This window comes from Podarcis melisellensis (assembly GCF_964234715.1).
Source record: "Podarcis melisellensis genome assembly, chromosome: 6".
Lineage (NCBI taxonomy): Eukaryota > Metazoa > Chordata > Lepidosauria > Squamata > Lacertidae > Podarcis > Podarcis melisellensis.
Genome location: NC_138538.1, coordinates 75,843,001 through 76,077,626, shown reverse-complemented (window position 1 = coordinate 76,077,626; position 234,626 = coordinate 75,843,001). Strand labels below are relative to the sequence as shown.

The 234,626-nt window shown below is 43.8% G+C and overlaps 5 protein-coding genes and 3 long non-coding RNA genes across 15 annotated transcripts; 2 read left to right on the top strand and 6 right to left on the bottom strand.

Annotated features, from left to right (window-relative positions):
• Nucleotides 1-48,209: 48,209 nt before the first annotated feature.
• On the bottom strand, nt 48,210-57,263 carry S1PR1 (sphingosine-1-phosphate receptor 1). Of its 5 annotated transcripts, none has more exons than XM_081916077.1 (2): nt 57,128-57,263; nt 48,210-51,460 (listed from the first exon to the last, which is right to left on the bottom strand). In XM_081916077.1, the coding sequence occupies exon 2, from the start codon at nt 51,312-51,314 to the stop codon at nt 50,175-50,177; it is 1,140 nt and encodes a 379-aa protein (XP_081772203.1). In that variant the 5' UTR covers nt 51,315-51,460; nt 57,128-57,263; the 3' UTR covers nt 48,210-50,174. The 5 variants fall into 5 exon arrangements, with proteins under 5 accessions (XP_081772203.1, XP_081772206.1, XP_081772204.1 ...); XM_081916080.1 differs by lacking the exon at nt 57,128-57,263 and adding an exon at nt 56,989-57,009; XM_081916078.1 differs by lacking the exon at nt 57,128-57,263 and adding an exon at nt 55,894-56,305.
• A 5,996-nt stretch (nt 57,264-63,259) lies between these two features.
• Nucleotides 63,260-132,818, bottom strand: LOC309372456 (putative oxidoreductase ZK1290.5; the record flags this gene model as incomplete). Of its 3 annotated transcripts, XM_081916096.1 has the most annotated exons (8): nt 63,260-63,548; nt 75,798-75,916; nt 82,274-82,333; nt 83,946-84,128; nt 87,608-87,699; nt 107,876-107,977; nt 114,004-114,252; nt 132,698-132,818. In XM_081916096.1, 7 exons carry the CDS (start codon nt 132,816-132,818, stop codon nt 75,821-75,823), a joined length of 903 nt encoding a protein of 300 aa, XP_081772222.1. In that variant the 3' UTR covers nt 63,260-63,548; nt 75,798-75,820. The 3 variants fall into 3 exon arrangements, with proteins under 3 accessions (XP_081772222.1, XP_081772221.1, XP_081772223.1); XM_081916095.1 differs by lacking the exon at nt 75,798-75,916; XM_081916097.1 differs by lacking the exons at nt 75,798-75,916; nt 132,698-132,818 and adding an exon at nt 115,695-115,791.
• Nucleotides 109,520-113,989, bottom strand: LOC309372485. The gene is made up of 2 exons (XR_014169530.1): nt 111,916-113,989; nt 109,520-110,005 (listed from the first exon to the last, which is right to left on the bottom strand). It is a non-coding gene; the product is annotated as an uncharacterized lncRNA (long non-coding RNA).
• A 79-nt stretch (nt 132,819-132,897) lies between the features above and the next one.
• Nucleotides 132,898-169,360, top strand: DPH5 (diphthamide biosynthesis 5). The gene is made up of 8 exons (XM_081916102.1): nt 132,898-132,995; nt 135,177-135,383; nt 135,468-135,592; nt 142,610-142,718; nt 154,019-154,139; nt 163,526-163,565; nt 166,168-166,271; nt 168,882-169,360. The coding sequence occupies exons 2-8, from the start codon at nt 135,249-135,251 to the stop codon at nt 169,091-169,093; spliced, it is 846 nt and encodes a 281-aa protein (XP_081772228.1). The 5' UTR covers nt 132,898-132,995; nt 135,177-135,248; the 3' UTR covers nt 169,094-169,360.
• Nucleotides 169,361-170,246: 886 nt separating this feature from the next.
• Nucleotides 170,247-207,560, bottom strand: SLC30A7 (solute carrier family 30 member 7). Its single transcript, XM_081916100.1, has 11 exons — nt 207,311-207,560; nt 206,630-206,731; nt 201,710-201,823; nt 194,466-194,553; nt 193,354-193,480; nt 191,319-191,480; nt 189,289-189,339; nt 187,574-187,709; nt 177,369-177,459; nt 175,377-175,526; nt 170,247-174,169 (listed from the first exon to the last, which is right to left on the bottom strand). The coding sequence occupies exons 1-11, from the start codon at nt 207,388-207,390 to the stop codon at nt 174,122-174,124; spliced, it is 1,149 nt and encodes a 382-aa protein (XP_081772226.1). The 5' UTR covers nt 207,391-207,560; the 3' UTR covers nt 170,247-174,121.
• Nucleotides 207,561-209,695: 2,135 nt separating this feature from the next.
• Nucleotides 209,696-222,549, top strand: EXTL2 (exostosin like glycosyltransferase 2). 2 transcript variants are annotated; one of them, XM_081916092.1, is made up of 5 exons: nt 209,698-209,855; nt 213,182-213,255; nt 215,271-215,698; nt 217,327-217,397; nt 218,715-222,549. In XM_081916092.1, the coding sequence occupies exons 2-5, from the start codon at nt 213,251-213,253 to the stop codon at nt 219,204-219,206; spliced, it is 996 nt and encodes a 331-aa protein (XP_081772218.1). In that variant the 5' UTR covers nt 209,698-209,855; nt 213,182-213,250; the 3' UTR covers nt 219,207-222,549. The 2 variants fall into 2 exon arrangements, with proteins under 2 accessions (XP_081772219.1, XP_081772218.1); XM_081916093.1 differs by lacking the exon at nt 217,327-217,397 and having other exon boundaries at nt 209,696-209,855; nt 218,715-219,015.
• On the bottom strand, nt 210,980-213,173 carry LOC309372486. The gene is made up of 2 exons (XR_014169531.1): nt 212,495-213,173; nt 210,980-212,164 (listed from the first exon to the last, which is right to left on the bottom strand). It is a non-coding gene; the product is annotated as an uncharacterized lncRNA (long non-coding RNA).
• LOC309372475 lies at nt 218,096-225,654 on the bottom strand. Its single transcript, XR_014169521.1, has 3 exons — nt 225,378-225,654; nt 223,304-223,485; nt 218,096-218,214 (listed from the first exon to the last, which is right to left on the bottom strand). It is a non-coding gene; the product is annotated as an uncharacterized lncRNA (long non-coding RNA).
• Nucleotides 225,655-234,626: the final 8,972 nt, after the last annotated feature.

Here is a 234,626-nt window from a genome sequence, read left to right as displayed (position 1 = left end):
GCATTTTATTTATATTTTTAAAAAATCTGTTGTAAGCTGCCTTGAATATTTTATAGAAAGGCAGGTTGTACATTTTGTTTATGATCCTGGTAATGGTCTACCACCATTCTAGGCGTCATAAAATGGAAGTCTGTGAGACCAAATGGGTCCCTCAAACCATCAGTCACATATCCTTGGCGTAGGGGGAACTGTGGAGAGAAAATGGCAGGGTAGTCCAACCTGGTGTTGAGCAGGCAGGCTAGACAACCTTTGGGTTCCTTTGATCCAAACCCAAGATCCACCAGGATGCAGGGGCTGTTGGGATGTAGCCAAGGAATCGGGGGCAAGTGGCAGGCCCCCAGCAGGCCCCAGCCCACCGGCCGGTCTGCCAGGCGATCTCCAGTCCTTAGACCAGCCTTCAGAAGCTGGGCACGCACGACTCAGCAGAGTAAATAACTGCACAACAGAAGTGGCAGGGAGAGGCTGTTTTGAGCATATTTACAAGCAGTTTACTCAGCATAAAAAGGTAAAGGTAAGGGGACCCCTGACCATTAGGTCCAATCGTGGCAGACTCTGGGGTTGCGGCGCTCATCTCGCTTTATTGGGCCGAGGGAGCTGGCATACAGATTCCAGGTCATGTGGCCAGCATGACTAAGCCACTTCTGGCAAACCAGAGCAGCGCACGGAAACGCCATTTACCTTCCCGGCGGAGTGGTACCTAATTATCTACTTGCACTTTGATGTGCTTTCGAACTGCTAGGTTGGCAGGAGCAGGGACCGAGCAATGGGAGCTCACCCCATTGCGGGGATTCGAACCTCCGACCTTCTGATCGGCAAGTCCTAGGCTCTGTGGTTTAACCCACAGCGCCACCCACGTCCCTTACTCAGCATACATCAGGACAAAAGGAAAAACATGTCTTCCCCACTTCGTGTCCAAAGCAAGCAGCTAAAACAAAAGCTATACTCAAATGGAAGTTCCCAGCAAGCTGTGCTGGAGTGTAAACAGGCATGTGACACACAACAATCATGCCTGTACTTAAAGTGGAATGGAATATCCTAACAGGGTCTTGGAATAGGCAGAGTCTGCCATCCTAACTTAGCTGGAGAGGCACCAATATAAGCCTTCCCTCCTTACTCAGCCAGTGCTCAGCCAAGGAGCCCGGGTGAGAGTGAGCCCCCAAAGGTGGAGATTCCAGGGGTGCAGAATGGACAGTACAGGGCAGGGGTGACTTGCCAGTAGTCAAAACTCCTTTCGGCTCAGCCACATGAGTTAGGGAGTTAGGGATATTTCCTTTTTCATTTCACGTTTAATTTGCATACCATCTTTCTATATTACTATACACAAGGCGGGGGCTAAGAAAACAACGAAGCAGACACCAAAGATCACACACGTAATAACAATCGGATCCGATACCAGAAAGCTGCAATAACTTTCAGATGAAAAACTTAGGTCAAATAAAGCAATATTCAGTAATCCATTAGAATATAATAGTAAACAGTAAAATTTAAATAGCAGCAAATAATAATTAGACAGTTTACACTTATCAATTACAATAAAGAATTACTAAACTGTAATCAATAAAAATAACGGCAAGTCACAATGCATAGAATACCACAAAACGTATGAAACCATGTAAAAGGGTCAAATTGAGAAACAAGGACACACATCATATATATATATATATATATATATATATATATATATATATATATATATATATATATATATATATATATATGCTTTCGTAGATTTTCACGGGTACAGGAATGCAGGTTTTGGTGTCCTCGGGTGTCTTCCCGTGTAAAAGTTGGGGTGTCTAGGCGACGTTTCGACGAGGTCTCACTCGTCATCTTCAGGCTGGTGCTTTCGGCTTCTTGTTACTGGAACAGAGCAGGATCTCAGTGTTTGAGTTCCTATAAATACTGTTGAGGGGGTGTGGTGTATAGCCTCCAATGTTCTGGGCAGAGAGGAAGTTCCCAGGCTAGTGTGCCTTTTCTTCTTTTGTTCCTTAATTACTTGAGGGATATCTTGAGTGATTTCTTGAGTGATATCCTGAGTACCACTTAGGTGGGTCATTAGGTGTGGATTAGTGGATTAGCAAAACAGGGTTACCAAAACCTGCATTCCTGTACCCGTGAAAATCTACGAAAGCATATATATATATATATATATATATATATGCAGGTTTTGGTGTCCTCGGGTGTCTTCCCGTGTAAAAGTTGGGGTGTCTAGGCGACGTTTCGACGAGGTCTCACTCGTCATCTTCAGGCTGGTGCTTTCGGCTTCTTGTTACTGGAACAGAGCAGGATCTCAGTGTTTGAGTTCCTATAAATACTGTTGAGGGGGTGTGGTGTATAGCCTCCAATGTTCTGGGCAGAGAGGAAGTTCCCAGGCTAGTGTGCCTTTTCTTCTTTTGTTCCTTAATTACTTGAGGGATATCTTGAGTGATTTCTTGAGTGATATCCTGAGTACCACTTAGGTGGGTCATTAGGTGTGGATTAGTTGCTAAAGTCTTTGTGTCTTGACCTCTTGAACTTTGTGAAGAGTTTTTCTGAGAAGATGGCTGTACTGCACTTAGTTGTGCTCTGGCTTGGCTTCGTGTATAGGGGCGAGCTGTGGTTTTGTGGCCTGTGTCAGCCAGATCTGTGTAGGGATTGCAGGGGGGTGCAGCATCCGGAGGTGCCACCATGGTTTGGCTACTGGATGGTGTCTGTAATTTATCTGTGGAGAGGGTCTGGGTTTGGGTCTGGTGTGGTTGATTGGTGATGGCGTTCTGTGTGCCTCTGGATCTGGTGTCAGTTTTTGTGGGGAGGGCTAATTTCCAGATGTCTGGCAAGCGGGATGTGTCGTCACGCTTGTTCATGTTGTGGGGGTGTTTCTCTATCTCGATGGCTTCCATGATTATTCTCTTGTGGTGATGTTCCATGTTAAAGAGCAATTTGGAATCTGCAAAATTAATTTCGTGTCCTGTTTCTTTCATGTGTTGGAAAAGAGAGGAAGTTTTTTCTTCTTTTTTGACGGCATTCTTGTGTTCTGTGATACGTGCATTTATTCGTCTGTTTGTTTGTCCAATGTACGTGGCTGGGCAGACTTTGCAGGGTATTTCATAGACCCCTTGGTTTTCCAACTGGATTTTATCCTTGGGGTTTCTGAGGATATTGGCTATTTTTTGGTTGGTGCAAAAGGCTGTTTTGATATTGTGTTTATGGAGGATTTTGCTAATTTTATCTGTAGTGCCCTTGATATAAGGAAGGAGGGCCATGCCATTGTTTTCTTCTGTGTCTTGGTTTTTGGGGGGTGTTTCTTTTTGGATTAGCTTCGTAACCCTGTTTTGCTGGTATCCATTGGCAATTAACACATTTGAGAGATTCTCAGACCAATAGTCAGCTCCATAGGCTCACCTCTACAAAATCTCGCTAAATTTCTCGCCAAGCAACTTCAGCCCTATGCAGAATCCATCTCTTCACACGTTCCAAACTCCTTCCAGTTCATAGAAACAATAAAGAAGCAAAACCTACATCCTAATGACCTACTTGTGAGCTTCGATGTTGTATCTCTCTTCACACAAGTGCCCATTAATGAAGCCTTGACAGCCATTCAAAACAAATACAATCCCCCCGAATACATCTTGGACCTGACCAACCACTGCCTAACCAACACGTACTTCATCCACAATGGACAAAGATACAAACAGATAGAAGGAGCACCTATGGGATCACCCCTCTCACCGGTCATCGCAAACCTGTACATGGAACACTTCGAAACCAATGCTTTAGACAAGTCAGAACACAAACCCAAACTTTGGCTCAGATATGTTGACGACACCTTTGTAATTTGGCCACACGGGAAGGAAAAACTGGATAGCTTCCTCACACATCTCAACAGCCTACACCCCAAAATACAATTCACTATGGAAATAGAAGCCAACAACCAACTTCCCTTCCTTGACGTCCTAATCTACAAAAAACCTGATGGCTCCCTAGGACACACTATCTACCGGAAAAAAACACACACCAACCGCTACTTACATGCACAATCACACCACCACCCTGCACAAATAAACTCCGTAGCCAAGACTCTCATCTCCAGAACCAAACGCCTGGCTGACCAAGACCACTTGACAACTGAGTTACAGAATCTCTCAAATGTGTTAATTGCCAATGGATACCAGCAAAACAGGGTTACGAAGCTAATCCAAAAAGAAACACCCCCCAAAAACCAAGACACAGAAGAAAACAATGGCATGGCCCTCCTTCCTTATATCAAGGGCACTACAGATAAAATTAGCAAAATCCTCCATAAACACAATATCAAAACAGCCTTTTGCACCAACCAAAAAATAGCCAATATCCTCAGAAACCCCAAGGATAAAATCCAGTTGGAAAACCAAGGGGTCTATGAAATACCCTGCAAAGTCTGCCCAGCCACGTACATTGGACAAACAAACAGACGAATAAATGCACGTATCGCAGAACACAAGAATGCCGTCAAAAAAGAAGAAAAAACTTCCTCTCTTTTCCAACACATGAAAGAAACAGGACACGAAATTAATTTTGCAGATTCCAAATTGCTCTTTAACATGGAACATCACCACAAGAGAATAATCATGGAAGCCATCGAGATAGAGAAACACCCCCACAACATGAACAAGCGTGACGACACATCCCGCTTGCCAGACATCTGGAAATTAGCCCTCCCCACAAAAACTGACACCAGATCCAGAGGCACACAGAACGCCATCACCAATCAACCACACCAGACCCAAACCCAGACCCTCTCCACAGATAAATTACAGACACCATCCAGTAGCCAAACCATGGTGGCACCTCCGGATGCTGCACCCCCCTGCAATCCCTACACAGATCTGGCTGACACAGGCCACAAAACCACAGCTCGCCCCTATACACGAAGCCAAGCCAGAGCACAACTAAGTGCAGTACAGCCATCTTCTCAGAAAAACTCTTCACAAAGTTCAAGAGGTCAAGACACAAAGACTTTAGCAACTAATCCACACCTAATGACCCACCTAAGTGGTACTCAGGATATCACTCAAGAAATCACTCAAGATATCCCTCAAGTAATTAAGGAACAAAAGAAGAAAAGGCACACTAGCCTGGGAACTTCCTCTCTGCCCAGAACATTGGAGGCTATACACCACACCCCCTCAACAGTATTTATAGGAACTCAAACACTGAGATCCTGCTCTGTTCCAGTAACAAGAAGCCGAAAGCACCAGCCTGAAGATGACGAGTGAGACCTCGTCGAAACGTCGCCTAGACACCCCAACTTTTACACGGGAAGACACCCGAGGACACCAAAACCTGCATTCCTGTACCCGTGAAAATCTACGAAAGCATATATATATATATATATATATATATATATATATATATATATATATATATCCCTGAGCTCCAGTATACCTGAAGGAGCGTCTCCACCCCCATCAATCTGCCTGGACGCTGAGGTCCAGTGCCGAGGGCCTTCTGGAGGTTCCCTCATTGTGAGAAGCAAACCTACAGGGAACCAGGCAGAGGGCCTTCTCGGTAGTGGCGCCCGCCCTGTGGAACGCCCTCCCGTCAGATGTCAAAGAGATAAACAACTACCTGACATTTAGAAGACATCTGAAAGCAGCCCTGATCAGGGAAATTTTTAATGTGTGACATTTTAATGAATTTTTCATCTTTGTTGGAAGCCGCCCAGAGTGGCTGGGGGAACTCAGCCAGATATGCGGGATATAAATAAATAAATAAATAATTATTATTATTATTATTATTTTATTTTAATCTTTGTTGGAAGCCGCCCGAAGTGGCTGGGGAAACCCAGCCAGATGGGCGGGGTAGAAATAATAAATTATTACTGTTGTTGTTGTTGTTGTTGTTGTTGTCTCTATCCAGCTGCTTCTTCTGTCCTCAAAGTCATGATCCAGGAAAGGCTCCTAGGGCTGGAAGGTGGGGCAAGACAGATGAAATAAGTCTTCTCCTTCCTGCTCTGCCTTTCTAGGATATAGAAATGTCCGACTTTAAAAGTTGATTTCATAGTTGTTGTTGTTGTTTTAAAAAAGAAGCAGTTCCTCTAAACTTTGTATTGCATTTTAGCCCTGAAAGGCTGGCTTTAATCTTTCCCATAACCAGGTTTGATTGCCGTCTAATGTGCTTTGGCCTTTCCCCAATGCACTTTTTAAATGAATTTGCTTCCTGATGTCTCTCCTTTTGTCATTACCTGTGCTACAGTGGGCAGACCGGCAACAATAAGCTGGGAGTGTTCAAGCTCCATAAAAAGTATTAGCATCACCTGACATCTTAAATCTGTCCGAGGTCGATGCAATTAACAAAGAGCAGCGTTTCCCTGTGTGGTGTTTGGGAAATGACAAACTGTGTGTAGGCTCATCCGTCCAGGAAAGAGTTTATAAGCAAATACTAGCAACTTAAAATAAATTATGGTTTAATTTCTATATATTCCCCATACACTCACACAATATGGAGTGATTTGTTCATTTGCATCTGGAGTTTTGTCCGTTTTAAGATAGCTAGACTTTCTGCACCCTACATAGAGGCAAAAAAATATGGTTTTTTGTAAAGGTGCCCCCCCCTCTCTCTCTCTCTCTCTCTCTCTCTCAAATTAAGAGACACTTTTGCTTGACAGACCAGCCTAGTTGTTGGCCAGAGCCAACTCTATTATTAGGCAAAGTGAAGCTACTGCCTCAGGCAGTAGATGCTGGATAGAAAACAGTGGCAGTCTTCTGACTGTATTTCCTAAGTCACCAGTCACTCTGTGGTGACTGGTGGCAGAATTATGCGTGGTGCTGTGGTCTAAACTACTGAGCCTCTTGGGCTTGCTGATCAGAAGGTCGGCGGTTCGAATCCTCACAACAAGGTGAGCTCCCATTGCTCTGTCCCAGCTCCTGTCAACCTTGCAGTTCGAAAGCACAGCAATGCAAGCAGATAAATAGGTACCACTATGGCAGTAAGATAAATGCACTTTGGTTTCCGTCACAGTGTTCCGTTGCACCAGAAGCAGTTTAGTCCTGCTGGCCACATGACCCGGAAAGCTGTCTGTGGACAAACACCACCTCCTTTGGCCTGAAAGCAAGATGAGCGCCGCATCCCATAGTCACCTTTGACTGGACTTAACTGTCCAGGCGTCCTTTACCTTTTTTATTACAGGTAAACTAGTCTGCTGCCTCAAATGCAGTGGAGGATGCCGCTATCCCATCACCAGTGCTGAACTAAGATTCAACTCCCTGTCAGGTCCGCTTTTGAATATGGAGTGAGAAGAGGGCGCCATCTTGTTTTCACCTCAGGCAGCAAAATGCCTTGGTTTGGCCCTACCTGCGGTGGCCATTTTTGATATTCGCTATTAAGTGCCTAGAAACTGTTCCAATAACTTCCTGGAGGGAAATACTGTTCTGGAACGTGAGTCTTATGAATGAGAGAAATTAAAAATGGATGGCAATTGGGGAGAAAGACAAGCTTTGGCCACCGTTTCCACCAGCCCAGCACACAAAAATTAGGTAGAGAAGCTATTTCCTCTTCCACAGATGGCTTTTCTTTGCACCAGCTACGTTTCTGTGTCAGGCCTCTCTTAAATGTCCCAGAGTCTCATCAGATTAAAAAGAAAAAGGTGTCCAATCGACTAGCAGGTATGAAGTCACTACCAGCAAGACACTGAAGAAACAAGAGGAGAGAAAATGGTAACAACAGTCGTTTCTGCCAGACAACCAGGAGCCATAGGACACAGTCAGGGTTGTGGAAAGAGAAAGGAGGAAAGATGGGAAATAAACTGAATTTCCTTTACATTTAAAGGTGAAGTGAAATAATTTGAACTTCCTAAAATCATACGTGAACTGAAGCACAGCCATCCTTCTCCAAAATTTGTGATGTGGCCGTGCAGGCAAGTAATGTGTGCAAAAGTGCATATAGTAAAATGTACTTTAAGCAAAATCACATGCACAAACATGTACTCTGTGATATATTTGCATTAAACACTGACAATTTTTTGGTGAGTTTTTTAAAAAATGCAAACTGGAAATATGGAGAACTGGACTTAAGATGGGGGAAATGAGAAAGTGAAATTGACAGATTCACCCATACATAGCCCCCCCAAAAAAAAAAAAATTAATGCCAGCCACCACAACACTTTCAAGAACGGCACACTCCATGCATTATTTTCAATCAAAACTGTATGGACGATATTTTGGAGGACAGCATTTGAATTTTCAACAGGCAAATGTACCTTGTTTAGTTATGAGTGTGTTTCATGAGCACAGACAAGGCTGCTTTATAATCTGCTTGGCAGCGTCTGCTGATTTGCCACCATGAAACCGAAGTGTCAGTGGGAGAAAGTCATTTCAAATCTTTTTTCTCCTCCTCCCCTGGTCCCTAACTCCACTTACGCCTCACTTCCAACTGAGTCGGAGGACAGCCATCACAAACAAGTTTTTCTTTGAGGGCATTTTGAATCGCGGTGGAACACACAGTATAAATACTGGTGCTCCCGCATGCTCCTTACCTCCCCTGTTTCCTACTCTATCATTTGCTGTAAGAATTAAAATTGGATAATTGCTATATAATTTCTTCATCCTGCTCTGAATCGGTGCGAGTCAAAGCTGCTCCAGAGGAGTGGGCGGAAGAGGAGCTCATCCAAAGTGCAGCTCTCAAGGGCGCAGAAGAGACAGTGATAGTTGGAGAGGGAGGGAGTCAGAATACAGGACTCCTCAGGCATCCCAGTCCCCTTGCAGTTGGAATTGGGTGAGGGAGAGCAGGGACAAGAATGCAAGCTCCTCTCCCTCCATCGTAGGCCCTCTCACCTTCCACAAGTTGGTGGGCTGAACATTTGCAGCAGCTAGCTTCCTATCCTGCTCAGAAAGTAACACAGGAAGCTACCAAATCAGGCCATTGGTCCATCTTCCTCATTGCAGTCTATACCAGTTGTCATGAACTAGTTGGACACAGAGGAATGGTGGGAGGAATCAGCTGGGAAACCACCAAGGGAAGAAGGTTCAGAGCACGGGGCGTGGTGGTGGGACAACAATGAATGTCAGGATGCTGTCGGTGGCTCCCGACTGGTTGCCCAGGAAATTATGAAGAAGAGAAAAAGAAGAGTTTGGATTTGATATTCCGCTTTATCACTACCCTAAGGAATCTCAAAGCGGCTGACATTCACCTTTCCCTTCCTCCCCCACAACAAATACTGTGAGGTGAGTGGGGCTGAAAGACTTCAAAGAAGTGTGACCAGCCCAAGGTCACCCAGCAGCTGCATGTGGAGGAGCGGAGACGCGAACCCAGTTCACCAGATTACGAGTCCACCGCTCTTAACCACTACACCACACTGGCACCAAACAAGTTTCTAGCAGCCCTTTTTTATTCCAAACTTTGCAGAAAAAGGCTACAGAACCCAGCCTCTTGGATAATGGTGCTGTCCTGAGTGAATTTCCACACACACACACCATCTCACCCACTTCCTCATCCGTCATCCTCATCACCTCCTCTACACATGCTGTTAAGTGCCCTCTGTCTCCAAGCTCTTTGCTCTCCTACTTCTAAGGCTCGCCATGTTCTGGGAGATGATGGGTCTGGAATGCTTTCTAGTGACACCATGTCAGCCACTGCTGCTCCAGCTCTGCCTGCTCATCTTCTATTATTTCCCAACTTCCCCCCTCATCTGCCTCTGAGCTGTGACCTCCCGCAAACCACTGCTGTCCATTTATACTCTCTTCCTCCTCCCTGGAAGGGTCAGGATGAGGAGGCGGTCTCCACCATTCCTCCTCCTCTGCCCAGTCCCTGACAATGAGTGGTCAGAAGGAGAAGTCTGGGAGGAGGAGGTGTTGAAAGCTGAAGAGGAAACAGGGTTTAGTGAGCGGGGTGAGTCTGTGGCAGAGAAAAGTCCAGAATCAGAGGCAGAAGATGAAGCAGGAGAGTGGGATGAGGAAGCCTAAGAGGCAGAGAAGATTCAGGTTTCCCTTCCCCTTTGTCTCCCAGAACCAGAAGAGGCATGAAAAGGGTGGAGCAAATGCAGGCGGTGTCTCTGATTGATTGCAATAAACCCTGGAGAGGAGGGGACTTTGATGAGTGTGGGGAGGAGGGGACTTTTAGTTTCAGCAACTGATTTCATGGGGGTGGGCGTAGCCAAGGGAAGGCAGATGCCCCCCCTAAATAAAAACAAATCAATACAAATCTGAGGTTCTTCCCCCTCCAACAAAAGCCTGCCCCCCCCAATCCTGGCTACACCCATGCTACAGGGCATGACCAGTCAGGCAGCAATTATCCAGGGTCTCTTTCCATCCCATCTCATGTAGCAACATGGGAGCTTCCAGATGCAAAGCTATTAAATTATACTAGAAGAAGAAGAAGAGTTTGGATTTGATATCCCGCCTTTCACTCCCCTTCAGGAGTCTCAAAGCGGCTAACAATCTCCTTTCCCTTCCTCCCCCACAACAAACACTCTGTGAGGTGAGTGGGGCTGAGAGAATTCAGAGAAGTGTGACTGGCCCAAGGTCACCCAGCAGCTGCATGTGGAGGAGCGGAGACGCGAACCCGGTTCCCCAGATTACGAGACTACCGCTCTTAACCACTACACCACACTGGCTCTCACAGTGTGAGACTACTATTATAGTCTAATGGAATATTGAATATTGCTTTATTTGATACGAGTTGTTTATTTTAAAATTACGTTTTTATTATGATTTTTTTATTGGATCAGATGGTTATTAGATAAAATTATTATTATTATTTAAAGCCCTAAACATCTTTGGCCCAGTATACTAGAAGGAGCATCTCCACCCCCATCGTTCAGCCCAGACACTGAGATCCAGCTCCGAGGGCGTTCTGGTGGTTCCCTCACTGCGAGAAGCAAAGCTACAGGGAACCAGGCAAAAGGCCTTCTCAGTAATGGCGCCCGCCCTGTGGAACACCCTCCCATCAGATGTCAAGGAAATAAACAACTACCTGACTTTTAGAAGACATCTGAAGGCAGCCATGTTTAGGGAAGTTTTTAATGTTTGATGTTTTATCATGTTTTTAATATTCTGTTGGGAGCCTCCCAGAGCGGCTGGGTAAACCTAGTCAGATGAATTATTATGAAGATGATGATTTTTGCTGTCTGTTTTGTTGTTTTTTCAACCATCTTGTGTATTGTAATATAGAATGGCACTACTGTATAAAAATTAAAATAGAAATCAAATGAAATGAAAGCAGGTGTGCTACCATTGAACTATGGTTGTTCTTCTCACATCATGGATTTACTCCCAGGAGCCAACAGTCCTTGACTCTGTTGCATGTAGAGTGAAGTGTCATAGCAACACATGCTATGCTGAGCTGCTGGTTCTGTATTTTGTCTCTGTGCATGCACAAACACATATACACACAGCTGTCCCTTGCTTGTTTTGAGGGTGTATGAACTAAAGATAGTGTATTATCATTAAAGGGATTGTTTTGGTTTTTTAAAAAAAATATATTCATACTGTCACTGCATTCTTTTTTATTTTAAATGGCTTAGGAGCACTCCTCAGCATAGCTGCCTCTCACAATAAAGCCATACTTTCAGATTTCAGACTGGCCTGTGGAACGGAACGGCTTTTGCTCGAAAAAATCTCTTTTCATGCCTAGCATTCTTTCTGCTGTCAGCATCAGAGGGGGCAGGAGCTGTAAAAAGGAAAAGGGGGAAAGGTTCGGTTCATCTCTCTGCTCTCGGCTCCCTTTTCTTCTGTAGAAAAGAGCTCTCTGCTGCACTCTAACCAGAACAAATAAGATTTCCGAAAAGGAGACAATTTCATGGAGGATACACTTTAAAGCCAATTACAGCTATAGTTCAGCTTGGGTCTCCAAATTCCCTCCAAGTTAAATAACTCCTCACTGGCGTCTTGGACAAAGCTCAATCACTTTCCTCCATCCCTTGAACATCTCCCTCTTTCCTCTTCTTTTTGTTTCGGAGACCTGTCAGTGACAAAATTTTAACGGAAATGAAACTTTCAAAGGCTATTTGCTTGCAAGTGGTCCTATTCAAAAACAGATCACACGAGTGAAATTATTTCTGCTTTGCAGTCTACTTTGCACTGACCAGTTGGGGGTGGGTATTTCAGTTCGTGTGATTCAGATGACTCAACATAGATATTTCAGACTTGCTCTCACATAAAAGAATGGTAATCTGGCCTGTCAGGAGCAGCCTACCATTGGACAAAATGCGCCATTTGACCAAGACTACAAATACTTATACATACATCAGTCATCATATGACCATTTCATAGTTATGAAATGTACTGCTTGAAGACCGGGGATGAAAAGATGATGAAAATCCAACTCAATATGAGGTATTGCTTCCAGAATTTTCCAGACATAGTCGGTATTCAGCCCCCATAAGCAATGCCCTGGCAGAAATCAACAACTTTGCCCCCCAAAAATCTCAACAACTTTTGTGTCCAGATCTTCATTTTACATATATATATATATATATGGACCATAAAGAAGGCTGATTGCTGAAGAATTGATGCTTTTGAATTATGGTGCTGGAGGAGACTCTTGAGAGTCCCATGGACTGCAAGAAGATCAAACCTCTCCATTCTGAAGGAAATCAGCACTGAGTGCTCACTGGAAGGACAGATCATGAAGCTGAGGCTCCAATACTTTGGCCACCTCATGAGAAGAGAAGACTCCCTGGAAAAGACCCTGATGTTGGAAAAGATGGAGGGCACAAGGAGAAGGGGACAACAGAGGATGAGATGGTTGGACAGTGTTCTTGAAGCTACCAGCATGAGTCTGAGCAAACTGCGGGAGGCAGTGGAAGACAGGAGTGCTTGGCGTGCTCTGGTCCATGGGGTCATGAAGAGCCGGACATGACTAAACTACTAAACAACAATATATATATGGGGCAACCCTATTATTGGTGGTCCTGCAAACAGTGCTGAAGGCTTTACTAAATCATTATCAGAATGAAAGTTATTTAACATGATGAAGCATATGCCGTATATAAGAAATAAGCAGAGAGGAATAAAAGCGAAGTGCAGACCAAAGTACATGAAGTATTGCTTGTCCCCCAGTCCGCAACGTTTGCTGTTCCATTAGCACGGTGTTACACAGCTGAGCATCCATTGCACTGCCTGGTCTTAGGAAACGACAATGCCATCTGTTGTCATAGAAGCGACAGGCATTTTTGTGTGAGCGATACGCAAGGAGTATTATCGTCTGGCCACATTCCAGTGCTTTGGATTGAGGAATACAGGAGGCTTAAAAGCCACTGAACACCTGCCAAGGAACCAGATCTACAGCTTCCACAGGCATTTTCAAATATTTGCCCCAAGATTTTGATTGTGTGTGTGTGTGTGTGTGTGTTGCATTTACAAATCACCCTTCCTCCAGGAAAAGTCCAGGACAATGAAAAATAAAACAATGAAAAATAAAACAACAAGATACATCAGTCAGTCAGTAAGTAATAAATATTCACCCATCCATATATCCATAAATAATTATTTAAAAAAAAACAAGCAAAAAACAGATCTCCTCTATCACCCAACCTTTTGGGGCCATCTTAGCTCCCATGGAGATGCATTCTCAAGTCTCAGGTAACTTCTGGAGAGCTGATTTGTACGCACAAAGAGCATGTGATTTATTGAGCATTCGCTCTGACTGGTTTTCCTTGCACTTCAAGCAAATTTCAACCCACACGTTCTTGTGCATTTTCCCATCACGTTCCTTATCATTAATAATAATAATAATAATAATAATAATAATAATAATAATAATCTGCTTTGGGGAGGGGAGTGGGTTTGTTGCACAAGATAAATCAGCTTTAATTGAACAGGCTGATTTGGCCAGTAATGAATCCCACTCAAACATAGTGACAGTCTCGGGATATCTTAAGGATCCGACCAGGTATTGCATCGGGGCAACCCACACTGCTGGCAGCCACCCAGGATAATTGATTTTAGGAGCAGAACTGGAAAGCAAATCAAGTTTTCTTGTTTATTCCTGTGCAATGAAAGGACAAGCAGGGGTTGGGTTTTGTGCTCAGGATCAAGAAACGTGCACCAAGAAATTGACAGAATCTGGGCGGGCGAGAGAATTAGAGTTTCTGCAGCAACAGCTGGTAGCTCCATACTTTGAAAATGGAGTATCGATTCACAATTTATGGGCATTATGAAGTGTCATTTGTCACGAGCTACTTCGAGCCCCTGTGAGAAAAGCAGGATACAAATGTTCTGAAAATGAACTGCTTTTCACACCTATGCTCTACCCTTCAGTTGCCATTTATGACCATGCTGTGTCCGGGGTAGAAATAAGACTCTGCTTTTAATTGCATGAAACTGAAAAATGTGTTTAAAAACATACACACTGGAATCGTGGAGAAGGATTATGATGAAACACGGGGATCTGGGAAGCTAAATAGGTCTGTTTATGCAATAAAAGCTAGCCAGGTGTGTGCATGTCATATTTTTTCTCTCTTAGATCAAAGAAAACGTTCTTCCCTTGAATGAAAGCCAAATAAACTACCCATATGCCAGCCTCAGACATTTTTACTGCAGCTGCCTAGCTAAAATCCTGGCTGTCAGGTGAAAAACTTGGATCCTAGGCTGCCCTGTTGTGTTGGGTTTCTTACATATGTTTCTTACATCCTGTGCAATCCTATGCATGCCTACTCAGAAGTAAGCCCTGTTAAGGGTGTATATAGGATTGAGACAGTTGTAGAACTGTGCCACAGCTGTTTACTGGCTTCCAACAAAGTATTTAAATACCGCAATGCATCAAACATTAAAAGCTTCCCTAAAGAGGGCTGCCTTCAGATGTCTTCTAAAAGTCTGGTAGTTGTTGTTCTCTTTGACATCTGGTGGGAGGGCGTTCCACAGGGCGGGTGCCATTACCAAGAAGGCCCTCTGCCTGGTTCCCTGTAACTTGGCTTCTCGCAGTGAGGGAACCGCCAGAAGGCCCTCGGCGCTGGACCTCAGTGTCCGGGTAGAACGATGGGGGTGGAGACACTCCTACAGAGTTTCCCCCAGTTTTAATACATACATTTTCTACTTACCTTCATCATTCTAGTGTATTTGAACTCCCCACCCCGTCCCTTCCCAGTTTCCCAATTCCTCCTTTTCCCACTGCATATCCTACTTTTTCCCCTCTTCTTTCAATTTAGTATCCTAATTGTTTATTATTGCTGCTCACATTTCTAATCCTACTCGTACGTTTATCAGACTATTATACTTCTTCAGATAATCCATAAATGGTTTCCACTCCTCCCATAGCAATGCTTCCTTTTGATCCCTAATTTGTTTTTACTTTAATTTTTTTTTTTGCCATACTTGCCAGCTGTACGCATTTTGTCCATTTGTTTTGCCATTCCTTCTTAGTCAGAATTTCTTGATCTTTCCACCTTTGTGCGTAAATTATTCTTGCTACTGTTGTTGCCTATAGGAAAAGATTAAGTACCTCCTTGGGAATATCAGAGTTTGTTATACCTAAATGGAAGACTTCTGGGGGTTTTTTTGGGGGGGGGTCATCTTAAACATCTTTGTACTGCAATTGTTTGCCATTCACTTCTGCAGGATACAAAACTGACGACAACAACAGGCTCACTCTGCCTCCAACAGAGGAGGGACTGTGTAAAAGAGTAAAAGAGTATTGGGAAATAACTTACAATGAATTGGAAAAAAATGTTTAAAAGCACCTTTCCAAAACAACAAAAACGGAGTCCTTTTCATTGGGGATAATTCAGATGGAAATTCCCAGGTGTCAAAAAAAAAGGTCATTTATGTAAGCCGCTACAGCAGCCGGTGTTTTGTTAGCCCAAAAATGGAGAATGAGTGTGGTCCCAACCAAAGAAGAATGGCAACTTAAACTGATGGAATATGCACAGCTTGCAGATCTAATTTATAGAATAAGAGAACAATAAGAGCATTCATTAAAGAAGACTGGAAAATGTTTATTGAATATATGGGGGGAATTGTGTACACTTGAAAACGTTGGCAGCATTAAGATAAATTCAACAGTGTAAATAAGTTTTGATGGATGGAATAATGGAATACTGAATGGTTTAGTTTATATAAAATATGCAGGGATTTATGCTATGCAAAATGAACTATGGAAAGAGAAGAAAGAAAGTCATTGATATTTTAAGGTTGTTTAAATGAATATTCTAAATTGTAAAGCAGGAAAATGTAATTGTGTGTGTGTGTGTGTGTGTGTGTGTGTGTGTGTCAGATTTTGCTGAAACCCATGTAAGGTGACTGGATGTGGCAGAGAACAGATACCCCTGTATCTTTAATACAGGGGAGAGGTACCAGTAGCCACCGCACTACAGCTCCCATCATGCCTGGTCACTGACCATATTGGCCAGACGTTGATGGGAGTTGGAGTCCAATAGCATCTCGAAAGCCACAAGTACTCCATCCCTACATGACAAGGGCGATGTCACAGACTGGTTGGACACAGATGAATGGTGGGCGGAACCAGCTGGGGAAACCCCAAGGGCAGAAGACTCAGAGTGGTGGTGGGGTGACAATGAGGGGTCAGAGGGAGAAGAGGGAGAGGACTGGGAAGAGGAGGTGTTGGAAGCTGAAGAGGTAGCAGGGTTTTAGTGAGTGGGGCGAGTCTGTGGCAAAGTCCAGAATCAGAGGCAGAAGCTGAGGCAGAGATGAGTCTGGCTGGTGAAGAGGCACAGGCGTGTCGGCCCAGTATACCTGAAGGAGCGTCTCCACCTCCATCATTCAGCCCAGACACTGAGGTCCAGCTCTGAGGGTCTTCTGGCAGTTCCCTCACTACGAGAAGTGAGGTTACAGGGAACCAGGCAGAGGGCCTTGTTGTTGGTGGCACCCACTCTGTGGAATGCCCTCCCATCAGATGTCAATGAAATAAACAACTATCTGACTTTTAGAAGACATCTCAAGGCCATCCTCTTTAGGGAAGTTTTTAATACATGATGTTTTATTGTGTTTTTCATATTCTGTTGGGAGCCACCCAGAGTGGCTGGGGAAACCCAGCCAGATGGGTGGGGTATCAATAATAAATTAGTATCATTGTTATCGTCATCATCATCCTGTGACAAGCTCCCTCCCTGCTGGTCTCCCAGGTCCAGGGGAGGCATAAAGAGGGCGGAGGAGAAGTTAGCTTCCTACAGGCACAGTCTCAGATTGCTTGAGGGGAAACCCTGGAGAGGAAGGGACTTAGGCAACTGTGGGGAGGTGGGGACCTTCGATTTCAGCAACTGCTTCATGGAAGCAAGACCTGTTGGAGATGAGTCACTTTGCTCACCAGGCCTGACACTCTTGGACACATCCTGTTTTTGCTCATAAAGAGTTATCTCAGATTTGTTGGGTGCAATTTACTGCTGGCTCGCTCCTGTCAGGTAGACCTAAACCTTCCTCAGAACCCTTAAAGGGGTGGGGTGGGGGGAAATGGCTTGCAATTGTCTATTTTTGTAAGGAGATTGACATGCAGGGAATAATTCAGCTCAGTTCCTGAGTGAGAAGGAGGAGGTCCACTCTTGAGACCATATGAATGGGAAATTTCCCCTTTTTTCCATTGTAAGTGAAGGAGAAGCTGAGTCAAAGCAGGGACTTGGCAGTCTTGTTTGTGTTTCGTTGTGTAAGTGCTACAACACCAGAGGGCAACGTCCAATAAGGGAACAAGAGCTGAGGTCATGGCGCAAGTAAATCAAAAGAGTGATGCACTACAAAACCAAAAGCAAGGTATCACATGACTCACCCCTGCTGTGAGGTTTTGGCTCCTCTTTAAGAACTGTTTTCATATGAGAGTGCTTTGACATTTTTCTCTCTCCTTTCATTTTTGTTTAAAGCCACTCATAATTTATTGCTGCAATATATCACGTTTGCTGCTACAGGTTTACTTATTTATTTCAAACCAGGGCTTTCGGCTTTCCAATGACTTATACGCTGTCGGGAAAGAAAAAGAAAAAGCACCCTCTGCTGGGAGAAAACCAGTAACTCGTTCGTTCAATAGGTTTAATTTTTAGCCAGGCATAGGGAAGAATTAATAAACTTTATTGCACATAACCAAAGGCCTTTGAAAGGAGAAAAAGAAAAAACCTCACATCTTGTTCATACATAATCTTTTTAGCCATTAGCCGAATATAATGGGCCTTTACCATATCTGTAAGATCCATCATAATTAAAACTCGTATCTGCAGTGCATCAGTGCACCAATATATCAATTCATTAAATACCATTAAAAGGTTTTCCTTTAAAAAAACAAAAACCTTGCATGTAGTTTACTAGCTGCTGTGGCAAACAGTGCCCCCTTATCAGTAATGTACCATCTTTTATCTATTAACTATTCTATTGTGGTATCTTGTGGCATCTTACTCAAGTATACTATACAAGAATAGCCGATCAAATTGTCCCTTGGTTCAGTACATGAAGGGCAAAACAATAAGTAATGTGAAATATCTTCAATATCCAAGCACACATTTTTGCTCCTACTGTGGTATTCCTCTATACAGCTCCAAAAAACCCCACAAAAAACATGAAAAGCATTACAGTGGTACCTCAGGTTAAGTACTTAATTCGTTCCGGAGGTCCGTACTTAACCTGAAACTGTTCTTAACCTGAAGCACTACTTTAGCTAATGGGCCCTCCTGCTGTCGCCGCGCCGCCGGAGCCCGATTTCTGTTCTCATCCTGAAGCAAAGTTCTTAACCCGAGGTAATATTTCTGGGTTAGCAGAGTCTGTAACCTGAAGCGTATGTAACCCAAGGTACCACTGTACTTGGAAGTTAGAACCAGCAGATTGGTGCAAAATCTTAACTGCTCTGAAGACACCTTGGACCTTGAGCTTTCCAATAGTACAATGCCAGGTCCTGCGTGAGAATGGGATTTGAATTCTTATATGTCTTTAACTGAGCAAATCTTCAGGTGGGCTCTTTCAAGGAGATTATCATTGCCGTCTAAAGGAGGGAGTGAGCAATGCTTATCAGGTTTTGCTTTGGAAGTTGTACTGCCTTTCATCTTGGATTATAGATATTTAAAGCAGGATGGTGACTGTCATCTACCAATCAAAGCTATGGTCCAGGTAGCTTTAAGAGATCAGAGGAGCATCTGTCCGATGCGGATTAAGACTGTTTGTGACTAGGAATTACCTGCAACTGAGCCAAGACCAGCTCACGATGGCAGCCATCTCATCTGCCCACAAGGGAGAAAAATCCTGCTCCCCCTTTAACTACTGAGTCTTCTCCTTTCTCTTCCCAGTACAATTATGCTGATCACGTTACTCTAGATTCAGGAATTAGCAGAATCACGACCGGTAGCACAGTCCAAATGGGACTTAGCAACAGCAGTGCGCCACAAATCCCACAGTGCTTTCCACCCTTCCAGTTTGCACAGCCAGCAGTAGAGAGAGTTTCTACCCAAAATAACTTTTAAAGCTGATTTCCCATGAAGTTGGAGAGCTAACATGATGTCAGAGATGTTACTAGGAGCAAACTCCAACCTTGGCAAGCAGTCTTTCCACCTGCAGAGCCTTTTTAAGTGGAGAAGCATTCAGCCACATGGTGCCTTCCCAGCATTCCAAAGTGGTATGGTCCAGTGATGACTGTACCATGCGATTCTGTTGATTGGTTAGAATTGGTTCGTGCTGTCTTTTTGTTGTTGTTGTTCTAATAGGAAAGTGTATTTGGTCAAAGGTGTGATGATCTAATTACAATTTCTTTGGATATAAATATTGTTAGCATCTGTCTGTCTTGAGAGACAAGAGATGAAGACACTGCTGTGTCAGCAGTAGCTAAGTAACCTCTCTGGGGCACAAGCCCAGGCGGTGTGAATGGAGGTACTGAACTGCCTAGATGACAAGACTCCCCAAACCCAAATAAAAGAATGAACTGCAGTTACATACCCTCCAATGAAAATAGTGACGTCTTATTGCATAACAATAATAATAATTTCATTATTTATAACCCGCCCATCTGACTGGGTTGCCCCAGCCACTCTGCGCTGCTTCCAACATATATAAAAACATCATAGAACTTTAAATACCAAAGAACTTCCCTGTACAGGGCTGCCTTCAGATGTCTTCTAAAGGTTGCATAGTTACTTATCTCCTTCACTCGGGGGTCGCATAACTCCATACCCTCCAACATTTCTCCGATGAAAATAGGGACATCCTAAGGAAAAGAGATTGGGACGCGGGTGGCGCTGTGGGTTAAACCACAGAACCTAGGGCTTGCTGATCAGAAGGTTGGCGGTTCAAATCTCCGCGATGGGGTGAGCTCCCATTGCTCAGTCCCTGCTCCTGCCAACCTAGCAGTTTGAAAGCACGCCAAAGTGCTAGATAAATAGGCGGGAAGGTAAACAGTGTTTCTGTGCACTGTTCTGGTTTGCCAGAAGCGGCTTAGTCATGCTGGCCACGTGACCCGGAAGCTCCCTTGGCCAATAAAGTGAGATGAGTGCCACAACCCCAGAGTCAGTCATGACTGGACCTAATGGTCAGGGGTACCTTTACCTTTAAGGAAAAGAGGGACATTCCGGGATCAAATGAGAAACCAGGACAGCTTCTGTAAATCCAAGACTGTCCCTGGAAAATAGGGGCACTTGGAGGATCTGCAGTTACTCAGATTTGACCATGCTTGGGGTCACTTTCAACCCTACACTTTTATGATTCTGTGCTTCTAAGACTGGAAGGAGAAATAGGATGCTGTCACTTTCCTCCCTCGAGTTCTTCCCTCCCATAAGAATCAGCACACTGGCTGAATTGCTTCGCATGGGTTTCACTTTTGCAAATAAAACCCCATGTTAACAGAAACACAGGACAGTAAAGCCTTGCTCAATAAAGCATGAGACTTGGCCTCTTCTGCATCTCACAATGTTATAGCTAATTCATTTTTAATCAAGCCTCTTTTCCTAGCCCATATCTCCAGATACATTCCTTTCCTTCAGAATGCATCCCTTATCCACGCAACCAATAAAAAGTGGCTCCAACTGAGCAATTTATTTTTCCACATTATTTTTATGGGTTTGTTTTTAAAAACAACAACACATATTTACAGACAATAAAACAGGGGGAAACATATGGGTAAGCATATGGGTTTGTTAGGGTTGCCATACGTCCTGAATTTCCTGGACATGCCCGGGATTCAGCCATCGGGAACTGTGTCCGGGCGAAAATGTCCGGGGAAACCCTCAATCACTTTTCTATCCAGATTTTCACTCTCTGAATTATGGCACCCCTGCGTTTGTATAGAGCCTTGTTTTTTGAAAAAATTATGGTTATGATGTCCAGATTTCCCTTTTAGGTACAGTCAGAGCCCTGTAGATGTGTTGTCAAGATCTGAAGTGCCACCCCATTGCATAGATGTGTTCTTTTCTTCTGGAGATACTGAAAGAGCAATTTAAACCAATTTAATACTTCCTTGGTCATGGGCTGGTGAAGTCGGCTGCCCCTTTTTCTCCCCTGGAAAGCTAAACTAGGAAGTTGGAAGAGTGATGTTCTTTCCCACTTTCTCTGTCAGCTCTGTGTGCTTTCCGTCAATCAGATTAACTCTACTGGACCTGACTTTCTTTTTTAAAAAAAAATAAATTATTGAAATTTCAAAAAATTACAAAGATAAAGGAAACTAAAACAAAAAATACAAAATACAGAAAAATAAAAACAATTAAAAAGAAGTCAATCTTTCCATATCTTATCTTTCATTTGCTTGTTTCCTTGACCTCCTCACACCTCCCTTTTTTGTGTTCTAGTTCAGTTAGTTAATTCAGCAAATCCTTTCCATCTTTGTTTTTATCTTAATATATTGTAACTTTACATTCTCAGCTGTTAACAATCCATTTTTACTTACTCCTTTGTAACATTGCTGCTAAAACAACATAACTTCATTCCAACATCCTTCTATCATTCCTTAATTTTACAATGTTTCTGTAGATAGTTTTTAAATTTCTTCCAACCTTCTTCTCTACTGGACCTGACTTTCACCTGATCCATTGGTGGGGGGAAATAAAACTACGTGTGCACTGTCCTTCTTTCTGTCTCTGGTTCAGTGATACCTCAGGTTAAGAACTCAATTTGTTTTGGAGGTCCATTCTTAACCTGAAACTCTTCTTAACCTGAGGTACCACTTTAGCTAATGGGACCTCCTGCTGCCGCCACACAATTTCTGTTCTCATCCTGAAGCAAAGTTCTTAACCTGAGGTACTATTTCTGGGTTAGCGAAGTCTGTAACCTGAAGCATCTGTAACCTGAAGCGTCTAGAACCTGAGGTACCACTGTATGTGGTGGGGGAGGCTGTTTCACAGAAGGGACTGGCAAATATGTACATTTCTGTTTCTCTCAATTCCTTATATTCAGACTTCTGCTTCTCCACATCTGTTTGAGATTATTCTGTGTGAGAATTCTCTGTGTGAGAATTCATCAGCATTTTGGCAAGGCGATTCCCCCTAATATTAGACGGGGGTTTTTTTGCTATCTCCACTGCTAAATGTATTTCCATGCCTGAGTATAGCCAAGTATATGCATTTTTGTACATTTTCCCAGGGAAGTGGGACCGAACTGCTCTGGCAATTGTAGCTCTGTTAGAATTGTGGTCTACTGACTAATCTCAGCAGCCCTAACAAACTATGAGCCTCGGGATTATTTGGGGGAAAGCCATGACTGTTCAGAGTGGTACGATACTGCTTTAAACAGATAGTGCAGATGCGACCTTTGTGACGCAGTTCTCCAAGCAAATCATGTGTACAAAAATGGGCACAAAATGGGCATAAAAACACATATATTGGTAAAAATAACATACAATAATGCATTATATTAGGGGGAAGTGCTTTCAAAACTGTGTATATTAGGAGGGATACGCACTACAAAGTTGAGGGATCTTTGTGAGGACTTCTTTTGAAACAAAAATAATAAACCACCGGCTGAGGTGGAATTGTGGAGAACTGAGCATAAGACTGGGAAAATGAGAAACCATGAGAAGCCAAAACTGACAGATTCATTCAGCTCTAGTGCCTACTACCTTCTCAGTTGACAAGCCTATATATAGGGAAGTCAGCTGAGAATTGGCACCTGAAATCTCTAGGGGGCCGTGCTGTTCTTAAATCAAGCCACTGGACTGAAGGTTTCCTGGCTTCTCAGTTCATTATATTCCTGATAGGCCAGAATCTTGCCTGATGGCAGAGGACAGGAGAGTTCTTAATAACATTTTCCTTTTCTTTCTTTTTCACTTATTTTACCCTTTTACAATCCAAGTCCTGCAAAAATGTTTCAGCTCCATAGTCTCTATAGATCTGCACAGTGCTTTTTTTTTTCTTTTTTAAAAAAAATGTTTAGGGGTACTCTCACTTTCCTACTCATATTGAAATACTGCCCCGCAATGAGGCCAAACCTAGATTCACAAAATGTTTAGGGGTATGTGTACCCCTGTGTCCCCCCCCCACCAAAAAAAAACACTGGATCTGTCCCAAACCAAAATGGTCAGCCACTTTTCTTCAGGCTAGATGTATATTATTTTAACAATATATCAGTGTTGAAGCAATGATTCTTCCACATCAACTTTGTTGGACTGGTTCATGTTGCGCAGATCTGTGAGTGCTCCAATTGGAGAACAGCCTTTACCAAAGGTTTCATGGGCTTTGAAGACACTCGAACTCAGGACGAAAGGGAGAAACATGCTAAGAGGAAGGCACGCTTGGCAAATCCTCACCATGATCACCTCTCGCCCGGAAACCTATGTCCCCACTGTGAAAGGACGTGTGGATCCAGAACTGGCCTCCACAGTCCCTTACAGACTCACTGTTAAGGCCGTGTTCATGGAAGACAATCTTACTCGACTACAAGTGATTGCCAAAGAAGAAGATGGGTATCATCAAAAATATTCAGTAACATTAATTTTGGATGACAAACAAGGGTTTCTTAGGCAATGTTTATCATTTCTGTCAAAATTTAATTCCAAAAATCTTGCAAGAGTTGACATTCCCAGCAGAAATGATAATATTTATTAGGTTATTAGTTGTGTTATTTCTTGAGTGTCTTACTCTAGCCACTAGATGGCCCCCTTGTCTTGTTATCTAGATAAAAAGCCTGTTGCTGAAAGTTTGATCAGCCCTCGTCCTGATATTTTCCAACCATCTCTACTTTTCCAAACAACTCTAATTATGTCTTAATTATGCTGGAGTGCAGTTAGCTAAGCACAACAATATTACAAGGGCTTTCTTTGGTCAGTTAATTGCTTGTGTACCATCCATCTGTCTGGGACATTTTGTCTAATCTAACAATTTATTTACATGTGAGATCTCTCGTGGATTTTCCAGGAGAAGAAAAGAGCTCAGCTGCCTGCCTGTGTCCTTGCACATCATAGCAGCAACTTTCGCTGCAAACAATTTGGTGATATGGAATGGCTCTCAAAGATGTGTGCATTAGGCAGAACTTTGCTTCTACACAGATGAACGAATAGCTTTTGTAATGTCCTTTGGGGTCAAATTTTATTAATTTGAAAATGCATAGTCTGATTTTCATTTCATATGATTTCTCAAAGCAAAAAATGACACCCCCACCCCCACACAAAAGCAATTGAAAACAACTAGTCAATAATAGAATGCCAATAATAAAAAAATGCAGTTTATCTCTAAGCCAGAAGCCCCTTTCATATGATAACTCCTAATGCAATCAAAGTTGCTTGTAAGGAGAGATTGGGGTCATGCTCACTGGCTGTGCCCCCCCCCATGCCCTCCTCCAACACCCATGGATTAAGAGGGAAGATCTGAAACAGGGAGTCTGCCCCATCACACAAATTTCCACCCATAGTTGAGTCCGGGGGGGCGGCGCTTTTTTTAAAGCTCTTTTTTGGCAAAGTTGTTTATTGTTGCTGGTTTTTAGTTTTGCCCTAAATTATTGAGCTTTTTTTGCAAAATCGCAAAGTTTTTGAGCTATTTCTGGGGAGAATCAGCAAAAGTGACACTGCCGACATGGGCTGCAATATGTCCCGGACATTTTGCAGAAACTGCTCGCGACTGAAGCGTTCCGGATATGTCCAGCAAATTCTGGATGTATGGCAACCCTAAGCTCAGCGTTGTATTGTACGACACTCACCATGACCAGGCAGAGTAGCTCCACCTTTTGGGTTGTATCCAATGTTGCTTCAGCTCAGGGTTCAACCACACTTCTGGTTGTCCTGTGATTTGTAGACACAAGTCTGAGAGAGTTTTGTTGTTGTTTTTTACCTCCTGCCACTTTCCCCGGGAAAACTTGCTATCTTACTGTTGAATTGGAACAAACCTGAATCGGATTTTCTGTGGGCTCAGCGGCGTAGCGTGGGTTGTCAGCACCCGGGGCAAGGCAAGTAATTTGTGCCCCCTAACCCAGGGCAAGGCAAGTAATTTGCGCCCACTAACCCCTAACCTGCCGCCGCTGCCAGCTTCTTCTTGCTGCTGCCTGGTCTGGTCTGGTGTGGTTCTCTCCCGCGCTCAGCGCTGCGCGGCCGCTGCACTGTCCCTCCCCCAGATAGTCCCTCGCTCTCTCTCCGCACCGCACGCCTGGCACCCACCCCCTCCACAGTGGGCGGCGACCCGGCGGCTCGGATCGGATTTGCACAGCCAGCACTGCAGTGAGAGAGAGTGAGTGAGCCAGGTAGGGGCAGAGAGCTGCGAGTGCGAGTGCGAGTGCGCCCCCCTCCCCCGATGTTGCGCCCGGTGCGGCCGGCCCCCCCTGCACCCCCCACCCTACGCCACTGTGTGGGCTGACCTTATTCCAATTCAGCGGTAAATGGTGGCTTTTCCTGGGGCAAAAGGAAAACCTCTCAAACCCATGCCTAGAAGTCACAAACCAAACGGATGAAATCGCGGGACAAAGGGAAGTATGGATGTAACAGCAATAAACGAAAGAAAGGAGATTCTGACTAAACATCAGGAAGAGCTGTGAACTGCCCTGAGACCTCAGAGTATAGGACAGTGTATAAAATCAATAAAATTATTATTATTATTATTATTATCATCATCATCATCATCATCATCATCTTCATTATTTTCTGGCAGCAAGACCTGTTCAATGGTGGAATGTTCTCCCTCAGGAAGTTGTGGTCTCTCCTTCCTTGGTGGTTTTTAAGCATGGGTTGGACAGTCATCGGTCATGAACGCTTTAGCTGAGATTCCTGCATTGCAGGAGGTTGGACTAGATGACCCTCAAGGTCCCTTCCAACTCTACAGTTATATGAGTCTATGGATGAAATTAATGCACCTAAGTTAGCTGCGTCCATTTATTTGGATGAGTCCTGTCTGAGTAGAAATAACATTGAATACCACTGGTAAGGTGGTATTACTTGTGGATTATCTTTTCTGTTTCTTGTTCAATGTTAAAGGTTGAAGAGAATACAGTGGTACCTCGGGTTAAGAACTTAATTCATTCTGGAAGTCCGTTCTTAACCTGAAACTGTTCTTAACCTGAGGTACCAATTCAGCTAATGGGGCCTCCCACTGCACGATTTCTGTTCTCATCCTGAAGCAAAGTTCTTAACCCGAGGTAATATTTCTGGGTTAGCAGAGTCTGTAACCCGAAGAATCTGTAACCTGAAGCATCTGCAACCCGAGGTACCACTGTAATTTCCCTCAGAACGTGCTCAAATTCACACCTTTCCGTTTCTGCCTGCAGTGGTTTAACCACCTCACTGTTGCCTGAGAGCTGTTTTTGCTGGACAGCGGCTACCAACTCAGGGGGAAACACAGGCTTTCAATGTTCCCTCGCACGTGGTAACGCTTCAGCTTCACGCAAAAAATTTATGGTTCCTCGCCATATGTAGTTTCCCCCCTGTGTGAAACCGAAGTCATGAATCGGAGTGTGTGGCTTTTTATGACTGCAGAAATGAGTGCGTACCGGCCCTGCATTATCACCAAAGAACCTTAAATGCTGACCTGGTTACGTGTTTCAGGAGCCGAGCGGAACCAATAAACATTCCGACATGAACCTAGTTTTGCCATATCGGGCAGGGGACATTTGTGCCATACCTCTGGAATTGCAAAGATGATGATGATTAATTAATTAATTTTATTTATACCCCAGCCTTTCCAGCCAGAGCAGGGCTCAGGGCGGCTAACACCAGCAAAATTACAGTAAAAACATAATGGGGGGGACCAATTTCAAATACAGGTTAAAATGCAATTTAAAATGCAGCCTCATTTTAAAAGTATCCCATGGATCAGAACCGTAAGGGGAGGGATAACATAAGGGTCAAACTGAGTCCAAACCAAAGGCCAGGCGGAACAGCTCTGTCTTGCAGGCCCTACGGAAAGATGTAAAGTCCCGCAGGGCCCTAGTCTCTTGTGACAGAGCGTTCCACCAAGTTGGGGCCAGTACTGAAAAGGCCCTGGCCCTAGTTGACACCAATCTAACCACTTTGTGACTTGGGACCTCCAAAATGTTGCCATATGTGGACCTTAAGGTCCTCTGTGGGGCATACCAGGAGAGGCGGTCCCATAGGTACGTGGGTCCTAGGCCCACGTGATGCTGAAAGGACAGTATCGCTGTACAGTGGTACCTCGGGTTAAGAACTTAATTCTTTCCGGAGGTCCGTTCTTAACCTGAAACTGTTCTTAACCTGAAGCACCACTTTAGCTAATGGGGCCTGCCGCTGCGCCACCGCCGCGCGATTTCTGTTCTCATCCTGAAGCAAAGTTCTTAACCTGAGGTACTACTTCTGGGTTAGCGGAGTCTGTAACCTGAAGCGTCTATAACCTGAAGTACCACTGTATGTGGTGGGGAAGGCTGTTTCACAGAAGGGATTGGCAAATATGTAGATTTCGGTTTCTCTCAATTCCTTATATTCAGACCTCTGCTTCTCCACATCTGTTTGAAATTATTCTTTTTTTAAAGTCCTCGCAAGAATTCATCAGAATTTTGGCAAGGCGATTCCCCCTAATATCAGGTGGGGGGGTTGCTATCTTCACTGCTAAATGTATTTCCATGCATGAGTATACCTGAGTATATGCATTTTTGTACATTTTCCCAGGGAAGTGGGACTGAACTGCTCTGACAATTGTAGCTCTGTTAGAATTGTGGTCTACTGACTAATCTCAGCATCCCTAACAAACTGTGAGCCTCAGGATTATTTGGGGGGAAAGCCATGACTGTTCAGAGTGATATGATACTGCAAAGTTCTTAACCTGATGTACTACTTCTGGGTTAGCGGAGTCTGTAACCTGAAGCGTATGTAACCCGAGGTACCACTGTATCTTTAAATCAGTCATTTTGTTGTTGTTGTTGCAGTTGTTAGTGCCAGGGACTGGCAGGGCTCCAAAAAGTGTGTGGCGGATGCAGGGGTTCCCCAGGAGAGGGGACCAGTGATTTATGGGATGTCACGCCAACCACATGGGGAGGAGGGAGAGTCAGGGCAGTCCGAGGCAGAGGAAGGCAGGCAGGGTGTGGCAAAGGAAGACAGTTCAGGTGAGGGATGGATGGATCAGTAGATTCCCCACCTTCCCCTGCCCCACTGTCTCCTAGAATGAGGAGGGGCATGAAAAGAGCAGAGCAGAGACGACTTTCATACAGGACAAGTCTCAGGCTGTAGGCACGCAAGCTGTCAGAGGACCATAACTTTAATAACTGGTTCCCAAGTTTGCTTCCCCATCTCTTTTTCTTTTTGTGGCATGTCTTTTAAACTGTAAGCCAAAGAGCAGGGCACTTCTTCTTCTTCTTCTTCTTCTTCTTCTTCTTCTTCTTATTCTTATTCTTATTCTTATTCTTATTCTTATTCTTATTATTCTGCAAGTTACTCTGGGAATTTTTTCAGTTGAAGAGAAGGGTAAAATTATTTTAAATAAATATTCAGGACTGAATGCTCAGATGTTGCATAGCCACCCAGTACCACACATTTTCACCTCGGCGACTGCAGAAAACAACAATTAGGATAGGTGCTATATTTCGGCATGAAATCGTCTGGATTGCAAAGACAAATGAGCAGCCCGAGCTTGTCATATCATACGTTAATCGGGCTGCATTAGAGATTTGGCAAAATTTAACGCACTGCAGCTAAAAGAAAAGCGACACAGTAATTGTTCGTTTTCTGTCTGAAGTTTCACTTGTGCCTCAGTTGTTTTAAAGAACTTGGGATTTGATTTCCTTTCTTCGTGCCATCAATTGTTTTTATAGCAAATGTAATCACAGTTCCGGTTGTGGTCAGCTCTTACATCTGCTGCCGTTTAGGAACTATTAATTTTTTAAAAAAAAATAAAAAATGGAAAAGAAGCAATTTAATCGCATTTCCTAATTTCTTTCCTGTCCTGAACGTACAACCAGAAAGCTTCTGGTACACCCTAGAGTATCAGTTGCATCAGCTGTGGTTTGGCCACATGGCGGAGTTCTGAAACTCTCCTATGATGTTAGCACTTTGGGATCTCCAGGCCTACCAAACTCCTGTTTCGTGTAACCACTGTGCTGGTTCGAAATCTCGAAAGCCCCAACGCCATTTCCTCCCAGGAGTATACCAGAGCAAGTACAGCCTCAGAGCTGGGAGAGGCACCAATTCTATGAGTCAGTAGCTGCACGAGAGATTTGCTTCTATGCAGACTTTTATTTTCTTGGTGAGGGGAGGCTATCATGTCCTTAAACAGAAGATTGATTCAGCTCTCCAGTTCCATGGGTTGAGTCATACCGTGGCCATTTCCACCAATCACTTCCAGGAGCGCCTAGTGGCAGGGGACGGGCAGGATCCTGCTGGACTCACAGCTAGGAGACATCCACACAACAGCAAACTGGGCAAATGCCATTATTTCCCCAAACAGTTGCTTTTTACAAAGCCTTCACAATTGCAGTGGATTGTGGGTAGCAGTTGCAGGCACACTGGTTCATAAAAACGTCATCTCCTCAGGAGAACCACCCAGCGATAGTTCACCATACCTCTGAAGAGATTGCACAGGGACTGCATGGATAGACTATTCTAGAAACTTGAGGAGAAGCAAAGGGCCACCCCTACCAGTAGACAGAGTGAGGCAGCCACCTTGGGCAACTGATTGAGAGTGTCGTGAAATGGCAGCAAATTATTCATTGCTTAACTTAGTGTTATTGTAATTTTTCAATGCTTCTTTTTTAAAAAAAAAACCTGTTAAAATGTTTTGCCTCATGTGGTAAAATAACTGGGTTGGTCTGGGGTACTATATAAACTTGAGTAAAGGCAGGAGGTGTAATTTACTGCTCTGACTCAAGAAGCAAAATATTGTGAGCGAGCGCTGGAAGCATCTGCCTCTGTGCCTAAGTGTCTCCCTCCTTTTATTCATTCGGTCCAACCTACTTTAGTGAGAGACACAGCACGATACACAAAGCTGACAGTTGTGCAAATGTCTACAACAATTCTGGCAAGACCTACAAAGAAGAAAATTCACCATCTGATTTTCCTGATCCGTCTACAGAAACCCTGTAACTTTATTCGTAATTTGATAGCAAAAGACATCGAAAAGGATATTTTGCAGGGAGGGGAGCTTTCAATTAAAAAATAACCTTTAATCGCTTCGTGAAACCAGGCTGGGGTTTTTTTAATAAAATGTGTTGGAGTTTTGTAAGGTAGATTCTGAATCGAACACCCATGCAAACATGGGAATATAAGCAATCTTCCTTGCATCTGTGAAGCTCATGGTGCTCTCATTGCCTCCATTGAGAGCAGGGTCAATTGACATTCATGAGGGGATTTGAATGCCCCCTTTTCTTCCCCCTGCCATGGTGAGAACTCTCCATCGCAACTGTGAGTTTCAGAATGAGACAATGTGAACCTTTTTAACCTCAGCTCCACCCTGTGCTCTGCTGAAAGTTGTGGTTAGCTACCAGCTCGTCCGTGTAGCTAGAAACAGTTTTGTCGTGCAGCAGATACTTCTGAACATATTAGAGTCGTCATGCTATGTAAAAATGCAAAAATAAAAATGGAGAGCTGGGCAGAAGAGGACTTCCCTAGATTAGAGACCATCTTCTTGTCCCATTGCAATCAAGAATGAACTTTTGGTCACATCGTCATGGCATCAAGTCATATGCTGAGAGTTGACAAAGAGCTGTTTTTATAGTAGCCATTTCACCATTGAAATTGTCCTCTTCTGGAGATTCACTATACAGTCGTACCTTGGAAGTCGAGCGGAATCCGTTCTGGAAGTCCGTTCGAATCCCAAAATGTTCAAAAACCAAAGTGTGGCTTCCGATTGGCTGCAGGAAGCTCCTGCAGCCAATTGGGAGCCGCAGAAGCCCCGTCGGACATTCAGCTTCCAAAAAGCATTCGAAAACCAGAACAGTCACTTCCGGGTTTCGATCATTCGCAAGCCGATTTGTTCAGGAGCCAAGGCATTTGAGATACAAGGTCCGATTGTACCATAAGTCCTGAGCAGCTTCTGTTATTGGTAACATGAGCCTTTTTCTTTCCAGAAGCCATTGTACTGTGAAATACAGCAACATTTTATCTTGTCATCTTGCTCTTAAATAAAATATAAATTTTTGATGCCTCTTGTGATCCACGAAGCAGGGGCGAATGACTTAAGAGTCTGTCTTTGTAAGATGATGGATATGCAGTGCTCCTCTACATCAGGAATGGGGAACCTGTGGACATCCATTTGTTGTTGGACTTGGTGGTCAACTTTGGGCTCTCAAATCTCACTGGCGCCCCATGGCTCTTGCGCTCTGTTCTACAGCATTGTTGGGTGCCCCCTGCAGCGCAATGCCCGGTGCAACCAAAGCGGTCATGCTACCCTAAAACCGCCTCTGGTTGGCCTTCAGGTCCCATCAGTCCCAAGCAGCATGGTCAATCGTCAGGGATGATGGCAGTTACTTCTGGAGGGCCACAGGTTTCCACATCCTGGCGCTACTTGAACTGCCCCGGAAATGACATGGCATTAATATGAGACTCCAAACTTGCCAGGTATTGGAATATCCTCTTTTAGCCATTTAACTTATATGCAGAATTTGTCATGCAAAAGGCTGGACTGGATGAATCCCAAGCCAGAATTAAGATTGCCGGAAGAAATATCAACAACCCCAGATATGCAGATGACACAACTTTGATGGCAGAAGGTGAGGAGGAATTAAAGAACCTTTTAATGAGAGTGAAAGAGAAGAGTGCAAAATATGGTCTGAAGCTCAAAATCAAAAAACTAAGATCATGGCCACTGGTCCCATGACCTCCTGGCAAATAGAAGGGGATGAAATGGAGGCAGTGAGAGATTTTACTTTCTTGGGCTCCATGATCACTGCAGACGGTGACAGAAGTCACGAAATTAAAAGACACCTGCTTCTTGGAAGAAAAGCGATGACAAACCTAGACAGCATCTTAAAAAGCAGAGACATCACCTTGCCAACAAAGGTCCGTATAGTTAAAGCTATGGTTTTCCCAGTAGTGATGTATGGAAGTGAGAGCTGGACCATAAAGAAGGCTGATCGCCGAAGAATTGATGCTTTTGAATTATGGTGCTGGAGGAGACTCTTGAGAGTCCCCTGGACTGCAAGAAGATCAAATCAGCCCTGAGTGCTCACTGGAAGGACAGATCGTGAAGCTGAGACTCCAATACTTTGGCCACCTCATGAGAAGACTCCCTGGAAAAGACCCTGATGTTGGGAAAGATGGAGGGCACAAGGAGAAGGGGACGGCAGAGGACAAGATGGTTGGACAGTGTTCTTGAAGCTACCAACGTGAGTTTGACCAAACTGCGGGAGGAAGTGGAAGAGAGGAGTGTCTGGCGTGCTCTGGTCCAAGGGGTCACGAAGAGTCAGACACGATTAAACAACAACAACAATACGTCTAACATTTTGAATCACTAACACCGATTGCCTTAGGGTCGTTTTGGACATTCTCCAGAAATGGCAAGAGCGTAAGTGACTCATGCTTCCAGGAAGACATCCAAGTTAGGAAAGATGTGCACCTCTCCCATGCATTCCTCTGACACAGACACATATCAAGCAGAGAATACACACATCTCTCTCCTTCCGATGCAAAGCAGGCGAAGACAAAGGAATCCACACTTTGGGAGAACCTCTGAAGTGGTCCTCAATACAGTGGTACCTCCAGTTATGAACGTAATCTGTTCCGGAGGTCCGTTCGTAACCCGAAACCGTTGGTAACATGAGGTGCGCTTTCGTTAATGGCGGCTGCTGCGCTGCCAGCGTGCGACTTCCACTTGCATCCCAGGGCAAAGTTCGCAACAAGGGGCACCTACTTTTGGGTTAGCGGAGCTCATAACCCACAGCGTTCACAAGGAGGACGGTACGTAACACGAGGTTCCACTGTACCTGACAGAGATGCAAAGTGCCCCCATTCAACCTGGGTAAATCTATGGGAAGGAGCCCTGTATCGAACCATGTTTTGAGCAAAGTCTTTCTAAACTGGAATCCATTCAAGGCCAGGCACCAATCCTTTTATATATTATTTCATCGCCTCTTAAGACAGTACAGACCACGTTTTATATTCTGTTTCAGCCAGACTCTGAAGCTGAGGAGCTTGGGAAGCAGACCGGCCTGCACGGATTTATCCCGTCAGTCGGAGTTAGGCCTTTGGTGCAAACGAAATTTCGCTCAGCTCTTTCTCCCTCTTCCATGTAAATGTGAGAAAGCAGCAACCTGCAATCTTTTGTAGAAGTCTTTAAACTCTGAAAATAAGCTTCAGTCCTTCATTACAGAAGGGAGAGAGAGAGAGAGAGAGAGAGAGAGAGAGAGAGAGAGAGAGAGAGAGAGAGAGAGAGAGAGATATTTGGTAATGCTCCTGCCAGGATGAAAAGCTTCACCATGCAAGAGACACACCAACAGACTTGGTACTCCCACCTCCCAGCGGTACAAGGGCACAATTGTAATAGGGTTGCTGCGGTGCAGACACAGCAAAGCAAACACTTCAAAGGAGCTCTCTCTCTCTCTCTCTCTCTCTCTCTCTCTCTCTCTCCTCTCTCTCTCTCTCTCTCTGATTCAGAGATCGGAATTCCAAGAGGATTCTTCTTTTCTGCCAGCTCAAGAGAACAGACCTTAATGGTGGCTGGCAAGGAAGGGGTCAGGGTCGGAGCGGACAAAGCATATGAAGCAAAGAGGGGGAGGGAAGAAATCACAGAACAGGAAAATGTGAGGGAAGGCGGGAGAGAGACAGAGAGATAATAGAACACCCAAAAAAGCAGAAGTAGAAAAATAAATAAATAAATAAATAAATGGCAAAGTCATTAAAGAAAGGAGGAAAGAGGTGGAAACAAAAAAGCTGGAGAAAACCAGAAGACAAGATGATGGGTGATGCTCTTGAGGGGATGAACAATTATGCCTGCACACTTAGCTTTGCACTAACTGGATGAGCTAATTTTCACACAGGCTGAAAATGTTTCAAGGAGTTGGCCCAGTCTACCCTTATGTGTTGTCATTATCTCTGATTAAACCCTCCATTTCCTGGTTGCCTTCATTAAAATGGATGGCCAAGCTACACATTATGTTAGACCCCCGCTTTTTTAATAATAAAAAGTCCATATATATATATATATATATATATATATATATATATATATATGCAGGTTTTGGTGTCCTCGGGTGTCTTCCCGTGTAAAAGTTGGGGTGTCTAGGCGACGTTTCGACGAGGTCTCCTAGACACCCCAACTTTTACACGGGAAGACACCCGAGGACACCAAAACCTGCATTCCTGTACCCGTGAAAATCTACGAAAACATATATATATATATATATATATATATATATATATATATATATATATATATATATATATATATATATATATAATGCTATTTCAGAGCACCTTGGGTTTTTTCCTGTTCCCTGCTCTTTTCCTGAAAGCATAATGAAGCAGTTGTAATCACCCAATGACGGGGTTTTTTAACCCAGAAAAACTTACCCGACCAACTTGCTCATAACTTTAAGAAAGTTTACAGAAGTTTTTCTTTATTTCTCTGTCTGTCTGTCATGAATGTTTTAAAATTCATTTGGAAAAGCTTAGTGCTTTTTGCAAAAAAAGCAATACAACGACAACCTGTGTTTCGTCTGCTGTTGCTCGGCTAGCATTTCACTGTTTTAAATTGAAGGGGATCTTGTGTTTCAGTCATGTAATATAAGTTGCTTTGAGGACTCCACTTGTGTCACAAATGCATGCCTTCCAACGTTTCATAACTGAAAATAGGGCCTTGCTTGCAGCACCCCAATTATTATGCTAAGTGTCATTGCCTAGCCCGTCTTCATATACATATTCTTTAGCTTAAAGCAGAGCCGGCCCACCCAGGAGGCAAGGAGCAGTAAGTGCCTCAGGCGACCGAATCCACAGGGGCAGGAATAGAGCATTGCCCACCACGGCTGCTGTGGTGCCGCCAATGGCTACAACACGGTCCTTGGAGGCCGGATCTTACGCCACCTTGGCAGGCCCCACCCACACATTCTGCCCTATAGCATCCTCTTGGCAAATAGGAAGCACTGGTGGCCTCCTCCCACCCCTAGGGAGGAAACTATGGAGGCTGTCCTCCGGAGTCTCTGGGCTCTGCACTTGCCCAGCAGAGTACAGTGGTACCTCGGGTTAAGAACTTAATTCGTTCTGGAGGTCTGTTCTCAACCTGAAACTGTTCTTAACCTGAGGTACCACTTTAGCTAATGGGGCCTCCCACTGCCGCTCGACGATTTCTGTTTTCATCCTGAAGCAAAGCTCTTAACCCAGGGTGCTATTTCTGGGTTAGCGGAGTCTGTAACCTGAAGCGTTCTGTAATCTGAAGCGTCTGTAACCTGAGGTACCACTGTAGAGCTCTTTCCCACAACTGCCTTGTGGAGGCTGTTGATTCCCACTTCAACCAGTGGGGAAGGTTGATTTGATTCCTGCCCTTTTCCCCAATGTACAGCTCTGTTAACTCTCAGTTCCTGATGTGGATCTTCACTTATCCCTCCTTCCCTGGCCAGGGGCGGGGGCGGCCCATTTTGTGATTAGTCTCAGGTACCAAAATGCCTTGGGCTAGCCCTGGCTTAAAGGTATTCTAGATGCCAACGGCATTGTCCTAACGCATGGCTGTCAGCCGTTCAAAATATACCCTGCAGCTGAAGCATACATAAAATAAAATAACAAATCTGCAAAATGGCAGCATATGCACTACAGGGTTCCTTAGGGGTTTCATGGGCATGCTGCCATTCGCCATCAGAGACGGAGATGTACCTTCTGAGCATAGGAGCCAACTCCTAAGGGCCAAGGCCAATAAAATATTGGAGGGGGCTAGGCCTCCCCAAAGCGGATGGACATTGCCATTCAAATGGTGCGTGTGCACCATGTCATGTGATCAATTATGTCAGACGGGGCTTACCTGGGCACCCCAATAGCTTATTCCAGTTGGTAGTCCTGCTTCTGAGGATGCTGTAAAGACAGTAGTGTTCTGAAGAATGGCAACCTTTGCAGCTCACTCTCAGCACGTGTACCAGAGCCCAGTGTACCTGAAGTACTGTCTCCACTCCCATCATTCAGCCCGGACACTGAGGTCCAGCTCCGAGGGCCTTCTGGTGGTTCCCTCCTTGTGAGGTGAGGTTACAGGGAACCAGACAGAGGGCCTTCTCAGTAGTGGCGCCCGCCCTGTGGAACGCCCTCCCATCAGATGACAAGGAAATAAACAACTACAGCGGTACCTCAGGTTAAGTACTTAATTCGTTCCGGAGGTCCGTTCTTAACCTGAAACTGTTCTTAACCTGAAGCATCACTTTAGCTAGTGGGGCCTCTTGCTGCCGCTGCGCCGCTGCTGCATGATTTCTGTAATATTTCTGGGTTAGCAGAGTCTGTAACCTGAAGCATATGTAACCTGAAGCATATGTAACCCGAGGTACCACTGTATCTGACTTAGAATATATCTGAAGGCAGCCCAGTTTAGGGAAGCTTTTAAGGTTTGATATTTTACTGTGCTTTTAATATTCTGTTGGGAGCCACCCAGAGTGGCTGGGGAAACCAGACGGACATTGGGGGGGGGGCAAATTCAGGTGAATTTCCTCTGCTTTGGATGACTCAGGTCTAAGAACCCAAATAAATAAAGCATGCTTTAATTTAAAATAACAATAACAATGCAGATTCATTTTAATGTGGCATTATCTCCTTCACAGAGTCTAAGATTACAGACTGGGATCTTGACTGATGGCATTCCTTTCAGTATTCCATCCCCATCTCTCTTTCCGCAAGTCCCCATCACACAGCCTTGCTGCCTATGTGAAAAGATTCCAGCGAGCCGTCTGAGCACAGATCCTCTGAAATCTCTTGAACTTGGTGGGAAAAGCCTCCGCTCACTGAGCCCTTTATGTTCGTTCATCCTATTAAAGCTCTTACTCCTTTGTTGTCCTTCTATGAACCCTCTTCAGGGGCCTCAGCAAGTGTTCTCCCTCCACACAAACAAGTTTAGTGACAAGGCAGACTCAGTGCTGTTTTGTTAATGAAGCCTAGGCAGAATGATGATTGCAAAAGGTTCATTTCAATTTCCAGAAAAAGCGAGAGCTCATATTATCTGATATTGGAGGAGGGCTGTTGCTTTTTGGGTCTGCCTGCGGTACTTACGGATCTCTTGCATAATTATAGTCCTAAATGGAAGAGCGTTGACAAAAAATAGGAAATAACGTCCCTGTGGAAATTGTCCTGAAAGAAAGTACAGCAGCAGAAACAGTTGCTAAAGTACAGTGGTACCTCAGGTTAAGTATTTAATTCGTTCTGGAGGTCCTTAACCTGAAACTGTTCTTAACCTGAAGCACCACTTTAGCTAATGGGGCCTCCTGCTGCTGCTGCACCGCCGGGGCACAATTTCTGTTCTCATCCTGAAGCAAAGTTCTTAACCCGAGGTAATATTTCTGGGTTAGCAGAGTCTGTAACCTGAAGCGTATGTAACCCGTGGGACCACTGTACTGACAACTTTGATATTGCTGAATTTGAGGCTGGGAAACAGAAAAGAAAATCTGTTGGACATTATGCAATTCATTCGTACAACATCCTCTTCCTAAAAAGGGAGACTTCTGTGTCATTTGCCTTCCCTGCAATTGATGATAAATGTTGGGTTGAAAAGACAAATCCTTAGGGATAGCTCAGTCTTAATCTAAGGGTTCTGGGTTTGAGCCCCATGTTGGGCAAAGTATTTCCACATTGCAGTGCTAGATGCGCAGTCTTGCCAATCTGTCCAATGCTTCCAGTTGTTTTATGCATGTGTACAATGGCATTTTGAAAAACTGTTTCTAGATAGTGAAACTTTGGGAAATTATCTTTAAAACGATATATGACTTGTTAACTATACAGTGGTACCTTGGGTTACAGACGCTTCAGGTTACAGACTCTGCTAACCCAGAAATATTACCTCGGGTTAAGAACTTTGCTTCAGGATGAGAACAGAAATTGAGCGGCAGCAGGAGGCCCTATTAGCTAAAGTGGTACCTCAGGTTAAGAACAGTTTCAGGTTAAGAACAGACCTCCAGAACGAATTAAGTTCTTAACCTGAGGTACCACTGTATAGGAAAATGAAAAATAAGTCTGGCATTTTTTCATGGGACTATCCTAATGTGAATCATTTGCGGGGTTTGAAAGTAAATTACAAATGCTGTAACACAGTTGTGGAAATCCCTTGGGATATAACAGCGAATATTGCAGCGGTAATGGAAGATACCTAAGGTGCTTTTAGAATCTCAGTTCAAACATTTTGAACAAAAGCTTGACAATAAACTTAAGGAAACCAAGAAGGATTTAGAAAGTTGATTAAAGGATATTGAAAGATCCTTATTAGACTTTGAGGAGACTGAAGGAATTAACTGGTCCAGAGCTTTACGTTTTTTAGCGTTTTAAAGGAAGATCAAGAGGTATTAAAGAACAAATCGAATAAGCAAAATCTTCTATAAAAAGTAATGAGCAGTCTCTAATGTGGGGAATGCATTTAATGTCTGGACTCTTGAAGATAAAGTGGACCATTTAATAACTCGAGTACATGCCATAATATCAACATTAGAAATTTAAGGTGGAATCCAACAGTGTCTGTGTACTGAATTTTTAAAAAAATCCTTCAGTGCCATTTGGAGAAAATGTGGGATATAGATCGGAACCCACAGCAGCAGAACAGGGGAATGAGATACACCTCAAGCCGCTTGAAGGAAAGGTAGAATAGTAATGCAATGGTAAAATAACACGTGTGTTTTAAAAGGCCAGTTGTGATGGCACTAATCCTGGTGTTCATATGTACCTATGGCCTCTCGTACACAGTGGAGTTAGATGCATTTTTTTCTCTTTTTTAAATAATTTTTTATTAGTTTTTCAACATATCATTTTCAACAATAATTAAACATACTTTTACATCTTATACATTTTTTTTTACTTCCATAAATCACATCTAAAAATTTTCCAATCTATTTACTTAGTTTATTATTTCTTATTTTCCCTATTACATTTAAATCTCATAACTAATATCTCTCTTCTTTCTCTTCTTCGCAATATTTCATATATTTCTCCTTACGTCCTACTAGTGTAATTTGTTGATTACAGTTGCTCTTCAAATAATTCATATATTTCTTCCAATCTTCTGTAAATCTCTGGTCCCACAAGTTTCAAATCCTTCCTGTCATTTTATCCAATTCTGCATAGTCCATTAATTTTGTCTGCCATTCTTCTTTCGTCGGTATTTCTTCTTGCTTCCATTTCTGGGCCAACAATACTCTTGCTGCTGTTGTTGCATATAAAAACAGTTTTACATCCTGTCTATAAATATCCTCATCTATAATGCCAAGTAAAAATTCTTCTGGTTTTTTTTAGAAATGTATATTTCAGCATCTTTTTCAATTCATTATATATTATTTCCCAGAAGTTTTTTTACTTTCTTACATTCCCACCACATATGATAAAATGTTCCTTCTTTTTCTTTAGATTTCCAACATTTTTTATTTGTCTTATACATTTTGGCTAATTTCACAGGTGTAATATACCATCTATACATCCTTTTTGGAGTTAGATGCATTTCATTCCACAGCACTGCGGAGGATGTTTTTCTTCCAGGCAGGTCCTCTGTTTCCTCGACAGCCCTGCCCGTCATACACACAAAGCATAAAGGAAGCCTGAGACAACTGCAAAGAGAGCTCCTTTCCCAACCCCATCAGTGTCCAAAAACAGCAGTTCTCTGAACATGCAATCTACCACAATCTTTTTTTGTATCCCAACAACTTCCATACAAAAGGCTTATGATGTAAGGGAAGCAGTAAGCAGTACTGCCCTTAGATTACAGTAACACATACCGAGTGATTCATGCAGTTTGGTGGGATTCTTTAGCCATCCTGTCACACCCATCAAATCCTGGTCTGAAGACCAGAAACCTCCAAGCTGCTTTGTAAGCATTCTTGACAGACAGGAGAAGCAATAGTTCAGAAAGGCTTTCAGGCTGCTTATATATCCAGAACCAAAAGAATCAAGGATTTGGGGGATCAGAGCCTTGCTATATCAGATGAGTGTCTTCTCCCCAAGAATGGCCAACCAGGTGGGTCTCTGGATGCTCTCAGGCAGAGAATGTGAAGGGCAGCCCTGTGCTTTTTGCAGGGAAAAATATTCACCTGGGGCAACTAACCAAGACTGCTTTCCAATCATTGTATTTAAGGTTGACAGGGTCAAGAGTTTCTGTCAGAAGCCAAAAGGGTAGTCAGTTGATAGTGAACATTCAGATTGGACTCCTGGAAGTTCTTTTTCTGCTGAGGATAGCAAGAACTGTAGCTGTTCATTGCAGTGATATTTATCACTGCAGTGATATTTTTGCACTATTTTTTTAGTAAATTGAGTATCTTGTGTTCGGAATTTTATACTGCTAAGAGAAAAGTGGGGTATAAATATTAAACCTGCATAATAGGCTAGCAATGTCCTGTTTTTCTCCAGCACCCAAGAGGTATGCTGTTTCTAAAACATGGGTAGGCCCAGGGGCTGGATCTGGCCCAATCGCCTTCTAAATCCAGCCCACGGACGGTCCAGGAATCAGCATGTTTTTACATGAGTAGAATGTGTGCTTTTATTTAAAATGCATCGCTGGGTGATTTGTGGGGCATAATAATTTGTTCATTCCCCCCAAAAATATATATATATAGTCAGCCCCCCCCCACAAGGTCTGGGGGACAGTGGACCAGCCCTCTGCTGAAAAAGTTTGCTGGCCCCTGTTCTAAAACAAGAGGACTGTTTTGGCTCAAAAGTAAACGCATACAAGATGGAAGGGATTGCATACTAAGGCTAGGGGAAGTGTAAAAGGAAGCCATTTGCAACTGAATCCAAAACCAGAAGGAAATAGCTGTGGCAAACTCTGCTGGGGGGGGGGGGATCCCATAGTGATACCAGGAGAGGAAGGAGCTGTTCTGAGACTGGTGCGTCTATGGATATGAAAGTAGGGCATGGGATTCTCCCATCTCTATTATTGTCATTTGCACAGGCACCCGCAAAAATGCCACAGAAACTCCACACGGGGTGGGGAAAACCCAGTGGGGTGTCCCTGTGTTGCTCTCCCTAATATTGTAAAAAGAGATTCCAAGGCTTTCTTTGGCTTCCCTCAAGGAAAAGCTCTGCTTCTTATGAAAGAACATGCACTGTTTATTTGAGGAGAAAAACCACAGCTGAGGCACAGAGTCTTTCGCCACAGTCCTCCATCTTACCAGCAGCAATGTGTGTTCGCCTTTCCACACAGTTTTTGGGAGGCGGGTATGTGTTTAGGTGCCTGAAAGCATTTCAGTGTGAGGTGCGGCTCAGGGCTTAACATCAGTCTCTGCTGGAAGATGGGTAAATAAAGCAGGCAGAGTCCAGTGGGAAATGTTTGCTTAAAAAATGAGAATACAACTTGAGCAGAATGAAACAAAGAGGTTTTGCTCCCTTTTTTGACAGACCTTGTTCAGAACAGTTAGATTCAAGTACAGGACACTTCAAGAAAACTCCCTCGCAGCTGGACAGCCTATCAGAGCATGTTCTGCCTCTCTAAGGATCATGCCACTTTCGCTGGTTGCTAGGCAACGCCTCCACCCGCCACCCTCTTGGCTGGTTGACTTACGGACAACAAAATTAACCCTTAAGTTAGGCAGTGAACGATCTTTGCTGTTGCCCTTCTAACACCACACCCATGCCTCAGGAACGATGGGATCATTCAGTGACTCCTGAGGCCAGGGCCAGCCCAAAACATTTTGCTGCCTGAGGCAGACCCGCTAATAATACCCCTGCCCCGAAGGGGGTGAGGGCACTAGGCAGAATGCCCTTGTGTGGACTCCGGCTCTCCTGGACGCTGTCTCTGATCGCGCACTAGCTGCAGCAAATTGGAAATAAAGAATTAGAAAGAAGCAAATGCACATATTTCAAGTGAAGAACGGGAGTGAAGACTGCTAATTGAAGGGACCTCTGCGAAAGAAGAGCAACAGGTTGGATCAACAGGAATATATCATGAAGAATAAATCAAAGGCTTGGTATGTCGGTAGCGGGACTGGATGGGGGGGGACTTTTTTATTTTCTTCTATGTGATTAACCAATAACCCCTTCTCAAGATAGAACTGTTGCTTAACTGATCCAAGCAGGATGATTAAGAACTGTGTGGAAATGAATTCTAACCAAAAGTTTGCTTTACGGAGATTGAGAAAAGAACAAGAGCTTTTGGAATGACGCAGCAATAAAAAACAGAGTCGCCATGTTGGCTGGTTTTGTCAAAAGATTTATGACCGGGAGGAGGAATGGACTTGTTTTCATACTGGACTCCTAGCGAACCTCCTCAAAGGACTGAGAAGGGAGCAACAGACCAGTGAAGATTAACGACGGTAAGAGCGTTTTTATTTATGGAAGCAATGATATACGGAAGCCGTCTGATATGGCTCTTGGATGAACGAAAAAAACCTACACAGGATTACAATTTGTCTTAACCCGCTTGTGGAGACCATCAGAGGTCACAAAGAGAAAGGAAAAATATATGAAAACTACAAGAAGAGATGTGGAAAACAACAAGAAACAACAAGAAAGGATTGGATAGAACTGTGAAGATTGTTTGGACAGATTTGTGGACTTGAAAGCAGCAGCAAGATAATGATTGGATCCCCTTCAGAACTTGAAATATGGGTACCCCCAACAAAAATTTAAAATTCGGCTTTGTAATTTGGAATTTATGTGATTTGATTTGATTGGTCGGTTAATAAAAATTATTTTTAAAAAATAATAATACCCCTGCCCCAAACACACACCACCGTGAATGTACAGAGCATCCAAGGCCAACCAAGTTATTTTGCCACCCAAGGTGGAAAATTTCACAAGTCTGTCTCTTTCTCCCCACTTGGTAGTATAAAAAAAAGAAAGAAATTAATAATAGCTTAAACTCCTGCCTTTTCGTGACAGAGAAGATTAGCTGCCAAAAAAATGGCTGCCCTGCTGAGATGCTGCAGAATTACCAGCTACAGAGGACACTGCCTGTTGTGTCTCTGCGTGAGTCATGCTGTAATGGGCAGGGCTGGTCCATCCATGAGGCGAGGTAAGGCAATTGCCTTGGGCAGCAGATCCAGCTTCCAATAAATCAGGGGTCAGCAAACTTTTTCAGCAGGCGGCCAGTCCACTGTCCTTCAGACCTTGGGGGGGGCAGGATTATATTTTGGGGGGGAAATATGAACGAGTTCCTATGCCCCACAAATAACCCAGAGATGCATTTTAAATAAAAGCACACATTCTACTCATGTACGCCTGGAAGAAGCAGACCATTTGGATCCCTTCCAGTCACGATTCAGGCCTCATCATGGGACTGAAACTGCCTTGGTCGCACTGGTCGATGATCTCCGGCGGGCTAGGGACAAAGGTGAGAGCTGTTTCCTAGTTCTGCTGGATCTCTCAGAGGCTTTTCACACCATCGACCATAACATCCTTCTGGACCATCTAGAGTCTGTCTCACCAGAGTGGTGCATGCTCTAGTTATCTCTCGCTTGGACTACTGCAATGCGCTCTATGTGGGGCTACCTTTGAAGGTGACCCGGAAACAACTAATCCAGAATGCGGCAGCTAGACTGGTGACTGGGAGCGACTGCTGAGACCATATAACACCGGTCTTAAAAGACCTACACTGGCTCCCAGTACGTTTCTGAGCACAATTCAAAGTGTTCTTGCTGACCTTTAAAGCCCTAAACGGCCTCGGTCCAGTATATCTGAAGGAGCGTCTCCACCTCCATCGTTCTGCCCGGATACTGAGGTCCAGCACCGATGGCCTTCTGGCGGTTCCCTCACTGCGAGAAGCCAAGTTACAGGGAACCAGGCAGAGGGCCTTCTCGTTAGTGGCGCCCGCCCTGTGGAACGTCCTCACACCAGATGTCAAAGAGAAAAATAACTACCAAACTTTTAGAAGACACCTGAAGGCAGCCCTGTTTAGGGAAGCTTTTAATGTTTAATAGGTTTTTGTATTTTAATGTTCTGTTGGAAGCCGCCCAGAGTGGCTGGGGAAACCCAGCCAGACGGGCCGGGCATAAATAATAATAATAATAATAATTATTATTATTATTTAAAAACCACCACAGGCCCCACAAATAACCCACAGATGCATTTTAAATAAAAGCACATATTCTACTCATGTAAAAACATTATGATCCCCGGACCGTCTGCGGGCTGGATTTAGAAGGCGATTGGGCCAGATCTGGCCCCCAGGCCTTAGTTTACCTACCCATGATTCACCAGCTGCTGCTGATGTGGCAACTCTGACGGCTGTGATGCACACCTTCGAGGCCGGATCTGCCACCCCCTCAGCAGCCTCTTGGCAAATAGGAGGTGCTGTGGTCTCCTCCCAGCCTTGATCCAGACGTCAATCTCTCTTCCCCCCCCCCCCCGGTTCCTGATATAGATCCTCACTCGCACCTTCTTCCATACCCTCCAACATTTCTCCGATGAAAATAGGGACATCCCATTCCATAATAATAATTTTACAATTTAGACCCCCACACATCTTCCTGGGTTGTCACAGCCACTCTGGGAAGCTTCCAACATATATATTAAAAAAATATGAAAACATTAAACATTAAAAAGAAACTTCCACATACAGGATTGCCTTCAGACGGCTCAGATAACTCCATACCCTCCGACATATCTCCAATGAAAACAGGGGCGTCCTAAGGCCAAGTGGGACATTCCGGGATCAAATCACAAACTGGGACGGCTTCTCTAAACCAGGGATGCCCCTGGGAAATAGGGACATTTGAGGGTCTGTTCTATGGGGCTGGCACCAGGTGAGAAAGGGAACAGGCACAATAGGTGGTATAGTGGTACCTCGGGTTACATACGCTTCAGGTTACATACGCTTCAGGTTACAGACTCCGCTAACCCAGAAATAAGGCTTCAGGTTAAGAACTTTGCTTCAGGATGAGAACAGAAATTGTGCTCCAGCGGCGTAGCAGCAGGAGGAGGCCCCATTAGCTAAAGTGGTGCTTCAGGTTAAGAACAGTTTCAGGTTAGGAACGGACCTCCGGAACAAATTAAGTACTTAACCTGAGGTACCACTGTACTCAGCTGTCTTGTTTCTTCTTTTACAAGAGAGATTTCAAGCATCTCGTATCCATGTTAGAGTGACAACCCTAATTCCATTGCCTTCTAGCTATAGTGGTACCTCGGGTTAAGAACTTAATTCGTTCTGGAGGTCCGTTCTTAACCTGAAACTGTTCTTAACCCAAAGCACCACTTTAGCTAATGGGGCCTCCCACTGCCGCTGCGACACCATTGCACGATTTCTGTTCTCATCCTGAAGCAAAGTTCTTAACCTGAGTTACTATTTCTGGGTTAGCGGAGTCTGTAACTTGAAGCGTCTGTAACCTGAAGCGTCTGTAACCCGAGGTACCACTGTATTTATCTTTGCAGCAGTAGACTGCATCTGCCTTGCAAAGCTTTTTCTTCACAACCGTGAAAAACAGGAAAAAAATTACAAGGTCACCCTTCCAGCAACACCTACTTGCCCCCATTTCATCTTGAGGGTAGAACAGAAATCTAAGAAACAAAAGAATTCAAAAAGGTCTATAGTAAGAGAGCATTTTCCAGATACAGACCTGACATTTCCCTACCACCACCACCGACAAGCAAAAGAAAAGGAAGTGATCACAGATGAAATCATTGCTTCCGGTACAGGCAGACAGATGGAGAGAAATCCCAGTCTGTTTCCACTTTTTGTGTTTGGGGCATTTTTGGAATTTCCTCCAGGAAGTAAAAGGTTGCGACCTACGAAACCTCTTTCGGTTAGGCAGCGCAGTTTCCCACCATAAACGTTAGAGAGAAATGACACAGCGCCTAAGAAGGTGAGGGTTATCTTTGCAACCCAACTGCATCCTGTGCGTCTCGGTAAAATTCCAAGGCATTACCTAGAGAGAGGGAAGTGGAGGGGGCAGGAAGAGAGGAAACGCCAACATATGGAGAGATACAGGACCATGCGATCGAAGTCCAAAGCTCCGAATCACTGCACAACACATCTGCAGCAGTTTTTACATCTGCTACAAAACCTGTTTCAGATTGACATCATCTCAAGATGCACAAAATTAAAAGTTTGCAGAAATGTTTTAGAGCAAGAGAGAAAGAAAGGAGAGAGAGAGAGAGAGAGAGAGAGAGAGAAAGAAAGAAAGAAAGAAAGAAAGAAAGAAAGAAAGAAAGAAAGAAAGAAAGAAAGAAAGAAAGAAAGAAAGAAGAAAGAAAGAAATTTGGCTCTCAGAAACTGTTCAAGTTATCCAATTAATCAGGACTACTGGATATTGCTTGGACATTAATCATTTGCAACCAGGAAAATGATTTTTAATATAATTGTGGTGCGTATGATTAATGAGGCATCTGCAATTAAAGGAACAGTGCCGTCCTATATGTCAACTTTGAAGCAAACCCTAATGAAAGACTGCAGTCCAATTTTATGAGAGAAACAAAAGGGAATTGAAAATATTGTTGTAACATTTAACATTATTGTGCAATATATTATTAGCATGATATATTCTGTATATATATTTTTAATAAAAAATAAAACAAGATATTGAATATTAGTGCTCTCTGCATGAAAACATCAGGTGGGGGAATATTCTCATCAAGGTGTCAATCCTACACCCCACATGTCAGAAGAAAAGACTGTTTGCCACCACTCCTAGCACAGGCAATTACGGTAACATAAGTGTCTGTCATTGCTCTGGTTGTGAGGAAGCAAGTCTACACCCTTCTTCCCTTGGCATAGCACAAAAACAGGGCTGGGGAGAAAAATCAGGGACTACCTTCCACTAGCTTCCTTGCATATTCTTATTCCAGAGCACTGATATATCCATGCAGCAGAACCATGTGCTAACCTTCCCAAGAGTGAACCATTCAGATGGCTGGCAAGGGCTGCTCTTTTGATTTTGTTCATTAGCGGCTTTCAGTGCTGATGTATTCACAAGATATCCTTCTGTCCCGTCTACTGAAGTGAAAGGTCCACGTGGCTAGAGAACAAAAATATACAAGCAACCGAGGTGTTGTGATAGGGAAACGGGGACCAAAAGATTTTCCTTCAATATGTCAGGACTGGAGAGTCACCGGGATACTGAAGATTCAATTCCAGAAAGTTCTGTGTGTGTGTGTGATTTTAGTAGTCCTTTTTTTATACCGCCCAATTACTAGAATTGGAAGTGTTCATGAGGAACAGTGGGGCGTCCTTTGAAATGGCTTGCTTTCTACCCTTCATTACCTCAGACCCGCTAATGAGCAGCTCTTCGTCTTCTGCATTTTTCTTGTGTTGCCTTTTGCAAGCGTGGCTGAACAAACGTTCGCATTGCGAACAGGTTGCAGCTCAGAAATCGCCCATCTCCTTCTGTGTGCAATGAGGCTGTCCCTGAAACTCCCACCCTGCTCTTTCCCAAAATCTGCCACTCAGCTTATTTCTCCAGGCTGAACTGAAGCCATTGCTTCATCCGATGTTACGTTGGCCTGTGGCACTCTCTTGCTGCAGATGCAAGGGAAAGAATTCACCCCATAGTCATCCCTACCCAGGTTTTAATGTCCTTGGTGTGAAAGTCTGTAGAGAGCATTTGCCTGCTTCTTGTGCTTTAATTTGAACCGCAAACACTTCCCTCCTGCTTGAGGCCAGGACATGTTGAATGACCTATGTCTGGCACTGTCGCATTTAGGTTGATCTTAATTGCTGCAAATGTATTGCTGGGAAAAGGGAGTTTAATTACTCCAATTGCTACCTGCCCTGGTTTGAATGCTGCCTTGTTGAACCGCTGACCAGAATTTGCTGCTCTTGACAGGTCTTTTGCATCTACGTGTTCTGTTTACCACACAAATGTTAACCTGCCTCTCCTGGGCATAGAAATGATGTGAACTGTAAATTGTCCAAAAGACTGTCGTAAGAATAGGTACAGATAAAAATGCGACAGAAGGAATGTTCACGGCAGAACTTGTACAAAACCCTCAGTTTATTAATATTTAGAGGTCAACGCAGCTATGTGCAAACTGTACAACCAAAGTCAGAATCAAGTTAAATTCTATTTTTGTTTTTACAAAAAGAATTGCACTAGGAATACTAGAAGGCCGGCAGTCTTATTTTTTTTAAAAAAAACAACACCACTTATATATTCAACCAATATTTGTACATTAATGCATTGAATTCAACAGTCCTGCACAATTACCACAGTAACACCCTCGGACAACAACCTTCAACCGTTGGGTCTGGGCCCACATCACTGAACACCCCACTGCCAATTTCTTTTCAATGTTTAGATTTGGAATTTTGGGCACACAAAACATGAGCTCTGTAACTCAGCTACGGCCCCTCCTCCCCAAAGGAGGGAGAGAGTCACTGCGACTTTTTAACAGCTGCGTAACAAAAGTAATTTCAGGTGGCCTGGCTTTTTGTATCATCTACACAACCTGAAATTTCCTTTCCTACACAGCTGAAATACAGCAGCTCTGCTATCCTCCTTTGCATCCAGTCACTCTTTTTGGAGAAGATGAGGGAGGGGGAAAAACTTGAGAGAGGCACCAAATAATTTAAACCAGGGACTCAGCTACATTCGTAAAGATAAAGGACTTTATATGCATTATAACACTGCGACACCAGGTGGCGCTGTGGAGTCCTGCTTTTCGCCAACGGGATTTCCCACTGTGAAGTTTACAACGTGTTTAACTGAATTGTTTCTTTGATGTGTTTAGAACCAGCCCAGGTCCCATGAGATTTAAGGAGAGTCCCAAATTATTGATACAAATGGAAAACTATTACTCTTAGCACAGGACAGCTACTATCCTGGTTAGCTTCTCTACACACTGTACACACAGAATGTACACACAGAATGTGTACCCAATTAACTCGGGTCAAATATATATTTATATATATATATATATATATTTACACACACACACAGCCCAGCAATTGATGCTGTGGCAAATTACATTCAATTAACACAACAAATACTTTCTGTGGACATCAGCAAACTTATAAACACCTTTTAAAATTGCAAACGTTCTGGGATCTAAAAGAATCTGGGGTGGAATGCAGACCATTGGCTTCATTCAAACTTTATCCAGCTTTCAAGGCTTCAGATGCCTCCAAGAGCCGTCGCTTGGCCTAAGCTATGATAGGATTATTCCAAGAATAAGTGAGACAATAGTTTGTATGGCCCCTCATGCGCCGAGGTGCTATCGAAATTGCTAACAATAAATGCACCTTGTTATTGAGTGGCATATTTATCAAATCAATTTAATGCCAAGGTTCAAATGAGGCCCCTTCCGTTCCAAACACCCCCAGCCTAACTCAAGCGTAGTCCCATTCAATTCAGGGGAATTCAATGGCAGCATGCAGTGAGAGGCAGTGTTCTTCAAACTAAACATCGAAGCCCTCCATGTCCCAGTTCCCACCAACTTTTAATTGAAAGTCAAGTGGCGCTTTGGCCAGTCTTGAAGCAAAACACTCAAATTCTCTTTAGATTTGCCCAGAAGAGAATCGACAGGCAGATTGGCTCCCCTTGCTGCTCAGTAAGGTGGGGAGGGCTGTTACTCAAAAGAAGAAGGAAAAACCCAGTAAGCTCTTTATTTTATAGGTTCACATTTTTCTGGAGAGGAAAATAGCATTTTCCACCCCCCACCCACTCTCATTCAACAGGGGTTTTTCAGTCTTCGGAGTTACATAGGGCACGAACACTTCCAGCAACCCTAAGTGGCCCCGCTGCAATCCCAAACGACACACAACAAACTTCCAGGGAGGAAATGTTTTCAAGTCACACAATCTGTCCCCGCTCCTCCCCTCACAAGTGCCACACAACTCCCCTTCCAGCCTATCCTCTCCCTCATCTTGGCGGGAGAGAAGTGATCAGAACCATTCCCGCGTTGGCCTTCGGCAGGCCCACGCCTCCTCCATTCGAGAGTTCCTACGACGACGAGGTGACATTACCCGAAGACACAATAGTTTCTGGAGAGTCCCCCTCGTCTTTCTGCGGGTGGGAGGAGTTGTCAGATCTGCTTCGGCTGAACTCAATTCCCCCTATGATGGGCCTCTTGAATTTGGTCCCGGAGTCTGCAGTGGGACATTTCCAGCATGACATAATCTTGACAAAAGCTCGCCGCATCTCCTTGTTCGTTAGCGTGTAGATGATCGGGTTAGTGGCTGAGTTGAGAACCGCCAGTACTAAGAAATATTCGGCCTTGAGGAGAACTGGGCAAGTCCGGACTTTGCACCGCACGTCCAGTAAGAGGAGAATGAACAAAGGGGCCCAGCAGATAATGAACACACTTAAAACAATGATCACCGTCTTGAGCAGAGCTAGAGACTTCTCGGAGCTCCTGGTGGCTTTGGCCATGTTCTTCCGGAAAGTCAGCTGACGGCTCTTCGTCCTTACCAAGATGTAGATCCTGCAGTAAAGAACCACGATAGCCAACAAGAGGCCCGTGAAGACTGAGGTGCAGAAGAGGATATAATACTTGTGGTAGAGGGGCAACACGGTGGAACAGCTTTGTAGACGCTGGATGCAGTTCCAGCCCATAATGGGGAGACCTCCTAATATCACAGAGATGACCCAGCAGGCACTGATCAACAGGAAAGAACGGGAACTGTTGCTGCTGTTGTGTAGTTTCATCTTCAACATTGTAATGTATCTCTCAATGGCGATGGCCAGGAGGCTGAACACAGAGGCGGACAAGGCCACAAACATGCTCCCTTCCCTAAGAAACCACTGGGCGGGGGTGAGGGTGTAAGTCTTGTGTCCGGACAGTAAGAGATTGGCAACATAAGCCACCCCGGCCAGCAAGTCAGAGAGTGCCAAGTTGCCAATGAAATAGTACATAGGCCTGTGGAACTTCTTTGTTTTCCAGATGGTCAGAAGGACAAAGATGTTCTCCAGGATGATGAAGCAACAGATGATGATGAAGACCGCAGAACTTGCTTTGATCCCGGTGTCCGCCTTTTCATTTAGCTTCCCCGTGAAGTTGTAATGTTCTATGATGATCTCATAGTTGAGATAGTCGCTGACTCCACCGAAGGCCTTCACGTGGGGTTCCTTGGTGGAGTCCATGGTGCCGGCCTGAGTTGCAGTTCTCCAGACGGCCACCAAGAGGCGATGTGGAGCAGGTAGTTCAGCAGCTGCCCCGGGCTTCAAGGTCCAAACGTCTGCGGCTTCCAACGTCTAGCTCCTTCTGGGTAACCTCAGTAACCACAGTCCTTAAAAGCAGGAGACACAAGCAAAAAGACGTTAATTTAGGAGAACTGAGTTATTGTTATTATACTATTGTTGCAAGTCCAAAGTGAACATTCTGAAAACCCAAACATGAAATCCTGCAAGTTTGCTGCTAGTTTGCCCACTGGCAAGTAATATGATATACCCGATGGGGTATATTATTCAGATTTTATTGGTTAACTAAACCTCATCCAGCGTCAGCTGAAGTGCTAACAGCTTATATGAAACTGTTAACACCTATATCAGGACATAACACTTAACCGAATAAAGGTGTTAGCACTTCAACTGATGGCAGATTGGGTTTATTTAACCAATACATAACACCTCAGTAGCACAGGGGAAGGCAATGGGTAAAAAAAGCCACACTGACATCCTCTGGTTTTGACACGTTTTTGACACATGTTCATACATTCATGCTTATAGCCATGCGAAACTCTGTCTCGTTTTATATAAAAGCTGCCCAGATTTCCACACCGAAAGCCAAGTCATACCGTTTGCAATCACACCACAGCAGCAAAGTGAAAACTTCTGTCCTTTTTTTTTTTAAAAAAAAAAGGCTCACTCTCGACATGACCGAAATCTAAAACTGCTGACTTGTCTCATAAAACCCAGGGGTAATGCATAAAACAAATTTGACTTTTGAAAGGATTAAACAGAAGGAACCGGATAATCTATCCGCTGCACACGCCTATCCAGAGGTAAACAAGGAGGTGTGTTTAGGATTGCAGTGGAACCCACCCTAAATTAGCTTTGTAAGAGAGGTTTAAAGGAAGGTTTAATTCAGGGGTGAGGAACCTGCTCCCCTCCAGAAGCAATTGGATTCTCATCAGCCACCGGTGAAAGACTGAACTTGAGACATGTGTATTGCATGCAGACTTCTCAAGTTCAATCCCCAGGTATGCTCCAGAAATAATCATCTGAAACGCTGGAGCTTCTGGTCAGTGTAGACCAGTGTTTCCCAAACGTGGGTTTTCAGCTGTTTTGGGACTACAATTCCCACCATCTCTGGCCACTGGTTCTGCTAGCAAGGGTTGATGGGATTTGTAGTCCCAAAACAGCTGAAGACCCAAGTTTGGGAAACACTGGTGTGAACAATATTGGGATAGGTGGACCCGTGACTCAGCTTCCCAGGTTCCAGCCCCAGGCGGCATGGCCCAAAGTCAAGGCTGATGGGAGATGTAGTCAAGCAACATCTGGACGGCCGCCGCTTCCGCATCCCTGGCATAACTTGCAAAAAAATGGGGAAGTTGCCCTCTGTCACGAACAACAACTGAAGAAAGTGTGGTGTCAGCAAAAATAAAAATCAGTAAAGCTAACAGAAAGTGAGGAAATAAAATGCAAGTCTCCCGGGACTTTCTATTTGGGAGTTGAGAAGAGATAACACAATGGCCTTTGGCTACTGCCTTGCATGCAGTTTGGAGATTTGTGTCCCATGGATTCCAGTAGCCCAACTTGTATCTGTGCAGGATTTGCCATCTACAATTAAGTTAGCAGGTGGAGGAAAATAAGTGTAAAAGGAGATACGGAATTGAGGATTAACAGAGCACAGAAGGCACCCACAACACTGTGACCACACAGTGGTCAATTAACTTGACAGAGGAAATAAAGTTAAAACCTTCACTGCAATCCTGAACACACTGGTAAATCCCAGTGAATTTATTATTATTATTATTATTATTATTATTATTATTATTATTATTATTATTAGAATTTATATACCGCCCTATACCCAGAGGTCTCAGGGCAGTTCACAGAACAAAATCAAAATATAAAGCCACAAAATATATAATCAAAATATGCTTAGGAATGCACCTCAAGCTTTTCATGAAAGGGAAAAGTGAAGCTCACTCTATTCACTGGATACCCTTCATTCAAGGCTGAACAATACTGACTTTTCAAAGGGCGAGTATCATAACAAAGTCCAAATCACACAAGACCTTTCCCATTGAGTTACAAGACATACCAGTTTAAGTTACACACACACACACACAAACCCAATCATCAGTTTCAAATGGCATATACCTTAAGCCTAGAATCAATGGCTGAACAGGCACGGCGTCATTTAAACGTGACGTACCGAAGTTTCAAAAGTACAAATCTGAGTCAGGCTTGGAACCCAAGCGGATCCTCACCTCCAGACCCAGAAATCATGCAGCCCTCTACCAGATTGCCATCCCTAGAAACACACCACATTCAGGAACTGAAGATAATTGGGCTCTTACATAAGCCCTGTGAACGCATGAAAGAGAGGAAGGGGATCAGTATTTTCTGTCTTCTTCAAACCTCCACGCATTCTGCTTAAGTTCTAAACAGGACCTAAGCTCCCACAAATTGCACGCACAGTCCAGTAATGCTGCCTTCTCCGGAGTCCCTAATCGCACAACACCGATGCGCATACAGCTAGTACTTTGCCCAGGATGGGTAAGTTGTGAGAGGTGACAGCAAGCAGAGTTGAACCGTCCCTGCTTCCCACACGTAGGACAGGCGCAGGGATACCATACGACAGAAAGAGCTCTGAAGGTCATCAGGTCCCGTGGACTCAAGCAGGACCAAACCCTTTTCAGAGTCGATGAGTCCATATGGCGGACTTTGGGCAAAAGGGTTTGAGCAAGTAAGATGCTCCCACATACGCCGAAGAGGAAAATAAACTGAGTGCATCGGACGAAACGAACAGAGTGAAAATTGCTTACTATTCCCAGACATGGCAAGGCTTTAAACTCACGTAGCTTGAGAACAAAGCTCCTGTCCCTTGGACCCTCCAGTAAATTTATGTCCTGTTCCTTTGACATCCGCTCTCAAGTTTGCCTCCCTGTAGTCCCCCCTGGGAGGGGGCGGGTGGAGGAGAACACCCTCTTTTAAAAGAAACAAATAGTTGTTCTAGTACCTCGGTTGCACTAAACCATCCACTAACCACTTTCTTGTTGGAGTCTGCCATTTTTAACTCGATACCAAGTACATCAGACAAGCGTTCTAATCTAACCTCAGAGCTCCCTTGGGAAAGGTTTCCACAGAAAGCCTTTCAGCAGCCGGATCTTTGGCTCCTGAAAACCTCTCATTTTTTGCGCATTAAAAATAAATAAATTGCACAGATATACTTGGGGAAATCTCCTTCTTATGAACATTTCCCATTCTTGAGGCCAGCATATCAACTTCTACACCATCGTCAAACTCAGCAATGCACCCATACCTCTAAATATGGCATATGCACTGCCAATAACTCTAGTACATCTTATTCATTCATTCCGATCCTCTCCTGTGTCTCGCTTCGTAACGCATGGATCCCAGGCATCACCTCCTCAGTGCAGTCTGCCCTGCCAGCAGTGAAAGCTCGTGCCATCGCAGCCCTTGGAAGTTAGCTCCCGCAACTGAAGTTAGCTTGTTGCCAAACAAATGCAAGTTCGTTCTCAGTTGCCTGCAGTACCAGCCGCTGACTGGCATGTGGCAAGAAGCCTTTGGGGATCAAATATACAGATCAGACCCAGAACGCTTCCCAGCAGAGGAGACCAGGACCTGCAGGACCAGACTAGAGGCAGTTTGCATGCTCAACTGCTAGGTGCTAAGTATGGAGAAAGTTGAGAGAGGAGGGCACTAAGTACACAAATCACAACATCCTTGGGGGAGTTTGCTGCTTCAGATTAACACAGTTGTGGTAGTTTTATGTAGTTTTAATGTAGTTTTCAGTAGTTTTCAATTTCATTGTTCCACAAGGGACAAGGACAATAAAGATATCGTATCGTATCATTTATTCTTAACTTTCTCCATCAATTCAGGGGGGCTAAGGTTTTCTGGCGAGATCCCAGCAAACAGATCCAGGCCACAGCTCCCTCCCCAAGCCCCAAGACCCATATAATTCCACAGTGTCCCAACTCTACCATTCTATGTTCCTGCGCATGCTTTCCTAGAGCCTCACTGAACACAATGGGGTTCGCTTGCAAGTAAGCCTGCACAGGGTTGCATTTAAAAAATAAAATAAATCACAGCCAATTCCACAGAACGACACCCCCACGCAACAAGGCCAGTCCATTCCCCCACATTACGGAGACGCAAAGCTGGGGTTGCCGTCGAATGCACGCTGGAGAGTTCACTGACGCGAGCACTTGCAAACGCGTGTCGTTTTTACATTCACACGTGCACCCAGCCAAATCGGACCTCGCAGAAACCCAGCACGCACAGCCAGCAAGTCCCCTTCTCCCAAATCTTACCTCTCTCGGGAAGGACGCGGGTCTCTCCGGAGGCGGTTGCGCTTCGCATGGCGCGCGTCCCGCCGGCCGCCTCCTTTGCAGAAGAAGAAGAAAAGCCGGGCAGCTCATGGAAAAACCTTTCCCTTTTCCCCCTCTTTTTCTTTTTTGCGAAGTGGCGCCCACCCCTCCGCAGTTTCCTATTATTGTCGCGCTTCCCCGCCCTCCCCCTTACTTACGCGGCTCTCCCGCGTTAACTCTTGGCAAGCCTGGAGCGCACGGCGCGCAGACAACGCGGAGGCGCAGCGCTACGCTCTTCGCTTGCCAAGTCCCGGGCAAAACTGGCCGGCGGCTCTTGGGCGGCGGCTCTTAAACGGAGCGCAGCTGCGGAAGGGTTAACACCTGTTTCCTTCCTTCCTTCCTTCCTGCTCGCCCCTACCTCCCCCCCAAAAAAGTTCGCGTCTGGCTCTGTGCGGGGACTGCGCGCGCGCGCAGCGGGAGAGGCGGATTTCACACGAGAGGGAAGTTGTCCGCGGACCACGCGGCTGCCTCTGACCCCGGCCGCCTCAGGGTTGCCATCGTCTGGTTGCAAACTGCTCCTGTGCCTTTAACAGCCTCCGGATTTGCAAGACTGAAAAGGCTCGTCTGCATATCTTGAAAAGCTTTTCTTTCTTTTTTTCTGGAGGCTACACTGCTGCACCAAACCAAGAGCCGGATTTTCCCTCCTGGCCAGTTGGGAAAACTCTTACGTGGATCTACACGTGTTTCACATAATCCTAGAATTGTAGGGGTCATCTAGTCCCACCCCCTGCAATGCAAGAATTTCAGCTAAATCATACATGATAGATGGTCATCCGACTTCTGCTTTAAAACCTCCAAGGAAGGAGAGTCTACCACTTCTTGTGGCAGTCTGTTCCACTGTCCAACACTCTGTCACTCTGAGTTACTTGTTTCAAAAAAGCAACCGATAAGCTTAATAAACAAGGCAAATCTTTCTGCGTCACGTTCACACCACACATTTAAAATACTTGTGTTCCCCCAAAGAACCATGGGTTTTTAGTTTATTCCTCCCAAAGCAAGGATTCCCGACAGTTCCCATGATTCTTTGAGGGAAGTCATGTGCTTTAAATGGATGGTGTGAATGAGACTGCCAGCCCAGCCTTTCTCTCTCTCTCTCTCTCTCCCTTTCTCTCCCTCTCCCTCTTTCTCTCTCTCTCTCTCTCTCTCTCTCTCTCTCTCTCTCTCTCTCTCTCTCACACACACACACACACACACACACACACACACACACACACAGTGGAACAGCTTGGAAAGGCAGAATGAAATCAGCTCACCTGCCTGAATTTGATAAATTCCAGTATTTCTTCAAAATCCAATGATTCCTTGAGTTTCTTGAGGACTAGAAAGCTTGGTACCACACTATTTTCATCGCTATACAATTGCATTATCCATCTTCACTCATCTCCTCCTTACCTTCAGCCTCTTCTTCATCAGACTCCTTCTCACTACTGGCAGAACCAAATCCCTCCTTCCCTGCTTGGTCTTTGGCCTGATCCCGCGTCTCCAGGAAGTCCTTTAGGAAGGTGACGCGGCCTGTCGTTTCTGACTCTGCTTTGATCTTGGCGATGATCTCAGAAATTTCAAGGCATCTCCCACTTCCTTCAAATTCCTCTCCCTCATCATCTGGACGGTCTTCTTCGATCACTTCCCAACAACCTGGTTACATCTTGATCTGTTTTATGGGAGGTCAGAAGATGTTGCGCCGAGCAAATGTTATCCCAAACACTCTGGTGCCTTTTCCTCTTGCTTATCGCAAAAAAAGCCCCCAAAATATTTGAAAAGCAAGTTTGTTGGGCAAGAGCTCCATAATAACTTTAATTGCACAATCTGTCTTTGCCAGTATGCAATTGAATCCCATCCAAAAATAGCAGCGGTCTGGACAGGCCCTTAATATCCTTCCTTTTTGTGCAAGGTCTTGTGGAGAATAGACTCTCAAATTCTGTGGAAGTGCTAGTTGAGCTGTCTTCAGGGCAACACTTCAGCTGATGGAACCACTAATAAGGAGAGCAGAGGTGGATTGAATAGTTGGCACAACCACATCCAGCAAAAGGAAAGGGTACGATGTGCTTGTTCATGCATGCATTTGTCACTCGATGGCACACGTGAACCGACTCCACTGAAAAGTATTTTTCTTTAGGTACCATTGGTGACTGGGAAGTTCTGAATGTGGCATTGGAGCTAGGACTGGTCAAAGTCACCATGTCTTGATAGGTAAAGATTGCCATTTTATCACATATGCTTTACTATATCTGCTCTCTTTTCTTCTGGAAAAACAATCTCTCAAAGGACCCGTTGATGGCATTTTACCATTGTACTGTTGAGAGTGTATTAACTTATGGTCTGTGTGTGTGGTTTGGGAGCTGCACGGTCGGGGGGAAAACAATCCTGTCCAGGGTTGTAAAGACTGCGGAGAGAATAATTGGGTGCACTCTTCCCACCTTGGATCAACAAATCTATGCTTCCAGGTGCCATAAGAAAGCTGCAGAGATAGCGCAGGATAGTGCGCACTCTGGAAATGATCTCTTTCAGCTTCTGCCTTCTGGAAGAAGGTACAGGGTTATAAAGACTAGGACTAGCTGCCTGAGAAACAGTTTCTATCCAAATGTGATTTTGGTTTTAAACACAGTGTAAGGGGTCTCTATGGGAGTATATTGTATTTAATCATGGGTATCAGAGTTTTTAGGGGGCTAACCAGGTTGGGATAGCAGGGATAGCAGGCTTGTTGGTTTCTGAATGTCTTATGTAGATTTTTTCAATTTCGTTGTTCTGTATGGGACAATGACAATAAAGATTATCGTATCGTGGTTTTTTTTAATTTTAAAAATCCTCTTTACCATTCAGCACAATGATCGATGAGATATTCCACTCTTCTTTGTGGGCTGATCAAAAGGGTAGCTGCAAATACTTGCATGGGTGTCACCCAAGGAACCCCATTGGTGGAAGCACTCCTCTCCACCCCCATAGAGCCCCCAAATTGGCTCGAGGGGACCCCAGAACAGCATGCAAGGGGAGGAGCAGGAGGATCATCCCATCTGGCAATGCTCAGATTAAATGTTTATAGTGCTGTGGCCCTGAATACCACCTTCTGCATCTATCCTGTTTAATGTACACACCACACACGTGAATCGGACCTTTAAAACCTAATGGGATGGTTATAAAGTACGTCTTTCAAAATCCCTGTTGAAAGCAGTGGGGGAATGGTGCTTACCTATTCTTCCTGCTCCGCTCCTGTTTGCTTTGGCTAGCTCTCTCCTACATCGAACAAGGCCCCTTAAATGTGTGCACATCAAGTTGGATGCTCTCCCTCCCATCCATTCTGAACAGAGCAGAGGTGCAAAGCTGCTATATACACATCTATCAATGTGGAGTAACAGCCGTCCCCCTGAACCCCTGCTACCACAAATCAGAATTGTCCTTACTCCGCCTACGAGCTTGCATAAAGAGTGAAAATATCAGAGCGGCGTAGGAGTGGCAAAAAAGTATTCTGATTTATCATCTCGATTTGCCAGGCGAGGTGGTTAACAGGGAGGTAACAGGAAACGACTCTGTACTGTCTTTGGCAAGCTCTTCTTAAGGGGGTGTGATAAAGCCAGAGAAATTTCCTGCAAAACTTGCAGACACAAATGAAGAGGATCAGGTTTTCTATCAGGAATTGCCCAGTAGGGAGCAACTTCCCATTGGGATGTATACACGTGAACCTAAAGGTCAAACACCCTTCCTTTTTCTGGCACCCTGTCCCACCAGCTTAGGGGGATACTGATTCACTGCTAGCGACTGTACTGGGATCTGCATCTTATTCTGGACCAGCCCAGTTAAAGAAAAGAAAGAACGAAAGTCAAGATGAAGCAAAGGACCAGGATGACTTTTCTACTCCTGGCCTTGTCTGTTATTCTCACGATCACTGATCCTAGCTGATGCATAGTGGGACTGCTTCTCTAACTATCTCTCCGCAACCTGAGAGATGGATTTGTGCAGAGAATGCATCAAAAGTTTATTTCCTCTTGCCTAAAACATCTGCACACTACCTACCACTTCATTTTGTAACAAAGTGCAAATATTTCCTCTTTCATTCTTGCATTGCTTGTTGTTTGTGCCACTCTGATATGGTCCCATATCTGAAACCATTAATCAGCCTGATGTAATTTCCCCTTGTCTCTGATAACTGTTGAAGATCTCTAAGATTATAATGGCATTTTGTGTAAAGGAGTATATGATACAGTGCACAAGACATAGCAGAAATAGGCCTTTATCAGTTTGGGGTGGATTCTTCAATATGATGTTGGAGAACTTATAAACCTGCTATCAATATATTACTCCATTTATTTTGAGCAAAGGAAACAATAATGATAATCCCCGTTGCTGGAAGTGTAATTGGAAGGGAGGTCTTTGGTTTGATTTCATTAGGTATGTATTGGGAAATTTTTTATGTCTCATGTTTTACCATTTTTAATATATGTTGTAAGCTGCCCAGAGTGGCTGGGGAAACCCAGCCAGATGGATGGGGTATAAATAATAAAACTACAGTGGAACCTTGGTTTTCTAACGTCTCCGTTGACAAACATTTTGGAACCTGAACACCGTAAACCCGAAAGCAAATACTTCCGTTTTCAAACGCGCCTCGGAAGTCGAACTTCTGAGGCAGCTTCCGTTTTGAGTTTTCCTATTGTATTGAGGCTTCCGTATTGAGTTTTCAGTTTATGGACATTTTGGAACTCGGATGGTTTCCCAGAACAGATTATGTTTGAAAACCGACGTTCCACTGTATTATTACCCAGAAGACGGTTTCAGAATAAGCCACCATTGAAGTCTGCTCCTGAGTTGGAGGAGGGCAATGGGTCAAGATTTGCATGTACCATACCAACCCAGAGCAGATTCAACAGGTGGGGTGTGTGGGAGAGACTCCCAAAGGAAGTTCTTGATTGATACCTTTGATCAATGACTGGCCAATAATCACTATGAGTAATTATTGAAGAAGCATCTGTTGCGCCTCCATCAACTAACAAGCTTGAGGACTTCAGGCCTGGGGACGTGCTCCTCATCTGTCTCAAGGGCTTTGGCAATCACTGGAATGTGTCCTGGAACTGTGAGAATGCCTCTCGGAGGACAGAGAGGTGTGCATGTGTGAGTGCGTGTTTAGAACCCTCTAGTTTTTGTTGTGTAGTCCAAATTGTACAGTACAATTTGCCTCTGGCCTCACCCACCGATTCCAAGAACTATGTGGCACTTAGGAGGCTAGCCATGGGGGAATGTAACCTTTGGGCTGAAGAAGCTTATCTGCCGCTGGTTTCTAAGACCCGAGAAAGAAAACATTCCAGCTTGGCTTGGCGTAAATGGTGAATATGATCCACAACCACAGGATACTAATAATCACACGGGGGGGGGGGGATTCCTGTCCTGTTAAATGAATCTCTATCCTGGGCATTTTTCTCAGCAGTTACAAATTATCAAGGAGCAGAACGGAACGCCTCACTTATGCACTTACTTGCATGTGTGTTTTGTTTTGCAAACCATCCGTTTCAATTGCCGCACGCCTGTTTCTGAATGACTCAGATAAAACTGCTCTGTCAATTCCATCAACTGTGGAACCCTAACACGCTCATGTTTTGAGTTGATAGACGTCGGACATAACAAGAGAACCGTTAAATTGCAACTGTCAGAGAGAAAGCATGGAGAATCACGTAAGGATACCCCTTTGCAAAAGGCCTCACGGCTACAGCCTGGACATATTTTGCTAATTTATCGAGACAACTGAAAGGAAGTGAGCTAACGGAGGCTGAAAACAAACAATATGTTCCTTTCTTTGTGAAACTTGTTCTTATGTATCCTACTCGGAGGGATTTGGTATGTCAGAGTAACATTACACAATCGAAGGGATGGAGTGACTCAGAATGTGTGGTAATGGGATATAAAGGTTTCATTTTTAGATAATGTCAGGATTGGAAACCTTCTGACGCCATGGCAGAAAAGGCATCGGTTCTTGTGAACAAAGGCAAACAAAACAGCACACGATAGTCCTGCAGGAGTAATTGGATGAAAAATGGGCACAACCCTGTACACGTCTACTCAGAAGCAAGCCCTGGAGAGTTCAATGGGGCAAACTCCCATGTGTGTATAGGATTTTCTCACTGCTGTTCACACAAACAACTGCTTCAATATAACATTTGAAATTCTGCCTTAACATACTTTACTTCCGCATTCTGAAGCAGGGGCGGAGGAAGGGGGGACGGTGGAGGTGGTCCCTCCTGGGTGTCATCCCTGAGGGGAGAGACATTCAGTGTGCCCCCCACCCGCAACTCCCAAGCCTACCCCAAACCGCTGGAGGAAGGGGCAGAGCTGTGCCCCCTTGCCAGCGGCCTTTTCCCCTTCCCCGTTCGTTTTGGCAGCTCAGGGGAAGCTTGGGAGTCATGGGTGGGCAGCGTGCCATTGCCCCCCCACTCCAGGGCTGCTTCCTGGGGGGGGAGCCTCCCCCGAGCTGTCAAAAGAAGGAAGGGAGGAAGGCTGCTGGCAAAGCTTTGCGGCTCCCTCCTCCCTGCCCAGGAAGCAGCCTGCCATGGGTGGGTGGCTCACTCCACCCCCTATGGGCAGCTAGCTCCTTGGGACGCTCACCGTGGTGCCCTCCTTGGATGCTCGCTGTGGGCGGCACCCCTTGGGATGCTTGCCCCGCCCGCTGAGACACTCGCCCCACCCCTGGGTGCACAGCTTGTGCGCCACTCCAGGGGCCGAAGCAGCTAGCTCCACCTCTGTTCTCTAGTTCCTAGGATGTCCTCAGAAAACGTGACTTCAGTGAAGGTTATTCACTTGGGAGGAAAGGACAACAGTGATACCTCTGTTCAAACCATAATAGAAAAGGAATAAGTTAAGACATGTACAAGGTCGGTGGTTCGAATCCCCGCGACGGAGTGAGCTCCCGTTGCTCGGTCCCTGCTCCTGCCAACCTAGCAGTTCGAAAGAACGTCAAAGTGCAAGTAGATAAATAGGTACCACTCCGGTGGGAAGGTAAACAGCGTTTCCGTGTGCTGCTCTGGTTCGCCAGAAGCGGCTTAGTCATGCTGGCCACATGACCTGGAAGCTGTACACCGGCTCCCTCAGCCAATAAAGCGAGATGAGCGCTGCAACCCCAGAGTCAATCACGACTGGACCTAATGGTCAGGGGTCCCTTTACCTTTTTAAGATATGTACTCTTCCAGTAATCCCACCCCCGCCCCTTTGGGAAGCACTGGTCTATGGCACTGCAGGCACAGTGAAGCTTATCTACATGCTGCCTCCTTGTCTGCACCTTAACTAAGTGAAGGATCTGTTGTTTACAAGAAGTTTGAATTAAAAGAGCTTTCATGAAGCAAGGGCTACTACTTGTTTAAAGATCTTTATTGCCAGTAAAACAAGACTGTGATGATCTAATAGGAGCATCTGGTTCTAAACTGATTTAGTGGCTTTCATGCAAAACTGTATGTGGGCATTTCATTAAATTAACCAGACCAGCTCATTTCCACTAGCATACAATGGCAAATCCCGTTTGCCTCGCACGTGGCAAGAATCACAAGGCTGTTGCTGTCTTCTATAATATCACTTTATTTTGATTTAGTTGGGATGAAGAATGACTCATGATTTCCTGAAAGGTATTTTAATGAGGTAAGAAGATGGGAATATTGGGCTGTCTAAAATAAATTTATAGCAAGTCGGATCTGTGTAGTTCTGATATCTTCATGGTTTGAGCCATTGCAATGTTTTAAGATTATCCTTTCCATAATGGGTAGGTAAGGTGAATCAGTTTTCTGTCAATATTCATGGAGTTTAAAAATGCCATATCTTCTTTTTTCAGACTAAAGTCAAAGACCTGAAAAGAAAAAGATGTCAAATGTTATAATACTCTTGGTATACTGCTAATGCAACCATAGCAAACTCAACCTTAGTCCTGGTTTTGGTTTCCCTGCAAATGGCCTGGTCCTCAAACACTCTGCACTTCAATTGGAAGAATGCTGCACTCGCAGAGCTCAGGAAATGCTGGATTTCGGCATCACTTGGGAAGACAGGCAAACTAATGCCAGTGTACTGGAAGAAGCAAAGATCACCGATGTCGAAGCAATGATTCTTCAACATCAACTTCGTTGGACTGGTCATGTTGTTCGGATGCCTAATTATCGTTTTCCAAAGCAACTACTCTATTCCCAACTTAAGAATGGAAAATGTAATGTTGGTGGTCAACAAAAGCGGTTTATAGACAATCTCAAGGCAAATCTTAAAAAATGTAGTATAAACACATTTAAATACTGCATGTCCCCACTGTGGAAGGATGTGTGGATCAAGAATTTGCCTCTACAGTCACTTATGGACTCTCTGTTAAGGCCGTGTTCATGGAAGACAATCTTACTTGGCTACGAGTGATCGCCAAAGAAGAAGAAGAAGAAAAGAAGTCCTGTTTTATACAATCTACTGCTACTTAGGCTAACAGGATCTGCATGGTTTCAAAAACCAGCAAAACAAATCTGACCAAGAGAGAAAAAAGTTGGCTGGAATAACTGTATGGAAATGACATGGGATTAGCAAAACACTTCTCAAATCACTTCCAATTCACTTAAAAACAATAGTCTGTATTCAGCTTGTTTGTAGTAACCTTGAATGCCTATAGGCCAAATGACCCAACATACATACATAGATACATACATACATATACATACATACATACATACATACATACATACTACTAACTTTAAAAGTCCATTTCATTTTAGCATAGGCACTGTCAGAGCTTAATCATGCTTCAGATTGCGAAGGTCATTATTTGGAAACAAATTTGAAACCATTCTCAATCCCCCCCCCTTTTTTTTTTTACTTAGACCAGCACAAGTTGATGCTTTCCTTTTGCAAAGGAATACTGTCAGGTGGAGTTATTACCTTCTCTAAACCCAACAGATGCACAGGGAGGGATGTAATTGTGCTCCTAAGGTGCCTGGGTGAATTCATAAGTGTTCTCCTACACTTATGCCTCTTCAAAAGTCTCATTATGCTTTCATTCACTGGGAGTGAGAACCTGAGGAATTCTCTCTCCAGAAGCAGGAACAATGCAGTGTGTGTGTCGACCTCGGACCAATCAGTGCACAAACTGTTCCCTTAAGTTTGCATCACAGACAACCCTGGACACTGCAGAAGAGCTAGGTTTTTTCTCACGGAACTTCTTAAGCATATGCAATTCCACCCAAATAGCTGACTAGAACTCAGTTCATATGTTAGCAGCTTTTGGCAGCACCCACACCCCCAAAGCTAACATAGTAGCTGGTGCCAGAGGAATATGCTTAGATAGCAATACAAATATCAGTCCTTAGAAAGAAGGATTCAGGCATGCATGGATGAAATTTGTCTCCAGTTGGATAGAAGTGGTCACTGATCCAAAGGATGGAAAGCAGGGCTTCACAAACAAAATCATAGAATTGGAGAGTTGGAAGGGACCACAAGAGACATCGAGTCCAACCCCCTGCAAATATTCAGATGAATCAACTGAAAAATAACCTGAATAAGCTAAGAAACTATTGACTCCGTAAAGCAACATCCGGGAAATAGTAAAAGAAAAATCCCGAAGAGCTGCTCCATCATGGGGAAAGGATGCACAGCAGAAGCAAATAAAATGATCCTTCAGCTGTAGAATGAAAATAGGGGTGAAGTTTATAGTAGAATTCCCTCAACTTAGAATTGCATTATTGCCCAAACGTGAGCTTCTTTGAGATCTCCCAAGCCCTTTGTGACTGAGCCGCCTTTTTGATCATAGAATCAACGTGCCCTACCTCAAGAGAAACAGAACACACAGCATCTTGTGATTTATATTATATAATGTACCACAGAAGTGGATGAAATTTGCAGGGTGAAAATTTATGGATGAAATAGATTAGCTTCTCCAGAGTAGATAAAGCCTGTTAAACTACAAATAGCTCCAAAGGCCTTTCTGATGGAAACCTTTAAGGTTTTATTTTTTTATTAAGGAAACATCTTAAAACTTTATTTTGGGGTAGAACTGGATGAAATTTGTAGACAAGATCACCCTTTTGGAGGTACGAATCCTGTAAAATCTCAAGAGGATAGCTGCAGTAGTTTTCCTGCAAGGGCAGCAGCCACAGGTTTGGAGTAGGTAAAATAAAAATCACTTAATCTCCCAGTGTGTTTTGTGGGCAATTGGTCTGAAAATTGCAGCTGTGAGAGAAACCTGCCAAACTGCAGACAAGCAGGTCTGGGAGCTTTCGTGATAGGCACCTTTAAAGATGCCTGTGCTTTTCTTTTGTCTGGAGCAGGGGGAGGAGAATTAAAACGGATTAGTTTTCTGGGTGAAATCAGAAGTGCTTATGCTGACAGAACAAATGCCATGAATACCATCCTTTATATATTTTCCACTGAGAGGTTACTGGAACTTTGGGAAGTAGGAAACAGATTGGGAACAATGGGAGTGGTATGTAGTATACTTTGATGTACGCTGAATGCCAGCTTTGGGTATTATGTGGTGAAGAAAGCAGAGAAACTGCAGTCATATAGAGACGGCTAAAGCAAGCTTTCAAGGGAAATTTAACAGGGTCTCATGGCAAAGTTATGCCAGCAAATTCATTCTCTCACACAGGTGCAGAATTTCATAGAAGCCTGAGAAGTGTGCTCAGTAATCAGACACTGGCTTCCCAAATTGGAAGTCTTTGCTGGAGTCATAAAGAGTAAACTGTTTAACTCCCGCAGGGCATTTAAAAGAAGCATCTTTTACTCCACCAATATCAAACATACAGAAGAGATCTGACAACTCGCAGGCCTTGTTTACTTCGGCAAGGGAACTTTCATCCAAGAGCAGAGCTTTGAAAAGGCAGAGCTCACGTCACCCGGTTGTACCACTTTAAAGGGAAACAGGCTGGTGTTTACGACAGTATATCAGGCCCATAGTACATATATTTTGACTCTGAGGCTTCTGAACTTATAATTTCTGCAGCCTGCTTACTGCCTATAGAGCGGTGACATAATTATCTTCTAGCTTAAGTTGTGGGCATGGAAAGGAGCCCTAGCATCTTCAGTTCTCTGCAATCAAATGTACAGCTTGGTCAGAAATGCCTTGTGTGTGCATTTTACAACCACCATTGGCATTTCTCAACTGGAGGGTCTGAGCTGCTTTTCAGTCATATAATAAGCAAGCTGCAGTGAAGAAGAAGAAAAAAGACTGAACAAAAAGTGGAGATTAAACAGTCTACCCTCAGAAAAATCAGACAGGAAACTCTGTAGCTGGGCAGCCATCAGCCTCACCCTTCCCTTTTGACTTTTTTCGTTGTTGATCTTTCCTCTTTTCTTTATTATTTCACAGCCATTTCCATCCCCCCACTGATCATTGGAGCGGTCTAGCAAAAGATGCTATGTTGTGGCTTAAAAGTGTCCAGATTATCAGGACTTCTGGCCAGGTGTGAGGACCCAAGCTAAGTGGGATTTCCCCTGAAAGCTGATTTTTGCTTATCTGCAGAAATAACTCTCAATTTCACTCCTGTCCTAAGTAAAAGTTGTGATCGAGTGCAGCGGATTGCCTACAGTTTCCAGATGAGCAAAACCTAAGCTATCTAGAGTGCCAAACTTAGTATCATAAAGTCATGCTAGGCTGGCTCCCAAAAGTAATTTATTTATTCAGGGGGTGCCCCACAATAACTTGCATTCGGTGGGGAAAAATAAATCTGAGCTGAAAGTTCTCATGGGGAAATTTCTGACTTGAACTTGCAATAAGAGTGCATAGCAAAAATGGTCCCCTGAAATCGAGAGTTAGTGGCAGCAACTCTCTCCCACCCTTCCTTCTTTCAAAAAATGTGTCTAATTCTGCCATCACAGACAGTGACAGCCCAGAAGCCAACCACATGGTGGGTTGGACTCCAACTCCCTTCAGCCCCAGCCAGCATAGCAAGTGGTCAGAGAAGATGGGAAGACCAGCCAACTCTGCCTTTAAAATCTGCAAGGGAGGCTCTGCTTGTGATCCTGCCTGATTGGCTAGGGTCTTCTCTGTGGCGGCCCCTCAGTTATGGAAATCCCTCCCCATTGAGCTATGTCTGTCGGCCTCATTTGTTTTCTCCCTCCCTGCCCTCCACCAGTTGAACCACACACTTGACTGTCCAAGCCTGTTTGGCAAAGGGCGATTGGGACTGATGTCTTTATCATTTCTGCTAGCTAAGAGGTTCTGTTGTTTTACTGCAATTTTTGCGAGAGTGGTTGTAGTAGTTTATTCTGTTGTAAGGCTGGATTGTATGCACGCCGCCCTGGTCTTTGGAGTAAGGGCCAGGCTAATATATAACAGGGGCAGAACAGCACCTATATTACACCAAACACCCCCAAATATGTTCTGCCCAGGCTGTTTCAGATAAAGAGTGAAAGAAGCATGAGTGATTTGCATGTTTCTAGATCTTGACTCAAAGGAGCTACAGAAATGCATCCCCTGTGGAAGGATGCACATTGGGATAATGGAAACCTGCGGGGAAATGTACATTTCTATCCCCTGGGCAAGACCCAAATGCAAAATGAGAAGCCTTCCCATCCCGCTGCCTTTTTGGAACATTAAAAGAAGCATCACTCTTGAATATTGATCACAGAATAAATAACGACTACAAAAGCCATTTTTAAATTGAAATGTATTGAAGTGGAAAACTTGCGTTTGTGAAAACAACTTTGGGGTCCCATCCTAAGAACTTATGATTCAAATGTCAGCCCTATTTGTTTTACTGATATTAACATTTCTAGGCTGTGACACTCAAGTTTAGTCCAATGGGACATGTTTGCAAGTAGGCATGCACAGAATTATAGTATTAATCTGCTTCATGATGAAAATCAGCAAACAGTTGACAGATGCATGGGGAAATAACAGAGGAAAGTTACCAAGTGCCCAAAGAAGGAAATTTGGAATGTTGTATTTGTTTTAAATGGGTACGGTGCATTTCTTAATTATCTCTGGCACTGAAGGATACGCTCTTGGGTATTGTATTAAGAGGAAACACGAGGTGGGGCTCCATTTGTGCTTTACATACTCCAAATTGTCTTTCGAAACAATTTCTTTTGGCCGAATGTTTCTGTTTCTAATACAAAAAAGGACATGCACGAGTGGTATTGAAATTTGAACAGTGGTACCATCTGACACTCCTAACATAGCTGAGCAGCTCTTTCTTCCTCTTTCTTTTTAAACCACCACTTTCAGGTCACTCGAAACATAGATAAATCAATCAATCAACAGTCAAGCTGCTTTATTGCTGCTGCTATTTATTAGTCTTATTTATGATCATCATTAGGGACGCAGGTGGCGCTGTGGGTTAAACCACAGAGCCTAGGACTTGCCGATCAGAAGGTCGGCGGTTCGAATCCCCACAACGGGGTGAGCTCCCGTTGCTCAGTCCCTGCTCCTGCCAATCTAGCAGTTCAAAAGCATGTCAAAGTGCTGGCCACATGACCCGGAAGCTGTCTGCAGATAAACGCCGGCTCCCTCGGCCTATAGAGTGAGATGAGCGCACAACCCCAGAGTCGGTCACAACTGGACCTAATGGTCAGGGGTACCTTTACCTTTACAATCATCATTTATATAGGCCCAGCTTACAAAGACCCATTAGCCTGGTAGCACGATCAACTATTTGCAGGTAAATCACACAGGGGTGTTCTCTAAGTTGGGAAAGAGCTGGCTATGCCCTCCCACAACAGACCATTGCTAAGCCACAAATGACTAACATAAGTAGGCACGTACAATCACGCTCTTGTGAACATTTCGGCAGGCTTAGGAACTTTGGAAAACATCAGGTAGGCTGCAATCGTGCTTTAAGGAATGTGAATCACTCGGAACATTATAGAGTTCTAAGGTTGCCAACTTCTCTTTCCTTTTTCTTTTCTTTCTGCTCCCGTACATTTAACAGCAGAAGTTCAGCAGCTCAGACGTTTCAGTACATTGAGCATACCTGGAAAAGATTGAACCTGATTTGTGAGTGGGCGTCTAGCCCAAGAATGGGTCCAGTGTAGCAGAGTGGGGAAGAGTTGGCAACCTTAGCCAGCACCTACCCTGTGAGGTTGTGTCAATATTAATTTATTTGCCAGGTGGCAAACTGAAATGGAGAAGTTTGCGGGTTGACCTTGCGCCCATCACTGTCTCTCAGTCTAATATGCCTGACAGTGTTGTTTTGAGGATAAAGCAGAAGAGAGAGAGATCCTTGCATACCACCTTTAGCTTGCTGGGAGGGTAAGTGGGGTGTAAATGTCATTTATAAATAATACTATTACAAAAGCCAGGCCTTGAGATATGCTGATAAAAGCGTGTTCTTTCGCCCCAACAAACAATACAAGCAACACGCAGCCCAGTATACTAGATAGCACTGTAATTCTTATTGCATAATAGACATGATTTAGTAACAAAAACAAAATGTGTGCACTTGTAAATTCTCTAATATATTTGAAATCAATTGAGCACACCTCTGTCAATCTTTGAAAGTCCGTAGGAGTATAATAACTCTATGCTGAAACAAAGTAATAGATGCTATCCTGTGGGCTAAGCGGTAAAACTTTTTAGGCGTTCTTTCGCCCCAGCTCTATGAAAACGTGCCAAAACCATCTCCAAGGGCAAAAATTTACTTCTTTTCAAAACTGTTTATCAAGCAATATGAAACTTCACAGGCCAAAGTTATTTCCTGGTCAAAAGAACCGAGAGCAGCTTTTTCCTTGTTTTCTAAATGCAGCAACATGCCAGAAAGCTCGAGAAAAATTCTCTACCAGTTAATGGAAAGCTACAGCAAGCAGAACACAGGAAGACTCCCAGTTTATATGAGAAAATAGTATTCCGTTCCTGCGATAATGGGAGGAGGCTTTATTGATAAGTGTAACACATTATGTCTGCAAGGAAGGTGCTGTGGGCCAAGTTGGGATCTGCACCTATGCTGTGCTTTGCACACTGTGGTATAGCAAGTCTTCAGATCCTCAGGGATCCTCATGGTTTTTGTCCAGCACCCTATTTCTAGGGATCTGCTTAACCTGTGGTGCTAACTTGTACAGCTGCACCATCCTTACTTTTGCTAATGAGCAGTGCCATTTTGCACTAACGTCCCAAATTTGTGTGCTCTCTCTTTAACCTTTGTGATCCAATAACTGCCATGTGCTGCTTAAGAACTGAGAAGGAAGCACTTTGCACAGAAGTGAGAAGAAGCGTTTGGATTTGATATACCACTTTATCACCACCCAAAGGAGTCTCAAAGCGGCTAACATTCTCCTTTCCCTTCCTCCCCCACAACAAACACTCTGTGAGGCGAGTGGGGCTGAGAGACTTCAGAGAAGTGTGACTAGCCCAAGGTCACCCAGCAGCTGCATGTGGAGGAGTGGGGAATCGAACCCAGTTCACCAGATTATGAGTCCACCGCTCTTAACCACTACACCACACTGGCTCTCTCTAAAGAAGAGTTTGGATTTGATATCCCGCCTTTCACTCCCTTTGAGGAGTCTCAAAGTGGCTAACATTCTCCTTTCCCTTCCTCCCCCACAACAAACACTCTGTGAGGTGAGTGGGGCTGAGAGACTTCAGAGAAGTGTGACTGGCCCAAGGTCACCCAGCAGCTGCATGTGGAGGAGCGGAGACACGAACCCGGTTCCCCAGATTACAAGACTACCGCTCTTAACCACTACACCACACTGGCTCTCACAGCTAACTTTCCCATATATAAATGCTTAAACCTTCACATTCGATCTTCTGCGGCACATTCTAAATGCAACAACCAATCGAGCTGTCAGTTGCACTAGAGAAGGCTGGGCCTCATTTTTTCTTGCTTTAGGTAGCTTTACTCAAGACTTGCCCTCCCTCTGCACTATAAGGAAGTCAAACAAATAGCTGTCAGGAGCAGCAATGGTGGTGAAAAGCTTTGGGGTGGGGGAGAAATCACAGAACATAACTGTTACTTTCAGTAACTGTTCTTTGAAAGGAAGTGTGCTTTCACACAATTTCCATGTGCTGGTCGCACCTGCCATTACACCCTCCTCACTGTCAACAAATCAGCTTTTTAAGGTTAGAACACAAGGTCAAATGGTTAGCTGGATCTAATCTCCAGCCAACTCAGGCTTGCCCTGCAAAAATAATAATAATGCAGAAATACTCAGGTGTAGCTTAGAGAAGCTTCCGCACTTTTGCAGTAGCTGCACTGGTGATTCCTACAGGAAATACAAAGGCCCATTTAAGAGGCTTACCCTGGCTTAAAGACCCAAATTTTGTGATGGATGTGTGGCCACATTGGCACATCTTGCCTAAAGCACAAAAATGTAATGCGCAGCACACAGTATGTGTTTGTGTGTGTGTGTGTGTGTGTGAGAGAGAGAGAGAGAGAGAGAGAGAGAGAGAGAGAGAGAGAGAGAGTGTGTCAGATGAATCTTCTCCCTTAAGAAAGAGGAGAAGGAGGCGGAGCGCCCAACATCGGGAACTTTCCACCCTTCATGCAGTCATGAACAGGCATCCATGTGGAGCACCTGCAATATGTACAGTGGTACCTCGGGTTAAGTGCTTAATTCGTTCCGGAGGTCCATTCTTAACCTGAAACTGTTCTTAACCTGAAGCACCACTTTAGCTAATGGACCCTCCCGCTGCCGCTGCGCCACCGCCATGCGATTTCTGTTCTCATCCTGAAGCAAAGTTCTTAACCTGAGGTACTATTTCTGGGTTAGCGGAGTCTGTAACTTGAAGCGTCTGTAACCTGAAGAGTCTGTAACCTGAGGTACCACTGAATTATGCAAAAAGGATTTGGGGGAGTGCACAGCCATCTTCTTCTCCACCACAAGAACAAGATTTTAGGGGCAGATAAGCTTCTAAGTATGATAAAGGTAAAAGGTAAAGGACCCCTGGATGGTTCAGTCAAAGGCGACTATGGGGTTGTGGCGCTCATCTGGCTTTCAGGCCAGCTTTTGTCTACAGACAGCTTTCTGGGTCACGTGGTCGGCATGACTAAACCACTTCTGGTGCAACAGGACACCGTGATGGAAACCAGAGTGCACGGAAATGCCTTTTACCTTCCCGCAGCAGCGGTACCTATTTATCTACTTGCACTTAATATGCTTTCGAACTGCTAGGTTGGCAGGAGCTGGGACAGAGCAACGGGAGCTCACTCCATTGCGTAGATTCAAACCATCGACCTTCCAATCAGCAAGCCCAAGAGGCTGAGTGGTTTAGATCACAGCGCCACCCACATCTAAGTATGAAGGACATGCATATACTCCCTGGTGAATATACTGGGGAGATGTGGTCAGAGTTCAACAGTTCATATCAGCCATTCAGGGATCTGCCCTGCACATTGTGTTTGTTTATTGTTTATTTATCAAGGTTGCCATAGAATACACAACAGCAAAGAATATAAGTAGCTCCTGCTTTCCAAAAAAATAGTAATAATAATAATAAACCTATTCACAAATTAAACTTCTTAGGTATACATCTGAAAATCTGCAATGAATGCATGTTTGCAAGTAATTTTAGCATTTCACTCATCAACTTGATCTGTTCTTAAGTACAGGTAGTGTTGGTCTGCCGTAGTCGAAACAAAATAAAAAAAATTCCTTCCAGTAGCACCTTAAAGACCAACTAAGCTCATACCAATAACAAACTTAGTTGGTCTCTAAGGTGCTACTGGAAGGAATTTTTTTATTTTGCTCTTAAGTACACACTCCCGAGTCAAACCTTAGTTTGCAGTCACGTAGCATGTGAAAAAGCCCAAACTTTACTGGAAGTGAGAGATGGACCAACTGAACCCGTAGGAAAAGTGTCTCTTAAAAACATGATCAAATGTAATTTAGGGCGTGGGCCTTAAGGCATCCCTTCAAAATGTTTTCAGAATCTCCCCCAGGAGTTGTAATCAAGGGGAGAAACTTTGTCTCTGCTCAAAGTGTTAGCAACAAAACTTCAGGGACAAACAACAATACCAGCTCGCTACAAGCTGGGATGATAAAAAAGCAAGGAACTTTTGTTTTGTGATACGGCTAAAACAGCACAGCAGTGGGAAAACTGCTGCAGGAAGTCCTAAAACAATATAAATCACAGTCAGACTTTCCATACACTTCTAGACACAGGAACTCTGAAAATATCAGACAAGCATGACTGCATACCTAATGCCAGGCTGATAATTCAATGGGCAGAGGCTCTGTCTAAAACATACACTACATATACTTTAATGCAAGTTTTAATACTAGGTTCCAATGTCAAGTGTATAACATCATGTTTACCCCGAAATCCAACCTAGATGAAAACTAAATTAACTTGTAGTGAAGCTGAAACAAACCCAAGAATCAAAACATCTAAAGGCTTTCCAAATACTGTTATAAGCAGGAGCAGTGGAAGATTGACAAGTGGCTAAATCAATGGAGTTCACCCTGAGGGGCATTTAATGCCTATCAAAATTTGCCTATCAACCTCCATACAGCCAAGAGGAATAGCTGTGGCTGAGGATGAAGAAGAGTCCCGGTGAAGTAGATTTGGCACTATCAGCAGTTAACCCAGTCTCCTACTGTAGAACCGATTGATCAGATTTACCAAGGACATTGGGGCCATCAGGTAAAGATGATACCCACTTCCTATCCCTTAATCTTTGTTTCTGCATCCCCTGAAGCATGAGCATCACATCCTGAAGACCTTGAGTTGAGGTTGGGGTGCTGAATATTGTTCTTTACTATCTGGAGATGGGCTATCATGGCTACCAGAATCTTCATGAAGACCCTGGAGGAAGAATGGCAGGACCCCATGGGGATAGTCTTCATTCCCATAGCTGAGCTTCAGGAAGTGATAATGCAGGTAGGCCTCTATCGAACCTCAAAAATCTCCCCAGATCAGGCTCATCTAGATCTATTACAGATTCTCTATACTGAAGGTATTTTTCTTTAGAACTCGTTCACACCTATTTGCATAAAAATTTGCTCTGGTGTCTCTTGACTTTTGGGAGGGAAACAGAGATGACCAAGAAGCAGATACTAGCTCTATGGCACTTATTGCCATAAGATGTTGGATGGCCTTGGCAAAACAGGCACAATTTTCCGGGGTTGCTTGAGTACAGAAGAACCAAGCGAATGAACTAGAGAATTCAAAATAGCAGCTGTCGTTCAATTTTTGCAGAATTTACGGATCTGAGGCTGTTTCTCTGCAGATGCTTGCAAATGCTGAAATTTTAGTCCCCACTGGTGTCAAGGATAACTTCCAGTCAGAAGGAATGGGGCGCTTCTTACTGGAGTTCTGGAGCACATCGTGTGCTGGCATGCATGGAAAGGATGAGAGGGATCTAAGGAATGCCTCATGCCTGAGGGCTGTTTCTTAGGAAATAGTGGAGGGGCTTTTTGCGTCAGGTTTTACTTGGAACAGACCCGTTGACGGAAAAGAAAATGACTAAATTAGGCCCAAGGGACACGGGTGGCGCTGTGGCTGTGGGTTAAATCACATAGCCTAGGACTTGCCGATCAGAAGGTCGGCAGTTTGAATCCCCACGACGGGGTGAGCTCCCGTTGCTCGGTCCCTGCTCCTGCCAACCTAGCAGTTCGAAAGCACGTCAAAGTGCAAGTAGATAAATAGTTCCCGCTCTGGTGGGAAGGTAAACAGTGTTTCCGTGCGCTGCTCTGGTTCGCCAGAAGCGGCTTAGTCATGCTGACCACATGACCCGGAAGCTGTACACCAGCTCCCTAGGCCAGTAAAGTGAGATGAGCACCGCAACCCCAGAGTCAGTCATAACTGGACCTAATGGTCAGGGGTCCCTTTACCTTTACCTTTAAATTAGGCCCATGAATGTAAAGTCTATACTCAAACTTAGTTGAATACCACCAATTATTATTACAGTATTTATTTATTTTTTAAAAAATGCTAGATAAAAAATGACAGGGCTTTGCTGGAGCAGAAAAAAGAAGATCAAACTTGTTGGGAAGGCTGAAGAGTGATGATGTCAAACTGTAAGGGCTTGGGGGAGAAAAGTGTAAATTCTACCTTCTCTGTTATTAAGCTACATATTACCACACCCAAGCAGATTGTACAGCTAATTATCAAGGCAATATTTCATTTCATTTTGCATTACTGCATGAGAATACATTACAAAAGCAGCATTGTCCCTTCAGATACTATGGAACTTACAACAACAATCCAAGCTTTGGCATCTAAACAACTGGGGTTGGATCCCAGGAGACATGTCTCCCATCATGCATTCCATTCAGAATTGCAACATCATCTTCTGCTAGGGAAAAGTCAAAGACCTAAGGGGAATGTATATGTGGTTAGTGGAACACATACAAGGCAACAATAAAAACCAACTGCCTGCTTCTTAAAAACACACCAGCATCCTGAATCATAATTTTGGTTCAAGAGTTTATATCTACAACCAGATAGTTAGAATGTCATAGCTCAACTTAATTTGGAAAATACTTGACTTCCTCTCTATGATGTGTCTAGGCTCACATATTTGATCTATTTAGACTGTTTTACTAAGCCAAGGATGCCCAAACTTTTTTCAAAGAGGGCCATATTTGATGAAATGAACATGTGTGAGGGCCAACCGAAGTTGTTGAGCTTTTTTAGGATTGAAGTTGTTGAGCTTTTCTTAGAGTTTAGGTTTACCGCGAAGTTGTTGAGCTTTTCTTAGGATTTTACCCCAGGACATATGCCACCAAGGAGGCTGGATTAAATCAATTGGGCCCGTGAAACAGACTTTGGATATGCCTGTACTAAGCCATTTCTCGTCCATCACTGTTTGTTCCCAACTTCCCACACTCTCAGTGCAACATAAACTGAGCATGAACGTAATGTAGGAACTTAAGAAGAGGCTGCAGGACACATTTAGTCCTGCATTCTGCTCTCAAGTGGCCAAACATATGCCTTTGGAGAAGCCCACAAGCAGGATCTGAGCACAACCAGTGCGCCATCAGAATGAGTAGCCAATGGTAGCCTTATCCGCCATGAATTTATCTAATCCTCTTTTAAGGCCACCCAAGTTAACAGCCATCGCTGACTCTTGTGGGAGACTATTCCACAGAATTCCATAGCTAGCCCTGAAAGCAATGTGGTTGGACCCTGAAGTCTTATCTACAGCTATAATTCCACGATCTGTTCCAAAACCAAGGGATGCCCATAAATACCATCTGTTTCTTTCTCCCCACACCCCTGTAAATCACCATTAACGATTTTGGGAGAAATGTAGGTCAAAACACCAAGTGAAGGAGAACTTGGGAAAGAAAACCACAATGAAATAACAAGTCTTACACTTTCAAGACTACTTAATGAAGCCAGTGTTCATTGGGGGGGGGGGGACACAGTGATGACATAATATACACAGAATGTTGATGAGACTAAGAGCTTCTGGGAGAAAGGGGATTCCCTGGCTGGGAGGTTTTTTTTAAAAATCCCTTCTCCTAGCCAAACAAAGAGCTATCCCTCCTTGTAAATATGCTTTCTGAGAAGCACAGGTTTAGTTCCTGGAACACACCAGTTGGCACGTAGAACTGCTAGAATGGCTCCTGGGGGAGGATAGACACAGGACTCTTTCCTAGAGTTTACGAAGTTCGATCACAGGCGGCGCATGTCATACGGTGAAAGGCCATTTCCTTGCCTGCCTCCCCTTTCCCTCGCTTGGTTCCCTGAACTGGGAATTCCTGTAAGCTGTGCGCATGGATAAAGGCAGAGACGGCAGCATTAGATGTGCAACTGTTACGCTACGCACCCGGCATATCCTGAGCAAGTCCTTCTCTTCCCTTGGCTGTCTCAGAAGAAAGAAATCCCTTCTTCCTCAGGACTACCTGAGTTGTGTGTTTTTAGCAAAGTTTTTAAAAGGACAGGATTGCAAGCATTTATTTATTCAAACTGGTAGCTTAGTCGACTAAAGCACTGGTTCGCTGTTTTAACTGGTGAAGACCAACTGGAATAACTGTGGGACTGTTCATGGCAAAATGTTCATGGCATATTTTGCCAGCCCATGCTTTCTGTGTTCCCCACCACCACCTCATTTGTGCTGATTTTCTTTGGCGGGGGGGGGGGGACACTTAAATAACAACAACAATAATTTTATTATTTGTACCCCACCCATCTGACTGGGTTGCCCCCACCACTCTGGGCAGCTACCAACATATAAAAACATAATAAAACATCACACATTAAAAAGATTCCCTATACAGGTAAACTGCATTATTGACCGAAACGCTTAAAAACACAACTGCAACGCCCGGTTGCCAAGTGTGAACTGACAAGCTAATCAGAACCCTCCTTGCGCCTTCTCCTTCTAATTGCTTCCTGTTCAGTGTAGCATGGCCTTAACAAACCCTAATTTTAGTTGCTTTTATCTGCTGAACTTGCTTTTATTTTATCTGTTTCGGCTCATATGCTGATTGTATGATTTTATTGGTTCAGTCACTGTTAGCTGCCCTGTGTGATGCAAAATGCATTGGAATGGGTGGAATATACATTTCCTAGCATGTAAATCAGGGTTTCCCAAATTTGGATCTCCAGATGTTATTGATCTACAACTCAAACTACAAATAAATGTCATGACTTCTCCCTCAGGTGACCCATAACAGCTGGTCTATGAACGTAGAGGTTCCATTTAACTATCAAGGATAATTTTATCTACTTATTTATCTATCTATCCAGCTATTTCCCAGCTTTCACCCTAAGGTCGCAATAAGACTTACATGCATTTGCTAAACCCCTTTTAAAGCCATCTAAGCTCTTGGCCATCACAGTCTCACTGTGTACAGTGGAGCTCATTACCAAGTAAGTGTGCAGCAGACTGCAGCCTTAGTTCTTCAAAAACCTTTCCAGAAAAAGTGGTTCAGGAGCAAGTATCTACCCAACATCTCCCATGCTGAAAACTAACGTTAAATAAGTTTTGTGCTTCCCTGCAATCTTCCTATCCTCTTTCAATAATACTTTCGAATCATTGCCATCAAAGAAACCAACCGCCTCTCTCTGGCTGATTTCCTGCTTCTGATATATTTAAAGAAATGTGTTGCTTGTGTCAGTGTTTTTAGCAAGGTGCTCTCCAATTTCCTTATCACCAACCGACATTTGTTTTGCCAGAGTTGGTGCCCCTTTTTATTTTTCTAACTCGGCCAAGACTTCCACTTTTTAAAGGAAGCCTTCTTGCTTTTTATAACCTCCTTGACTTTGCTCACCAATCACACTTGCATTCTCTTGGACTTGTTTGTATCTTTCCAATTTGTGTTCATCGTTATATCTGTACTTCTGGTATTCTGGTATTAAATAACCTCCAATTTATTAAATAACCTCCAATTGCCCTATAGACAATTGTCTCTTGACTATCCCTTTTAGATTGCTTTCAACTTACCCTCATTTAAGTTCTGTCTTTAGAAATTACATGCAACCGTTTTGGACACCCAAAACAGCTTTCCATTCATTGCACAATTCAACAACACACAGGGCACTTCCAGACTGCCATATTTTGTGAGTGAGATTAAACTGCATACTGGCAAATTCAGGCTGTGCCATTAAAGTGGGTGCGAAGCTCTTGCACAACAAACCCAATTCCTCTCCCTTCAAAAAAATCCAGACTTTTTGCAGTTAGGAAAGTGATGGGAAAATGCAGTAGAAAGTATGGGATAAAACTCCCCCACTGTCAGGGGACTGCCATTGGAACAGGGAAGGGAGGCAGAGGGGCAGTTGGGATACAGGGAACATCTGAAAATCTTGAGAAGCAGTTCCTCTTCCTGCGGTGGGGAAAGCCACACCTCCAGTGGGGAAGAGGGGAAGGGACCAGAGGAGGATGCTGGGAGCCCCTGTGCCACACCTTGCCAGTCTGAGGGTGGAGAAAGCCACACCTCCAGGGTAAAGGAGGGGAAAGGGCTAGAGGATGCTGCTGGGAGCCTCAGCACCACTCCTTGCCAAGCCCACCTTGCGCAGAGGTGTAAAACGCAAAGAAGGAAGGAAAAGGCTGGGGGTGACTAAGCTCTTATGTTGGGGGAGAACCCGGAAATGACCACTCCCGGTTTCTGCTAGCGATTGAGGCAGACATGAACTGATGGTTCTGCACTGTAAATAGTTTTGCACCAAAATAAAACCTGTTATAGACAGGTCGGAGTCCTGCCTGGTTACTCACAAGCAACCACCACTAACATCTGACTGTCAGCATCGCCCTTGAGTCAGTGCCACCAACTGGACTCACACACTTCAGCCCCGACTGGGCTAGGCGAGCTGGGTAGCACTTTCAGAGACCACCTTCTGGACAGGAACAGGTCAAAGTGCTGTGGACTCACAGCTTAGAGTTGTGAGCACCGGATTCACTCCAACAAGAAGACAGTCGTTGCACAGCAGAGTATAGCAGAGTCTAGCAGAGTATATAAACGACTCGAAGAGCAGCTCTGTAGAATATCTTCTTTATTCTGTCTACAACTATTATACAACTATATACAGAGCTAAATGGGTTCTTAGCATAAATGAATGCTGCACTACACTGAGCGTCTGCAGCTGCTCTTAGCAGCAACCTTATCTCTAGACACGATCTGTAACACTCAGTCTCTCTCTCTCCGACACACTGACTGACTGACTGACTGACTGACTGACTGACTGACTGACTGACTTGGTGCTGGAGTAGAATAAGTAGATAGCAGAACACGCCTCCTCCTCTCTGGAGAGTCAGCAGAGATCATCAGGAGATTCTTGGATATGGGAGGGGTGAAATCTCCTCACTGACACCCACAAACAAATCAGAATGACTGCTCAATAAACAGCTGATACTGTATATATCCTGTCCACAAACTTTATGCAAAAAAACCCCTCAATACATGTACTTTCCAGAAGCAATGTTAAGGGTACAAGGGTTTTAAGCCACCCCCCCCATCCTGATCTGGTTCACTCTGCTTCCCACCCCACCCATATTGCAAACATAATTGCCCTTAATTTCCTTAATTGCAGGGGAACTGTCCCCTTCTAAATCTACACATTAGTGTTAAATATTTTCTACACTTTGGTCTCCCAAGAACTAAAGCTAAACTTCATTCTACTCCTAAGCCAAACTTTTTTTCTTTTTGGGAACAAATATTCTTGTGTTCTACCCAGAAACAGACAAAGAGAACAATCTCTCATAGTGGTACCGTATTTTTCGCTCTATAGGACGCACTTTTTCCCCTTCAAAAATGAAGGGGAAATGTGTGTGCGTCCTATGGAGCGAAGACACCATAGCCCCGCGACCCTCTCCCGGTTGGAGAGGTGACGCGCGGCTCAGGCAGGTGCCTCCATAGGCGCGCGTCACCTCTCCAGCCGGGAGAGCTCGCGCGGAGCTAAAGCAGCCCCTCGTGACCCTCTCCCGGCTGGAGAGGTGACGCGCGGCTATGGCAGGAGCCTCCATAGCCGCGCGTCACCTCTCCAGCCCGGAGAGGGTCGCGAGGGGCTGTTTTAGCGCCGCACGCGCTCTCCCGGCTGGAGAGGCGACGCGCGGCTCTGGCAGGAGCCTCCATAGCCGCGCGTCACCTCTCCAGCCGGGAGAGCGCGCGCGGAGCTAAAGCAGCCCCCCGCGACCCTCTCCCGGCTGGAGAAGTGACGCGTGACTATGGCAGCAGCCTCTCCGCTGCACCTTTCGCTGCTCCCTGACCTGCTCTTTGGGGCTGGTGGTGGGCTTCCCCCCGCCAGCCCCAAAGAGCAGGTCGAAAGGAACCTGAAGCCAGGAGAGCGAGAGGGGTCGGTGCGCACTGACCCCTCTAGCTCTCCAGGCTTCCAAGGTAGCCACCTGAACGCACCTTAAATGGCACCTTGTTTTAGAGCGGGAAAACAAGAGGGGGAAAATTCTCCCACTCTCTGCGCAGCGCTTCCTGCCGCTTTGCTGAAGGGGCACTGGTCAGAGAGCGGAAGAATTTTTTTCCCTTGTTCTCCCCCCTCTAAAACAAGGTGCGTCCTATTGTCCAGTGCGTCCTATGGTGCGAAAAATACGGTAATTGACAACATCAAGTAGAGCAAGCAGAATCAATAAAAAAAAGACGTATCTAATACTTTACCTCTAGAAATGTTACTAAAATCACAATTTTTAAACATACCATCAAATTCAAATTCCTCCTTTTTTCTGCCTAGTGAAAAGAGAGCTATCCCCTCTATAAGGAACTTTTGAGTTTCAGCAAGTGGAAGTACGTTTAGGTTACTACTTATAAGGCTAAATCTTCATTTTAGCCCACCTCATTTTAAAACATACAAATTTAGCTTTATCCGTTTCAAATTTAGCTTTAGTCTAGGTTTAACTGGGAATTGCCACAGGATTTATTTCCTCTTTTAGCACATGATGCCCTTAATACGCTATATTACGTTTCTTTAAATAATGCAGCAATTACACTTTTGTTCTTCTCATGGAGGTGCCTACTTCAAGTGGCTCCTTGCCATTTTCTCAATGTTTTGTCACTAGGATTGTGATGTTTCGGATCAATCAACAGCTTTTTAACTTCTCATTGTTTCCTTACACATGTGCTTACTAAAGTTCTGGTTCATTCTCATGTTATTCCCAAATATTCTATCTTATGTTAATAGACATGGCATGGCAGAAGAGGAGTGTAAAATAATGAAAAGTTATGTCCAAAGTACAATAATAATTCATGTACATCTGGCACAAGGCAATCTGCTCTTACCTGACAGTTTTCCAGGACCCTCTCTGGTTTTGTAGACTTTGGAATAGTGACAATGCCATTCTAGGATGAAAAATAAAAACAATTTATATATTCCTAAAGTTCTATTTTTAAAAAGAAAACGGAAAGAGGGAGTGGGAGAATGAATTAGAACTATCTCACCCAAGTCAATGTGTCTAATTAGTGGAAGTTGTCAGTGAATCATCTCTTTACAAATGTTAAGTTAACCTGAAACAATTCAGCTTAGTTGAGATGATAAGCATGTGTCTGGAATGAACCAGGTGGGGAATTCTAATGACTGAAAGCTCTTCCATATAAAAACCCCTGCACATGGAAACTAGGTGTCAGGGAGAAGTATTTTAGTCTACTCTTCTCCCTGATGTGCTACTTTCCTATGAATCCTGTAAACCCCTATCCTCAGTGGTACAGCCAACATACAGATTTACTCCCTTCATCTGCTGTTTGGAAGCGCTGGCCAGGCTTCCTCAACCTCGGCCCTCCAGATGTTTTGAGACTACAATACCCATAATCCCTGACCACTGGTCCTGCTAGCTAGGGATCATGGGAGTTGTAGGCCAAAAACATCTGGAGGGCCGAGGTTGAGGAAGCCTGCACTAGACTCCTTTAGCAAGACGTCTGCAGTCACTTTTGGGTCCTATGTGTCTCCGAATATAACAATATTAGAAGTCTCTATAAAACACTAATACTGAAATGACTTGCAAGTATATCTATCCATTGGAGGAGCCGTGCGCTCATCAAACACAACTCTGCAGATCAAGTTTGGGCACAGTGGCATTGACAAAGAATTAATCCACACAGGACCCCACTTCTTGCAGGCCAGTATTTCAGCCTCCGTAGTTCTACACTGACAGAAGAAGAGGATGCTCAATCTTTGGATCTCTTCCACTAACAGATTGCTTGTGTAACACTGGCAGGAACAGCCAAGCTAAACTTAGTCCCAGGGACAAGGTATCTTTCAATCTCTCTACCCAACAATCGTCTAGACTTCAAGCCAATTACTTTAAATAGCCACCCAACAACCTTGAAACATCGGTGTACTCCTAGCACTAAGAGACACACAAGGTATGTCTACTATTACTGGGCATGTTTTATGTGGGTGGGCAGGAAATACATTAATGTTTAATAGGGTATTGTATTTTAGTGTTTTATTGGAAGCCACCCAGAATGGCTGGGGAAACCCAGCCAGATGGGAGGCGTATAAATAATAAATTGTTGTTGTTGTTACTATTATTATTATTATTATTATTAAAGACAATTTTTTAAAACAGAGATAGGTTCAGGGACGCCAGCTCCTAGCAGCTGCACCCCTTTGAGCCTCCTCCCCCCTCAATATTTGTTAGCAGGGGGCTGAGCCCCCCTCAATGTTTGTCCAGGTGCGATGCTGTACATGATGCTATCACATGAGCCAGGAACCTGGTGGCTCCTCCTCTTCCTGCCATGGAGAGGAAGTGGTCCCCAGCCTGTGACAGCAGCAGGAGAAGGTGGAGGAGCCCCTGGAAATGGAAGCCAAGCTGCAACACAACACACAAACATCACATGTCACATCTGGGTGTCACACACAACATCGTGCGTGACATCAGCCCCTTCCCCCAGTATCTATTCGGATTCGGCGCACCTGGACGGGACCAAGAATGGTGGCAACTTTAGAACTTACCTGTATGCTCCAGCGTATACATATCTGTGCAGGAGTTCTGCCATATTTCTTTGCAAGCTGAATTACGTCTGGATGACTAAGGGCTTCACCTTTAGCAAGTGGGCAGTAGCCTTCGAAAACAATATTCCTGCTTTGGCAGTAATCCACTAATTCTTGAGGCCTATGGAAAGGGTGGTATTCAACCTTTTATAAAAGAGAAGAAACTTTGATGTTAAAACCATCGCCAGCTTTTAATCTATCACAACTCAAAGGTCAAGCAGCTGAGGTGTTACTTCTTATTTGGCAGAGTGCTAACAGTTTTTTAAAAAAGAGGAAAGAAGAAATTGATACAGTGGTACCTCGCAAGACGAATGCCTCGCAAGACAAAAAACTCGCTAGATGAAAGGTTTTTCCGTTTTCGATTTGCCTCGCAAGACGAATTTCCCCTATGGGCTTGCTTCGCAAGACGAAAACGTCTCGCGACGTCTAAAAACAAAGACATGTTTTGTTTATAAAATTAATTTATTTTCCCTTCAGTTTTTGAACTGCTCTTTACAGTATGTGTGACTTTGAAGAGCAGTTAATAAACTGTTGTTGTACCAAATTTGGCTTTGTTTAGACTTTTTTTGACCATAGGAACGCATTAATTGATTTTCAATGCATTCCTATGGGATTTCGTGCTTCGCAAGACGAAAAATTCGCTAGACGACAAAAATTGCGGAACGAATTAATTTCGTCTTGCGGGGCACCACTGTATTGATATTTTCTCTTCCCTTCAAAATGCCAGGAAAAAGTCCCTTGGATGGAAACATGGTCCCCTGGAAAATTTGTACATTGGCTGCCAACATCCTCAGAAGTTACAGAGATGCACCAACTCTTTGCAGTAATGTTTGAAGCAGTTTGCTGGGTGCGTTAGAACTCTGTCCCAATACATCCATCATGCAAGATCATTGCCTCTTTCTCCTCCTCCTCTCCCATGTTCCTATGAACAAGAGGCTGAGATTACACTGTGTTCTCAGAAAAGAACAGCACAGCCATACATGACCTGCCTATCACCAAAATGCCACTATACAAGTACCTGCCTTCACCTCAGTTGTACAGTTCCACCTCTTTGTAGAGCAAATTCACACAGTTGCTCTACCAGCATCATGAAATGATCTCAGCACATGACCTATGTGGTGATGAGTCTTGCAGAATAGCCTGGCAAGTATTCACCCATCCCATATGATCAAATTTGACCTCATTTGTAAGGCTTTCATCAAAATCTTCAGTTAGGTTAGTTGGTTGTGCATAAATCTTAACAGAGGGTTACGGGAAGGAAACCCCCCCCCCCCAACGGTGCAGCAGTAGCATGTTAATAAGGGGCAACTTGGGGAAACATAGGCTTTCTTAAACAACACACACAGCATGGCTGAGATATCCTTAAAATGGAAAATCCCATTAATTTAAATTTGTAGCAACTTATCCAGTTCTTAAATATATATATTTTAGACAGAGCATACCTATCTCTTCCCTGCTGACATATATGGACTGGTTACACAGTGACATTAATCTAGCCAATATTCTGTAAACTTTATGGTATAAAGCAAACAAAAAAGGTCAGGTCCAAGGAACTTAAAGAGTCAAAGGGGGAGAAGTGAAGGAGAAGGGTGGAAGAAGAAAGAGTACCAGGGGCATGAACATAGAAAGATTTAGAAGGGACGGGGAATTGGGCAAAAAAAGTGTGTTGGATGCTGAGGCCAAAAATGGTCCCACTAGGGAAGCTGGTCACAAACAAAAAAAGAAAGAAAGGAAAGGAAAGGAAAGGAAAGGAAAAGGACAATATGGTCCTTGATTTCTCATTAGTATTAATTAGACTTGTGATTAGTGTGCTTGCATGCACACACACACACTTTTAAATGAATAAATATGGTGAAATCTCCACTAGCGGTTATGACTATGCTACCCAAGTTTTGCTAGGGATTGGAGCAGAATGTAAAAGTTTACTCTTTCATAGACTGGGAGAGAGGTGTCACAGTATACCTGCTGACATAGAAACCTGTCCTTTAGTTACAAGCATGGGTCAGGAAAATGTGGAGTTTATTAAAAGAGGAGTGTGGGCAGAAGAAAGAAAAAAGGCATATAAGTTAGCTTGCTTGCACAAATCATCTGTGCAAGGAGCTTTGCTGGTGTGTTCTGTTTGTGTGCCCCATCCAAACCGACGCTATTGGTTGCAGTGGCTCAATGATGGTGTCCCACCTCTCAAAATCAACAGTCAGTTCCTCCTGAGGAATAGGAGAATAGGAGGAGGTGACAGGCAAGAGGAAGAAGGACTAAATATGTGTGAATATGTGACAAATATAACTGATATAGGACCCCAAGATTCTCGCAACAAGTCATTCTGTGGCAAAACGTAATAAAACGTGAACTATTCTGATGTTACCCCTCCCTGTAATTGAAGCATGGATGATTAAGCAAATCCAAAAAATGACACGGTTCCTGGACCGAAAAACACAAGCCCCTCATGTGCACAAATCCAACATAAATTCCCTGGGAGGAAAAGCTGCTTTAGCTGTCACACGTCTTCCAGTGACCTAACCGTTTTGCATACATATGATGGAGAAGACGACACGATATCTTAGTTTAGCACCATGACATCAACACAGGGAATGTGGAAAATTTCGTCCACCCCGAGGAGGATGAAGGACTGCTTCCTGTTTCTCATCTTTAGTACATGTTGTCTTTCCAAGCAACAATAGTCAGGAACAATAGCCTGGCATCTGCTCAATCCAGACTCTGAAAAAACCAGGCTCTCAAAGGCTAGGCTGAGTCAGCCTAAACCGACTGTGATCAAAAATGACGGGCTGGATAAGAGACAAGGTTCAAACAGCAGACACATCCATCTCTTCAACCTTTGAAGATTCTTGACCTCTCTGTGGCATTCAGCACCACATGTTTACAGTTTGCAGAGACATGATGGAGGTGGCTCAGTTGCCCGTGCTGCTTGCACCTGAACAGGCTATGGGACATGCCCAGTATTTACTGTTGAAGACTCTGAGGAAGAATGGAGAAGCAATACTCCAGGTGGAGCTTTCAGACTCACCAAATGCCAGAGAACTAACAGTCTGTTATTTCCCAAGGAAGAAAAATGCTGGGGGAAAGTGCAGAAAAGGTCAACCATAAATTATCAGTACGTTGGAGTACCTTGGCGTGTGTGTGTGTGTTTTAAGAAACATGCAGATTATGGAAAGGATGGGATAAGAGATTTATAAAATTATGCATCATGTGGGAAAAGTTGATAAAGATGCTTTCCCCCTCTCTTATTGCATTATAGTAGAACCCCTAGTTTGGAATTATTCAATGAAATGGATTGTCAGGAGGTTCAGGTCTCCTGGCTCTCACTGGATGAAGGACTTGAACTTTGTGTACAGTTTCTGCCCAAACCTTTAATGCTCAAATCAGTACAGTACATAGGCAAAATAGGTGCTATACATGGCTATTGATCCAACCCTTGGGTTCCATTATATAGGAATGGGGCATGCACAGCTTCAATGTGGGACTGAGTAGCGGCTGTTGCCTTGGGATTTGCCCTCACTTTGTTGGGTATGTGGTCTGGATTCAAGCCCTCTCATGCTCTCCATCATCTCCCCAAAACACCAGTTTGCTAGTCAAAGCCTTCTAACCACTATGTATTATATACTCACCTGGTTAACATGTGGGGTTACCTGGCAGTCTTCCTTCAGTTGTTCCAAATGATCAATAAGAAAGTTGCTTACTCCAATAGATCGGCATAAACCTGAACGAAAGCAAAAAGGTGCTACATGTTTATAACAATCAGTCATGGTGGGAGAAAAGAGAGGGGCCTAGTGCACACATTATAACCAAGTGGCCCAACCGAAAAGGGGGTTGGGTTTAACAGTGCTTCAACCTGTTAAACATGGAAATAGGGTCCACTCCCACGTACAATTTCTGTAGTCACTCAAGGAACCCCTGCCATCAGTGAACACCTAGAGCTGGCAGACAATTGCTGTCACCATGTGTGTACTTTACCATTTAAAATCTGAATACTTTTGGTACCCAAATTTAAGTAGTAGAGCATGGCTTGGCTGTATCCGAATGGCCCTGTGCAAATAACCACCTCTCAGCATCAGTCAGCTTTCTTATGAGATAAGAAAAGGTTGTTACCTACATACAAGCTCTAAGAAGGGGGTGGGCTATAAAAATAAATACATTTCAGGAATGATGAAACGATCATCAAGTGAGGGAAAGATTACACACACCCCAATTTATGCGTAACGAGAGTTCTGAGTAACATCATAGGGTAATTTTTAAAAAAGAACAACACTGAACTTGCAGTTTGACAGCATTATCTGAGGACACAATTCAATCAAGATCCCTTTAGGAAGCAGTTTTATAATCTAAACACACAGGGGGCTCCCTGGTGGATTCAAGCTCCAGGCTAAATTCTGGGAAAAGCTGGTGTAGTGTAAGCAAAGAACAATTGGACTTTGCCAGGTTGAAAAGGAGGAAATGGTGTTCTGAACAGCCTGCCAAAAGCTCAAAAGAAGTGGAACATGCGTAGAAGACTAATAGGGTGTAAGAAAACACAAGGACAAACAATCCAAACAGACTTCTGACTACTTTCAGGTTATTACTGCAAGGAAGACATTCAGTAAAAGAAAACCCACAGAAACTATACTTATGAAGTCAGGAATTAAGAGCACAAATCTATAGCTGGGTTTTGCATTTTCTAACGCTGCCTGCCATCAAAGGGCCATAATTACATGCATGCAGCTCAGCATGCTTCCACAAAATTATGTGTGTATATAGAACTGTGCCAATAGTCCCAGAAACAGCTAAAAAGAAGGGGAAAATTTGCCCTAATTTGCTAAACTAAAGTGATTGTTGCATAAGTGGTTTCATCTGCCATAGGCAAACTGATAACATCCAGAAAGTTTAAGGCAATCTGTTTTCTCTGAATCCATCTCATGTCTTTATTGGCAAGGGTTGCAAGCTTTCAAGCTGCACAGAACTCTTGTTTCAGAATGAAACTATTATATGGGGCAATTACCAGCCATACTGATTTTCTTGTGCTTCACGGCACTGCTAGATTAATTATCCTGCGTATTCTACAGACTACTGCAATGGAAAAGTACGAGGTCACGCTGCTTCCTTGAACAGTGGAGACAAGGGTGGTTTCCTCCCTTCCCCAGAGTCCTGACGAACAAGGGTCAAGCTCATTGATGGAGGAAAATTTAAGACATGGGTAACAAAACATGGAAGCTACTTAGACAGCCCAAACACAGCACAAGGGGCTTGTGAAGACAACAGTTGGACAGGGAACAATGGGAGAAAGGAATAACTCTGAGCAGCCATCAAAATGATGGGGCATTGTTCTTGGCTAAGAAGCAGCCACGCACTAATTTTGATTTCTGTTTTAGAGAGCACATTATGGTAAAGTGAGCAAGTTCTGGTCCCTTAACCCTACCAGCCCAACAAAAGATGTTTTAAAAACAATTTCTAACGCTGTATGGAACCTACCTAACAACCTTCAGTTACGTTCACCCTCAAATAATTCTGAATGGTGTTCACGCTTCTGCCACTGTAGAATTCCTGGGAGAAGAAAGTTCTCCAGAAAAGGTTTGTTCAGAGAAAACCTCTCTCTCTTAACCAGACGCTTCAGATGAAAAACAGGAGGTGGCTAGTTCCATCACACCCTAGTTGTGAGCTTACTTGCAGTACCTCTTTACTGGGGATAAGGACTAGATGGACCTTTCATCTGAGGCAGTAAACGAAGTATTATATTTTTTATGAATAGCCAGAGACAGACCATTGGTTCCAAAGTTCATATAGCTCACTTCCCGGAGAGCAAAGGGTAGACAACAACATTTTACTTCAATAACCGCTCTATTATAACAAATATTATAAAGCAAAGTAAAAGTCTCTGAAGTAAAAGTCTCTCTGTGTGTGTGTGTGTGCACCCACCCACAAAAAAAATGCCATTAGGATCTCCTAAGATACGATCCTGTTTAATAAATGAATTGGCAATATGATCACTCACAACTTATGAACAGACTGCTTACCAAATTAGACTTTGCTTGGATAAATATGACAATATTTGGAATGTGTTTATACAAAATGTATAATAGGCTATTAATGGTTACATATGTATTCAGATAAAAATTGCAACTTTAGAAAAGAATGTATGGGTTAGGGTATTTTTTCGCACATATCCATATATTATTTCTTTCTCGACACGTTCTTGTGCCTTCTCATTTTTCTTTTCGTTCATTTTTCTTTGTATCCCTTCATTTATTTAAAATTGAAAACATTTCAATAAAATATTAATACCAACAAACCTTTAGGAACCAAAGCAAACAGCAGAAGATCGAAGCTGAACATTTCCAACTTTGGAAACCAGAGTGTACGCAAATTCCAAAAGATACCTTCAACAATGTCATTGCATGAAAAAGCCCTAAATCCATATTGAGGCTGAGCGAAAAGGGGCTTTTTCCAATGGCAACATTTGAATAGTAAACGTCTTGGACCACAACAACATGCACTGCTACATGCACTGTGTTTATGGACATGATAGGCTGGATCCTTTGATTGCTCTTAGGGACTGCAATATGACACAGAAAAGGAGTCAACCTTAACGCGTGATGGGGCTCAAGACTAGCAGCGCTTTATCAGGGAAGGCCAGGACTTTAATGTGTTGCTGCACCGAAGCTTGAGGGAGCCGACAGCTCCCAGAACACGGAGGTAGCATAAATCCAGCAACCTCTCACTCGTGAAAAGGTGAAAATGGAACAGACACAAGTTAATCTGAAAAATACAGCATGAGACAATTTCGAAAAGATTATTAACATGCTAATGAATTGGCACACAGCCACCCTATGCGTGGAATCACCACTGATTTGTCTTGTCACGGGAATCATACATAAATGGAACAGCTAGAGGGAAGGAACTCCTTGTCCGTCTCAAACAGCTGTGTTGTCGAGCTCAGCATGCTTGCATAATTCCCATTAGTGCTAATAGGATTCGGGGATGTATAATGGGGTGGACACCTACCTTGATCCGGGATTTAAATATAAATTTATATTAACATAAAAGGAACATTTGCAATTCAGATGCAGCGCTCACCATACCATTTGCATGCTAGAGAGGAGCAGCAAAATATGGCAATGCATCAATTTTACTTGTTATATATATGTGAGCTGCACGCATTCATATGCGCAAGCGGCAATATATGGCCTTTCAATCGGTAGATACCTTGCCCTGAAGGTCCTGGAACGAGGAAGATGTTCACAATATGAGGCCATTTCCCCGAAATGTCAGCGCTCCCCATACACAGCCAACTTACCCACAAAAGTATGAATGTACCTGCAACATACTTCAATGAAGAAACACATAAAAGCATTCTTCATGGACATATATTACAAGTATATCCGTCTATTGGGGGCGTGGTCTAATCATTGGTTGTGCATAGGCCTGGCCAATGTATTGATACATCATCCTGCAGACTGTCTTGCCAGAATGGTGCATGCTCTGGTTATCTCCCGCTTGGACTACTGCAATGCGCTCTACGTGGGGCTACCTTTGAAGGTGACCTGGAAACTGCAATTAATCCAGAATGCGGCAGCTAGACTGGTGACTGGGAGTGGCCGCCGGGACCACATAACACCGGTCCTGAGAGATCTGCATTGGCTCCCAGTACGTTTCCGAGCAAATTCAAAGTGTTGGTGCTGACCTTTAAAGCCCTAAACGGCCTCTGTCCTGTATACCTGAAGGAGCGTCTCCACCCCCATTGTTCAGCCCGGACACTGAGATCCAGCACCAAGGGCCTTCTGGCGGTTCCCTCATTGCGAGAAGTGAGGTTGCAGGGAACCAAACAGAGGGCCTTCTTGGTGGTGGCGCCTGCCCTGTGGAACACCCTCCCTTCAGATGTGAAGGAAATAAGAAGCTATCTTCTTTTTAAAAGACATCTGAAGGCAGCCCTGTTTAGGGAAGTTTTTAATATTTAATGCTGTATTGCTTTTAACACTTGATTGGAAGCCGCCCAGAGTGGCTGGGGAAACTCAGCCAGATGGGCGGGGAATTATTATTATTATTATTATTATTATTATTATTATTATTATTATTATCCAGGACCAGTTTGAGGGCCAGAGCACAATGGTGGTGCTTGCCTGCTGCCCAGCGCCTAACCTTCCTTCTCCAATTGCCTCCTTCCTCCCTGCGACGGGCGCTGGCGGCAGTGGGAGTGGCAGCAGCGTCACCCCAGCACCTCGCAGAGCCGGGGCTGATGCTCCTTGCTCCTCCCTCCATGCACCACACGCCGGAGGTAGCTGCGGCGGTTTCGCCCCGGCACCTTACACGGTTGGTGCTCCTTCCTTTCCAACACTGCAGTGTATGGCTATACACTGGTGATACATCACAACGTTGAAAGAAGGTGAAAGACTTCTGGGAAAAGATTTATAATGAATTGAAAAAAAATGTTGAGTTATACATTTATTAAGAAACCAGAAGCCTTTTTACTTGGAATAATAGGATTGGATTTGCCCAAAGAAGATGTCGGATTGTTTTTGTATGCCACAGCTGCAGCTAGAATTTTGTTGGCCAAATATTGGAAATCACAAGAAGTAACAACAGTGGAGGAATGGCAGATGAAGATGATGGATTTTTTTGGAACTAGCTGACCTGACCGGAAGAGTCCGCGACCAGAAGGAGGAGGAGTATCAAGAGGAATAGAAGAAATTCAAGGATTATTTAGTTAAATATGTTAAGATAAATTAAATAGAATTACTTGCGAGAATCAGATTGGCTTAGGATTTAAATATGTGATGTTGTAGAATACTATGGATAAAAGTTAAAATGAAAAGAAAGAAAGAGGTTAATGGACTGTAATGGTTTTAGGGGTTGCTCATGCGTAAATCGGCGCCACACCTGGCTGGGTTGCCTGAGTGAACCCTTTTTGTACGGACAGCCACTCACCCGTGGCTGTCTCAATCGCTGGCAGAATCCGTCAGTGGGCGTTTCTTGAACTTCTTCCAGCAAAGAAGCTCTTTGACGCCTAGTCTCCGCCTACTCTCCCTGCGCGGAAGCCTTCTGCGCAGGGAGGGTGTGGGCAGCAGAGGACCCGTGCTCTCCCTGCTGGTCTCCGGCGATGAGTCATGGAGCCACCTCGCAGATTCCCCCATCTGCCCCCCTTCTCCACTGGTGCTACGCTGATTTCCTTCCCCAGAAGATAGGCTGCTTCTCTCCCTCACGGGACGCTCTCCGGAATCCCTCTGGAGCCCTCCAGAATCCCTCTGGCTCCGATGGCAGTTCCCTGACATGGACCAAGTAAATTTTATGTGAAACTAGTTTTGGAAAACTACTACAATGATATATATGGAAACTCAGCCAGGGGGATTTGAGGAAGTCACCCAACAATGATAACAAAAGTGGAATTTTTACAGTTAGGATATATGTTTGTTTGTTTGTTGATGTTTTTTTGTTTATGTTTGTGGACATGTTTGTTATAAATTTGGAAAATTTAATTTAAAAAATTGAAGAAAAAGAAAAGCTGATATCGCCCAGCCCTAGTTCTGCATGTTATATATGGACCCTCACTGCCTATTGCACAGCATCCCCTACACCCCTGTTGTCAGACATATGCTGACAAATGACAAAAAACCTCATACAGGTGACTGGTATTTTTTCAAGTGCTTAGAAATTCAGAAACTTCACCTGCCAATGTGCACTTGTGATCCTTAGTTCAGACACAACTGCATGCCGTCAATGGCACTCCAGCTTCGAAAAAGAGCAAGCAGTATTTTAGTAGATAGCAAAGGAAATCTTTGCAATGTGGCTTTTTACACAGTTGTGTTAATATTATCACTTTTAACTACACTGTCCTTTACAGGTTCCTACCCAAAGGAGCTTATAATCTAAAGTGAGACTTAATTTTGCTACAGTCCCAGCAACACAAAGAGCCAAGCGAAGGGCAGGCTGAAAGACAATGCAAAATCCAGGGGGAGATGGAGATGTCCTAATTCTTGGGTTCCAAAAGGCATTTGGAAAGTAGACCCGTTAATCTTGCGCACTGGGCTGTTTGACAACTTTCATTTAAACTAACGATCATGTGCTCAATATGTGTCCTGTTAATTGGGTTACAACCCACGACGCAGCAGTTTGCATAATTTGAATTTAATCTGCGAGAGCAGGTCAAGCTCCCAGAGTTTAGGCCTATGGCGGAAGAGAAAACAAGTAAATAGATTCACCATGGTCCACACAACTAATAAATCAATATTTCAAAAGAAGCCTGGAACAAAACATTACTTCCAATTGTAATACGAAAGGGAATGGGGCAAAGATGTTCCACTTTGTATTGAAAATCTTAACTGACGTTGACTTGAAGAATGAAAGAACTTACAAGAGCTGGCAATGAGAACCGTAGAAGATACAAATGTATTTTAAAGTGTGGGTTGCTGGTAGAGCACTGTCCTGCTCTAAGATCAGAGTTTAATTCCCCAAAGCAGATTATTTTTCAGTAGTCTGCTCATTTTAGTTTCAGGTTTCTTAATAAAAGATAATAGTTACATCTCTATCCTTTTTTAAGCCGCTAGTTTCTCATTTGTTTGGTTTCAAGCTGGGTTTCCCAAGTTTGCTTTCCATTACGTCAAGAATGCAACTGGTTCAAGCCTCCCCAGACCCAAGCAAAATGGGGTTTGTAGTGCTCAGTGTGGGCACAGGACTGGTTTCATGGAAGCATAGAGTTGGAAGGGGCCACGTGGGTCATCTAGTCCAACCCCCTGAAATGCAGGAATCTTTTGCCTGACATGAGGCTTGAACCCACGACTGTGAGATTGAGAGTCTCATGCTCTACCAACCCAGATGGGTTTCATAGCTTGGGGGAAGATTTTAATTTCCTTACACCATCCCTCACAATTATGGTATCACATGAAAAAACTTGAATGGTTGAAACTCTGTTGGTTGAAAGAGTGGATGAAATTAGAAAACACGGAACTGTTGGATTTAGAAGGATTTGATAACAGATTCGGTTGGCACGCATATTTACGGTATGATAAGAAAAAAGTTCATAAAGGTTTTGAAAACCACATCTGTCAGGGGCTCAGGAGCAGAGGCACAGGAGAGGGAGGCAATGGAGAGCGAGGGGGAGGAATCCGAGGGGAGCGTAGGCGATGACAGTGATCCGAGGAATTCCTTGAGTCTCTCCAGCGAATTGGAAGATTTGCAGAAGGGGGCGCCCATGGCCAGGGCAAGGGGGGTGCCAAGGGGGACACCCCAGAAGGAAGAGGCCAGCGGGAGCTCAGAGAGCAGCAGTTGGAAATCAGGACCAGCTTCCCCACCAGAGCGCAGTGGGGGGGGAGGAGTCCCAGGTATCGGGACCAGGGTGTTCACCACCAGCGAGAGGAGATGAGTCAGGATGGACCACGCCTCCATCGGAGAGCGCGGAAAAGGTCAAGAGGAAGGTTGGCGGCTGGGCACGCGCGCCAAGTTCAAATGTACAGGCGAGCGGCACAGCAGGTAGCCCGGATAGGGAACCAGGTCCTAAAGCACGCCGAAAGGAGGGACAAGAGTCAGGGGGGTCAGCGTCAGAAGAGTCCAGAAAGGAGGAGACCCTGGGGGGCAGAAGGACCCAGAGGAGGAAAGAGCAACGGAAGAGGTGGAGTAAGGCTAGAGTCTTAAACTGGTGTACAGGGGGCGGAGACTCAGACGGAGCTTCGCCGGTCTAGGTTCTAAGACATAGAGCTGCACGCTGCGGCTTGTAAATGGAAACTGAACTTCAATAAAGACTTTTGTGCATTACCACCGGCTAGCGTTGGTCCTCTGTGAGCTGGGACCTGGAGGCAGCTCTGACAACATCTTTCGAAGATTGCTCATAGAGGTTTGGGAGAGGTATAAAAACCTTGTTGTTGTTTAGTCGTTTAGTCATGTCCGACTCTTCGTGACCCCATGGACCAGAGCACGCCAGGCACTTCTGTCTTCCACTGCCACCCGCAGTTTGGTCAGACTCATGTTTGTAGCTTCGAAGACACTATCCAACCATCTCGTCCTCTGTCGTCCCCTTCTCCTTGTGCCCTCCATTTTTCCCAACATCAGGGTCTTTTCCAGGGAGTCCTCTCTTCTCATGAGGTGGCCAAAGTATTGGAGCCTCAGCTTCACGATCTGTCCTTCCAGTGAGCACTCAGGGCTGATTTCCTTAAGAATGGATCGGTTTGTTCTTCTTGTAGTCCATGGGACTCTCAAGAGTCTCCTCCAGCAATAAAAACCTATTGAAACCAAAAATACCACATTGGTTGTCTCCGTTGGAGGTGATGAGTGTAAGGAAGATCAATATGAGGGGGAAGTGGATAACATACGGGAGTTTAACAATGAAAGAAGGAGTTAAATGGAAATTGAAACCGTCTGAGGAAGTAAAAGAATATGTTAATGATTGACTGCACTACTTTCAGGTTAATGAAATGTTTAAAAAAGATGTTAGAGAAAGGTTTTTCTGATAAAGAATCAAAGTATCAGCAAGAAATATTGAATAATGATTTCAGAATTTTATCTAAAATGTATAAATTGCTGCTGGAACGGTATACAAAGGATGAGGAGGTTAAGTCGGTTATGATTCATTGGGCCAAAGACTTTGGATATAATATACAATTAAAAGACTGGATAAAATTGTGGAATGAAGGAATGAAATTTACTGCCTGTACTGCAATTAAATAAAATGTGATGAAAATGATATATAGATGGTATCTTACACCAGTAAAGTTAGCAAAAATGTATAAAGTAAGCAATAAATGTTGGAAATGTAAAGAAAAAGAGGGAACATTTTATCATATGTGGTGGGAGTGTAAAAAGGTGAAATGCTTCTGGGAAATGCTATATAACGAGTTGAAAAAAATGTTGAAATATACATTTATAAAGAAACCAGAAGCATTTCTATTAGGAATAATGGGAAATGAAATTAATAAGAAAGATTGGAAATTGTTTTTGTACGCAGTAACAGCAGCAAGAATATTATTGGCCCAAAAATGGAAACAAGAAGAACTACTTACGATTGAAGAATGGAGGATGAAACTAATGGACTACACAGAACTTGATAAACTAACAGGAAGGATCCGGAACCGGCGAGACCAGAAGTTCACTGAGGACTGGACTAAATTTACAGATTATATGAAAAGTATATGTAATGACCAGATAACGTTTGTAAGTTTAGAAGAAGTTCTGTGAAGAATTAGTAGTAGAAATATTGTAAAAAAAAGAAAAAAAATAGGATAAGTTATTTTTATATTGCAATATTAAATAGGGAATGTGTAAGAAGTGATTAAGATGGAGAATTGTCAGACGAGCTGATGGAAGTCCAAAAAGATTGTGTTGGTGATAAAGTGGATGTTACATTGGAAAATCAATATATATATGAAAAAAATTGAATGGGAATTGGATGGGGGAAATGGTCGATGGATGCTGCATATTCCCCTCGGGTCGCATTTATTGGGGCTGAGCCTTCCCAAACCCCAGTGTGACATGAGAACAAGTTACCAAGTTAGACAATTGCACAAAGAAAATCAGGGCAGGAAGAAAGGAGGGAGATCAAAATGGAAATAGCAAGAGTGCATTGGTACAGACACACGTTTAAGGCATTTGATGTAGGTCCTAGAGTTGCCTGTGTCACCCCCAACCAATGTCAGCCTTGTTGTTGTTTAGTCGTTTAGTCGTGTCCGACTCTTCGTGACCCCATGGACCAGAGCACGCCAGGCACCCCTGTCTTCCACTGCCTCCCGCAGTTTGGTCAAACATTATCATGGAACACTGCCTTGCCGTGGCGAAGGGGCTTGAATAACTCAGAGAAGCTATGAGCTATGCCGAGCAGGGCACCCAAGATGGACTGGTCATAGTGGAGAGTTTTGACCAAACGTGACCCACCTGGAGCAGGAACCAGCAAGCCACTCCAGGATCCCTGCCAAGAAAACTCCATGGACAAAGACAACAGGCATATAAAAAATGCCAGCCTTATCCACAGTTAATGATTGTGTTGGGAACAACTTTAAGCATGGTTAACACCAAACCGACTCCATTAACAGCTTCAAATGCTGGTGTCGAATCCTGGCTACTCATAGAGCCCATGCATGTGCAATCTTCATGTATGTAGGCATGCAGAGATAATCCATTGAAGGGTTTCCCAAACTTGGGTCCCCATCTGATTTGACGACTACAACTCCCATAATCCCTAGCTAGCAGGACCAATGGTCAGGGATTATGGGAATTGTAGTGCAAAACCAGCTGGTGACTCAAGTCTGGAAAACCCTGATCTACTGCAAAGCCAACTGTTTCTTTCTGGATAAATTGTGTCAATATCACCCTGTTCTAGTTTATTCACAGTCCTTAGAACTACTCCCATCAACCTTTTAGACAAAGCTGCTGTTGTGAATTATGACAAAGGAAGTTCAGAAACAACTAAGTGATAATACTTCATATGCACCTATATAACAGCGGTCCTACTAAGGAGATTTTGATTCATTTGTGTTAGAGAAGACTGGGTAATGCCTAATAAAAACAACTAATTTTATTTTCAGCAAGTTCAGCAAGAATACTGATGATTTCTATGCTTCCAAAAATACAAGTACATAGCTATCTACTATCAGGGAGATCAGTCATTTGGAGCTGAGGATCTATTTGGAACCTCTATCTAAATATTAAGGTGTTGTTTTTAAGAGCTTAATTTAGATTCATTTTTATGAGGTTTGTAGTACATAATCCATCTTCTATCAGGAAAACAAAATACTTTATCATCGAAGTTGAGAGGCTCTGTGTCCAAGAGGGTACAAGCACTGCATACTGATATATCAAAGGAGGATAATATGCAGGTTTTACAAATTAATTAGGTTTACATGACGATTTATGTTCACCTACTCATTTCTTATTTGATTTCATGGATATTATTCTTGGGGAAAGGGGGACAATTAAGGAGCCTCTTTCCAAATATGACTGGCTTCCTGCAGAGTTTTCCAACAGCGGAGACTATGAAATTGGAGTTACATCAATATACGTGCAAGTCAAGTATTGAATGTACAACTTCAGGCCACCTTTGGAGTGATTTATTCGGGACTTCAAAAATATCCCTGCGGGATCACTCTATTAACAGAGACTGATTGTGCTTTGTTATGAGGTTGCTGTTAATGGATTTATCACAATAGTTTTGTTTGAAAGTGCCTGAAGTCGGTGATTTGACAAAATAATGTTAATGTTCTTCTGATGACTGTGGATGGTCCCCTGAACTGGCAGGGATGGGCACAAGATGAGTGCTTAAATTTCTATACAGTTCAGGTAGTTCTGTCCCTATACCGTATTTTTCGCTCCATAAGACGCACCAGACCACAAGACGCACCTAGTTTTTGGAGGAGGAAAACAAGAAAAAAAATATTCTGAATCTCAGAAGCCAGAACAGGAAGAGGGATCGCTACGCAGTGAAAGCAGCAATCCCTCTTACTGTTCTGGCTTCTGGGATAGTTGTGCAGCCTGCATTCGCTCCATAAGATAAACACACATTTCCCCTTACATTTTAGGAGAGGAAAAGTGAGTCTTATAGAGCAAAAATTACGGTAATTCCCAAATGAAAAGCTTCTGGTTTATTCATTTTTATGTGACTACAGCAGTAAGAAGGTTACTCGCCCCAAAATGGAAAGAAGCAGAAGACCCAGCAAAGGAAGAACGGATACAAAAACTTATATGCAGAAATGTGCGAAACTTACCGGAAGAATTAAGAAATCAAGATAACAAAGTTTTCATAAAAGAATGTTACAGATAGGTAGCCGTGTTGGTCTGCCATAGTCAAAACAAAAAAATTCCTTCCAGTAGCACCTTAAAGACCAACTAAGTTAGTTCTTGGTATGAGCTTTCGTGTGCATGCACACTTCTTTTTCATAAAAGAATGAAAATGGTTTATTGAATATTTACAGACAAATTGCAAACGGATAAAAATGTTGGCAGGATTACTTAACAACCTGCAGTTTCATAAAAGTATATATTTAAAGTAGATAATTAAATGAGCAGATTAAATGAATTTGCATATGCAGGAGGTATTTTAAAAAATTAATTTAAGGATCCGCGGGGGGGGGGAGTGTCAAACTTTGAAATGTGAAAACGATGGTAAAACTAGTGAAATGTGTATAAGCCTGCTGAGTATAAATAAAAACTTTTTAAAAAGATGAGCGCTTAAGGATTGCATGCAAGAAACTGCAGCATTGCTGTTAGTACAATGGGCAGGCTGGTGGCAAGAGACTGCAAGATTTCTCCCCATGGATTTGATATGGGTTAGCGGTTCTGCAACTTGCAGCTATGTCTCTGCATCCATTTATGTTACACTTGTAACTAAAGTAATATCGAAGACGCACGTTGCCATTGCTACTACGTCTGGAACCAACCAAGAAAGCGAGGAGAGTGCAGGCAGTGACCATTCTGCGCACATCCAATTGATGTGTGACCGCCAACACCCGAGTCCTTTCGGAGCTGGAAGAGGGCAGAACAGGGGCATAACAGGGGGATGGTATGGGGGCAGGGCAGAACGGGGCCAGGCTTTTGCGTGCTCCGCCAACACAAGTGGGCCAGGAAATGTGCAAAATGGTCACCACGTGTGTAACAATATCACTGATGGATTATCAGCACACCAGCATTCTGTAACATTCAGTGGTTTAGAACTTAGGTACTTTTGACGCGGTGAGCTCCCATTGCTCAGTCCCTGCTCCTGCCAACCTAGCAGTTCGAAAGCATGTCAAAGTGCAAGTAGATAAATAAGTACCGCTCCGGCGGGAAGGTAAATGGCATTTCCGTGCGCTGTTCTGGTTCACCAGAAGCGGCTTAGTCATGCTGGCCACATGACCTGGAAGCTGTACGTTGGCTCCCTCAGCCAATAAAGCGAGATGAGCGCCACAACCCCAGAGTCGGCCATGACTGGACCTAATGGTCAGGGGTTCCTTTACCTTTTTACTTTCGGGTGGACTTGGTTTCAGCGAAGCAGTAACAGGGCCGGTGAGGAAGTGCAAGCCAGGGAGCACATACCATTAAATGCATCTGAGAACTGTTGGGGCAGCCTAAAATATACCTGTGTGGCCTGAAGAAAAGCAGAAGTGAGGAAGCCTAGGCCAGAGAGCACATACCATCATTTCCAGACACAACTATTAGCTCAGAGAACTCTGTTGGTCTATATTTTGGAACATTTGTTGTAAAAGCTGTAAACGGCCATAGGTACCATGGCAGGAAGGAGGTATATAAATGCAGTCATTCCATCATTTGACGGCCGTTTACTCAATCTGTTTTTCAAAATACCAAATCAGCTTCCTTTTCTGTCAAAGAGGAAGTTGAAACGTACACGTGCTGCTGTGTTTCACATCTCAAAACAGCCTTTTAAAGAATAGCCTTTGGCAACTTTTATGACTAGCTTTACTAAATACTAATAATGATACCCACCCATCACAATAGGGTCCCAGGTCATGTTATAGTAATTTAAATGCACAATATTAAAAACAGTTTCAAGCAAATTCTTGTGACGGATTGGGCTGCCGGGGCATGCTCTCAATTGCTCTTCTGATTGTTCAAATAGCCTCACGGGCATGAAAGAGATGCAGACATGGATTCTTCCAGCTTGCTCTTTTCCCTATCCCGTCACCCACTCTGACCTGTTGCAGGGCAGAATGAGAGTCCTGCTTGCTCCAGAGGGCCAGAAAAAGAAGATAGGCAGGGGAACCAGGGAGAGAAGGACAGGCTGTATCAGGTATGCAGTTGCAGGCAGGCTGTAATATTTTGGCTGCAATCTGGAAACTCTAGTGACTGACAGACTCATGTTAAAGACGCTCTCGAGCCAACATCATAATTGTTTGAAATGCAGGAATGATATTAAAATTAATCAACTGACGCTTGGGCCTATCTTTCAAATCCCCACTGAGCCATGAAGCTCACTGGCAGTTCTAGGGCTCATGAAGTCAGAATTGTAGAGTTGGAAATGACCCCGAGGGGCATCTGGTCCAACGCCCTGCAATGCATCCATGACAGATGGCCATCCAACCTCTGCCTAAAAAGCTCCAATGAAGGAGAGTCTGCCACCTTTCCCAGGCAGCCCATTTATACAAAGGTGAAAACTTAAAAAAATACGTGGAGCTAGATCCGTCATGGATATACAGTCGTACCTCGGGTTACAGACACTTAAGGTTATGTCTTTTCGGGTTGCGGACTGTGAAACCAGGAAGTACCAGAACGGGTTGCTTCCAGGTTTTGGCGGTTGCACATGCGCAGAAGTGCTAAATCGCGCTTTGCGCATACGCGCCAAATTGCAACCCGCACGTGCACAGATGCGCCGCTGCGGGTTGCAGATGTTGCGGGTTGCGAATGTGCATCCCGCACGGATCAAGTTTGCAACCCGAGTGTCCACTGTATTTTGCTCATGTTCAAAAAAATCCAAAGGGGCGGCGGAGGTAACCCCAAGCTAGTGCACATTCATTCATTCATTCTTTTTTTATGTTGCTTTTCTACCCTCCCCCCCAGTGCTCAAAGCATCTTACAACAATACATTTGAAAATCAAATGCGAAAAGAATTTGTTAATGACATAGCAAATCACGGTAGCAAATATTATAACATACAAAAGAATTTTCAGAACTGTAAGTATAACAAGATTACATAAACAACACCCAGCATCCAATAACAAAAACAACAATAAACTAAAAATAATTTATAGTTTCACCTTGGTCCCAAGAGCTCCCTCGCCCCGCCCCCCAATGTTGCTCAGGGTCCCTTTCCTGGAACAACTTGCAAGGCTTCCAATCGCAAGGGGCAGTACATCTGGAAACAGACCTCCCATGATGTCCCCCCTGCTGGCCACATGCCATTCCAAGAAATCAGATTTGTTACCTAACTAATTTGGGGGTTTCTCAGTCATGACACGCTCAGCAGGCCTCTTGGAGGAGGTGGGAGCGTGCAAATCACAATTTCTCCCAGACTGCACCCAAATTTCCAGGGTGTTCCACGACAAGTAGGAAAGGCAGCTCCACTGGGATGAGTTTGGGAGTCCATCAAATTGCCTGACCTCACCACCTCCTTGGGTTAGCACAGCAGGAAATGAGGCTGAACACTTTGAACACTGCCGCGCTGCATTTTCTTGCCAGAAAAAGCTTCAAAACAAACTCCATGTGAAGATTAAAAAGAAAAAGAAGGAGGGGACCTTCAGAGTAAGATGGACAAGCTGATCTCTTACCAGCAAAGATTTGTAAATAAATGCTCTGAGCACCCGAGCTTTGTATGATTACAATAGCTTGCCTTATCTCTCTTGAACACTGACATGGGTGTTTTTATCAAGGCTTTCAAGCCTTAACTGTACTAAGTTCAGACATCAAAACACTTTTTAGAACTTTTACTAGCACATAACAATTTCCTTAGGCGATGATGCCTCCCTCATCGCACGCAGTGGCATAACTCCTGTAGAAAGGGAGAGATTATACAAGCAATCAGTTGAAGGAAATTAGATGTCTACCACATAGAGAACTTGTTTTTAAAGAAATAAAAAGTATTTTTTTAAAAAAAAAAAATCCATTATTGTAAAAGGTGCCAATTGGACAATTCGCAATGAAAATTTGTGCAGAAATCTTTTAATTAATTACCCACATCTTTGCTTACAAAAATGTGTAGCTTCACGTCATGCTTCTTAAAAGCTGCTTTGCAAATCATTACTGTTTAAATGAATGCCATGTGAGACTTGAGTTTGTTTTCTTGAAGAGATACCATCATACAACATCCCTTATCTGATCAAACGGGGTGTGGTGCAGCGGATATCACTCATAAACCACCTCCAACCACAGGAGGAAGCTCTGACCTACATGAATCTCTATTGTACTGTTACTTTTTTTAAAAAAAGGCGTAAGGAATTCAAAAGTTAGTCCTGTGGCAAAAAACCACCCCCTGCTCCCTCACAGGAATGAGTGAGCATCCATTGGTCAGTTCCAAAATAAGTTGGGCTGCTCAAATCAAATGTTTTATGAGCATCTGCAGCCTCCCCTGCCAGTCGCTTGCCCTCCTCACCTAAGAGAGGAAACATGCATCAAATGAAACTTCGCCCCACTCCAGCCCCGTCCACAATGGACAACTCAAAGTAAACTGGCCTATCTCACAAGCCTGCACCTCAAGGAAACTCTTTCCATACCACACCGCCCTCGCCCAGCAGCGGCCGAGAAATTAAAGCACAGCACAAGTTGTTGCTGTTTATTGCGGGTATTTACAGCCCAGTCTTCCAGCAAATGTGCAGGCCTGTTTAAATAGTCAGAATCCACAAAATCAATTAACAGGACCCAGCAGCCGCATCCATAGGGCAACCTTTGGATTATATTCCTGCTGTTTTTCTCTCCGCAACAACCCATCAACAGCGAGCAGCTCCAACAGCGGCTGTGGGTTTGTAGCACAACACTGAGAGTACAGTCATACTTCGGGTTGCGAACGCTGCGAGTTGCGCTTTTCCGGGTTACAGACCGCGCTGAACCCGGAAGTAATGGAATGTGTTACTTCTAGGTTTCGGCGCTCGCACAAGCGCAGAAACACTAAAGTGTGTCACGCGCATGCGCAGCGCTGTGGGTAGTGAACGCTGCAGGTTGCGAATGTGCCTCCCGCACGGATCATGTTCACAACCCGAGGTTCCACTGTACTCAAAAAGGCACCAATGGTACCTTTTTGAGGTTGGGGGGCAGGCAGGGAAGTTCATGTTTGGGCCACTCACCAGACTTGATGGTCCAAGAAAGGCTCCTTAGCTATAAGGACACCAGAGTGGAGGGAGGTTAAAGTCCCTCTCCCTGTTTGCCTCCTTCCTGCCACTGCTGTTACACGCCAAGGTTAAACTATTGCTTAAATTACAAATCCCAAAACCTCAGAGGCTATCAAAGACCATCTTCCTTAATTTCTCAAGCAGGCAGGCGCGAGGGGAGACGTTTATAAATAGCTTGAATTGCAGCTTTTACAGAGAACATTCCCATTAACTTTTATGACTCTTAAGTCGCATTCTCATTCTGTTCTTAGAATGCTCCATTCTTTTCAAGCATAAACAAATGGAAAACCCTTTAAAAAAAACACCACATATGCTTAGAACACAGTTTTTGTGACAATCAAAATCAACTCCTAGAACAACTGTGTAATAAACCATAGTGGTTGATTATTACTGTCTTTTTAAAAAATAAAATAAAAAACCTAGAAAGCAGAAACAAGCAGATTTAATAAATGCATTTCATTGCTTTCACTCAGGCTTGTAATTTTTGCTCCTGATCAAATGCCTCATCTTCCAGTGTTCTTTTTCATAACTCCACGTGTTTTAATTTTGCTAATTGTTCACACTTCTACAGTATGCTTTCAAAGGGTCAGTGAAAAAGGTTTGAATCCTTGTTTGAGGTACTGAATAAAATATGGATATAACTGGGCCTGCATGAGGTGGTTGGTTGTTTGGACAGTATGGCTCACCAAGTGAGTCTACAGCTGGGGCAAGACTTGAAATAAGTTCTTCCCAGCTTATCTTCTTACAGCACAATCCTGTGCATCTGCAAACATAAGTTGTTCTACTGTAAGTCAAAGGGGACTTACTCCTGTGTAAGTATGTTTAGAATTGAAAGCTTGGTCACAATGCTACACAAGCACTCAGATGTGGAAAATAAGTGATCAATTAGAAGGAACAATGCTATTTTTTTTATAAAAAAAAACTGCTTCTAAACCCCAGGCCAGGGCCATAAGTCAAAAGGGATGATTAAGCATTATCTGAGTGTCAACTGAAACTTTAGTGGTTAACCATGCAAGCAAATTATTTAATCATTTCTTCCCTCATGGGGTACTGCCTATAAACCTCCAAATTTATTAACATTTGCATATCACTTCAGAAACACATGGCCAGAGGTTCAAATTTTCTGCATTGCTTGAGGCAGAAAGGGGTGATTTGTGGGATGCAGGAGCCAATGGACCAGATAACAGAAGACTCAGGACAGAAAGGCTACTTTAATTGGAATGAGATTTACGTGACGTTAATTTAAATAATGTAGCTTAGGGTGGAAATTGTGTTTGGCATCCATAGGTTCTGTAATGAAGTTTCACGCAGGGGTGATAAATCGAGGATGTGCCTAACATACAGTTTTAAATCCTGATGTTTCGTTCAGCCTAGGTGCAGATAAACAGCCAAGTTAAATTAATGAACACGATGAAGGAAACAGTAGAGAAGAGGGGCACAAGTTGGGGGGGGGGAGAGATTCAGTTCAAAAATCTCCCAAAAAGATGCTTTGTAAGTTAATTAACCTGGGGGTGGGAGGGAGAGAGAGAGAATCAAGTTTCAATTCCTCGTTCAGGCAGTCAACTAAAACCCTTGCCCCAAACCACCAACAGAAAATTGTTACACCAATAATATCCCCACCATCACCACAAGGGCTCCTTGGTCCCAATTAGTATCAGCTTTGAACAGTATTGGTAAGGCTCTGAGAATCTGAAACCAGACCCACAAACCCACTGTAACAAGAGTACTTGGGTTTGATGCCATGACACAAAGCTACTTCAGTTCAGCGGCCTTGCCTTTTTTTGGCATTCAATTCCATTTGAAAACGACAAGACTCTGGTGTTTTGGGAAACGTTTCTTGAGGTTGTCCCTCCTCTCCCCCGATTACAGTCATAGGAAAAAGAAAGAACACCCTCTTTGAATTCTGTGTTTTTACATATGAAGACATAATAACAAACCTCTGTTCCTTGGCAGGTCTCAAAATTAGGTAAATACAGTGGTACCTCGGGTTAAGTACTTAATGTGTTCCGGAGGTCCGTTCTTAACCTGAAACTGTTCTTAACCTGAAGCACCACTTTGGCTAATGGGGCCTCCTGCTGCCGCCGCACAGCCGGAGCACGATTTCTGTTCTTATCCTGAAGCAAAGTTCTTAACCTGAAGCACTATTTCTGGGTTACTGGAGTGTGTAACCTGAAGCGTATGTAACCCAAGGTACCACTGTACAACCTCAGATGAACAACAACAAATGACATATTACACTGTGTCATGATTTATTTATGGCTCTAGACTTAGGGTATCCAATGACACTGAGGTGGGCTGTTCTCTTGATAACCCACTTGGTCCTTCCCCTCGGGTCTAGGTCACCACCGCCCAATCTGCTGTGTCCCACTCCAGGGTCAGAGTCCTTCAATGGGTCCTGCTCACAATTTCCCTCTGTGTTGGGCCTGTCCCACGTCAGACACCTCCGATCCCCAATCTCTTCCCACTCCTTCTCCCCACTGGAGATTTCCAGAGAGCTCCAGACAGCAATGCTGCTTCTCATTCCCACCATCTTATAGAGGCCTACTCTGAAAAGACTGTCTTTAGGCCTCTTCTTCACTGGACCAAGAAAGGAGCAAAGTTCATCAGGATTGCTAAGTGTTCAGATGTTTAAAAAGCACTGCAGGGAAAGGGTAACAAAACTCCAGAGTGGAGCACTGTTCTGTGACACTTCCGAGGCCTGGTATGAATGATATCAGAACATAGCTGTCAACTTTTCCCTTTTCTTGCGGGGAATCCTATTCGGAATAAGGGAATTTCCCTTAAAAAAAGGGAAACATTGACAGCTATGCATCAGTTACAGATAGGTAGCCGTGTTGGTCTGCCATAGTCAAAACAAAAAAAATTCCTTCCAGTAGCACCTTAAAGACCAACTAAGTTAGTTCTTGGTATGAGCTTTCGTGTTCATGCACACTTCTTCAGATACACTGATCAGATGTTTAGATGCATGCACACGAAAGCTCATACCAAGAACTAACTTAGTTGGTCTTTAAGGTGCTACTGGAAGGAATTTTTTTTTGTTTTAGCTATGCATCAGATTGCCCTAAGATATATCCCGAGTGGAAAAGATGATGAAAATGTGTCGTGATATCCCAACAGAAACACTCTCTGCATTTTTGCAACTGTGAAAAAAATCAGCAGCAACTATCAAAGCCACCCCACCTTTCTCATACAACTCTTCCATGGCTCGCCAGGTCTCTGCTCTGACTTCTCGATTGCTTTTACCGGGGATGTGCGAGTCAGGCCAATGCACCAAGTAAAGATCTAAAAAGAAAAAAGAAAATCCAATGTTGCTTCTCATGAACAAATCACACCAAACCTGTTTTAAAGAACCATAAAGCTCCCAATGAAAAAGTAAATCGGCTGTTGAATTGGGGAGTTGGAGTCTCCACCTGTGAACCACTAGTACAAAACACCGAATGGTGCAACCTCTGCTAGTTTTAATGCAATTTCAGTGCAAAAGTTCCAGTGAAGGCAGCCTTAATATGCAGGTAAGCCCAGTTTCCTAGATGCTCAAAGACACAGCCACTCTGCAGACAAAAAGCAGTATACAAAAGCAGTTTTGTGCTGAGCTTGAGAAACTGCAACATCCCAAGCAGAATGACTTAGCAGCCCTGAGAACTGCAAGACCTCTGGCCTGTTCCAATATGTGGGGCTTTCATCCTTCCTCGAATCAGTGCCTCCATGATTCTGCATGCAAGCTGCATCTTGGATGTCAGTGGTTCTTTCAGTGCATACATTCAAGTTGCATTTTGCAGGGTGAATATATACAAGCGAGGGGAAGTATACTGGCAGTAAAAAATCACATGTTCAATTACTGTACAAAGAGGCTCTTCACCTCAGCACAACAGAGAGTATCTTAAGCATCAAGTTTGTTGGGTTCCTTAGAAGTCCTTTCAGGCACCGGCACACCAGAGATTGTCATAATTTGTGCAGTATTTATACAACAAAGCAACACAACTTTGGATGTCCCAAGGTGAACATATTACATGCTTATAAACCCCTCCCTCCCCATCTTCTTGAAATACCTGTCAGGAAAAAATAAACCAGGAATCTTCTTGGGAGCTTCATTAACTATGAATCCCAAAACTGAAGATAACCTCCCAACTGGTGCCTAAGTTTTGTAGTCGTTTTGCAGCATGAACCCAGGTTTAACACATTTTAATCTTATTGTATTGGGTACTCTGCACACTGCTTAGAGACGAATGTGATTAAGCAGTATACAAACTGTTGAAATAATTAATAAAGAAAATCCCCATCACGTTAATGCATGGCGAAACATCAGGAGCGTGTTACGGAATGTCGGGAACTGGCTTTTCAAATTAATAAATAGGAGAGTGTTTAACAAGTCTTACACCTTGCTCACCCTAACAGCTATGAGCAAATAGTTATTATTTTTCTCTTTTTACTGGTGAAGGTCTGAGGGTTGACCAAAGCCACCTACCCAATTTACAGGTGAACTCAAGGTCCAAATCTAGTCCTCTACCCACATGACCACAGAGGTCCAAATGAGATGACCAGAGATTTTCAGTGCATTGTTTCTTATGGGCAAAGTTCAGAATGTCCCCTTTACCACCAGATAGGAAAAACAGCCACTTAGTCACATGAGAGCTGGTGGAGGAGTTCCATCATGCTTTTAATAGCAATAAGACACATGCACAAATGGATGGACTGAGCTGAGGAGTGAATGGAATCCTGTTCTGCTGCTGACACTGCAGTAGTGTGAGCAAATGCTTAGTCATCATTTGGAGTGGCTTAATGTGCAACCTCAGCAAACAGCATTAGAAATATATATTTTTGTCTTCAAAAAAAAAAGAAAGGGCCACTTCTCTTGACTTTTTGCCCTCTCATATGTCTAGCAATTATGACATATGCATACATTCCATCAAGCATGAATGGTGTGGATATCTGTGTCCACGCTCCTCTTTAGAAATAATTCAAATATAAGTGATCCCACTTTTAAAATAAATGGGGAGCGCATAAAAAAATGCAAGCAAGCACTGTTGACAGCAGCACTGACTTATGCTAAGGGATACACACCCAAGTACAGGAAGTCAACTGAGAATTGGTTCTAGCACCACTGACCAAAATATAATTTCAATTCTGCTTTATGTTTTGAACAGGCTTTGAAAAGAGTCCTGCTGCAGGTTAATATGCTGTTTTTCTTGCCCTTTGGGGTTCATTATGTTGTTCTGTTTGTTCTTCTGAATGCTGCCTTTTAGGTATGATTTCAACTGCAAGCCACTTTTGAAAGCCTGAAAGGTGGGTTATCCTTTGCAGAGCAATAATTGTCTGAAAAGCAGGATAAAAATACAGTAAATAAATATACAAACCAACCAAAATCTTTAAAAGCAAACCATGATCCAAAGTTAAGCAATTCTCATCTTTGCAATACTTATGCATATGTGGCAATATGATCCACTGAACTCAGTGGAACTTATTTCCAAGTAAATGCACGTCGGATTGAACTGTAAGTTCAATCCCTGTGGGAATTATGTTTAACTCTCCTACTGAAATCAAGCCTTAGAAAGATCATGTCTACATGTTTTAAACCCCAGCATTCAGGGGTGTGTATGTATATGTATGTGTGTGTGTGTGTGTGTGTGTGTGTGTGTGTGTGTGTGTGTATATATATATATATATATATATATATATATATATATATATATATATACACCGTATTTTTCGCTCTAGAACACGCACCCGACCATAACACACACATAGTTTTTAGAGGAGGAAAATCCGTAGGCATGCCACCCGTAGGCATTCCCTCCATAACACGCACAGACATTTACCCTTACTTTCTAGGAGGAAAAAAGTGAGTGTTATGGTGCAAAAAATACGATATATATATATATGAGAATGAAACTAAGCCTTAAGATTCAAGTGTTTCCTGGACTCAGTATTATCTACAGCAGAATAAAACTGCTATTTCACTGTGCAAGAAGCGCTGTAGCTTTTAGCCCAACACAACAGCTATGCACCAAAAAGTGAGAAGGAAGCCAACATTCTTCAGACACACATCCTCTGCTCACTACAGACAATCAAATTAATGTTACATGGTGGCAAATCAGAACCAAATGCTAAAAACACAAAATAACCTAACACATCTCAATGTATACAGTATTTTGATATACAGCCAATTCTGCTATTGCAAGTCAATGGCCATCTCATTAATTTTCCGTTGTTGTGCGTTTCCCGGGAGTCGTTAAAGCTTAGAAGAAAAAGTTCCATTCAAAATGTAAGGCTGACTTTGCATCGTTAGCAGTCACCAGCATGCTTGTGAGTGGAACTAATATTTGCAATTCCATCCAAATTCCCAACAGAGTCAAAGGGAAGCTGCTAACAAAGACCAGAAAGTGAGTCAAAACACACATGGGAGAGAATAAAACAGATTATACATTCAGCAAAGCACTGACCATAGTCAGAGTGATGGAGAGTTATCTGCAATGAACAGTCCAAACAAATCCCATAGTATGCAGCCTCTAAAGCCAAAGCCAGAGATTTTTATATTTCTGCAATTTCATATTGATTCAGTAAGAATGCTCGCCATTGGAACATAACTCTTATATGGAAAGAGTGAAAATCATAGTTCCCCCCCCCACACACACACACACAATGTAATGAGTGGAATGTATCTGTTAAAGCCATGTTCCACAGCTAAGTACAAGACACTGTAATTTGTCGTGAGTTGGACACAAAACCTGCAGATGGCTTTTGCACAAAGAACATGCACTCACAGTTCTTTAGAAAAACTCTAATGCAAAATCAGGAAATGAGAAAACCTGCACAAGTCAGCATGGGCCCAGGTGTCACAGCAGCTCAGTGTTAAGACAGGAGCCATCTTAGTGCATTTTGTACCAACAATTTGGAAATGATCCCTGTTCCAAAACCACTGAGATCAAAAGGTTTCTGCACAAGTGTACAACTGGAGGCTGCCCATTTGCTAAAGTGGACACTCGTTTTAGCTCAGGGAATTATCCCTTGGTAGATTGTGCATTATGATAATTAACAGGTAAGCAAATGCATTCTTGAGATCTTACAGTTCAAATGATTGGAGATTTGGTGTTTGTTTGTTTGTTTGTAATCCAATTTCTGCAGATACCCCCACCTGCTCCAATTGCCCCTGAAAGTCCTCCGCCTTGGAAGTCTCTCCTTGGCTGCCAAGGGTCATGTGGTTTATAGTCAGAAATCAGGTGAACCGTGTGTCATGTGCTGCCAAGGAGAGTCCCTGCAGAGGCACTCCTAATCCATTCTCAAGTCCTCTGCTGCCAACTACTTCTCCTCCATTTCCCAAGATAAGAATAGGAGTGGAAGGGATCTAGCAGGAAGGGAGGAAGCAAGGTGAGTTGCAAGACCCATTAGAAAATGCAACCCAGCTTGAAGAGGGCTACACTATGAGTGGGAGGGAAGCTGTTTTTTAAAGGCATCCTGTGCCCCAATATTTGTCACGCCCCTTATTTTGGCTTGCATGCAGTAATGCCTTAATGCACCTCACTGATGCATCCAAACTAAGGGCAGGTGGCACCCCCTCACTAGCTACAAAGCCACTGGGGTGCCTAAGTCCCAGTTCATATTGCACAGCGAGTGAGGATAAACATATCTTTATGCAGTTCCTATTCATCCTAATGGGACTTGGGGAGAATTTTTCAGTAGCTTTTGCCTCTAGTGTTGCCCGAGATGGCAGATTGGCAAGGCAAGTTATTTTGAGACGACTCTGAACTGCCATCGGATGCAACAGCACCAAGTCCCACAGAAGGAAAGTTTATGTAGTATAAAAACCACTATGGAGGACATACCTATGTGAACTGCAAATCACCAAAAAACAGTTTTACTGTGGCAGGTAGGTCACAATTGTTGGACAGGGTAATTAAGAACACTGTACTTTGAAACACTCATGAACAAGTTAAGTGGCCATCCGTAACTTCTGAAGCAATGGTGATGGGAGGAAACCAGCTCATCCTTAACTGGGAAAGTGCAAGCAGAAAGCCTTTAGACCTGCCTTCCAAATGTTGCTAGGCTACATCTCCAATCAGTTCCAGCCAGTATGGCCAATAGCCAGGGGCACTGGGAGTTGTAGTCAAGCCACATCACATTGACTGCCTCTGTTTTAAACCAGGTATCAAGGCACATGCTCCTTAAGGTTCTATTGGGCAGCTGGCTCAAGGACAAGATGACATCTGGGGGGGTGGGGGGAATAAATTTTTGCATGGAAATACTTCTGAAGCAGCAGATCCAAAGATGATGAGGCATCTTTGAAGAAATCCCCCAAACCAAATGCAAGTGTTCAAAGAGCAGCAACAAAATTTAAGGAAGTAACAAGAGGAGATGCTGTGTCATTGTGAACTTAGTTCTGCAGAGCTATTGCAACAGCATTGCAGACAAACACAAGTGTCGGGATTCTGGGTCATGACACACTGCCAGTTTTCTCACTAGGAGCCAGTGCTGATGTAACCGGGGCAATATCTTAACCATGGTAAAGTGGTTGGGTACTGGACACAGAACACACATTCCCCCAGACTGAATTCTTCCCTTCTGCCTCAACCATTGATGTCAACAATGGTTAAGAAGTCTTTGGATTTGATATCCCGCTTTATCACTACCCTAAGGAGTCTCAAAGTGGCTAACACTCTCCTTTCCCTTCCTTCCCCACAACAAACACTCTGTGAGGTGAGTGGGGCTGAGAGACTTCAAAGAAGTGTGACTAGCCCAAGGTCACCCAGCAGCTGCATGTGGAGGAGCGGAGATGTGAACCCAGTTCACCAGATTACAAGTCCACCGCTCTTAACCACTACACCACTCTGGCTCTTCTAAGTTCCCCACTTAGCTGTCTTCAAGAGCTGGTTATGGTGGGAATCAGGTCAGTCTTATCTATCACCAGGGCTTTTTTCAGCTGGAACTCACTGGAACACCATTCTGGCACCTCTCAGTTGGGCACCATTGTCATTCTAAGAGAACAAGGAAGGCGTTCACGGTGAGTTTCAGCACCTCGTTTCCTAGAAAAATAGCACTGCCTATCACTAATGCTTCTCTAGCATATTTACAGTTAAGGGACACATGAAGAATTAGCTTTGAGAGGCTGTGAAGAACCAGCGCATGATCCCACTCCTAAGCTCTTTTCCATGACTAAGAAACCTCTCCATGATGAAAAGCCTAAGTTTAATATAAGAAGTTTGGTAAAAGCATTTTGCTGCAAGGACACCAGCTGGGCAAGCAATGCGCGTGCTAAATAGTAATCCAGATTTCCTAACAGGATACTGCAAAGAGAATTAGGGGGAGAAATGCCATACCTAGATACTCAACACCAAGTCTCTTGCAGGACTCTAAGCAGGCTTGTTTAGCGTTCTCATAGCCATAATCTGTATGCCAGAGCTTGGTAGTTATCCAGAGATCCTCCCGTTTTACACCACTCTCCTTGATGGCCTCCTGCAGGAGCGATTCACAGCCATATCTCTTTGCCGTGTCAATATGACGAATGCCACATTTCTGAAGTGCATACACCACAGCATCATGGGAGTAGCCACCAAAATGGGATGTTCCTTGAAAACACAAAAGGCAAAATTTCCATTATTTTATGAATACGTTTTTCGTATTTCAAATAGGACTGCAACAGTGATGTGGGGTGGACATTTTTTCAGTGTTTTCTTTTCCCGTTGAAAATCTTCCATTGCATATGTCCATCAGCAACGATGAAAGGAGGCCATCTGCAAATAACTGTTAGGCAAGCCTGGCAGTTTGAGAGTTTTTAGCTTTGTTTACTAAATGCAAGTAAAAGTAAGCATGAAAAACCAGATCACTTGTATAAGATTTTCTGATGCCACTGATTCCCCCCCCCCCCCGTGCCAATTACCTCAATTCCAGAGTTTTTTCCAACACAAAAAAATCTGGAAAAACCCACATCGCTGGGATGCAACATATAACAAGTGAAATGAAAATAAAATGAGAATAGATTAAGTTAAAAATTGATACCTAGGGATAAAATCCTATATTTCATTATTTTGGGCACATCTGTCACCACTGCAGTTAAGCTACTTCACACTTCACATCCTGCAAATTTTGCAAGGGAACTGACGATTCTCTATGAAAGTTGTCTAGCTTCCTGTCTGTGGTTTCCAGGATTCATTGGGAAGTGTGAAATAATTTATTTTACATGGATTGTGCTTGCAGTGGGGAATGTTGTCAGTCAAAACAGGCCTAAGGTACCTCATTACTAGATGAAATCTAGTAGTATTGATGTATGACTTTCTTTGCATCCTACATTGAAAACTCAGCTTCTGCTAAGAAGGCATACCCCATGATGTGCCTTTCCATGTGAGACGTTTGTGTCAAAGTGATCCAACAGAGTTTTGAGTTTGACTGATCTGATAGATAAACTCAACCCATCCCCAATGGCTTCTGCTGGCCTTTGCTTTCCACGCAGAAAGGAAACACATGGTTTGCCTTCTCTGTGGCAAACTATGCTGCAATTGTGATATGCGCTGGGCAAAATTCATTTGAATTGCTCATCTGTTGATGATTGGCAGCTGAGTGTTTCAACAGATTCCAATGAGGTGACATTATAATAATAATAATTTATTATTTGTAGCCCGCCCATCTGGCTGGGTTTCCCCAGCCACTCTGGGCAGCTTCCAACAAAGATTAAAAATACATCAAAATGTCACACATTAAAAACTTCCCTGAACAGGGCTGCACTGATGGACATGACAGTTAGAAAGTTTAGAAGTGTGAGCAAGTTGCAGGAAGGCATGGTTTCATTCAAAGAATCTATCTATAGTGCACAGAGAAAACTAGTGAGGGTAGGGTTACATCTTTTTTACCAGAAAAACCTACACATACCCCATGCCTCTAAAGTGGAGTAGGCAAGCACACAGGCAGGCTAGGAGCCATGGTCAATTCATTTCCAACAACAGTGCAAATGAAATTATAGTAGCAAGTATCCAATTCAACTCATGTGCTGTTTTTAAGGTTTTCTTCTGCCTACCAAAAATCCAAGTTCTGTTGCACAGATGTGCGTCCATTTTGTTAGTTCTGCAAAACTTATGCTTTTTTCATTATTCATGTTTTCAAACAGCTGAGAACTGTCAACAAAGGAAGGAAAAACAAAAGGAACTGAAAGTCATTGTGACATTTTGAACCTCTTTTTTGAAATCCTAAGAGCTAGAAACTTGTAGTTTTAAAAACATAAAGCATTGCAAAACACATACAATGCTCTGGCTTTAAGAGCAGGAAAAAACTGTTTGCAAACCCAAGAATGCAAGTGATTTTAAGGGTTCTGAATAGGGAATGACGTTCCTGGCCACCTAGATGCATGGTGGTAAGGTGACATATGCAAGCATATTGCACAGTACGCAAGCCAACAGGAGAGGAAATGGCTTAGCCGGAAGAGCAATTAGCAGGTGGACTGCAAGATAAAGAACATGTACCCTTGCGGGTACAGCAGGGACTGCGTTTATCTCATAATTTCTGGATATCTGTTTTTTCCTGCCTACCGCCCATCTGCCTACCAGCACAACAACTCGAGGAAGAGCCCACTCAACTCTCAGCCTTCGGTCAGCTCTACACTAAGTTTCCAAGTTCACCCATTTGATATGCTAGTTCTGTGGGGCCTCATATATATTTTTGTTGTTGTTTAGTTGTGTCTGACTCTTCATGACCCCATGGACCAGAGCACGCCAGGCACTCCTGTCTTCCATTGCCTCCCACAGTTTGGTCAAACTCATGTTCGTAACTTCAGGAACACTGTCCAACCATCTCATCCCCTGTCGTCCCCTTCTCCTTGTGCCCTCCATCTTTCCCAACATCAGGGTCTTTTCCAGGGAATATTCTCTTCTCAGGAGGTGGCCAAAGTACTGGAGCCTCAGCTTCACGATCTGTGCTTCCAGTGAGCACTCAGGGCTGATTTCCTTCAGACTGGATAGGTTTGATCTTCTTGCAATCTTTTAGTACATGCTAAGATTTGCGCAGGGACACAGGTGGCGCTGTGGGTTAAAGCCTCAGCACCTAGGACTTGCCGATCGAAAGGTCGGTGGTTCGAATCCCTGCTGCGGGGTGCGCTCCCGCTGCTCGGTCCCAGCGCCTGCCAACCTAGCAGTTCGAAAGCACCTCCGGGTGCAAGTAGATAAATAGGGACCGCTTACCAGCGGGAAGGTAAACAGCGTTTCCGTGTGCAGCTCTGGCTCGCCAGAGCAGCGATGTCACACTGGCCATGTGACCCGGAAGTGTCTCCGGACAGCGCTGGCCCCTGGCCTCTTAAGTGAGATGGGCGCACAACCCCAGAGTCTGTCAAGACTGGCCCGTACGGGCAGGGGTACCTTTACCTTTACCTTTAAGATTTGTGCATGCGCTTCTGAATTTCTCCATGCAATCTTGCACCCTTGAATAGAAAAATACCACATACTGCAAAGGCTCTTCCATACTTCCCGGCAGCAGCTACAATTGAGCCTATGGCTGGTCGCTCACCTTGTACCCTGCCCAGTTCAAACGTCATTCTCCCCATGATCATTTTCCACATACACCATCATGTAGATATTTTCCGCCATTTGAACGAGCCCAGAGAGATGGTCACGTGGGTTAATTTTGTTCTCATAACCTTAGTACATTTTGTTCTACTGCCCCAGTTCCTGAGATTGTTTAGTTCACTCTGTATAGTTTCCTGATCCTTCTCTGTATTAACAATGCTTTTAGTCATCTGTAGTTTGCATTAAGTAATCTCCCTTCTCCTCCTGCAGGCTGAAAAGTAAAATACTGCAGTGAGGGCAAATGAGATATCTCAGCTATATAGTTTACTAACATGTCTTTTTTAAAAAATGTTTTCTTCCCTTTAACCAGTGTCTTATTATAATAAGAAGAATTTATTATTTATACCCCACCCATCTGGCTGAGTTTCCTCAGCCACTCTGGGCGGCTCCCAATCAAGTGTTAAAAACACACAGCATTAAATATTAAAAACTTCCCTAAACGTCTTAAAACAAATGCAAAGATATACAAATGCAAGGGAGCATACAATTCTCTTGCTACAACAGCTCCCTGGCTACTGGTCCGTTTCTGGACACTATTTAAAGTGGTGGTTATGACCTATAAAACCCTAAACAGCTTAGGTCCAAGCTATCCAAGCTTTTCAACCACATCCCCTTAGGGAAACTTGCCCGATTTTTGAGATCTTTGGGGAAGGCCCTTCTCTCAGTCCCGCCACCCTCACAGACATGTTTGATATGGCCATGGAACAGGGTCTTCTTGGTGGCTCCTCCCAGACCTTGGAACTTCCCCCATAAGATGGATGGAGCAACTTCACAACTGGTCCCACCCACAACACACACATACACTTTGAATTCATTGTGCACACAAAACTATCCTCTACACTGGAGTTAGCAGGAGAGACCTTGCTGGCTGAAGACCTCCTTGGGATAGTGTTGCTTCCTAATTACACAGTCCTTAGATTTAATTGCTTACCATTTTTCTACCCTTACACTATTTATTCTAACATGTCTTCCTGGAATTCCAACACTATGGTCATAGCCCTCATTCAAGTGCTGAAGTGGCAATCAATATGATAGATTCTAAGCAATTAAATATTTGTACAGGTTAGCCTTACATTTTGGTAATTTATTTTATTACATTCTGAACAACCTAGCCAACTGTGCCTTCATGTCATTATTTATCATGACTACTTGCAATGACAACTTAAGAATGATTGCCAGGAAAATAGTAAATTCAACACTGACAGGATGTGTTCCATATTAAAATGCACAAATTGTATTTCTATATAATGATACATGCTACAACTGTATTTAAATGTTACCAAGGAAGTTAGGAAGTATCCAGAACCAACACACTACAGGCATGTAAGGAAATGAATGTGCTTATATAATTACACCATGGAGATATTAATGGAATGTTGAATTATATAACTACCATAGAAAAGCTACTACACTTTTTTTCATAACAAACTCTTCCCTTTTAATAAGCTGGTGTCGGTGCCAAGGAAATTAGGTTGTAGCTATTGTGTCTCTTTGTGTCTGAATAGCCACTTCCAAGCACACCAAATGAATGGAGTTCATTCAGAGGTCTTGCAAATGGGCTCAGACCCCTTTCGTTCATAATAGAGTCCAGTAAGAAAATTTAGGGCACACAGATCTTGTACAAAAGCCCACTCCTGTATGCAAAAGAACCTGGATCCTTGGTTAACACTGTTCTTTGGTTGTGTTAAGTATGCTTGAAGGAAATGACTAGTAACTCCAGATATCATATTTACAGACAGCCACATTTGCAGGAAGCTGCAGCGAAATTTCATGAAACAGGCAAACAAACAAACAAATGAACCAGCCTCTTTCTGAAAACCTTCAGGAGCAGCTTCCCTTCTGGTGAAATCCATACAAATCATAAAACAAATGAACAAATCGTAGATTTGTAGAGCTGGAAGGGACCCTGAGGATCACCTAGCCAAAAATGTAATATTGCAGATGGCAGATAGTTCCTCCTCACCTCCCTTCCAAATTAACAATTAATATACCAGCCAGCAGACACAGACTGGAAAATTACATAATTGCCACCAAACCTTAATTGAAAAGCTGCAGCGATGGCAGTATTGGGGGCGGGGGGAGGATGGCCTCTGAATCCTGAACACCCCCGCAGGGACCAACTGACAGCCTTCTGAGGATTGAATTCTGCCTGTAGGCTGCCATGTTTCCAGCCTTTATCCAAACCATGCCAGATTCATGCAAGAGGGGAAAAGCTTTAATTCAGGAGTCTTTTCCTTCTCACAGCTTTTAAAGTGATTTCTATGAGCAAATAGCTATGATTTTTATTAAATTTTAATATATAATTATAACAACAACAGAGCAAAATGTAAATAAACAATGCTCCCTCCCACCCCATTATCAAACTAGCTTGCCTGAGAGTAATGGTCTCTTTCTTCTTTCCACAGAGGTTCGGTACAAGGTATTACTGGAATCCACAAGTATTTGACCTTTCCGACCTGGACCAGGGTCCAAGATGCTTATCCAAAAATGTCCACCCAAAATTTGAGACATAGATGAAGCCCATATTTCTAAGGCAGAGGCTAGCAAACCGGTGTCATCAGTTTACAAAACACTGAATGTCTCTGGCTTTTCTTCGCCTCATGAACAGCTATTTTTATGATTTAAAGTTGCAATTCTGTACGCACTTACCTAGGAATAAGCCCAACTGAACTCAGTGTTCTAAGTAGATTGTGCTACGGATTGTGCTATGATTCTTACTAATTTGCAAATGTACTAAGGAATCACAATCTCATTCTTGATCTTCCTTTCAACCAGATGTTTTTAAAACTTAATATAATTATGGTAAATTGTGAAAGCAGCTACATCTGCAACAATCACCTTTCCTCTCTAATCTGGCTGCACACTTTCTGTTCCGTGTATAGTTCTGGATGGAGACCCCAAGAAGTCTGCACAACGCTCTGAACATTGAACAAAAGCTATAAAGTGGTATCCAGCTAAGACAAACCCAGAATAGACCGAATTGCTAAAGTGTGCTAAATTAGTGATGTCCTTTAATTTCAATGGGTGAACTCTGAGGAGGACTACTAAAATCCAGAGATGATAAGTAACAACGTTTTATGTTATTGACTCTTTGGCAGTTATACAATATTATCATCATCACATTATATAAACAAAGGGACTGCTCTTAAGTTTTTCAGAGTTATGTTTATCTTTTATTCATGTATTTTGCCTCTGCTGAGAATATCCTATTACTGTTTTTTAGCCCTCTGAATTAATTTCCTGACAAAAAGGCTTAGAAGTTTTTAACTGTTGAGCTTCCTACAGTACAATTCGGAATAACACCCCAAATATTTACAACCTTTATCTATATCCTCTGAAATGTTGTTCCCATAAAAACAGGATGTGTGCTAAGGAAACCTATAGGTAGTTATACAGAACTCATTAACCTTGAGTAAAACCATCTTGTGTCTTTAGCTCTAGTTAAAACTGAGAAGAGTCCTTGCAGGATGTGGCCATAAAGTGGAAAGCTGATCCATAATAGCATACACATACTAATTTATTTTGACATCCAGTCTTTCATTTCTGTGGAGTTACTCAACATTTGGACTACATCGTGGGAATGTTTTAACTAAACCTGGATAGGCCTTTCAGTTCCACTGTTTTGCTTAAGATATGTATCATTTCCAAAGCAAGTCTTGCATAAAAGAATCAGGCAACTTCATGTTTTTTTTTTTTGATAAAAAACAATTAAAGTACAATTACATCTGTACAATCATGTTTCAGTAACACAGCTTTAAAAAAACACAAGCAACCATGAAACGTTCAGCATGCTTCTCTTTCTTTAAATCCTTGTACAGACTATCCTTACAGCAAACCAATGCACTAAAGTTAATTCTCTTAGGAAATAGTGACCATGTGTGAGTTCTGATATTTAGAAATTAATTACACCAGAAGGGTCTCGCTAATACATTATGCCAACTTCCAAGAAGACATGCTCATATAGGAACATAAGCAGCTTATACCCAACCAGATGGGCGGGGTATAAATAATAAATTATTTATTATTATTATTATTATTATTATTATTATTATTATTATTATTATTATTATTATTTTACAAATTCTGACCATTGGCCCATCTACCTTAGATACTGTCTACCTTAGATACAAACTTGGCCCTCCAACTCTTTGGGAACTACAATTCCCACCATCCCTGACCACTGGTCCTGTTAGCTAGGGATGATGGGAGTTGTAGTCCAAAAACCGCTGGGGGGGCAAGTTTGGCCATCACTGGTCTACACTCACAGGCAGTGGCCCTACAGGGTTTCAGACAAGGTGTCCTTCCCAGCCCTACCTGAAGATGCTGGGGATTGAACTTGCAACCTTCTGCAGGCAAAGCAGATACTCTATCCCTGAGCTACAGCCTTCCCAAACACATACAACTTTGTATATGTACAACCAGTTCTCAAAATATTTGCCTTAAACATTCATAGAGGCATCCCACTAATCAAACAATCCTAATAGAACGTCAGCCGTTTCATTTCCAACACACCTTTTACTTCTGAATTTTTCATTTGGCACCTGAGACTGTTAAAAAGCAGAAGTAATAACAGAATGAGAAAAACTGAAAGACTGGGGGGGGGCGGACCACAGGGCATACATAAAGAAGCCATAAACATTAGCATTTAGGATGAAGATAATACCTTAGCTATGGTTAGTGCATAATTACATACTTGGAAGTAGGGTCCTCTGTTTTATTTTTGGCACCAAAATTACTTCGGAATGCATTTTCCACAACGAAATTATTACTTGAGAGGCTAGTAAACCCTTCTACATGTCTCTGATGTAGGACATCTGATCAGTTTATCTACCCTTCCTTCTTTTTTCTGTTCTCCAAGTGGTTTCTCAGCATCCCACCACAGCAAGTCTAAGGAAATGTTTATGCTACAGGGATGCCCTATGGCTACGTAGGAGCAGGAACCATGCTCCTGTGTATTAGCAGTATTTCTGAGAGTAGCATCACTAGACAGCTGAGCAGACAGAGGGCTCAGTTCAAAACAGGATTCAGATGGAGAACGAGGCAGACCCCACTTGATGGCCTAAGCCGTGAATGGGGAACCTCAGCCCCAGGGGCCAAACGCAGCCTTTGAGCCCTCTCTGTCTGGCCCTTCAGACTCTCCCCAAGCCACATCTTACTGGCTTTGATCTGCAGTCTTCTTTATGCCAGGCTAGAATGAGGCTTGAACTTGTGCTTCTTGCTTGCTTGCATGGAGGACAGGAGTTGCTCTGTTTGCCCTGCTCACCAGTGCCATTGTGGTCCCTGGAAGTTGGGCCAGAATGGGACTTTGGGCTAAAAAAGGTCCCCCATGCAGACCAGTAAGCCGGTCCACACAAATGTAATATGGGAGGGTCAACCCCAGGACAGAATGACCTAGACAAAGACCTAGAAACATTTATAGCCTGGGCAGAGAAAACCAATAGGATTGAAAGAGGGAGGCTAGCCCCAAGAGACAGCCATTCACACAACAGGAGGCTCTTAGGTGAAGACCAGACTGATCCTGACAGACAGCACTCACTCTAGTAACAGAGTAAAGATTCAGAATATGCTGCATAATACACTAGTGGCCAAAATTGTAGAAACCTTTTGGGAAAAGTGTATTGCTGAAGTTTGATGGCTCATAACACCACTTTTTTTTTTAGTAATACCATAAAATTATATATCAATGGAATGACAAATTTCTAAGTCTAACTTGCTTTAAATAAAAAAATTAAAAGGTATTTCTGCAGCTCACTTTAAAGTGTTTACCTGCAGTAAAGAGGAGAGGATATGAAACCAGAGCACAGCGCACTGAAAGCCAGGTGATTAAAGTCCCTTCTATGCAGGAAATTTCATAAGCTGTGCTACGGCACAGCACACTTTTATTTAAATGTCTTTATGGAGAAAGTGCCAAAATCTTGAAGCCTTTTCTTTCACTCAGCACTTTCCCACCGTTGTGAGAACTATTTCTCATTAACAACCAAATTGTTTTTAGATGCTCTGCTATAAGATGTTTCCTTAGAAACCGTTTGGTAAAAGGCTGTGGCTTTCTTCCATAGAAAATCTCAAGCAGTGAAAAGGCAGATTTTCTGGCATAAATCAAATCCAATTTCCAGGGTTCACTAAACCTTTTCTCCTCAGAATAATGTTTTGTGACTAGATCTGAACAGTTAATAGTGCACGAAGAATTGCTGGTGTGAACCAGTTTTCAATGATTTCCACTCTACTCCTTTTGTTACAGCCAATTGAAATAACTTCCAGTACTTCTTATACCTGGACAGATCCTTGGGCTTGCCTGTTCTTCTTTTCTTCCCACCATCAGATAGGAAGAAACGAAGTATTGTTAGATCTGTTTTTCACATGAGAGAAATCAAAAGAATTCACAGATTTATTACTTTCAGCATAGGATAAATTCCTTTCCTTCTAAGATTAAGCCTTCAGATTACCTGTCTGAAATTTGTAAACTAGCTCAGTATATTGTTTTGCTGCCTATTTAGAATACTGTGTGTGTGTTGTGACACAATTAAATATCCTGAGACAATTAATGTCTCAACTGCAGTAGTTGTGGCACTTTTTCTACCTAAGGGATGCTATTACATCTGACTAAAAGCATCATAATTGCATTATAATTCTGCATACTGAAGACTAAAGATCTTGAACAGAGAATGCTCAGTAGCCTCACAGAACTGCAGTTCACAATATTCCTGGGGAAAATTTGCTGCAGTTAAATCAGTGTGTAGAATAGAAGTACAATCAGTTGTAAACAACTAATGCATTCTGTGTTAATCTCACACATTTTTATATTTATTGCATACTAACATAAATCCCTAGGGTGCAGGAATACTAACATTAATAAAAAATGTTGAGCCCATGAGAGTGTGTGTGATACAAATCAAATATAATCATCATCATGTAACTAGCAAAAAATCTTTTTTTTTAATAGTGGGGGTGGGGAGAGCACCCATATATTGCAATGATTCCTATTTAGGACAATACATTAGCTGTGTTTGCATGTAACAATAAGCTATCGTTTAGAATGAGGAGAATGAGCCAGATTGAGCCTCACACTAATGCACTCTCCTTTTGTGTCACTGCAAGAATATCAGAAGCGTTCACTTCTTCTTTTTGATTAACCACAGTTTAGCCTTATTCTGAAACAACTGTGGTTAATTTTTACTTTTTTAAAACCAGCTTAATAGCCTATAGTTCAAATGGCCTCGGCCCAGTATACCTGAAGGAGCGTCTCCACCCCATCGTTCTGCCCGGATGCTGAGGTCCAGCGCCGAGGGCCTTCTGGCGGTTCCCTCATTGCGAGAAGCAAAGCTACAGGGTACCAGGCAGAGAGCCTTCTCAGTAGTGGCGCCTGCCCTGTGGAACGCCCTCCCATCAGATGGCAAAGAGATAAACAACTACCTGACATTCAGAAGACATCTTAAGGCAGCCCTGTTCAGGGAAGTTTTTAATGTGTGACATCTTAGTGTATTTTTGGTCTTTGTGGAAGCCGCCCAGAGTGGCTGGGGAAACCCAGCCAGATGGGCGGGGTACAAATAATATATTATTATTATTATTATTATTATTATTATTATTATTATTATTATTAAATTGGGTTGTTTCAACAAACCATTGTTGTGATAAATCAAGGTTTGATTAATTGCAACTAGCTGTGGTTAAGCAAAAAACGGAAGTAAAAGCTTCTGATCTCCTCCTTGTGGCCATGCCAGAGGAGGGAAGTAAATGTACCGGTACAAGTTCAAGGCTTTGGTGCAGCTTGTTCTTGTAATAAACTTGAGTTTATGTCCAAACGAACCCTTTTAGTTTCAATCACACATGCAGGGTCTTATTCAGCAGAATAGGCACATAGCATCAGAAACTGAGTAGGTTTAATCTCCCACTTTTCCTTCCCCCTATAAATGTCAGTCATGGGAGAGAGTAAAGGGGTGTATTTGCAGTCACAGCTAAGGTGGGAACTAAAGCTGGTGGTGACCCAATTTCTTGCAAGGAGTATGCTTTTATTCTTCCCTAACAGTCTTGCCAACCCATTTACTTTGGTTCACAGAACATTCTGGAAGGGTGGGGGGAAGACAATGAGAATATACCTTCCCTGCCCAACTGCCCAAGCCAAACTAAAATGACCAACTTACTTTAGCCTCAAGACATTCACTTTGTTCAGGGATAAGGAAGATATGCTTTAACAGAAAATGGCACAAAGGCCAATTTTGTGGTTCCTGATTTACTATTTCTACTATTCTGCTATTTAAGTATATAATGGTATATGAAAACCTGAAGGATGTAGTTAGGGGCATGAAGGCTGCATTCCTATGCATGCTTACCTGTGAGTTCTGGTGCACAAAAATAAGAATATATCCTAAATATGCCATGCAGCATATTAATGCTCTTTGGTTCCCCAAGAGCAAAAGGAAAGGCACACTACATAAAATTCAGAAGCTACCATCTCATTAAAGAAAGACTGTTTATTAAGTGGTACTGCCTTACCCGTTTCTCCCTTTTAAACTGAGAAGCAAAAAAACTAAGCAAGGCATTGATTATTCTTCTGTGATTTCATGGTAAGCAACCTGCAAGTGCAACTTTCTGATATACATTATTGGGGGGGGGGATTTTTAATTCAGCCATCTACATACCATAGCTGTCTCCCTTGACAAGAAGCACCGACAAACCCAAGGGGAGCAGAAAATCAGCATTCTCCCCCTGACTCAGCTGAAGGCACAATGGCTGCAACCCAAGTTGCAGCCTCACGTGATACAGCCATTCAGGTCCCGTTTTTGTACATAGCCTCTGGCTAAGAAAGAAAAGCCATGAACTACAAATGTGGCATGTGAAGGGGGGGGGGAATGCTAGAAAGCTTCCCTAGATTTTAGAAGTACTGTAGGAAAAAGACAAACACAGTTATCAGGTTTAAGGACATTAACCAAGTGTTGAAACAGTCCAACAACTTTGTGTGCCAACACTTTACAAAGAAACAAACTGCACGCCTGTGCATTTTCTACAAAGGCTTTTTCAGTTCTGTATGAAGCACAGTATTGAAGACTGAGAATAGGAAGCATTTACCTATTTCTTACCTATTTCAATTGCTCTTAGGCTGACTCACAGAATAGATTGGAATTGGTCAATCTGTGCCACAAGTGGACAAGGAAGTAGTTAAGTGGTGACAGTCCTGGACGCCAGAATGAGTACAGTCATACCTAGGGTTGAATGTGCTTTGGGATGAGCGCGTTCAAGTTACGCTCCGCGGCAACCCAGAAGTAACGGAGGGCGTTACTTCCGGGTTTCGCTGCTTGCGCATGCGCAGACACTCAAAATGCTGTCGCGCACATGCGCAGAAGCAGCGAAAAGTGACGCGCGTGTGCGCAGACGTGCCATCGCTGGTTACGTTCTCCTTCTAGATGTGAACGGGGCTCCGGAATGAATCCCGTTCACATCTAGAGGTACCACTGTATCCACAGGCCTGGCTTCTGCCTATCTGAACCACTTTCTGCTTCTCAGCTCAGCAGACTGGAGGAAAAACCCAGAGAAGCACAACCAAAGCAGGGCCACATCCTAGTTTTCCCAAACTTGAGTCTCCCACTGTTTTTGAACAGCTCCCATCATCTCTGATCACTGGTCCTGCTACCTAGAGTTGACGGGAGTTGTAGTCCCAAAAAAAAGCAGGCGACCCAAGTTTGGGAAAACACTGGGGAAAGAAGGTACAATGGGCTTTTACGATTGTGGCGAGCTGAAGTTACTTTGTTGAAACTTTCAGAGTTGTAGCCAACTCAGTTCCTTCCAAAGCGGACCCATTGAAAGGAATGAACCTGTTAGTTGTGCCCATTAACTTCCATGCGTGTGTAGGACTAGCATTCGATACAATCCTGTATTCTCAAGGTTACGTTAACAGTTTGCTACTAATTGACTCTGGATAATGGAATAAAAACTGAAACATGCTCTCATTTCAGATTAAAAGTTTCCACCCCTTTCTATTTTGTAGCACCATTTGGATCTGTATCAAACCGGAAAGTTACCCAAGCAAAACGGTTTCAAAAACAAGAAGGAATGTTGTTCCCAAAGCCTCGACTCCTCCACATAGGCAGAAGAGTGGAAGAAAGAGAAATGGAAGTGATGCAGAAATAATCCTCCCCTCCTTTCCTGTGTTAGAAAGCAGTATCAGCGAGTATTCCATATCCAGACTACTGGTGGGGGAAATCACCCAGCAGCAATATCAAATTTCTAGGGGAAAGCTGTACATGCCAGGACAGAGGGCATACGTTCGCCAAGGGTGTACAGCCTCCATATTCAATCAAAATAATAATGTAAGAATTCAGCAAATAATGTTGGTGTGTTCACAACACTACATTAATTAGATAAAAACCAAACTTTTTTAAAAAATAAAAAATAAAGCAGAAATATTTTAATTGACCAAGCTAGCAATAAAATTAGTTGAAATTAGTTGAAATTAGAATTCTTTCCCATAAAATACTAACTCATGGCTTTGGGATGGGTGGGTGTCACAGCAGATCATATGGATTTGTGCCTGAAATTGCTTAAGAATAATTCTGATAAAAACAACTTAAAGACAGCAACTTGGCTTATGAATTTCCTTTCCTTTATTGTCATTATTTTTCAAATATGTATGCACAAGCTATAATTGAGTGAATTGCTCAGCTAGCCACAAATCCTTGGCATTAGAAAGCAGCCAGAAGAAAATACTTGGCCATCTGTTTCTTATACTGTAAAATCCCCTGAATTTATTCCACCATATCCAGATGCTTTTCACAAACTCAAAAAAAAAAAAAATCTCTAACAAAGCCTCATGAACTGATCTTCCTTCATCATTGCAAATTCAGGTTAACAGAATGGATTGCGCTATTTATGTTAATAGATTCGTTTTCTTCTACTCTGGATAGTGAAAGATATTCAGGGTTGTGTCTAATGATGACTTTGGACTTGCACAAGGGCTTCCAATAGCACAAGGCACATCAGTTTTGCCAATTCCTGCTACTCATTGCGCCCTCTGTTCCCAAGGTTTTCCACAACCTTGAAAACAACCTATCTGAATACATCTCCCCTCATTTGGCTAGCATCTATGAATACTATAGTTAACCTCATATTCTGGATCTTTCAGAAATTGCGTAGATAAACCAAGTTGTACTTGTTGATTTGATTTAATACTTGTATTCTGCTTTTCCAGCAACACAGTTCAAAGCAGCTCACAATAATCACATTTAAAAAACAACAAAGACTGCAATAGCTATAATATTGAACACAATAACATATAAATAAAGCAAACAACAGGAATAAATTCACCAAAACAATTAGTAGAATCCAAGAAAATCATAGTTGCCAGGATACTTCCCCCAGAGAAACACCACAAGAAGTTACAGGAGGGCGGGGTGGAATCTTATTTAGGATGGTTTTCAATTTTATCTGCTAGGAGTTAGGTAAGGCTAAGAGACTGAGTTTCATTCAAAAGAATAAGCAGAAATTGGAACCCAGAACCACCTGAGCTAAGTTCAGAACTCTGTGTACTACACTAGCATTCTGGCAGCATGTTGTTTCACAGGCTCGTGCTACTTAAAACCCTGAAATTCTAATAATTACGTCAACCAGGATTCTTTTTTATTTAAACAAAGGATGTCCAATCAAAACAAAAATTTCCCCTTCACAATAAGGAGACCAAAAACTGTGCAATGTTTAAAAGGCAGCTCTTAAAATGCTGCAGAAACCAGGGTCATTCTTTTAAGAACATGTATCATATAAAGTTCCACAATTGTTACATGGTGAACAGCTTTGCAACTACGGGTTTCTCTTCTGTAATTTAATAAAATGCTTATAGAAGTATCTTGCTGAGACTACAACTAATGAAATACTTCTTAAAACACCAGGAGATTCCATTTATTAAGTCCCTCCCCTCCCACAATGGCTTTCAACAATAAAGGCACATTGAATGCACTGTGTGGCTTCCAAAAAGCTGCTCTGGTTGCTGTATTATTTTTTCCAATTGTTTTTAGACATTATGCTGCAATGAAGCTTTTAAAAAGAAGTTTTATAAGGCCACAGAAGCCTTTATAAAGGCCAGGAAGTGATGCCTCCTTACTTATTAGAATGAGAGTGTACGATGAGCACCATGTGGTCCTATTTCAAAGGGGTTTCAAGAAGAGGAGATATTCTGCAGATTTTAATTAAACCAGCAGTTCTGAAACTGTGTTTTAGGGACCCTGGAGTTCCTTGGGAGGCTTAACCGGGATTTCTCAAGAAGATCAGTAATTTTGGACAAATATCCCTAAAAACAAAACTTGTTCCTCATCATCTTAAATGACACACAAGCACAGAATCACCTTAAGCATTTCAGATATTGCAGTTGCCTTGACGTATTATTTACTCAGGTTTCCCACGCCCACAGAGCTCCTGATTTCCCACTTTCTACCAGCTTCTTGGGCGCCAAGATCACTGCAGATGGTGAGAGCAGTCACGAAATTAAAAGACGCCTGCTTCTTGGGAGAAAAGCAATGACAAACCTAGACAGCATCTTAAAAAGTAGAGACATCACCCTGCCAACAAAGGTCCGTATAGTAAAAGCTATGGTTTTCCCAGTAGTGATGTATGGAAGTGAGAGCTGGACCATAAAGAAGGCTGATCGCCAAAGAATTGATGCTTTTGAATTACAGTATGGTGCTGGAGGAGACTCTTGAGAGTCCCATGGACTGCAAGAAGATCAAACCTATCCATTCTGAAGGAAATCAGCCCTGAGTGCTCACTGGAAGGACAGATCCTGAAGCTGAGGCTCCAATACTTTGGCTATCTCATGAGAAGAGAAGACTCCCTGGAAAAGACCCTGATGTTGGGAAAGATGGAGGGCACAAGAAGAAGGGGACGACAGACAGAGGACCAGATGGTTGGACAGTGTTCTCGAAGCTACGAACATGAGTTTGACCAAGCTGTGGGAGGCAGCGGAAGTCAGGAGTGCCTGGCGTGCTCTGGTCCATGGGGTCACGAAGAGTCGGATACGTACGACTAAACAACTAAACAACAACACCAGCTTCAAATATTCTTGCAATAGGAAGAGAACACTGCTCTTCAGGATTTTACTTGAGACCTCAGCAAGGAGTGCCTTACTATCAACGAGAGTTTTGCCACTAATTTTAGCAGACACAGAGCAAGTTCTTATTGCTTGGGCTCTGCTGAGCAGCCAATCCAGATGCCAGTTTTTATAGCTGCAGGGTGTGCGAGTGTGTTTGCGCACGCACAGTCTTTTTAAAAAGTTAACAGCGGGATCAGTTCCAGAGAAAGCCAAGTGTGTCGTAATGCAAGGAAGCCCTTTTCCCCCCACATCAACTGCAGTTCAATGAACAAAATAATCCCTTTCTCCACTTCTCAAAGGGGCGTAGCTAGGGAAAGAACATTTATTTGCTCTGCTCCACTGATGAGAGAAAAAGACTTTCCAAACTTCATAATGAAAACTCGCATGCCTGAGCAACTAGGGAAGAGTGACCTCCTGCTAATTTTATGTAGTTCTTGAATGCAAGTAGCTGGTGAATACTATGCTGCTGTTGAATCACTGTGAACTGATACAGCATAGTGGCCATGGACAGGCAGAGAAATACCGTATTTTTTGCTCTATAAGACTCACCTTTTCCCTCCTAAAAAGTAAGGGGAAATGTGTGTGCGTCTTATGGAGCGAATGCAGGCTGCACAGCTATCCCAGAAGCCAGAACAGCAAGAGGGATTGCTGCTTTCACTGCGCAGTGATCCCTCTTGCTGTTCTGGCTTCTGAGATTCAGAATATTTTTTTTCTTGTTTTCCTCCTCCAAAAATTAGGTGTGTCTTGTGGTCTGGTGCGTCTTATAGAGCGAAAAATACGGTAACCCTTTCCTTTTCTCTTAGCCACAGGTAAAGGTTTTAATGCTCCCTTTCATTGCCTATTATGCGAGCGAATTTCCACCCACCTTTCATTTTTTTGAGTTAATCACTATGTAGGGTTATTAAGATAGTGAAGCACTTTGAACACTTGAAGTGTACTACATAACAGCTAATTATCATTACAGTATCATTATCATCACTGGATGTTTGGATGCTTGACTGATAAAAGAAAAGTGATTAACACTCCTAAGGCAAAGAGGACCAGCAAGGAGATATTACATCACCAAAGACCATTTTCTGATGCCTCGCTGCCAACATCTACAAAAACAAAAGCCCTCTTTCCCCCACAATTTTCTGTCCTTAGGTTGTGCATGGGGAAATAATTCTACAGGAGGAGGAACAGGATTTAAGGTATGGTCACAGAGCCAAGTATCACCATCCAAACATCTCCTTAATGAAACGAAGCTCCCAGTAAGAGTGGGCTCAAACCACCAACCTTCCGGTTAACAGCCAGACGGACTGAGCTATTGCTTTTCACTCCAAGTATCCAGAGGCCTAACCTACCTCACAGGGTTCCTTGGAAGATCAAAGGTGGGCATATGATGATGGTGAATGCAATGAAGCAAATAAAACCATTGCAGGTGATCTGCTGATTATCCCATAGGGTTTGTACTCCAAGGGCAAAACACTGTGTGTTCCGCTCATGCTGTTGCCCTTTCTTTCTTTTTTTCAAGTTTTTATTTATACTTTTCAAATTTATACATTTCATTAATTATACAATCATTTCAAGGTTTGACTTCCTTAAGCCGTTGCCCTTTCTGGTTTGCGAGCCGCTTTGTGATTCGTGAGAGGGAAAAGAGGCAGGAACGGAGTTGTGTGTGAGTGGTTATATTATTATATTATATTATAGGAATATAGTGAGTGTCATCAACAAAGCGCATGAGGGGGCGGCTTATGTTATGTTATAATGTTATAATATGTTATATTGTATTATATTATATCATATTATATTTATTGTATTTTATTATTATAGAAATGTAATGAGTGTCATCAACAAAGCACACGAGGGGGCGGCTTACGTTATGTTATAATATGGTATATTGTATTATATTATATCATATTTATATTATTATTATATAATGAGTGTACAGTGGTACCTCGGGTTACATATGCTTCAGGTTACATACGCTTCAGGTTACAGCCTCCACTAACCCAGAAATAGTGCTTCAGGTTAAGAACTTTGCCTCAGGATGAGAAGAGAAATCGTGCTCCAGCGGCGCTTCAGGTTAAGAACAGTTTCAGGTTAAGAATGGACCTCCAGAACGAATTAAGTACTTAACCCGAGGTACCACTGTATATCAAATTATATCCTATTATTTTCATTATATTATTATAGGAATATAATAAGTGTCATCAACAAAGCGCACAAGGGGGCGGCTTACATTATGTTATAATATGGTATATTGTATTATATTATATAATATTTATTATATAAGAATAATATAATGAGTGTTATTAGCAAAGCGAGGGAGGGGGTGGCTTATGTTATGTTATATTATGATAGGAATGCAGTGCGTGTCATCCACCAAGCGAGCGAGGGGGCGGCCTGCGCACTTACCCAGCCCCAGCATGGGGATCTCTAGGCCGTTGGCGAGGCGGGCCGAGGGCCCCGCGAGCGCCTTCCCGGCCGCCCACGCGCTCATGGCGAGCCGCTCCCCCCTCAGCGGCCCAGGCGCCATCCGCGCGCCGCCTCCTCCTTCATCTCCTCCTCCCCCCACGACGAGACGCTCCTCGTTCTGTCTCTCGGCTCCGGCCGCCGCGAAACTGTCGCGAAGCCGCTCGCTTTACGGCAAAGCGGCGGGGATGCCCGGAAGAGGCAGCGGCGGCTTGAGAAGCGCTCCGCTGGCGGCGCACGTGTGAGTCCGAGCGGGGAGGCGGGAGCAGGCGGGGGGAGTGATGGGACTCTCCGGCCAATGGCAGGAGCCGCAGCAGCCGGTGCTAAGCGAGCCCTGCTTTGCATATTGGAGCGTGTACAGGTGTGCGTGATGGTGGCGGTGGGGTTTCTCACGTAAGCTTGCAGACCCGTGTCTTGGCCGAGGTTGCCACCTTAGGGGTTATCCCGTATCCCAGTGTATGTCCTGTATTGGCACGGTGTCATGCTGCGTTCAGGGCTGGGGGGGCTATTGGGTGGTTGTTTTTATTTTTATTAGGTATTTTGTGGTTTTATATCTTGATTTTATTATGTGAACCGCCCTGAGACCGCCGGGTATCAAAGGTAAAGGGGCCCCTTGACCATTTAGGTCCAGTCGCAGACGACTCTGGGGTTGCGGCGCTCATCTCACTTTACTAGCTGAGTGAGCCGGCGTACAGCTTTCTGGCGAACCAGAGCAGCGCATGGAAACGCCGTTTACCTTCCCGCTGGAGGGGTACCTATTGATCTACTTGCACTTTGACGTGCTTTCGAACTGCTAGGTTGGCAGGAGCAGGGACCGAGCAACGGGAGCTCACCCCGTAGCAGGGATTTGAACCGCCGACCTTCTGACCGGCAAGTCCTAGGCTCTGTGGTTTAACCCACAGCGCCACCCGCGTCCCTTACCCCCGGGTATAGGACGGTATAAAATTTCAATAAATCATCATCATTGATACAGTCTTGTGCTGTCTTTCCCTTTCGCTGAGATTCCCGCATCGCAGGGAGGGTTGGACTAGATGACCCTTGGCTCCCTTTCCATCTCTGCGGACCTGTGATTTGGGGCTTTCCAAAGATGCACGTTTGAAAGGGTCATGTGTGAAAGGTCACATATTTAAGCTCTGGGTAGCCAAGCACAGGCAGATTTACAAATTTGTGTGTGTGAGAGGGAGGGAGTGTGACAGATGCCTGAGGGGTCATCTTGTGTTAGGCAGCAGTAGATTGCAATGGGTAGCTTTGAAGTCACTTCAGCACGACAAAAACAACTTGACACCCACATGCCCAGCCCCATATTTTGCCAGAACAAAAGTGGCAACCCGTGTCTACACATGCGCAGTGGGGCTGGAACTCTAAATTAAGTGTTCATACAATTCTCCTATTCTTTTCCCCTTTTTCACCCTCCAAGCAGTCCAGGAGAGCGCACAATTTGCTACTTCCCAACAGTGGGTGGGTTAGGCAGAGAGAGAGAGAGAGAATGGGCAGTCCAAAAGTCACCCAGTGAGCATGAGTTTCGTCCCAGTCCAGCGTAGAAATGCAACCTGCTTCTAGGTGCACTGAATTTAGTGTTTCTTGCCCCCAGGTAAGTGTGTTTCCTAGCGCCACAACTTTACTTGGCTGGCTTTGGGGAAAGGAGGGGGAGAATGAAGCAGTGCTTCTCTGCGTGTTCCCATTGCAGCAAGGCTGCCGATCAGATCAAAGCAATTGGAGCATATAACGCCATCTCTGGCGCAGCTGCACTGACTACCAATCCATTCCTGAGCCCGATTCTTAGCGCTGGTTTAACCAAAATGCACCATATGGACCCCAGTATCCAGTGGTACACATCTCCTGACTCTTACATACCCATCACTTGACACCCTTTATCCAGGTGCTTCTATAAGAGGTTTGGAGGATGGCAACAAAGGACAGGGCCTTTTTGGTTGTGGCTTCACATCTGTGAAACACTGATAGTAACATCCTTTTGGCGCCAGGTTAAAACCTACCTCTTCTCCCATGCTTTTGTAGGAATATGACTACCGTGCTTACTGGTGTTTCTGTGCTATATATAATTTTAGAGGAGGGGTATTGTTGCTTTATTGCAAAACTTGATGATTTCTTAATTGTTATATAACCCACCTAGAGATGTTTTGCACTGGGTGACAAATAAATAGTAGCTGTATATTACTTTCTTTTACTGCTTATGGAAACCTGTAATTCTAGAAATAAATTCTGCTGGGGGAAAACCTGATTTGTTTATTTATTGTTGTTATTGTTAATCGAATGTATATACCGCCCTATACCCGGAGGTCTCAAGACAGTTCACAGAACAAAGGGCAGTTCACAGAACAAAATTATTTACAGTGTTCCATTAACTAACAACGATGTACTGAATTTCTGATTGCTTTTTTGTTCTGTTTCAACTTTTTGGCAGGTTGCAAAGCCCTCCACCCTGAAATTGGTGTCTATTCTTTTCCATTCCTTAAATTTAATAATAATAATAATAATGCTTTACCTGATTGGACTTGGACTTGGAGATGCCAAAGATATTACAGTTAAAGGCCTGGAGGTAATAAAGCAGTGTAGCCGAGTGTACCTGGAAGCCTACACATCGATCCTCACTGTTGGAAAGGAAGCACTGGTACGTAGATGCACCCTAAGTTCTTTGGAGGGATGGTGGGATACAACTCTGGGTGAAATAATACCCCCTTTCTTTTCCCCCTAGGAGGAGTTTTATGGCAAAGAACTAATTCTCGCCGACAGAGAAACTGTAGAACAAGAAGCAGATACAATCCTGAAGGGTGCCCATCAATGTGACGTGGCTTTTCTTGTAGTTGGAGATCCTTTTGGGTAAGGGAAGGCAACACCTCTAAATATTTCTGTTACCAGTGCCATGTTAAACCTTAACCCAGCGGTTCTCAACCTGTGGTTCCCCAGATGTTGTTGGACTACAACTCCCATCACCCCTGAGCTCTGGCCTTGCTAGCTAGGGGTGATGGGAGTTGTAGTTGTAGTTCAACAACTGCCTTAACCTCTGCTTGGCTTATGTGGCAGGGACTGACTTTCAAACATGTTGGCTATGAGCCCACCCAGGGTTTTGGAGAAGCAGCTATGCTTCTTTTGAATATAAAAAACTGGCTGCCAACATCAAGGGTGGGCAGAAGGGTATATTGGGACCTACTGACTGATCTTTGGGGTTTTTGCAGTGGATCAGCAAGGGTTTCGGACTCTGAATTGGTCTAACAATTATATTACTGCCATGCTCTGTACGTGGCGCTGCCTTTGAAGACCGTTTGGAAACTGCAGCTGATGCAGAACTCAGCAGCCAGGTTGCTGACCAGAGCAAGACAGTTTGAGCTTATAACAATAGTTCAGGCATGGCTGCCAATTAGTTTCTGGGCTCAATTCAAAGTGCTGGTTTTGACCTATAAAGCTTTATACAACTCAGGACCCCAATAGCTCAAGGACCACCTCTGTCTAGGACCTTTGTCACTTGCAAGGGAGGTGCAGAGGTTAACGTGACACGAGAGCAGGTCTTTAGAGTGGTGGCTCCCCCATTGTGGAATGCCTTCCCCAGAGAACCATGCCTGGTACCATCATTAGCAACTTTTAGGCGGCAGGCCAAAGTGTTTCTTTTTACCCAGGCTTTAGAGGGTATTATGTATACAGTGGTACCTCAGGTTAAGTACTTAATTCGTTCCGGAGGTCCGTACTTAACCTGAAACTGTTCTTAACCTGAAGCACCACTTTAGCTAATGGGGCCTCCTGCTGCCGCCGCGCCGCCGGAGCCCGATTTCTGTTCTCATCCTGAAGGAAAGTTCTTAACCTGAAGCACTATTTCTGGGTTAGCGGAGTGTGTAACCTGAAGCGTATGTAACCTGAAGCATATGTAACCCGAGGTACCACTGTACTTGTAGCCTCTTACCTATTTTTAGTGAGGTGAGTTGTATTAGACCTGCCTTTTTATGTATGCTATGATGTTTTTTGGATTTGCTGTTATATTATTTCGTAAGACGCTTTGGGTTACTTACTGGGTTGTTTTTTTAAAAGTTACAAATGTTGTTATTGTTGTTGTTTAGTCGTATCTGACTCTTCGTGACCCCATGGACCAGAGCACACCAGGCACTCCTGACTTCCACTGCCTCCCGCAGTTTGGTCAAACTCATGCTGGTAGCTTCGAGAACACTATCCAACCATCTCGTCCTCTGTTGTCCCCTTCTCCTTGTGCCCTCCATCTTTCCCAACATCAGGGTCTTTTCCAGGGAGTCTTCTCTTCTCATGAGGTGGCCAAAGTATTGGAGCCTCAGCTTCACGATCTGTCCTTCCAGTGAGCACTCAGGGCTGATTTCCTTCAGAATGGATAGGTTTGATCTTCTTGCAGTCCATGGGACTCTCAAGAGTCTCCTCCAGCACCATAAATCAAAAGCATCAATTCTTCAGCGATCAGCCTTCTTTATGGTTCAGCTCTCACTTCCATACATCACTACTGGGAAAACCATAGCTTTAACAATACAGACCTTTGTCGGCAAGGTGAATTAGTGTAGTAATAACAACAACAATGACAACAGCTAAAAAACCTGCCACATTCTAACTGAGATTACTTTAAAAAGTATGGGGACAGCAGGTCAGGGGGAAGAAGGGTTTGACAGGGTTTGCAAACATGCTTCTGGTCCCGATCACAAATTCCTCAGAGCCTCCCTTAAATCTTTGCATCATAGAACTGTGGAGGTGGAAGGGACCCAATGGTCATCTAGCTCAACTCCATGCAGTGCAGGAATCTCATCCATGACAAGTGGCTATCCATCTACCCATCCATTCGAGCTACTTTTTTGCTCCTGGCTCCAGGTGGTGGACTTCAAAGCTCCAGCTGAAAAAAACAAAAACCCAAATTAGGTCCCACTAGCCTGAACTCTGCCCATCCCAGGCTTATACAACTGAAATTAACACTGACGTTAGGTCTGCAATGAACATCTGCACCAAGTAAATGCAACATCTTGGCGCAAACATCCCATAGACTCGCACGCTCCTCCTCCCACCTCTCACTCAAGTTTCTGCCTCTCTCTCACAGTTGCTGTAAGCATGCTGCAACCACGCATTCACACTGGCTCTCACCCGAACTTGAAACCAGGGTTTGAAAGTGGATTTTCGACCTTTGGTTCCGAGTGAATCCAGTGAGTGTTGATCCTTGTCTGTGCCAAGCCACAGAAGGGGAGGAGCGAGGTCATGTTAAACCAGGGTTGCTGTCTTATTGTGGATTATTCTTCACGTGCAACGTGCTGGTGCATGCTAACCAGGGTTAGAAAGGCAGATATATAAGCCAGGCGCCAAATGGCTCATTAAACCAGGGTTACAGTCACCAAAACAGAATGCCTGGCTGCCATTTTGGGGTCAGATGGCTCAAAAGCGGTATGTTTCAATGCAACTTTTTGGTTCCTGAAATACATTTTGATTTGTGCAGATCCCCAGGCATGCACCTCCAGATGGTGGAGACGTCAGACACTGTTCTGGCACCCGGGCAACTTCCCTTGGTCGCAAGTAGCAGATGGCCAGGTGCAAATTTCAAGCACTGGAGAGGATGCTAGCTAGCCATGGTGCACCCCTGGTTTCCTAGCTATGGTTAGCAGATCAGGAATCTCCCGTCTGCCAAAATACAGAGCACATCTTTCGAGTGAACAGAAGGCCTGTATTCCTATATAAACTGTCCCATCAATAATGAGGTGGCAGCCCTAAAATCCGTGGCAATTGTCCAAAAAGCAATTCGACTGGATTTCCCCCTGCATGGCTTTTCTTATTCGTTGCCCAAGATGCTCGATTATACTTGTTTGAAAGGCGGTTTCAGTTCAATTGCGTTTTGCAGCTCTGAGCCATGTGTTTGCTTTTGGTGCTGCGATGTTCCTCACACACTTCTAATGTATACTGCGGACATCTGGGTTGTGGCAAAGGCCTTATCGGTTTGGTCTATTAAGCTTCTTAAGTTCTGTTTTCCTATTCCCCCTGGAAGCCACAGTCCTTTCTGTCGCCAGGAGGCCATTCTTCTGCCCTAGCTAGTCAAGCATCATCAATCAGTAATGTCAAGCCATACAGGAGACAAGCTTTTTGTCTCCAGCTGGTGATTCAAAATTAATATTGCCATGTTAGCCGCGGGGGACGGAGGGGCCTGGGAAAACGTAATCACCGTGCACATCATGAGAGGGCACCCTCCTTATAAAGAAATGTATGTGTCAAGCGGGGGGGGGGGAGTAATTAATGTAAATATACCTCTAGGGAATATTAGGATACCATTTTCCTCCTCCCCTCTTTTCTAATTGAGCTGGTACTTAACGGCAGATGATGCCAGGCTGAGAGACTAAAGTCATTACGCCATTCATGGAAGTAACAGTGTTATTAAAATTTTACGCCTTTGTACTGCTGCAGCAAAAATATTTTTTGCGTGTCAGCCCAGTGGTCAGAGATGAAGATGATGATCATTATTGAATTTATATACCGCCCTGTACCTGGAGGTCTCAGGGCGGTTCACAGAATAAAATTAAGATATAAACTACAAAATACCTAATTAAAAATGAAAACAACAACCCGATAGCCCCCCCCAAAAAAAAACACATTTTAAAAGGGCATAGGATGTCAATCAAATCAACCAAAGGCCTGGTTAAAAAGGAACGTTTTTGCCTGGCACCTAAAAGTGTATCATGAAGGAGCCAGGCAAACTTCCCTGGGGAGAGCATTCCACAGACCGGGAGCCACTGCAGAGAAGGCCCCTTCTCGTGTTGCCACCCTCGAGGAGGAGGGACATGAAGAAGGGCCTCAGAAGGTGATCTCAGGGTCTGGGTAGGTTCAGATGGAAAGAGGCAAATCCTTGAAGTATTGCAGTCCTGAGCAGTCCTGGGAGCTGTAGTTCAAGAACATCTGGGAGCCGAAGTTTGAGAAAGGCTGCCATACAAGAATAAATCTGTTGAAAGCTCCTTGTGCTAAGCAATCATGGTATCCATTGTATTTGATCAACAGTTATAATCAACAGGAAAGTACTCTTGTTCAAAGGCCCTAATGGACAGAAATAGTTTGAGCTGTCGCCAGAACCTTTGCTGTCTGATTTCAGAGAAACCCCTATTCCAAGCTCAAGTATAACACTAATGATGGTTCAACTATTAGGGGTTCCCTGGCTAAACATAGAATTGTAGAGTTGGAAGTGATGCCAGGGTTCACCTACTCCAACCCCTTGCAATGCAGGAATCTCAGCTAAAGCATCCTTGACAATAGTAGCAGGGTTTTTCAGTTTGTCTGTCTCCATGCTGGCGCTGTGGGTTAAACCACAGAGCCTAGGACTTGCCGATCAGAAGGTCGGCGGTTCGAATCCCCACGACAGGGCGAGCTCCCATTGCTCGGTCCTTGCTCCTGCCAACCTAGCAGTTTGAAAGCACGTCCAAATGCAAGTAGATAAATAGGTACTGCTCTGGTGGGAAGGTAAACGGCATTTCTGTGCACTGCTCTGGTTCGTCAGAAGCGGCTTAGTCATGCTGGCCACATGACCCGGAAGCTGTACGCTGGCTCCCTCGGCCAATAAAGCGAGATGAGCGCCACAACCCCAGAGTCGGTCACGACTGGACCTAACGGTCAGGGGTCCCTTTACCTTTACCTATGTCAAAATCATCCCCTTGAACTGGGCTTAGTGACAGATAGTCACCGTGCCATCTCTAAGGGTAGCTCCACACAGAACACGTTGTGGTGGTGAAGCTGGGACGTTCCTAAGTTTCGGGCTAAACCTTGTCCAGGAACAGCTATAGCTGGCAGTTAGTATTCTGGGCCACCAGAGCTTCTGGTGACAAGCTAGAATCAAGAAGTGACCATAGACCTTCTATGGGAAAAGCTGTAAATCCAGTTCCCTTTGTCTAGTGTCTAAAAACTCCAAGTGACACAAAATGTTAGGAAAGGAGCGGGGTTTAGGCAGAGAGAGACTTTCTGGGGCGCTTTTGGAAATTCAGTGCCTGTGGCTGGAAAAGGGCTGCTTAATCATGCTTCCCCACCAGATGCTGTTTCTGTTCCCTGCTCACCTCCATGGAATGAGCAGCACTGAACTAAGACACCTTGGGGGAAAGAGGGCAGCTGAAGCCATTGTTCAGCTTTGCGTCTCTTATTTAAATGCATTTCCACACCCGGCTGCCTAATGCAGCGAACATGATTGATGAATACTTGAGCAGCAACATTTACAAAGTCGGGGCTTTCAGTAATCATAGATGCTGCAGAAGAGGTTATGTTTTGGCAGCTATCCTTGGATGGGTCTGCCTTGCAAACATCGCCACCCCACAAAATAGTTCAGATGGGGCAGGCCATATAGATTCAGATGACCCTTTTGAGCAAAAGTGAGGATGGCAATCGGCTTTCAACAGGGGATGCCCATCAATCTGTGCCTTAATTTGCATGCTGTTTGCCCACTCTAGTACTCTTCCCTTGACTTTGCCCAACCATTTGTTTCTGTACGTCCCTCTAAAGAGAGTGGATTTTTTTAAAGGAAAAATAAAAAGTTAGAAGTCTGTCTGGCATATACAATACAGATCTAGCACTCCTGAGGGGTGACAATCCATCTTTCCCGAAGTTCTCCTCAATAGCAAATGGGAACAATTAGAAAACAAAACCCCCTTTTGCATACTGGTGCAAGTTTAGAGCATGCATGCAAAGTTTCTCGTTTACAATTGCACAACGGCCTGTTTGCACAGTAATTAAGAAGAGGATGGGAGTTCTGCCAGTGCTGCTCTGCGTGCTGCTGTTTGCCAGTCAGCAAGATGCTCTGCAATCTTCTGTAAGAGGCAAAAAAGAAGGGGATGTCAAACTAGCAGGCAAAACTGCGTTATTACAGTGTTATTCAAGTTAAACTGCAAAAAAAGCTGGCTCCTTCACCTTCCGCATGGCTACATTGCTAAAGTGTCTTCAGTGCAAACTTAGAAGCTGCCCCTGCTCTTAACTCATTGTACTTGTGGTCCTGAACTGTTTAAGGCTTCATAGGTCAAAAAGTGTACAGATTCACCCTCAGGATCTTTCCTTGTTTGTGTATGATGCATTATGTGTCTGTCGCAAAGGACGAAACAGGAGAACCAACCTCGAGGTGCTCAAGAAAGAGGAATGCACTTAATTGCAGTAAATAAAAGGTGTGTTTCTTTTCCTCCAGCACTTTGAGTTTGCCTCTCCATTATTATTTTTTATTTTTTACTTCCTGTGCTTCCTATATACATACAGGCGCTTATTTATTTGAGTAGCTGTGAGAAGTTTGGTAGAAACAGGACATTTTTTCCAGCCAGAACTCACTGGAACTCCGTTACGGCACCTCTCAGGTAGGCGCCATTGCCATTCTAAGATAACTCACTCATGGCGGGTTTCAGCACCTCTTTTCAAGAAAAAGAGAACTGGGTAGAAGCACAGTGGTACCTTGGGTTAAGAACTTAATTCGTTCTGGTCCATTCTTAACCTGAAACTGTTCTTAACCTGAGGTACCACTTTAGCTAATGGGGCCTCCCGCTGCTGCTGTGGCGTGATTTCTTGTTCTCATCCTGAAGCAAAGTACAATTTCTTGGGTTAGCAAAGTCTGTAACCTGAAGCGTCTGTAACCTGAAGCATCTGTAACCCAAGGTACCACTGTATTCTTAAACGGCCTCCCCACACATAATAGACACACACACACACAGTGCTCTTCAGATGTTTTGTTGGACTACAACTCCCATCATCCCTGCCCATCGGTCAGTACTGGCTGGGGGCTGATAGGAATTTGGGAATCCAAGGAACATTTGGAGGGCACCAGGTTGTGGAAGGCTGTTTTAAGTCCGTGAGGCCCAGTTTAGGTCCTCTGTACACCCCATATAACCCACTTCCTCCTTACTGCAGGGCGACAACACACAGTGACCTCGTCCTCCGGGCGGTGAAGTTGGGAGTGCCCTACAGAGTCATCCACAATGCCTCCATACTCAACGCCGTTGGCTGTTGCGGCCTCCAGGTAACACCTCTCGCGCACGTGGCGTTCCGGCAGTGGGAAACCACAACTCTGTTTACTTCTCCAAACGGGTTTCTGCAGAGCGCGGGCTTGAGGCACGCCTTCCAATCTGTAGGAAACAGCTGTGAGGAGTTGCACACTTTGTGGCCAGACTTTCTGTGGCGTTTCCTTTCTCTCTCTCCCCTTTTTTTATAAAACAGCATGATGTAACTGAGCTTCTAAGAAGTAAAAGCTTTATGAATGGGGGCAATGCTGTTCTTGATGCCCTGGAAACAGGGTAGATAAATATCAATGGCTTAAAAAATTAAAATAAAAAGTCAGATTTTTTAAACTTTAAATCAGATTTTTAAAATACAGTGGTACCCGGGTTACGTTACCTCTGGGTAACGTAATTCCGGGTTGCAAATGCGGCAAACCCGGAAGTGCTGTATCGCCATGCGCAGAAGCGCTCTTCACGCATAAGCAGAAGTGCTCTATTGTACGAGGGAGTTCAAGATGGCGTCGTTAGTGGTAGTTCTATTTTGTGCTCCGCGTTGATAATATAGATTTATCAGTGTTTTTTAGCACTTTTAAAGCTTTTTTTTCACTGAGCTTAGTAGTTTTAAATTATATTTTTTTTTATTAACTGCCAAAGGCCTATTTTTATCTAAAAGAGGTTCGACAAGCCGCCCTATCTTCACGAAGCGGGTAATTAACAGACGGGGAGGCCAGCTACTTCTTTGGAAGGACGCCGAGCTTTTTATCTATAAAAAAAAAGGAAGGAACTGAAGCAGCTACAACCCCAAGAAACACAAGGCAAGTTTAACTCGATAATCATTCCAAGGGGACTTTTGTTTTTTTTGTTATACTGCCTAGCTACCTTACTGGTTACGCCGTGAGGCTGCTGAATGAGGGAGAAAGAAACAAGTCATAGTATGACCTAGTTGAATTTTAAAAGAAACAAGTTATAGTATGAAAGCCTAGGACCAGTAATATTTTCTAACATTTTAAATGACTGACACCTCACAAGCCCCGATGTAAATTGCTGGAGAAATTAACAAGTTGGTGAGGTTGGAGAGGTTTTGGAGGCAACTTCCACAAATCGGCATCTCTGCTATTGCTTACTCCAGCTTAGAACAAAAGAACAAAAGATAAGTCGCCGTTAAGCAAGCACCCTCTACCATATATCCATATATACCCATATACCCACTATGGTCCTCACTAGGAAAAAATACAAGGACCAAGGAATCTTGCCTAATTCACCACAGAGCCCGATGGAGCGCCGAAGGAGACAAAGTAAAATTACCAGCTACTTTCCTCAAAAAGACTCGAGTAAGAGAACTCAGAATGAGAGTATTCTAGATGTAGCTATGCCTCTGCCACTCACAGTGCTGGATTGGTCAACACAGCTAAAGGACTTGCAAACAAACAACAAGAGGACAAACCATCCAACAAATCTGGCCCAAGAACTTGCCATAGCAGAGAATGCTACAAAGGCTAATACAGCCAACATACCTGATGCTAATCCTCATTTGTCACCGCTGGAACTTGGAAGTAACCTTTCAACCTATTGGTTGAAAGCCAATGACAACGGAACAGAAATGAGGGGTGATTATCTGCGGGAGCAGATATACCAGATTTCTACGGATCTCCTTAACGTCAAAAAATTTTTAGCGATAACAAACGGGCTTCTCCTGACCCTAGTGGATAATTTCAAACAACATGTGAGCGCTTCAGACCAGATTACAAATCCCCTAGCCAGCCCGGATCCACCATTCCCCACCAAACCCCGGAGGAAAAAAGCTGAGCCTAAGACAAAGAAAAGCAAAAATATGAAAAACCTAAGGCGGCTTAAGACAACTCACCGTACCTGTAAAAAATATTGGCAGAAGCTCTTTAACCTTCTTCCATCCCTTTCTACAAGTGGAACAAACAAATCTAACTCGAGTGCCATCAAAGAGACACGTAAAGTAGATACATCCATAAAAGAATCTAAACCAAGTTTTGAAGAATCAACACCGAGCTGGGACAAAGGAACTAATCCATCTACAGTTATACCGCCTCAGAGTCCTCTTATGGCCAGCACAGAATCTGTAGACAGAGGTGAGCTGGCGACCCAAACTATTGAGGGGAACCACTCCTCTCAAGCTCGACAGATGTTGTGTCCCAAAAGAGAATGGAGTTTAGTCCTAATCCCACAAAAGCTTGTCTTTGCTAATTACCCTAAACCGCCTAGATTTTATGCAGGGTCGGACCGTATAGACCATTTTTTGTCCATTATAAGTGGCATTTTACCGGGGGTAGTAAAAGCAACTGACATAGCCGCTATAGAGTATCTACATCAAGATGATTGCTCGGTACGAGCATTGATTACTTTTTTAGATCATAATCTGGCCAGTTTTATGTTTAGAGCTAAAAATCTATTCAAAAAAGAAAGAATAGTTCTATTAAGAATATTTGAAAATAGAGCACCTTTAACTTCTCTGATGGGGCCCAAGGGCATAGGAATGGAAATTCACAAAAGGGAAAAAACCAGCCACCAAAACCATCAAAATAGAAAGCATAAGTTCCAGCAGGATCATCTCCATCAAACAGTACCAAATGAAAAAAAGGAAGCTCCACATCCAACTGGCGTCTGGCCTCTCACGTGTGATAGTGAGGACTCCGTTTTGGAGGAAGAACTCTCGCTGATAAAGCGTTTCTGGTCACTGCATTCTCCAGCTCAAACTGAGATCCTGAAAAGACTTGATTTACTTCGAAGCAGACTAGTAAAAAAGGATGACCAAGGTGAGACAATGAAGGACCCCTATGTGCAGCCCATATCTCCCAAATGTCTAGTGGATAAGAAGACAGTGGGAGGCACCTTTAAATGTGTAGACGTGGAATTACAATCTGAGCCCCCTGTGATGTACAATAAAGTAAAACCAAATCAATGTGTGAAATCTCAAAGCTCCTGGCACAGCTATCTTAAACTGTCTCCGAATGAATTAGCTTCCCCCCCAACTCCAAAATCTAGCCCCAAATCACCAAGAAGAGAGGATCACTACACTCTCTCCAAACAGCCATCCTCGAAAAGAGCCAATGGGTGTGTTTTTTTAGACACCAAAGAATTGCTGGACGTGGTGGTGACATAGATCCAGCTCCCCGAAGGGCCCGGGGCCTAAAAGTGCTGTCTTGGAATATCGCGGGTTGGCACGCTAAGAAAAACAACCAACAATTTTTGTGCTACCTTAAGCAATTTGACATCATCTTCTTTCAGGAGACATGGCAGAACGACCCTATATTTCTCAATGGGTATAACTGCCACTACCTGCCTGCCTCTCCATCTCTAAAGGGCGGCAGATCTAGTGGCGGCCTAGCTTGCTTCATTTCCACGGAGCTGGCGCATTCTCTAACAGCCCTACCCAGCCTTAATTCTTTAGCAACAGCCGCTCTACTTAGCTTCAAGAGAACTACTCTTTTGCTGGTCAATGTCTATATTCCCCCAGGCCAAAAAAACCCCGTTGTCAAGGCTACATGGGCTGAGCTAGAGGCGTTTTTAGAACCTCTCGAATCTACTTACCCGTCTGCCCTGACTATTGTGTGTGGAGACTTTAACGCTCGTATAGGAACAGATGACAACAGTCTATACACTCACTTCAACCTATTTATGGACCCCGAAGAACAGACGGATATTGGTGCGACACGACTGTCCAAAGATAGCAGAAGTAATTCTTCAGGTCTCTGCTTAGTGCAGGCTGCCAGACGGAGGGAACTGCTGATATTAAACGGCAACATAGAGGGGGATCGCCCCGGGGAATATACCCATTTTTCCAAGGCTGGGGGAAGCGTTATAGATTATATTCTAATCTCAAGATTCGCTCACAGCTTTGTAAGGAAGTTCCAAGTGGGCCACAATACTCTGAGTGACCACCTACCTCTAATTTTAGAGCTTGCAGGTCGGCCTTTTGACTATTCTATTGCCGAGCCACAATATATACCTTCTGTAAATTTGGGTATACTTGCTCCCAAAAGACTTAAATGGTCCCCAATATTGAATGAAAATCTAACCCTCCTCCTTCAGTCAGCGGAGTTTAAGCTTATTCGCTCCGCTATTGTGTCAGGCAATTCAGTAGATGCGATTATGGAAAGCTTTAAATCACTTTTGGAAAGATTGAAACCCCATTTAACAACAGTGATACATAGCTCCGCTACAAAGAGGGCAAAGGACGGAGCTAGTTGGTTTGACCTGGAGTGCAGGCAAACAAGGAGACAAACGAGAACAGCCTACCAGAGATATAGGAAATCAGGGACCGCCATCCTACTTAATGCTTATATTTATCTGAGACGGTCTTACAAACAATTATTAAGGAGAAAGAAACTGGAAGCTGAACGAGCCGCATGGCAAAGTTTGGTTAAGGCATCGCACGAGAAAGATACTACTTGCTTTTGGCGAACCATATCTGGCCTACTGGACCAGGAGCGCACTAATTCCATCTGTACAGTGGAATCAATGGAGTGGTTGCGCCATTTTCAATCTTTGTTCTATGACCAGGAAGCCCAACATTACAAACTATGCATCCAATTGGAGGACCTACCCCATTGGCCACCAGTAACTGTAAAGGAAGTGGAGAACTTAATCGCACAATTAAAGAACAACAAGGCCCCAGGGAATGATTACATACCTGCCGAACTTCTGAAGTCCAACATTGGCTGGTGGGCCCCCCTGCTGGCGTCTCTATTTTCTTGGATCGACTCAACGGGTTTACTCCCAGATGGTTGGACTGAGGCAATAGTTATTCCAATCTATAAAAAAGGACCTATGCCAGACCCGGCGAGTTATAGACCAATCAGCCTTCTGCCTATACCCAGCAAACTATATGCCAAACATCTTTACATTAAGCTAACTAGCTGGCTGGAAACTGAAGCTATTCTAGCGGAAGAGCAAGCGGGTTTCAGGCAAGGCAGATCCACCATAGACCATTGCTTCACTCTAGCCTATTTAATTGACAAATATGCCAAAAAATCCCGTGGGGTGCTATACGCAGCCTTTATCGATCTAAAGGCTGCTTTCGATTCAATTCCACGTGTAAGACTCTGGGATAAATTGAGCACATCAAGTATAGACAAAAGACTATTATTTCTGATCAGCTGTCTATATAAAGACACGGTGCTGTATGTAAGAACTTCGTTAAATGGCCATCTTATAGGACCAGTTCCTGTCAGCAAGGGGGTCAAGCAAGGTTGCATCCTGGCCCCAGTTCTATTCAACTTTTACATCAATGATATGGTTAACTGTTTGTCATCTCCGGACTTCCATGCCCCCAAACTGGCTGACAAATCAATATCAGTGCTTTTGTATGCTGATGATGCGATACTCCTATCTCGAACAAGAATAGGCTTAAATAGGCTCATAGGTGAATTTTCAGCATACTGTAGGAGAGAGCAACTGGCAATAAACTATCAGAAAACCAAAATCATGGTTTTTGCAAGGAAATACAGACAGTACAGCTGGAGGATGGATAACCAGACAATTGAACAGGTTAAAGCCTTCAAATATCTGGGTATCGTTTTCCAGTCGACCGGGTCCTGGGATGTCCATCAAAAATGTGCCAAAGAAAAAGCAGCTCAAAGTATTAAGATGCTGTCCCGCTTCTTTTACACGAAGGGGGGCAGATACATCCCAGCAGCCTTTGAAGTTTTTCAAGCAAAACCTCTGGCGCAGTTACTGTATGGGGCACAAATCTGGACGGGGAACCACTGCTCCAGTCTTGAAACTGTTCAGTCTAAATTCCTAAGGCAGATATTCGGCGTCCCCTCCTGTGTTCCAAACGCAGCATTACGACTCGAGGCCTGTCTTCCATCTGTAGAAACTCAGACCTGGCAAAGAACACTCAACTATTGGCTTCGTCTTAACCTAAATCCACCCGGTCTACTGCCTCTAGTAATGCAAGACCCTCACAAAAGCAAGTGGTTCAAAACTGTGCATCAAAAACTCCTTACATGCGGTCTGCATTCGCAGTCCCTACTATCAATGGGCCTCATTAAAGCAAAGAGTCTAATAGGCCAGCGCCTGAAAGACATTGAACGGCAAAACAACCTGACTATCTTAAAGAAACTGTGCCCATGGTATACCTACCTTCCCCCTTCCCATTTTGACTCTCCAGCTTCATATTTGTTTAAATTAACCATCCCAAAATATAGACGTGCCTTTACATTGGCTAGATGGGATGTTCTTCCTTCTGCTGTACTCGAAGGTCATTACCAAAAGACTCCATTTGAAAAACGACTCTGCCCATGTGGAGATGGTAACACGGAAACAGTGTCCCACGTCCTCCTATCCTGCCCCCTTTACAAAGACCTAAGGAATGAGATTATTACTCCACTCATTCTCTCCAACCCCGGCCGTTCACAAGACACTACACTGTATTTTCTCTTATCTGATACGGACAGTCAGATAACAGAGAAGGTCGCGAGGTACATCGAGAGAGCTGTGAAATTGAGGGCCACCATCTGAGTGACAGACTTGTTCATCTGACGGACCTCCTTCTGCTTGTTCTTTTCTTCCTTTTATTCTTACTTTATTTTTAATTCTTGCATAGCTGTGGCCTGTTGGCTTTGCTAATAAAGTTTTGATTGATTGGCTCTATTGTACTTTGCGCATGCGCAGAAGTGGTGTCTCTGGATACCGACTTTTCAGGGTAAGTACAGACCCCCAGTGGCGTAGCGTGGGGGTGCAGGGGGGCCGGCCGCGCCGGGCGCAACATCTGGGGGGGCGCGCTCGCACTCGCAGCTCTCTGCCCCTACCTGGCTCACTCACAAATTACTTGCCTTGCCCTGGGTGCTGACAACCCACGCTACGCCACTGCGGACCCCCGGGAGGAATTAAGTTCGTATCCGGAGGGTCCACTGTAAATTGCTTTTGAAGGAAAAATCTTTCTAAAGATAGTTTTCTGTTTAAGTTACAGTATATTCCAAAGGCTATTCATCAGGAAATAAGGATTTATTTTGAGTTTTTCATGTGTGTTAAAACTCAGTCTGGTATTGTTTTAACAAAAAATTGTTTAACCACATCAGTTAACAAACATGGATACATATGCTATGATGTTATTGTTTTAGTTAAATAAATTGTTTAAATTGTTTAAATTGTTATTAAGGAAATGATTATTTTTCTCCTTCCAATAAAGTACAGCAGAAAAGTTGTCCAAATATAAACACCCGTCTATGTATTTCTAATGGTATAACCCAATCAGTAATTTTTGATATAACTGTAAAAACTACTCTGAAAATTTATTATTCCAAAAATGAAACCTTCATCTGGTTGTAAATATCAAGATTATACCAGCAAGAATGACTCTTTCTGTAATTTTTTTTATTTAAATCAAGTCTTACTGACTAGTGATTTAAATCATGATTTAAATCACATCTACACTCCCCAGAAGCAAATATTGGAGAGGCTAAGAGAGGTTCTCCGCACTGGGTGTCGTGAACCTGGGGAAGGGGAAGAAGAAGGAGGAGGAGGAGGAGGAGGAGGAGGAGGAGGAGGAGGAGAAGAAGAAGAAGAAGAAGAAGAAGAAGAAGAAGAAGAAGAAGAAGAAGAAGAAGAAGAAGAAGAAGAAGAATAATTTATTTGTATAGTTGCATCTGGGGCTGGAGCTGAGAAACAGCTGAGCCTCAGGTACACATACGAGCCACAAAGTTTATTGCACTTTTCATCCTTAGAAGGCGATTTCCACTACGTTTCAGATAAAGGAAAGGGAAGGTTCCATGTCACATAGCGCCAAACTAAATTGCCACAAGAGACATGGCAATGGTCCCCAGGGAAGGTAGCTTGCAAAGTGGGCTTAGACCATTGGAGAGATCCGCAGAGGGATGGGTCTGTCAACGGCTCCTAGCCCTTCCCCCTAAATGGAGCCTCCATTATCAGTGACAGTATACCTGCGAGTGTCAGATGCCGGGGACAAATTTGATTTGTATCAGTGGATTCGACTTGTGCCGATAGATTTGAAACAACAAAAGTTAGGGGCGCTTTCTTAAACGATAGGAATTTGATGTTCATAAAATAAGGGCTGACTTCCTTTTTTGCATTTTAGTTTAAGTCTGATTTCGTCGATGCAAAAGACTCCTGCTCCATTAGTCTGGCCTTGGTTACTGAAAAACAGGAAACACCTTTGTAGGTTTTTTTCTTTTTCTTTTTAAAGAAAAGGAGCTTAAGCTGATGGCTTGCGTCTGTTTGGGAAGGCTGCAGCCGAGTGGCTAAGCTACATGCGTTTAGAGTTCAAACTCATCACAATGGGGCCTGGCTGAATAATGTTCAGGAGTGACGGAGAATTCTGTGGACTGAGCATTGCAGCATGGGCTTCTTTCTGTCTCGTGATTTTTAAAACCACTTTCATTGACCCAGAGCGAAGGAACTGATAGCTGTACGCTTTGGCAGACTGTGATCAAGTCTGGGATTCAGCAAAAGACAACAGGGGGCGGGGAGACCTTTGACCTAAATAGGTAAATACTCAAAATACTCAAAAGTTAAAATACTCAAGCCGAGTATGAATCAAAGGGTTAAACGTTGCCTATTGACTTTTCCCCTTATTTGGAGTAATGCAGTGGTCAGCTGACAGTAATTCCTGGTTGTATTTTGAGCAAATTCCCACCCGTCCCCGCAAGTTACTGGCAGGGCTATTTTGGTTGTGAAATGCAAAATCTGGATTTCTCATTCTCTTTCTGGATTACCCAAGTGTTGTATTTGAAGAGGACACCTTGTGTAATATTCCAAGAATCACTGACTGAGCAAGAACCATTGACCAAGGGGCAGGGACGTCGCTGGACCAATGGTGTATAAGATAAACCTTTTAACTTAGCCGCGTGGGATGATAGGCAACTTCTGAATGGGGACAGGTTCCCCATTGCTGCCCGCTCAACCAACAAGCCTCATCTATGAAAGAGCCACAGGACTGACATGTGAGCTGTCTCACGCTCTGCTGAATAAAATTTGAGGATGCGTCAAGATAAAAAAAAGTAAAACAAAATAAAACACATTAAAAACTACACATAAAAATATACATAAGGGACAAAAAATAGTTAAAATGTTTTCAGAAACAAAACTAAAAATAGGAGAAATATATGACTTCAGAAACTCAACAGGCATTAGCTGAGATAAATTCCAAATCCCTTTTAATGAGACTGTAAACCACGGGTCCCAAACCTTTTTCAAAGAGGGCCAGATTATTTTGTGATTTGAGGGTCGACCAAAGTTGTTAAGCTTTTTTTAGGATTGAAGTTGTTGAGCTTCTTTTACAATTTTACCCCAAAGTTGTTGAGGTAGATAGAAACTTTATTTGCATTAGCCGATGGCCATAGCAATGATAAAACATTAAAATTTACACAGAAAAAAATGAAATTTAGTATAAAAGCACAGTTTAGGGTCCGGAATGAACAGTCAGATAGTGGCCCTTCAAAGTTCTTGAGCTTTTTAAAGGATTTTACCCCAGAACATATACTGCCACGAAGCCCCCAAAATGGACTTTGGCCATGCCTGCTATAAGCCTTTGCAGCAAAAGAGACTATCTTCTGAGCCTTGTAATAAAAATCTTTTTTTTTTTCTTTCATTTTCCAACACTTCAATTTCTTTAAACATCCCCCCCCCCCCGGTTTCAAGATCTTGGACCCAACAATTTAAGAATAATGCACTGAAATCAGTTGCTGCCCATAAAGTTTGCATTCAAGAATATAACCAGTGTTGCTCCTTCGGAAATACATAATTTGCCTGGAGCTGGTATGCTCCCAAATCTCTCCATTGGTTCCAACTGTTCAAAACAGAGTTGAGAACAAACTTTCTTGTATTCAGTTTTCAAGGGAATGCTTCTGGCTACATTTCCAAATGAATTCAGCCCCTGCACCGAGAATCCATAATGCAGTAATACATCAGAAAATTTTTGAAACTAGAAACTGTCCAGCGCTAGCACCATCTGTTCCTCAGACACACGAAGATCTGCCTTGTCTTCATCTATATGAATTATTCTGCACCAGCGATTCAACATCCTAATCTGTATTAAGCCCAGGACGGTGTCAGAACCTAACTGTGCCCTAATTAAATAAGCAGGAGTAGCTTTGAATATCCCTGAAATCATACATAGAAAAACGGGCTTTCAACTCTTTCGACTAAGGTGATATTTACAAAGCAAAACTCATAATCTTTGGGAGTAAAAGACTCCTTTTGGAATTTGAGAAGGATACAAGTAGTTAAGATTCAAAAGCACCCTGTTTTTAAAAATCTAAGCAACTCAAAAACCAGCTTGAAAAAGTGAGGGAGCAAAATGTTATTCTCTCCACATCCATGTCAAACCATTGCAAGGTTCAACTTGGAATTCCCAAAGGAGCATTTTACTCTGAAAAATATTGACTTACAAGAAAGAAAAAAAGTTTTACATCAGAGATCACTGGATCCTGTTTTGTTTTCTTTGAGGCGCTTTTTCTGTTTTTTTCTTTCTTTCAATGTTTACAAAACCCCAAATGTCTCCACCAAAAAGTGCAAGTTTTTCTTAGAACAAAACCCCTCACCCATTAAAACTAGTCTTATTGATCCCAGGCACCTAAGACTTTCTTTAAGACTTGTACACAAACAGCTACTTTAAATTTATTTTGTGAAATGTGCAAGGTCGTAGGATCCTGAAGGCAGGGGGAAACTACCTCAAAATATCAGTTATGATTTATCTTTGTCAGTTCTGTTTGTGTACCATTTTCCTCTGCTTTTTTGGATTGGGCACTGTTCACAACCAGTAAACGTTTCGTGCCAGCTTGTGATGTTGAAAATAATTTATTTTTAAAAAGTGTATTTACCATCCTATTTGGAATCTTGAAACACAGGGCTTTAGGTACGACTTGAACTCACGTTGGAACAAGCATCTCACTCACACACACACACATACACTGTGGCAGCTCATTTATCTTCTGCAGAGGTGTGGGGGAATAATTTTAAGTTGTTGGTGAATCTTGCATTTAACTATCAAGCAACCGCTGATATTTATCTTTTAAAAAACAGTTTGATCAGCCTCGCCGCCACTTCAGCCTACAGTGTGACACTCCTCGGGGGCATTGTAGTTTTTAATTTGTCAATCCTTTTATCGTTATTATGAGCCACTTTTGAATTCAACTTGGAAAAGCAGGTAGCCGTCTCTCCCAGCCCCTTCTGGAGATACCAAACACTGAGATTTGGCCCTTCCCATCAGAACCTCTCTATATTGCACATCGCATAACGCCATGTCAAGTCTTGTGCCTACAGTCTTTATTCTGATAGGTGTCTTTCTCATTATCATCTCCCCCCCCCCCCGCCCCTCTTTTCATGGCAGCTCTACAATTTTGGAGAAGTTGTGTCTGTTGTTTTCTGGACCGATACGTGGAAGCCCGAGAGCTTTTACGACAAAATAGCCAAAAACAGAAGAAACGGCATGCACACCCTCTGCCTGCTTGGTAAGGACCACATCCTCTTTTAAAAAAAAAATTTTTATTCAGTTTTATATTTAATATTTACATTAGTATATAAATCATAATCATATACAGTCATACCTCGTGTTGTGTTCCGCTCTTCTTATGGACTTTCAGCTTACAAACGTGGCAAACCTGGGAGTGTTTAGTTCTGGGTTCGCCGCATGCGCAGAAGCGATCTGCACACTTCATGCATGCGCAGAAGCGATCACGCCGCGCACATGCGCAGAAAAGGCGCTCTAGTTGCGGACTTTTCAGGGTGCGAACGGCACCCCGAAACAGATTAAGTCCACAACTAGCGGTACCACTGTACAAATAGGATTTTCTGAATCCCAGACTTCCCTTTACCCCTCCATGGGTTTCATGGTTATTCTTTTTCAACTGCATTGTATAATGTCCTCCATATTTCCTTAATAGTCAATTGTTACCATAGTTCTTGTTACATTGCAAGTTTTCTTAAAATCCTGCCAATGTTTTTAATTGTTTATAGTGTGCTTCTAAACAAGTTACAAATTTTCCCTGTTCTTTATGGAATTTGATGTCTTCTTGGTTTCTGATCTTCCCAGTCATTTTTGCCATTTCAGCATAGTCCATTATTTTTGTTAACCATTCTTCTCTGGTAGGGACTTTGTCTTCCTTCCATTTCTGGGACAGAAGTATCTTTGCAGCTGTTGTTGCATACATAAACAGTTTTTTCTGCTCCTTCAGTATTCCTGAACCGAAAATTCCTAGTAAAAAAGGCTTCTGGTTTTCCCCCACAAAAGTTATTTTAAACTTTTTTTCAACTCATTATAAATCATTTCCCAATATGCTTTCGTTCTCTTGCACGCCCACTACATGTGGTAGACAGGGCCGGATTTCGGTTTGATGAGTCCCTACGCTATTGAAAATAATGGGGCCCTTTATATGTTGCTGTTTTTTGTGTTGAATATATGCTATATGGTAATTTATGGACCTAACAGGTATCTCAAGCCATTTGCACATGTTGCCATGCAACCAATCCATGCAGAATGTAGGCACCCTATATATAGAAATGAGCAAACCAGTAATATTTTAGCAGGCTGGGCCCATTACTTACATCACAGGAGCCTACACAACACAAAACACTGTTGCTGTATGTAGGTTTTATTTTATTTGATTTTTATCTTCTATTTTGGAAATGTACATCCAGGTTTTTTTTTCCCTTTAAATTTTTTGGGGACCCCCAAGAGAGTGGGGCCCTAAGCTATAGCTTGTTTAGCTTATACGTAAATCCGGCACTGGTGGTAGAATGTGCCTCCTTTTTCTTTATACTTCCAACAAATATTTGTAGCTGCTCTGTGCGTTTTTGCTAATTGAGTAGGAGAAGGACCACTTCCTTATATCACACTTAACCAGCCGGCGTTATTTAGAACGCTCAGTAGCTGAGCAGCTATTTGATTTGAAATACTTTATTGTCACTTGTACAACTTGTATACAGTGAGATTACACGAGCACCCCCCACTCAGCTCTCTTAGTCTTAATTCCCCTCATTTACTGACGCACACCCACCAAACCCGAAAGTCAGTTGCCCTGTTGTTACCTTTTCATTCAGCAGCCTAACAGCCCATGGATAGAAGCTGTTCTTTACCCTGTTGGTGCGACTAATCATGCTTCTATATCTTCTGCCTGAGGGCAGGAGATCAAGAAAGTGCCGGCCAGGGTGTGAATCATCCCTGAGAATTTCCCTCACTCTCCTGAGTCAACGTTCTTCCGCAATGTCATCCAACGGATTCACGGGACGGCCCATAATACCTTGTGCTGTATTCACCACCCTCTGTAGGCACCTCCTATCCAATGATGTCAAACCAGCGCACCACACCCTGATGCAGTATGAAAGGACACTTTCTATTGTGGACCGATAGAAGGAGATCATCAAATGTTGATTGACATTGTTCTTTCGCAATACTCTGAGGAGATGGAGTCTCTGTTGGGCTTTCTTAACCACCTGGGTTGTATTGATTTTCCAAGTAAGGTCTTCACTGAGATAAAGTCCTAGGAATTTAAAGGAAGAGACTCTCTCCACACTGCCCTCCCCGATGTACAGCGGGGCTAGTTCTCCTCTCTTCCTCCGAAAGTCCAACACCATCTCCTTTGTCTTGCTGATATTAAGGTGCAAGTTGTTTCCTAGGCACCATGTAGATATTTTTTGGACCTCCCCTCTATACGCTGATTGAACATGAGATGAGTCTGCTGGATTAAGGCGGTGGCCCAGCCTTTTCTCACGGGGGCCAACCAGTTGCCTATGGGAAACCAGCAAGCGGGATCTGAGCACAAGAGCGTCCTCCCCTCCTTTGGCTCCCAGCAATTGGCATTCAGAAGCACCACTGCCTCCAACATTTGAGGCAGAGGATTGATAGTAGCCATGGATCGCTTTCTCCTCCATGATAGCCTCTGCCCTTGCTGTCCAAACACAGAAGCAACAGCATCAAACCGTAAACTCAAAAGTCCTCCGCCTTACGCATCCTCTGCCTTTTTTCTTACCTGCAGCAATTGCATCTTTAAGAAATAGCAAAGCTGAGCAAAATCCCCAAAGCCTTCCCTGGACATAGAAAAACAGCATGTGTCATGGAGCTGAGCCTCTGCCTCTGTTGCTGTGGTTTTCTTCTATGTACAGGTTTTTGTGCTTTTTCTCCTTCGGGAGACATCTATCCCAACCCCACTCTCACAGCCCAAAGGTAAAACAGTCCAGCAGAAGCTTTTAACCGGTAGATTCTGCTGAATTCTGTAAACTGGTCCTTAGCCCAGTGATCATTTAGTTGTCTGTTAACTCCGAGAAAAGGAAACGAGCCCTGCCCATGCCATCAGCTTCCTGGCTTTGAGGTCTTAAGTTGCAATCATCATCCAGCGAAAAGGAAGTTTTAGCAAGTTAATTTCTTTACTAGGATTTTTACTACGTCTTTTGCAGCAGCTCCAACAGAAGGAAATTAAGCTTTTCCTGGCATGAGGAGAAACGGGGGAAGTTTCATAGTGTAAGCGGTTGTGTTCCACGCTACTCTTAAAAGCAGGAGGGCTTGATCAGTAGAAACAGGAGGCGATCCCACAGTCTCTGCACTGGGGCAGGATTTATTTTAATCATACAGAACTTTTCAGACTAAATCCAGCCTTGCATGAAACCCTCCAGTGTGCGAGAGAGGGAGAGATTATACAGATGCTTTCAATCACATAAGGAATTTTGATCAGGATGGAAATCAGACTGATGCAATTTGCAAGCAATTAGATCATTCCGTGCTGTTTAGATATTGAGGTTGATTGGGGAGAATTGAGTTTCTTCCGACTGGCAGGATCCTTGATTGCAGCCTGAACGGAACTGTTCTCCCAGTGCTAAAGCAGGTTTTCTACGAGTTTGCAGGACACTCCAGATACTTTATGGGATATAACTGTTTACTGGGGTTCCTACAAGCATAGACTGCCCCTGTGGCTTCCACTGCTCTCCTTGATTACAAGCCAGGATCCCTAAACCTCCCAAGTCAAAAGGCGATTTCTCTGGGGTTGCGGCGCTCATCTCACTCTGTAGGCCGAGGGAGCCGGCATTTGTCCGCAGACAGCTTCCAGGTCATGTGGCCAGCATGACTAAGCCGCTTCTGGTGAACCAGAGCAATGCATGGAAACACCATTAACCTTCCCGCCAGAGTGGTACCTATTTATCTACTTGCACTTTGACGTGCTTTCGAACTGCTAGGTTGGCAGAAGCAGGGACCGAACAACAGGAGCTCACCCCGTCGCGGAGATTTGAACCGCTGACCTTCTGATCGGCAAGCTCTAGGGTCTCTGGTTTAGACCACAGCGCCACCCGCATATAATATACACAGCGCCAGCATATAGTAAGTTTATTAATCAAGTTAGAACATGCATGCAGAAGTTTCACACATTCCTGGAATTGGCATCTGGAAGCTGTCTGTACATCAGGACTTGACTGTAAATCTTCTCTAACTGTTGAAATGTATGAAAACCTATAGGTGGGGATTTTGGAATGCATTTTAGAGAGAAGTGGATTTAATAGGTGTTAAATTCTCCCAGCCACCAGTGTGAAATGTCATCATGGCCTCACCATACACCTTAATCTGTACATTTTGCATTTCATTGATCCTTTCTCTCCCCTCCATTCTTTATGAACTGCATAAAGGGAGGGTTGACAAGCAAGCATTATTGTGGTTTTGTGTTTTTTTAATTACCTGCTGACTTTTTCAAATAAATGATGCAAAAAATCTTACAACATCTTACAAGTTTGGGCTTCTTCTGCTCCCTTCTTCCTGTTCCTGCATTTCTTTGCCTTCAACAATTCTGCACTGTCAAGTGACTGGTTATTGAAGTAGACATTCCAGCCGTTGGTTTAAATATTAAAATGTACTTAATTGAGGAGCTGGTGGAAAGTGTGTTTGCTGGATACAGATTAAATCAAAACTTCAATTGACTGAATGAAATGAAATTGCCACTGTGTATAAATGGCAGGAGAAAGATTATGATGCTAGCTCACTTCCCATAGAGAGAGGGTAGGAGGAATGGTCTATTGATATTGGCATTCGTAGCAATAAATTGTGAGTATGCGCATAGAAAGCGCCATGGTGTTCAGCCATTGGTGGTGGGGAGAACATGTCAGAGAAAGCCATGGATCAACAAGATCCTAAGTCAGTTGTGGACGATATATCAATACTTTGTCTCTTACCAGTATGGACTCCAGACCGAGACAAAGGTTTCATATTTGGTCACTCTGTAATATATCAAGAATGCACAGCCCAGCTCGCCTCGCAGACCCGGCAGGCAGGAAACAGCACTTTGCTGCGAAGCAAAGCTTTTACTGCAAAGTAAATGGCCATTTCCTGCCTGCCAATCTGCAAGGCATAAGCTCCTGTCGCCTCTCAGCTGGCATTGCAGAGTAAAGGGGCAGCTGGAGAAATCCCTTTTGCGCACAGCGCTTGCGGGATCAAGAACTAGGCTTGGGAAGTCAGATTCTCATCAAGATGTGGACGCTCTTGCGTTCAGCCGTGCATGCTGGGGCAACTAGAGTGGGGCAATTGTGCACATACAATTATAGAAGGTACTAAGAAACTTCCATAAAAAAGAATTGATGCTTTTGAATTACGGTGCTGGAGGAAACTCTTGAGAGTCCCATGGACTGCAAGAAGATCAAACCTATCCATTCTTAAGGAAATCAGCCCTGAGTGCTCACTGGAAGGACAGATCCAGAAGCTGAGGCTCCAATACTTTGGCCACCTCATGAGAAGAGAAGACTCCCTGGAAAAGACCCTGATGTTGGGAAAGATGGAGGGCACAAGGAGAAGGGGACGACAGAGGACGAGATGGTTGGATAGTATCTTCAAAGCTACAAACATGAGTCTGACCAAACTGCGGGAGGCAGTGGAGGACAGAAGTGCCTGGCGTCCTCTGGTCCATGGGGTCACGAAGAGTCGAACACGACTAAACAACAACAACTAACAAACTTCAGCAGCAGAATAAGAGATTTGGCCGGAAGAAAATGCTTTGGCTGTAGCTTCTATCTATAAAGTAGTGCTAAGTAACTGTCCTCTCAGTGAAAGGATTTCTGCTTGTGCCATGGGGCTTCACCTCTTCTCCCCACCCCTACGTGCCTCCTAAATCCATCCTATGCATTTCCCCAGTCTCAGGAGCATATTTGGGAATGATGGAGGGGGTGGAGAAGAAAGCAAAGTCCCACTACGGAGTTGGATACCCATTAATTTGCAATGGGTCTGCCCTGACTATGGCTTAGTTACATGTCACACCCTGACTGTTAGCATTTACAATTTGGCTGCTGCTTCTTTTAAGCATCGCCTTTGTCTTGAATTTTGTTGGGACTTGCATGCCTTCTCCTGCGTATTGCTTCTGTTCTCTTCTTGTTTGTGTACAACTTGAAGGTTTGCATTGGGCAAAAGCTGTAAAATGAAACAGAAATTACAGGTAGGAGAATCGAGACTGCAAAAGCTAGGAAACACATTGGGTTGTATCAAGCCAAGGCATACTTGGCATAAGCCCATTGAAATCAATGGACATGAACCATAGCCGTTGCAACTCATCAGGAGAAAAGGCAATGATAGAAATTGTGACAAAAATCTGCCGCACAATGTTTCAAAGCCCTGAGAAAAATTAGATTTGTTATTTGAGATGGTTTACCGAGATCTGAATACTTCTAAGCTTAGGGAACTTTATGGAACGACAAGAGGCACAGCTGCATATTTAAATATACCGTATTTTTCGCCCCATAGGACACACTTTTTCCCCTCCAAAAATGAAGGGGAAATGTCTGTGCGTCCTATGGGGCGAATGCAGGAGGCAGGCAGGCGGGAAAAGCTCCCAAAAGCCTCGCACAAGCTCCGCGCGGCTCTTGCGGCTTTTCCTCAGGCTTTTCCGTGTGCTCCTTAAGGGTGCGTGGCTCCTGTGGGCTTTTGCGGGAGGTGGGGGTATTGCCATAGCCGCACGCAGCCTCTCCCAGCTGGAGAGGTGACGCACAGCTTTGGAAGCAGCCTCTTTAGCCGCGCGCCATCTCTCCAGCCCGGAGATTATTCGTGGGGCTAAGGAATAGCCCCACGACCCTCTCCCAGCTGGAGAGGTGACATGCAGCTAAGGCAGCTGCCTCTTCTCTTCCTCCTCCGGCTTCGCTTGAAGGATGCTGCGCAGTTCTCCCTCTCCGCGCAGCGCCTCTCCTTCGCAGGAGAGGTGTTGCGCAGAGAGGGAAAACTGTGCAGCGCCCCTTCAGCCACACACCTGCCTGGAAGCTGGAGGAGGAACAGAAGGGTCTTCCTCTGCATCCCAAAGCCTGGGGCGAGCTGAGCTCAGCGCGCCCCAGGCTTCGAGCTTCGCGCAGCTCTCTACAAGCCGTGGGAGCCCGGCGCGACTTCGTGCTGGGCTCCCATGGCTTGCGGAGAGCTGCCTGTTCTGGGGGCTGGGGTCGGGGGAAGCTCAGGCTTTCCCCGCGCCTGGGGGGGAAAATAAATTTTCCCCCTTTATTTCCCCCCAAAAAACTAGGTGCGTCCTATGGGGCAAAAAATACGGTACAAGAGAATGAGTTAGCGCTCAACAAAATGAAATGAGCTCATCTTACCAAAATCTGCAGTCCACCTAATTCAATAGGAAAAGGTGACTAATGTGGTTGAAGGCTTGCCATGAGTCTTTTTGGGTTATTTGATTGGAGACAGGAAGGCACAACTAATGGGGCTTGCATGTCCAGGCCCCTGGGTTTCTGCCCATAGCTCATTCATGCCGCTCTAACTTAATAGACGATCAGTTTCAAAAAGTTTCATCTCCTCAGTGAAGCACGATACAAAACATAGTTTTCCACTTAGAAGACAGCGAGAGGAAACGCCTTCGTTGATCTCGTCCGTTCTAACCCCAAATATGCTCATGTAGCAGTAAGTCTGCCCTAAAAAATCAACAGAGCTTGTTTCTTGGCTGCAATCACTGTTTTAACTTCCTACAGCTGATGTGTATTTAAGAGAGTTCAATTAAAGGATGCTGTGTCACTTTCCACAAGAAGAAAAACCATTGCAATGAATTATGCACAATAGAATAGTGTCTTAAACATAGTCTTATACAGTGGCACCTCGGGTTACATATGCTTCAGGTTACATACGCTTCAGGTTACAGACTCTGCTAACACAGAAATAGTACCTCAGGTTAAGAACTTAGCTTCAGGATGAGAACAGAAATCGTGCTCCGGTGGCGCGGCAGCAGCGGGAGGCCCCATTAGCTAAAGTGGTGCTTCAGGTTAAGAACAGTTTCAGGTTAAGAACAGACCTCCGGAACGAATTAAGTACTTAACCCGAGGTACCACTGTAGTCTTATATGTTAATAGTGAACTCATTCTGTGGGTACCTAACACCAGCACCTGCCTTACACTGCATGGCAACAGTGGCTCATCTAGCTGAGCCACACTGACTGGCTGGAGGGTTTCAGGCAGCAGTTCCCTGCCAACATGTCCTGGAGATGCCAAAGATTGACCCTGGGAGATTTCTCATGCAAGATGGATGCTGTACCACTGAGCTGCAGACTTCCCCATGCATCTCCAAATTAGGACCATCCAAGCATACCAGCCGAGCTAGATGAGGAACAATTAAGAGGCTTGGAGCTGCTCAGGATTTGCAGAACTACACAGAGCTTTTGGTGGAGAGAGAGAAACCTAAAAGCAGCCCTGGAATGATGGCTGACTGAGTGTCACAGAGGAAAATGTAATGATGACTGGCTGGCACAGTCAACATGACTGCTCCTCACGGTAACGATTTGTTGCAGGTCCCACTTAGAAAGGATGGGTAGTGTCTGTCGATCAAGTAACACACAGAACAGGCCCAGCGAACTCGCGGGACTTAAATGAGACATCACTAAGTTAATTCCAAAGGTTTCAGCGGGTCTGCCGTGAGCGTGGCTTGGTCAGATTTCAACCACATACCAGACGTTGGGTTGTAAGACTATACTGTCAGTTTGCATTTCTTAGTGCAAGAAAGTATTGATCTGATGTGTAGAGATCTTTCCTCTTCTAATTACTAATTCAAGAGGGTTCTGGAAGCTTCTCTGTGTGAAAGAAACAGGCAGAAGGTTCGTGATGTTTGGGTTATTCCTTCAGAAAAGCTGAGCACAGCTGGCTTAGACTGGTTCCGTTATCTCTTTCTGTCAAGGTCATGCTGACTGTAATAAGAGGCCAGAAGGAACCTGGGTTTCACTTTTTCTTTCTATCTCTCCTTCTGGTGTGGTTTTCTGTACAGTGGTACCTTGGGTTGCGAACTTAATTCGTTCCAGAGGTCTGTTCGTAACCCGAAACCGTTCTTAACCTGAGGTGCACTTTTGCTAATGGGGCCTCCCGCTGCCACCGCGCCACCGTGCCACCACCACCTGATTTTCGTTCTCATCCTGGGGCAAAGTTCCCAACCCGAGGTACTACTTCCGGGTTAGCGGAGTTTGTAACCCAAAGTGTTTGTAACCAAAGTGTTTGTAACCTGAGGTACCACTGTATGCTTAGTGTTAAGGTTTAGACTTATTTTAAGTTACTGTAAGTTTAAGTCTGCTGCAAATGGATTTCTTATGGATGTATTAGATTTGTGCAAATTATGCTCATTTGTCTTCAGTAGCAGTAAAGCTCTGCTGGATGAAATACAGTTGCCTCTGGTCTATTTTCTGGGAATCCCGCAACGTGTTTAAGTTGTTACTCTGCTAACTATGCATTGGAATCTACCCTGGATCAATATTGAGTAGAATTTCACGTATACATGCCAGGGGTGTGCATGAAAGAGAGATATCTTTCTTATATCAAACGCAGCACAATAAAAAAAGTTCTCCATCTTAATACTTGTGAGAGTAATACACAGGCAATCGACTTGAAGTGTATGTCCCGTTTTGTTTCCCTGCAGACATTAAAGTCAAGGAACAGTCGCTGGAGAATCTCATGAAGTAAGTTGTTTCTTCAAAAGTGTGTGGTCTGCAACTGATAATTCGCAGCTTAGTGCTGGCATGTAAGTGAAACACATACTAAAACCACGGTATAGAGGAAGATTCTCTCCATGTTTAAATTTAAGGTGTGGTTGGGTGAGGGGGAGGGAGCCAGTAGCCCTCAAACTGTTACTGGACTCCCAACTCCCATCAGCACCAACCCAGCATGGCTAATGGGCCCCCACCCTTGAGTTAAAAGGACCGATCAGCTGCCATACTAATCACATTTTAGGCCATCCGATTTGCTTTCTTAACTAAGAATTGGAGTTGGTTCAGGAATCCTGCTTAAACGGTGGACATGAATGGTGAACACAGGTGCCAAAATATCTCTGTAGACTTAAGGAGGAAGTGCCCTCTCCTGGCACCCAAGTTTGGTTTTGTCTGCAGTCCGTCCCGCAGTGTCGCAGGATGAAGCGAAGTGCTTGAGGCAGCACTGGGATAGGTGAAGGCAGGAACCGGCGTCTGAAAGATGCAAAGCAACTCTTCGCGCTAGCACTGCCTGTCAATATAGATAACGCTTAGAGGGATCAGCGGTCTGAGTCAGTGTAAGCAGCTTCCGATGTTTCTGTTGCAGGATGGGGCTCATGTGGCAAAGCAGCGGTGATGGTTGTCTTGGTGTCTTTTAGCATCTAATGAATAATTTTTTAAGATGGGGCGAAGCTCATGGTTTAATAAGTCTGTTCAGTTTCTCAGGTTCCATATGCACCCCGTATCTCCAGTAATAAGTGCCCAGAGTTAGACTAGCTACCTATGACCCCTAGTAATTTCATCTGTGGTACAGTGGCACCTTGGTTCTTGAACAAAATCCTTTCCAGAACCCTGTTTGGCTTCCGAAATGTTCGAAAACTGAGGCGCGGGTTCCCATTGGTTGCAAGAGCTTTTTGCACTCAGCGGAAGCTGCGTCAAATGTTTGGGTTCTGGAAAACATTCAAAAACCAGAACACTTACTTCCGGGGTTTTGGCGTTTGGAAGTCGAAACGTACGATAACAGAGGCGTTCAGGAACCAAGGTTTGATTAGTTTTGTTTTTCTCCTGATCGCTCAGTATTTCTAAACTAGGAGAGATCAGTCGAGTCAGCTTCCTTCTTCCTCTCCACTGGAACTATTGATCACCTCTAGACACATCCTCACTTTGGTCTGATTCACATCCACGGAGTCTGACAATCTCTGGTGGAAATTTACCTTGGAACTTCTTCATAAGCTTTGCTCTTGCCAACTGCAGGGCTGGCAAACTTTGCAGAAAACAACCCTTTGAGAGCTGGCTTTGGGGTCTATAATTATGTAACTATACAGTATGTGGTAGAAAAACACAGGCTTCCCTTCCAATTTGGCACGGATAGCGTGCTCTCTGATGTATCTCGGCAGTTACAGTAGATTAGCAGGGGTCTCAAAATATACGTGACTTGTGATTGTGCCAAGGAGGCAGCGCGACATGTGGCACCTCTCAGATGCGGAGAGCATTTTCAGTTTACTCTTGTAGGCTCTAATTCCTAGCTTGAAAGCTTCAAAACAGCCACGCAGTGGCTCTGATTCACAGCACACGCACAGAGGAGACTTTCATCAACACCAACTTAATTGTTGGTAGACGCTTCTTCTGCAAGCTGGCAGTTCTGGGATGCTGACGCCACAAAAAAAGCCTGCTAGTAGTGTCTGCTGTTCCCGTGGCCGTAACATACACCTGGATTCGGTTGTTTAAAAACTTGGAAGTGTTTGCTTTATGTCTCCAGCTGATCAGAGGACAGTGCATATAACACCCGTCTGCTTCTCACCAGTGACTGCCCATAGACCTCCTTTTCGCGGTGTATTCCTTGCCAAAAACATGATGGATGAGACAAAACATGCACAGGCTTCTAGCGAGGGTCTAAACTAAATGAGCCTCTACCCTCGTACCTACGGGACCGCCTCTCCCGGTATGTCCCACGGAGAGCCTCAAGGTCCATAAATAGCAACACCCTTATGGTCCCTGGCCCTAAGGAAGTTAGATTAGCTTCAACCAGAGCCAGGGCCTTTTCAACACTGGCTCCGGCCTGGTGGAACGCTCTGCCTCATGAGACCATGGCCCTCCAGGATCTGATTTCTTTCCGCAGGGCCTGTAAGACAGAGTTGTTCCACCTGGCCTTTGGCTTGGAGCCAATTTGATTCCCTCCCCCTCTTTCTTTTTTCTTTTTCCTTTCTCCTCCTGTGATGAGGCTGCATTTTAATATTTTAATGTTGTATTTTAATCTTGTTTTTAAGTTGTATTCATTCAACTTGTTTTTATTATTGCTTGTTAGCCGCCCTGAGCCCTGCCTTGGCTGGGGAGGGTGGGGTATAAATAAAAATTATTATCATCATTATTATTACATTTGAGAGCCATTTGGCTGCCAGCTCCTCTTAAGAGCTTCCAGAGAGTGAATGTGAGACCTTGGTTTGATGCGACAAAGAAAGTTTTATCTTGAAGCTTAACCATTTTCGGCAAGCCGTGTTGAATTCAGCTTGGCTTTACTGTACACGGACCCCACTACTTGACTGGGGTACAGGGGGGACAGTTGCTGACCAGACTACTGTACCTTTCCTTCCATCAGGGGGAAGAAGATTTATGAGCCACCAAGGTATATGAGCGTGAACCAGGCAGCGGAGCAGCTTCTCGCTATTGTGCAAAACAGGCGGCTACAAGGCGAAGAACCAGGTAAGCACATGAGCTCTGGCCTCTAGCATTTGGAGGCTTGCCCTCCCCTCTTTTGTCCAGACCGCTGCAGCATCAAATAACTCGCAATTTGTGATGGAGATGGGCCCTCTTGAAATTGGCAGGCTGGAAATTGCCTACAGAGGCCAAGCATTCGCTGTGGTTCATCAGCCACAGTGAAGGGAACTTCAAGCAGGACCGGAGGCAGAGCGCTGTAGCCACAAAACGTTGGCCTGCACACAAACCAGCCACAAACTCCACGAACCAGTTGTTTTTTTAAAAAAAGAAATGCAAATCCCATATGAACATACTTTAGAGTGAATCACTTTGACCTTACTCTATTCTCTGTACATGCTTTTGCTGGAGCTACTAGTTGCTGCAGAAACAGCGGAGGCGCATTGATCCTGGGAAAGTGTGTCTTAATAGTCAACTTTCGACGGATCTAGGAGTTCTTGCTGGTTAATGAAATGCAGAGACTTTCCATAGGGCTGTAGGGTGTCGAATGGCCAAGTAGTGATTGGCTGGAAGCAATGACAAAATGCTCTGCAAAGTCCGGCTAGCTCACATGCACGGCCTTTCTGAAACAAAACGGGAGGCACAATTAAGAGCCCAGAAAGGATATGAAAGAATTACCGGTAGCCGTTATCAGTGCAATTAGTCTTTTAGATTCTCAATGGATTCTCTAAACAAGCCCTGTTTGGAAGGAGGCAAGTCTAAAAATCTATGACACACACAACTCAGAGCAATCCAATCAGTGGTGGACTTTGGGCTTTCACATTTCAGCAGCATCCTATGTGACGCCAAAATTTGGTGCACTAACAGATGCCTCTTGCCTTCCGTTCCAAGTCATGTTTGCGGCGCCCTCTTGGCTCAGCGCCCAGTGCGGGTGATCTGGTCAAGCATCCCTAAATCCTCCTCTGATCCAATCAGGCTCCATGCAGGAATGCAGCAGAATTTAACAAAATCTGCAGGTACATCGCAGGCAGCTTATGTCGGGATGGGTGCTTTCGTCTTCCTATGTAACACATGCCACTTACCTTCCTTGTGGGAAGTTTTGATACCAGCAATACCTTCATATTAATCACAGTTTACCGTATTTTTCCATGTATAAGACGACCCTTATTTTTGGGGATTCCCGATTAAGAAAATGGGGCGAGATTGCCCAGAGTTGTTGAGCTTTTTGGGGGGGAGGGGGTTGCCAAAAATTGCTCACCCACCTGACCATCGCACACGTCACCAAAGCCAACAACCGTCTGCCCGCTCGCCGCCAGCAGCTGCCAATCGCCCACCCAATTGTCACAGCAGCAGCCAATCGACAGCAGACCTTGCCGCTGCCACCAATCACCCACCGAATCGCCGCTGACAATCTCCTGCTCGTGGCTGCAACCAATCGCCCGCCCCCCCTGCACTATCCGTGTATAAGATGGCCCCCAATTTTAAACATCATTTTATAATTTAAAAAATTGTCTTATACATGGAAAACTACGATACTTACTTAGCAAGGTAAAAAATGGTAAAGGACCCCTGGACAGTTAAGACCAGTCAAATTCAACTATGAGGTGCGGCACTCGTCTCCACCTCCAGGCTGAGGAAGCTGGCGTTTGCCCACAGACAGCTTTCCAGGTCCTGTGGCCAGCATGACTAAACCACTTCTGGCACACAAGACACCGTGACGAGTGCCAAAGGGCACAAAAATGCTGAGCTCAGTTATACTATAACAACAACAACAACAACAACAATTTATTTGTACCCCGCCCATCTGGCTGGGTTTCCCCAGCCACTCTGGGCGGCTTCCACAAAGACCAAAAATACACTAAGATGTCACACGTTAAAAACTTCCCTGAACAGGGCTGCCTTCAGATGTCTTCTGAATGTCAGGTAGTTGTTTATCTCTTTGACATCTGATGGGAGGGCGTTCCACAGGGCGGGCGCCACTACCGAGAAGGCCCTCTGCCTGGTTCCCTGTAGCTTTGCTTCTCGCAATGAGGGAACCGCCAGAAGGCCCTTGGCCCACGGCCCTCATACTAGCATCTTCCCCACACTGCAGCCCTGTCTGAGCTTCTCTTGCATATTCTCCATTGTTCTCCAAATGGTCTTGGACTCCAGAGCCATCATCCCTAAACATTGGCCATTGCTAGTTGGGGCAGATGGGATTTCTATTAAAACGCCCAGAGGACCTCAGGTTTCCCAACCTGCTCTGGTCCTTTTGCTGATAAATCAAAGCAGTTACTAGGCCAGGAGGGCAGAATCAGTCTTTTCAGCTAGGCGGCCTTTACTTGATGACTCTTTATGAATGACTACTTACCCCACTGGTTTATACCTGCAATTCAATACCTTGAGAATGAGAACTTGCTTCCTGTGCTTGACACTCCTCACATTTGCCATATCCTATTGCGAAGAACTTGAGCAATGTACACGTCCGGGTTGGGTTTTTTTTTTTAGAGAAGTCTATATTAGTCTTCAGAGGACAGTGTCTTTTTTTTTAAGAGTGTTACTTTTTTTAGGGAGAAAGCATCACTTCCTGCAGAAGTGTGCCAAGCGCACCAACCTTTCACTATGCTTCCATAATATTCTTTGTTCTCTTTAACTCCCCCCCCCCCCTTTGTTTAACAGAAATTGCAGAAAACACCATCTGCGTAGGCTTAGCAAGAGTGGGCGCAGTGGATCAAAAGATTGCTTCCGGTACTCTACAGGAAATGACTACGGTGGCATTAGGCGATCCTCTACACTCTTTGATCATCACTGGAACTTTGCATCCGTTGGAACTAGACATGCTCAAGCTCTTTGCAGTGGACAAATCCATTTTTGAGCACATGGCTGAATAAATACTTGTTTACGCACGTGCTTTGAGCTGAATCTGGTGTCGCTAGTTAGCCATACGTTTTGCAAGAGGGGGAAGCCCACCCTGGCTGCCCAAGTAGACTGCCGGAAAGTCCTATTGGCAGTCCCTATGAAGACACCAGACTATTTACCAAGGAATACAACCCGCGGAGCAATAATCAAGTCTGGTCGCTTGGCAGGCTGCCTAAATTTGGTATGAAATGCATTTTTTAAAAAAAGTTACCTACCAATAAAAAGCCAGTTCAGAATGAGACATGCAAAATATTCTTGCTTTTGTATATTACAGAACTGTTTCTGCACATCAGTATAAATAGTGTTGGTTGTTCTAGATACAGAGTCAGTCTTCCACTGAAAAATCCAGGCCCATCTGTGCTATCGCTTCTCTCACAAAATGTGTGCTCTCTATACATTTTAATGGTCATTCTGATCAAAGCACCAATTTTTTACTTAGGCGCTAAAACCCTCAGTAGCCTTGGAACGGAACGATGCTGAAGCTTTGAGAAATGAAACGCATCATGCGTTTTATCAGCTTACATATGTAACACATTAACAATGGCTTGCATCCAATGCTATCCATATGTGAACAGACTTCTGCTTACACAACAAGACTTGGATTACAGGATGTGATACCCAGAGGGGAGGGGGAAGAGACATGGTATTACTGCACCAAATAATGTAGCAATTCTTTTGACCATAGCAGTGCATTCTACTGATTCCATGGTGGTTTAGATTTTGACCTCGCCACAGCTGAGATAGACTAAGCTTGGATCCAGTGTTCCTCTTCTGCAAATCTTCCATTGACCTTCATTCTTCCATTGCAGCAGAGATTTCTCTTGTCATTGAAGGGAGGGGAGAGATAAAACTATTTTCATTAATCCTCTCTACAGACACTCAGGCAACCTTCCACACTGTTCTGAAGGGCCTCCCAAGTCTCCAGAACAGGTTTACCAGGGTAAGGGATTGCCTCTCCTTCTCCTTCCATGAGTGAGAGCTTCGGATGTCACAAGATTTGACTCCCAACTTCTGTTTCTCACATTACATTTGTCCAGGAGATGGTTTGCTTGAGGACAGCCAGGAATGTGCAAATTGCACCCTCCCACCCACCCAAGGAACGAAACACAGAACATTTGAAAAACGTTTGCAAAAGGAAAAAGTTTATTGATAGGAAAATTGATCCCAAATATTGTCTCAAAGATATTAGCTATTTAAATATTCCAGAGACTGTATTCAAGTAGAAAAAAATATGCATTAGAATGTCCAGTATTGCACTTACGGCAAGTCAGACTGGCTACTCGCTTTAGCATTCCCAAACCAATTACAGTATACACAGTCGTCAATTATCTGTAGTCACCTCTTTGAATTCACTGAAACAGTGAAGTCCTTCAATTGCACCGGTACATCATGCGTTGAGAAATACAACAGGCTGACTGACACAAGAGCCCCACTTGATGTGCAAGTTAGGAAATGGGGTTTCAGCACTGTTTTCCCATTCTATCAGATCTAAGTGTTACAATTTTGGCAATAAGATCGCTATGCCCATCAATTCTTTTATGGCATACTTCTGGGACGTGAACTTATGTGAGCACTGCTTCTGTTAAACACTTGCCACAGAAAAGTGATCCCAGGCCAAAATTAGAACTGTTCAGGTAATGGGACGATGAAAATAAATAAAATAGTCCATATCCACAGTGGCATTTTCAGTTCCAAGCAAACGCTTGGTGTGGGCCTGTGCATTTCCACGAGGCTTAGTGGCAGCATTGAATCAGTCAATGAGCCACAATTCTTGGAGGGTATAAAGCAATTATCAGAAGACTGAAGATCAGTCAGGGTAGGAAACAGCACTTAGAAAGGGCACACACGCACAAAATGTTGCAGGAATACAAAAAAATACTTTCGGCAGCAAGAATCAATGCGACAGCAATGTAGAAAATGGAACCAGGTTAGCCAAGTTTAAGAACTTGAGCTGAACTGCCATATTTGAATGAAATCGTGCTGCATTTCCCCTCCCCCTCAAAAATGCTCCATTTATTTGCACTGGCATAACCAACTTCCAATCTCCATTTCCTCACATCTATTCCAGTATCATTCACCTGGTCAAATGCAGTTAGTATCCATTCTTCGGTTTTCAACCCTTTGCACTATTCTAAAGCCCTAGACCACGCAATATTTCATTTACTAATCAGGACTGCCAGTATCTTAATGTAGTTGGAACCTTTCCTTTTTAGAAGCGACCTTTATCCTATAAAAGCTTCAGGAGTAAGAATACCACCTAGGCAGCTGGCTACCATCTGTACCAACATCTGACCTATGCAGTGGTTTAATGTTGTACAACACATAACTCAAAAATTAGACCAATCCTATGACTGTGTAGTGTGCCAACATCTAAGCCTAAAAGTATAAAGGACACTTTTTCTTCACTTCATACAACTTAAGGGCTTGGTTGACAACAAGCTCCCACTAATATAAACCTCCTCCCCTAAACTGAAAACCTTACATTATCGTTAGAGAGAAACATGGACATTTGTTTATTGGGTAAGCACCCCTATTGCACTAGAATCTCACTTTGGCAGTTGTGTAAAAGCTGTGCATTAATTTAACCTCTGCTGCCAAAGTTAGATAAAAGCAAATTTCAAAGCCAAGTGTTTGGCAAAGGATGATTTAACAAGGCTAAGTATTTGTCATTTGGGTGAGAGAAGTTAGAACAAAGAGGACTACTTCCATGGGGAAAGGCCTGAAGCAAATGAACACCAACTCAAAGGTTAAGCAATTTCTAGGCTCTCAGGTTCAGCCACAACCAATGATTTAGTGTGTGCTCAACAGAAGACACAAGCAAAGTTCTGAAATATGGACAATACGCACGGGAAAAAATGGGGTTTCTTCCTTACTTTTAATTAAAAGCCATTTTACTGAAATGGGTTCAGAGCCAATGGCACTTGACATTAATCTACAGAGGTACACCGTATCTCTGAAATGGAAAAAAATGGAATTTGCTATAGCGTGTGGAAAAAGGGCATGTGCATTTTCTACGGCGTATGCACCCACGGGGTAGGTTTCTCACAGTGCACTTCTCACATTATATGGGAATCTTCATGTGTGAAGCAGCCCTGATGTGTCTTGTGGAAAGGAATGGATATTACTGAAGAAGTGTATTGGGCCACAACTCAAATTCAGACCTTGAATTAGAGACTGTGTTGGATACTTGCATTTCTAAATGAATAGCAAGCAAAGCAAAAATAAAATTGGCAAGTAATGGAACACACGCCGAGTTAAGAGATACATTTTAAAAGGAGATTTTTCCCATAAAAAAGTTCCACGTTACAGTCTTTTTAAATAGAAACTAATGTACCAATACAATTCTGTTTTAGGCATTTCTGATGCCTAACTTCATTAAAAGCCATGAATAAATCTCCCTCCAGCTAAAGCTAAACCAACTGTGGGGGGCGGGCGGGTATCTAACCATCGTTTAGCAGCGACTTTTGTTTTTCTAAATAAACTTGTCTTGAAACACAAACTGTTCAAGCAAATGGCCTTTTGAGGGGGACGGAATCAGGTGATTTTCATTCATTTGAACATATGTGCGATCATCTTTGTTGATTAGTAAAAAGGGACTTGCTTACTACCATACATTCCAATTCCAACCAACTTCAGCTTCAACGTTGGAAACGAGAGATGTGTTTGTGAGATCTTTGTTATTCCGTCATGAAGCGCTCTGACAGTTGCCTAGCAAGCCTTTATACATTACACTAGCATTGCAGGATAAACCCAGGAAATATATTGCCCAAGGTGAAGTTTAAAAAGAAACTTAGTTAAGACAGAAAATGATAAATGATGGCTGTGAAGCAATATTTAGCTGAACCACACAGTTCACTCAGAAGACTCTCCTTCTTAAGGTATTAAGTGCTGAAGAACCTATGGCTCATTTTCAAATCTAATGCAAAAAAACCCCTTTCAAAATATGCAATCAGATTCAACAAACCAAATTATATTTCGTGATAATGTATACATAATGCATGGGCTTTATTGCATATACTAGTTGAACTAGTGGTTTTCTGGCTGAAGAGCTTGTGAATTAATTCTGAACATGGACTGTGAAGCAAAAGTTCAGATCATCTGTTGACTATCATATACAAACCTTCATTCTGCAGTTAAAATAAATCTGCCAGTCAAAGCCTCCAGCATCAGTCAACCAAAGAGGCAATGCATCCTTTGTTTTGAGTGCTTCGTTATTTTCTAACTACCGTTAAGAATACGAAGGTGCTATCAGCCTAGATTTACGTCCTGGTGGTCAAACGTTTCGTAAACAAACTCTGCGTAATCATTTTATCTTTGTATTGTAAAATTGAAGAATCACCTCCTTGGAAGTTTAAAAATGTAACAGAGAGAGAGAGAGTCTAATATCTACCATTATGCAATTACACATAAATCACACCAGTCACAAGCAAGAGTCCTATTGGGTACAAGTAGTAGCCATAAAAATTAATAAAAATCCCCGATGTTCAATATCTGTGCTGGCAGATACTTTGACGGAAAAGGCACTCTGAAAACCCAATATGGTTTGGTTCGTTAAGTTTGCAAAGTACAAACAGTCTTACACGTTGTAAAATGTCAACCACTGTGACATTTTAAGAAAAAAATAAAAATTTTATTTTCTACCCACCCTCCCTGTAGTTAACACTGGCTTTCTGGGAATAAGCAATAACTTCCAGCAGCTTCACAAAAAGCAAAACCAATGATTGCAATACCACATTATCATTAAGTTTGCTGCAGGGACAAACTTGGCCAGTAAATCCACAAAGGTTTGGAGCTCGTGAAAGTCAATCCCAAGTAGTCCAGGGCCACGCAGTTTTTCGGTTTTTCTCTCTTTATCTAGCCCACAAGGCAGCAGAGTCTGTTCAGTTTTGGACAACCGTAGAGAAGACGGGAGCAGGTCTCTGTTCCAAAGGAAGTACAGTGTCTTTTAAATCATGACAGTACTAGAAAGCTTTGGTCCAACGAGACGGTCGAGATATTTGCTACATAGCGGCAAAGTCAATCTGTACATAGAGCTGCCTCACTCCAGCCTGCGAAGATGGAAGAAAAGAAACACATTGGAATACAAATTCTAGGGGATTGTGTGACCCATGTCAAAACCTACCAAACATTAAATGGGAATGGATTCTCTCGTGCATTTATTACATTTTGATCCCTCTCCTCCAAGGAGCTCAAGGTGACAGATATCATTCTCTTCCTCATTTAGCTTCACAAAAGCCCAGGAAAGTAGTTTAGGCTGTGAGGACGTGACTGGCCCAAGGTCTACCAGTAAGCTTCAGGGCTGAATGGGGTTTTGAACTCCATTTTCCCAGGTCCCAGTCCAGTGCTCTAACCACTATGCCACACTGGCTATGGTTGTGAAATTGGCCAGCAAAAGCATGTGCCGCGTGGCACGTTTAGAGAAGCCCACCAGAAATTAATGCAAAATACACCCTGCACAAATTCCTTTGTTTAGGAAATTTAAATGGAATATCAAATAGCTAGCTGGGTAGTTCAGATCAAAATGTGTGAAAATCTCTTGGAAAAGTAAGAAATCAAGATAACAAACTTTTTATGAAAGAATGGAAATAGTTGATTGAATATTTACAAACAAACTGTTAACAGATAAGAACATTGGCAGGATTATTGTAATAACCTGGAGCTTTATAAGAGTATACATTTAAATAAATAAATGATTACGTTACTTTGGAATATGCAAAAAAGATTTTTTAAAAAAATTACAGAACTGCAGAAAGAGGGGGAAGGAAGTCAAGTTTTGAAATGTTCAAATGATTGTAAAAATATTGAAATGTATAAAATTGAAAATCATAAATTTTAAAAAATAAGTGTGAAAATCTATTTTACACACACACACACACACACACACACAAACAAACAAACATTGTGCTTGTTTGGCCCTTACCCCTTTAGACTGCCAGTGACCTGCAGAGCTAAGGATCTAGCCAGCAGGCCAGTTCCTGTTCCTTCTGACATTTTAAAAAATGTAGGCTAGCCTAGCTATTCATACATACATTATACATATGCACACTAGAATTATCAGAGCAAAAAACGAACGTGAAACAGCATTCATAGCAATCACATATTGAAAAGGACCAATCTTAGACTGACCGCAACAGTACACAAAATGTAATCGCCTTGTCCTGTTATTCTTTATTCTTCCTTTCCAGAAAAACAGCATTACCCCGGCTGAAAGGAACAGCGCTGTTCCTACATTTAGACGACACACATCAAACATACCTGAGTAAAAATGTTGTGAGTCTGGCTTAGAATCCACTTTGCGTCAGCATCTGGAGCTACAAACAGTTTCAAAGTCCCTATGTAAACATCAGTACAAAGGGTCCAGAAATGAGGGTCGTGTAAACTGTAAACTCCTTGCAACTGCTGAACCTAAAATACATAAGAGGCATTTAGAAATCAATTTTTAAAAAGGAAAACAAGAGAAATTTAGCGGTATACAAAAGAGCCCCATGAATGAACAATGTGTGCATATTTCTTTTGTTTAAACTGAGATGCAACCAATGTACTTATAGACTCATAGAATTGTAGAGTTGGAAGAGACCTTGAAGATCCTCTAGTCCTGTCCCCCCCCCCCCCCGGCAATGCAGGAGTATGCAGTTGTCCCATATGGGAATGGAATCTGCAATTTTGGCATTATCAGCACTAACCAACTGAACCATGGTTGTCTAACTGCATTTATAGCCCACCTTTTTCTACCAAGAAGTGCCAGGTGATACACATGGCTCTCCCACTTTTCATTTCATACCCACAACAACCCTGGGAGGTAGGTTAGGCTGAGAGGAAGTGACAGCCCCACAGTCACCCAATGAGCTTCATGGTCAGGGGGGATTTGAAACATGGTGTGGGTTAAACCACAGAGCCTAGGACTTGCCGATCAGAAGGTCGGCAGTTCAAATCCCCGCGATGGGGTGAGCTCCCATTGCTTGATCCCTGCTCCTGCCAACCTAGCAGTTCGAAAGCATGCCAGTGCAAGTAGATAAATAGGTACCGCTCCAGCGGGAAGGTAAACGGCGTTTCCGTGCGCTGCTCTGGTTCACCAGAAGCGGCTTAGTCATGCTGGCCACATGACCCGGAAGTTGTACGCCGGCTCCCTCAGCCAATAAAGCGAGATGAGCGCCGCAACCCCAGAGTCGGCCACGGCTGGACCTAATGGTCAGGGGTCCCTTTACCTCTACCTATCCCTAGAACTGTGGTCCTAGTCCGACATTCTACCCAGTATACCACATTTATTACTTTTATTTATGGCATTGGCATCAGACTGTATGGCATCCTATAATAAGGAGGCCAAATTCAAGCCATTTCTCTTTTTTACCTTGAAGACTAATAAAGCAATCCCAAACTTAGGTTCCTATGGGAAGAGATCCATTTCTTCAACTTCCTTCCCATAAACTGGCTTTCAATCCACGTAGGACGAATGGTCCTTTGTGCCGTTAGAAACATTACTGTTCGCCCAATTCAGTATGACCTTCATATTGAATGCACGCTTGCAATACATTGTGTTTAAAATAATATGCTTGATTTTATCAGGACTGTTTTGGCTAATACACATAATCCCTTGAATTAAACAAAGGACCTCACTGCTTACAGCTTGAAACCTGAGAACATGTGAATGAATTACACAGGCAAGCTTTCTTCTGCTGATTTAAGTGTGCAGAAGGTCATGAGATGTTCAAAGAGGCAAATAAAAATATTTCTAAAACAGACTATATAGGCCTATGATGCTGTGTTCCAGTACCTTCTTGGAACTATTATATTTTACATAGAGTGATATCCAAGAAGTATACAGCTACAATGCAGAACATTGCATTCTCTGCCCCTCTCCACCCCAGAGTATGTTACAGGCTTTTTTAAACATGTGGGGAAGGTACAAAGAGCAATTTCCATCATGAAGCACCCAGTGACTCAAGGAAAATGCTAGACGCTATGCTTGTAGGATGTCAAGCATGCACCTTCACTGTTCAGCCTTAAATTATGAGCATCGAGAGCATCAAATATCAGCTAGTATCAGCCCAATGCAGTACAGAAACTGTACAAAATCAGAAACTTGTTCTATCAGGTAATTAGATTTGTTTCATCATATTACGCTTTTGATTACTCAGGAAGAAGACGTGTACAGGATTTGCTGGAGGACAAGTGTCCTTCAGACGTCCGGCTTCTGCGATTCCATTATCCAGGAGCATGTTTTAAACTTATGGAAATATTTCAACTTACTCTTTGATAGCATTGAGGCAGACTGCTTTCCAGGGACGGTGGAGTTCGCTGCATCAAAATTCCAATGGACTCTCTCAGAAGTGGAACGACACTAGAAAGGTTTACAGAAGTCATCTTAAAACTTACACTTTTTTTCTTTTAACAAAGCATGTGAAACTATTCTTATGCGACACATGAGAAATAAGTACCTCCCAACCCTCAACTCCAAAAAGAGATTGGGGGGGGGGGGGTTAACCTGCCTTTTCAAGCAGTGCTGTAAGGGAATATGACAGGGGACAAGAGGGTTTAAAACAAAACAAAAAAACATGACAAATTGAAACCAGGGCTGTCAACCAACAGAATTATTTTTTCCAGACAAAAAAAAATGTGAATGAGAGAAAGCAAGGACTTTTGATTTGCTCGAAAGCTTTATTCTCTAAATGCACATGTCATGCATTAGGAATCCTTTGGGGGCAGCGGTAATTATGATGAAAATGGCTAAGCCGCTCTTAGCCCACAGAATATAATGGGGCACAAATGTATAAATCTACAATTATAACTGTTGTTGCATATTCCAACAAGATTACTAGTAGTAGTCTACTTGCAGTACAATATTCATATAGGCAGCTGGTTTAAGAATAGGTTGAATAAATTCAACAACCAAATGTATCCCTATCATGTTTTATGACTTCCTTGATATTGTATGTGGGGGCTGTGACCGAAATAAAAAATTCAATTCAATTCAACAATAACACTACCCATAGCAGTTTTTAGGGCTTCCACCGCATTGTAATCCTTACTGACAGAGACCAACTAGTTGTGAGCTGCAGGAAGTGAAGCCATTTGCTCTGTGTGTGTGTGTGTGTGTGTGTGTGTGTGTGTGTGTGTGTGTGTGTGTGTGTCTGCAAGACAGCCATTGGAAGGATTCCCACAAAGACTGGGCAACACACTCATCACCCTGCAACCCGAGTACACAGTTCGGATCGAGCTCATTTCAATCTCTGGCCAAAACAGTATGACGACCCGCCACAATGACATGTTTTCATGGTCATCGTAACCATGGGAATCGGTTCAGAAGCCAAGCCACGGGCACAATGCACGCAATCAAACGGGCCCTTGTGAAAGAAACATGTCACAGGTCGCACACAGTTTTATCAAGAACTGTGCAAAAGAAAAGAATGCCCCATTGTTGCCGGGGATTGGATATATAAGCCCCAGGGGGAGAGAAAGACTAGCTGCGGAGTGCTCAAGACGCTACATAAATAATGCCTGAGGCCGAGGGACGGAACATAAGCGGTTACAGAAAGGCTTCAGCTTGTCCAAAATCAAACAGGAAGCCTGGGGCAGCCAGGGAGATCTCCCAAGTTCTTCGGACAATAGTGCTTCAAAGGGGGTGGATGGAACGTTGGCAAAGCAAGAATCCAAGTAATGAGATGCATTGTGCATTTAAAAGTTTGAACCTGCAGAGCTTAAAAATACACTTGCATCCAGAGATGGTTTGTCAAGAGGGAAGGAAGGCAAGCAGCACAAGCTCATGCTTCTGTGACTCTCTCGCTTATTTCCCGCAAAAATCCAGTGTTCAGGAAAATATCGTATTTTTACACGTCTAATAAATAAGCTGTTTAGCAGACCAACATTATTTCCTTGCGGGGGGAGGGGGGAAATCAATGCCAAGTCTATCAGACAACAGCCTGTGGCTCAGGGACTTTCTAGAGAATAACTGTGGGGTAAGAAATACCCCCGATACAGGATCTGCAGGATCTTCCTGAAATCTATATGGAAGAAATGATGATTTAAAACACACGCACACACATTGTTGATTCTGCAGACCCAAGATCCATTACAAGGGTAATTACAATAGCCATAAAAATGTAGAAGAAATGCAAGAGACATTCTTGTCCTTGCGTCTGGCTTGGGGAATGTTTTCCTTATGATCCAAGATAATAAGGGCGGGAGGGAGGCGAGGAGACCGACCATAAAACAAAATTACTAGGGACTGGTTCAGCCATAATGAAATGACTTGTCAAAAACAGCCAGCTGTGCACTTCTTGAAATGAGACAACCCAAGGATTTCAGCAGAGCTCAAGCTGAAAGCATTTGGAAGCAATTAGAGGCTTCTTCCGCTAACTGCAAAAGCGACAATATCATGGAACTGGTAGACGCAGAAAGGTCCCATGGTGAAGGTACCGGGATAGCCAACAAGAACAAGTTCCCCTGCTTAGCATTTCTTTGGCTCCAATACATAAGCACCATCTCTAGGGGGCCCTGGAAGACCCAAGGGGCACCCATAATCTGGGGCTCTAGTCGGCACCCCTTCTACAAAATGAAGATGTTACTAGATGGCTGGGGGCATATTATGAATCTTCAGACACCAACTACATTGTAAACGGGAACATGCGTGTGTGTTTTTACACATACTCCACAGCATACCTATAAGAAATAAAGATATCACAATTATCAGCCATTTTGAATACCCTCTAACCTTCAATGGCACAGTCCATATTTAAGTGCTACCTTGCGTTTTCTCTCTCTCTCCATCTTTCCAGCAAATACACCGAGATCATTACATAAGAACCAATAACTGTATTCATGGTGAAATAATGAGTGTGGAACGAATAAAAACTTAAGGCAGAGATGAAAAAGCCTGCAATACGCTGCTTCTTCCATATATATATGTATATTCCTTTCTGAGTTGGAATAAAAAAGAGAGACACGAATACCCTCCACCCTGTCTGGAACAAAAAGGGAACATCTGAACTTCATTTGAGCACATTAAGTTTGAGGAGTGGCCAGAAAGCTCTTGACTCAAAGTTGAATCCCAATGGCACCTTTCCCAGGCGCTTTGGGTCCTCCACAAACTGCTGCTCACTGGCAGTGTAGCAGAGAAAAATGCCAATGATCCATACTTCCAGGCCAACAGCACCAACTTCTTGGAGCTAGTCCCAAAGTATGTTATATCCACACCTTAAAACAGCCAAATAATGCTATGGAGGAAAAACATTCCTACCATCACTTCCCAGGCTGAAATACAGATCACATTGGAGCGTACTAAACATCCCTAATCTCATGGTGGGCTCAGGGCATCCTCAGACTCAGGCTTCACAACCCACAGCACACTGAGCTGTTTAATTTTAGTTTTAAGCCCACTTCAGAACAACTGCAACACAACAGTCCTTAAAAGGAAATATTCAAAAGGAACAATGGGAGGAGAGGAACCAAAGGAACTATTCCTTTTAGCAAGAAGGTTACGAGATTCTCAATGAAAACTGTGGAATCATCAATTCAAGTAATTTAGGAAAACTCAAAAGAAGTTTTTTGCTGGATGACTTCATAAGCCTTTTTCCAAAGGTCTGTGGCGAAGTGTCACCGCAGGAGGAGAAACTGATGTCAGTCCATCCTACTGCAAACATTCACACAGCTATTGAGTAATAAATTCCCATCAGAGGCTGTATGGTTTGAAATTAAAATGTTTGGTATATGTATTAAATAAACACCGGGAAGAATGTGGACAAAAAGCCAGGCGGAAAAAGAGCAATAGTCAAATAAAAGCCTAAGAAACATGGCTGGAAAACTGTGGCCCGCGATTCCGAATCAGAAAACAAGCCCAGGCCGTAATTTACCAAATCAGATGCAACAGAAAACTATGGTGTGGTGGAAAGGTGAGCACAAAAGGGTAAAGTCCTGTATGCAAACCAAGCTAAAATCTTCATGGTGGGTGTTGGGGGGAGTATAATGGGAAATACAGTGGTACCTCAGGTTACATACGTTTCAGGTTACATACGCTTCAGGTTACAGACTCCGCTAACCCAGAAATAGTGCTTCAGGTTAAGAACTTTGCTTCAGGATGAGAACAGAAATCTTGTTCCAGTGGTGCAGCAGCAGCAGGAGGCCCCATTAGCTAAAGTGGTGCTTCAGGTTAAGAACAGTTTCAGGTCAAGTACGGACCTCCGGAACGAATTAAGTACCGTATTTTTTGCTCTATAAGACTCACTTTTTCCCTCCTAAAAAGTAAGGGGAAATGTGTGTGCGTCTTATGGAGCGAATGCAGGCTGCGCAGCTATCACAGAAGCCAGAACAGCAAGAGGGATCGCTGCTTTCACTGCACAGCGATCCCTCTTGCTGTTCTGGCTTCTGAGATTCAGAATATTTTTTTTCTTGTTTTCCTCCTCCAAAAACTAGGTGCGTCTTGTGGTCTGGTGCATCTTATAGAGCGAAAAATGCGGTACTTAACCCGAGGTACCACTGTATTTAAAACTGTCCTGGGTAAGATTTCTACCCAGATTTCTTAGGGAACTTCCGGCTGGTCAACAGGAAGGGAGCGATAGAAAGAAAATGTGAAAGAGGGGGAAAGAAAGGGCAAGCTGGAAGAAGGAACAAACAGGTATCAAAGTCTCAAAATTCAGTAGCATCTGAAAATCAAGTTGGAAATACTTGACTGACCTATCTAATTTTGGGGACGCAGGATTTAATTTTCTTTTGCAACTTCAGAGTAGCGCAGTGTTTCGACTACTGAGCTAGCTATCAAGAGCTGGAAACATTTACATTTGTATCTAAACCATTTCAGAGTCCATCTACCTTGTCCAAAAATGTACCATGGAAATTACACTTGAAATACAGCCACTTTTGTCGATTAATAGTGTGCACCACCATTAAGGTACATCATTCAAAGGCTTTATTTCTTGGCCCACTTAATATGCAGCACATTCATTCTTCCAGCTCGGTATAATGCTTTGCCTTTGGTGTTTCCGCATCGCCATTGTGGCTTAGACAGTGGCTTTCTTGAGAACTCTTGATTAATGTTATTCTGTGTCACACAGCGAATCCTATGTACATAGAAGATTCTAGAGCAGAGCCAACATTCTGACATCTTTGTTGTGTGCTTGGAAGCATATCTATTTTTGTTTGGAAGGAATTACATGCCTGCATAAATCAATGCGGTTCTTGGAAAAGATTAAATTGCAATCTGATAACAAGTTTGGTTGTTTTCTAGGGACAAGCTAAAGGACAAAAATAGTTTCCGTAACTTGTAAACTTTTAGGTAGGATGTTAACGAAAGGTCTTTGACAGCCATCCTTAAATTCAACCGTTTTCCATTAAACTTTTACAAACAATAACATGCAGCGTATTTCTTTAGTTTTTTAAGAATTGGGGCAATAGATCAGGGACCTTGTTTGAGACAACCACAGTTTTCTTTGTAAGCATGCTTATGAAGAAACCCTCAGTTTCCCCTTTTGAAGAAGAGGAGGAATTTGGATTTGATATCCCGCTTTATCACTACCCGAAGGAGTCTCAAAGCGGCTAACAATCTCCTTTCCCTTCCTCCCCCACAACAAACACTCTGTGAGGTGAGTGGGGCTGAGAGACTTCAGAGAAGTGTGACTGGCCCAAGGTCACCCAGCAGCTGCATGTGGAGGAGCGGAGACGCGAACCCGGTTCCCCAGATTACGAGACTACCGCTCTTAACCACTACACCACACTGGCTCTCTCTTTTGAGTGAGCTTCATTCAGCTCTGCACATTTCCCTGACTTATTTTACACCAACCAATCAACTCCAGTATGCACAAGTGGGGATGCATGTTCAAGCCCCACACTGGACAAAAGATTCCTGCATTGCAGGGGACCCTTGTGGTCCCAACTCTACAATTCTATGATTCTACAGTGAGACATTTACACTAATTTGACTTTAGTAGAGAGGAGGTGGGCGCTGTGGTCTAAACCACTGAACCTCTTGGGCTTGCCGATCGGAAGGTCGGCGGTTCGAATGCACGCGATGGGGTGAGCTCCTGTTGCTCTGTCCCAGCTTCTGCCAACCTAGCAGTTCGAAAGCACACCAGTGCAAGTAGATAAATAGGTGCCACTGCAGCGGGAAGGTAAATGGCGTTTCCATGCACTCTGGTTTCCGTTACCGTGTCCTGTTGCGCCAGAAGCGGTTTAGTCATGCTGGCCACATGTCTGTGGACAAGTGCCGGCTCCCTTGGCCTGAAAAGCACCACACCCCATAGTCAAATTTCGACTGGACTTAACCATCCAGCGGTCCTCTACCTTAGCTGAACCTGTAGTAAACTGGAAATCAAGTGCTACATTGGCAAAAAGGAGAGTTGCCACTGTTGAATCCCTTTTTCTTTTCTTTTTGGGAGGCAAGTGTAATACTGACCAGATCAGCTCCAATCCCCATTATCAAAATACAGTAGAAGTTGAAAGCCACTTCACATGTATTTTTCCTTTTTTGCAGTAGAATGCACCCACCAACATCCCCAAACTACATGCATGTTCATAGTGTTTGGTAATACTGTTACAAAACCTAACATTAGACATGCCATCAGAGCTCATTCCCCTACTCATTCTCTGCAGGATGTGCCAATATGTGTCATTACTGGCCAGTAATGTCTCCGATCCAGACAAGCCCTACACAGGACTCATGGATCACTCTCTACTAAAGAAAATAAACGGACACCATTCACACATAGAAAGCAGCAACGTCCAGACACAAGTAGGAGAATATTTCCGCCCCCCATGGTACTCCACTGTTGACTGGAGAGTCACTATAATCCAACCTAGACTTCAAAGGGAAGCTCTGCTGTAGAATTGCTGGACTAGGACTTACTAAACTGGATAGCTTAGTTGGTTAAGGAAAGACGTGCGGATCAAGAATTGGCCTCCACAGTCACTTACGGACTCATTGTTAAGATCCTGTTCATGGAAGACCATCTTACTCGGCTACGAGAAGAAGAAGTAGCAGCTGAGGCTGATAATGCCAAAGTTGCAAGTTGGATGGGAGGGAATTGCCACGCAATTCTAATAAACTTCTAATACTAAATTCAATTCTATTTTATTCAAACTTAATTGCATCTGTGGACTTCTTTTCTACTAAAAATGCTACAATTAGCAGAGGAGGAGGGGATATTATTTTCATAGTACACTGGTACCTTGGGTTACAAACGCTTTGGGTTACAAACGCTTTGGGTTACAAACACTTTGGGTTACAAACTCTGCTAACCCGGAAATAGTACCTCAGGTTGAGAACTTTGCCCCAGGATGAGAACAGAAATGGCGCAGCGGCACTGGGAGGCCGCATTAGCTAAAGTGGTACCTCAGGTTAAGAACGGTTTCAGGTTAAGAACGGACCTCCAGAACAAATTAAGTTCGTAACCTGAGGTACCACTGTATCTGCAACTGTTGGTGTGTCACTGTCTATTATTATCTCACAGTTTTTGGCCCAAGACTTGACATTTTTCTCTCTGGATACCTGCCGACTGGAGATAACTTTTCATGGCTATAATGGGCTCTAGCCCATACAAAGTCTGCTCTAGGCCCCTGTAATTTGAGAATTATTTTCATTTTATAACAGTAATTAATATCGGAGTGGGACATGCCATTAGCCTTAGAATACCGAAGACATTGTTTAAAGAACAGCACATTAATTGACATGCTTCCGCATACGTACAACCATAATACAGATATTGCCCGCTTGTTGCGCAAAAAGGCCATGTTGCCTCATTCCAGTGTTGCATGACACAAATCTGGCCTGGAGCCAAAGCAATGATACTGCACTATCATAAACCGGAACTTAGGATTGATAGCTGGTGCTGATATCTTTTAAAAGAGCCACAGAAACGTGATTCACAAGTCAACAGAAATAAGTCCAAATTTGCTGCCATCAGCTTTAGACACCCCAAGTTTCAAAATGTAAAGAGCTGGGGAGCACTATAAATCAATGAAAGCCAACGCTGTCAACGGGATTCAGATTTAACGCCAAGAATTTAAGGTGAACATTGGGCCTGGGTTATTTTGCAGCGGTGCCTCTGATTCAGAAATTGCTTCCAGGAGGCAGAAGTGGTGTTGTCCTGCAGCCAAATTTCACCCTTCTCCTCCACCTCCTATCCACACACCCTTTCCCCAGCAGCTGGCTGCTTGCACTCTCTTGCGCTACCAAGAAATCATCTGTGCAGCATGCTCATCTCCAAGAAATTCTCACTTCCAGATCAGAGAGAAACAAAATATTGCACAAACTTGATTTACCATATTTTTCGTCCTATAGGGCGCAACGGCCCATAGGACGCACCTCGGTTTTTTGGGGGGGGGGAAATGAATAAAAAATATATATTTCCCCCCCCCCCAGCCGCAGCTGCCGCCCCAAGCCTTGCGCACACCTGCCCGAAGCACGGGGCACCCTCCAGAGGGCTCCGCGTGCTTCGGGCTGCAGGCTGCCGCCCCAAGCCTCGTGCGCCTGGCGGGACCTCCTGCCGGGCTTGCAAGGCTTGCAGATAGCTTCCTGAAGCCTGGAGAGCGAGAGGGGTCGGTGCGCACGGATGCCTCTCGCTCTCCAGGCTTCAGCGAAAGCCTGCATTCGCCGCATAGGACGCACACACATTTCCCCTTCATTTTTGGAGGGGAAAAAGTGTGTCCTATGGGGCGAAAAATACGGTAGATGCTAAGGGTGTATAGGCTTGAGCTGCAACTTTGCTTTTCTTTGTTACCCTTGTGAAGTATTAAGGATTATTCCTAACTAAATACAAGTAGAGGCAAGAAGGCAAAAGAACCCACGTAGAGAAAATACACATTTTGTGCATCTCAGGTTATCAGTTTTCATCTTTTAGCAAACATGTAGTTTTCATACTGAAAACTATGTATTTCATGTGCAAAAGATTCCCTTTCCCACTTAGAAATGTCTACATACAACAGTTTTTGTATGGTACAGCAATGAATAAAAAATTAAAAACAGTTCTTGGGCCTCATCTTCAAAAGCTACATAAACAGTATAGTTTTCATTTGACAGAATGGAAGACAATTTTGTTCATCACCTCAAACAAGTCCATGCCCGGTTTAAATCTGAAAGAAAGGACACTAGCTCAAGTATTCTACTATACAATAGCCCCACCTTTTTTGAAATCTCTTCAAGAACACACCATAGTGCTGGTCTTCCAAAGGTAGAGGATAGCATGGTAGAAGATTCCATGTCTCCCCAACAGGAACACTGACAAAATTTGTGGGAGAAAGCAAAACCTTCCAAAAAGGCTTAAAGTGAATTTAACACACTAAGCCTTCATCGCTGACTCAGCCCACAAATGCAGATATAAGACGGGTAAATCAGGGAAACCACACATCTAAGACAATCGCCCCACTATATTTTTAAGAAAATTGCTTGCTCCCCTTCTCGCATCATGTAGGAGCTTAGTTTTAGTGAGAGCACCCAGCAATCTATACACCACAAAAGTGAAGTACAAATTGTATGACTCAGGCCTACACATATTGGGCTCTATACACAAAGGCCAAAGTTCTCGTCTAAAGAAGTTGTTGAAAGCTCCCTCTATTGCCATCTTAAGACAGGAACATTGAAGACAACAGTTTAGACCCGGGACTGCCAACCTATTTTGGTTCATGGGCAGGTCTGTGAACCGGAGAAACTGCCGCAACCATCAAGCACAAATTGCAACCTATTCCATTGGGTCCAACAGAATGCTTCTTTCAATCCTAATTCCAGCAGGGGGAGAAAACCCCTTGGTTGCTTTGAAAACCCTATTGCGGGCTTATCTGTGCCCGTGGGCAACACACTGGCAACCGCTGGTTTAGACTCCTATTCTCACTCCGAAAGCTTTCAAAAAAATTGCTCCTAACGTGCAACTTAATGAAGAGTTCTGCGTGACTGAAAAGTCTGAATGCCTTGTCAGCTTCTATTTAGAACCGTTTCTGAAAGCTACGTTACACAGTGGAACACTTCCCCGCTTCAGAAATCCATTGCTGCGTGGGGTACTTTTTAAATAAGCTTGAGACATTCCACCACAAAAGGCAGCAAGAAGCCTCAGAAGACAACGACGGATATTGAGCAGCTTTTTATGAGAAGTTTGGCAGCTGAGTTTGGGTGAAGATTACACTGCGTTGCCAGCCGGCAGGACTCCATTGAATTTGAGGCCATTCTTGTCCATTTAGTAGTACAGTACATTGCTTATATAAACAACACACAACGGAAAGATGCTTCACAATGGGGGTCAGAAAGGCCATTTTGCAAGCCTAAAATACGCAGAAATTACATGTGCAAGCGAGACTGCCTGCCGACAGGAGAACGTTTTAGGTGTGGAAATAAATGGCTACACGATGGGAGAAAGGGGGAGAGGAACAAGTAAGCGATAAAAAGAACAGATGCTGCAATTATAGCAACTAACAATCAAGGCTGCAATATTTGCTTTAATTCCAAACCCTAGAAAATGACCACCCATCCCAGCACTTACCTTACTCCTATAAGCATAGCTATCAGCATCGAACAGATAGGATCAGCTATCATTAAACCGTAGTTCTGCATCAGTAACGCAGATATGATGACACCAACACTTCCAAGGGTGTCAGCCACAATATGTAAAAATACACCTACAAACAAACATACGTTAAGATCAGAAAGCATATTAATGTATTTTTTTCAACGTAAATTTCAGTAGGCCTTCAAATAAATAGCACAGCCGACAATGGATAGCAGACCAACAGTTCCTGCGTAAATATTTACTATGGTACTCATAAAACTACAGGAGATGCTTATTATCACATTACATTTGCAGGAAAAATCTACTACAGCAGATCTCAATTCCATCCTGCAAAGGTAGTGTCAGAAGCTGGGAGCCACAAGTGGAATCCATACTGGGGCTTTTCCCAGTTTCTAGAAGATGCAGTGCAGGCTATTTTCACATCACTCAGACAACACAAACAATCCAAGAAGTGGTACCCATGCCAAACATACTATGGAAACAGCTCCTCCATATGATCAGGAACATTTTTACAAGAGGAGCTGCCATTTATTTACATTATTTGTGGTCACCCTCTAACAAAAGTCACCTGGGTGACTCACACGATGGGGGAAAAAACCCCTATAATAAAATAGATTCTTTCCTAAAACAAAAACAAAAAACTGTAATAAAATAATACATAACAATAAAATAAATTTTCACTACTTGTCTATATACCAGTTTCCCAAATGGTTACATGTCCCTTCATAGTATGCAGAGCATAAGGAAAATCGTTGTCACAAAATCAAACACCCTTTTGAGGGCCTGAACTTTCTGCGGAGCAATTGTTTTTCTCCAAATTAATAAAACACAAGCACGATTAAAAACCCACCACTGATATATTTTTATTAGCTGAAATGTTTTAATACATTTTAATGAGCTGAACTCGAAGAAAACTTTGCCAGAAGGAAGTTTTGCGAAAAAACACACCAAAACATTTATGATTTCAACTGCTGAAAATACTTTTCGTGTGCCAGCAACAAATTATTTTTCCAAATACACTACTTAAGTTCGTATATAAATATAGGCAAGTTACACAAATCTGAACAAATGGCAAGCCACTCCATTTCAATGATATGTAGAACCTATCCCAAAACTAAGCCTAGGGATCCCTCTGCTGGTAGCCGAGGGCATAATCTCCCATGAAGGATGGAGCAGTTCTAACAGGACTTGAAAAGCTTATCTGCATTGCATTCTTACTTCATTTAAAATAAGCAGCTGGCATCTTCAACCGCTTCTGTCTGTCTGATTTTGGGGGCACATGGAGGGAGCTGGAGGGAGCAGAGGGAATCAACAAAGCTTTCGTTTCTCCACATTCTGCTAACAGCTCCCTACACATTCAAAGCACATTCCATCAGTGCAAAGTGATGCAACTCACAACAACTGCTCCTTCCTGTTTCCTTCTGAACACAATAGGACATAAGCTAAGTGAATTCTCGAGTATGATGTAGAAAAATAGGGGTGGTTGGCTTTTGCTGCCCAACTCCCCAAGGGGCTGAGTCCCCTAAGTCCAGGATCGGTCAGAAAAGAAATGTGTTTCCTCATGGTTAGTGAATTCCAACATAAAACTTTTATATATATATATAGTTTTGTTTCTTCCAGATTTGCACTATGCTATTATTGCTTCATTTCCACCAACTCTGTTTTAGCACACTCTGTTGATAACATACCTTCTAAAATCTGTTTGCTGGATCCTGCAGCCAATTCAATGGGATGATTATCTGTAAAACAGCAGGAAGATAAAATGCATTTATCCTCTCAATGTTATGTGAGTTTCTGTTCAGCACTGAAGTTCTCTTTTAGGGATCGTATTATTTGCAGCGACTGCTTATACAGCATCACCTTCTTAATCAAATGGAACTAGAAATCCTTTTTTTAAAAAATTAAAATAAAAACTGAACCTAGAATGTTTTTTTAAGGGAAAGTATAGAGGGAGGAGGGAAATCAATGCATTCTCCAAAATCCAAACTTTCCAAGCGATTTCATGTTAGGTTCTGTTTTAAGGTGACAGGAGAAGAGAAAGATGGAATAAGCAAATTAACAATGCAGGCACAAGCCATAGAAAGCTCTGTTGTCTGCCAACTTGGGACATAATGTCACGACTTCCAAACAATGGGTCGTATCTAAGTGCAGATTACTATTAGGCTGAGAATCCAGAAGCAAGTCAAACATGGCCAGAACGTGTAAAGTTTAAGGCCTTAAAAACAAACACTTAGAAATCAGACATGAATTATCTCATATTACAGGAGTCCAAATTATTCTGCAGCTAAGCCACTGACGTTTTAATTGCCTATTCAAAAAAAAAAAAAAAATGGAAGCCTGAATACTAGGCAATAATTACTCAACATCTACACAGCATGATTTTTTATAAAAAAGATCCTTTTCAGCAACCTTCCTTCACTGTCAAAAATGCAATCAACAATTCTGTTATTAGCCTACGATTCCATCAAGCTCAAGGCAACATCCATGGTTGTGTTGCTGTCCCCACTCCAACACATTTTATCCTCACCGCCCACCTATGAAGAAGGCGAGGGTAAGGGGGTCTACTGGCCCATGATCACCCCCTGAAAGTTGGCAAGAAAGTGACTCTGAGTCATTGTCCCCCTTCACCTTCAATGCGGTTAAAGAAAATGTTGCCATGAGCCTTAAAATTGAACTGACGGCAGTCCCCATTTAATCTGGATTTGAATCAGTGTTTGTTTGTTCTTTTCAAATGACAGCAAGCCACTTCAGATACAGATTTGCAAGGATCCATTTGAATAAAAAGATTTATTCTGCACGTAAGTATACGCTTGTGTGCTGTTTATTATTATTATTTATTAATTTGTTAATCACTTTATTTTGCCCAGAGCAGCCCAAAATGACTTAAAACCAAACAGACAGACAATAAATACCCTACATATATACATTAAAACCAAAAGCGAAAAGAAATACATTAAAAACACCCCATTCCCTTCTAAAAGGCAACAGATAATTAAAGGCCGAAGGCCTGGTTATAGAAGGAAGTTTTTGCCTGATGCCTAAAGATATATATAATGATGGCTCCAGATGAGTTTCCCCTGGGAGATCATTGTGTGTTATTAAGAGCACACCTACGCACATCTGAGTGGCATACACATGTATTAAATACCATCAAAAATTTAAATAAATGCATACATATGGCACATAGTTCCTATTCACAGCAATTTCCCTTGGGAGCACACACAGCAAGAAACACAACCATGTGCACATATCACAAGCAACATAGGATACTTACAATCCCTTACATATAAATCTGCAGAAAACGTGTTAAATGGTCAGAAGGCAACATTCAACTGTTTCCATATGTCGTACCTTGGTTTTCGAACAGCTTAGTTCTCAAAGGTTTTGGCTCCCGAATGCCACAAACTCAGAAGTGAGTGTTCTGGTTTGTGAACTATTTTTGGAAGCTGAACATCCGACGGGGCTTCTGTGGCTTCTGACTGGCTGCAGGAGCTTCCTGCAGCCAATCAGAAGCCGCGCTTTGGTTTCCGGAGGTTTTGGAAGTTGAAGGGACTTCCGGAACGGATTCGACTTCCAAGGTACAACTGTACAAGGTACCAAGGTACAACTGTCCAGAAAAGTCAAGAATCTTGCAGTGCATCCATGCAAGGGTTCCGCAATAAAGACGACACATCGTGTACATGTGTATCTGTGAGTCTGCTATGTCATATACACTTACCATGGCAGTAATCTTGACTCTGCGAATCCCCATGTCCATGGCTGTGGTCATGAGAATGCCCGTGCCCGTGCCCATGCTTGGAATCATGGCTATGCCCGTGTCCTCCATGACTGTGCCCATGGCTTAGAGCCCCGTTAAACAGGGAATGGCTATGTTCATGCCCTGCAAAAAGAAATTTGTTGGAGTGACTTAGAACGCTTCTGTGTATTGTCACAACTAATACTAACCTCTCAGGGTTACCCCTGTAAAGTCATTCCTGTGTGATGAGGAAGGGGCAGCCTTCTTAGGTTTAAGAAATGTCTTTGTAAGTAGCTGCAATTGAAACAATGAAGCAATAATGGCTTCTTTCAATTGTTCAATAAACAAGACGGAAATGGCCAAAGACGTTTCGGTGCTTGAGGCAGAAACTCCATATGGTCCCCAATCCCCACTGTTAAAACAGAAAACTTATTGCTCCAAAATCTACCTGTTAAAACTGAAAATATTTGATACCCCAAAATCTTCCACTGAAGCAGCCTGCCTCACCCTGAAACAGCACCCTTAATTACTGTATCTAATTAAATGTAATCTTAACTGATTGATTGTATGTGTTTAAATTAACTATGAAATAGCTTTGCAGGGGAAAAGGTATAATATTTCTTATCAGTTGATGCATGTATGAATCACGGAAGAGGTATTGTCATTTTTTTATTTTTTGTCCCAGGAAGGGATACCTCTAAGATGGCACATAACAAGAGGCCTTATATTTCAGTCCATTAATTGATCAAAAATACTGTGATCAACTAAAAATGTGCCCTTGCTCAATCTAGCCAATCGACTAAGGCCCAGTTTCAGACGCAATTATCATAGAGCATAGGCCAATAAACCAATTCAGACATCAAAGGGAACTGTGGTTTTAAAAGCTAGGATAGATGCACTAAAGCCAGGATTGCAAGGGCTCATAAGGACACAGCTGTATCTTAGGCTGATAAACCATGGCTTGAGAGAGTCATGCCTGAACCTGACCAAAGCACAGCTCCATTCTACACTAGTTCAGAACAAAGCCATAGCTAAAGCTCATATTTCTACTCAATAGTAGTTTCATCACAAGCTATCACCTGTTTAAGCACTACAGTTCCCCCATGCATGATATTTCCCATCATTTGCATACTTCCAGATCGCAGCTTATATGCTCCTTGCTAAATTTAAAGCAATACTACACGCCGCATATTGAAAATTTATTTCACATATTAAGTATAGACGGCAGTGAAAACCAGTGAGTTGTAGTAGCATACTATATAGGACTTAATGAATTGGCCAATAAAAGCAACAAAGCAGGTTCTGATTCTTAGAATGTCATTTTAAGACATTTTTTACAGCGGTGTTTTGCTGATGCTAAGGAGGCAAGGCCTTCTAGTGGCTCTCTAAGCTATGGAACAACTCTTCCTTTCTCCTGAAAAGTCCAGTGGACATCAAAGGTATTCCAAGGCTTTTACGATGCTGGTGAAGGGTGACCAGTGGTTGCTGATATTGCAGCGTAAGAGGCACAACACAGCTGTATAATGAGTGTACAAGACATCTCAATGGAACTTTGCTGTACAACAGAATGTAGTACTGAGCCGTCTAGTGAAACTGGAGACAAAATGATTGATTAAAGGCCGCTCCAGATTGGTGTTTTGTTGGAAGTGCATTCTGCAGCATGGCACTGTTGAAATAATAGTGCGCTGGTGGTAGATTTATACAGAACCGTCCACAAATCATTGCATTACTATAGGGCAGCAAAAATGGGACATCCCAACCTCCCTGCACCCCCAAAAAACCAACCTCAGAACATTTGAGGTATAAAAAGTTACAGGATTTAAGGAGGACGTTCTAGTACATCCACTGAGTAGAAATTAAAAAGTGTGTTCAACCCAAAGCTTTTGCAGGCACAAGCAAAATTGAAAGTGGGGTCGTGTCTGACTGCCCCAATAACATCATGAGCACAAATCATCATGAATGTGTAATAAAAGGGATGCCTGGAGAGGCCCGTAAGATTATTGTTTGAGCATCTTACCAGAACCATGAGAGTGGCCGTGTCCTCCGTGTTGGAACACAAAAATTCCTATCAGGTTTACAAGAAAGCCGAGTATAGAAACTGGAAGAAGTCTTTCATGATGCACGTCAGGAGGTTCAAGGGCTCTCTGCAACAGGGAAGCAGAAAGTTTGAGTGTAAGTCATTTACAACATCCACTTATAGAACATTCTCAGGGTATCCTACATATCAGTGCTCTGTGAAGCATGGTCTGCATCCACACATAAGGAGAGTCTGCTGAATCAGGCCAGCATCCTGTTCTCACAGTGGCCAGCCAGATCCCCGTGGGAAAGCCACAAACAGGATCCGAGCACAAGAGGTCTCTCCTCTCCAGTGGTTTCCAGCAACTGGTATTGTGGAGGCAGAACAGAGCCATCACAGCTAGATCCCTTCCACCAAAGAGCTCTCAATCAAGTTGAACCATGGCTTGTTTTAATCCCCCAGGGATGCTGCACACATTACAAAAAACCCACAGCCTGGTTTCTCATGTGAACTCTAGCCATGGTTTGTTTCAAACCAACTACAAGCACTAAACCAGAAATAGGTCAAGAGCAAGTCTTGGCTTATTCCTGGCATAGCACTCATCTAGTTTGGGGGGGGAAAGACTGAAGAATGAAGTAAGCAGATGAAGCTGCCATTCTCTTCCCTGGGATACATGAATGTTTAGTATGGATACAAGCTGCTTGGAATATCTCACTTGTGCTACGTTGCTCCTAATTCTTTCTGGGGATTGCACCACTAGTTGGTCTTTCTGAGAGTAGAAGTGTTGGCTGCCCATAGCCTAGCCCTCTGATAGGGAAGCATGCTGTGGTTTGTGCCTGCTATTTAATGATCATGGGAGCTAAAACTGGGCTGTCTCAAATCTTGTGAAAAGATGGTTTGGGGATGCATTTCCTGCATTTGGAGGCACTACTGAACATATTTCTTTGCTCTGGCAGCACTGGTGCTATTGACTTTAATGCCACTAGGTTCAGGCTTACAGTGTCATGCAAACCAGGTCTCTGGCACCAACTTCCAAGTAAATAACCACAGAACTGAACTGCACAAATCAGTTTATTTATCAGGAATGATTTATAGCCATCTTCATAACATACCTCGACACCTTCAGAGAAAATGAAGAAGGCTGTGAAGATCAGAAACAGACCGTTGACAAAGCCAGCTAGTACCTCTGCTCGAACATACCTAGAAAGATTTTTACAAAGATCTTAGTGGCACTCTGCATTAGACCAAATTCCACAACTATTGAAGTCTTAGTTTTTTCCCCATAGTTGAAAAACCCAGTAGCAACTCTGAATAAAGTGATATTTTTAAAAAGAATAACTAATGCAAGAATTGAAGCTAGCACCGTGTACTATTTGCTCCTAGAATGCAAATAAGGTATACAGACTCCACACCAGAACTGTATCCTCACAAAAGTCCCTACAATAATTTTTCAAAATGAGAAGCACTGACCCGCTGAATGAGAAACAGAGCCGTGAACACTGCTTTCAAACCAACTGACACCGTTTATTGAGTGAGAAGATCCAAAAGCGCTGCTGCTCACCTGATCTGCAGGCACAACTCTCACCAGGTAGTGGAAGATTTGCTCCGGAGTGGGTGCAGTCCCCCATTTCCTGCAGCGAGGCAACGTTCAGCTTGCTTCTTGCAAGCAAGCACCACTTTGCATGAACCCACACTGAAAGCAGCCCTTAGCCAGGTCAAAAGCAGCACACCAGGCCCTGCTTCTCATTTGGCAGGTGCTGCTATCAGCAGCATATGAAAGTTCATTTTTCCTTTCTTACTGAGGCCAAAATCAGATATGCCACGTGTTTGCTAAAAATGTATTTGCCGGTTTAACTTGAATGTATGCTAACTTTATCGTAAGATTGAGTGCATGGAGGATAGAAGTAAAGCCAACTTACCTCCTCATGCTCTGCTGTCTGAAGAGTTGCCTTTTCCCCACCCCCCAAATCAGCTCACTTTCATTATCAGAGCTGAGTTGGGAGGAGGAAATTAAACTAGTGAGAGGCACTGTTGGTGTGGGTTTTGCTGTAGGCCTCTGGATGCTTGACTGAGCAACAGAAGTGGACTCCACATGAACATTACAGTGGTACCTCGGGCTGCATACGCTTCAGGTTACATACGCTTCAGGTTACAGACACCGCTAACCCAGAAATATTACCTCAGGTTAAGAACTTTGCTTCAGGATGAGAACAAAAATCGTGCTCCGGTGGCGCAGCAGCAGCAGGAGGCCCCATTAGCTAAAGTGGTGCTTCAGGTTAAGAACAGTTTCAGGTTAAGAACAGACCTCCGGAACGAATTAAGTACTTAACCCGAGGTACTACTGTATAGCCAAATTGACATGTGTGTTTATCAAAGATGTGAGCATCTGTTTTGGTCCTCAGAAGGGTTTGTGCCAAGTTCAGGGAAGCCGAAAAGATATTGGGCCCGATGTGGCCTGCCAGACAGCTACTGATACAAATCAATTATTTACCATGAGCCAGCAAACCTGATGTACATGTGCGAAGCATGAAACTGAAGAGGTCCTTCAGGCATCATGACACAAAGGTAGCATGGGCACATAATGCAAAGCCATAGTTAGAAAGATTAGGTGGTGCAGAAAGACCAAGCACTCTGACCTCACTCTTCCCTTCACCAAGCACAGAAAGGAGGCTTCGGTCTTAGCATTGCATCCAAGCCAGCACTTTCCCAAACAAACCACAATCAGGAAGCCGCTGTCAAGTTCTTTATTACGGTCATAGACCAGCATAAGCAAAACATCTAAATAAGTAGCATAACAGTATGAATCTAAGTAAATAATTATTAAATAAATAAGAGCAAGAACCAAACATATACATAGAATACTTAATTAGGCATAGATAATGGGTGAGTAAAAATTTATAAGAAAAATTAAAAGATCGGTTAACACAGCAATATGGGGTGGGCTTCAGAAGTCCAGGTTTACCAAGTTTACCAAGTTTTGTTGCGGCAAAAGCCAGCGACACCAGACATCACAAGGTCAAACAAAAAGGAGATCCACAAGAACATCAAGAAGAAGAAGAAAAAAGATTACACAATGGAACTTCGCTATGTGCCATTCAACAGCAGAAATCTACGCTTCCTGATTGCTAAAGCGCAAAATTTGGCCACCTCATATGATATTGAGCCCGAGGAATCTTCCAGAAGGTATTTTCTTAGAATTTCGGGGGAGGATTCCAAATAATGCCGTAGGGGTACGAATTTTGACAAAAGCGGCAAGATAAGTCGAGCTCGCTCTTCACTATAAAATCTGCAGGACAGAAGGATGTGTGTAACAGATTCTACCCTATCAGACATACAGGGGCAGAGACGTGCATGCATCGGTACCCGCGTGAATTTGCCGTACAGCACTGCTGAGGGCATTGTCTCAAAGCGGGCTCTGGAGAAAGCCCATCTATAAGCTTCGTTAGTGATGTTAGTTAAATAAGGGGCAGCTGCAAAGTTAGGCCAAGCTTTTAAACATCTATATGTCTCCGGGAGTAGGGCGTCTTCTTGTTGTAATTCGACATCGTAAAGTCTCTGAGTGATAATTGCCTTTGCCTTGTTCTGAGTTCCAAGAAAGAGATTTTCAGGGTTTAGGCCAATTTGTTTGATCTTGTTAGTTATTTGCATAAGCCAAGGAGGATAGGGAACTGCGGCCAGGAAGCAAGGTAACAGTCCCTTAGGATTGTAATGGATTTTCAGCCAGAGGGATATTGCTTGCTCCCAGACTTTTAATTCCACTCTGGGTAGTCCTGCCTCTTGCCTTAAGACTGCATTAGGTGTACACTTTGGGGTGGCAAATAGTGATCTTAAGAATTTTGATTGTACTGTTTCAAGGGTCTTAAGGTTGACAGAGGGGCTAATTTGAGTGCCATATAGGAGTTGGGCTAAAGATTTTGCCTGAAAAACTTTTAGGGCCATCGGTAGAAAGCCAGCTCCTTTCCTTCTGAATAATCTAAGGATGGCATTTGCACTTCTTCCTGCTGATATAGCTGATGTGGTCAGGTGTGTTGACAATTTGGCATTGTAAGAGAAAGTAATGCCTAAGTATTGGAAGGTCTTAGTCTGTTCAATGGCGTTTCCCTTTACGCTCCAATTATCTTTCCTGAAGGAGCGGTTAAAATGTACAATTTTGGTTTTGGCAAAGTTAATTGTTAACAGTTCAGTGTTACATTGGTCACTAAACTTTCCTAAGGCACGTTTCAGACCCACTTTGGTTTGAGAGAGAAGAACAGCGTCATCCGCATACATTAAAACTGGTACTTTTCTGCCGTTAGAGAACACGGGGGGGTGGGTTTCGATTTCACGGCAGCATGTGACCAGGGAGTTAACATAGATGTTAAATAAAAATGGGGCTAATAGGCATCCTTGTCTAACTCCTCTTTGGACTGGGATTTCTCTAGAGAGTCTGCCATCCTGTGCAAGTCTTATCTGGAGGGTGTTGTTCTCATGAAGCTTAATCATCAGAAGTAATAACCTTCTGTTAATACCCATATTGGCCAATTTGGCCCAGAGCCTACCCCTGGATACAGAATCAAATGCTGCCTTTAGGTCCACAAAGGCTGCATACAGTGACTTTTTCCAATGTTTCACATACTTATAGACAAAATAATCTAACACTAAGCAGTGATCAATAGTGGAACGTCCAGATGTAAACCCTGCTTGTTCAATTTCTAGTAAATCATTATGATCTAACCATTCACATAATTTTAGGCATAGATGTTTTGTATAAAGTTTGCAGATCACATTCAGAAGACTAATTGGTCTATAATTAGATGGGTCAGAGGGGTTACCCTTTTTAAATATAGGCACAATTATAGCCAGTCCCCAATCTTTAGGGATTTCAGTTGTCTTATCTATATATGAAAATAGATTTGCAAGAACCGGGGCCCACCAGTTTATTTGCGCTTTCAGAAGTTCAGCAACAATGAAATCACTTCCTGGGGCTTTGCCAGATTTCATTTGTAGAATTAACGAAGTGATTTCAGTTTCAGATGTTGGGGGCCATGATGTATCATTGTCTAAGGGGATGTTAAGCAGCGCAGAAGGTCGATGTTCTCTAAACAGCACTTTATAGTGCTCTTCCCATGAGTTTGCAGGGATTATTGTGCCCTCGTTAGGAGCTTTGGTTTGGCTGGAAATAATTTTCCAGAAGTTGGTATTGTCTTTTTCTATTGACGCTTTTATGAGGGCCTGCCAGGTGAGAGAGTCTGCGGTTCTTTTTTTGGTTTTTAGTAACTCTTTGTAGTTCTTTTTTTTAAGTTGTAACTCTAATTTAGTGATAGGGTTAGGATTTTGCTGGAAGACCTTAAAGCATTCCCTGAGTATAAGTTTTGCCTGGATGCATTCGCGGTCAAACCATTTTTTGTTGGTAGGGGACGCATTGTGGCTAGATCTCCCGAGTCTTGACAATAGCGGTTGGAGTTTTCGGATTAATGTGTTATAATGGCCAATTGGGGAGGGCTCTTCAGTATCGTTGGAGGTCAGATCAGCCCAGAGGAGTTGACCTTCCATTGATTGTGTCCAAATGCTGAAATTGTTATTAACATAAGGGGACCATTTGATTCTGGATCTGCCTATTTGTTGTAGAACATTAGGATCAGAGGTCTGTGGGGTGAGCCCACATCTAGAGGGTTCCCAAAATTCAGTCCTTTTAAGATTTAGAGGGAGATGGTCACTTTCGGTTCTTATATCTACAGTGAATTCAATATATTCATCAAAGAGTTCTTGGGAGACAAGGATGTAGTCAATAACAGAATGCCTTAAGCCTGACCAATAAGTAAATTGGCCAGGACAGTCTCCCGAGGAGAGGCCGTTTAAAATAACAAGGTTTAATCTAAGTGCCATTAGAAAGAGACATGTACCAGCGAAATTGGTAACTGGGTCAAGTGAATGACGCCTGAATAGGGGCCAGTGTTCGTCATTAGCATTTAGGGGACCCATTCCACTTTCGTTGATTAGTTGTTCGTCTGAATGACCTAGCCTTGCATTAAAGTCCCCACCAATGATTAGGGAGGCAGAGGGAAACTTATTTGAGACAAGGAGAATGCAGTCTTCCAGTTCGTTCCAGATGTTTTTAAGATCAGTTTGTTTCATGAGTGGGGGAATATAAACATTGATGCATATGATCTTAAAGTGGGTAGAGAATATTTTCACAGCCAAAATCCATTTTTTATCGATTTTCAATTGGGTGGGGGAGGTTCCTAGATCTATCGATACGAAGGTGCTCAGACCTCCCGCCGGTCTTCCGCCTTTGGGGCCAATTGAGGCACAGGAGTGGAAAGCAAAATAATTGTGTAGATCGAAAGGATTTTGCATCCAGGTTTCTTGGAGCAGGATGATCTTAAACTGTGATACGTAGCTTAGAACGTCTTTGTCCATTGTTTTCGATTGCCACCCAGCAACGTTCCAGGATAGTAGTAGAGGTGAGAGTCATTTTGTCTCTTCAATAGCATCTAGGACTTTCCCGGAGTCGTGGAAGATGCAGCCATTGGGTGGTGAAGGCTCCGGTAATGTGGTTAGGGGCGCCACAGCGATTTCGGCGTGGATTTCAGTTGGGCAGAGTAGGGGGGGGTGTTCTGACGTGACCTGAGGAGATTCATATTCCATTTTTCGCTCCAAGTTAGGTGGAGTGTTTGCCTCTTTTATGGGCGCTAGGTCTTCAGGGTTGCGAAGATAGAGTAATAACTCATCTAGTCTGTCCGTTATCTCTGTTTGTTCGGCTTTTGGGAGATGGGAGAAGGAAACAAGTAACTCCTGCTCCATCGAATTCTCTAGATGAGTAGCCTTTGATAGGAGGGGCATGGGGGTCTCTGTCCAACTAATTAAGTCTGAGGGTGGAGAGGTAGAGCTCGTAGTAGGTGGGGTGCCCTCATTTTTAATTGCTTTCCTTTTAGCTGGAAGGTAGGGTATAAGAGGGCAAATCTTAGTGTTGATAAAAACTCTTGTAATAAAAATTCCAAAATTAGTCAGGGAGCTTCGTAGGGACATCATATAAGTTGGAAACTTTTTAGATTTGAAGGTGAGCAGTATCCTCTGCATGTGTGGCTTGCTGTAAATGTGGACAGTGGATTCTAGATCGATGGAAAGGGGATTTATGCCCAAGAGCTCAGCTAGATGCCTTCTTGCGACATGTATAGACGACCAGTTAACAACCTGACCTTTGAAGGGGAGGATAATTAAACAAAGTCTAGTGGCTTGTAGTGAAAGATTGTAGGAAGATGTGGTGTGTGGATCTTCCATAGTTTGTTCATTTTCAAATTTGCAGCCAGTCTGCGGAGTTGAGCGCAGTAGGGCAGGTACTCTGGGTGTTGGTTCGGCCCTATCCTCCGGTAAAACGTCTACGGGGCTGACATTAACTTTTGGGGATACAAAGGATATGATCTTCTCTAAAGAGCCTTTGATGTCTCTTATGTACTTAAAGATACAGTCCACGGTTTTAGCCACAAGGTCTAGCGTGGTAGAGTGTTCAAGTAGTAATTCAGAGAATCAGGAAGCCAGGAACTAGCAGGGGTGCAACCCACAGAAAGCCTCGGGAGCAACACAGCACCAGTCAGATTTTCAAGGCAACTTGTATCCATACTAAACATTCATTGTGTTCCCTTAGCAGAGAGCGCTTCGGATTTCTGGAAGCTTGCACATGTCCCTGAGAGTGGGAAAGTGTACCCAAACCAACAGCTAAACAGCCTGACATTAATTTGAGTCATATTTTCATTAACATTAAAGGCGAAAAGCTCTCAAGTGTCTGAGACTTGGCCCTCCTACCAAAAATGTAGTACAATAGGTACAATAGAAATATTTACAGCCTAATTCCACCAGCCCACTTCAGTACAATTCCTAAAAGCAACACTGCCCTGTTTAGTTTGATTAGAGTATGCTGACATTCTATCATCTATTACCATCAGGCATTAGAGGCAATATATAGGTTTCTTAGGGACGCGGGTGGCGCTGTGGGTAAAACCTCAGTGCCTAGGACTTGCCGATCGTATGGTCGGCAGTTCGAATCCCCGCGGCGGGGTGAGCCCCCGTCGTTCGGTCCCAGCTCCTGCCCACCTAGCAGTTCGAAAGCACCCTTAAGTGCAAGTAGATAAATAGGTACCGCTTTATAGCGGGAAGGTAAATGGCGTTTCTGTGTGCTGCACTGGTGCAGGCTCGCCAGAGCAGCTTCGTCATGCTGGCCACGTGACCCGGAAGTGTCTCCGGACAGCGCTGGCCCCCAGCCTCTTAAGCGAGATGGATGTGCAACCCCAGAGTCGGTCACGACTGGCCCGTACGGGCAGGGGTACCTTTACCTTTACCTTTATAGGTTTCTTAGAACATCTATGTTTTCTCCACTTACCCATAAGAAAAGGCATCATTTGATCTCCACTTTGAAATTACTGACGCTGCCAGTCCAGCTAACAGAGCAGTGCAGTCAAAGAACATGTGAAAAGAATCTGATATTAGACCTAAACTGGAAAAGCAAAGAAAACATTTGGTTAGGTACCAGAAGTTATAGCACATTTGAATGCTTCAAGGTCAGTTCCATTAGCAACTCTACTGTGCGCAAGGATTGCTCAAAAGCCAGTGTTCCTTTGGAGTTTTTACTTAAAATATTGTTTTCTTGCTAATACACATTTACACGGTATCTAGTTCATTCAAAAACTCTATCCCATCAGAACCTATTAAGAAGTGAGACTAATTAATAGATCTTATGCACAAAGCATTGGGAAAATTCAGTACAATGAACTACAAGATGATTAATTTATTAGCCAGAGGAAGGAATTAAGTGTACTGTGACCAAAAGTAAAATCCTGGATAAAATATTTGTAGTCTATCCTGGATAAGACATTCAGATGAAATCAGAGAGTGTAACATAGCCACCAATACTTTCCCCACAATAGAGGCAAGGCAATAGCCTCACCTAGCCATTCCTGAACACCTGGAGGAGTTCAAAAACATATGTGTTCACTGATTCATGGCAAATTATTTCCTGATCAAGCACATTTAATGGCAAGTCTTCAGCAGGTGGTAAAAGGCAGGATTAATTTGAAATTCCAATCAGGAATGTTAATGAGAGCTTTACAGTCACTTGTTATTACAATCCACTGGTGAGAAATTGCCTAGCCCATCTACAGAGCTACAATGATACTGGGTTATAGCAATGAATCAGTTTTCTGCCAAACTGTGTTCAAAATTACCTGCAACTGTTGGGGTTTTTTTTTACCTTTGATGTAGTTAAAAATAAATCCTAAATTGAATCTTTTTTAAGAGGACTGGTTCACACAGTCCAATGAGGTAAATACTGTTTGTTCCTAGGGATCCAGTCATACAGATTGTAATATATGATCTGTTAGATCTCCAGATATAGCTTCCCTGTGCTAATATCCACAACTGTCACTGCTTGGGAAAGCTTCATTTTTCTAGCAGTTCAGCAAGTCCCTGTTGACTGGTTTGCTTCAACACCAGAAACAAGCAGGCTCAAAAGAATTAGCAAGTTCAGCTCCAATGAAATGGTTATTTTCCTTATTATTAATCTGCGTGTTGAAACAACCATATTCTCTGATTTATCAGTGAAGGTAGGTTTGGATCAGCCTAAGAAATAAATAAAAAAGGGAAAATTGTTACCAGCCCACCCAGGAATGTAAACCTGTGTCTCACACGGCATCTGAAGCAATTTGGTAAGTAAAAACTATTACTCACCTCAGGAAAACAATTACTCCTATGGGAGTTTATCCTAAATTTGGAAGCATAGCTTTCAAAACAGGCCTGCCTGGAGTGAGTCGTTTTATTAAGTGATGTTAACCTTCCTCTAACTTAAGCTGTATTTATATTAGCATTACTCCGTAAAAGCATCTGAAGAACATAGCATTCATCAGCTGTTCAGAAACACTAGCAGAATGCATTCTTATGAAGCTCCCAAAGATTTTAGAGCATTCTCAGAGGACCTTCCCCTGCCTTACGTAGGGAGGCAGCAAGTGACCAGGGAAATGTCTTTTCTGCCATTGTACCCTGCTTGTGAAATCCTCTGCCTGGGCAGGCTTGCCTGATGCACACTCCATCTTACTTGCCCAGGCCTTTAAGTACCAACATTAGATCTTTTAACTGCTTTGAATTTTACATGGTTTTAAATATTTCTGATACAGTCATACCTCTTGTTACGTTCAGTTCAGGTTACGTCTTTTCTGGTTGTGTCCCGCAGCGACCCAGAAGTACCGGAAAGGGTTACTTCCAGGTTTCGCTGCTTGTGCATGTGCAGACGTGCAAAATGACGTCACGCGCATGTGCAGAAGCAACGGATCGCGACCCGTGCATGTGCAGACGCAGGTTGCATTCCTTCCAGGTTGCGAACGGGGCTCCGGAACGGATCCCGTTCGCAACCAGAGGTACCACTGTACTGGTATCTTATGTGGTATGTTTATTTGAATTGTAGGCATTCTCTGAAAGTCTCTGGACTAAAGAACAGAAAATAAAGACTGTCATAAAAACAAATTCATTCCCAGTGGCTCATAAAATACTTTAGTTGTGAAATTGTGTGTTTCTATTTAAATTGTCAGAGCTTTCCACTAATCATAACCATAATTTAGATTTAACCCACCTCATCTCTCCTAGTATTCACAGAAGACCCACCCACAAGAAGCAATATTTAAAAATTTATTATGAAGATACTGTTTGCTACAAAAATAAATGGGGCTCTTCAAGACACAGTAGTGCAAAAATTCACAGAGCAGCTTCTAACAGCATTGGGGCCTGACAGATACCAAGCTTTTGAGTATAAAGATACCAAGAAGTCAGAGACTATATGCATACAAAGATGGCCTGTCATACTACAAGGTGCTAGGATGCATAGGAACCCTAATAAAAGTGCATCATGGGGACTATTAAGGCAGCTAATGACTGGTGGTCATAGATGAAAGCCATTCCTGAAGAAAGCGTCAGTCAAGAGGAGCTGGGTTGAGCTCTGCTGATTGAAGGTGCCCTAAACGCCTTCAAGCAACAGCACCCAAAACCCACTTCCCCATTTTGTGCTCCAGATGGCAGGGATCAACACACAACTCCTGGGGTAATCCCCACTCACTTACACAACCTCCAAGTTTGCAGGAAGGCAGTCAGCTCATCATGCTTGCCAGGGGACACTGCCCTGCTCATCACAGTGGAATAAATGTTGGAAGTCTGCTTCAGGGTTCAGACCCATCATAGGAACAAATAGGTGTCTAGCATTAAGGTGCAAATATCTCATGCGTATTGGGACGGGGGTGGCGCTGTGGTCTAAACCAGAGCCTAGATTTGCCGATCAGAAGGTCAGTGTTTTGAATCCCCACAACAGGGTGAGCTCCCGTTGTTTGGTTCCAGCTCCTGCCAACCTAGCAGTTTGAAAGCACATCAAAGTAGATAAACAGGTACCGCTCTGGCAGGAAGGTAAATCGCATTTCTGTGCGCTGCTCTGGTTCGCCAGAAGTAGCTTAGTCGTTCTGGCCACATGACCCGAAGCTGTCTGCGAACGAACACCAGCTCCCTTTGCAAAGTAAAGTGAGATGAGCACCACAACCCCAGAGTCGTCCACAACTGGACTTAATGGTTAGGGGTCCCTTTACCTTTATCTCATGCATACGTCGTTTATATATTGATTTTAAGTCACAACAACTTATTTTCTGACTTAAGAATGCCAAAGCCTTCCTTCTAGAATCTTATGGCGAGCTATATTGTTGCAACAGATACATGGTCAAATATTTCTCACAGCTCTCTGTACTGAAAGGTGTCCATGCTGTCAAAAGCTGGCATGGTTCTGTAACCCAACTGCTGTTCATAACATCAGGCTCTGAACTGCAAATACCTTTGCCACCAATACATTTCTGAAGGGCACCAACATAAAGAGAACCCATGCTATTCATGCATATAAACCTTTAAAAAGCAGCCCAAACAAATAAATACTGAATAAGTTGTATCGATACTTCGTTCTCTCTCTACCTTACTGGTTAAATGCAGGAAATTCTTTCAAAGGCCTTTTGTTTGCCCGTTTCCCAGTTGCCCGTAGCACTAACACCTCCTCCTACATACATGTGTTTCTTAACACGTATATAGCAGTATGTGCAAAGTATGATATTGGTATTTATTCTGCAATATATTGACAGGTTCAGAAGCTGCCATAACTTCCCAAATTATCTGTCGGGTTTCCTATAGTGCTTTCTCTGTCTCCAGAAGGGGGAAAGCCATGTGTGAACGAGCTCTTAGCCTAGTGTACTTGATTTGCTTTGATGAGCTACTGGCATCATCCATTTGGTCACTACAGTGGTACCTCTGGTTACGTACTTAATTCATTCCAGAGATCCGTTCCTAACCTGAAACTGTTCTTAACCTGAAGTGCCACTTTAGCTAATAGGGCCTCCCACTGCTGCCACGCCGCGGCGGCATGATTTCTGTTCTCATCCTGAAGCAAAGTTCTTAACCCGAGGTAATATTTCTGGGTTAGCGGAATCTGTAACCTGAAACGTATGTAACCTGAAGCATATGTAACCCGAGGTACCACTGTACAGGATACAAGGACACAGCTTCTTAAGAAATAAGGGATTGATTATATGGCTTCCACGAGAGAATACAAGTGCCATAAACTATCAACAACTTTCCCAAATTTTGCCAGAGAAAAATAAAGGCCTATATATCAATTAAGAACCACTACAGCATCGTTACAACTGCAGAAGTTATGCCTTCATGAGCTCAAGGAACGGCATGCTGACATTTTGCCTTTGGCAACTTCTAATCTACAGGACCTGACCAGTTAAGGTTTACTTATCCTGCAGCATTTTCTCCCTGATCTTACTATAGCAACCGTTCTACACAGGGTACACTGCATAGCTCCTCAGGAGTACCAAATCTAGCAGATCATGTACTCAGAGGCAACAGTTATGCAAGCAGTCGCTCCAACAAAAACCTTCAAGCCAGCCAAAAAGGGATAAGGCCTCCAAAACATTTCTTTCCCCACCCCTAGTACAGACACCTCCTCCTCTTGAAACCCTCCCTGCCTTCTTTTCTTCCTGAAGTTTAAAACCTGCTCTTAAAACAACGTGTACCAAAAAGACCGCTTCCCATAAAACAAACATTGGCAGCTCAGCCTTCCAAGGAGGAGGAATGAATGAGATAGTCCAACACACACCCTCTTTTCCCAGGGCCAATGACACTCTCGGCCATCATCACACACAGCAGCCAGAGGAAGACGTGGCAGCAGTAGCAGCGGAGCTGAACAGGCACCGCCTCTCCCGCATCCTCCCTCCCTTCCCGGTACCTGTTGCTCCAGATGCCATACAGCAGCTCCACGAAGGCAAAGGAGAGGTTGAGGCAGAGGAAAAAGAAGAGATTTCTTGACGTCTTGTCCGACAGGATCGACCTAAAGAGCGGGCAGGAAACAGGGCGAACTTAGAGGAGGAAAGCATGGGGGGGTGAAAAAGAGAGTTAGCCAAGAAGCGATGCTGGCCAGGGTCTTGCCTCTCTCAAGGGAAGAAAAGAAGCTGGTACTCTGGGACAGCTCAGTCCCTAGAGCAGGAGACTCTTAAGCTCAGGGTCCTGGGTTCGAGAGCCCCACTTGGGGCAAAATAGTCCTGCACTGCAGGGCTTGGACTAGATGACCCTGGGGGTGCCTTCCAGCTATGGTCACCCCCTACCCACGTCCTTACCAGGCTGGCAGGCTGGGAGCCCCCCCCCAGCGTCAGTTACAAGCCACCCCCATGCACCTGTATCTCCACCTCCCGACCCCCCCAAGGGGGGGTCACATCCCGGACAAGAAAGCCTGCCAAAGCAAAGCCTCCTCCTCCTCCTCCTCCTCACACAGCGCAAAGCCTCGCTCCTTCCCCGAGGCAGCCTCCATGCCGCCACGCCCTCATGCTGGGCTCGCCTCCGACCGCGTTCCCACGCACACGCGTGTGGACGCGTGTCGGGCTGCTTCTTCCCCCGGCCTCGCGCTCCTCACCTGAACCATCCCGAGAGCTTTCGGAGCAGGTTGAGCCTGGGCGGCTTGTACTCGTCGTCCTTGATGGACAAAGGCAGCATCTTCCAGGGTGGCGGGCCGCGCGCGGGCCGGGCGGAGGGGGAGCGGGACCCGAGGCCTGGCCTGGCTCGGCGAAGCGGGGCTGGGCGGCTTGGCTGGCTGGCAGGCGCCCCCCTCCCGGCCCCTTCGCGCTCGCTTCTCTGCCAGGTGAGCCCAGCAGCCGGCCTCTTCCGCCAAGGGAGACTTCCGGCGCAACCGGACCGAGGCGCCGCTACGGAGCCTGCGCGGTAGGAGCGGAGGCCGAGTTGCGTCACGTGGGGCGGAGAGCGGGAGGAGAGGGGGCGGGGCTTCTCGCTCTGTGGGAGAGGCTGGCTGGAGTTTAGTCAGGGCCTAGAAATAATAATAATAACAATAACAACAACAATAAGTTCTCCAACCTGCCCCAAGCTCATAACACTGTGTCACTGTGTTCCATTCTTTTGTCTGCTTCTTTACAAGAGACCTTTCCAGTATTAGTATTGGTTCCTGGCTGTGAATAATAATAATAATAATAATAATAATAATAATAATAATAATAATAATAATAATAAATTAGATTTATATACTGCTCTTTGCCCGAGGTTCAGAAGGCAGTTAAAATACATAAATGAAGCAATGACCCTCCAACACAGCTTTAAAGAAGGCCGTAGACTGCTTAGTTAGACCAAGGTTTGGGTGAAGAGGAATTGTTGTTGTTGATATTATTATTATACTTGTACCCCGCCCATCTGACTGGGTTGCCACTCTGGGCAGCTTCCAACAGAATATAAAACGGCGCACAATACATCTTTAGCCCTGTATGCCCCCATCACAGAGGAGCCAGCTCCTAGTGGTCTTCGGCCCCCCAATAAAATATTTGAATGGGACAGCCAACCCCCCCAAAAAATTGATGGGTATTGCCATTCAAATGGTGTGTGTGCACCACGTCATTTGAGTGATTAATAATGATGATGATGATGTCTTTATTCTTCAGGCTATACAGTATGGCTTAAGTTACACACATATACGTATATAACGTGAGCATAGGACTGCACTGACACCCCAACTGATCTTGCTCCCCCTTTTCTGATACCAGGGGAGTCCCAAAGTCCGGCACAGAACTAAATGTGTCTCTCTGGCCTCAGCTTTGCAGCATCTCTCCTCTTTCTTCAGCCCATCTAGTTGCTTCTTAGTCAGCTAATTGCAACCCACCTCACTCCTCCAAAGTGAAGCAGAGCACTAAAAGGTAAAGGACCCCTGGACAGTTAAGTCCAGTCAAAGGCCACTATGGGGTTGCGGCACTCATCTCGCTTTCAGGCCAAGGGAGCCGGTGTTTGGCCACAGACAGTTTTCTGGGTCACGTGGCTGGCATGACTAAACCGCTTCTGGCGCAATGGAACACCGTGATGGAAACCGGAGCGCACGGAAACGCCATTTACCTTCCTGCCACAGTGGAACCTATTTATCTACTTGCACTGGTGTGCTTTCAAATTGCTAGGTTGGCAGGAGCTGGTACAGCTATGTGAATAGTCTACAGTCATACCTTGGGTTGAATGTGCTTCAGGTTGAGCGCTTTCGGGTTACGCTCCACAGCAACCCGGAAGTAACAGAGCGCATTACTTCTGCGTTTCGCCGCTCGCACATACGCAGACACTCAAAATGACATCACGCACATGCGCGGAAACAGCAAAACACGACCCACGCACGCGCCGTCGCGTCTTACGTTCTATTCAGGATGCGAACGGGGCCCCGGAACGGATCCCGTTCGCATCCCGAGGTACCAATGTATATGAATAGTTCCTTCATCAGTTCAAAAAATGGGGAACAGGCATCTCTTCCCTCTGCCCCAAATCGCATACATGGAATCCTAAACTGGGAGCCAGTATTTTGGCAAAGGGTCACCTTGCAAATCCGGTAGGATCACAACCTAGCAAATCACTAAGAGTTTCTTTTGACCTCTTCTTGTAGAAGTTGGAAGAGAACCCCGGGGGTCATCTATTCTAGTCCAACCCCCGGCAATGCACTAAGAAGCTCTTAGTGATTTGCTAGGCTGCAATCATACATGACACCCAACTTCAAAATCGAGTGTTTGTTTTTTAAAAATAAAATCTAACGCCACTCTTTCCAACCCCCATAGCCATTAGCGATTCTAAAAGCGCGCTGCCCTTGATAACATCCGGAATCCATCAGAGACAGCTGAAATGGAAAATCGCAACAAATAACCGAGAGGCGAAGATACAATTCTGAAGATCCCGCTCTCCAAGAGGCGGGATCTTCTTCCAACAGGAAGCACAACGCACCCAGAAGGGAAGAGATCGCGGGTCTTGGTCCAGCCCCTTTCGCCTTCCTCTCGCGCTGCGATGGATGTTTGCGATCGCAGCTGATTCACCGGGAGAGCGGCTCAGGATCCGCGGGGCTGCGCGTGCGCTCGCTTCCTCGGGAGCTAGCTGCCCGGAATCTCCGTTGTCCCGACGATGTGAAATCCCGGCTTGGCTCCCGTCGATTGCAGGTTAGGCGACCGTGTGAAGCCGCCAACACGCGAACGAGGGCGGCAGCGGCGGCTGCAGAATGTCCTAACCGGGGTCGGGGGGTGGGAATGATGCGGGAGAGAAGCAGCAGTTCATGTTCAGACCGTGGAAGAAGAGACCGAAAGATCTTCTGCATCAAATGAAATGCCTCTTCCTACCGGCTTATTTTGTGTTTGTGTGCGCTTGGCGGTGTTTGTTTATTGGCTAAGCGGGCGGGTAGGTAGATCTGGAGACGATTTTGTTTATTTTATTTTTTTACAAGGCAAGGAAATGGGCTGATGGCCTGCATATTGCACGTGGTGCTGCTTTGAACAGCTCCTAGGATCAGGCAGCGGGTCCCTTTATTGGCAAGTAGCCAAGCCGCACCACCGTTGCCTGCAGGATCCATCCTCTTTCATTACTCCGCACCCCCCGCCCTTGCAACTATTGCTTTGCTTAAGGTTTTGTAACAGTAGAAAGGGGGTTGGTGGTTCCCCCCACCCCAAAGTGTGCATGCCCCCCCCCCCGCTTTGAATGCTGTTTTGCCTGCAGCCCAGCAAAACCTGTTTGCAATTTTGCAGCTGCAAGCAGCCCCTTGGGATCTCAGCTTTATGAGCCCAAATCTTGTAGCAGGGGATTGCTCAGCGCACTGTCCCGCTGTGTGCGCTTGGGCCTGAGCCACAATCATATTTGGATAGCCTGAACCTATCTGTGTGCATTTGGGAAAAAACCCAGTTCAGATCAGCGGGGCCTCGTTCCCAAAGTGTGCACGGTTCCAGGCTGCAAGCTGGAAATAGCGCTGTGTTTTAGTCATGATGGACCTCCGGGTATAGGGCGGTATATAAATTCAATAAATAAAAATAAATAAATGATTGCAAGCACACTTCTGTGGAAATGAGCTCCGCGCAGGTCAGGGAACAAGCTGCTCAGTGGAGCTTGCCTAAGATCATACCGAAAGGGTTGTCAAAACAAGGAATAGATCTGAATTCTACATTGCTCTAGTAGTAGTGCATACCTAGCCCCCCTGAAAATGACACTATGGTTATCTCAATAATAATAATAATAAATTTTATTTATATCCCGCGCTCCCCAGCCGAAGGTATAGTATACTCAGTGCTTTTCCCCCCAGGGGGTGCTCAAAGGTATGCAGTACAGTGGTACCTCAGGTTAAGAACTTAATTCGTTCCAGAGGTCCGTTCTTAACCTGAAACTGTTCTTAACCTGAAGCACCACTTTAGCTAATGGGGCCTCCTGCTGCCGCCATGCCACTGCTGTGCGATTTCTGTTCTCATCCTGAAGCAAAGTTCTTAACCCAAGGTACTATTTCTGGGTTAGCGGAGTCTGTAACCTGAAGCTTCTGTAACCCAAGGTACATCTTTTTTGTGGGGGTTGTTAAAAAGTGTGGCACTTACTGTAGCAAATTCGCGGTCAGTGCTGGCACCTATTTTTCAGGGAGGGGGGAGGAATGAGTGTGCTTCAGCAGAAAATAAAACCATCCAAAAAGCAAGCAGTTGAGACAGATACATGGGAAGACAGAAATGGGGGGAGGGGCTATAAGTACATCACAAGCTAGAATCACCATGTTTTCTGTGTGTGAGCAAAGTGCTAGTGCAAACTACCTGATAGTTCTCACTTAGATGTTTTCCTAGCGCAAGTAGAAGAAACAGCCCAGAAAGCTGCTGTTAAGCTTGGCAACTTGTTTATGTCTGAACCGTGGACTGTGGTTTGTATTGCTTGGTCCCTGCTCCTGCCAACCTAGCAGTTCGAAAGCACGTCAAAGTGCAAGTAGATAAATAGGTACCGCTCTGGCGGGAAGGTAAACGGCGTATCTGTGCGCTGCTCTGGTTCTTCAGAAGTGGCTTAGTCATGCTGGCCACATGACCCGGAAACTGTACTCCGGCTCCCTCGGCCAGTAAAGCGAGATGAGCGCCGCAACCCCAGAGTCAGTCACAACTGGACCTAATGGTCAGAGGTCCCTTTACCTTTACCTTGGCAGCATAGATGACTAGCCTTCAAGTCTTGTTTGTTGTCGGCTGACGAATCCTGGCTTATTCCAGAGCAGCAAACTGCAGACCCAGGTTCAGATGTGATGGGAAGCCAGGGTTAACTGTTTCCCCCACCCATGTTGGGGAAGAGCTACTAGGAGCGGTTAGTTAGCGTCGGCATTTGAAATTCACCAGGCCCATTTTGCCTCTGCCTATTGGCCACTTGCAACCAAGTGGCGCCAAGATGGCGCCAGATATCTCCACCATCTAGAGGTGCAGACCAGGGGTCCTTGGATTTGCCTGTTTTCACACACTAGCAACGCATCCTGGTGGCGCTGTGGGTTAAAGCCTCAGCGCCTAGGACTTGCCGATCGAAAGGTCGGCGGTTCGAATCCCTGCGGCGGGGTGCGCTCCCGCTGCTCGGTCCCAGCGCCTGCCAACCTAGCAGTTCGAAAGCACCTCCGGGTGCAAGTAGATAAATAGGGACCGCTTACCAGCGGGAAGGTAAACGGTGTTTCCGTGTGCGGCTCTGGCTCGCCAGAGCAGCGATGTCACACTGGCCACGTGACCCGGAAGTGTCTCCGGACAGCGCTGGCCCCTGGCCTCTTAAGTGAGATGGGCGCACAACCCCAGAGTCTGTCAAGACTGGCCCGTACGGGCAGGGGTACCTTTACCTTTTTACCTATGCAATCTGAACAGGAACCAAAAAGTTGTATTGAAAAATACGACTTTCGAGCCGTCTGGCCCCAAAATAACAACTGGACATACCTTTTTGGTGACTGTAACCCTGGTTTAAGAAGCCATTTGGCACCTAGTTTATATATCTGCCTTTCTAACCCTGGTTAGCATGCACCAGCCCGTTGCACATGAAGAATAATCCACAATAAGACAGCAACCCTGGTTTAACATGACCTATGAACATTGACCATTATTTTTTCACTTGGGATTGCATTATAGCTAGAAGTGTGATCCTCAACATAGTTGGCTGTAACTGTACAGTATATTTACCGTGCAGCCTTATAATACCTACTTAGAAATAACTCCCACTGAGATCTGTGGGACTGACTCCTGGTAAATGTGTAAAATTGCAGCCTTAGCTGCACAATGTGTGGGACTTACATATAAATGATAGCAGGGCTGCATACATTAGGTGGAAATAATAAGAGGTTTTTATAGCTTGAAGATACAAGTCATTTTCTCTCCGCAATCAAAGAGAAATAGGACAGCTAACCACACAGTACACACATTAGCAAATTTGTCGCCCACATGTTTGCCTGCTGGATGATTTCACAGAGGCCCACCTGCAAGAATGTATTATTGTGAATTATTTCATTTTCCAACAGAGCTAAAGGCTTTCCAAAACACCGTTCCCTGGCACACCAACTAATAACTGTAAAGCTGCCAGTGCAGGAATGAGGTGAGTTCTTGCAACAATTTTATTCCTCTTTTGAAATACTTTACGTAAGTGCTTTTTTTGAAATTAAATTATTGCCTGTGTTTCTAACTCCTAGAAGAAGGGAGAAAAATGCTGCTATAAACGTTAGGAAGTGATTATAGGAAATGTTGCTGCTGTGCTACTGAATCGTAGTTTGCCTCCTGGTACCCTTCTTATGTGCCTCAATATCAGATCTGTACTCATATGTAATAATTTTTGATGTAAAGAAAGGGAGTCTGTGTTCCTAAACACACTGCTGCCTTGCAAAGCAGTTTCATTTTGTGTATGAGATGTTGTCACTGATGGCCTGATCCTATAAACCGCTAAATAGCTAAAATCGCAGCAACAAAAACCCACACCAAAACCCCATTGTGAGCACACCAGTGGTGTGTACTGTGAATTAGTTTTTTTGTTGCTAGGGTGTATAGGAATAGGAGCAGAGATCGGTTAAATCTTAATGGACACTATCACTAATAACTCCAAAATCCACAGTTGGGCGATACCTTTACTAGGACTAAGTACACTATCACAAGAATGTATCAGAACTATTTAACTGGCAAGATGTCACACAAAGCAGCAGGCGACCAGGGAACGGGGAAAATGAAGACATTTTAAAAAATACAAAAATTAGACTGATGTAGTATCCGTAAGGTCAGCTGAATGCCAAGATGGAGGTTGTGGGTTGAAATAGCCTCTCCCAGGTGCTACAGATTTCAGGTTCCTGAAATTCCTAGGATTCCGAATGAAGAAGCAATGGCTCTGATAAGTTTAAGTCCAGCTTGCAACTCAGTTCAGTCCCAAACCTGAAACAACTATGGGAGTTAATAAGTCAGTGATGGGAGCATCACATATAGGACTTTCAGAAGTTCCATCTTTATTGAGCTGTTGTTCATCTGGCTTCCACAGCATGCCTTTGCTTCATATTAGATCTAGGAGCAGAGCCTTCCATCTAACATTCACAGAAACCAAAGATTGTTTGCGAGGGATTGTGGTTAATTGTGGTACCCAGTAGCTCCCTCAAAAGGGACCTCCACACTGGTTCCAGGGGACTCTCTCTGCTCTACAAAATGCCTGGTTCATCTTCTGATGACTCGGTGTCTAGGCCCAGCTCAGGGCTAGGCCCAACAGAGTATTGCTTACCATATACAATGGTACCTCGGGTTAAGTACTTAATTCGTTCCGAAGGCCCATTCTTAACCTGAAACTGTTCTTAACCTGAAGCACCACTTTAGCTAATGGGGCCTCCTGCTGTGTCCGCTGGAGCACGATTTCTGTTCTCATCCTGAAGCAAAGTTCTTAACCTGAAGCACTATTTCTAGGCTAGCAGAGTCTGTAACCTGAAGCGTATGTAACCTGCAGCCTATGTAACCCAAGGTACCACTGTATCCTTGATGTGGCCACGTACTGCTCTGACGTTACAAATGAAAGAGTTGGCTCATTCCGCTGCTCTTCTCCCAGGTGACATTTGTTCACTTAGGCATTTTTCCTATTGGTTTCCCCCCCTGTCCAAGTGTATCTGTTTCCATATGCCTATTGCTTCTTTTTGAATTGCCTTGTGTCTTCATCGACGAGCCTTTGAAGTTTCAATTCCCGCATCTGAATTGGATTGTTCTGCTTTTATTGGATTGAAACTGTTACGTTTGCCTAAAAGCACAGATCAATGATGCCCTAGTGGCACAAAGGGTTCATGTATACAGGAATGGAGAAGGAATCCATTTTACACGGAGTTTGGTGGCTCTCCAACCTTACTGTTTGTCACATCACAAAACCTATTGTATTGAGTGCCTGCTTATGTCCAAGCTGGGGGAGAAAACAAAACATTGTCAAACATTCAGAGACATTGATATGCGATTTAAGGCCGATAGCAAATTCTCCACCAACTTGTCAAAATCACCCTGACTTTACTAACCCTTCAATTTTAATTTTGTATTTTGTGAGGTTTGACCATGACTGACTGACTCCCCTCCTTCCTCACTTCTTCTTTTTTTTAAATAAAGGTTTTATCACACCTGTAAACTACCTGGAAGAATTATGGGGGTCCGGCTACTTCACTTCTCTTCTGTTGTGATCCTGCTGTTGCTCCTTGTGGCAGGTGCGTTAACTGCTTTGCTGCCAAATATTAAGGAAGACAAAATGCTCAATTTGCGGAGGGAAAGAAAATCTCAGAGCCAGATCGCCTCGGATTCCTTTACTCTCATTATGCAGACATACAATCGAACCGACCTTCTGCTGAAGCTTTTGAATCATTACCAAGCTATCCCTCATTTGCACAAAGTGATTGTTGTGTGGAATAACATTGGAGAGAAAGCCCCTGAGGAAATTTGGAACTCCCTGGGACCGCACCCCGTCCCAGTTATCTTCAAGACACAGACAGTAAATCGCATGAGGAACAGGCTTCAGGTTTTTCCCGAGCTGGAAACAAAAGGTAATCATTGGTGTGTTTCTCTTCTCCCCCACCCCAGCAACTATTACTGCTTTACACCATCATTCTCAGTTGGGGGGGGGGAGTTACAGCTAAGTGCTATTTCTCACCATGCATCTTCATCACTTGATGGCTACAGCATCAAGCGATAACTTCCGTGGGTGAATGCACAATCGCGGATCAGATTCTGCAAACAGAATTTCCATACATCACCAAAAACTACGGATGTCGCAGATCTACAAAATTACTTGTCTAACCGTATTTTGTCCAGCTTGTCATTATGGGACACAGTTGGTCTAAACCATCAAGCCTCTTGGGTTTGCCAACCATAAGGTTGGCAGTTCGAATCCTCCTTTTTGACACAGGGCTAGGTGCCAGAACCTCTGTGGTCATGTAGGGAGGAGTTGCACTAAAACAAATGCTGCCTTCAGCGTGAGTGGAACAACCTCCCTTTTCTTTCCCCATGTGCTGTTCTGGAGATTCTCCCTATCCCCCGAAGTTTTTTGGAGGGGGGCATGGGAAAAGTGGGGAGGTAAACCCCATTGTGCTAATGGCAGGGGAACAACTTGGTGGAATCCAGCTCCTAGTTTCTAGGGCATTTCCCTAGTGCCTAGGACCCTGCAGCTGTAGTGTTCTAGGTACCACGTAGGATTGAAGGCCTCTTGAAGAAGACTCCAGTGAGACTGCCCCCTTACTGCTAATGTTGGAAGAAGCGTTCAATCCACTGATGTCCTCGGTGGAGAGATCAGGCAACATGTCCTGGATTTTGGAATCTGCCATGGAAATAAAAAAAAGCAAGCAACCCTATTTCCTGGAATTTTTGCCGAGCCAAATTCCAGTTCAAGCCATGGAGTGTTTTTCCACCTTTGCCTAAAACGCAGGTGCTGTTGTTCTTTTTTTCAACAGAGCAGCTTGCACATTAAGTTGTGCGTCAGCAATGGATGAGAACTCAAGTGCTGTACGGGCACTTGTGAACCAGCCCTGGAAGGTCAACATTCCTAAGCCTAAGAGCTCTTAGGTTGTTGTTTTATGTGACAGAGAGACACCATCAATTCTTCCTCCTCCACAGCACCCTCACAGTTCCTGCACTGACCTATCCTGACTCCCGCTCCCCAGCTCCAGTCTTCTGCTTTTCACTCACTAAGAAGCTAACATCCTTCTTCTAACACAGCGTTTCCCAAACTTGGGTCTCCAGCTGTTCTTGGACTACAGTTCCCATCATCCCTGACCACCTGTCCTGCTAGCTAGGGATGATGGGAGTTGTAGTCCCAAGGATGTGTGCATATAGAACTGCCCCCCTATTATATAATAGCATGCAAGGGGCTGTTTCACCACCTCCTGCTCACCTTCGGGAAGCACCAGTAAACTCCACATCTCATTTTGGGCACCCTGGGATTTTCCCCTTTTTGTTCACGTCACTCAAACCAAGTCTGCAAGATCCTGAGTCTTGAAAACGTTCCCTAGATTGTGGTTCATCTCTCATCCTGAAAAGCAAGCAAAGTTTTCTGTTCCCCCCCCACCCAAGCAAGCGTAATCACAGTGAATACTGTTCTAATTTGTCATACGCCTTTTGCTTAGTAATGCCTTTTTAAATGTGTGTTCTCATCAAAATGCATTTTCCCTCTGTTCAGCTGTTTTGATGATGGATGATGATACCCTAGTTAGCGCCCATGACCTAGTTTTCGCTTTCTCCATTTGGCAGGTAATGTCTGCATTTTGCTTTGCATGCCTTGTTTTTAATTGTACTGAATTATTATTAATATTTTTCGGTATTTCTCTAAGGGTGCGTAGTTAGCTAGGAGTAAGCACCAAGGAATGTAGAAAGACATAGTTCAGAAAGGAAAAGATTTGTGTTTTCACATGTTCCTAAAAGCAGTGATCCCCAGAGACTGTTAATTTCATTTGTCTAGCGCTTTATATTTCTAAGGAAAAAAATCTCAAAAAGTAGTTTACAACTTACATTAAAACATCAAATAAAACAATCTTAGAATAAAACGTTACAGGAGAAAGTCAGCTGTAAAGTATACATTCAAAGCAGGAATAATTAGCAGGAAACTAAAATACTATCTTTAAAGATTTCGAAATAGAGCATTACAAAGAAGGTCAACTACAGAATGCACATTTAAGTTAACAAAAAAAACTTCAAAAGAAAATGTTACTAAAGGAAGTAAAAAATGCACATTTAAAACAAAAAAAATTCCTTCCAGTAGCACCTTAAAGACCAACTAAGTTAGTTCTTGGTATGAGCTTTCGTGTGCATGCACACTTCTTCAGATACCAGATGCATGCACACGAAAGCTCATACCAAGAACTAACTTAGTTGGTCTTTAAGGTGCTACTGGAAGGAATTTTTTTTGTTTTGACTATGGCAGACCAACACAGCTACCTATCTGTAACATGCACATTTAAAACAGCATAATTATCAAGAGACTAAAAATATTACTTTAAGCGAATGGATTGCAAGTCTGTCAAACGGGGGCTGGAGATAGTGGATTAGGTTGAGCTATGTAGATCAGCATCTTAGAGAGAGAGAGAGAGAGAGAGAGAGAGAGAGAGAGAGAGAGAGAGAGAGAGAGAGAGAGGGAGCTTCAATGGCATCCTTCTAGAGGTTTCACCTGGGACAAAAAACCCGGCTAGCCCCCCCCCCCAGCTACAGCTCTGAATTTTGCCTGCTTTTGTTGCTCTCTATCCCCTCTGGACAATGGGAAAACATCTCGGAACAAACTGAAGCAGAAAAATTCCACCACTATAGCACTACTATTAGGTCAAGAACACCATCCAGGAGGAACCCTAAATATTCTTTAGTATCTGCCCATTTTATGTGCTTGTGAATTGTACCCACTAGGAAGTCTAATCAGATGGCGTTGTTTTAACATTTCCCTTTGATTCAGCGCATGAAAGCGTGCAGTTTATTGTCAATTCTTCTGCTTAGTCTCTTCCCAATTGATTATAGAATCCTCTGTGAATGAACTGGCTCTGAATGAACCGTCGTATAATAATATTTTCTTTTTCTTTCCAGCAATTCCCAGATCAGATAGTGGGGTTTGTTCCTCGAAAGCACTTGCCCAGCTCTTCGGGGATATACAGTTACGGAAGCTTCGAACTGCAGAGTCCTGGCAATGGCAACGGAGACCAGTATTCCATGATTCTCGTAGGAGCTGCCTTTTTCAGCAGTGAATACCTCGAACTCTTTCAAAAACAGCCTGAAGCTGTGCACGCCATGATAGACGAGACTCAGAACTGTGATGATATTGCCATGAATTTCTTAGTGGCCAAACATACTGGGAAACCCCCGGGCATGTTTGTGAAGCCAGTCGACATCAGGAATTTGGAGAAAGAGAGTAACAGCGGCTATTCTGGAATGTGGCATCGGGCAGAGCACTTGCTCCAGAGGTCCTACTGCCTCAATAAATTGGTTAGTATCTATGGCTACATGCCCTTGAAATACTCCAACATCATGATTTCTCAGTTTGGCTTTCCAAACTATGCTAATCACAAGAGCAAAATGTAAGGACGCGATGCAAGGAAATGCTTGACGTGCTTCCCAGCGATTCAAACGGTAAGCTAAACAGAGAAGGGCGGACCTTATTCGGAGCTTGTGTCTGCAAAAGGTCTGGTAGAGGTCTGGTAGAGCATTCCTTCTCTCTGCTCAGCATGCAAAAACCTTCAGTTGGAATAGAAACAGCAAATAGTCTTGTGGCTCCTTAACAACTCACAAATTTATGGCGGCCTAAGCTTTTGTGGACCGCTGTCCACCTCATCTGTCCTATCAAGTGCTGTCCTGAGTTACAGGTATATATATATCTTCAGTTGGCTTTGTCATTTATCCCTCGCTCAGTAGCCAGTCGCCAAACTACCCGCATGAAGATACGAGTATGCCAGAAATACAGGTGCAGTTGCGTGATCAGTGTCGCTAATACATCTCCTCTAGCAGAAGTTGAAAGTCCGCAGGAAAATGTATTACTTGCCAACCTCACCATATAGATATGTGTCAGCATTTGTGACCTGAAAGAAGGAACCAATTTTCATAAAGTTTCCCCAGCAGTCCTTATTCATCAGGGGCTTGTAGGCCAGTGGCTATTTGCAAGTCTCTGTGTGACACTTCATTAGCAGACCATACTTCAGTGTTGCTTGTAAGAGTATAAGAAGTGTCCTCTTCCATCAGGCCAGAGGACCATCTAGTCCAGCACCCTGTTCTCACAGTGTCTCACCAGATGCCTATAGGAAATCCACAAAAAAGACAGGAGCACAACAACACCCTTATGTTCCCAAGCAACTGGTATCCATAGACATACCACCTCTGATGCTGGAATCAGAGCATAGCCATTATGACTACTGGACAAATTCATTGAAGATTGGGCTAACCCCCTTTTGAACCCTTCCAAACTACATCTTGTGGAAGTGATTTCCATATTTTTAACCACCTGTTGTGCAAGGAAGTCCTTCCATTTGCCTGTCTTGAACAGTAGCGTAGCAGCAAATTCAGAAGTCCTTTCATGATAGTCGCAGCCCATCGTGAACAAGGTTCTAGAATTATACTGTCATCTTATTATGATACAATAAATAACAATTAGGGATGCAGTACAACGATCTGTGCAGATCTCTCCGTGCTGCCCTTCAGCTAGGCCCATTAGGTTCTGTGCACATACATGGGCAAATGATTTGCCGTGCTGCAATATCTTATTTTGGAGGGACTTGTTTTGTGTTTTTCATGAAGTTCCATTGTACATATCGGAACATGAGCACCATAACCTTGAAACTGAAGCACCTTTTGTTTTCAGTGTTCCTAAATGCTTAGCTTTGGAGCATACAGAACAATTTGGTGTTCTCGCACACCTTCTCAAGAGTAGGGCTAGGCATATATCGTCCAAAACCAGTTTGAGGTCCGTATCATGGTATCGGTTTCATAATTTTTGACCTGGCATTATATCGCGAATCATGCTCTGTGTGTGTGTGTGTGCACATTATCCAAAATGTAGGAAAAACCGTGAAGCCAGCCAATGCCTCTGCATAGCTCCATCCTTATTTCGGACATGATGATGATGGCATTACGATACATCAGTAGATCATGATGTTTAGCCGGTGATATATCATGATGTTGAAAACCAGATATCGCCCAGCCCTACTTAAGAGAGACCCTAATAGCCAATCCTCAGTGGATGACTCTCCTCCTCTCTGTGCTGATTGGAGCCAATCAAAGGATGAGAAGACGACTTCTCAGTGGCTAAAAAGCAGCCCTTTCGTGCTGATTGGGCACCTCTAGGATGCTGGAGACAAAGACACCCTATTGGGGCCCAATAGGGCTTTGACCCCAGACCACTACACTTCTGGTACTGTATCTTCCAACATTCCTCTTCATTGAATAGCCCTGAAGTTCTAGTATTATGACAGGGAAAAGGGAGGGGGGACTTATCCCTCTTCACTTTTTTCACATGCAAACTCACTTTTCTAAACTAAAATACATTTCTCCTCCAAAATAAAATAAATAAATAGTAGGTCCAACTATTCAAAGCCAATCCGCACATTTCTTCGCTTGTGAGGTCATTCTCCTCTGCTCCCTTGAATGTATTTGCTTTAGCAACACCTGTTTGCATTTTGAGATCACTTTGCTGTACTTCTCAAGCCAAGGGCTGCAGGGAATTGTTTGCTGAGTTTTCAGATTCTGGCATAACTAGAGGAACATCTCCAGGCTCGTACAACTTGTGCTTTGCTTGCTGTACTTGAGTCTGAAATGTTCCCGTGTCTCCCAGCGCAAGGGAGAGATGAGGACCAAAATGCAGTTTCAAGCTTGGCTCTCTTCCAAAAATCCTGTGAAGGCCAGCTAGGTGGGAATCTTTGCAGGGAAATCGGAGAACAAGACGGGGAGAAGTCAGCACAACAGAGAGACGTAACGAAAGCAGGAGGGGAAGTATTTCTGGGTCATTGTCTTCTCCTCTTCTGTCACCTTGTGTTCAGTTACATACACGCCACTGAAGCCGTGGCTTGGAAGCCAGAGTGTCCCTATGTGCACAGCCATGGGTGATGGTTTATTTTCTTTGTTAACAGCACCAACACTCCGCAAACATACGAGCTACATTTTTAACCTCCACAATGTTTAAACACACATTTACTGTTCAGAACAGATGTGCTGCACTTAAAAAGGGGGGGGGACATCCAGTTGTACACATGAAGATCTCTAAACTTGATCAGCTGGCTCAAGCGTGCATAAGCCTGTTGAATTGCAGCCCACATCCACAGTGTATATCAGCTACAATGGTGGGCCTCCTGCAACTTGCAAAAATCTAAACCTTGCCTACATACACCGCAAGACCCGCTGCAAAAACAGCAACTTGCATTGAGCATCTGATAGGTTACACCCAACCTGTAGATCAATTGCATTTCTTTGTGCAGTGCCACAACTGTGTATTCAGTGCCATGCAGACGTGTGAAATTAGCCGATTGCTTCCGTCAGGAATTGCAAAACAAAACAAAACCTGTCGCCTTGCTCTTTAATTAGAGCTGTGCTGCCCTGTATATTAAGGTGCCATATTTTCTACTTCCATTCATTCAAATAAGCTTACTTTTAGGTCAGAGTGTTGTGTTTTTGTTTCTGTACTCCGTTCAAAAAATGAGCCAGTAATGTACTGCAATGTTGAAAATATTTCTATTAGCGAACACAGTGGCAGCTAGTTGCAGATGTGGCTGTCTAGTTTGATTGTATTTGATGAGAACTCTCTTTTTCTCTTCCCCATCCCTCAAGTTTTCTGTGTTTCGCTCTTTTATATTCACATGTTGTTGGGTTGTGTGTGTTTTGTTTTGTTTCGTTTGTTCTTTATTTTCTAACCCAAAAAAAGGTAAATAAAGATGTGTAATGATGATAGTGTCATGTGGTTATTGGGCAAAAGAAACTTGGACAGAAAGCAGGCTGACTGCACTTGTTTACCCAAGAAGCCTACTGAATTAAAGGGGGGTAAAGGGACCCCTGACCATTAGATCCAATTGTGACCGACTTTGGGGTTGCGCGCTCATCTCACTCTATAGGCTGAGGGAGCCGACGTTTGTCCACAGACAGCTTCCGGGTCATGTGGCCAGCATGACTAAGCCGCTTCTGGCGAACCAGAGCAGCGCACGGAAACGCCGTTTACCTTCCCGCTGGAGCGGTACCTATTTATCTACTTGCACTTTGACTTGCTTTCGAACTGCTAGGTTGGCAGGAGCAGGGACCAAGCAATGGGAGCTCACCCTGCCACGGGGATTCGAACCGCCGACCTTCTGATCGGCAAGTCCTAGGCTCTGTGGTTTAACCCACAGCACCACCCGGGTCCCCTATAAAGGGGGCTTACTCCCAAGTAAATGTGGCATAGGGTTGCAGCTGTGCAACCTGATTGGAAATAAGTGAACCCTAGTTTTGAAAGATTGTGTAAGATAACTTAAAAGTAAAGTGCAATCGTTCTCGAGTATGTATAGCACTGTACACCCCCATGCTTATTCCAACATTCCCACCATTGGGATGCTAATTTACACCCCCCATCACTTCAAACATATGGGAAGGCAAGATAGACTATTCATAAATGAAAACAATTGGTCCGGGGCCATGCACAGCTACATAGACACGTGGATTGATCTCACCTTAGCTGGCGGATATGTTATGTTCAATCAAGGCTTAGCTCCAAACCTGTGAGATGAGATGCATTGATGAATATTTCCTGACAAGGACAATCTGACATTCACTGCTTGGATTTTTCTAGAAATCGTTAAATAGCTGTTTCACCCCCAGGAGACACTTAATGCATCCAGAGTCATTGGATAGCCTTCCAAAACAGGATACTGTAGTGAGCTCCTGTGCATATTTCAGGTAGAATTCACCCTTTCAGCTCTTGCCACGGTTTTCTGGTACCTTGCACAATATGCCTGCATTAGTACTGTCGTTAGCAGCTCTTGCAGAACAGCAAGAGGCACTCTCTTAAAATAGTGCATTTCCTTTACCACTGAACAACCACAGCCAGGGAAGTATAGTCTGAGTGTGAGTCATGGACGTGGAAAATCCCAGTTCAAAGGCCAGACCCGCTATGACTTTCGGCAGATAGCTTTGGTGGGTTGTGCGCTCTGACGAATCTGCTTTACAATATTGTAAGGCTGCAGTCCTATACCCACATTGAGGAGTAAGCCCCCCACCCCCAAACTCAATCGGGCTTACTTTTGAGTAGGCATGTATAGGATTACATTGTAAGCCACTGGTTTAAACTCTGCAGAGGAAGGAAATGTGTTAATTCAAATAAACAAAGGATGCATTTGCACAATACATTTAAAGCACTATCATGCCACTTTAAACAAGCATGGCTTTTGCCAAAGAATCCTGGGAGTTCTAGTTTGTTAAGGATGTTGAGAGTTGTTAAGAGATGCCCATTCCCTTGCAAAGCTGAAGTTTCCAGAGTGGTTTGACAATCAACCACTTCCCAAGAAACTCTGGACATTGTAGCTTTAGGAGGGGAATAGGGCTCTCCTAACAACACTCTGCGGGACGCGGGTGGTGCTGTGGGTAAAACCTCAGCGCCTAGGGCTTGCCGATTGCATGGTCGGCGGTTCGAATCCCCGCGGCGGGGTGAGCTCCCGTCTTTCGGTCCCAGCTCCTGCCCACCTAGCAGTTCGAAAGCACCCCTAAGTACAAGTAGATAAATAGGTACCGCTTTATAGCGGGAAGGTAAACGGCATTTCCGTGTGCTGCGCTGGTACCGGCTCGCCAGAGCAGCTTCGTCACGCTGGCCACGTGACCCGGAAGTGTCTCCGGACAGCGCTGGCCCCCGGCCTCTTAAGTGAGATGAGCACGCAACCCCAGAGTCGGACACGACTCGCCCGTACGGGCAGGGGTACCTTTACCTTTAACAACACTCTGCACCCTTAACGAACTACAGATCCCAGGAAACATTGGGGGAAGTCAGGCCTATTTAAAGTGGTACGATTCTGCTTTATATGCATACTGTAGATGGGGTCACAAGGAGTCCATTTTACCTATAATTAAAGAGCAGAGCTTGTTTGCCTTACTTATAAGGATGGAACATGGATGCTTGATCCTCAGCAGCAATCTTTTACACCAATTAAATGACACACACAGCGGATTAAGTTGTTGAGACTGAGCGTTTCTTGAGCTCAGTGAATGAGTTGGGCATAATCCCAAAGGCAGGGACAGGAGAATGTGGCATAGCCTCTTTCATAAGTCCAGAGAAATGTTTTCCTGTGTAATCCCATTGACCCATATTTAGGTATGAAAATCATGGAGGTAGAATGATTTCCCGTGGCCCACTACTTAAACAGCTGTCGCTATTTTTGACCCGCCAGAAAACAAGTTCCTGGTTCTTCATCTGATATCACGGCTCCTTTGCTGATTTTTTTCCATTTGACCAGCAGATGTCGCGCTTAGGAGTTTTTATACTAAATGTCACCGACACTACAGAGGGCTTAGCTGAGGAAGTGTGACAAGATATACCCATAGTTGTAGGATTATGCTGCAAATGCTATGCGTTGGTCAACATGCACTGATCTACACACATAAAACAAATTCACGAATGGGCGTCTTCCACAAGGACCAACATCGATGCCACTCGGCGAGTGCAGCTTTCTCCCAATTGAAGTGCAGAGTGTTTGAGGACAAAGACGTTTGCAGGGAAACCAAAATGCTTGTTTACAAAGCTATTGTACTACCAACCTTACTGTTTGCTTGTGAAACATGTACCACTTATAAATGCCATCTCCAGTTCCTTGAAAGATTCCATCAACGGTGTCTCCGAAAAAATTTACACGTCACTTCGGAAGACCAGTGTACTCTGGAAGAAGCAAAGATCACCAGTGTCAAAGCAATGATTCTTCAACATCAACTTCGTTGGACTGGTCATGATGCCTGATTATTGTCTGCCAAAGCAACTACTCTCTTCCTAACTTAAAAATGGAAAGCATAATGCTGGTGGTCAACAACAGAGGTTTAAAGACTCCCTCAAGACTCTCAATCTTAAAGTCTCAATCTTAAAAAATGTAGTATAAACACCTATAATTGGGAAACACTGGACTGCAAATGTTCCAATTAGAGAATAGCCTTTACCAAAGACATCGTAGACTTTGAAGATGCTCAAGCTCAAGACAATAGGGAGAAATGTGCTAAGAGGAAGGCACATTTGGCAAACCGTCACAGTGATCAACTCCCACCCGGAAACCTATGTCCTCACTGTGGAAGGACATGTGGATCCAGAACTGGCCTCCACAGTCACTTACGGACTCACTGTTAAGACTATGCTCATGGCAGACAATCTTACTCAGGTATGAGTGATTGTCAAAGAAGAAGAAGAAGAGATAGATAGATTAGATAGATGATAGATAGATATAGATAGATAGATAGATAGATAGATAGATAGATAGATAGATGATAGATAGATAGAGATATAGATAGATAGATAGATAGATAGATAGATAGATAAATAGATAGATAGATAGATAGATAGATAGATGATAGATAGATAGATGATAGATAGATAGATAGATGATAGATAGATAGATAGATGATAATTAGACAGAAATATAGGAAACATAAAGGATCATTATGCAAAGTCTAGCATAATCAAGAGACTATATAGTTCCAAACACTATTTTAACCTATATATTTCACAGTAGACTGTTTCCTTTAACAGAAAGGTTACAAATGGAATATTGTTGCCAGTTCATATAGACAGATCAATCAGAAACAAGCATGTTCATTTGCTGTTGCCTTGACCAAGTGCTGAATAAACAACATGTATGATAAATTCTCACATAAATGAAATTTGAGGGGAACCATGTTTGAGAAAGACTGCATCTAGTAGAGATGAGTGGGAAAACAGCATCGAAAGACTGCAAGAAACAGATAAACAAGCAATGCAAAGACTTTCCTAACAGTAATCCACAACTAGCTGGACCAGGGTTTCCCAAACTTGGGTCTCCCGCTGTTTTTGAACTACAACTCCCATCATCCCTAGCAGGACCAGTGGCCAGGGATGATGGGAATTGTAGTCCAAAATCAGCTGGCAACCCAAGTTTGGGACACCCTGAGCTGGATTTTCACTGGCGTAGCCTGAAGTGTTGGGAAAGTCATTTAGGTACTTCTGCCTGGTGTAGACTTGATATGGTGGGAGGGTTTTTTCACCTGAGCCAGATTCACAGGCCAATCAGATCCAATGGAAGCCCAGTACTTGTGAACGATAGGCTGTCCTTAACTTGGGGGTGGGGTTATAAGGAACAGGTTGGTTCCTTCTAGTTTCTAACTGTCATTGTGGTCCCAAGAGTCCGGGAGCCCAAAGAGTAAGGTGAGGTCCTGGTCATTTTATAATGGCAATTCCCTATTTTTTATGTTTGCACAAACTCTCACCTGGTCACAACACCCAAGGTCTCAGTGCCTTCCTATAACACTGGTTGGGGATCTTTCTCAGCTTTGGCGTTGTATCAATAACACTTATGGCTGTTATTTATTTTCAGGAAAATATTAATGTGTCTGGGAAGGCTATGCAGAATGAAAAAGGGGCATTCATAAGATTGTATCATTTATTATTATATATCCAGGATAGCTAGCATATCCTAGGTTTCATTTTCTTAGTAACTTTAGAACTACTTCCTTATCCAGTTTTTAATAGGTTAGTCACATTTGCAACCTCCCACCATAGCACTGCTTTGGACAACTTCACCTGCAGATGTTGCTTATCCCCACACTATGGAAAATGTCTCTTATTGACATTTATTTGCACATCAAGCTGCTGACTGCTGAGACAGGACGGGCTTTTTGGGTCGGCTAGAAATCCTCCATTTTTAACACTTTAACCACTGCAACTTTATACCAAAAAGTGAATTAACTATGGAACCACCCATATATAAACACATGGAGCAGATGAGGCCAAGGTTATGACTGTATGCTGTAACTAACAATTGAAAACTGGAAGTGCCAGATAGATAGATAGATAGATAGATAGATAGATAGATAGATAGATAGAAGTTTATATGGAGGATTTGCATATACAAACTCCAGTGTTTGTGGACATGTCTGTGCAAGATGGTCTAATTCTTTATGCGCAAAAACTCCTCACACTACCCAATGGCCAGAACCCAAAGCACATCTTCACATACCTGAGACTAAAGAACACCAATACCATTATTATTATGATTATTATGATGATGATTATTATTATTATTATCATGTGTTAGCTGCTCTGCGGCACTTGATTTCATGTTCATAAGAGTTATAGGACTCTATCAGACATTCTTTTTGCACTTGCTATGTCTTTCATGTTTCTATCAAAGCTACAACCCATCTCCTAATGAGAAAACAGGTGCTTCAGCAAGGCTGGCATTCTTGGGCAGCTGCGTAGAGTCCACTTCGAATGCCTGCCCTGGGCTCCCCCTTTTCATTATTTCCTAGACAGTGGCAAGGAAAGGGGAGTGGAGGAAGCCCTTTCACATTTGCTCATCCGTCTCTTTACAACCACCATTGTGATGTTAAGCAACGAGTTCTATAGTCTCAAGGTGGACGATCCCAGTTTTGTTCCCACCATTTAAGGACACACTAGTTCTAAGAGTGCCATCCGCTCAGGTTATTATCATGGATTACTGAAGATATGCCTTCAGCAAATTCTGAGTTATGTGCAAAGTCCAGACCACCTGAAATGGTTCGAGCTTCTCTTCACATAAACACATTTTATAGGAGCTGATCCTTTCTCACTACACTTGTTTTTGACAGTAGCTTCTTGCATCTTAGCACTTCCTGCTCTGCTTTACATATATTGGGTAATGTTCTGCAGCTTTAATGGGATTGTAAAAGGTGTCACATGAAATTGTAATGGCACAGAACAGAGGGGTATCATTGTCTGTTACAGCCTACAGGTAGATCCAACAGGGAATTGCTTTTTTGTTGTACGTTATGTTGGCTGAGTAGCTTTCCTTACTCTTTCGTTCTGAAAGTGGACACAGAAATAGGTGGTTTATTTTTTGTGATCCTGAGGGTGTGTATGTGTTGGTAATGAAGCTCATGTACAGAAGCTACTGTGTCGAGTTGCTGCTCGGCATTCAAGGAAAAATCAGTCTCACACCATAGTAGGTTCCGAAATATGGCTGCTCCTAGGGCTCATGCAGCACAGCTTTTATTGTGTGAAATCAGAAAGATACAAAGTACAAGCCAAGCAATTTGTTCTAGCAAGCAGATAAGAACCTTCGCACTAGACCATGCGAGCATCAGGCCATGCCACGTTAGCCAATCATATAGGACAGCACGAGCTGTTCACGCGCTGTTCATGCTCCAAGGATGCTTCTAGCTATGAAATCACCCTGTAACAATAAGAACTTTGCTCGTGCTCTCATGTACAAGCAATCATTTTCCCACATGTCCCCTTTTCTTGTTTATATTATTAGAGGAAAAGAGGGACCATTAGTCCAAATCGTACACTTCATTGCCTAAACGTCTACACTTTGCAACATAAATTCCTCTTGTAACCCCTGTGGTGGGCCGTGGTCGGTACCACCTTGCAGTGCATTGGGAAATCAAAGAGGGTATGCATTGAATGCAACAACACACCATAATGAAGCCAGCAATACATGCAATTACAATCAATAATATTTTTCTTAACCATAATCCATTAGGTAACCAAGAAGACAACCACTCCCATGGATCAAAACCTTCAGGTGGATTCAAAGGATTATGGGCTATCATTTGTTCCATATGATCAATAGTAGCAGAGATATTGGTCGATTGATCAGTTATATACATGCAGCAATGAGAATGAATTAAGGCACAAATTCCACCTTTAGAAGCAAGGATCACATCTAAAGCATAATGATGTTGAAGAACTACATTTCTTATTTCTGATATTTCTTTGTTAATCATTTTTAAAGCCAAAATGGTGGAATTAAACAAATTTTCTGTCCAGTTTGCCAATTTATGCAAATCACGGTAATTCATGGCTGCACCTAAAGAAGGCAGAAGGGACCTAGAGATGGCCGTCCCTGTATATTGAGAAATAGGTGATAGTACTTCCCTTTTGTTACGCAAACGGACCGCTGGGAGCTTATCTATTTTATATACCAAGGGTACTACTATACCTAACGTGCAGGTACCAGAAAAGGCAGAGGGGATTTCTTTGTAGGCACGTGTGCCACAAAGTAACCATAAATCAGATTGAAGTAAACATGCAGTTCTGCTGCTCTTTCTCATCCAGTCGAACCAAACATAAAAGTCTCTACACGCAGCTTGTTGTTCATAGGTCATGTAAGTTGTGACATTATTAATCAAAACCTTTGGTCTGCCACTCATGGTTGTAACATTAAGAAAACAAGAAGATCCATTAATGTATTCATGTGTCCAATTACGATATGGATAATGACCTAAAAATTTTTTGCTATTGTGATTAAAATGAAAACAATAAGGAGCTAATTCTACAAGCGATAGAAATACAGGAGGTAAACTTATGCGATTGTCCTTCATATTATTGCTAATCTTATATGAAGCATTTATAGGAATACCATGTAATAGAATGCCAGATCTTTTTGATTGAGGAGGGATATGCATACACATCCAACAATCAGAAAGGTTAAGCATAGAAGCAAAATGATTAATGTCTCTAACGTAAGTATTGTTAGTCCAAATCTGATGATAAAGTTCAGGCCTCCTGGCCTTCTGCAAAAAAGCAGCACGACGAAAGCGGTGTTTTACAAAGTTCACGGAGAGGCTCCATCCGTGTGAAGTGGAATTGTGGGGCCACTCAGGACGATGCCATATTGGTTGCTCGGGGGGGCAATAAGGGTGAGAATGGTAAATTATTCCAATAGCTGTTTCCGAGCAACCTGCGTGATATTTCGTGGCTCGATTATTGGCATGTAAAAACCACAAACCAGGAGAAGCCACACAGCCATTTCTGCAGATACAGGAGCCCATTTGCTGTAAATAGGCCTCATGTACTGCTCCGTGCATTGCGGAGCCAAAAATCCAAACCCAACGAAACGTGGTGACACAGATGGGATGGTCGCTATTGGGGGGCAAAACCCAAGCGATGCCGGTCTGACGAGGGCATCCTTCAAAGCCAGGTTCATTTCCCAGACAAGAGGCGGCAAAACTGTAACGATAAGTGGTAGAAACGGTGGCTTCCCAGGGGGAAGGGGGGCCAACGCGATAGGGTTGAAGATGGCCTTTCAACGTGCCAGGAAACACTGGAACAGCTGTGGAAGGTGACGTTATCCAGGGCACATCAATATGGCGATGTCTCCAACTGCAATGTGGGTTGAGGTCAGGTGAGAGGTCATCACCGGCAAACAGCGTAAAATACGGTTTCAAGGTGCTGGTGTCTCCTTGGGCGAAGACGAGGCAACAGAAGAGCGCCAAAGTCGAACGCAAGAAATCAAAGAAGTTGGACCCTTCCACCGTGGATCTGGAAGCAACCTGTATGACACTAAAGGACGCTGCAATATTTCTTCCTTCCAGAAATGAAGTTCAGCAGGCGTAAAATTCCTGTTGCCAAATAACCAGGGTGACCAATATGTGATCTAAGATGTGCTTCAGAAAATTGACAAGTCCTGGCCTGTATCAAAGATGGGGCACTTTGTGCTGGAGTGACATTGCTGTGCGGTAGATCTGCACTGCGCACGAAAATGGTCCACTTTGCCACATCCAAAGCAGGTTTTATCCTTTGCAGGATTCTGGGACACGGTGGAGGACAGAGCCGTGGCTAGCAGGCGAGCTTTAGACGTCTCAGTCCCCACTGACTGGCAGGCTTTAAGCACATCTGCAATGGCTATATTTGGCGTTGTCATCAAAGGGCGCAGCGCTTGCTTACAGTCCTCATTTGCATTATCAAACGCAAGCTGGTGTACGATCACTTCTTGGGCTGCTACGTCTTGAACTTGCCGCTTAAGAGTGTTATTCAAGCGATTGACAAATAGTCCATAAGGCTCTGTAGGGCCCTGTCTGATGCTGCCACCGCGCTCATTCTTGTCATCAGGAACAGAGGACAAAGCTTCTTGGGCAGCAGCGATGGTGGCTGCCCAATACATAGGATCAAGGGCCAACTGTTGGGCAATAGTAAGAAAATTGCCTCCTCCCGTCAGCCCATCAAGAACATCAGTTTGGTTCAGCATGATGGGGGCTGGGGGTGCAGGGCCATTGTCCTTGACAGAAGAATACAGTTCTTTTATGAATCTCAAATCAAACTGTTCGTGCCGGGCTGGGCCTCCCCCTGGCGCGGCAGGAGCAATCACAGGAAAGAGATTAGGAGTTGTACAATCAAAACCCAACAATGGGGCAGCGGCGCGGAGAGATTCTTGGAGAGGAGTAGTAGAAGCAGTGCCAAATGCCTTGGGCGGAGGAGGTGGAGGAGCGGGGGGTGCTGCAGAATTTGAAGAATGCAGGGGAGTGACAGGAGGAGCCGAAGGGAAAATGTCCGGCGGTTTAGGAGGTAGGTTTGAGGCAGGCAAAGCGGGAGCTGGGAGGGCGGGCGAAGAAGCTGTTGCGGCAGCCAGAAGAATGTTTGAAGGAGTTAAGCACGACATAGCTTTGTAGACGTTACACCAGGCATGCAAAACCTTGACATCAATCTGAGGATGATTTTGAAAGAAGTGTCCAATTTTTTTCCAATCGTCTAACTCCCAATTTCCGTCCTGGGGGAACCAGGGACAGTGAGTGTCCAGGGCTATTATAAGGGACTTAAGGTCAGCTTTCTGAACAGCAAGGTTGTTACTGGCCAAAAGGAATTTAAGGTCTTTAAAAAAATTTTTCTGTGGTGCAGAGAGAGACTTTCCCATGATTGCAAGAGTTGCAAAAAGAGCAGGGAGCACTTACCGGAGGGATCCTTAGGAGGATGAGGGAGGCGCCTTTTGCCCTGTCCGGGCGGAGATAAGTGCTGATAAGTCCGTAACGTAGTCCAGAATCACATTCACACGGGAGCTCTCACCGGGGATCCACTACGTGGATGAACGACGCGTCTGCAGCCCTGCCGGGCGAGGTGAGGCTGAACGTTGTAAAACAGCATGAAGTCCGAAAGAAATCACACGGGAGCACTCACCAGGGATCCACTACGTGGATGAACGACGTGTTGGTGAGTGCTGAATAATGAAAAACAACGTGAAGTCCGAAGGCAGTCACACGGGGCACCAATTGTCGAGTTGCTGCTCGGCATTCAAGGAAAAATCAGTCTCACACCATAGTAGGTTCCGAAATATGGCTGCTCCTAGGGCTCATGCAGCACAGCTTTTATTGTGTGAAATCAGAAAGATACAAAGTACAAGCCAAGCAATTTGTTCTAGCAAGCAGATAAGAACCTTCGCACTAGACCATGCGAGCATCAGGCCATGCCACGTTAGCCAATCATATAGGACAGCACGAGCTGTTCACGCGCTGTTCATGCTCCAAGGATGCTTCTAGCTATGAAATCACCCTGTAACAATAAGAACTTTGCTCATGCTCTCATGTACAAGCAATCATTTTCCCACACTACTGTTACTTCAGTATGGGTTAAATCTGATTAACGAGATTCTTATGCGGCCAAGTCTGTAATCCTAAACAGAATTATGTGGGAGTAAGGCCCACGGAATCCAGGAATCGACTTCTGAGTAAACATGCAGAATTGCCATGTAGAGTCTCAAATTTGCACATTAAAGAAATGGTCATGGCTATTTGCTTACATTGGCAAAAAGCCCACTGATCAAAGTGAAACTTGTGTCTACGTAAATCATGCCTAGAATATGGTTTTGCTGTAACTGAGATGGAAAGTCCCTGTTAAAAATGTCACCTTGGCCACAAACTCACCCAATCCCCTTAAACCAGCCCCTATTTGTCTGTCTCAATAGCCTACTTCGTAAGGTATTATAGCAGGAGCTCTGGATTGCCTGAAATGTGCTATATAAATGCCAAACATGCCTTGACAGGGGTTGAGAACCCAGTCTTTCGTCTTCCCACCATTAATCTAGGGCAATTGTTTTATGTATTTATTTTGTGTTTTGAATGAGACTTGCTTCTAAGTGAACATCCGCAAGCTCATGATCCCCTTTCCTTTACCCTTTGCAGCCACAAGCCTGTGCGCATTTTCCTGGAAGCTGCGTCGTCTTCTTCTTCGGCAATCCTTCGTAGCCGAGTAAGATTGTCTTCCATGAACATGGTCTTAATAATAGTCTGTAAGTGACTGTGGAGGCCAATTATTCCTTCCATACGTCCTTCAACAGTGGGGACACTGGTTTCCAGATGGGAGTTGATCACAGTGAGGGTCTGCCAAACATGCCTTCCTCTTAGCACATTTCTCCCTTTCGTCCTGAGTTCGAGCACCTTCAAAGTCCACGATGCCTTTGATAAAGGCTGTTCTCCAATTGGAGCGCTTGCAGGCCAGTGTTTCCCAACTGTCAGTGATTATACTACATTTTTTTACGTTTGCCTTGAAAGAGTATTTAAACCTCTTTTGTCACCCATCGGCATTATGCTTTCCATTTTTAAGTTCGGAATAGAGTAGTTGCTTTGGAAGACAGTAATCAGGCACCTGCGCAACATGACCAGTCCAACAAAGTCAAAGTTGTTATGGGAATTCTAAGGTCTCAAATGTAGAATAAATGTTGATAATTGCACAATGTAAACATGAATGCATAAGTATATAAACCACATGTCTGTAATAGTACAGGAGAGCAATCCAAAAGCCATCTTGGCTCTCCTAAAGACTCTAAATATTTCCTCTGCTTTGCCTGAGAACACTAGGCAGGTAGCAATCAGGGGAAGTTCCTGAAGGGATATCTATGAACCTCCTTTGTACTGTCATGGTTTACCCAGATGCTCTGCATTGAGGGATGTCTGATGGGCATCCTGGTTCTTATGAAACACTGTTTTTTGTATAAACTGTGTCTGGAACCATGTAAAACTTGCTAAATCCTCAGGAATATCACCCCTTGGCCTGCCTGAGCCACAGCAACCCCCCCCCCC

Excerpts from the sequence above, each read along its gene's own strand:
- S1PR1 (XM_081916077.1), bottom strand. The coding sequence starts at position 51,314 with ATGGACTCCACCAAGGAACCCCACGTGAAGGCCTTCGGTGGAGTCAGC.
- DPH5 (XM_081916102.1), top strand. The coding sequence starts at position 135,249 with ATGCTTTACCTGATTGGACTTGGACTTGGAGATGCCAAAGATATTACA. Across the intron at positions 142,719-154,018 it reads TTGGCTGTTGCGGCCTCCAG|CTCTACAATTTTGGAGAAGT; the intron begins GTAACACCTCTC and ends TTTTCATGGCAG. Across the intron at positions 166,272-168,881 it reads GCTACAAGGCGAAGAACCAG|AAATTGCAGAAAACACCATC; the intron begins GTAAGCACATGA and ends TTTGTTTAACAG.
- SLC30A7 (XM_081916100.1), bottom strand. The coding sequence starts at position 207,390 with ATGCTGCCTTTGTCCATCAAGGACGACGAGTACAAGCCGCCCAGGCTC. Across the intron at positions 194,554-201,709 it reads AATGATGCCTTTTCTTATGG|GTATGTTCGAGCAGAGGTAC; the intron begins GTAAGTGGAGAA and ends AAATCTTTCTAG. Across the intron at positions 189,340-191,318 it reads GAGTCAAGATTACTGCCATG|ATAATCATCCCATTGAATTG; the intron begins GTAAGTGTATAT and ends GCTGTTTTACAG.
- EXTL2 (XM_081916092.1), top strand. Across the intron at positions 215,699-217,326 it reads TCCCGAGCTGGAAACAAAAG|CTGTTTTGATGATGGATGAT; the intron begins GTAATCATTGGT and ends CCCTCTGTTCAG. Across the intron at positions 217,398-218,714 it reads TCGCTTTCTCCATTTGGCAG|CAATTCCCAGATCAGATAGT; the intron begins GTAATGTCTGCA and ends TTTTCTTTCCAG.